Source organism: Strigops habroptila, chromosome 4 (genome assembly GCF_004027225.2).
Source record: "Strigops habroptila isolate Jane chromosome 4, bStrHab1.2.pri, whole genome shotgun sequence".
In the NCBI taxonomy this organism is placed as follows: Eukaryota; Metazoa; Chordata; class Aves; order Psittaciformes; family Psittacidae; genus Strigops; species Strigops habroptila.
In genome coordinates, this window is record NC_046358.1 from 44467980 (window position 1) to 44742600 (window position 274621).

The 274621-nt window shown below is 38.5% G+C and overlaps 5 protein-coding genes and 1 long non-coding RNA gene across 17 annotated transcripts; 4 read left to right on the top strand and 2 right to left on the bottom strand.

The window, feature by feature from the left end:
- The first annotated feature begins 18019 nt into the window (after positions 1–18019).
- Positions 18020–82655, top strand: SPRED1 (sprouty related EVH1 domain containing 1). Of its 4 annotated transcripts, none has more exons than XM_030481868.1 (9): positions 18021–19756; positions 37562–37689; positions 37797–37911; positions 38744–38835; positions 54610–54784; positions 62754–62922; positions 64226–64275; positions 72656–72814; positions 77561–82655. In XM_030481868.1, the coding sequence occupies exons 5-9, from the start codon at positions 54641–54643 to the stop codon at positions 78218–78220; spliced, it is 1182 nt and encodes a 393-aa protein (XP_030337728.1). In that variant the 5' UTR covers positions 18021–19756; positions 37562–37689; positions 37797–37911; positions 38744–38835; positions 54610–54640; the 3' UTR covers positions 78221–82655. The 4 variants fall into 4 exon arrangements, with proteins under 4 accessions (XP_030337727.1, XP_030337728.1, XP_030337729.1 ...); XM_030481869.1 differs by having other exon boundaries at positions 38752–38835; XM_030481870.1 differs by lacking the exons at positions 37562–37689; positions 37797–37911.
- Positions 82656–84035: 1380 nt separating this feature from the next.
- On the bottom strand, positions 84036–110634 carry LOC115606269. Its single transcript, XR_003990872.1, has 2 exons — positions 110501–110634; positions 84036–84154 (listed from the first exon to the last, which is right to left on the bottom strand). It is a non-coding gene; the product is annotated as an uncharacterized LOC115606269 (long non-coding RNA).
- Positions 110048–126972, top strand: FAM98B (family with sequence similarity 98 member B). The gene is made up of 8 exons (XM_030481875.1): positions 110048–110237; positions 111060–111208; positions 111949–112083; positions 112781–112959; positions 116261–116341; positions 116748–116864; positions 119201–119368; positions 120881–126972. The coding sequence occupies exons 1-8, from the start codon at positions 110173–110175 to the stop codon at positions 121226–121228; spliced, it is 1242 nt and encodes a 413-aa protein (XP_030337735.1). The 5' UTR covers positions 110048–110172; the 3' UTR covers positions 121229–126972.
- Positions 122415–167804, bottom strand: RASGRP1 (RAS guanyl releasing protein 1). Of its 4 annotated transcripts, none has more exons than XM_030481871.1 (18): positions 167366–167801; positions 164861–165030; positions 148061–148166; positions 145850–145912; positions 145237–145368; positions 143991–144144; positions 140567–140740; positions 139741–139857; positions 137551–137826; positions 135997–136077; positions 135273–135377; positions 134138–134247; positions 133340–133484; positions 132590–132626; positions 131859–132005; positions 129719–130092; positions 128129–128295; positions 125152–127920 (listed from the first exon to the last, which is right to left on the bottom strand). In XM_030481871.1, the coding sequence occupies exons 1-17, from the start codon at positions 167395–167397 to the stop codon at positions 128161–128163; spliced, it is 2358 nt and encodes a 785-aa protein (XP_030337731.1). In that variant the 5' UTR covers positions 167398–167801; the 3' UTR covers positions 125152–127920; positions 128129–128160. The 4 variants fall into 4 exon arrangements, 3 of the variants coding, with proteins under 3 accessions (XP_030337733.1, XP_030337731.1, XP_030337732.1); XR_003990871.1 differs by adding an exon at positions 129121–129267 and having other exon boundaries at positions 125157–128295; positions 167366–167804; XM_030481873.1 differs by lacking the exon at positions 167366–167801 and adding an exon at positions 166683–166713 and having other exon boundaries at positions 122415–128295.
- A 47220-nt stretch (positions 167805–215024) lies between these two features.
- ARHGAP11A (Rho GTPase activating protein 11A) lies at positions 215025–228709 on the top strand. 2 transcript variants are annotated; one of them, XM_030482341.1, is made up of 12 exons: positions 215025–215600; positions 218117–218187; positions 218520–218616; positions 219184–219434; positions 219957–220117; positions 220223–220369; positions 222121–222195; positions 222876–223043; positions 224301–224436; positions 224764–224872; positions 225652–225799; positions 226118–228709. In XM_030482341.1, the coding sequence occupies exons 1-12, from the start codon at positions 215472–215474 to the stop codon at positions 227686–227688; spliced, it is 3063 nt and encodes a 1020-aa protein (XP_030338201.1). In that variant the 5' UTR covers positions 215025–215471; the 3' UTR covers positions 227689–228709. The 2 variants fall into 2 exon arrangements, with proteins under 2 accessions (XP_030338201.1, XP_030338202.1); XM_030482342.1 differs by lacking the exon at positions 222121–222195.
- A 1081-nt stretch (positions 228710–229790) lies between these two features.
- Positions 229791–260976, top strand: SCG5 (secretogranin V). 5 transcript variants are annotated; one of them, XM_030482345.1, is made up of 6 exons: positions 229791–230390; positions 231618–231850; positions 245500–245649; positions 248596–248708; positions 254201–254254; positions 257797–260976. In XM_030482345.1, the coding sequence occupies exons 2-6, from the start codon at positions 231637–231639 to the stop codon at positions 257890–257892; spliced, it is 627 nt and encodes a 208-aa protein (XP_030338205.1). In that variant the 5' UTR covers positions 229791–230390; positions 231618–231636; the 3' UTR covers positions 257893–260976. The 5 variants fall into 5 exon arrangements, with proteins under 5 accessions (XP_030338205.1, XP_030338203.1, XP_030338208.1 ...); XM_030482343.1 differs by having other exon boundaries at positions 230363–230530; XM_030482348.1 differs by lacking the exon at positions 229791–230390 and adding an exon at positions 230721–231161.
- The last annotated feature ends 13645 nt before the right edge of the window (positions 260977–274621 follow it).

Below are 274621 nucleotides of genomic sequence, written 5' to 3' on the forward strand. Positions count from 1 at the left end.
TGTAATATGTGCATGATAAAGTGTTCTGCATTTCATTGACATTTTTATACTTAGCCAGAGAATATGCCATGCAGAATTAATGAAAAAGTCATATGATTTTCTTTGCAATATTTATTCTCTTTATCATAACAATATGATTTAATTATTCTGAGCAGTATAGGTCTGGCTGTCATTACGCTCATGCAGAAGGGCAAACATTTGGAACTATAATGGTAATGCTTTAACCACTCTACATGAAATTATAGACAATACTTAAATTTCCCTGCAAACTTAGAACTTTCAGCCAGGGAACACATTTGTTACATCAAGTTTTCATGGCATGGGGTTTTCTTACCTAGTAAGCAGAGTTATTTCTAAGTTATTTGAGTTCCTTTAAAAATTTGACTTTTGCATGTCCATAGATTTGCTCTTGAATGTCTAAAAAACGGCTTTGATTTGGAAACTAATAATTGGCAATCAGTTAGACTGCTCTGCAGCACAACATAATTCCCTGCACTGATCAGAGCTATTCATATTGTTTTCACTGAAGTAAGGAGGTGCAAATTGCAGTTTGTATACAAGCACCTTTCTTAGAGGGCTAAATGACAGACACTTGTCCAGTCATGGACTTGAACTTATCTGCAACCAAGAACACAGAAGTGATTAAAATCTGGGTAGTAAAAGTGCATTTGCTTAGATTTCCAATGGTTTGTTTAAGAGCTAATCTTCCTTTTGTTGAATTTGCTGCTAAAATTCATGTAAACATCAACTGGATGCTTAATCCTTATGTGGATTAAAATGTTCTTGCCCATAAGTAGAGATGTCAGCTATTGGACTACCTGAAAAACAGCCTGTACAACAATACATTAACAACCTGAGTCTGAATACTTGTGGCTTAGCAGAGGGGGAGGCTATCTGTCACAACATACAGTAGCCTATTATTGCTTTATACTTATTGAATAATTCACTAAAAAATTAACAGTAGAATAAGTGTGGTTAATGCTTTACTCATTTCTGAAAGTTTGATTAAAATGTGTGACTGAACCAAGAAGAAGCTTGGCACTAAATCAAATTATTAGTACTGGTACTAGATATGCCTTTTCTAAGAGGAAGAAGCTCAAAAGAGCTGGAGTATTTTGATTTGAAAATTGGCAATTGTGATAGTCTGGGTGGGGTGAACAGGGGTAGAAACTGTTTTATTGAGCAGATGAGAATTCTGAACACAGCAGGAAACATAATCTAGAAAGCTTTCCAAAAATGCCAGCACTGATATTAAACAAGTATGCCTCACCTCATTTGAGTAATAAGAGTACTGCGAGATAAATTTATTTCTCATAGTGGGGAAAAACACATCCCACGCAGATGGGATAAAGCACCAGAAGAACAATGAGACAACCTGGAGGACGAACACCAAGTTGTTCACAGCACAGCTCACCTGTGTTGTGCTACAATCCGGTCGGGTCCCACGGCCCCTCCATCCTCCATCCTGTGCCAAATTGAATCCTGAGGAAAAGACTGCCGGCACTGCCTCCATGCCACATGGCGCCCAAGCCAAAGTTATAGCTCATGAGAAATAATCGCAATGGTATCAACTATTTAAGCAGCATTTGAATGCTAACCCCACGAATTGTAGGTTGTTTCATACCTCCTGCTCACTTTTCCTTCCCACTCCGAGGGGAACTGCATCAAAGGGTCTGCCCCTGTGTTTCACAATCCTTATTTTATAGTCCAAGAGAATTTGGGATACTGTAAACAGTTATGGTCAGTGGGAAAATATCTCATCAGCCTCTCTGTAACTGCAAGGTCCATTTTCTAGAGCTCACCTGGCCCAGTTCCCTGAACACGGGAACTTCTACTTTCCCTGGGCAAGCTCAGCATGGCCTCGTGCATGTTTCCTGTCGGCAGGAAGCTTACCCTGACTCAAGGGCTCTCACAAGTACATTGTGGTTTTACTACTGAATCTTTGCCAGATCAAAAGAAAAATCATGTTGCTTAAAGCACCTCTCTAGGTGCCACAGGCAAGCAGTAAGAAACACCCCACGCCCTGTTGTCCTTCTCTCCACCCCATGCCCTCTTATCCTTCTCTCCATAGGCTCTATATTAATTAGAGGGGGACTAGAGGCACTCCACTCCTAGTTCCACACTTTTTCTTGTGGCAAATTATGGTTTTGGCATTTGATCTGTTCTAGTCACCCCTCCTATTCCTTTGATTAAATTAGTTGCATATGTAGATATGGTTTTGTGTGTTTTCTAATCTCAGATAGCATCTAATACTGCATTTCGAACAACAGGAAGAAGAATGGGCACACATTACTTTTTATCAGTACTTTTCACTGCCTCCTTCTCACAGAACACAGCACTGCTCTCCTCAGACCAGTCTCTTCTCTGGGTTTTTTTGGTCTCTTTGTCATGTATCTTAAATAGCTTTTTGTGTGTTGGTTTCTGGTAGCTCACCCTCCTCTGTGGAAAAAACAAGGATTGTAAATAAAAATTAAAAAATAAAAAAAAACCCACAAAACTACACATTACATTAAGAAAATAGCAACAGGCAACTGTGATCCCACACCATTTCCTAACTTGTGGTGTGTGAGGAGGCAGTGATGGACTTCATGCTGTGAGTGTTTCATAACTATACTAAAAAAATAGAGTTTTATTGTAGGGTTGTTTCAGACCTCAAAAGCCTAATGATGGTCATGCCAAAATAGCACAACATGGAAGCGGTAAAATAAACCCTAGCCAGATGCCTCTCAGGAATATTCTGCACTGTATGATTGAATGGCTTTTCTAGGGAAGGCTTTCTCATGCAAAGAGTCTGATGGAAGTCTAAGGGACAATTAGAGTACCTGCTAGTCTTAGTGGACATTTCTGTTCGCTGTGAAGATACAATTCCTCTTTCTGATTGTTAAGAACTTATTTATTCATGTATTTTTGCATTACAAAGCCTGATAGATTTACATATCTATATATATAGATTCAATATACTGAATCACTAACATATTGCACAGAAAGTGTATTTAAAGTAGAAATTGAGATCTTCAGTGAAACCATTAGGAAAATGTCAAAATTTTGTAGCTTTTTCAGGAGCGTTACTCCGGTTTTCACCAATTCTGGTTTCCATATAAGAGTTACCAACCACATTTATTTGGAAGAAAGGATGTGTAGTACATATGGAAGAATTATTCACAGAGGGGCAGAAAAAGAAGAGAGAGAAAAACCTAAAACTGGGAAATGAATGGGATGGAAAGAACGGAATACAAAATCAGGAAGGTGTGAAGCCAAGTCAGGGACAGTTTTGAAATCTAGAAAGAGCACTTTCAAGCAGATACAAACAGGAGTAGAAGTCATATCCTGTATAGGGGATGTCTCCTTAAAATATTCTTCACAGACAAGCTGCTCAGGAAAGGGATTTTACTTTAAATGCTGATCACACCTTGTAAGGTGCAGCCTGAGAACCATGATTCATGTAAAGAGCCTCCACATGAATGATTATATAATTATTCAGTCTCCTGTTAAAAATGTAATATGAAAAATAAAGACAATTATTTGAAGCTAGAGAAAAATACTCCAGCTCAGTTCTTTATCACATTGGCTAATGAATATTGACTCTCCTGCCTTTTGTGTATTGTCTGGTACCAGCTACTGCTTTTTCCAGCTGGTGATTGTTCAGCCAGCAATAAGAAGAGATAGCATTTTAGATTTCTATTATCCAGGTGGCGGTTATGTGATAGTAACAATCTTGCTCAAAAAGATACAGTGATTCATCCAAAATCATGGAATGGGGTATCCTGATCAATTTGAAGGTGGCACAGAAAGGGCTTCTGAGTCTTTGTGGGTTTTGAGATGAAGGAGGATTTATTTGTGATCATACAGCAAAAGAAATGTTCTCAGAACTGTTTCTAAGAATAGCAGGATGACTTCTTTAACAAACCTGTGAGTAATTTGAGAGCAGCATATACTGTGTGTTTCTATATCCCATGGAGACCATTTTAATCATAAATGTATACAATTTTACATCAGCATTTTCTGCATCTGATTTTTTTTCATTTAAAATAGATTGATTTGCTTAAGAAATTCGCTGTGGTCTACAGTGCTTGAAGAATCTGTGCGGGATTTGAAAAGCAATGGCATGCACCAACTCTCAGACTTCACATTTCTTTGCCTTATCTGTAAGCAAACGACAAAAGTCTATGGAAAAGTAAGTGGTAGATTTGAAAATGAGAGATCTGGGCACTACAGCAAGGCAGCTGAACCACAAAAGACTTGTTCTCAGAAGATTCATTAAGATGCTGGCAAAGCTTCTTCCATGTGTTTCATTTAATATAAGTAATCACCATACAGTAGCTAGCATCTGTATAAGCAGTGAAATGTGGTCATGGTCAACATAGGAGACAGCAGCAGTCTGACAGTTTGGGGTAATCCCAAACCAAATGTCAGCTGCTCACCAATTCAGAAAGCCATTGATTGTGACTCTATTACTAATGGAAAATAAAACAAAACCCAACATTGACCAACAAAACCCAGCATTGACATTATTGGAGGAAGAAAGAGTTGTGGAAGGATTAAAGGACAAAGGAAAACCTCCCTGGTCTAGCTGAATGTAGTTTAAATGTTCAGAGAATTAGTAGTGGCAAGAGGCTGCTCTTTTTACATTCCCCAAGTCCTGAAGTTGTTGGTCCCAAGGTCAGATCACATCAGGGCTGCCTTAACTTATAACTAAAACATTAGATCAAGAGATTGTATTTTTAGCAAAACTATATATTCCCAGTAACAATGTCTTTCCTCCAGAAATGTCCCTTGCACGCTGGGTTGGCAGAAGACGATATCACAGAGCATATTTTCTGTAATCTAGAAGAATATGTTTTCTTTACCTTTCATATACATTTATGGCTTCCATGAGTTAATATTTCTGCTGTAATATAATTCTAGATTCTCATACCAGGCACAAATTTGATCCCAAACCTTTTGTAAGCCATACAAAACACAATAACATTTCTAAAAGTAAAATTGAAAATGTACATGTAAACATATGCATATCTGGCAGTTTGAATATTTGTAACATTTGTTAGAAAAGTAATACAGTGGAGGACAGAAAATTCCTGCCAGGATTCATGACATAGCACTTGAAAACACATACAAGCATAGCAGGCCATACACAATTATTCCTTGAAAGTCCAAGTTAGCTGTTAGAGTCAATGTTAACTACATAAATGCTATACTAATAAAAACCAGCAAAAACATATTTCTAGGTATTGTATCCAAGTTCTCCACTGCAAAATAGAGCAGCTGATCTTTGAAAGCTTGTAAGTACTAAGAGATTTAGCACTAGACCAAGAAAAATGCCCTCCTTGATTTTTTTCTACTAGGTCTTTGTCACAGTTATTCTCTTCCTGGATTTTTAAAAATTTTTTAACAAATTGGGCTTGTTCAGCCTGGAGAAGAGAAGGCTCCAGGGAGACCACATACCAGTCTTCCAGTACCTAAAGGGGCCCTACAGGAAAGCTGGAAAGGGACTTTTTACAAGGGCATGTAGTGATAGGACAAGGGGGAGTGGCATTAAATAGAAAGAGGGTAGATTCAGACTAGGTATTAGGAGTAAGTTCTTTTCTGTGAGGATGGCAAGGCACTGGCACAGGTTGCCCAGAGAAGCTGTGGCTGCCCCATTCCTGGCAGTGTTCACAGTCAGGTTGGACGGGGCTTTGAGCAACCTGGTCTAGCGGGAGGTGTCCCTGCCTGTAGCAGGGGGCTTGGAACTAGATGATCTTTAAGGCCCCTTCCAATCCAAAACATGCTATGATTTTATGAAATACCATTTATCCTGTCAAACAATTAACACCATGAAACACACCACAGCAAAATCTTTCTGATGGTTTCAGGAGATCAGGGCACATAAAAGAGACAATGTGCTGAATGACTGTTTTGCTTGACTCCTCCTCATTGCTGAACATAAACATACTCTCTTTTTCTGTTTTGAAACCTGAAGTGTCATTATACAAGTGCTGCTCAGATGGTATTTCCTATTTTAATAGAAGTAATTACTGTGTTCATTCAGGAGGGCATATCAGTAAAGAGATGTTATCTCAAGACTTCATTGACAGGAATCTAAAAAGACAGAGTCCAAAGAACATCCTCAAAATGTATTTTCTACTGGATGACCCTTTGTACCTCTCCATGTAGTCTGTGTCCTGTGAACAGCAAGTTTCTTTCTAGTCAAGTGACTAGAACTAAAACAAAGGTTATTTGCTTTTCCATTAACAATTGCTCTTGCACACAGGGTGGATTTGATTTCTCTATGAAATAGGTGTCAATCAGCTGCTCTTTTCATTGACTTCAAGAACGTTTTGCTTTTTGATTCTCCCTTGGGCCTTCTAAAATTTCTCAATTTCCCAAAATGCTTTACCAATCCACTTGTACTATGCCCAGTCCTACCATTCTAAATTGATTCATAGCAAGTCAAGCTAAATAACAGTTTCCAGCAATCTCAGATACAAAGCATTTTCAGGTCCATATTTTCTAGTAATAGCAGGAGAATGATCTGTGGTTAACATATTATACTAAAATCAAGAGATGTGGAACCAACTCATGCTCTTAACACAGAGACTCAGAACAACCTTGGGCAAGTCACAGCAAGAAAAAATATATAACACATATCTTCAGGCATATGATCTAAGTGCCCTACTTACAGTCTAGTCTCTCTAATCTTCAGGCAATGGACAAATAATAGTCGTAGGTGCCTCCCATTTCTGTCTGCCAACACTATTGGACTTGCACTCTTTTTTGGCTTATTCTTCTGTGCGCACACTCAACTGCTAGTGCAATGAAGCTCAGATCTTCGAGCCTTGTAGGCACTGACACCAACAGCTTCAAAGCCTGCCAAGTAAATAAAATATTATGTAAGAAAAATAGCTGAAAAGGTTTATTAATTTATAAATGCTTCATTTTTCAGGAATAACTGAGATATGTGTGCATGCATATGTATGCATATCTGTGCACACACACATGTATGTGTGCATGGCTATACGTGTGTGTGTGAATGAGTGTGTGTGTATATGAAAGACAGCTTAAAAATAAGGGCTCTTCATAGACATTTAGGAGAAGATTGATTTAGCAATGGAAGAATTCCACCAAAAACCCAGAGCACATTTCCAGCCATGTGTTCTGCATTGTACTTGTCTGCATTTCCCATCTAGAATGAATAACTGGAAACACTCTGTCAGTACCCCAGATCACAAGAGCAGCGGGATGCTTCTTGACTACCACACATTTCGTAGAGGAGAAAAGGCTGTTTGCTGTAGTGTAAGTCAGATCAGGCTGAAGAGAAGCAATTCTGTCTCTTCCTCCCACACACAGACAATTTACACCTGCACGATTCAGCTGTGCTGAAGCATTTTAATCAATCCCAGAAAATCAAGAATAGGGTTCTAAATCCCCTTCTTCTCTTATAGAGATCAGAGATGTAGGAATGTCAGATCATATGTGTTGCAGCTTGTGTGTACAATGGAAAGAATTAAAAATAGTTTCTAAAACCTGACTAAATTTTTTGTGTATTTGTGAATTGGATTTAGTCATTACATTAACTGAACACTGCTCTTTGTACAGCAAATACATGTACTTTGTTATTCACAATGGAAGATTTATTTTTTTTTTAACTTTACAGAATGTGGAGGCTAAGATGAAATATGTAAAGCATTACTATTATCCATGATTCATTGACAACAGGGCAGTTTTTGTCCGTACTTCAGAAATGGTGTTTCCTGCAATAGTGCCAACTAAGAATAAGAGCCCATTTTTCTAAGCACTATGGAAACAGAATAATCTTAAAACTAGCCCTACCTCAAACAGTTTACAATCTAAGAAATGAGAGAAAGCAGATAGTAGGTGTTAGTTTAGTCTTTATGTCTTGCCTTGTATACTGAAACTGTAAAGAATTATATAAATTGTTGCTAGTTCTGATGCTGCTTTGTGATTTGCAGATTAAACTGAAACAGTAAGCATGGTTTCTGCCTTACTGTTCCAAGATGTATTTGAACTTGTGGATCTGAATGAACCTGGTGACTTTCTTTCTCACAAAGGCCTTTAGTTTTACTTTCATAGTTTTTATTCAAACTTGGATGAAAGGGGAGACAAGCTGTAGGTTTTCTAATACCTTCCAATCTGAATTCTAAATCAAACGAAGCATCAAAATTAGATTATACTTCTTTATACTTCATCTGAAAATTAATATGGTTTATTTGACCTTAATTGTTCTGAAGTCGTTAAAATGCTCTCATATAAACTAATGAATTGCCCGCAAATCTTAGCAGTCTTAGAGAACAGGGGGAACTTCAACGGACTTCAAATAGCTTCAAAGCCTTGAATGAGGATTCTAATCTCTGAAAAAAAAAAAAAAAACAAAAAAAACAAAACAGTTATCCTATCTCTGTTTCTTCTGTTTACAAAATGCATCTTAAAATCTCATTTAAAAATGCATGCAGGAGCAATGGTCTCCATGTCACCTTGCAAAAAGCAGATGTTTCTCATCAAATATTGAAATCAAAGCACCAAGCTGGACAGAGGCAGCTAGTGGACCTCCTCTCCACTAACCACTGCTCTTGGGATCGGTCTTATTTGCATGTGAATGGATGTAGATGTCACAGAAAACATCTGTGGTTATGAGGTGGACTGCCAAAGCAAAGTCATCACAAGAGGAAGATATTGCACCAGAAAAACTGGATAACTTTGAGGACTGGAGTTACAGAAACTAAGTGAAATTCAAAGGCCAAAATCAAGCACTCAGAAACTAAGAACCTAATTTTTTCTATAAAATCTAAGGCCTCAGTTAGAGGCAACTGGGAAGGAAAATTACATGTATGAGTTAATTGGATACAAAACTATTTGAACTACCAATCTGCTATAAGCAATGAAAGAGAAATACTGTATCAGAGGCATGGAAGGATTAATACCATTAGTGCAGAGCCCTGACAATACCTCACATGAACTATTCTGCATAATCACTGCATTTTTTGTTCAAGAAGGATGAATTCAAGCTGAAGTCGTTGCAGAGATGGGCTATTCAACTGGTTTTTAAAATGGAGAGCCTGGCATATGAGAATAAAATGGAAGACTATGATCTGGTTCCTCTAGAATATGTGGACTGATATAACGGACTATAAATGTATCAAGAGGGAAATTAACTATTTAAGCTAGCAGACGGTGCTGTCATGAGAACACGTGGGTATAATCTTATCATGATAATTTTAGGCTGGAAATCAGGATGTTTTCTCCTAATTAGGGAATGAAGACAGAGATCGGCTTCCCACTGTGAGTATGGAGGACAAACAAGTTGGGTTGTTCTAACATGAAGTTTGGTCACTACAGAAGAAATATTATGTAACACAGGTGCTCATGTCAGCACAGCCACAAACGTCAACATCTTGCTCCGTATTACTTTACAGAATATTCTTAGCTTATCTAATGCAAAACTTCATTTTTAAATTGGTGTTTCACTACACGGACTGAAACCTTTAAAATTTATCTATATACCCAATCCACACTGAATTCATGCAATTAAATTATTTGGGTTAAAACATTGGGAACTCCAGTATTTTTTCCACAAAATTATTTATGTGAGCCCTGCTGTGCTGTGGAAGAGAAAACTTTTTAGTCAGCCATCTATAAAAGGCTGTGATATTATTCTTAATAACAGTGCTTTTAAGGGCCCCAAGAAGACAGCATCTTAGTTCTTTCCTACTTGGTATGTTTACCATCCATTGTATAGAGAACATGGGTGTAAATGTTACTGTATAAAGAAATTTGTTAGTTTTATTGTTTACACCCTGGAGATGTCAAAATATTCCTAGACAGCTGGTAGAGCAGTGATTTAATGAGAAATAAACAACACTGAAATACTTAGTTACTGAAAGTAACTAAGAAATTATTTTGATGCATTTGCCTCTAAACCTGTGTGTCTGTGACCTTCGCACCAACAGCTACTGCTCTAACATCTGATAGACCACAGAAAGCTTCAACGTCTTTTCCATTTTTAGCTGCCTGTGGCATCTCAAAATAATTATTTTCACCATTGATATCTAATTTATTCCTTGGGAAAGTAGTGGGAACGAAGCAAAAATACTGAGTCCACCCTTTTTCCGATGGATTTAGTGTGTCCTTTTTCTTTATAATTCAGCTCTGAGATCTGAGACTACCTTTTTATGGTTCACAAGTTGTTGTAATCAGTTTGGCTGCAGGCCCAAAAGCAAGCTGTGTGACTCAGTGACAGTTGCAATCAGTGCAACCAGGAAAAAGACAAAGAGCTGACACATTCGGAACCCACAGCAATGGATGAAAATGTTCGGAGAGCTTTTCATGAAGTCTATTGGTTGGAGAGCTTTGGATTAATCTGTTGTTTAAAATATTAAATACTATTACCAAGGAACGTATATACAGCATCTAATCCTGCCAATTTTTTATTTAAAGAGTGTTACAATTCTCACAATAAAACGTTTCCCTGTGTTGCTGTGCATTACAAGACTTTAGGAAATCTTGTGTTTGACTACCGGCAGCATGTTACACTGTCCTAAAGCTGCAGTGTGGCCAAGAATGCGCTTAGCTCTATCCATGTGCTTAACTCTCAGAAACATCAGTGACATTTAAATAGGGGCTAGGAAGCAAATACTTTGATTTAAGCACGACCATTTACCATTTCAGAGCCTAACACATTATCATGAAAAATAACAGGTTTCCAATCTGGGATTTGAAGACTGCTTTGAAATCAAAGATCCTACTCCAGTAGAAGGTACCTAAAATGTTTCTTCCTATAAATGATAAAATCCCCTGATACAGATCTCTTGTGTAAATTCTTTCACAGGCATTTTGATAGCATTTGTGTGATCTGCTCGGGAAAGCAACCAGGAATCTATGCTAGCTAAACACTGTAGGGAGGAGTTGACTGTAGGGTGAGCTGCAGCCGATGTCCAACAGTTACACCTGTGCTGCCATTTCTGCGAAGAAAGCAAAAATGCACAAAGAACATGAGAACAAGTTAAAGATATCCTGGATAGCTCCAACTTATGTAATAGTACTCCCACTTTCTCTGCTAGCAATTCATTGCTTCTTCATGAACAGGAATGTACTTAAAAGTCACCCACAATCACACATATGAATACAGTCCCACTCGTTTGCACATTTGTATAGCAATTCCTACAATATTACCTTGTATCGAGCAGCTTAAAAATGAACTTTTAAGGAAGAACATACAATACACATTTTAAATAGCCCTGGGAACTTGGCAGATACATCAGCAAGAACTATGGCACATCCTCCTGTCACAAAGAGCCTTTGGTTACATAAAATTTGCCAGATTGGCTCAGATTAGTTGTCCATCGAGTCTTGAATCCTGTTTTCGAAGGTGACAAGTACCAGATGCTTAAGAGGCAGGTGCAAGAAACCCCCATACTGAACACTTATGTAATAGAGAGGGTTCTTCCTAAAATCAGGCAGTTGGTGGGTGGCTTATGCTTCACAGCAGGAGAGTTTATAATGCCGTGAAATGTTTATCTTCGTTATGTAACCGTGGATGTGATTACCCATCTACAGTCAGCTCGGGCAAAAAGTGCCACCGGGCTTTTAATAAACACTGCTAATCAGGACCTTGTTTTATTTCTCAGCTGAGAGACATCAGAGCAATTCAGGATCTGGGAGACCCTGGAGTATGATAGCAGTTTGCTAGACTGATCATTTTTTAAAGTATAAAAAGCGCTCATAAGTAGAGTTCGTTTAGCCATCTAAAAGTTGGGTGTCTGCTCTAAGCCAGTTGCTGAACCTGAGATATATCCTAGCCTGAGTGCCGATACCTAGAAGCAGTGAGTTTCTAGGCTTACACATGATGAGCTTGAATTAGGGAAGTAAGCATGAGGCCTTTTTGCTTCAAGACTTTCTTGGGCAAAGGAAAAATCTCTTAGGCAATTGGAAATAAAAATAGCCCAAATCTGAAGCACACTACAATTCTAAAATAATATTCATAATCTCCATTACTTAAGAAGAAACACAGTGATTTTTTAAATAGAAGTATGAATTTGCTTTGTAGTAAAGGAGGAGGAATGGAAACATACAGTATAAATACCAAAAAACCTTCCATACTGGATGCTTGATTTTTAAATTGGTTTATTAGTTGCTGTTTTAAATTTTTACTCTCCTTCCTTGAGTTAAAGTTTTTCTACAAAAAGCAGCATGCTCGTATAAAAATTAACTGTATTTGTTTGATGGTATAATCATGCCATTAGTTAATTTAGCACAACTCTGTGTGGCTCCTATAAATAATGGCATATACAGCTTAGTTGTCACACTGCTTTGCGGCACAAGCCCATTTGCAGGAAAAGAAACAAGCACAATGCAGAAAGTCTCAGATTTTAGCACTCTTTTCAATTAAACGAGTTCAATAAAATGGCAATAATAAGCATGGTGGAAGAAGATATAGGAGTAACTGGGTGCCTGAAGCGGTGCAAGGCAAGTTCTCTCTTTGCAACCCTGGTACCGCTCAGTCTATTTTTTAAAGCAAAGACTAAGTGCAACATTCACTTGCACTCGAGCTAACACTCCATTCAGACCTTGCATATCGATTTCTGACTCCCTTCTGCTTCTATTGGAATGTAAAAGCTTGAGAGAATTCTGTATCCGTTTGAATCTCTGAGGCACCTTTAAAAATATAGTGGATACTTCCATTCTCATTTCTAGAAGCGAGAGAAATCAGGGTCCCATAGAAGTCCTCCCATGGAAGTTGAGAGATGTAGGAACCTACTTCCTGGTGGCTGAACATATTAAACAGATGTGTAGATTCTCCTTCTTCATTTTGCTGCAAAAGAAACAGGTTTGCTTTAACTCCCTGCAGTGGAGGGTTGCAACTAATGTCCCAGCTCTGCCCTGAAATTCATTAAAAGTCTGCATCCAATTGACCACAGCCTCTTCGCTGAAATCTCTTCAATTACTTTGCAAGCTCTTGTTCAATCGTTACCATACCCCACCAATTTTCAAATGAACCGCCAAAGATCGCACAACACAAGGGTGGCAGGGCTGGGAGGAGAACCAGAACTGCTGACAGGTCATTCTGTGCTTGGAGCATTAGACCACAGTTTCCCCTAGACGACACATTTCTGCATATGAAACAGAAATGTGTATCCAGTTCCTATTTTATATAGACTGAAATGACTGCAATGAATCTGCCCCCAGCTGCTGGCCAGCAGGCACCACTGTAATTTCTGAGCATATTTGGGACTTTCCCTTTGGAGGATCCTGGGGCCTGATTTTCTAGTGACTATTGATAATAACAGGCCAAAAAGTACAAAAATGAAACATGAAAGTTTATGTTGAATTTAGAATGACATTATTTTGCATGTTCGTCACAGAATATTTACCACTTAACATAATCACTAGCAAACATATGAGACTGCACTCATTTCTGGTGTACTTAGATTGCCTGTTTTCTTCCTTTTATTTACCCAAGTTTTGCAGTATTTTACCAAGCCCCACTTTAGGTTGGCCAACTCACACTGCCTCCATAAAAAGCAGTTTTGCACTGCCACCATTTTCTTGCTCCCCCTTCCCTGTTATCCATTCTTGGGCAAGCATGGTTGTTTATCTAGTTGCATGGTTAACTGGAAATACTGAAAGGCTAATCAGTTTTTATTTCCCATGCTAGTTTTAATCTGGGTGACTTTCCCAGTACAGTTCATTGCTCAACACACAAATATTTGGGCCACCTAAAGTGCAAGATAGGGAAGGGAGCAGAGTAGGAGGAAGGTGAGGCTGCTTCTCTCAGTGGCAATGCTGCCCTAGCTAGCCATACTCTAAGGCATATAAGGTATCACAAAATCTGAACATATGTGTATCCCAAAACATCCTGTGAGCATGCTCAAAAAGGCTAGAATGAAGTTACTGAACAACTGATACCACAGATCACCGTGATTGCTGTGCACATCAGCCACATTGGCCACATCAAAGGTACAACAGCTGACACATCTGAAAACACGTGATGTCCCCCGCATCCTCCCACCTGGGTCTCCACTTTTCCAGCATACACAGCATACATTTCCAACACATAGCAGCAATTGCTAGCATTTTTGTATCTCTCATAAATAGTTCTAGGTTGTTACAAATCACTAACTGGAATGATTTATGAAACTGATATTCTGATAAGTTAGCTCCATCTGAAATACACTGGAATTGAGAAAAATTTGTCTCTAATGTGGTTTTGTATCTTGCTGGAAAATATTTTTTGAGACAGTAGTATCAAGTAGGACAGACAACTTTTTTATCTTGTGTGCAATAACAGGATTCCTGGTTAGAACCTCACAAAATCTGACTTTGGTGAAATAATAATCTAGATTTAACCTGCTCAGTTTAGCTAAATCCTTATTAAGATGTGTGTAATGACCACCCAGCATCTAACTCCCACTAGGATTCTGAATGAAAGCTATTATAGAAGAAATTCCCAAATGACCTCTAGTAATTTTCCTCAAAATGGCAGAACATCCATCCGACCTTCATTTTTCGTAAATTTATCATTAGTGTCTGGATAAAAATAGAAGCATCATTGTGTTTTGTGGAGGCAGAGTTCAAAACTTTCATATTTAGGAGTTAAAACCTCAACTGAGAATTGGTCACTTAAGCTCTGCAATGACCAACTAATCTGGATGTCATTACTTAACTTCCACTGATCCTACAAGGCATTTTAAGATGTGAATGCAATGCTGAGAAGAATTATGCAACTTAACCCCCCTCATAGCTCTTCTAGACATAATCCTTCTGCCACAGACTGTGGCCTGCTATTCCATGGCCGCTCCTGACAACCTCTGTTGTCAGAGATGTTCACAGCCGCACACAGAACCATTTCACGAAATGGTGAATAAGCATATTGGGCCAAATGTACACTGGTTCTACACTCAGCAGAATTATATGAGAAATGCTTTAGTCCCACTTTGTCAAGCAAAGATGTTTTGTAACATAAAGGAGACTGCTGCCTCATCATAATTACTCCTGGTTAACTGAGCATTTTTAAGACTAGTGTTAGTCACAGAAGGACAAATGCTGATGAGTTTGGGATGCATTCATGTGTGAAAATGACAAAAAAAGAGAAATTGAGAAAACAGATTTTTATTTTGCTTACATAAGATTTCTTCTCGTATGTTACATGGCTTCCTAATTACATACATTGCCTTCATTGTCCTTTAGAAGTAACTGTTGCCTCCCCATTTCTCACTTACAAGGGTCTCTGGAAGCAAACCAGAGAATATTTGCACCTCAGAGGTCCACAGCTATCAAAATCTTACAACGGGGCAATGGCATTGACATATAAATTAGTTTTTGTAAAGTGTAACTAAAGTAGGCTTTGGATGTAGGAAAACAGCAAAAGCAATGTAAAAAAATTATGATTTTTAACCACATTTGCCCCATTCTGTACTGGGCCTATCCTGTCTTTAGCTAAGGAGTCATCCGTGTACCCACACCAGAAAGTGAGTATACCTCAGTACCGCTAGTGAAAAGGACTAGTACCTTTCCTTTTAGAGGTATCTTTTCCAGGTCATCTAGAGGAAGGCCAGATTTCAATTCGGGACACTTAAATCATACAGAAAGCAAAGAGACATGGAATGTACAAAGGAAGACAAGACCCCAAAACATGTGGTGCTTGGGACACAAAGTGGTCATTTGTCTAAGGTTTCTGAATGGTGTCACCCATGCCTAGCCCGCTTCTGCCTTGTTTGCACAGCCAGGGTTCACACATATTCCTGAAATAAACCATTTGCACTGAAAACATCTGATCATTTATTTCTGCTCAAAAAAACTCCCAAACCTGAAAAACAAAACCAGCCCTGAAACAACCTGCTGCTGGCCAAAGGACAACAATGCTCCAGGATTGTGTTCCCCCATCTTTCCAACCTGGGCAGAGGTAAACAAACAAACAGGGTTTGTTCAAGACTTGTGCAGATTTTCCGTCCTCTTTATGATCTTTAAGCGAAGGGAGATAAACTGCTTGCAACATCTCTGCTGCACGTACTGCAGCACGAGACTGCTTGCAGAAGTTGAAGAGCCACAGGTGAAGAAGCAGTGGATCCTTCTCCCCTTTCCTCCTCCACGCAGACAAATAAAAGGCGCAGTTTTCAGCTGACAACTGAATACACATTTTATTGTTAATAAAGACACTCATAAAAACCTTAAGGAGACTGAAATTATTTGAAACTATTTATGATATATTACAAAACAGCTCATTTTATTGAATTGCCATGATGAAAATAACTTTTACATGAAACATATTTAAGGAATTTAAGGAAATCCACCCAGATTAATGGTCTGTCTTGTCATCATTGTGTCTTTTTTATCAGGTGCAGTGAATAGAGCTATGCCACCATCTGACCAAATGAGCTGATTCTTGAGCATTCTTGTACAGGATCGTATTAATCAAATTATATTAATAAAGCCATTAGCTTACTGAATTACACATTTCAACTTTGAAGACAGCAGAAAATTAGAATTAAATTAGCAGGAAGTCACACTACCAGCCAGTCACAAGACAGGAAGTTCTCTGAAAGGATTCTCACTGTTAAGGAGAATAACATGTCCCCACAGCTGATTTTCAAAACACTTGAGGGGGTCCTATCAAATACTCCATTTGATTCACATGAATTGTAGAATAGCATAAAAATGGGTTGGTACTGTATTTTTAGTATTGGGATGAGATTGTGCCATGAATAACCGATCCATTTTTGGAGTTTTTACAGAACAATTCGAAATTTTCCTCTCGAAGCCTCCCAAATAAGGAAGCCAGCTTTATTACTGCAGGTTCGAGATGTGTGCTGCTTGAAACACGCTATAGGGCCTTTATTGTAAAGAGAGAGCATGAGAGCTGTTTTTTACTGTAATTGTTATGTCTATGGCAGAACTCTTTTGTAGAAACATGGAATTTCGATCCATGGGAATGGCAACAAATGTAATATCTAGAAATTAAACATGCCTTTTCTTGCCTGCTATCTAAGATAAAATCAGATGTATGTTTAAAATCCTGACTGAAACTGTATATGCTTTTTCCTCACTGAAGCATTTTCTTACCGCTTTCAATCACAGGAAAAGGAAGTCTTCAAGAAAAGTCTTTGGACACCATTAAGACCCATAGACAAATTGGTACTTTGAAACTTAGGTGAAAGGGAAGAATTTCCTTAATAAATACCCTTGGTAAATGCAATACGACCCTGCTTCTGCACATTCAGATGACTCAAGTTTGTAGTCTGGCCTACAATGACATGAGGCACTGCAGGTTCCCTTGAAAGGGTGAAAACTCCTTCTCCTGATTTCCCATGGTCCAGTTCTCTTCCTTGGGCAAAGCAGCCAACCCACGGAAATGTGGGAAACAGTCATGTTAGTACTGCCAAGGGAATATTGCCCCATCTTTTGCAGACAGGAAGAGAGAACAGCTCATCCCTGTGCCTGTGGCACCACCAGAGTTGGGAAGAAATCCCACAGTTACAGGAAAAAAACAGAATGGGACTAGCGTTGACAGAGAAGGCGCACAGAGAGCAGCTGTGAAAAAGTGAGCAAGTGCACCGGGGATAATGAATGTGCACCACAGAAGTGATGTCTCTTATAGTAGCGCCACAATATTTTACTCCATAAATTTCGGACAATGAGATGTATCACTTGGCAAGCATGCATGCGAAGACTAGGCAGGAAGAAATCAAAATCAAACCGACAGACAAAACCACAATATAATCTTTTATTATAACCTAATTTACTTGATGGTCTGACTCATGATTTTCAAGTCCTTGGGGTTTGCAGCACTGTTCCACTTCTCCATCAGATCAAGCAGTCCATTTACCTTCTAAGCTACCGAAAAAGGATTTGGGCTTGGTTGCTACCGCTTATTTCACTGCTTACAGGGTGCAACTACAAACGTTTCAGTTTCAGCGCGTACTTAGCGAGGGGCCAGGTCAGGGATTTGTACACACCCCCATGCCATCACCCGCCCAGAACCGCGCTCAGACTTCCAGAGTTAGGGAACTCGTTACGGAACGGCTCCCTCCTCTTCCAAGGGGCGCCGGTGACCCGCGCACCGCTCCTTCAGGGGCGTACGCTACCACCCTCACACGGCGCCACTCAGAGCAGCGCAGATCCCGGTAACGTGCCCGCACCTCCTGGTTCGCCCGTCCACCCGCTTCCCCGGCGCACGGCGGGCTGACGGAGGCGACACCGGCACCAGCTACCGGTAACGGGACACGGGGTTCCGACTCGTCAGACCCCGCGCTCCCCAGGGGCTACCGCACGCTTCAGCTTAGAGAAGTAGTTAAGAGTGGAAGCCCACTCCGCAAGCAGAGGCCCGCCGGTGCTCTGCCGCGCCTGCCCCGACCACCCTCGGCACCTCCGGGCCGGGCCCCCGACCTCGCCACACCCCGAGCCCGCCCCGGTCCGGTCCGCAGCGGCGGCCCCAGGCGTCTAGGCAGCCCCGGGCCCAGCTGGCGACGGCGGGCCAGCTCGCGTATCCCTCCGCGGCGCCGTGCGTGCGTGCGGCGGCGGCCGCTGCTCGGGAAGCGCGTGAGGCAGCGCCGCGGGGAGAGAACTACTTTCAGGAAACTCGAGCGCAGGGCAGCGGCGGGCGCCGCGGGGAGGGCGATGGCGCGGGCGCGTCCGGCGCGGGCGCAGGGTCAAGGGGATTACTTTCTTCCCCTCGCTCTTCCCTCTTCTCCCTCCTCCCTTTCCCCCCTGGTTATTTTGGATCAAGCTGTGGCGGCGGAAGGAGCTTGAAGTCAACGCTTCCGCCCAGTTTTCCTGTGAGGAGGCGGAGGCGGCTGCGAGGAGCCGAGGCGGCCGCTAATGGAGTTGCTGCCGGGGTGGGAGCGCGGCCGCTGAACTTCCCCGCGGGCTTCCTCCCTGCCCTGCCCCTCGTCCTGCGGCCGGGGCTCCTCTCTGGCCCTGGCAGCTCCTCTCCCCACAGCTCCCCGCTCCGCTCCTCACACAAACAGCCGTGACGCATCCTCCCTCTCCTCCGTCCCCCCCCCCCCCTTCCCACCCCCGGGCTGGTTTAAAACGCCTCCCTCCCCCCGTCACCAGCCTTCTCCTTGGGGCCGGCTCGTCCTCCCTCCGCAGTGCTCGGCGTCGCTTCGGAGGGGGTGGGAGAGCCCAGCCGAGCCGCTCGGCCCCCCTCTCCTCCTACCCCCCCCCCCCCCGCCCCGCGCCTGCCCCGGCCTGTGGCGGCTCCGGTGTCTGGAGGAATTTCTGCCGCCGCCTGCCCCGGTTGGGCGAGGGAGGCGGCCGAGCAGCAGCAGCAGCAGCGGCGGCAGCAGAAGGAGGAGAGCAGCAGCAGTAGCGAAGGCGGCTGCAACGGGAGATGAGCTGCAGCGGGAGGACGGTGCGGTGCAGCTTTTTGCGGCGCGGAGCCTTCCCTCGTCTCTGCCACTCTGTCCCCCTTTAACTGGAAGCAGCTCAAGAGCAGAAGATCGTGGTTGTTGGTGCTGTTTCCACCACTGCCTTCACCACCATCATCATCGTCATCTCTGCAGACAGGGGAAATACGCTCCAGCGCCGGACAACAGGATTTCGTGTTTCCAGGATAAAGATCGCTCTCCCCACCGTTTTCCCCCCTCCTCCCCCCCCTTCTCAGCGCTGCCCGGGCCCTGGCCGGGGGCGGCAGCCCGGGGGGGTAACAATGGTGAAGTTTCTGGTGAGTTCTGGCTGCGCCCTGGCTGCGTCGGTGCTGCTCCGTCTCCCTGTCGGATCGCGGTGAGGAGAAAATGAGCGAAGAGACGGCGACTTCTAACAACGAGTAAGCGGCCGTTCCCCCCGCTCGCCGCGGCGGTGGCTCCCCCCGGGTTCGGGATGGGGATCGGGATGGGGCCGGGGCTCGGCGCGTCCCCCGGCTCCGCGCCCGCGGGGGCCTTTCCCCGCGCACGTACGTGTCCTGGCCTCCCCCTGCGCGTACTGCGCATTTCTGCTCGCGTCCATGGAAGCCCTGAAGCTCCCTCTTTGTGAAGGGGCTTGGTTTAGAAGGGCTGCGAGCCGGCGGCCAGAAAAGCGTGCTTTAATTAAAGCCTGGTAGAAAACGGTGCAGGTAACGACGGTGTCTCGGGGGAAGGGGAAGGGTTTCGAATGCCCAGAAAGGTATCGGCACGTACCGCCTCTGATAATAATCCTATTACTTGTAGATATTTCACATGGAAACTAGTGTGTGGGAGCTTCATCCTGCAGGAAACTGCTCCTGAATTTTAATTGGATGAGTCAGTCAGTGTAAATACAGCTTAAACCTACCCTAAAGCATTTTTTTTTTTCCCCTTTTAATAAGCATTTGGGATTTTAATTCTTTATTTTTATTTTATTTTTTTGTAAGAGGAAGGGGACAGTTCAAGGCTTTCAGTATTTTTAGTGTGACTGGTTTGGAGGAAATCCAGAGAATGCGTGTATGTGCGGCTGTATACCCCTGCATGTAGTCTGTCTTTGAAATACGTTTTGGGTCGGAGGAAATAAATGCTTGTCAGGAAACATCCAAGTTCTTTATGGCGTTGAAGAACGAATATGAAGTATTTCGAAACTTTCTCTGCGATCGGGACGTTTAAGGTCGGTCCCTGCAGTCTCCGAGCCTTAGCGTTACGACTTGCGGTGCCGGCGTTAGCTCGGGCCGATTTTATGAATGATGCGGGTGGTGGCCGCGGCCATGGCGGAGCGGAGGCAGCCCCGCGCCCGTCGTTGGTGTGTCTGGGCGGCAGCGGGCGCCGAGCGGCTCCGCGGCGGGAGCGCGGCGCTGCCCGCTTCGCTGCCTTCGCCAGTACAGCCTGCCCGGCTTCCCCGGCGCTCCCCGAAGCGCGGCGGCCCGGCCCCGGGGGAGCAGTGCGGGCAGGGGCAGCGAGGCGCGGGGAGCTCCGCGCTGCCGCTCGTGGAGCAGGGCGCGGGGCGGGCCGGGCGGGAGCTGCTGCGGCGCCCGCGGGGCCGGGAGCGGGGAGCCGGGGCCGCCGCCATGTTTCCTTTTTTGTGAATCGCTCTCATTTGCATACCACAATCTCCATTCATAAAAAAAAAATAACAAAAAAAAAAAACAAAAAAAAAAACACCACCCTTGCCGTCATCGCGGCTGACCTGCGGCAAAACCTGCCCTGCAGAGTGCCCCGAGCTGCTGCTCCGGTGCGGGGAGCCGCCCGCGGCCGGCGGAGGAAAGTCTCCAGGACCGGCAGTATTAATATGTGCTGCTCGCTGGTTGTTGACACAGTTATGTGGGAAATATCAGCTCGGGGAGGTGCTGGGAGCACGTGATCCGCTCCATTCATAAAATACCTGGCTGTCCATTCACAGTGCAGCACAGCCTCTGCATTCAGCAGCCCCGCGGATCAGACCTGCACGGGAAAGGAGAGGAGCCAGGCCGGCAGGCGCAGCGGAGAGGGCGGCAGAAAGAGGGCTCATGGCTGCGAGCAGGGGAGCCCACAGTAAAGATGGGGGGTGGGCATTTTCATGGTGTGTGTTTGTCCTTTTCCTGTAAAGGAGCATTAGTTCGGAAGCGCCTTCTCGCTGTGCCGTCTAACATTTAAGCAGGGAAGAGTTTTATTCATAAAACGCTGAAATATTTTCCCCTTCAGAAACACTGCCTCAAAAACAAAATATTGAAGATCATAGTCATTATTGTGAACATGTTTTCAAGACAGTATGTTAATACATTTTGGGCAATTTGCATTTTATTGGACAATACCGTCTTATATCTGCAAGATATCAACAGTGTAGGAAGGAAGTCAGTCGTACCAAATGAGACATATGAAAATACTGCCTGTTATAAAATGCAGGTAACAGTGAAGACAACGAAATTGATAGAAATCAGCAACGCAGTTGTGGTTTGGTTTGAGGTTTTTTTTTCCCTGTTTGCTTTGAGGATTTTGCAGCAGATTAGCTATCGCCATTTCTCCTTAACCTATGCCGTAGCTGAAGAAACCTCTGAAATAACAGAGAAATATTTTGATATGGCATAAACTGTTTAGAGGTCAGTGTATTAACTTTGATTTAAAATATTTTTAAAATTAAAAATTAAAAATAAACCCAACAAATTGAATGAAACTTGGTGATGAAGCATCCCTGAAGCAGACAATGTATTTGTTTGATGTAACTGTTTTGTGGTTGCCAGTGTTAAAAGTGTTCACTGCTCATGAATACACTATTTCATTATCTTAACAAATTACACTAAGGTGATTCTTAGTTATACATTTATGGAGTGGAGAAGGCTTTGTTGGTAGTGCAACCTAAGCAAATACCTTAAAGATTACTAATCTTTACTCAAAATGAGAAAGGAAACTCACGTACAGTATTTGGTTTGGGTTAATTCAGTGTTGTTATATAGCTGAATGTGTATAACCTTACAAAGCACTATAAACAGTGCTTTTTCTCAGCTAATAGATTCTTTTAACTTCGATTATGAGAATATCAGAAGAAAAATAAGAAAAATATCGCTCTTCTGTTTCAGTTGTCCTTTTTTTGACAGCATTTTTGGTGAGGCCAGAGTCGTCATTTCTCTTTGGTTGATTTTGCACGTAGCACAAGTGTGTCACTTGAAATTACCGGGAAATATGCTCGAAACTCCAAATAAACCATTTGTGAAAATAGAGCAGATCTACCAACTGAGATTCATCATATATTAAAAGTTCACTGTGTTTAATTTTATCAGTATAATTGGCGACATCAGTGGCCTTGAATTCATTAGCAAATCTCTTGGCATGTAAGGGCAAATATGGGTACTTTGCAATGCATTTTGTGTTGTGGTGGCTACTGGGAATATTCTGGTAATTGAGCATTATTCTTTGTTTATAAAACTTCATTTTATGGAGTAAGATATAAATATTTGCAGTGTCTACAGTTTGACCTCAGCTAATAATATTAGATTCTCACTCGTGGTGGAAAAGATTAATTAAAAAAGCTGTATTAAGGACTACTAGGTTTCTTATCAGCCATGAACATGCGGAAGGCAGCCTTATAAAAAATTATGATTGCCATGAATGACTCCTCGTTGGTGATTTTCGCACAGTTCTTGTATTTTTTTTTTTTTGTATTTGTCAGTTAGGTATTAGTTAAATGAGAGTATTTCTGTACCTCCAGATAATTTTACCTCCCCCTTTTGCCCCCCCAGTGGTGTTCTTCAGTCAGTGTGGTCAGCACAAATGTGAACACAATGTGGTGTTCACAAATACTGACAGTTTTTAAATGAAGGAATTAGTGGGATTTGTGGACTTGTGGGTCAAATTGCTGTTCATGCAACTTAACATAACAATGTCAAAGCAGGCAGGTCAGCAAGCACTGTACCAAAATTCCTAATTTGGTGGCAGGTTTTATTGCTGTCTATAAATGTTACTGAATTTCACTGTTAGGTGAAACAGAATGATTGTTACATTACGTAGTCCCTGTTCAGCAGGGATGAATGATGACAGACTTAAGATGGAGTCTGAGATGCTGCTATTGAAAAGTAGGAGCGCTGCTTTATTGGCTTGTTTACTTTCCTCTGTATTGCAGGTGGCCTCTTTCTTTTTTAGGGAATGCTTTTGCTCTTGAATTATATTCAGAGTTGGTTTTATGTACTGTGTTTTTACAGATTCAGACTGTCATATGCTAATGGTTTTGCTACATAAATATAGGTAATCTTATACTCATTTTCCTAGATAATTAAAAGAGGTTATAAATTAAAGAAACACAGAGTATATACTAATGCTGTGTGTCTAACAGCCTCTGGATTATGGTGTTATAAATATCCTCAGTGTTGATTTCAAAAGTAAAGCTGAACTTTAAATTTTTAAAATACTTGATATCTTCATGTCTTCCTTCAGTATTTATGAAAATACTGTTTATGCTTCATTTATGCTTCAGAACTACTTGTATTAAATGCCTAAATACTGAAAGATGAAAGTGAAATATGGCGGAAAGTAAAGCCAACTAGTTTGGTTTTATTAGTTATGGGAGGGTTTTAACACTTTTCAGCAGGCTAATTTTCTTTCTGCTATTTAGGGCATATCTGTAAACTTTGGAATTCTTCATCCCTTCATGTAATTTGTAAAGAGAGGGCAGATTTTATTTTTGTTAAGGAAAACATCTTCTAAACCAAGTGATTATATGAAATCATTGCAATTCTGATATATTTTCTTTTGGGGGAATGGTTCCTATAGAGTCCTGGGGAGGCTTTTCCAGTCTATTGAGTGTTTCTTGCTGTCCCTTTGGCTTTATGTTACATGATGCTATTTTGAAGGTGAAACTAAATTTGCATTTTACATAATCTGTGAGTCAGGGGGGTTGTGTTGGGGTTGTTTGGGTTTTTTTGGGGGGTTTATGTTTGTTTTGGGTTTTTTTAATTTAAAAAAAAAGGGTTCACTTTAGCAACATTTCTTCATTACTGTGGTATTGCAGAAAAATATTTTCTGGATGTTTTAGCATACATGGAGTCAGCAATAATACGTGAATTAGAAAAATGCCAAGTGTTTCCCTTGTTTATTCAATTAAAATTTAATGTTCTTGAAGTGTTAAAGTGTCAGTGAAGACACCAACCTCTGTTTCAAAAGTAGAGATGTTTCTTGAGAGGAGTACACCTTAATAGGATTGGAAGTCATGGGATTAAAGCGGAGGGCATTCCTACTGGGTTTTAGGCTTAACACTGGCATTTTTGTTTGTTATTTACCTAGTCTTGTGTATATCTGGAGAAGTCGTATGCATTGGTGATGACTTGGTGGGATATGAGAAACATCAGAAACAAAAAATACTTTTTAAAATATTGACACAAGTTTAAAAGAAAGACAAAGGAAATACTTTTGTCTTTTTTGGTTTTTACTCCCCTGATTGAAAAAATGTAACTATGGTATGGCATACAATGTATTTTGGCTTAAATGGTGCTGTTCTAATGTTTAAATGTCTTTCTCCCTCTTACTCTTCTTTCTCAATTGAAATGTGTTGCATCTTCCTTAAAGGAATTTGAAAGATGGCTGGGAGTTTCTATGTTGTTGAGGTTCCCAGTTTGTTTAGGATTATATTAAAAAGGAGCTATCTTTGTCTTTTCTCACTTTGTTCTTATGTGCAACAACATTTAAGCAAGCAAATTTTAACTAGCATGGTTTGCACAGTAACTGAATGGCTGGAATTGGTTGTAAACAAAAAATAAATGGTCCCTGAAAATATAAAATCTGTTCCTCCTTTCTCTCCCTCCCTTGAAAATATTCATTCCTCTTTCTGAAAGCACTTCTAGTCGTGAAGAATTTATTTAATTATTGGCAACTAATATGGCACAAATATTACAATTAAAATTGAATAAGATGTAAACATATTTGCAACATTTTTTTATACTTTCTAATACTTTGTTAGGTGTATCTTCTAACGAGTCTTGGTATTCAGCAGAAATAATCTTCAGCAATGTTTGTTTTTGAGGGAAGAAGGGGACTGGCTGCTCTCTCAGTATGCCATGTTAACATGTATTTCTAGACTTAAGACAATAGCAATACATGTATTTGTTGTGCTCACTTTTCCTGTACTCCCTAAGAGAAGATTTTTTTTGTTGGTTTTTTTGCTAGTGCTTAGACTCTGATCTAGTAAAATTTGTTGGCTGGCATTACTCCCTGTGTTTTTTCTCAAATGTGAGGTAGTATTATGTTGTATATGGTAACATATTTTATGGTCTATGGTACCAGGGTAAACATGGTATCTCTCATACTTGACAAATATCTGTAATGAGAATCAGTCTGTAAGACTGCGGTGGTATCGAGAAGCACTTAACTTGTAGGAAATAAGCAGACATTTTAAGTGTATGTGTTTTCACATCTTTTCAAGCTTATCTCTTACACAATGGTCATGCTGCTATCTGTGATACCAATTTGTTAAATAATGTATATTCATTTATTTATATTCAGTGCTTTATATTCACTGTTTTCCTCCTGCCTATGACCAGAAAAGAATTTAAAAAAACCCAACCAGCCAGTAAATCTTTAGATATGCTAGGGGACAAAAGATGTGCATTTAAGTGTTGTGAGTACTATAACTGTTTATGAATGTGTTCTGATTAAATAATAACTGACTTGCTACACACAGTTGCAGGCCCAAATTCCCAAATAAGATGGGCAAAATAAGTAAAATGTCCCAGTATAATGACGATAAATGCATTATATATGCAAGAAGATCACAAGCATTTTTTCTGTGAGAACTCACTGTCATATGACAGTAAATACTTCAATTCAAACAGGGAAAATAGGCCATAGAAACTTCAGCAGTTACTGTGCTCCATTCTGCATTGTTGCCTGATACCAAACTTCCATTCAGAAGAACATATTCTTCATATGTGAGGTACACAATAATTCCCCGAATGTGTGCTGTTGAAACATCTAAACTGGCTGAAAAATGAGGTGGTAAAGATTTTTTTTTGGGGTGTTTTTTTTTGGGGGTGTTTTTTGTGGGTTTTTTTTTTTTTTTTTTTGTCCTCCTTCATGAATGAATGCACCTCCCCAGGTGTATTCATTCTTGTGTTTGAAAATTTTGACTACTGCTGTTTGTGGTAAAGTTGTTTGCACCAATGTTTGGCTTGAACAGTTTGTGAGAGCAGGTGTCAAGTCTATGGAAGACTTGTCCTTTTTTCTTTTTTCTCTTTTCTTTTTCTTTTTTAAGAAACTGTAGAAAAACAGTACCAAACAAATAAGTTTAATAAGTTTTCCCCAAGATGATCTGACAACTGTTGACAATTACCCTTTTTCTTTGACTTGTACTGACAAGTTGCTACACTAACTGAGGTTTGTCAAGGCAAAAAATTAAACTGATTTATTTCAGTTTTAGTAGAGTCAGATGCTGTGAATAAACAAGAAGCATTGAGAATTTCATTAATAAAGCAAGTAATTACTGAAAACTGGGGTAAGGGTTAGTAAAAAATGTTACTGAGACTGCCTGCCTTCCCTAAGTAAGCCCATAACTGGCAAGATATAATTCTCAATGAGGATTCCTCCCTGGGATTTTTTCTCTTTCAGAAATTGTGCAGAACTGTTTTGGTGAAGTGCTATAAACCTTGAGGGCAGAAGTGATTTCTCTCTTTAACTTTTTGAAATGATTAAGTAAGGGTAGTGAAAGGTGGGAGTACAGAGCCTGCTCTGATTTAGGAATTTTTATGTAGCTTCCTAGAAACTTTTCACTCTCCCAGACATGATGAAGTATACTCTGTGCCATAGGTATATCCTTCTGTGGCTGGCATGCTCACTCTGGATCCCAGAGTAGCATGTTGTAATATGAAGCCTGTGATTGGGGCTTGAGCCTGTGATATGTTGCACCTTGGACAGGTGTAAAGCAGGTAATTCAGGATCTAGACTTGAGGCTTATGCTTTTAAAATGGGGAATCGTGGTTTGTTTGGGTGTTTTTAATTACGTAAGTGACTGACCTTATGTACCAAACCTGTGTGTTTTTAAGCACTACTTGCTGTTGCTAATCACTGGTCTTTGGTCCCTTTAGGACCAAGAATAGATAGATTGGATGTTTCCTAGTAGGGTAGAACTGGGATAGGTATGGTTATGCCTTCTTCAGGGGGCAGTTCATAGAATCGTAGAACAGTTTGGGTTGGAAGGGACCTTCAAAGGTCATCTAGTCCAACCTCCCTACAATGAGCAGGGACATCTTCAATTAGATCAGGTTGCCCAGAACCACATTCAGCCTGGCCTTAAATCTCTCCATGGATGGCACATCCACCACCTCTCTGGGCAACCTGTGCCAGTATTTTGCTACCCTCATTGTAAAGAATTTTTTCCTCATGTCCAGCCTGAATCTCCCCTCTGCTAGTTATCTATGTCATTACAAGTTCTGCTTGTAGTTCGAATGTTACTGATCTGTGCTACTGATGTTATGCAAAAAAACCCAAAAACCTGGAGTTGCAAATTTAAAGTCCCTTACTTTAATTTTGTAGGATTTTGGGGGGGGGGGAGGGAGGGGAGGAAGTCCCTGTAGGAGAAACTATGATGGCTGGTACCAGTGGTACATAATGAGTATGCCAAGCAAATGTAAAGTTGTAAAATGAAGTGCTTGAGAATTCTCAGGCCTGAGAACTGAGATTGTTTGTGCAGATATAATCCATGTGGCCAGGGGGCATGAATTTTGATGATTTTGATAATGAGACAGAGCCAGGAGTATGATGAGGTTGCCTGGGCTCTGCTCTCAAACCTTCAATACTAGGAAACACCCATTTCCTTTTCTTCAGCCCCTTGCTTCATTTGCTGCTCATCCTGTGCCAGAGAGGACTGTACCTTCTGATCACACACAGATGGTGCTGTGGAATTGAAGACTGCATCTTAATAAGTGCTAAAATTCTATAAATACTAATACTTAAAAGTAAGGCAGTGTTCTAACAAGTTTGTTAGGGGTTGGGTTTTTTTATTGTTTGTTTGCTTCTGCAGTTTTGTTGGGTTTTAGTCTTTAATCTTCCCATTTCAACCATGGGAGTATTTCAGTTGGTAAATATTGCTGTTATTCTATCTGGACTCATAGCATGTTATTTCTTGCAGTCTTTTGCTAGCATGATTTTCTTAATCCTATTTGAAATTTGGGGTTTTGGTGGTGTTTTTTATTTGGTTTGGGGTTTTTTTCTACCAATTTGGAAGCTCTCTCTAGTGTAGTATGAGAAATTATTTGAGGGAATAACACATTAGTAATGTTGAACTTTTGGTTTGGTTCTTTTAAGGCGATAATGACATCTAGTATGAGCAAGTCATGCCACCGTGGGATGTCAGTTGCACAGAGCTGGTTAGGCTGTTGACATGTATGACCATAATTGCCATGGAGGCACCTTACATATAGATTGCCATTAAGACTGGATTTCTGTGGTGTCCTCGTGTGTCCTACAAGGCATAGTGTCATACTTCAGGCATGTAAGTGCAAAGTACTTGCAGCTCTCATTGAAACTAAAATGCCAGTTGCTTGTAATTTCTTAATCAGTAAATGTGTTTTTCTAATTAGATTTTTTCTTTTTTAATGGCAATTGATAGGTAAAATGTATTGTTCTTGAAAATATTTACTATATTCTGCTCTGTGGTTTCTGAAGATGTTGGAGAGTCTAAAATCAGGCCGTTATTACACAGCTGTTCTTACGCATTAAGGTCCATAAATGTCCTGACTGAGTCTTGCTTCATCTTCTACTTCTTTCAGCCTCCAGAAAACTTTTTAATGGATGTGTAACCACTGCTTAAACTGTCCTGTGATGATCTCTATCGCAGTACTTTCATGCTTTCTGTATTTGTACTGAACGGGTCTAGCTTAAAATATCTTATATTGTCTTAGCTGTATTCAACTTGACACATCCTCTAGAAGAGCCCCCATACGCACCTTAAAATGTACCTGCTTTGTTACTATGGTGATGGAAAGGAATCGTGCATGTTAACAACCCCGCGTTAGGTAATGGAGGATTTGCAGAAATCAGTTAAGCGTTTGCCTGGGGCACTGAAAATTGAGTCTGTGACCATTCCTCTACCCCAGCCTCTTGGCTATAGACAGGCTGAGGGAATCTTGTTACGCGATTAGGCGCTTCGCTGTTTTCAGGTTGGTTGGGGGTGAAGAGGACTTTTTGGAAATGGTTTCAGAAGTTGAAGTAATTTGCCTTACCATATGCTTTTTAAGTGTCTTACATGATATACCTTGGGTGCTCTGCACAGTGTAAAGGAGATGCTTGTGCAAGCATGTTGAATGTTTGTCCCTAATACAAAACCAGGTTTGTTTTTCTTTGAAGTCCCTAGGTTCACAGTGCGGGAATTCACTACCTTTTATTTCTGTTATGGCTGCCTGCAAAGGGAGAATATGTCCACAGTCATTCCCCTGAAGCAAGGTAGAAAACATGAGCTCTTCTTCATCTGTTAGTTGAATTCTGGATGAAGAACAAGTCTATTGAGGGAAGCTTTTCCAGAACAAGACAGGAATTTAGAGTGCTATGGTTTAGTAAAGGGTAGTTTCCTGCGGGGACCTTTTATTCTCCTTCTGGAGTAAGTTGTTAACTAGGAGAAAACCAATAAGCTTAGTGTTCTAATTAGAGGAGCTTTTCAGGTTCTCCCTCTCTTTCCTTCTCTGCTGTACATTTTTAAAACTGTACTTTTCTTGAATTAGTTATTTTGTTATTTTGGGGTTTTTTGGGTGGGTTTTTTTTGGGGGGGGTTGGTTTTGTTGTTTGTGGTTTTTTGTTTGGGTTTTTTTATTATTATTTGGGTTTTTTTGTTTGGGTTTTTGTTTTTGTTTTTTACTGTCGAAAGTGACATATCTTTCTGTGTTTTGAGGTGTGTTGCCTGTTAGAGAGACTTATCCTTGTTAGTTTTGGTTTTAGCATTTTAGGAAGCATTTTTCTGAGCATTTCTCTGAATCAGTGTTCTCATACAGCTTATACTGGAAGGCTTCTCTGGAAAATAAGACACTCGTTATTGTATCTTCAAGACATTTTCACTAGCCCACTGAGCACCCTTACAGGTCTTAATACCAGGGTTTTACCCTTGAGCAGTGCTATCAAGAAGCTTGGGTTTTGCCACTCTGGGACATAAAAAAACGTAACCTAAAATAAAAAGATGTGTTTCCTTTGCTGAAGAAAGACAGAATGCTTCCCACAGGCTACAAGTTCATCCTCCTTTCAGCAGAGAAAGGAGAAGACATTACAGAAATGTTGAAAATCAATGTTGAGTGACTTCTCCATTGCAGAAAATTCAACTTTTATGATTGTGAACAAATCTTCCTGAAGTAGAACTATAGCTATATGTGTAACTTCTTTTCCAAATAAAATCAAAATGTATGGATTAGACTTGTGGAATGACTGGAAATAAGTTTACTATATCTGTTACTTCAGCTGTTTTTTCAGACGTGAGCGGCTACTGGAAGGTACAGGATTGGCTTTTCTATCTTTTAGCAAGTCTGTGCTGCATGAGCTTGATCCCACAACTGGAGCTCAATGAATGAAATCAAATCTTTAAGTAAGCTTTAAGGCCCTCACACTCCTTCCAGCTGTAGTTTCCTTCCAAGGGTGCAAACAATGGGCTTTGATCAGTGTATCATCCCAAATAAGGCATGATGATCCAAATCTCTCCAGGTGCTTCAGGAAAAGATCATTTCAGTAGAGAAGTTGCAAGAGGTATCCTAATTAACTTTTGGATGTCAAAGGAAGGAACAAGTGTAACTTCTCAAGGGCAAGAGTAATTTTGGCCAGCCTATCTGAGATTGCTTCACAATTTGTTTCCAAGGCAATTACAATCAGATAGTGCAGAAATAGTTGCATCCTGTGTAGAAAGGATCTGCTTTTTACATTGTTTTGTTTCTTGTCTAACTTACAGTTTAGGTATTTTGCAATGGGGAAAGTATAGCTGTCATTTCCCTCTTGCAGCATTAATATCTATGATCTAGGGTGTATTTGGTGAGAAGGGATTTTATTTTTTTTTCCCCAGTTTTGGTATTCCTCAGCTGAGACAGATATTCTTTTATTTTGTCTATATAATAAAACGATATATTTGATTCCTGAGAAAAACAGTTTTAACACGTAAACTGAAGAATGCTATTCAAGCTTTTATCGTTAACCAAGAAAATCAGTTTAGTTGTATTGTGTTTTCAGTAGGATGCAACTTTTGTTGTCTTTGTTTACACTGGAGAATGGTGTTCTCCAAAGGACTATTTTTCCTTTCCTCTGCAAGGTGTTCTTATTATAGCTCAGCAAATAATTTTGTCAGGAATTGCTTCTGTTTAACTTTGTCAATAACAGTGTTGGTCAAAAAGTAAGAAGTTCTCTTTGTGCATTATTCCAGTAGAATCACAAGAAGCTCAGATTGATAAGGTCTTTTCCAACCCTAACTATTCTATGATTCTATATCTTAAGGTTTAAATAATCAGATAGTATTTGTATGCCTTCAACTTCTATGGAGATCACTATTGGAAATTAATATCTGACAGAAGTAGGGAGTATTATGTATTACTTCTCTAGGCTTTTTTTTTATTATTATTTTTTAAGGTTTGGGATTTTTTCCTAATGATGAAACTTCTGTCCGTTCATCTTCAGTCTTGTGAGCTTCATTACATACAATTTCCTTCAGAATGGAAAATGCTTTGTGTGTGGCTTACTCATTTCAATCTGTAGCCTTGCAGCAGCAGTTGCTGAATCTGGTGGTTGAGGCTGCTACAAGTGAGGTTCAAAGATCCACAGGAATTGAGTTGAATTCAGTATTAATGATACTATTTGGGATTGAATTAAATCATCTATCTGTAACTTTGAAGGTCTAGAAGTTGATGTTCCTTTGTAAAACTGTTGAGAAAAGGGTACTCGCAAGCAGATCTTCATAATTCTGTGGGGGTTTTTAAGAGAGATGGATCTGAACTACTTTATAAATGCCTCCTCGCCAAACCATACGAACTTTTGTAGTGGTGTATCTGATACGTGCTGTGGGTGCATTTACTTTAATATTTTTTGACAGACTATTTACATAATCTGACTCTTCAGAATGGGTTTGGGATTTTTGTTGGAGGGGCGTGTGTTCAGATTCTTTGTCAACTTGTGAAGTATTTCAGAATAAGCTAAAGTTGCATAAGTACACAAGCCATTTAAAATAGAAATACAATGAATTCCATTAATGCCCTGCGATTTACAAACAGTGACAAATCCAGTTTCACTAAAGAAGTAGTACCGGTGCTGTCATTTTGACACACAAAGTAACTTTGTCTGTATGTAGTTAATAGCCACCTAAAGCATCTAAAGGAAATTTACAGTAGAGATCAGTTAATGAGGGAGAGTGGGAGTAGTTTTATTTAAAAACCACTGAACTTAACTGCTCACTTGTTTGCTTTTTAATGGTAAAGCAGATCTGTGGTTTGAAATGGTTTGGAGAAGTTTTTGTGACAAGGCAGATGATGGTTCAGGACTACTTGATAAAACTACAAAGGGATCAGCTGTGGTTTCTCCTTTCTGGGAAGATGGAAATCTCCCTTTGAGAATGTTGAAGAAACTTGATAACCGAGATACTGAAGATCTTCAGAGATGCAGTTAATATCTGCACAAAGTGTTCCAAGGACATTACAAATTAATAATTAGTTCTATAATTTATTGTCTTAAGGTGTTAATGCTGTTATTATGTTAATATTAATGCATGTTAATGCTTTACATAAAACCATAAGAATTGCCATAAAGGATCTGGCAATCCTTTGTCTGACTTTTCTGCTTGCTATACTTGGTTAGATTCCATGTGCATCTGTTTCCTCATCAGGAAGTCTGAGCTGAAATGTAGTACTTGTTTCTTGATTATTTAGTGTAAAACTTTGCCATGTAGTTGTTTGGTAGGACCTCATTTTACTTTAGCAGCAATTTAGTTTTGGATGGCTTATCTGTTCTTAATACAAGTGTTGTATTTTCAGGCATTCAGAAATTGAAATGAACTGAAATTGCTATGCCAGATTATTTGGTTTTAATCTTTTGGTATAGTGTGCTGTTCATCTTTGAATGTTAGAACTTGAAATTAGTCTTAGCATCTAAACAGTGTTTCAGAGCATTATGTACTGCATAGGTATTTCTTTTCTTGAAACTGTGTGTCTCACAAGAACCACGTGAATAAGGTGATGAGATAAAGCAGTAAGCATGATGTTCTAGGGAAAAAGCTTGGTAATTCAGCTTTGTCAGGAAATGCATTGAATTTATGGTCATGTCAGTGTCATCTGCTTGCTTTCTGATGCTAAAGTAGTGTGTTAGCAGGAGAAAGGAGATGGGGAGGTGTTGGTGCTCTTGGGCTTTGGCCTTGAGCAAGGACCTCATGAAATGGGGAGGGAATTGCCTGTGTTGCCTTACTTCAGTCTCCATTCAGTCAGGGCTGGCTCATTAATACCTGGTTTTTGGGTTTCTTGGGTTTTTGGTTTTTTTTTTAAAGATGCTACTTCACACTAGATACATCTGAGGTGCAAACAAAGGATTTCTTGATAAAGAGTTAGGTCAATACTTCAAAATTTATCTCTGTGTCCAGTTTACCTGTGTATCTGTGTCATTTTTGTACACAAAATAAAATGTGCTTAATAGAAACCAATTGATGCAAGGAATTTCTAACTGGTTATTTGGGCCAATTACAAGATGTAAATGTGAAATCACAGGTTTGAGAGAGCTGCTGAGTATTTTAAATTACTTTTTTCCCCCTCATTGCTGTTAGTATTGTTGGACTGCTGTTGCATGCAACACTTTCTCAGCTGTAAAATCTTTATGATGTATCATCAGTGAAACTCTTGGGGTTTTTTTGAGGTGGGATTAGAGAGGTTAAGGTATTGAATGAAAATAAGAGGGTGGGAGGGAATGGAAGGGCAAAAGTAAACCTTGCTGTAAGAGCTAGCTATGTCTACAAAATACATTAATTCCTTTCCCCTTATTAGAGTTGGGCCTTCTGCCAAGACATATCTTCTGTTCCAGCTGGGCTTGCAGAAGCAGTAGTGACTGCAAGAGGTGATATATACCATTATTTTAATTCTCAATGGCATTGACAGTTACCAAAGTTCCCATTCTTTGCTCAAGTTTATCCTTGCTAGGAGTTAAAATGAAAGGCAGTAGAGACAGTAAGACAATGCTGAAAAGATAAAGAAGACTGACAAGGAGAGAAATCTAAGGCCTAGTTTTAGGTATGCATTTAAAAGTCAATTAGGCAAACTACTAGCATTAAGTTTCTAAAATTATTTCAGATGCCTGTCTTGCTATCTGAAAGCTCTTCTTGTAGCAGTCTTTTAAGCTTTTTCATTGAGTCCTTTATTAAGACTGTTTCTCATATTGAGTTATTTCCCTGTCACCCAGTGCATTGGGTTCTGGAAAAATACCTAGTAAACTCCACAGCCTAATTGGTGTACTGTTTGGAAGTGTTGGAAGCTATAGATAGTTTGTCTAAGAATTGCTTCCAGTCCCACCAGTGGTATCCATGGCACTAGTAAGAAAGCATTTCTAGGCAATTTGTATCAGCTTCATTTGTTAGCTTTCTTGTTACTTTTAAAGAATGCCCAAACACTATCCTGAAACTTTAAAGAAAATGCAAAGGGAAGTTTAAATGTCTCTGTGGGCTATGCATCTGCCACTCTTTATATGAAGAATGACAGGCTTCACCAGAATGCCTGGTTCTTAAGGCAGGAGACTATGATGCTGAAACACATTAGAGCAATGTTATTTATATTCTGCCAAAAGCAATTATCCTGCAAGACTTATAAATATGTGTTAGCTTTTATGTGTGTGATAAACTCTGCAGACTTCCACAGAGATATGTAGGTCTACTCAGAGTGATATATTTAAATTTTTGCAGGACTGAAGCCCAAGTGATTGCATAAAAAGATGTTTCTTGTTGCAGGCATATGCTGATTATTCAGTAGTGTGGCGGAAGTGTTTCTTTGGGACTGGTCTGGTATGATTAGCATTGTTATTATGCCAAGGTAAAGAGTTTTTACATTTGATAGTATTTGATAAGAGTTGTTTTAAGAAACCTGTTTTGATTCACCAGTTTTTCTTTCCAACAACAACTTCTAAGCTCCCCAGGGCTCTTATCTGTCCAAGAACCTTAATTTTAATTTTTGCAAATCCTTCACTTTTCCTCCCTGTGAAGATTTATTACTCCTTAAAAGTATCTTCAGTTAGCTACTTCAAGCCCTAAAAGTGGCCTTGTTGTGTACTGTGTCTTTTCGTCACCCTGTGACAGAAAATGAGCTCCACTGTTTGAGGGGAAAGGCCTGTGCTTTGGATCTTGGCTACCGTATAGAGCAGCTTTTCTGTTCGCCCCACAGCTGCTGTTAATGTTTCATTCTGCAACTGCTAGAGGATGGGCAAGTAACCATCCTCATATGAGACAAAAATATAACTCCATTAGTCAGCTGGCGTGGGTTGTTGAAGCAGAAATGCAGGCAGTATTTTCTCCTGGTGGAGAAAAATCCATCACATCCTATTAAAGTTGCCATTAGCTGACTATGGGGGAATGTACATTTCCTGAATCCACGACTGCCTGTTCTCCTGACTTTGATGGCTGTCTACTTTAAAACTTGTAATTTAGTCATAACTATTATAAGATCATGTTACATCTCTGGGGTTGAATCTATTTGACACATAATCTGTCTGAGAAAAGCCCTTAAGAAATAACGGTGCTTGACACTAACTAAACCTTAAATTATTGTGGTGTGAATTAGAGAACCTTGTTCCTAAAGAGGTTCTGGGAGCTTTCTGAAACCTGTAGGACTTCTAAGGTTTAGTATTTTAACTTTTAGACGATTTAGTATTTTAGCTCATTTCTGTTAAGCATGGATTTTGAATTTTCTTTCAGAGGTAGGTCTGTTTGGGGTTTTGTTTTTTAATTTGGCTATTTTTTGTTTGGTTGGTTTTTTTGCATCTGCCTTCTGAAGGTTGCAAATGTGATAGGCCAGTGGCATCTTTGACATCCTCTTGCCAGTGTTCGTTGTAAGGTTTAAGCGAGGGAAAGTTACAGCCCTTCAGCTTCTTGACACTAACATTTGAACCTTTAAGGTTTTGGGATGTTTAATCTTCTTAACATGCAACTATGACAGAAAGCAGAACTAAGGAAATACAAAGGTACCTTCTTGTAGCTGCTTATCAATGAAAAGAAAATTGTTTTTCTTAGTTATTCTGCAAGTGACAATTTTGTCGTGTCTAGGGCAGTGTTTCCATAAAGGATGACTTTTTCTCTCTAAGGCAAATACAGATGTGGTCATGCCTTTTAGTTTAGTGTTTAGAGATTCTTGTTAAAATCTCTTGACCACTTTATTCCTTATTTCTTTAATTGCTTATGGGTTTTTGCTTACTTTTTTTTTTTTAAATGATGTGATCAGAGAGAAATGTTCAGTTCTCTTAAATTGCGAAGGATGAATATTTAACCTCAACATCAGGAGTGAATTGTTCTTTACAATAACGCTTCTGGTATTATTATATCAAATGTCATGGCTCTATGATTGCAGATTACGGGTGCATTAACACCTATAAATTAAAGGCAGAATATTATTCAATCTTATACTGTATGGACCACTTTTTTCTGCACATTGTGTACAATATTAAAGTTGAAGAAGAAATGATGCAATGGCAAACTTTTGGTCTAATTTTTATTTTTATTGTGGTTGTGTTTTAATAAAGGCAGATCCTGGATATGTCTCTAGCTGGTTGGCAGATGTCTGTCTCTGGTGTTTTTCATGTTTCTTTAGGGCAGGTAACGGGCATCACCTTATACTGCTTTCAGTTTGCTCCCTTCTGCCTCTGATACAGATGCTTCTTATTCTCATTAAGCTGTTTGTGTGGTAGTAAAGAACTTAAGAACATAGTAGTGAAAAGTAAAGTTAAGAAAATTAGATTAGTGTCTTGTTATAACATATAATTTAGTTACATACTTAATGACTCTACTAATTGAATTAAACTAAAAAGTAAAAATTATGCAGCTCTAGTTGAGGGACCTATTTTATGTCCTGTTGGTTCCTTGTATGTTTATGTAAGTTGTGTGCCCTAAATCTTAGTGTGGAAACATAGACAAATGTAGACAAAATGTTGTGCTGTTTTACACAAGAACTTGGTTACTGGCCTAAAAGCTGTTGTAAAATGAAATTATTATTTTGTAAGATTAAAAATAAACTCTGTAAAAATCTGTTTTAACTTTCTAGAAAAGAAGATGAGCAAGATCCTATTCAATGTACTTGATCGGACAGTCCTGTTTTTACCAAAGAGCTAAACACAACTTCATGTACCCAGAGTTTGGGCCCTTGTGAGAACTTACCCCTTTTTGCTGAGAGTGAGTAGTGGAATTTCTCCTGAGGCACTGTGTCTGGGGGCTATTTTCCTATTGGATTTTTGCACTTTGGTGTTCAATAAAATTTTAATGTTTTCCCCTCATGAAAGGAAAATCCATCTCCACTACATTTCTGGTTGGCCTGCTTCCGTCTGGCAGCTTCCAGGCAGCTCCGGAGGTTTCTTTTCAGCTTTCAACCTTTCTCTTCTTCAGTTTCCCTCTCCTGTGAGTAGGCTTATCCTCTACATGTGTTGCTCATTAAACAGGCACAGTGTTTCCTTCAGTACAGTAATTTTCTTTATGTCAAAGCCTTCCTGCGTACTGAATAGTGCATCAGAGTCTTTGGTTTTTCTCTGGACTACTTGAAGTTGCATATAGGCAGGTGGCTACTTTTGTGTGTGGTGGGGAGAGAAGCTGGAGCGTACTGTAAATGCTTGTGTGACTATGGGCAGGGCTGCTCTTATCCCTGAAGCAACATTTCTATAGTTCCTACTTGTTACTTTAATATATTGGCAGAATTTAGTAACTGGTCGCTGTGAAGATGGAGCTGTGAACACTGGTATCTGTAGGCTCTCTCTTACCTGGATCTCTTTGGACTGGGTAGGTAGGGAGCTTGTTTTGCCTCTTACGAATTGAAAGAGATTGCCATATGGTCCAGTATAGTTCATGTACACAACTGTGATCCAGTAGAGGAAAGGCAAACTCCCAACCCCCCTACTGCTGTTTCAGAAAGGAACAGACAGGAGGAAGTAGGAGTGAGAACAGATTTCTGGATAGATTGGTAGGCAGCGGGGTGAATTCTTAGCACTTCCCACCAGAAGTTTATTCTAATAGGCGTCTGCTTTTAACCATGTAACTGCTGCTGGAAGCTGTAACATGACGATCAAGAGTAAATGCATAAATAGACTTACAGGGCTAATTTCAAATTAAAATGATAAAAGTAATTATCTGAAAGAAGTCTGTGATGCTCTCAGCCTCTAGTTATTGTGAAGTTTTTAATGGTTTTCTTTTTTCTTTCTTTTTTTCCCTTCAAACTTCATGTACAACTGAATGTAAGCACTGCAGACTGTATCTGGAAAACACTACTGTAGCAGTAACCTGACTGAATGAGACAGGAGACTTCCCTAGGATTCACACCTGGTGGTGGAAGTATGTATAGGGTATCTGCAGTAATCGAAATATGTCAAATGCAACAGAACATTTTGCTTGGTTTCTAGGTATCTTAAAGCAAAGGGGTAATTCTGTCTATTTGTTCCCATGCAGTACAGGAAGAACAAATGGATTTTTATGTTGCACAAATGGCTATGTTATTGGTCATCTGTTTGACTGATTTAAACCAGAGTTAAAGCAGTAAATAAAACAAATAAAAAAAAAAACCCCAAACAAATCTGTTTAGAATTAAAATTTGTTTATGGACTAGAGAACAACTTTTATGGTTTTCCTCTGGATTAAAGATTAATTTATATATAAATCCCCCACCCCCTCCCCAAATGAATAATTTAGATAAGTCTTTAAATGGTTGTGTAGATCTGCATTTCTAATGATGAAGTATAGTTTTAGGCTGCTGCTGAAAGGGATAGTTTGCATTCACCTACACAGCCTTGGCCTTACATCTAAAGGGCACATGACTGCAGGTGATCTGGGGCACTGATCTGTCAGAACAGTCTTTCTGGCATAATGGATTTTCTGTTTTGGTTGCACAACCAGCTCGCTTCACAGTTGCATACTGATTTGAGTTAACACAAAGAAAGCAGCAGAATTGTGTCCCAAGTCTGGAGAAGAAAAGGGTTAGGGATTCAGGCTGGATTTAGGCGAGTAGGTTTAGTTGTCTTCCTGTTATTCTACAAAATCTAACAATTTTTGCTGCAGACCTACAGATGCTGAATCACTGGTAGAACTCATGTATGACTATTTAGATATCTATAAATAAAACCTTGCGGTTAATAAGGACCTCACAATATGGGAGATCTATGTAGCATTTATGTGCTGTGCATAGTATACTATATTCCTGTCATATAACTGCTCAATGGAGCATCGCCCTTTAATTTGTTTAGTGGAGATGCATCGTCTGTCTGTGTCAGAATGCTTGCATGAGTGTAATCTGGAAGCTGTTTTTCTTCTGAGTGCCAATGTACTGGAACCCAGTGTTTAAAGCTTGAAATTCATGGATTTTGTATTTCCTTGCATTTTCAAGAAATACTGAATAACTTTCTGTAAATAATGATCCTTATTAAAGGATGAATAGCTGCAGAACTTGAAAGATTTTCATGGTTTTCTTTTTTTCTCTTCTTCCTCTTTTGAAGAAGGGAGATGTGTATTTCCTCTCTCTTACGTGCTTGGTATAATAATGCAGGAGCACAAACTAAAAAAAATAAAATAAAAAAAAATAAAATAGTGGTAACAAGCAACAGTGGTTCATGATGCCAATAGTACTGCAGCTTGGAAAATGTGTTGTACCAGTGAATTAACTAGGCTCAATTAAAATTTAAAGAGTCGCCATGACAAATAGTGAACAGTATAGTCACTTCATCAATTTTTGTTATTCCTTAAAATGAATAAATGTTTTCTAGTGAAAAGGTTCAGTTGTCAGATGTGTTTTTCTAGGTTGTTCTTACTTTCCTATTTTAAATTTTTTTTTGGGTGATATTTCCTTGAATGTTAGTGACTGTGCATCAATGAAGATGAGCTGATGAATCACTTCAGATAAATCACATTTGTTTGGTATATATTAAACTTCTTCCAAATAGAGGTTGCTATAACTCCCTTCCAATAAAAAGATTCAGACCGAGTACTCTTAACCCTTGTGGAGTCTTACTACAGTCTACATTCACATGTCTAAATTCATACAGTAGGACTACAATCTTTAGTGTTACTTTATTGTAAAATTACTGGTTTATGAGTAAAATGTTTAGCCAGGTGTGGTGTATCAATGTTTTAATCTGCAGCAAGGTAGTACTCATTTATTTTAACTCCATGTTGTAAATACTAGGTTTTATGTGGATTAATGATATCAAAACTAAAAGCTAATTGCAAGTTACCTGTGCTTACAATTAATTCTGGTATTGTGATACATTTTCAGTTGTATTTCTTGAAAACTGTGGGTTCTCTGCATCTCATTTTTTACTACACTGTGGGATAAACTTTTTGCAGTGTTCAGAGTATCTGTTTTCCGTGCTATCAGAGTTAATCTCCTTGCATCTTCTGGAATCAAGAGGGCTTTTCTTTTGTATGTTTAGCCACTACATAAAGGAAATTCAGCTTGTTTTGTTAGTATGTAAATTGGGCTTTGCTAAATACAAAGAGGGCCAAAACCTCTCACAGTAAGAATTTAGAGAAAGAAAATGTACATTTCTTGTGAGGAAGGAAACTATTCATAACTTTGTTACGCATTTGGTGCTCATCATTACACAGGTATGAAGCCAGAAAAAAAGAAAAATTTAAAACTTCAGTGACATTGATACTGCAGAAAGAGATCAAACTTGCCCGACTTTGTGACTTAAATCCTAGGTTCTCATAGGACTACTGGTGGCTTAATCTCAAAATACATACATGATGTAGACAAGCAGTCAAGCTCCAACTGGGCTGTAATATGGCTGACCCCTTCTTTTCCTAATCCATACAGACTTATGTGAATGAGAGTTTGGCAGCAGTTGCAGATGGAGAAGCAGTCAGTCATACATGTGTTCAGCCACTGCTCTGGAACTTGTGTTGAATATGGTATCTACAGAACCTCTTTGAGCAGTTACGAGAGAGCCTTGTGGCCATAACCAGTCATTTACTGAGTAAGGTTGGATAATTGTTCTGTGTTGAAGTTAACCTTTATTCTGGATTACTTTTGATTCAGATAGCTTCCCAGTGTTGATCACTGCAAAGTTGCATAAATGGTGGAGAAAGGAATAAGTAAACAATTGGGGCAAGAGAAGGATAGAGAGTGCTTCTGGCAATTGTGCCGAATCATGTAACTTTAAAGTGCTATAACAATAATGGTAAGTGCAGGTATGAAAGTTGTCTTGAACTTCTTAGTAGAAGATAGTGTAGAATGGTCAGCACTTTCGTATTCTCTTACCAGTCTTTGTTAAAGGACCTCCTGAAATGAGGTTGCAGAAAGTGATTACAGGAAAAATAATGTGATTGCTGTGCATTTTCATCTGTCTCTGCTTACTCACTGTGGAGATGCTTTTTAACCTTTCTTTCCACTCCTTTACGATCCACCTCTGTTACTTAAAACTATTAATATAGAATCATAGAATCAACTAGGTTGGAAAAGACCTTTATCATCACATCCAACTGTTACTGCAGGACTGCCAAGACTATCACTAAACCCTGTAACGTTTTTTTAACGCTTCCAGCGACAGTGATTCCACCACTTCCCTGGGCAGCCTGTTCCAATGCTTGATCACTTTCTCTGTGGAGAATTTTTTCCTGATATCCAGTCTAAACTTCCACTGGCACAGCTTGAGGCTGTTAGCTCTTGTCCTATCACTTGTTACTTGGGAGAAGAGACTGACCGCCACGTCATTACAGCCTCCTTTCAGGTAGTTGTGGAGAGCAATAAGGTCCCCCAGAGCCTTCTCTTCTCCAGACTATACAATCCCAGTTCCCTCAGCCATTCCTCGTAAGACTTGTGCTCCAGGCCCTTCACCAGCTTTTTTGCTCTTTTCTGGACCTGCTGTAGCACCTCAATGTCTTTGTTGTAGTAAGGGGCCCAAAACTGAAGACAGTATTCAAGGTGTGGCCTCACCAGTGCTGAGGGGAAAATGTGATAGAGATTGTAATACAATAGCTTGTATTTGCTGGAAATTACTCCATACACAGTTAAAAATGAAATATTTTGGTATTTTAATTGGACCCAATCCAACAAATTTTTATGAGTTTAGATTTAGCTACAAGATTTTATACTTTCCTTTTAATGCAGAAAAAAATAATGTGTTATGGAAAGCCATAGCATAAGAATTGCATGCTGAACAGCTATATGCTTTGTGATTATGCTTCTCTCATACAGTTAAAATCAAATACTTTGTTTGTGCTGCACACATTGAAGAAGGGCATACAGTTTTTCCTCATGTGACTGCTTCTTGTTTGGTAAAAGCAGATGTTGTTTCCTCTCTCTCTCATATCCTTCCTTCCCTCCCCCCTCCCCCCCCTTTTTAAAATATTATTTACTTGGTAAGGAAGAATTTATGCAAGCTGTATTCTTCCCTCCCACCCCAGTCTTTTCATGTCACTGACTTTTGAAACGTCTATTACTTCATTTTTGTTACTTGAGTTCTGGCATTTTTAGCTCCCCTTTCTTCCCCTTAAATAACTCTTGGGCAATTGTTTCTTTTTTGTGCTTCCTAAAGAAACAACTGTCAGCTGTTTTTTTTAAACATCAGCTTTTTATGTGGAATAATCAATATCCTTCCCCCCCACAACCCCCCCCAGTCTTTTGTAAAAATGCCTCAAATAGCTGGTTGTGTTGAATACTGGACACATGACACTTCCCAGTCAAGATAGGGGTGAAGAAAGGGATGAGCTACTTTACTCATCAGGTAGTTAAAAATGCAGAGTGACAGTTCTAGAACTCTTTGACTGAAACAATCACTTCTTTCTTGTTTTTTCTTTTAGTCAATAGGTTTTTAAAAAATAATAATGAACAAGTCTTTAATTACACTGGGAGTAATGGATAAAAATTACAGGCAAATGAATGCACGCTAGGAATTACTGCATGACTAGGGAATATCTTTTCCTCCCTTCAAATACAATAGCTTTGTGATGTTTGGGCAACCAAATTCAAAAAGCAGAGCTCTCAAAAGCACTCTCATATATCCTGTATGTAAAGCTCATATGGTGATGAATGTATTCCCAATGTTGGGTTGTGAACAAGGCCTACAGGATTCTGCCAGGTGAACTTTATGGTACAGCCAGTACTTCAGGCTTAAATTCCTTAGTGAAAATTTTGGCTCAGAAATAAGATGATTTGTTAGCATCACTGAAAAAGTTACTTGTAATATGTTATTGGTCTTTTGACCTTGATTTTTAAGATGCATAATAAAATGCTGATTGGTTTTTGTTAGCTAGTAAAGCAGTTAATGACTTCTGATTTACTGGGATTATTTGGACAGCCTCATTGCGGAAAAAAATACTCAAAATTCATTGTTATTTATAATAAGGGAAAATTATTTTTAATTCTTACTGTTTCAATAGTAGAACCTGTGCTTAGGTTATGAATAGAGAAGATCCTTCTGTTGCTGGAATAAGAACAGAAGTCCCTAACAAAATACATGGGTACAAATTAAATGGCCAAATTTCGATTCCTGTTTCTTGAGCTTGATCTTCACCATCTATACCTATTTTTCCATTCCACCAGTTGAATTTTTCCTATATTTATTGAATATATAATGTCATCTTCTGTCTCTCTAAGCAGAGATACTTAATTTTCTATTTGTATTTCTTCAATTATGCAGTCAGAATATCTTATTGACTTAGTAAGATTTTTCAATTTTTTGCTTTATACTAGATTTTATAAACTATTTTATTATATCCTATTTTGTGTAATAGAAGTGGCAAATAGCCACTTCAGACAGTTTTAGGATAAACAGCAATCTGCTTTGTTTAGTAAAACTGTGCAACATAGATGTTAGAGCAGCACCAAAAAAATCTGCCTAGTATTCCTACATGACGTTTTTGTCTCATAGATTGACCGGAGCAGAAAGACCTTTCTTTTAATCCTTGCTTGGATTTTACTGTCTAAAAACCTGTTTTGAGCTTGTGTCGTGTCATATTGCACTTGCTTTCTTGATACTCATATAGTTTGTGCAGTTTAACTTTGCTATCTCCAGTACCCTTTTCGGAACTTCCTCCTTATGGTAAAATCCCACCCTAAACCCATAACTTTTATGATATCAATCGTTTAAAAAGCCCAAAGAGGAAGCAACAAGGTATAACCATAAACTAACTAAACTAAATCATCTCATGATCTCAGTGTTGTAACCCTTGGTTTAGGACTTTCTTGTTGCCAAAACAAGGAAAATTAATCTGGTAGATCCCTTTTCAGTTGCTGAGTAGACTGAGAGATTTAGTGATTATTGTAGGAGTTCTCATGACTAACTATCGTTTATGAAGTGTGAACGTATTCTTATTTTGTTACATATTTGAGTGGGGGGATGCATGTGCACTTTTCCTGTGCAGGTGGTTACAAGTTTCTGATCTTTTCTTCTGAAACAGCAGCATCTAATACAACTTAAATAATCTTCCTTCTGAACTGAGAGGTTTTTCAGTGTGCTGTTTGCTCTGTTTTGTTCATGTATGACCTGTGTATGCAGCTTTTTGTAGAAACTTGTGGAAAGCATTACTTTAGTAGTAGTTGGAGCAGGGAATGTAGTTGCACAAGGCTTAGTTATACTTTTTTTGATGCACTGTTAGTATTCCTATGTTCTCTGAACTTAGGACTTGTGAATTACCTATTTGTATGCTTGAGACTGCTGGTGAGAATGCTAATTATTACTGAGATTATCAACCATAGGTCATACAGTTATATATTGGCAGTGTAGATCACATTGTTCATGCTGACATATTGCAGTTATGAAGGGCATACCATTAAAACATTTTGTATAATCTTGTTAATCTTTTGTTTCTTCTGCTTTGATGGACTATTGTAATAGAAGTCTTTCCATTTGTTTTTTACTTCTCTGTCTCAGTTTATTTCCTCTATCCTAAATATTCATAGTTTGTTAACACTACAGAAAGACCAGTTCAGACCACAAAGTGTGGTGCTGCATAGCAAAGGAATAATAGTTTCCTTTTGGTTACTGAACATGGACCTTTAAAACAGAACAGATCTGTAAGTTCACAGGCTGTTTTCATTAAGACTCATTCAGGTTTTTTCTTTACTCCAATTTTGGTGCTGTTTGTTAAGCATTTTGCAGTTTGGCTTGTAGTCTTTCTGTTTTGTTGGTTTGGGCATTCATGATTTGTCCATTTGTGTGTGTTTGAAACATCCGTTTGGATTTTTCTTGATTTGTGATTATGTTAAGAAGAGCAATTTAGCATTTTCCTTGGGATTTCCTTGGGAAAATCCAAGGGATTTTCCTTGAATATAATTTGCTTTGCAAGATCACTTTCGTATGGTCAGGTTAAAGTCCTTGAAAAACCGTGTCAATGTAAAAGTTGAGACAAGCTTTAGATCTAACAGTATCAACGAATTATACTACATTTTTAATTCACATAGTTTTAAAACACTATTTCTTGTACAACATTCTTGTACAATATTCTTGTACAACATTAGCAATCTCACAGCTTAGCAAGGCAGTTAGAGGAAGATTATTTTTATAAATGTGGTTATGCTTTATTTGGTTTCAGGTTCTGTTCCTTTTCTGTGCAGGCTGAGTGGGAAATGCATGCCAGAAATTATCTGGACCTTTTATAAATTTGTTTTACTGTGACAAGATTAGAATTTAAATTTTGTGGTTGCCTACCTAATACCAACTGTTGCTTGAGGTGAGTAAACTCAGTGGGACTGAGGCTTTTTTCTTCTATAAATGTATTGCCAAAAAATCAAGAGTGTGTAGCAGCTCATCAGCTACACTGTGTATACTGAATCCCAACATGCACTCAGGTGTTTATTGAATTACATGCATTACAGATGGTCTCTGCTCCAAGAAGTGTGTAGTCCTTGACAAGCTGAAAGAAATTCAGACATAATAAATGTAAAATCTGAAACAATGTTTTCTGTGTTAGAGAAAGTATAGCAGGGTCTGCTTGGTTTGTCCTTTATTTTTGCTACATAAGTCCTTAGGTATGTTAGGAGGAAAATAATAACTGTTTCAACTATTTGTGGAGTGCTATCCTTTTAAATACAAGGGGCTGTGAAATAAAAAGTACACAGGTGCTGGTTTGAAAATAGCACATTCAGTACAGCCTTCTTATAGAAGTCACACATCCTTAGAGGAGCTAAAGGTGTTCATAAAGAATCTTACTAGGTTTCCTTTCTATGTTTTAGTTACCTTCCTCTTTCTTTAGTGGTCAGGAACTTTATTACAAAATGACTTGTTGATTAATGCATTCACATCTCATGTTAACAGTCTCCAGAGTCATGCCATTCTTAATCTGGATGGCTAGTTGACTAATAGCTTTGACTGTGAGGGTGATCTAATTGTACTTGCATACTTGAGTGAAGCTCAGAGACTTTGTGACATTTGTAAGACTCAAGAAATGGCCCTAAGAGAAGAGAGAATTCTGACTTGCTCAGGTATAACTATTACCTGGAAAACTTCCCTCTAATTATGTATCATAAACTGTAGTAATCATTGCTATTCCAAGCAAAATAAAAGAACTGAATCTGTAAGCTTAATTTTAAATAAATAAAGAGGTTTCCTTCTAGACTGGATGGATGTTGTCTGACACTTAGTGGAAGTGTTAAGTTGTCTTAGTTTCAGTGGAATCTGCCTTAAGCTACAAACTTGTGCTTGTCCCAGGTTTACTGAAGTGCGGGGGAAAATGAAAAGCTTGTCTTCTATTGTTTCTTTAGGTGTTCCTCTGTTTCTGCAAAGTTGGAAAGAAATGGTAACTTCTCTAAAAAAGTAATTCTTTTTGTTTTATTTGTGAACTTCATCTTTATCTACATGTTTCTGTGGTAAGCAAGTCACAATCAACACATGGGATCAGTACCCAACAGCTTGATTGCTACTTGATAAGAAATGAGTAGTGATTTCATGGAATTTAGAAGAGGGTACAGACAGTTCTGTGCTATAAATGGGGTAAAGAGATTCCTCTGGATCTTCAGAAATTCTGGGGTAAAGAGGAAGAAAAACTCTGAGAATATAGAGAGAGGGGAGAAGTCTGGCTGAGATGAAGAGTGGATATTCCTGGAGTTCATGGCTGTCAACTTGTAAAAAATTAAGCAAATTTAGGGTTTTCTGGAGGAAATCGATTAAACTTGAGGGGCATATAAGTAGCAGGATCTGACCACTCAAATTGTGTTACCCCATCTCCCTAAAACTGGACGGAGTTTAATCCAGCAGTCCCTGGATTAAAAAAAAAATGTCCAGCTTCCATGTCCAGCTCATGTCACCAGCTCTTACAAAGGGGAACTACATACTGTAAACCATCTTTTTAGTTCAGCTACACATGTTGAAAACCTGTGGACCCATCTTTGAATGTTACTTTGATTCTTTTTAATTCCTGTTGGGAGGAGTAGAAAGAACAATTAAGTTTGTTTGAGTTTTTTATTTGCTGGTGTATTTGATACCAGATGCAATTTTCTAAGTAATATAGCTTGACGAGAGGGTGTTACAGAATCCATACTATTATGAAAACTTGGACTTCCAGAAGGCAGTTGCTTTAAAAGTGGTGGAACCGAAGCATATGTCGTGATCTCAGTTCATCTGCTAAGGTATTGCTTCGTTTAACCAAACCTCACGGATGACATACAGAAGTAATAGAAATTAGCTACAATTATTAAACAAGAGGAGGTGCAGGGCTAGAATATTATTCATGGAAATGTCAAATATCTACTTCATGTGTAGTTTTCATGGTTTTCAGATCTTTACAACAGCTTCTCCATATTCCCTTGTGCTTTGCAAAAACTTGTGCAGTAGTAGCTATTCTTCCTTGTAGCATTGGCTACTTTACACAGTTACAAATCTTAAGTTGTCTGTATTCAAATAGGAATGTGGTTCTAGTGCTTCTATTATTATTTTTCTGATTTTGTGTCCTAGAGAACACTTTGTAACAGCAATATACTGTTTTGATGGTTTCCCATTCTGGACACTTGTTCATTTGTGTCTCGTTATCTTGTTGGAATTGTAGGTACACTGTCAAAATTCCTTGTTTTACAAGACTCTCCTGCTAAATAATAATAGTGTAATTAAGTATTTTGGCTCTTGCAGGACACCAGTTATCCCCTCCTTATGTAGTGGAGTTTTTCCACATAGTTTTTTCCTTTGCCATTTTGGGTTCTAGCCATTTTGCTTGGTAGTTCAGGTTTATGTAAGTAGAATTTTGTGTTGGTTTGGTTTAGTTTTTCGTTTGAGCAGGAATGTCTTATTCAGGTTTTTCTGCAAAGTCCAAAGCTCTTCAGTAAATCATTGTGGGTATCTTAAATGTAACAGCATTTGTCTATAGTTCCTCCTGGAAATCCATGTCTGGTCTTGCTAAGCTACTCACAAAATAAATTTCCTAGACATAGTAGCTGTGTGTGGTTGCTGTACCTCCTGTCTTTACTGTGAAGAATACCTCTTGCATCTATCTTGAAGGAGAAAATTTGCAATGTTTTGCCTTCTATGAGCATAATAGTTTGGTGTAGATTCTGGTTTGCTGGTACAATTTTAAGAGGAGAAAACTAACAGTCATGCAAGGCAGAGCCTGATATGGTAGCTGTTATTATGGCAAAACATATATAGTTTCCTTTTAATAAAAATTAATAGGATGTATTGTCATGTTTTATTGATGTAAATTGTCTTTAGTACTCATGCTGTATTCGCATGTCCTTCTGTTCTAGATAAGTCATTAATGTTTTGTGCCAATGGCAGTCATTCTCTAAACCTTTAGTAACAAAGGGATTTATATCAGCAGCAGCAAAGGGATATGTTCATGTGATACTGGTGAAATAATTTATTTTTTCTAAATTGAGTCAATACTCAAGAAATGTTATCTGCAAGTAAAACAGACTTCAGCTCAGTGGTCTGGTGTTACCTTTTGGTATTCTGGGTATGCACGTACTCATGAGCACTTCTCTAGCTGGGAATTGTAAAATCTTCTGCTAAGCTGTTTGGACAGTAAGACCCATAAAAAGCCAAGTGTGATTCATGTATGCTCTTTGGGTGAGATTGCAAACACATAAGTATATTGCACCAGAAGTTGGAGGGATTAAAGTACATGTGTAAAGTGCCAGTCAAAGGTAAAGAGCCTTGATCCATGACCAGTTCACATTTGGAGATCAGCCTGGAGATGTTACTTTGTGTGCTAGCAAAGATAGTTTAATTTCATAGCAAAGTGTGTCACGATTTTTCGGAACGCCTTTTTTATCTTAGCCTTGTCAGAAGTGTTTAAATAGCAGTTGTGCATAGTGACAACTCTTACTTCAAAGTATCATGAATTCCCATAAATTAACCCATATTAGTTATAATTATAAAGTTGTATTTTATTGAAATTGCTCTGCTATGAAATACAATATTAAATACAAGAAAGGATCACAGAATAATTGAGGTTGGAAGGGACCTCTGGATGTCATCTTAGCCACCACACCCTGCTCAAGGAGGGCCACATAAAACAGTTTACCCAGGACTATATCCAGGAAGCTTTTGAATATCTCTTAAGGATGGAGACTCCACAACTTCTCTAGGCAACCTGTGCCAGTGCTCAGGCACCCTAACAGTGAAAAAGTCATTCCTGATGTTAAAATGTATTTCTATATGTTCCTAAGATACCTCTGAGTCTTTCCTAGGCTGAACAGTTCCAGTTCTCTCAGCCTTCCCTCATGACTGGGCTCCAGCCCCATAACCATCTTAGTGGCCGTTGCTGGACTCTGCCAGTAGCTCCTTATCACTTTTGTATTGGGGAGCTCAGCACTGGATGTGGCTATCCAGGTGTGCCCTCACCAGTGCTGAGCAGAGGGCAAGGATCACCTCCCTTGGCCTGATGGCAGTGCTTTTCCTAAGGCAGGCCAGAACACCACTGGCATCTGTTGTCTCAAGGGCACATTGCCGGCTTTTGGTCAACCTGATGTCTACATGAAACCCAAGGTCTCTTTCTGCAAATCTGCTTTCCAGCTTTGAAAGAAACCATAATGCTAAATATTTTTACTGAAGCGAAGAGGGTCTGTTTCTCATATAGTTCAGGTTATAATTCCCATTGAAGATCCAGGTTTCTTGATGATGATGGTAGTAAGCTTTATAGTACTAAAACCAATTTGCAGTTACAGTTCAATTGTATTAAAAAACATTTCTTGAGATCGCTGTTACTATTTTTCAGTCCTATATTAAAATAGTAATGTGCAGGATGCAACACAAATAAAAGAATGTTAATGCTTAATACGTATTTAGGAGAGGGAAGACTTGTATACGGTTGGAACTGGGTTAAAATAAATGTAGTGTAACAAGCATGGCAGGGGGGTTGGAACTAGATGATCTTAAGGTCCTTTCCAATCCAGACCATTCTGTGATTCTGTAAGATAGCTGCTTTTGTTTTCTTCTTTTCCTCCTTCAACTTCTTTTCCCCTTTTTCTCTGGGAAAAATATTTTGGCAGAAAATTCTTAACCTTCATTCTCTTTTGGATCACTGATGAAAGAAAGGACAAATGTTGTAATAATGTTTGGTATCTTTAATTGGCTTGGTGTTACACATAAGAAATACCACAAATTATCAAAATCATTTACTTTTTATTAAAAAAAACATGTAATGATGAAATTATAGTTGTGTTCCTCCTCCCAGCCATCAGATGCAGGATTAGTTGCTGAGCTGAAGGTCCCAGCCTGTCAAGATCAGTGGAGTGCTTCCTGGGCTTGGAACAACAGTTTGGTCATCCAGGTCACAAGTTAGTTTGGACCCAAGAGCATTACACTGGTATAAACACAGCTTTTGGAGGGAGGAGAGTGCCTTTAAACTCTGTGGTCGGATTTTAATGCTTAATGCTCTTAAAATAAAGTTGATGGCAGGCAAGGACTGTAAGTCTTGTATCTTCCCTGTCCACTTAACGGTTTGTAGCCCTGTGTGTCGCCACTGGATGCTTTCTCAGGCTTCTTAGCTCACCCAACTCCAGCTTTTGATTTTTGGTACAAGAATCATCTTCATTTGCTAATATTTTTAGAATGAAACTTCAGACAATATGCTATGCTATCTTAAGATGACTTCATTTCTGCCTTGAGTTTCCAGTTGCCACAAGCAAAATCAGGGGTCTCAGGAAAGATTGGATGTAATACAACAGGTTTGGGCCTGCTCTTGCAGTGCTGCTCTTCATGTTATATTTCATATGCTTGTGCTAGCAATAAAGTGCAATGCTCAACTGATTGATTGCTCTGTTTGGTTGGTTTCCTTTTGTTTAGTTATTCCTGATAGAGCTGCTAAACATGCAAGAGTAAGTAAAAATGTTAGGTTGTTAGTGTAGTGCCGGAAAACACTGGAGCCTTATGTGCCCTTTTTCCCCCAGCTAAGCTACATCAGCAGTTCAGCAATTTGTTCCAAAATTCCCATATGTAGATGAGGGCTAAAATGCTTAGAGATAAAAGCATTTTGGTAGCACCAGCAGTGTGACAGGCAGACGCTATTTTGTTTGCAGAGGATTCTGGAAATGGAAATCACTCTTAAGTCCTGCTGCTGATTTGTAGCTAATTGCAAACCAGCTTGTATTGTTACTAAAAATAACTATTGTTGCCAATTGTGAGTCCCTGTAGAATTTAAAAAATAATATTAAACAACAACAACAACACAAAATTAAGCAATCTCTTCATAGTCTTTGGCATTGTTGCAAGTACAGTAATGAATTTGTCTAGTTAATTTACAGGGTGGAAAAAAAAGTGTTGCCATTTAAGAGGTTATTCATTAGGTGTTACCTGTTGGGGAATTTTATTTTGGCTCTTGCGCTAATGCAGTGGGTTTGACAGTAGTTTCTAGAATATTTGAAAGGGTAAATCTTGTTTAAAACAGTTTAGAAAATATGGAAGCAAAACACAAGAATGTTAAGTAAACCAGACTGGGTGGCTCTGTATAGGGAAGGGGGGGAAAAACCCCAACACTGTCAGAAATCTTATGGCAAATGGAAGTAGCAAAGCCATTGAGGTATGATATGTATCCTCCATCTTTGCTTCTCCTTAGTAATCCTTGAGAAGAAAATAGATGTGGAGTGTAAACTTTCATTTAAAAAAAAAAAAAAAGAAAAGTAAAAAATTAATCTGTTATAGTTCAAGTTTTTTCATGTAGCCTGAGTGAAGTTCTGTGATATCCCTAAATGATGTTTAACTGAACTGCTGCTGCAGTCTGTTGGTATACAAAAGAGATCACTAATATTCAGATTTATGACCAAATTTATAGAATGAATAACTTATAAGCTAAATTGGTGGTTCACTTGACTGGAGAATAGCAAAGAGTGTGTAGGTTTAACTAGTTGGTGCATCCTATTTCTGTTTCACAGGAAAGTCCCAGTGTCCTCAGTTTCTGTCAGAAGAGGCCTCTTCACCTGAGACAAATGAGATAAAAGACTTTATGTGTCTGAAGTGTACAGCTACAGTCTGAACTTATCTCTGACTGAAATACAGTAATAGAGACCAATGAACAATTCGATTTTCAGTAATATTATTAAGCACCAAGATATAGCCTTTTTTATTTGCAGCTATTAGAATTGATAGATGCATACAATGAAGGATTGGATTTTTCTTGATTATATTTATCTGCTGTGTGGGAGAAGTTAGTAAAAGATGTTGGTACAGAAATGGTGAGAAACATTGACTGAACTGTCATTTTAACTATGAGGTTTAGGGGGAGGAGGAGGATGATTTTTTTGCTTGGAGGGAGCAAACAAAGTCTCTACAAACAAATTCGCTTGCCTATAAACTAAAATTAGATAGTCTTGTTTTATTTCCCATTTTGCAAGCCGTTATGCATTTAAGCTGTAGATGCTTGCAGCAAAATTCTTTTTTTTTTTATATATATATATATATGTGAATCATATGTGTGAATCATGTGTGTGAGAACGTAATATATTAAGTACGCAAAGAAGCCTACCTTCAGTTATTTTGGGACATTTTGGAAAATAAAAAAAAGGCAAGAAGTGATCACTTTAAAATACAACAGTTTGATGAATGGCTATATCACAAATAAGTTTGTACAGAAGGAACAACTTTTTCTAGTGTTTCCTATTCAGTCCTTAAATTTGATATTACTAATGCCAATTAGCATAAATACTTAAGCCCTCAATCAGCAGTATGTTGCAAAAGATACTGTGAAGCTAATTTCTTTTAAAGTGTTGGAATGTTCATTCATGGACTGTTGCATTCATGCAGTAAACCATACTTCGAACGTAGGATCTTATAACATCCTTGGTAAATCATGGGGCTTTCTAGCTGATGTAGCAGCAAATTCATAAGCAAAACTAAGGTGTGTCATTTATTTTTAAAGAAATAAAACCTGAGAGGGAGAAGGTCACCAAAACCTTTTTCCAAGACTCTGGAAAAGGAATTTGGCTTTTAATTAGTGAAGTAATAACCATTTGTTTATTTTGTAAAAATGCTAAATCATGGAAAAATCTGTTAAATTGTAAAATGCAAGTAATTTTCCACACACTGCGAATACAGGAGAGAACTAGTTAGTAGATACTGCAAATAGTAAGTTTTGAGTAGCCGTAACTGGTTTTGTTGTCAAACCCCACAGCGTGTGTGCTCTGACCTACTCTTGCAAAGGACGGGTTATGTGTGTGGGGAAGAGGGAGGGAGGAATGAAGGGAAGCAGGGTTTCTGGCTAGGAGCCTGTTCTTGTTTAGATTTCAGTGGCAGAAGGCCTGACCTCTTTCTGCTTTCTTGTTCTCTTTTCTATGCAATTTCATGGTGGCTGACTGGCTTCACGATTAGCCTGAAGTAAATCAGGAGTTGATTCTTATTCTCTTCCCACCCCTGGCCATGTCTAGCTGGATCACTGACTGTAAAGTTTTTAGCCAAATATCAGTTTTGACTCTGAGGAACTACATTGTCTGGTTAAGTTTTTTTAAAAGGAATTGCATGTAAGCTCCAAGAAGTCCTAATGAAGGCATAAAAATAGAGAGGAACATTTTTTTAGAGGGTTATCTTAGCCTGGTTTCTTCTAGGTGGCTGTTATGGAAGGATTGAACCTCCACAGTATTATCATGATCTTGGTTGTGGGTTTGTAATTTTTTGTTGTTGCTTTGTTTTTTATTTAACTAGATTTAGCTGGGTTTTGTTTATGGAAAACTAATTTCTTCTTTTGCATCTCTTCCAGTAATAGTTATGCACGAGTGCGAGCTGTGGTGATGACCCGGGATGACTCAAGTGGTGGATGGTTACCACTTGGAGGGGGTGGACTAAGCTGTGTCACGGTCTTCAAAGTCATTCCCCAGGAAGAGAATAGCTGTGCTGATTTTCTTATCCATGGAGAACGACTCAGGGATAAAACGGTAACAATTTGCATCTGTTTACTGTTCCTATTAAAACCACATAGGACCTAAGAGTATATGTTTGTTTATTGTTGCCTGTAGACTAGAAAGTGGATTTATAGTCTCAGCCTAATGCTGTTGCTGAGCTTTTGTCCATATCAGTGATTATATACCTAAAGAGCCAGTTATTTGTTTTAGGTGTAATACCATGCATTTCTAGAATTAAGCACGTTGATCTTTTAGGAACTTTAGAAGATACTTTTTGTTCATTGCGGATTTCCATCCATTTGAGGAAACATTTTGCTATTCAGGTGTTTTTTCCAGTGGAGGGTTAAAGTTAAAACTTCTTGTTAATCTGTTTATACACCAATGATACTGTGTTTAATAGGAGTGTTGGAAAATGAGAACTTGTTAAAAACACAAATTTCGAGGAATTCCTCAGTAATGATTCAGTTATGGAATTTGGCTATGGCAAAAAGTAGCCATTGTACATGAAAACAACTTTTGTATTGGATGAAAGCATGAAGCTGACAGGCCCAAGAATTGATCTGGTTTGATGAACACATAGACAGTACTCATTTATCAGCTACATTAAATAAAATACCAGAAACTTGCCTTAAACAGCCTCACAAAAGGAAAACCGGGGTAGGATCGCAGCCATTTCTACATGCAGACCTATGGAAGACAAAATTGGCTTACTAAGGCTTGCTTGGCTACTCATGTGCCAAATAGGTTTCTGATGGGGGGGTGTCTTACTGTGGAAACAAAGAGAAGTGAGGAAAGCACAAAACCTCCATCTTAATGACTTCTATCAAGAACTTTTCTGCCAATAATCTAAGACTTCTGTATAAGCTTAAAGGTAGAACTGCTTCTTATACTGTACTGATGATTCTTTTTCAAGCGTATCAGTTTCTCTCAAGGCAGGACTGCTGAGTTTTCCGCCTTACTGTGGCTGTTGTAGGAAGAGAGCATATAAATAGAAATTCTGCTGACTCAGTTGTTTCGGGGAGGCGTAGTGCTATTAGCAGAGTACCCTGTGTTCCTGCACAACTATGTGCACCTGCAGTTCCTTCCTCACTTTGCAGTAGTTCCCTTTAGAACTTTTTTTAGCCTTACTGAGGCTGTTTTTGAGGGGCTTAATTGCATTTAAAGATACTTGACAGTTTTCTCTTAATTCTTCATACTTTTGACGTTCACAGCTTGCCTTCACAATCTGAGGGTAATAAAATGCTCAGAACTGAAAGCTGGTTTAATGTTTCTCCCTCATGCATATGAAAATGTCGTAGCCATCGGCATCCTGATCTGTTTGCGCTCACGCTGCTGCTTCCCGTGGGCAAGCCTTGTTTTGTTTCCACTGCTGCTAGTAGGCTTTAAATGTCTCTGCTCCTCTTCCTGTCCAAAATTGAGCTCAGGTTAGTGTGAATATGTTTTCCGAACATTGTCCTGAACAGTTGGTTTGAGTGTTTGTTGGTTTCTTTTTATTGTTGTTTTTTGGTTTGGTTTTTTTGTGTGTCCCCCCCCCCCCATCCTGTGTCCATCTGTCCTCCCCCCTGCTGCCCACAGATGTGACTAACTAGTCTGTCAGGGCAGATTTTGATCTTGCAGCAGTTTTAGGACGTTGCTGTTGGAAGTCAATTCCTCAAACACATAGGATAAAAGATGGAAGAAACATGGCTAGGAAGAACGCCTATCCAGTGTATATTGAATAAAGTTCAGGAAACTAACAAATTCAGATTAAGGCTATGGGGAAGAATACTGTAGAGCGAGTAATGCTGGGTGACGAAGTAAGATGAAGCTATGTATGTGTATATTTCCTCAGACTTCAAATAATGCACTTATAAGCAACAACTAATGTGTAATGAATTAACAACAGTTGCACAGTATGCAACAAGACCCCTGTTGACATAAAAGAAACAAGATCCTACACCAAGGTATGTGAGGACATTGTTGGGTCATAACACCTTTTCAGAAGGACCACAACACGGACTGGAAGAGAAATTCTGTTGGTTGTTAATCGAGTCACTGTTCTGATTTTCAATATAATTAATGCTTTCACGTTTTTTCTTAAGATATCCCTTTGGATTCACTGTTCAAGCACAAATTTAAACCTTTTCTTTAATGAAGCCAAATAACTGGGTTTTTAGTCCAAATAGAGTTGACAGGTGACTATTATATTTCATAACACAAAGAAAAGACCAGGAAAAACACCACCAAGAAGTTGAAATGCAATTAACAGTTTCAACAGAAGGGGTGGAGAAGGCTGTGTTCTCAAAGAGGATACCCTGAAAAGGACTGTTGAAGATTACTTTAGCGACACAAAATACTTTCTTCTTTTTTTCTGTAAAAATAAAGTAAAAGTTGAAGTTGTTACGGGTTCATCATGTTTGCTGTTGAGTAGGGACTAAGTATTTTGATCATCTGATTTTGAGTTATACTGAATCTGCTGTTTCTGTGCTCCAGCATCACTCTAATCTCATTTTAGAATGGCCTTGGTGTGTAAATCTGAATAAACTCTGAGGTTACTTGTAGTTGGTATACTTGGTTGCTCTGCCATTGTATTTGCAAAGAGAAAGTGACACTATTGTTTTAAAAAAGCTTCTCAACCATAAATCATTTTGAACATTTCCGTTATTCAGACTTTGAGCACATGCGTCTTCAGGAGCGCTTAAGCTATTGTAGTATCCAGAAGTCATTACAGCTCAGTCAGCTGGACACGATTTCCAGGCCGTTCACTTTTTTGCAAGGTACACACAGCCATTTCTGAAAATACTCTTAGGGATTAAAAAAGAAAATAATCTTTAAAAATGAAATCTTCTCTCACTCTACCCACCTCTTCCTCCCCCATTATACATTGTTAAAATACCTTTATAACTAGATTATATTTTTATTTCCTCTGGCCCATGAGTCTTTCTTTTCTGAACTGGCTCAGCTTCCAGAAAAGGTGCAGAAATTCCCTCATCCTGGAAAGCCTATAGCATGGGATTTGGAGCACTTTTCTGGGACACAGGGGAGCATGGGGTTTGAAATGCCTCAGGTTAGAGAGCAAATGGAATTCAGGTAATTACTTTTACCTAAGATAAGTGGGAATCATAATGCCAGTATTACTGGTCAGCCTATGTGTCAGTAGGAAGGTGGAATTTATTCCAAAGCAACTTGAAATCCATAGGTGAGGTATTTGATGGAGGTATATTCCAGGTGCCTCTTAAATGATTATAATAAAAATTAGATATTTTTTATCTCTTCTCTTACTGTTGCTTGTAAACTAGCTTTAGTTGCTGCTTTTCCAAGTACTGCTTCTGACACTACGTTGCAATTCCATTCCAATGTGCTGGATCTCTCCATGTATTTTATAGGTTATGTAGGCATTTAATAATAATTAATTAAAGACACTAGATCTCAGTCAGTAACTTAGCTCTGTAAATTAAGTACTTTGAGACTGACCATCAAAATATTGAAGTTCCTTGTTGGGGAGGAGGAGTGGTGGGGAGGGGGTGAATGTGGAGGAGGGTGAGAGTTTCTTGTTTCTTTATATACCCAAGAGTTAAATTGCTATCAGCTCTTTTATGAACCACCTTCAGTCTACATTTAGAAGTTCCAATATTTTTGTGCAGTACTGAGCTGTTTAAAACATGTCATGGGGTTCACAAAAAGCATCCTAGTTATCTGAGGAAAAAAAATCAAAGTGGTGGCACCACTGAATTAATTTAGGAAAGGGAATGCTCCCCAGTAGTTTGCTCAAGTTGTTTAGATCTGCGTTGGAATGTAAGGGTATTTTGTGAAGACTTTGACATAATTACATGTTTCCTCCTTTATTATACTCACCTTCCTAGATCTGGCTCCAGCCAGTCTGCTTGGAACAATTGCACTCCCTCCTAACCTGGTCAGGTCTGCTGCTCTCTTTTACTGTGTTTACAGTGGCTCTCTTCTATCTTAATAGTATTAGTGTTAAACATACATTAGGCTCAACCTCACAGTTTTTTAGGGTTTGGTGAATTTTACATTCTTGAATGAGAAGTTTAATCTTCATTTAAAAGTCTTCATTTCTTGAATGAAAAGTCTAACAGACTTTTCTGCTTGATTTTATTTTTATTCTCCAGTCCTTTGCCATGCAAGTGTTTACTGAAAGAAAACAAAAAGTTACTAGTATCTTTTGGGTCATGAGTTGGGAGTGAGGAAGTTTAAAAACTTTCTTGTGAAGAACAGGTACTTGTGTAAAGGGAGAGATACAAAGCTGAAACTGAATATAAATACTGCTCTGTTCTAAAAATCTGCTGTTCAGAAACTTAATCATTTACTTTTTGAATTGGCTTTAAAGATTGAGAAAAGATTGATTCTCATGAGCTGTAGTACAGCCCTTACATTATCTTTCTTCTTGAATTAGGAAAAAAAAAAAAGCACACACAGGATAATAATCATGTCACAGGGTCGTGGTGTTGCTGGGGCCACATGGTCTATAGCATGAATATACTCGGGTCATGCTGCTTGTCCCAAGACTAGAGAAAAGCCTTTGATTCTGTTCAGCAGAAAAAGCATTCAGAAGTTTCACCAAAACTGTGCACTTATATGTTTGTAGATTTGGGCTGGGAATGAAAAATTGAGAAATTATCTACATGTAATCCTGTATTTAAGCTGTTGAAGGTACAGCTAGAAACCAGTAGAATAGTATCCAGTATCTAGAAATGTTCAATTATGGGGTCTGTTATCAAAACAGAAAAATGTATATGTTTCTGAAATAAGCACTAGATAATGATGCTAATATCTTATATGCTCATTTTTGTTAAAAAGTATTTGGGTTTGAAATGTTGAGGTTTAAAATTTCTCACTTTAGAGATTCATCTTGTCTGCACAAGCCAAATAGTTTCTAATATCTTTAAAGAATGCAGCTTGTAGAAGTGGGAAAAGAAACATGGGTCAAGCAAGTATTTTTATGATTAGCTATGAACTTGCTAGTGTTGCTCCTAATGACATATGGCTAGTAAAGGATTTTTTTTTCTTTTTTCTCATTAAATAGTAGTAAGTAGACACAGCCCTATTTATGCTCTGAGAATTTAGATCTTGATCATGTGGATCTGGAGCTTTTCTGTTTTGAGTCTGATAACTCTGCAACATTTCCCATTATATGCTAAGGTGGCTGCTTCATATTGGTGTTGAAGTCTTATATTAAGCTTCTAAATGAAGAAAACCTTCAGAACAGTAACCCATGTTTATTAAAAAATGCAGTTTTGTTATGTTGTAGTCACTTACTTACAATGTTGCAGGTTTTTGTCGTGCTTATCACTGGAGACCTTAGGGAAGGTCTACCTAAAAAAGGTTTGGGAAGGCAGGTTTTTGGTAGCTGTGTGGGAGAGTATTATACCCTCTTCACATATGATGTGGAGAGTTCAGACCATAGCAAAGTATAGTAAAAATATTTGGAGTTTTGTATGTTCTGAAGACCTGAAAAAAAAATTTGTATTGCTAAAGGCTTGGTTTCCATTTCCAGGCCTTGGAGATAGATGTATTAGGACACTTCCTCCCCAGTTCTACTGGTACTTTGCATACTTCAGCATGAAGAAGCCTTTGATGGCATTATGTTTAGCACAGGGAAAAAAAGTACGTTGCAAAGTGTAAAAGTGTTCTGGTGATGGGGAAATGTTTTAGGAGATGGTTGGTTGGTTGGTTGATTTAGGTTTTTAGTATTTCTGGATGCAACAAAAACTATGGAAGGCAGGGTTTTTATAGATTTGTGTCCTACTGCTAATTCTGACCTACATCTTTTGAGTTTTCTCTCAGGTTGGGCAGGCATAAAGTCTCGCCTACATGGATTCTTATATTTGACAACACATACGGTTTTGATGCAACTAGTCTTTCCCCTTTCAGTGCCCTTAACCACTTATCTCCTGTGTTAACTGGTCTCTTTTCATACGGCTTTAGATCTGAAAAATCAGTATTGTCCTGTTAAAATTTGTTGTTTCCTCAAACCAAGCTGAAAACAATTATGGTGTTTGATAAGATGTTTGCTTGTTTTGTTAATGATTGCTTGTCTTATGAAATGTTGTGAGGTTTGGAGGATGGGGGTGGTATTCGAAGGTTGAGGTGGTAGCAGTGTTGTTTTTTGGGTTATGGGGTTGGTTTGGGGTTTTCTGCTTTGGTTTGGATTTCTTTGAAAATTATAGCTTTGGCTCAATAAAGTATTAATCCAGTAGTTTATCTGCAGTGGTACACTATCTTTTAAAAATATTTGTCATTCAGGTATGAATTTTCAGTATAAAATAGTCTGGATTAACTCCTTTGGGAGCAAGTATTCACTAAGATGCTGTAAAATGCAGTACTTCTTGTTGATATTTTGGGTGAAACTGCACACAAAATATAGTGTGAAAAAGCTGGTGTTTAATATAGTAGAGATCCCCCAAAAGTACTCACAGACCTAGAAAATGCATCGATTTGAGAAATCTTCAAATTTTAACTCCTCATTTTAGGAGGAAGCAAGTTTAAAAGCATCAAAAGGATCAAAGAATGATCATTTAATACATAATAGAACTGCAGAATTGTACATTTTTTTTTATTTTTTTTTTTATCCTGCAGCACCTTTTCCTGCACATCTGCAGCAAATAGTTAGGTTCTTTCCTGTGCTTCCTTGTAGGCAGTTGTACCTACATTTTGTTGATCATGTAGGGAATCAAAGTGGAGTAACAAAAATTATTTCTGGACATAAAAACTGAAAGAGTTTATATGTACAGAAATAATGTCATCCTTCTAGTGATAGAGCTAAAAGGCAGTAAAACTCAAGATGATTAGTGGTGGGGTGTAGGATAATGAAGAGCAGGAGAAAAAAACCAAACTATTTTCCTATATAATAGGTAAGGAAAAGAGAGGAAGAACACAAAAGATTTGCAAGAATAATCTAAGTTCAGACAGACATTTCTTTTTAAATTTGGAGATTATCTGTTATAATTAACCTCATTTTTTCCACATGCTGTAAGAAATTTTGTATTTTTCTCTCAAAGCTGCATATGTAACAATTAAAAATCTAATTCTGGAAATACATTAATGCTGAAATGATATAATATTAAAATTCCTCAGTCATCTCTCAGTGAGGGTTTTAGAATCTAGTAGTAATACAGCGATACAGGTTGTCTTGCTCTGCCTTTTATTATACCTAGTGCAACAGGAACAGATCGGTGCATGTCCCACTGTAATTTCTTGTTTACCTTGGATTGTTTTTAATCAAGAAACATTCAATGTAACAATGTTGCATAAAATAAATTTTGCAGGTAAATGAATTATGCAAATATTTCTAAAAACAGCCAGTTTAAAGTGGGGAAATGATGTGAAGGCTGCAACTTTGCTTATTAACTGAAAATGCATGTATATATTTTTGTAGCTAAATAATTCTGTTAATTATTTCTAATTACTGTTTTCATTATAGTTGAGCACGAGCCATAAATACATTTGTATCTAGGTACAGGCAGTAATACATTCAAAAAGATTTTAGTTCTGACTAATTCCAGTTTTTAAAACGATTCTCCTGTCTAGTAGCCTTTCTGGGAGAAAACTGTTGTGGCCCGAAAGCAGCATAAAGTTAGTCTAGTGCTTAAAAGTTTGATAGAATAAGGATACAAATAAGATTCCCAGTGATAGAGTAATACCTGATATCAGCACAGTAATGCTTTTCGGGGTGTGGCCTATTTCATTTGCTGAAATGATAAGCAAGTCTGTACTGACAGAAGTGCTTGCTATAGGGATCATATACTTTTGAGGCTGGGAAGATTCACTCTGTATACAAATAGTGTCCTTAACCCATTCCACCTATGAGCAACTGTTAGTGAGTAATTTGCCCATAATGGAAACAAAGTTAAAATTACATCCTCGTAACAGGAAGAAATTTAAATAGAGGCCATTACCTGCTCTTATGATGTATGTTTTCCGGTAATTCACAAAGACTAAATTTTGTTCTCAAATTTGATATATTGGTCAGTGATATCCTGTCCTTCTGTCTTCTTTCTGGAAGGTGGTCTTGGAATGCACATTAAAGAAGGACCTCGTTTACAACAAAGTTACTCCTACTTTTTACCACTGGAAGATTGATGACAAAAAGTTTGGCCTCACATTTCAAAGTCCTGCTGATGCAAGAGCATTTGATAGAGGTATTCGGAGAGCAGTAGAGGATATTTCTCAAGGTACATATTTCAGAGGAAGGGGCTGGGGCGGGGGGGCATATCTTGACTGTTCAGTAAATAAGTCTAAGCACTTTGCTTAACATTAATGCTGGCAGTATTTAAGGATGTGAATTGATCTATAGCATATTGAGATTTTAACAGGTTTTTAATAGTACTTCTGGCATTTCTAAAGTGCCATTGATCCAAATGTCTTAAACCATTTCACAAACACTAATAAGGTAATTTCCCAAAATATTCCTCCCTAGTAAAGCGTTGGCTCTATTTTTTATAGATGAAGAAATGGAGGAAGCTGGAGTGTTACATTGTCTTGGATCTTCCTAGAAGCTTGTAACAGCCTTTATGTTCTTAGAGGATAACCTGTTGAGACCCCTTGAGTTCTCTTTTTATCTGCACATACTTTCATTTAATAGTTCTATTTGTTTACTAACAGCAGACAGAGTAGTTCTGAGTTTAGATGGGACAGGACAAGAATTTAATAGTAATATGGCTCACTGAAAACTAGTAAGCAAACTGAAGAACATCATCAAGCTTCGATTTTGAACTGAAAATATGATAAATGCACTCCTGCATGCGGAGAGGCAAGGAGGGAAGAGAACAGGTGTTTATTGAACAGCAAGAATATCTCTTCCGAGCTTGTGAAAAGTAACTCAAAGGGAGGAGAAATTTAAACAAAATATTCTGTGCTGTTGACGTACTGTAAACTTAGGTATTTAATGTGTGTTATCATATTAGCAAAGGGAGAAACATATTTCTGAAGGGAAATCCTTTTTGACATACTAGAGTGACTTCTTTTGAATTGTGCTGATATCATCCATATCCCTGCAGGAGAAATAATTGGAAAATGTATACAAGTCCTTTTTTTGATTAGGGTCTCACAGTTCCAATTTCTGCTGATTTATAGCAAAATACACCACAGTGTGCATTCATGCCAACCAAATGTATCTGCCTCTAATTTTCAAAATGTTATGTTAACAAGAATATATTCCCTTGCTTCTGACTTCTGATGACACTTTGAAAATGCTTTTACAAGAAAGGTGTCAACAAGACAGAGGAGTGTGGGCAGGAGTGCTCAGTGTATAAAATACAGAATGTATAAATGAATGGTACTTATTAAAATCAACTTGAAATACAGTGATCTACTGGTTAAAAAAGCCAGCATATTTATATTACCATAGCCAAATATTGAAGGATTGTGTGGACAACTGGAAGAAGTAAACTATAAATAAAGAGAAAATAACCTTGTCTGTTTTGTTGTTTTTTGTTTGTTGGTTTGTTGTTGTTTTTTTTTTTACTTTTTCTGTAGGTTATCCACCCTCCCAAAATGATGTTGAAGTGGCAGAAGACTGCTTTCAAGTGAGCATTTAAATTTTTAAATTAATTGTGCAGTTATTTTTTTTAATTAATTGGACAATTGTTTTCATTAGAATAAGCAAAATAAGAGGCATGCCAAAATTCAGTTTAATGAAATAAGTTCCAGAACAGTTATCTAGAAGACTTACAATATTGTCTATTGACAAGTAGTCGGTGAATAGGATGATTAACCATCCTGAGTTTTATTTTTAAGTTTACAATGTCTGCTCTTACAACCTCTGAAGAGGTTAGGTGTCCTCTTCTAATTCATGGAAAGATGAAATATTATTCTGTGAAAATAAGAATAAAAGGGTCAGGAGCTTTCTTCTTTTACATGCATGTCCTATTTGTTTTCCTAGATCTCACTCTACAATGACAGACACTTCTGACATTATATAGTTAGCATTGAAAAGATGCTGAGATAACAGTTAAAAGAATCTAGCCCAAACAAGGGTGGAAGTTCAGCTGATTTTTAAAAACACACTGAAGATAAAGCAGTCATTTGCTGAATTTCACATTTTTGTTGATCCTTATTTGCACCATCCAATATAGGTCATAACTGCATAAGATGTAGAAACTTCTACTATGCTTCAGATTTGTAATGCTTTACACAAATACAAGTACTGTAACACTCGTGTAGCACTACCTGGTAATATCCAAGAATCCATGTACTTAAAAAGCCAGTATAAACAGATATTATGGATACATATATACATTAAATAGCTGTAATATAACTGAGTAAAAATGTACTTGTGTCTATGTGTGTTTATCATCTCTTTTTTCCTATTTACAGCTTCAGGGAAAGTCTTGGCTTTATTCACACATACATTCAATTTTCAGAGTGCAGATATTTAATATTGAACTGGTTTAGAAACAAGTTGACTCAGGCATCTTAGTGATTATTTAGAAAACTGATAGTATGCCTAATTAGTTTTTTGAGGGAAAGAGTTTTGTCATTTATGCAAGATTAAATTCTTTATCATTGTAGATAGATGCAGTGTAGAACCTTTGCAACACAAGCGCAAGAAAATTAGCAGCCTACTTTGAAGAATGGGTAAGAATCAAATTATGGTAGGAGACTGAGAGTCAAGTATTTAGAAAGGATACTGCAATGCAGTGGCAATGCAGAAGACTCTTCTGATTTCTTTCCATTTTGTGGTAGGAGAAATATATCTGTCTGTGGAAGTGTTGGCTGTGCAACCACCTGTTGTTCTGTATTTGCAGTGCTGTATTTTAAGGCACTTTAAAAGTAAAATTGCTATAAATAATAGATATTTTGGATATAAAATAGGAGTGAGATTTTGACAGAGTGGAGGAAATGTGTGCCGAAGTTAATGCAATTCTTAATCGGCTTTTAAAAGACTTCTTTAAACACTCTTTGTTGCAAGGATTAATAATTGAGCAATTTCTACAGGCCTAATGAGATTAGAGGAGACTAATTACCTCTTGATTATGCTGCCTAGTTGTTACATTTCTACATAAGGATGCCAAAATTGAAGCAAATGTCTGTAAGTCTTTATATTTACAAAGTTTCTTGTTGGGAAAGTGGAGAAAAGTATTCATTTAGATGTAAATATAGATATATTTAGATACACAGATTATGTAGGTTTACTTTAAATATATATAAAATAAAAAGTATTTTTTTAAACAAAGCTTTCTCTATAACTTACAGGTACAAATAATCCTATTTGGTATAAACTGCTGGTAGAATTATCTGTTACATTCCATTTCTTCACCACAACAATGTAGATTCATGCGGTGGATGGATAGCAAGAATTACCTGTTTTCTAGAGGCAAAAAAAAGCTAGACAATCTCTCTTACTGTATCACTGCATACAAGTAAAATAAATGATACTAGAATTGCCTGTCTGCAACAATACCAGAAAGGGGAGTGGGGAGAGAAATGCAGGGAAGGCTGAACCCACCCTGGTTTAGATATGTTTCACCTAAATGAGGTGCATATATCAAAAACAAAGCCTTAATTGCAGGGTTATGAGTGTCAGCGTAGAAAGGCACAGGTCTAGTTATCAAGAATATCTTGGAAATACCAAATAGTGGACACTGTCCTCCAAATGTTATTTCTTCCCCCATCCAAGATTGATAATCGTTGTAAGTGGAACTTGATACCCCAGGGGTTTTTAACTTGAAGGACTACAAAGACCATTTTGTTTAAAGAAAATGTAGTATGTATTTGGAGAGTCATGTTGACTTGTCCCTCTTTCTTCCCACTCCACTATAGTTTAAAAGAGATAAGAATTTATTTTTTTTTTCCTGTTCTGTAAACTATTTTCCCAAATCTCTAATAGTATTTTTGAGTAAGTTTTAGGGTTTATCTATGCAAGGGCATTTTAGAGTGTGGATAGAATGTTAAAGAGCAGGTTGACGCTTGGATCTGAGGTCAACGGGATATTTGTTGTTTCATCAGAACATTCTTCCAGAATTACAATTTGTAACCTCTCAGGAATGAAGTACAACAGATCAAGCAGTGGAGCTCCTCCATTTAATTAAAAATACTAAGTAATTGAAAGTTGCTTCTCAGATAGCAGAATATCAGAAAGAGAAAAGGTTTATTTCACACTTTTTATAGCATGTTTGTTAATGTACTTACATTTTTGTCTATACTCTGTAGTAACTATCATGTATTCGTATTCTTTGGTTTCATTTCTTTCTTTGTTAGTATAGTAAGTAAGGTCCCCAGGATGTCATCAATGTACATTTGAAAATATTAATAGGTCTTTGTCAGTTACATCATCTGTTGTCAAGGTGTTTTGCCTGTGCTGTTCTAGTTATCTTACACAGCTGGAATGCTGTATTTAGTGCATATTTGAATATGTATGTGCAAGTATGAATATAGCATGTAGTTGATCCATAAATTTCATTAACAATGTGTTTTTAAAAATGAAGATTATTAGTGAAAGCAAAACATGCTTCATAAATTATTTTACTGGCTGGTTATATTTGGTGCTATAGAAAGCAGATAAAATGATACAAATGAGATCAAAACACACAGCCTTCTGATCTAGTCAGTGGCACTGCTGTAAAACCTCAATGCTTACTTGTAATAAGTATTATCGCATTTTGTGGAGGTAGCAGGCAGAAATAGGGGTTATCCCAAACTTGTATGTGCAACTCTTAAATGCAAATCCAAAAACTGAGCTCTTGTGCTTTCTAGGCTAGCATTTTGCTCCCTATCTTGTATCTTGGGTCACTAGATTTACTTTTTTTTTTTTTTTTTTTTTTTTAACATGCTTTAAATAAAATCTCACAGAGAAAGCATTCTTACTGAAGATCAAATGTATAATGTGAAGAAGATATAGCTTCTTTAGATGCTCTTCTGTTCGCAAATAATATAAAAATTTAACATTAAAAAAAATGCCATCACTTAAGGGTGTTCAGACTTGCTTGTAAAGGTTGCTTAAATTGTTATAATTGCTATTAGTTGTTTAATGAACATAGTATATGCAAATTGTTTAAATCATTAAATAAGCCTTAGTCTTACTAGATTAATTTCAAATAGAAATACACAAATGACCTAATGCAGAGTTATCTGACTTCCTGTAATGTTTGTAAATGGATCCTGGGAATGTATATATACTTATATGGAAATACACACTGGGAATTTGTTTTTGTAGGAGGTTTGGATTTTTTGATGTAAAACCAGGCGTTTTGAATGCAGCAGACAGGCAGCTTGTTTAAGTCAGTTTGCTTGTTTGTTCAAGGATTGGCTCAGATTCTTCTCCTCTACCAAATATAAACTTCTTGCTCTAAACCCCATCTAGCTTAACGGGGGGGGGAAGTAAATATCTAACTTTTTTTTTTTTCCTTAGAAGTATATCTAATTTAATGAAATCTAGAGCTTGCACATCTAGAAGAATTTTTATGTGGGTTTTGGATACTGAAATGCGTAAGTCTTGCTTTTGAGAACTGAAAAATGGAGCAGTTGAGTCAATTTCTTTAAGGTTTTGTTGATTCAGCCATACTGGTGTTATTTATAGGCTAGCAATACATTTTAACAGTTTTGAAGTAATAAGAAATGAAGTGCTTATGCTCTTGAGTTTTTTACTACTGGCAGAAGAAAACTTTAGACTGGTAAGGTAAAAGCAGAAAAAGAAGTTTGGCTTGTTCTTTCAGAAATTGGTGCATTGGGCTTTTTGTCAGTATGAAGGCGGAAAGGCCTGGAACTTATACATATGTCTTAAGTGGTTTTGGTGCATGCAGGGAGGACATAAATGGTTCACATGCCTCTTTGTAAATACTCTATTTAGTGACCTCTTTGTAAATGCACTATTTAGTGACCATTCAGTTTATTTTGTCTGTAACAAAAGGTTTGCAGAAGTTTCATTTTACAATAATGACTTGATGCTATGACTTGGAAGAAAATATGAGATCGTTTACTCTTAATACTGTATTGCTTTTATGGAGAAGAAAATACATGATAAACAACTAAAGATTGGCAATATTTAGTGCACTGAATAAATTGCCTAGGTGTAGTTCCTAGAACTGAAAGTAATACTAGTTTATATTACCAATTTAAAATAAATCTAATACATTGTGCCAAAATTATTTGGGCTTATTAAGCCCAAATAGCAGTATTCAAAAATAAGAGGTTTTTTCCCCCCGCTCCCCTCACCAGTATCCCTAACAGCCTGTTTACACCTCCATCTCTCTCCAACTTCCTCAAAGTTACACTTTAGTTTACTAGTTCCTTCATTGGAATCCCTAAAAACCCCTAGTATGCTTTATATATTTAGGTAGAACAGACTTGAAAGAAAAACGCATCTCAATTCCTTATTTTTTCACTTGAAACTGTACAAAAGATTCAGAGTAATCTAAGTAATATTTCAGTCCATGTCAGAACTATATACCTGATTATAATAGTTTCTTTGCCAAATATGAAAATAGTTGCTCCATCAGTCTTAGAAATGGCTAAAGCAGAAAGAAGTTATTCAAATGTTTTTGAAATCTTTATCATTTATTCACAAAAAAAAAAAAACCACGTTTAAATGCTTCTTTTGTTGGTTAGCATCAAACAGCAGATTTTCAGGCCTCACAGGAAGTAAATACAAGAACTGGGATGCAATGGAAATGTGGTCTCTTATCCATCCTTCTGTGTAATCATTAAACTTACTTAGAGCAGAACATTTTTAACAATGTTTGCAGAACAATGTTGAATTCTCTCCCAGACTTTGGCAAACTGGGAGAAGTAAGAAGAGAAAATTTGAAGAAGAAGAGAAGCTCAGTCTGGTTTTCATTTTCTCTACAGCTGTCATCTGGCTTTGAATTCTGCTGGAGAGCTACAGCTGGAGTCATTTTATTGCTTTACCCAGCATCCTTTTGCCTGCGCGCACAGAAATGTTTTAGTAGTCTTGGAAAAAAATTCAGAGTATCTCTTAGCAACCATAGGACAGTAATTATTATACCAGCAGCTGGGAGCAAACCAGATTTCCGTTGTGCATTAAAAACTGGCGTAGGTTACTTTACAGATGATACTGAATAACCTATGCCAGTACTGTACTTTGCAGGCTGTGGTTAAAGGATATCGAATGTGGGCGATGTAATTGCTTTGGACAGTAGAAAAGGGGAATGTGTGCATCTCTGTTTGTGTGTAATATTCTGTATACTTAATATACCAAGCTTAGTTCTTGTGGAAAACTTTACATGTTTGCTTTTTACTTTGATGCATTTCTAGTACAATAGCATTTTTATTTCAAGGGCCTCTTCCTTCAGGTTGTCAGTGTTTCCATTATAAATGTGGGTTTTCAGGTGTTTATGACTTTGTCATAAAATATCTCATTGGAGCAGGAAGCGTCATCCATAGAAAGCCTTTTTGATACTAATAAACGTGGTTTGGCTATATCTAAACTACCAGTTTAATTAAAAATACAGAGTTCAGGATATTGATCTGGCATTTCTGAGATTCTGCAGAGTATTTATAGGCTGAATAAGATCATAACTGACCTGATCGCTTTTGATTTTTCATAAATACCAGAAGTTAGGCTGTGTTCGCTTACCTGTAGTGTCCAGGTTGGTAGGCTGAGTGTTGTGCTTTCCGAACAACTGTCTCATGAGTTCTTGCCTTACAAAGGTCAGATGCCTTTCTCTGTCTCCTGCCACCCCCAAATTTGTCCTTGAAGTCGATTAGCTTGAACTGTGGTGTCTGTGTTGGAATTTTATAAAAGCATTCCTTTATGATTGCTGCGTATAGGGCACAAAGGCTTGCTTTAGGATTAAGGTCTGTATTTCATACATCAGTGTCTGGCACTGCTAGTTAGCACTGTAATAGATTATCCATGCCTGTATCCTTGAATAGATGGAGCCCTTCTGAACTGCCAAGGGGAGTGTGTGCGTGTGTCCTTTTTGCTCTATAGTGTAGGTAGTTTATTTCAGAAGAAAAAAAGGTGTGAATCACTTGCAGGAACAGGAAATAATGCAGGCTGTTGCAAATCTCACCCAGAAATAAAACTGGCTTGTGGAGAGTATGTGGTTTTTTTCCCTGGGAAGGAAGGAGGAGTAGTTTTTGCAGCTCTCATCCTTCTCCCTAGACCACTCAAATTGATAATAGTTGGGGGGAGGTAAGGAGGTTAGGTAGTGCTTATCACTGTGGTTTCTGAAAAATGGCTTCTAGCTTTTGTGTTCCTGGTTTAAATAGTTTCTGCTTGTTGTAAGCATTTATAACATTGCTCAAACCAAAAATAGTTGTAGGCATTTCTTCTTCATTCTGAATGCAGTTCTCCTGTGGTTTGAACCAGTGTTTTGGAAGCTTTTTATGTCATTGGGCAAGGTACCTGCAGGAGTACCTCCTGCTAGGAAGATATTTGATACTGCACTAATATTTGATGGTTTTTTGATCTTAAAATACGTATACATCCATGAAATCTAACTCTTGCCAGTCATTTCAATGTTTCTTTTGTACTCCTTTCCCAACAATGTTTGACCAGAAAATTTAATCTTGACAACAACAGGGCTGATTGCTTAGTGATGGTATCATGCTCAAGGATCTACAAAAAGTGCTGCTTCTTTGAGTTTTGCCTGTCTTCAAAATTTTTCAGTGAAACTTTAACCTGACTGAGCCCTTGTCTTTCATGGGGTGTATGCTCTCTAGTATTAATTAAAGCTGATTATTAATTACTAATTCTAATGTTTTTCCACTCAGAGTGCTTCTGAACAATATAGAAATTCTTAGTGATGTGATGATTTTCTTTCTCAAAGATCAGCTACAGAACAGCTACTTGCACTTGTCTAGATGTCTAGAACTTGATACATTAGGCTTTTAGGTATGTGAGGTGCTCATGTAATACCAGAGTAAGTTCCTTAAGTATTTTGATAAATGAAAACTAATGATTCAGTGTTAGTACTTAACCTGCTAAACCTTCAGGTGTGCCTCTGCCTCAGTAGTTTTCTGAAAGATTTTTGTTTTCCCTTAATGTTTCCTTAATATATACAAATCCTTACAATAAAGCTGAAACATAACATTCTCGTTGCTGGAAGTTGTATGATGCCAGAATTTTCTCAGTGCTGTCAGATGATAGCAGCCAGTTAACTTTACAGCCTCTCTCAATGCAAACAAAACATTGAACAGTACATTTTTTGGCAGCTCAGTGGGATTTGTGTCAATATCCTGCTATATCCTAAGTGTTTCCCGGTCAGTTAAGCTTAAAGAATGCGAACTGTTTGTTTTTTCTATTCTTTTCAGAAATTGGATCATGTCACAAACCAATATTCCACTGAAACATACTTCCTCTTCCTTATTCTCAGTGGAACACATCCTGCAGATACCTCATTATATGTTGCCACATGGTCTTATTTTTGTATCAAATTGCCTGGTAGAACCTTAATTTCAAAAAGACAGTCATTAGTTGTTTAATACACACTTGCTGTAATTAGATACTTGAATTGAGCCACTTTATGTTGAAACTGACTTTCTTCCTTTTCAACTGATCTTAGTTTTAATTTATTAAAAGGTCTGACTAGCTTTTGCCTTGTTAGCCTCAAATTTTTTCCTCCAGTTGTATATATGTAAATACTGACAGACTCATGGGTAGTTAGAGAAAACATAATCACAGAGACTGGGCTAATCTCTCCTTCCTTAAAGAAGTTCTTCAGTCTGATTTGCTAACTGAGTTAAAGGCATGGATCGTTAATGCCTGAGTTGTGTATGCTCTGCAGAGAAGGAACTCCTATTTTCCAAGGCTGACTCATAGTAAAGAAAATACTTGCATGCTTATAAGTACTTTAAAAATGTGTCTTTAAAAATATTTGTGTTTATAGATGCCTCTAGCACGTTACGTAGCGTATTAATGCATTCATGTATGAACTTTGTGGGTTTTGTGTGGTTTTTTGTGTAAATGCAAAATCATTTCAAGGGTGTTTTTATGTATTCTAGACTACTCAAGAAAATACATCAGGTTCATTAATGAAAGATCACCTTTTCCAACACAAAACTGTAGTAACCAACGAACCTTACAACAGTGCAAATTTAAGGCCTTCGGCATTTGAGGATTTCAACACCAGGAGAGCCTGTTTTCCTAGCCAACCTAACCAGGTAAGGCTACTGATAAAAGAAGCAGTTCTTACTTTGCCTGTTGCAGTAACACCAGAGTGTGTAGTTTCTGCACTTTCATTCTAAGTCCCTGTATGTAGTATTATGCTCTCAACTTCTTGAAATGATCAATATAAGCTTTGCAGCTGAAATACTAGTGTTGTTATGGCAGAGGTAAGGCTTTGCGAAGGTACTTACGTATGCTTGTAGTGCAGCAGACAGCATTAATAAATCTTTCACTTTCTTTGAAGTCAGATTTCTGTATTACAGACTTCAGTATCTGCAGCCTTGAAAAGCTATTGATATTTGTTCAGAAAATGTTGGTTGGGCATGAGCTCAATCTCGGTTGCATGTATACAATTTTTTTTTTTTATTAGAAATATTGAAAGGTATCTTTAAAAGATATCTTGGATGCATTACACAGTGGGGCGCTTTTGCTAAATATTTTTATTGAAACATGTTTTATACTTTCTAACTGCCCATTTAAACTAAAATATTCTATTTTGGTACAGAAAGGAAAACAGTGTATCTGTTATGCATGAAAAGTATTAAGTTATTGGTAAACAGATTCTTAAAACAGAAAACAGCCCACTAACATGAGGAAGGCTGATGTACAGACATTTTTTAAATGGTTTTAAAAGATTAGACAATGTTAGAACTTTTCCTTTAACAACATAGATTTTACTTTTTTCTAAGGCTCAAATAACTGACAGTTTTTAAAGGCTGTAAAAGTAGACTTAATAATGAGTTGGATAATAATTACTTTGAGGGTCTTATGCCTAGAAGCAAATGTGGGAAACTTTTTAGAATAAGCTTAACAGAAGTCAAAGCAGAACACAAGTTCAGGTAGTTGTGAACACTTGTTCAGAAAATGATGCTGTTTGAAATACAGCTTTTTAATACCCTTGGTCATTTTTGCAAAGAAAGAAAGGCCTGTATGAAAGAAGGACTTGTATCAGCTGTTTTCTAACTGCTTTATTGGGCAAAAGAAGCAAGAACAAACAAAGGAACTTGAAATTATGAACTTCTGATTTTTAATCATTGATTTGCTCCAATTATCTCTTTGTATGAGTCACCTCGTATTTTTGTTCTGTGCATCAAGAGATACATATTTTTCCTCTTCCCCTTTACCTTCAGAGATTGTAGAGTAGAATAGATGGGTGATCAGGTTATTGCAGCTAACACTTAACAGCTACAGTAACCACTGATGTATGTGCTGTTAGTCTTCATTGTAAATGAAAGTGCAGTGGTCTTAAAATACTTGTATGTTTTAAGAGCCCATATAGAACTGATACTGAGAAAATGATAATTTAAGCTATGGTATACTGGGTAGTGTCTGTCTAACAAAAATTAAATAGGAATTTCTTTGAAATGACAGTTCATTTCTTGTAGACTGAAGTTATGGGAGATGGCATGGAAATTTAAGTAGATGTTCTTTATTTTTCTCATACTGTAGCACCACCTGCATCTGACACCCTATGCTATCTGCGTGGTCCTGTGGTGCACACATTTAAAACATAGGCAAGCCAGCAAAATCTCACATTCAGTATATGCACACACTGCACTGTCTCTGCTGAATGCCATGCATGTGATCATGTGGCACTGCAGATCTTGAGGCAAATACCTGGTTTGTTTCAATTTCTGTAAGTAATTTTGAACGCTTACTGTGCTAGTAAGTCGAAAAACCTGGACTGAAGAAGTCATTAATGACAGTTCAGATCTTTACCCATAATATTTTGACTGTTACTAAGAAATACCCAAGTCCCTCTGCTCTTCAGCTTCTGATACATTGATGTGCCTTTAACTTATACGTAGTACTTTGCAATGATATATTTAGTTGCTGGTGTCCTCATGTTGTGGAGTTGCAAGCTGAGCAAATTCAGGTATATCTGTTTGAGGGGAGGCAGTGAAGGCTACAGTACCAAGCAAGTATCTGTGTCTGGTTTAAAGGTGCACCTGTTCAAGTAAGGTGTAATGCCAGTGAGTTCAGTCATGCCAACAAAAATTTTCTGCCTAATTTCCAGTTGGCTAATCATGTTCATAATGAGATTCTCTATGGAATTTCAGTTTGCTGTCATATTCTTCCTCCCTTCCTGCTTCAGCTGTTACACAGAGATGGCACTTGTACTGAGTTACAGTTTTGAATGCCTAGAGGACAATGTGCATTATTCTTGTTGAATTTTGCTGGTATTTGTACCTAACTGAATCTGGATTGTGTACTGTTCTGAAGGTTTCATGTATCTCATGCTTTCATATAGGTCCCATTAAACACCCAGTGTGTAAGCACTTTATTTATAAAGCTTTTCCACCATTTCTCCTGCTCACTTGTTTTCCAGCATTTCCCACTTACTTTCTTAAAAAATGATTTCTTAATATCAGTTGCATGAAGAACGTAATGCTGCCTCGTTTGTAACATGTCAGACCTGAAGCATTTTAGTAGGTGTTTGGCTGGGGGCTTGAGAAAAAGAAATGAGTTCTATGTATGTGGCGTGTTCTGCTCAAACAAATAAAAAGCCTTCAAAGACTGGGGAGAGGTCAGGTTTTACAGTTGCTATTTGTAGCGATCTTTAATGGCTACTAGCTGTCGGGGGAATGGGAGGTTGAGGGTGGGGTTTTTCGGTTTGAGGTTTTGGTTTTTTTTTTTCTTTTAAACAATGGGTTTTAATGTCTTAAATGCATGTCTAATATTCTGTGTGGACAGTTGGGTAGGATCCTTTATGCCTGGAACATACAGAATTGTAATGCCATTTTCGATGCTTTTTCCCTTAAATTTATGCTGTTAACTGTTCAAAAAAGCCAGTTAGCCACAGCTAGTTATTGAGGCTAAAACGATAGGCTCTTTCTCTTGTTTGAAAACAGAAGTGAGAAGCACTCTACTTTTATAAGCAAAGGGGAGGCCTAACTGCTTCCATGGGAGCCTGTGGAAGTATGGAAGAGCACTGATGTTAGCTGAATAGGATATAACCTTTCTTCATCCTGTGTTCTTGAGACGCTGTGGAAGTCCAGCTACATGGCTTGAAGCCAAGAAAAAAAGTATTATTCATGTTAGCATACTCCAGTTGAAACTCCCAGGGCAAAGCAGCTCTAATTACAGTTCTGTACTTACCACACAAGGATTATTAAGCAGGGAAGTGATGGTTAGAGCAGGCTACAGGTATTCTTACATAATCAGAAGCTGGCATATTTTAAGAAGCTATTCCTTCCTCTTTCCCAGCTGCCTTCCCTCTTTCTGCCTCCTACCCCAAAACCAGGGGCATGAAGACTTCAGTGTAATAGAAGCATAGACATGTGCAAAGTGAAACAGAAGAGTGTTAACTTAAAATATCATCTGCAGTAGTTTGTTGCTACACACCACAGGTTAGGAACATGCATTTCTACTGTTGTCCTAGACAATGGAATGGTGAAATATTAATTCTCATTAATCAATACTAATAAGGTAAATACTCTCAAAGCAACAATACTGATGCCAAAGATGCATTCCCAAATAATTCATGATTCTGGAAGACTTTGTAAGGCTAGTGGGTTAAGGAGTGGGTGTTTTTCAGTCTTTACTGTGAGATGGTTGGCTGTGCATTTGACAGGAGAAAAAGGTGAAATATGACTTGAGGCTTGCTTATATTCTGGATCTGATCATAATAGCCCCACAGTGTAGGAAAATACCTGCCTGTCTATGAGGCAGGAATACTGGGGCATACTGAGACTCCTGATTTTTTTTTACTCACTATCTGCTATTTTTGCGAGCTCCTTCCATGCACGTGCTAAATGTTTATCCTGTCATTATTTGTACCTTTTCTTGGAAGTCACTTGTAATGTGATTTCAGTAACAGTTAGTGGCAGTTCACTGTCTTGATATCTAAGGTCTGCAGCATTTCAATTTGAATGATTCAGATTTGCCACCTTCAACAATTTTTTCACGCCCTTTGATCATAAGGCAGAATAAACAAGAACTCTGTCTTATCTCTCTGCTGTTCGTTTTCTATGTGTTTAGCACATTCCTTTTTACTCTCCTTTTGAGATAAAAGGAATTATGGTCAGTTTATAAGTTTAGAATTTTAAAAGTACTTAGGTGTTTGCATGCCAGTGACCTAAACTAATCAATTTAAGTACTGTATATTAGCTAAGGGGAGGTGCATTTTGAAGCCACTAGTTTTGATTGATCATGCCACTGAATATTATTCATCGTATGGCAAAATCCTTACCTGGAATACAGCTTTGAAAATAAGTAACCGGTATTCAATATTCCTGTTGCAAAAGTGGAGGGAGTTTGAAAACTTAGAGCAGGAATAAAGGAAAGCTTTTCCTAAATAACACAAGTAACTCAGTGAATGTATCAGGGAATGTGAAATCCTAAAGCACTGGATAATCACTGATGTGAAGTCAGCACATTCATGTGAGGTGTAATTGATCTGTGGAATTAATTGCCACTGTAAGATGTTAAAACCTGAATTTTGAGCATAATTCAAAGAACAGTATCAAGTTTTATGTGGATACCAAAATATCCAAAGCTTTTACGAGATACTAAAAAGTCAGGAAAGAATACTAAAGCTAATGGTCCTAATATCATGCAAAAGTCTGATTATTGTGGGGAAGTCTATAAATTGTGCTAGTAAGAAAATAGGCTGAAATTTTCATCTTCAAGCAGCAAGGAAAAAAGTCCTGGTTTTTCATTTTCTAATCTAAGTTTTACATTGTAGGTGGACATAAATTTGGGATTCACTATAGTGAACTTATCTTGCTTTGCCATTTCAGGTGCCACTGAAGTCAATCAGACATGTTAGTTTTCAGGATGAAGATGAAATTGTTAGGATAAACCCTCGTGACATTTTGATACGTCGTTATGCAGACTACAGGCATCCTGACATGTGGAAGAACGACCTGGAGAGGGATGACGCAGACTCAAATATACCATTTTCTAAATCAGACAGTAAAAAATCTGACTATTTATACCCATGTGGGGATGGAACTAAGTTGAATTCCCTGAAAGACTCAAAGAGTTCTGTGGTATTTAAAACTCAGCCTTCCTCATCAAAATTTAAAAACTCAAAAAGAAGAAAAGAGGATGGTGAGCGTTCCCGCTGTATATACTGCCAGGAAAGGTTTAATCATGAAGATAATGGCAGAGGAAAATGTCAAGATGCGCCAGATCCTATTAAAAGATGTATCTACCAAGTTAGTTGCATGCTTTGCGCAGAGAGCATGCTCTATCACTGCATGTCAGACTCTGAAGGAGATTTTTCTGATCCTTGCTCATGTGACACTAGTGATGACAAGTTCTGCTTACGCTGGTTAGCACTGGTGGCACTCTCGTTCATTGCTCCATGTATGTGCTGCTACCTCCCCTTGAGAGCATGCCATCACTGCGGTGAGGTGTGTGGGTGCTGTGGAGGAAAGCATAAAGCTGCGGGATGAATCAGTCTTGTGCCAAACAGAGCTGAAAAATCTTTGTTTCCAGGAAGCATCTAACTTGGATTTGTGGAAGCTTTTTGGCAAGCTGAAGGGAATCTTCTTTCATGTAAGAGATGCTTGATGTGGAGGAAGCAACAAGACTTGTCAGACCTTGGCATTTTACAAGTGCTAGCCACGCCTAACTATTTCCTTTGAGTGCGTGGCGTTTGTTGCAAGTTGTGAAGGAGATTTTGCAAAGGAAAGCCTATTCTTATTATTGGCTATAAAACGAGTACATAAACTATGATTATACTAAAAGGGATTAACTTTTGCCACTTTGTACATTCATGGTTTAGGTGAGGGGGCTCTTTTAAAAGGATTAAAACTTACCTGAGGGGAAATTTTAACTAAAAGTGCACTAGTGACAGTTGATTTAAGATTAAGAAAAGTTAATACTCGGCAAATGAGAAATGAAACTGATTTTAAGTGCAACTAAATCACTTATTAATAGTTTTTTGGAAGCAACTTTATGTATAAATAACAAATGTTTATATTTAACTAAATGTGTAAGGTACGAATTATTACATGTTAAACTTTCCTTCCCTCTGATATAGTAGGTATGGACCATATCTACTGTCACATTCCATGGTAGTATTTTAAATATTTAATTAGTTAATTTAGTCACATTTTTATTCCAGATGGACAAATTGATATTTTCAGTCCTGGTTCCCTTCAGCTACAGTTTGTGTTGAGTTGTATCCATACATTCTGATAATCTAAAAACCTTTAAAATATTAATTATTCTAGTCTTGAGTGACCAATATTTTTTTGTTAAGCACAGATGTAATTGTCTAAAATGTTAGAACATAACATTTATTTTTATATATAAATGACTTTGATTTCAACATAATAGCAAAAAGGAAGTTGTTTCTGTTGCTCAACCAGCAAGTTGTTTTCTTTTGGGGTGTCCTCCAAAAATACTTTATTGCATATTCAGATGTTCATTAAGCAAAAGGTACGTTAAGGCAGTTGTAACAAATTGTCATCGGTGTTCTTGTTTATCCTTCTGTTAAACTAGGATCCTGTTCAGCTGTTTATCAAGTACTATGATTAAAACAAAAGATTAATAACAAAAGTGAAATTGTTTTCATTATTTTGAACTTCAACTTTCTCTTATTTGAATGGGCAAGAAAAAAAGTACTGTGTGTTTTGTTCAAAAACAACAACAAAAGACTTAGCTTGAGAAATAAATTAACAGCCCAGGCAAAACTGGAGTGAACTTCTTAATTTAGGAAATTCAGAGGGAGGATGGGGAAGTGGGGAGAGAGCGAGCGAATGTATGCGTCTGTGCAGTGGTATATCGTGTAAGATACTTGTTATGGCTTTGTACTTACTAAGTGTTTAACTTTCAGATAAGAATTAACTGATTAACCCATAGGGAATTTGTTAAAACATTATGTGTTTTGCTCTGTCATGAAGTAAGAAACATTTACTTCTCATTATAGATACGTAAAACACTACAACCAGTCATAATTCATTAGCGAAGGTGCCTATTTGATATCCTGGCTGGAGTAGGACTGACTGTCCTCAGTGTACCCTTGTTATTAAACAAACAAAAAAAGGAATTGATTTTAAAAGATGACTTTTTCTCACTTCCTATGCATTTCTTCAGTATATTTTATGTAATTTTTCTTTCTGCATGTATCAGTGCCCTTAATTTTCCTTTGTAGCCCAGGAGTAAAATAAGCAAATGTATATAACATTGTCTGTAAAAATACTTTTTAAAAGAAAACATTTATATTTATATTACAGCTTGGATTGACCACCTTGTGTACATAGATCATCTCAAAGTATTATTTCACATTGAAAAGAAGACAAATATATTGATAACTGTAGAAGTTACGGAAGAGCTTCTAGTTTTGTATTAAGAGTTGATTGGATGAATTAAGTCCAAGAATACAACATGGTAGCAGCGGTCTTGGTTTTTACTGTTTATATATTTGAAAGCTGCTACTCTGGTTGATTTTCATTCTTCACACATTTTCAGCTAAACTTGGTTGCCTAGAATAGACTGTTAACTTTTAAAAGAACTTTGATAAAAAGTGATGTTTTTCTAGTGAATGAGAGGAATTTAATATTTGTACGTGCTAGGTTCCTTATTCAAGGTGAAGAAACATATGAACGACCTAAGAAAAGAACTTGCTGGCTGTATAGGAAAATGCTATAGAATCCTATTGTATATATACTTCAAGAAAGAAATGAGTTTAACAGTTTCCTCTGAGCACTATACAACATAGTGAAACTCCTGGTCCTGTACTGTATTTTATATGAAACATATATGCTTTAATATTTTTATTGAATGTGTGCATTAATATTTTCACCTTGCGTTTAACCACATTGCTGCTAAAATGGTTTCTTCTTTTGCTTTCCTCTTTGAAGATCTGATCCATCTAAAAAGGGTAATGGTTACTAAACTTGACGTGTTCACTTTTTCTTGTGCTGGAAGTGCTAGCCTGCATGCCCAGTGTGAGAGCAACTAAAAGAACTGCAAAGATATATGCTTACTACATAAGGGCTGGGTTTCGTAGGATGCATGCCTGCCTTTTCTTTTGGTGTTAGGGGTCTCACCCCCTGTTTCAGTTAGGAGATGAGTACGCAAACCTATTCCAGAATGGGATTTTACATCTGCGCATCTTTTGTTTAGGACAGCACGTAACATTTGTTCTGTCTCTTCTGAAATACTTCCTTAAGCATTTGGGAAGGGAGAAATTTCTTCCCCGGTCCTTGCTCCTCCCCTTGCCCTTAAGGTCAGAACTGTAGTTTGCCAGGCATGTAGTAGGAGAGCTTTGTGCTTCTTGGAAGTGAGACCCAAGCCTTGGGAAACCGTCATTGAATATTAAGTCCCTGGTGTGTTGAAAGCCCTGGTTACCGTGAAAATTGAGTATTTCCCCTTGAAAGCGGGGGGAAGAAATTAAATGCTAGCAGCACTCCTGCACCATCTACTGGGGAAAAATATTCAGCTGCATTCAGGCCCAATACTTGACTACATCGTAATTTAACTGGCTGTCAGTGCACCACTTAAGCTACAAAAATATATAAAGCTTGAGTTATAAATTTATAAAATAGTAATTTGGACTTTGTTATTCTTTATCTTATTATGCTTCTTAAGTTTCATTATTAATATTGATTGAAAGTAAAAATACTTTAACCATGTTTTGTTAGATTTAAAATAGTTACGACCGCCTATTACACAAGAGCATCAAAATTGGGAATGAAATTCTTTTGATTCTGTCACTGGGTTTATAAGATATTATTTTTTATTTTATTATTTTCCCCTCCTCTTAATTCTTTCCCACAGCAAAGTGATGGAGTTTTGATGTTCATGCAGAGGGAATCTGGCCTTTTGGTTTGTGATAGGAATGAAGTTTTGAGTACGCACAGGTTGGTCTGTGCGCCTGCACATGCGATTCAGTAGTTGTAAAGGGCATACCTACAGCTGTGGGCAAGATTACAGCAATATTCTGATAATAATCTAAAACTACTGTGGTAACGCTTTACTAAACAGCAGCAAATGATGGCATAAAACTCATTTCCAGAGCTTATGTAAAGGATGTTCCACGCAGGCTTAACTGATGCAGTTTCCTCTAGAGAAAAAAACGGTATTTTGAAGAATGTGTTTTTCTTGCATGTTGGAATACAACATTCCCATTTCAGATGTGTTCTCTGCAGGATGACCTGTTCATGTGTACCTGGAAGATAATGTTGAATTCCCCTGTAAAAAAATGCACAGGTTTAAATTAGATTTTAAATCTTTTCGGAGCTTAGGGCACAGTATGCAGCCAATACAGGGATACATTTGTATTAATAAAATGAAGATCAAGGGTGGTGGCTGGCAAAAAAAACAACTTTAAAAAGATATCTTATGGTACTGTTAGTCCAGTAGCTGCATGGACGAAACTTTTCTTCAGTGCACCTATAAACACAAGGAGAGGTTTGGGGGATGGTTTAGGTTTGGGTTTGGTTTTTTCCCTGAAAGCTTCTCTCTCTTAATTGTAAAAGTCGTGTTTCTTTAAAGAAATCAAAAGCATTTGGTGAAGAGGAAGCCTTCATGTTTAAAGCTGCAGTATAGCTGTACATAGTTTTCCTTCTTTCGCTTGGTGCCATTTGCTTTCCACCCTAATGACCTCAAAGTGCCTCATGTGTACATTGTTTCCATTAAACCTCAACTGCTATTTCTTTCTACTAAATGATGTATAATTTAGTTAACTCATCCCATAGGTGTTTCCTTTATGAATATGAATATAGCTTGTTACTTTGAGTATATAATGTAAATATGCATTTACATTTGTAACTGGTTTGTTACATCATACCTTGTAAGTTGACATAGCAGATAACACCATAAAAATTGTTTAAATGTTTTTTCCTGTAATGACCTGATTAAAACTATCTTGAAATGAAACAACTGACATGTTTTTCAATTCTGTGTTGGGATTACTCAGAACAGTGTGTATGAAGTTAGATGTTGCAGCTTAAGAACAGAACAAAAAGATGTAAATACAGGTAATCATTTTGCCATAGTATTCTGCTTACAGGTTAAGCAAAATGTTAATCAAATCATTTTATGATTTTAAGACTGGTCAAACGAACATTGTATTAACCTCAAGCTCCAGCATCTTTCATCATAAGAACCTTTTTTAAGAGTTGGTATAATGTTTTAAATAAAAATGTGCCCCTTACCAGCTTGCCTTGTATTTACAGCACTATTTGTCCTTGACATCATGCTATGGAGGTCAAGATTCCTTCATATAAATCATGTTTGTTTGAGTTCTACTCAACTCCACCACAAAAATGTGTATCTCTAAATAGAATTCTAAGCTTTGAGCAAGTGAAAGAATAAGATACATACCAGAAAAGGAAGGGAAACTAAACAGTCCGTGAAGAAAAATGAACACTTAGAATTCTGTGAGGCTGTAATTTGAAAGCTCAGTGGTCAAGGCCTAGGATGGATTATTGTAAATCGAATTGTATTTGCTTCTAGCTTTCACAAATGTTTTCTTACTGGTGACAACCGATGAAGTAATTCTTGCTGTTCATCTGATCCATTTCTAACTTGAAGAATTCTATTATTGCTGGGTGTAAGCATTACATGGACTATTAACTTGAGCTTTTAACGCTGATGATTTGAAAATGCAGCTCTTACCAGAGAAGGGATACAGACAAAGGAATTGACTAACAATGTGAGAGGTTAACAGGGAGTATTATAGTTTATAGGACCATGTGAAGACCACATGAGAACATGACTGCATTAAATATGGTTTCATAAAAATTAAAACACTAGTGTTAGATCTGGGAGAGATCCACCTTAAGATAATGGATAATGCACAATCTTCTGGTTTTGAACAAGAAGAAAAAAAGGATGGGTAAGGGGAACTTTTTTTCTTTCCTCCCTTTTTTTTTTTTCCTGTGTGTGTTTTTGGGTTTTTTGTTTGTTTTTGACAAGTCAAACTCAGTTGTTGGGGTTTCTAAATTAAATCCAAAACTGATCCACAGGTTATAGTCTGTGGACCACAGACCTAGTGGCCAGTTTCTAAAGAGGGTGCATAAAAATACCCCAAATAGTCCTTGTCATATAGCAATTAATAGTATTTTGTATCGCTGTTTCTTGAACCTGTTGGTTTACTGTCATGGATCACTGTACACTCCTGTTCCAGAATGGAAAGACTCTTCTCTGTAGGGTTGTATCATCACTTCCATTACTGGAAAACACTGAGCTATGTAATGTAATTTAATAGCTTGGAAACAGACGTAACAAGTAAATGGATGAGAATAAAAAATAATCCCATGTTTCAGATCTTTAATTTGAGGTTGGTGAGTGTGTGCCTGCACACACAATAGGATCTGACTAAATTCTGCTTGGAGTACTGGATAATGAGAATGATGTGAAGTATTTGGTTTTACCTAGAAGGAAAAGAAAGAGACAAGTCAGTTATTAAAGAAGCTTGTAGCTTTAGCTATCTATGCCCTGAATTCAGAAAATTGGGAATATTTGAGAAGATGACTTTCACTGGCAGAATAAGCCTCTCAGCCTCAGCTAAGTGGTGATTTGTCAGACACCAGGCACATCTCAGTACCCAGGAACAATTATTTCATGCTTGGCATTTACTGCTTGCTGTATTGATTTTTAAAACCACTAACAAGAAACTTTTGCAATTCTCATTTTGAGTAATATATAGATTCATAGAATGATTTGGGTTGAAAAGGACCTTAAGATCACCTAGTTCCAACCCCCCTGCCATGGGCAGGGACACCTCACACCAGACCAGGTTCGAGCCCTGTCCAACCTGGCCTTGAGCACTGTCAGGGATGGAGCATTTACCACTTCTTTGGGCAGCCTGTTCCAGTGCCTCACCACGCCCACAGTAAAGAACTTCTTCCTTATATCCAACCTAAATCTCCCCTGTTTAAGCTTAAACCCAATACCCCTTGTCCTATCGCTACAGTCCCTGATGAAGAGCTGCTCCAGCATCCTTGTAGGCCCCCTTCAGGTATTGGAAGGCTGCTATGAGGTCTCCACGTAGCCTTCTCTTCTCCAGGCTGAACAGCCCCAACTTCCTCAGCCTGTCTTCATACAGGAGGTGCTCCAGCCCCCTTATCATCCTCGTGGCCCTCCTCTGGACTTGCTTCAACAGCTCCATGTCCTTCTTATGTTGAGGACACCAGAAATGCACACAGTACTCCAAGTGGGGTCTCATGAGAGCATAGTAGAGGGGCAGGATCACCTCCTTCAGCCTGCTGGACACGCTTCTTTTGGTGCAACTCAGGGTATGGTTAAGCCCAGGATTGTATCAGGTTAAGGTAAGCTGACCAAAAAGCTCAGTGTTTGGTGGGAGATGGGTGGAGAGGAAGCAAAAAACATGACCAGGAAGGCTCTTTTTCCTTCCCAGGCCTACATGGTAGATAATGAAACAACTCCTAAATGCAAGCTGTTACACTATGACCCACTGTCTAAAAATTGAGATTTTTTTTTAGAAGGACAGATGTAGCTGCTTTCCATCATGACAAGCAAACTTGCAATAAGATAGTTCTGATTTCACCATGGACAAGGTGCAGATGTTAATGATCTTGCTAACAGTGGAAAATACTAGGGGGATTTTAATGATAGAACCATATTTAGTGGGATGAACAATAAATAATTTGAAAGAGAAGGAACTGTCCTTTTAAACATAGATCCAGCATTGTTCGATCAAGTCTGTTTCTCCAGTCAATGCTATAGTTGTAAGCCTGTTAAGATGATTAAACTTCTTGTTGCATGCAAAACTAGCCTTGAATTACGGGCTAATCTTCCCTACTCCAATATTGCAACCTGCCAGACCGTTTCTCTCTGAGCTCTCTCCTTCCACTACTAAGTTTGTAGAAAACAAATCCATTTACGTGTATTAAAGACCTCCTCCCCAATGGAGGTAATTTGCCATTTTGTATCCCATGTAAACAGCAAGTAGTTTAGTGAACTGTTTTTTCAGATTGAGGATATTAGACTATTTTCATTATTTCTGAAGTAAAAGGGTGTGTGAAAATACATCAGTAATGTCAGCAGCTATCACTGTCCCTTTGCCAGAGGTGACTGTCCCTTCCTACCTGCCATTGTGCTTAGGTGCTTTTCTGTGTTGCTTTAGATGAAGGAAATGTTACAGTGACTTGATCTTTCGTGTGTTTTTCTATAACTCCTTCCTTTTTCCTTTTATGTGGTCTGAAGTAGTCTTCAGCTTTCTCTGCCCACATATAGAGTTTTTACAGGCTGTGTGTGTATTTGATGACTGTAGCTGCTGATTGCATGTTATAAATGTATAATTAATTTACATTGTGTTATAAATAGTATTTAGAAGTTGTATTGCAAGGGGCAAAAGAGTGTGAAATATTGTATCTCTCTTCAATATGGTAATGCTGAGACATTTTCTGTTATGTGGGCATCCAGCCACAGGCTGACCAATCCAAAGAATTGGTTTCTGATTATGAGATGGTTCTACCTAATTTTTTAATCCATTTCCTATTTGCATACAACTGTCTGTAAGATAGGTACTGGGATGAACTCCCTAGTACATTACAGGGCAACTCTTTCCAAGGGAGCGGGGGAGACACACCAAACCCTGAAGCTCTAAACAACTCTTGGTCTGCTCTTTCCCTAACAATCACATCAGTAATACAGTTAAATAATTTCAACAGTTGTTGAAACTGTTGAAACCAACATGGTGGAACGAATTAGTTTGGGAGGGTTGTCACTGCCGGCCTTCAGCAGTGCTAGAAATGCTGTTGAGTGACCAGCTGTGCAGGATCCACTGTTCTTGTTTTCCATGACACTACAGCTCTGTGTTAAAAACACTGCTTATGAAGGAGAGAGGTTTTTTTCTTGCAGGGCTGCTTGAATGAGGAAATGACTGTTTCTTCTTCCTTGGGCTTGGTGGTGCTCAGCCTGGAAATAGGTGGAGGCATGAGATGTGGGAATAGTGATCCTTGAGATGAAAAGGTACAGTGTGGGACAGAAGTTAAATTTTGTGCGTGTGTGGAATAATGGGAATGGAGAAGGAGAGCAGAGGAAGAGGAGCATTGTCTGGGCCCTGTTCACAACGTTAACTTCTTCAGGATGAGCCAACAAGTTGATATAGTATTCACAAGAGATTTCAAACTTTCTGAATACAGCTATGCAGCTTCTGACTTCCCCAGGGCTTTTGAGCTTCATTGTGTACCTTAATAAATACGTGAAGTCTGTTATAGTCCAGGTCCTGGCTCTTCCATAATAGGCGCTGTCTCTGAAATCCACCAGCATTTCTCTTTGTACATAGTGCTTGTCTGGGATTTGCATAGATGAATACCTAATTGATTGATATTGGAGGTTGACTGCTCTCCAGACATTTCAATTAACACCCTGTTCCAAAGTAGCGGTGGTATTCAGACTTCTGAATAATTTTAGCTTGTGGCAGACTTGCATAGACATTTCAGTGTTAGCTATGTTAGTAAAGTAAACCTGTATTTCTAAAGTCATGGTTGTGAAGGAGTATTCAGAAGGCTTTAGTGCATTTGGACCTGATTGCCCAGAGAGGTGGACAAGTCTCCATGCTTGGAGATGTTTGGAACTCACCCAGGCATGTCCCTGAGTAACATGCTCAAACTGACCCTGCTTTGAGTAGGTAAGGTTGGATGAGACGATCTCCAGAAGTTACAGCATCAGTAATTCTGTAACTTTTTTTTAATCAAGAAGATTAAGATTTTAGAGAAGCAAGAGAGCAGCCCCAGAGAAGCGATGCATGTGATTTTGTGCCTGCTAAATCTGCTCTCCGATTTGGAGGCAAATCCTACTGTTAATGCTTGATTATTTCAAGTACCACAGAAGGATTGTCATTTTAGTCATGTCATCATTATACCTCAATATTTTTCACTGACAGAATTATTAAAATATGAATATATTTCATGAACAAAGGCTTCAAGATAAGTAATAGGTATTAGCATAGTATTGAGGTGAGGGGGAAAGCTATTCCAACTGTTAGTAAGCTTAAAAATATGCACAGGTGTTTGCATAAGTACTGAACAGCTGCTTCACACGTTCTTTGGCACAGAAAATGTTTTCCCAGAGTTGGTAACTAAGATAGTAAAAAAAATAAATAAATAGGGCCCTCCAAACCTTTTCCAGATTACCAATCTAGCTTAAAAGCATCTCTGAAACCTGCCTGGAGTCTGAGGCAAGCTTCCCGAGCAAAGCCAGGCAAAAATGCCTGAGCAGAGCATACTTGGAAGGCACACACACACGCTCAGACTGAAGCATCAGCATCAGGGTGGGACTGCAGGGTTAGGACACCCATGTCCAGTGCTAGCAACTAGCAATGGCTGTGGCTCTGGGACCCTGTACCTACTGCAAAATTTATACTGTGCCCAGTCTCCAGAGCCAAAGGATGGGTGGGGAGTTGAGAAGATTGAGTCATTCCCCTTCATGCCTCTCCTAAAAAATCAAAGTTATGTTACTACAAACAAACATCCATCCTGGTTTTAGACAGACACTTGTCTCAAGTGGTTACTAGAATAGATTTTGACTATGTAATTGCCAGTTCATGCTTCTTAGTCCTGTTTCTCTCTTACAAAGTTCAGAATAATGAAATAGTCTAAAACCTTGGTCCTTTCTGTGTTTCTAGAAAATTCAAAATTACCTGAACTGCATTGTTTGCTTGTCAAGTACCTTGGTGTCTATGGATGCCTGCTAGCTCACCTCCAGCCAGTTCTGAAGCAGGAATTGTCTCATCAGCTTACTCAGTAACATGCTGATCATGATTCAAGTCCTTCCTGCACCATCCTTGATGACTTCATGCTCTCTGTAGCTTTTCTCTCCATTGATCTACCAGTCTTTCCAAAAAAATGCGTAACTGTTTCCTGAAATCTCTCTTTCCTTTAGACCTGTCACCTCTTTGCTTTCCTCTCTGTCAGCCTGATATTTCTGGACTGACTCAAGCATTCATGAGTGGGGCGGCAGTGCTGACCACTGACAGTATTGTTTTCCTACGCTGATTAATTGCCAGTCTCATTTCTTGGTAAACACTGCCTTGAGGCCTTACAGTAGTGTAAGTAAAGTAGAAGGTTTTTGCCCCAAGAGCAATAAAAAACCCTGTAAAGCAACCCTTCCAGCAAGGTGGGAAGGAAGCTGAGGGAAGGTGGGAGTGGTTGTACTTTTGGTTGTACTTTTCCACGCTATCACTCCCCAGTCTTGCATTAATATATCTTTGGGCAGGACGAATGGTCACACAGGCCTAGGGACTGTCAGCCACTGGAGCTGTAGGACTTCCTCTCACTTCACACCCTGAACTTGGGGCCTATATGTATCTACTGAAACTCCTTCACCACAACAGTTATCTCCATTCTCTCTTCAGCTGCTCTGTTTCTACCTTTCAATCCTTTAACACATACATTTAGATTTAGAGGAAAAAGTAGAGTGAGAATGGTAGCGGATTTGTATTGTAACAGTATGTTAGGATAGTTACTATTATTTAGAAGAATTCAGAAAACTAGAGTTAAGAGTAGTTTCAGATCTTCTAAACTAACCTTTACAATGTGCTTTGTCCAGTGCAAGTATTTCTAATTGGCTGTGTATCTGCTAAAGCATGATCTAGAAGTAACCTTTAATATGCCCCTAGGGTTAGGCTTCAGTTATATCTCAAGGGCAAAGCTACCTGCACTTGGCAACTGCTTTTTTCAAGTCCCTGATCCCTTGACATGTATTTTTGCACTCTCTTCCTAAGCACCTGAACTTGAAAATCTACTTTTAATCTTCTGAGGACAATGCAGAAGCCTTCCCCTTCATGGAGCAGGCAATCTTTATATAACTTAGTAAAGGCTTGTTGTAGACCTGGACAGAACACCATGTGGGCTTGCTCTTCAATTCACAAGTAGCATGTACTAAATCAGGGATAGTTTGTATTAACATCATTTTTCCGCAAATGAACCTTTAACAAATGTAGGCTTCCTTACTGGGCTGTTGGTTAAAGAACTGTCCTTTGCAAGATACCAAGGTGATACAGATTTGTAAATGGTGAAGCCAGATCGTGCTACATGTGTGGACCTCTTCTGGGATTATATGCCTGCTGAAATATTTACATGTGTGAAAAATCTCACTTTGTGTAATCAATGATTATATTGTAGAAAAGATCTTTAAGCATTCCCAGTTCAAAACTCTGTGTGTGGTAACTGGATGTAAGAGCATTTAAATGAAACTGCTCCCATGTGTTGTGAAGGTCATTTAGGAAAGGTTGACATCATGAGTGATTCATGTCTGCAAAAACAGAGCGACTGACATACTATCACAACATCACTTGAGATGAAAGTCTTGGCTGTCAGAGCATTCAGTGAATATGCTGCCAGGACTTGGTGGAACTTTGACATCTGTGATGCAGCCCAAGGGGCATTTCAGTTTGCATATTTACATGGATGGTCAGGAGGCGCCTCATCAGCTGCAGTCTGTGTTTTTGCAATGATTTTTTTTTCTATTTTACATGGTGTAGTTAGGGCTTAACTATATCTCTGACTTGAAAGATCAACTCTACTTGCAATAATCCCACCAGCTGCTTACGTGTTTGGATAGTCACTTACCAGACTTCAAACAACTTCTGAAACATGGCTGGTAATAACATGCTAATATGATTTTTCAGTGACTTCTTTGCTTCCTTTTTTGGACAGTAAGCAGCTTGTCAAGAACAGATCTACACCAACAGCTGAAAGAAGATCATGAAAGATTTCCAGTTCACTCTTTTCTTGACGTGTTACAAAAGTGGAGAAAGCTAGTCAAGAGGAGGTAGGTTTCAACAGGTGCTTCTTAGTGTCAGTGGATGTAGCTAGAATGCAGAACTATTCAAAAAAGTATGCCATTTCATCATGTATCATCACAATACCTGAAAAATTAGTGAATTACTGTTTTCTCTGTTTATGATACTGTTAGATGACAGTTGACAGTAATTTGTGGTGTCAAATCAGGACTAAAGCAAAGATTCTTCCCAAATGTTGGGGTTTTTTATAGTATCCTCTAAGTGAATTATATGTTGGAATATAGCAACTTATAGTGGTCACAGATATTAAGCATCAAGCATGTAAAATTGCTTAAAAAGTTAATTGGGCTTATACACAATGTGGTGAATGCAAGTTATTGCTGAGTGCACACTGTTGGTTTCTTCCAAAAATTTAAGCTTGCTGAAGATTTTTATGGCCTGGAAATATGTTGGTGAGCAAGCAGCAGTTTATCAGTCAGGTAGATAACACTGTAGACAACGTCTTAAAATGGCTTATTGACAATCTTCTTCAGGTGAAATAGCTCCTGATGAGTTATTGAGGGCTGACGCTAAACATCAACTGTATAAGGTTGCTTCCAGTTTTTCAAGCCATTAATGGACTAGAATGAGAGAGTTGAGATGGGATTTACCTTGGCAACACTTCTCGCATCACCAAGTACATCCCAGAAATGTGATTTTTTGGCGGTGTGCTTTTTTTGTTTGGTTGGTTTGGTTTTGTTTGGTTGGTTGGAGATTTTGGTGGGGTTTTGGTTTTTTGGTGTTTTTTTTTTTCTCCTCACTCACTTGTCTGCTTACCTACAGTGTTACTTGAGCAGCAAATGGACGTGGTTAGGCTCTTATGCTATTTGCCACCTGTAGCATTAGAAAGAGATCAACTTTGCAATGTTTGTAGAAGTGTCTCCTCTGTATACATGCTGCTTATAGAGTCCTTAGAGTCCTTTTGTCAGGGTCATGGCCTGCTCTTTAGATCTGTTATGAGCTTTGAATCTTTCACAGAAAACATCAGACAAGAGCATGTTCAATACTATTTGTAGTCTTACAGGTTCCTGTGGTGTGACTTGAAGCCTCCTGATGTTTTTGTTAGTCTAGCAGTGACAGCGCTACATTGCATCACGCACCCCAACAATAAAATTGCAATCTTGTGCTAAGATGTACAGACCATGACAGGGTTTTCTACCAATCATCCTCTAGGAGCAAAGAGAAAAAACTTGCCAAAAAAAAGCATCTCCTAAACAACATTTCAGGAAAGAGAAAGCATATAGCAAGGTTTTCAACAATAATATCACAAAATTCTGTAGTTATCAGGTTAGAGGGCAGTGTACCTTCAGCTTGAGTTTCCAGCAGAGTAAATTGATCCTTTTTTTTCAAATGATGAGGTCTGATTAGATGGGCTCCCCAATCTCTCGTTCTGTTTTTACACCAGCTTTTCTTCCTGCCTCAGAACTTCCATTGTGACCCCAGTCGCCATTTAATATTTTCATTAAGTACATTATTAAGCAGTACCTGCACAGCTTCAAATGCTGCAAGGCTAATCCAGTCTCCTACCATTCCCCCTACATATCCTGCTAGGCCAGGTGGGAGCTCACCACATAATTCCTATGCCACCAAAGCTCTCAAATGTCTATCTTAATCTTCAAAAATTGGATCACTACACAACAACGTGGCAAGCGGCACTGTCAGTGTGTGACCCTCCTGTGTGTTGTATTCCAATGGCCTTGTTGTGCTCTATTTTTAACTTGCTCTCAGATTGTGGTTGTCCCAATTCCACTTTCCCTCTTTGTTTGGTCCAGTACATCCATTCCAGCTGGTAATAGGCCTCTGAGTTTGTCATTGCTCAATGAATGAACCACATTGACAATGTTTTTGTAAGTTGCATGGAGAAACCCTGTTGGTCTTTTCCTACTTCACTCCCTCTGCTGTAAGAAGCTTGCATAAATTTTAGTGTCACTTAGTCACACATGAATAAGACTTTTCAGTGCCATGAAAAAAAGTCAGTTAAGAAAACAGCTTTAATTTCCCTTAAATCCAGTAGAAGCTGTATATATTCATTTTATCTCTGGGTCAGCCCTTTAGCTAGGAGAACTTCTTACTTAGATACTGTCACTGTGCTATACATTTTCCGTGAATACATTTCTTAAGCAAAACTGTATAACTGCATGGATTTGAATGTATGGGTTGAGGAATGTCAACAGAGAAACACACTGAATATTTCCAAAATTGCTTTAACCCATAAGTGGTTAATGTTAACATTTGTCTAGTGCCAATAAAGTTAAATTTATATGGCATGTAATTTAGGAAATTGAGTAGGCAGAGAGCTGGTGGATGCCTTCTCAGCTAAAAAAACCCCTCCACTTTCCGTTAAACGCTCACACACATTTGTCATAGCAACCTTGAAGGTGGCCATAATGCTAAGCAAAATAAACAGTGCTAGCATAATGTTCACTGTAATAACATGTCTCATGAGCTAGTTCAGTACTCCTTTTTATTACCTTATTTTCATTGCTCATTCACTGTGGTGGAGTTCTGTTTTGTGGTTTAATCATTATTACATCATTTTCCTTTCTTAATTTAAAGCTGCTGCCCTTTTCCTGTCATACCATGCCACCTCTTTACTACGTGCATGTATCCCTCTTAACTTGCTTTATTTTTTAATAGTGAGTTCTCTACTCTATTAGTTCCCACTAAAGATAAATAGTTGGATAAGTTTTGGATAAATCTAACTAGACAATGCTTTGTCGTTAGAAGGAAAAAACCAAAAGCCATGTGAGGAAAAAAAACCCACATGAACGATTACCAAGAAAAGGGCAATACAGTTAACAAAGTATGATGACATAAAATACACAGAAAAGTTAATCAAAGTCCATCATAGTCACATCTATGCAAAAAAACCCCAAACGTAATATTCTGAAGTTTATAGCTAACGTTCATTGAATTTCATAAGTCACGGATGAAGCACCCAATATTTTGCACAAATTCTGAGTTTAAAGTAGAAAACCTGTTCTCTATTCTACTTTTTTTTAATCTCCCTCTTCCTTTCATAGATGAAGAAACCCAGGCCAAATTGAACATGTTTACAGGACAACGTACCAGAGATTTCCAGCTGATGGACAATTGCTACTCTATGTGCCTTGCCAGTCACTCCTAACATATATGGCAAAATCCCTACTGACTCTCCCTGGGAAAGGCCACCTGCCAGGTCCAGGACTGAAGAGGGACAAGGATTCAGGGCTAGCACTCTATTTTACTCCTTTCACCCTTTAATAATTGACATAATGAATTAACTGACTTGCTTATTTTTAAGCAGCGTATAGATACTGTATGGACAGAAAAAAATGAAAATACTATGTTACTCTTTTCCCTAGGAAAAACATGCTAGTTCATCATACTGGTAGCTATTTTTATCTGGTAACCCTCCTCATCTGAGAGATGAAACTGTTCACATCAGATGGCTCATGTAGAAGAAAAGAAATACTTGCTTTTCAAAAACCCTCGGAGTAATATTCACTCAATTCTATGCAAACTCAGGAAAACAGGCAGTTTTAAAAAGGTTTTGTATTGTCCATCCTCTGATATTCTGTCCAAGACCCTGTGTATAAATCTACAAAGAAATTATCTTTGTCACATCCAGAGTACATCTCATACTGTTTATCCACAGTACTATATTCATGCAAAGACTATCTCAAGTGATGGAGTCCTCCAGGTTTTAATGAACAGCAAAGAACCAACAGGATGACCAGAAATCAAATTTCATGATACTTTATGTATATTTGCTTTATAAAACCCCAAAGAAAATGTCACAAAACCTTTCCCCCAACTAAAAATATAATCCACAGAAAATATACGTATGTTTTTCAGGAGCTTTTCCCAGGTGCTGATGCTTCACCTTCAATGATGACCGATGCAATAGTAAAGTGCACCTAAAGCAGCAAAGTTACTATCATTCAACTGTCTGCACTGAAATATGTTACCACTATTATTGCAATGGTTGTGTAGTTTCTCTCTGTTCTCACTAATCCCCCTCTCCCTGTGCAATGCTCGTCTACCAGAATAATGGGGAGGAAATGCCATTAGGCAAAACTCATTTCCAAAGGTCTATCTGCAAGAGTAAGGACTTGTTTGCAAGAGTGCTGATTGAAAGTCTGAGTCAAACTTGGCTAAAGCATGATAGCTTCATTTAAAACCAAACTAACCAAATAAAAATCTTTCTTATTCCAAATGAAAAGTATAACCTTATAAGTAATATAATATAAATGGAATAAAAGGTATTTACTGGTATTTTTTCAGCCGTACAATGTGACAATTCATTTATGGAATGTTTATTTGAGTATATACACCCTAACCTTTTCATACAATGGTATTCTGAAGAAAATAATAGATTAGCCAAGAGCTGGTGGGCTAATGCTGTTTGTCTTTATTTTATGATGTTAATTAGGTTTACTTGATTGTTTGCCATTTACCTCAGACCACAGGATTAACTGAATGCTCTTCATATTAACTCTCTCATCAGATAATTATCATTGCTTTTTCCACGCAGTATTATTACATATAACATTTACTTTAATTTCCTACAAATATTGAATAAAAAGTGTATTCATTATATAATGTATTTACTCTTAGAGTCATGAAGTCATGAACTCATTTTAAGGACTGAGGAAAAGAAGCAAATACAAAATGATTATGGGCAAGACATGCTGTCTGCCTCAGCAGTCAGTTTAATGTCTGTCATGGAGAAATGTATTTTCCAACGCCAACTGTGGCACAAGTATTTTTAACTTGCCCTTGCTTACACTGGTTTAAATCTGGAGTAACTCACTAAAGTTAGAGAGTAGAAGCCTGGATGAATTCCACAAAGTGAGAAAAGAATTTGGCTGCCAGCATATAAAATTAAAGCTGTTAATCTTCCTTTTGATTCTAGAGTTGGTCATTTCTTTATAAATATTTACTACAGTTGTAGTACCTAGGAAGAAACTTATTTAGCATTTTCAGCTGAAAATGTATGTTCTTCTCCTGAAATCTGTATCTCAAGTAAGTGTCTTATTCTATGAAATACAGCTGTACTGCCTCCGCATTCTCAGTCCTACCAAGTGGTTTCCTTTACAATACTTCCAGGAAGTAAGGATGTGATAGTATTCCCATTTCATCAACAGCCAAGTGAGTCTCATAGGGATTGTGGGCTAAATTCAGAGCAAGGATTTTTCCCTCAAGTGTCTCTGTAGAGACACGTTCAGTTGCTTTATCTGCTTAACACGGAAAGGCACCTAAAGTCACTCAATACCTAATACTTCATTCGTGAAGTTATCTGTTGGACAGACATATAGGTGCATCAAGCTGCAACTATACCAAACAGCTAGCTGCTGGGCAGAGCTCTGCCAGGATTCACAAAACGGAGGTTTCTCATCTGTTTTTTATCCATGATTCTCGATTTACTACCTAAACCTGGAGTACAAACTCTTCAGTAAGATGGGCATATGAGGTGGTGCCAATAGTTCATACTGTCTGAATAACCCCTTAGGCTGGTCCCAGGCTTGGTCCCTGTCAGCACAGGTGTGATTGCTCTACCCACCAGGTGCTCTGACAGATTTCTTCAGTGGTATTTGCTTTCTATAAAACTCGTGTTTGCTGTGACAAAAAGGTGCATTTTCAAGGCCTGCAGCTGGGCAGGGGAGGGCTGGGCTCAAGAAATTTCTCTGTGAAACCAGTTTATTCATAACTGACAATCTTCAAGAAGAGTGCTTGCCTCAGAAAGCCTCAGCCTGTTGGCTACACAGTAGAGGTTTGAGTTTGGATCTCCCACAATACACAAAATGCTGGAATAGTGAGTTGAAGTATATGACCTCCAACCCTCTTAATTATTACAAAAAAACCCCAATTTTACTCTTCCTTAGAAGGAAAACAGCGACACTTAGACCCTTGCCCACCCCTCGATATCTCCTGCTCAGATCATTCAGTCTTATGAACTTCACCTTCAACATCTAAGTCTTTTCATGCTTCATGGAGTGTAAGCTGGGCACTTAGAACAGGACATGAATTACAGCTGGTAGCACACAAAACCTACTTGAAGATTTGAGCACCCCCATTAACTTGTCTGCAAGAAGACTGACAGAGCTGAAAACTGACCCAGAAAGTGTGTATGGGGATTACAATGAAAATCAGTTAATTTGTGACACAAACTTATTTAATAGTTTGTTTTTATTTACTATCTTACGATCTGATGCAGAAACCCTCCAACAGCAACCCTGAACAGAAAAAAAGTTAGAAAAAAAATAAGGGTCAAAAAGTATATTTTTAAGTTGATATAACTAAAATTGCATGTAACTTGAATTTAATATACTATTTCCCCCGAGAAGTCCTTCGCATTACGCTAAGGGAAGGCTACTAATAATCACTGTCTATAAAACCACTCTGTGCACGTACACTGTATATGTAGATAGTACACAGAGCACCATCTACTGACATACAAAGTGCATGAAATATTCTTCCTTCCTAACTCATCTTTATTGCAGCTCATAACTGTTTGTGATTTTAGTTTTGTTACACCCCACAATTTGTCCTTCATTTAGCTATGTCTCCCAATTCTAATTCACATTATAATGTGTAAAAGGACAATAAGGCAAATAAAAATACATTGGGAAGTAATAAGGTTACAGACTCGTTCTTGTCTCCAGCCAGCACGGAGATGATTTCTGCAAGTAATCACATGATGTATATAGCAATAAAAATTTTAAAAAACCCCAACAAACCCACACACACCCCCTGCACATACACACAAAAATAAACGTTCTTGCATTGGGAAGGAGGAAGACATACATTTGCAGAGGCCATAATCTCTCATTCATTTTCTCAGTCTGCATAATTTACATCCAGATCCCAGCCTGGATGAATTCATCTTTCAGGACATTAGTCTGAACTTTGCTTGCTTGTAGGAAGAAATAGAAAGTAATATATAACAGGGATCACTGTATCTGCCTCTCTTCTTAAGCTCAGTTTAAAGGTTTTAGACTTTTTAAGAGCTGCTGATTAAGTACCGTTGCTGTCCTTACTTCCCTCAAACAAGAGGAAGTGGGGAAGTGGTGCATTTCACAGTTCCTATTCTTCTGGCTTCCACCAGACACATCAAAGCTGAAATTTCATAGTGCTTTTACTGCTGTCACCCTGCATATAGGAGCCTATGTCCCTGCAGTGGCTCACATAACAACAGTTTGCTAATACAAGATAGTATAGCTATGCAAGAAATGTATAAAGCTTTGTGGGCTAAATGTTTCTAATATAGTTTTTTCCCCTCCAGTTTTACAGAAAGAAATGAAGCTCCGCAGATGGAAAGTATGAATGACAAAAGAAGTCTTGGATATGAAAAGGTAGTTGAGTCTTTTATTCTGTGCTCTGTAGTATGTTAATTTAAAAAAATTAAAAAATAAAAAAAAAAAATAAAGGAAGCAAGAAATCCAGATACTTCTCCCTATCTGTGTAGTTTAGCTACTAGTTACTCGGTGTACCAATCAGCAATGCAAATAGTGAGAAGGAGAAGAGTGGTCACGCACACATGATGACAATGTCTTGGTTTCACCCACATTACTCCCTCTTCTCAGTTACAGAGCCCCCAACTCTTTGAGGAGCAGCCATATGGTTAGGGAGAGGGGAAGTGATGCTGCACATACAGGATTTGGGGTTTTTTTCTATGCTCTCAGACAGAGATCTCCTTGGGGACATGCTGCACTGGGCCTAGGTGGTTGCATAATTTTGCTATATTTCCTAAGCAATTTTTTGCAAGACCTTTTTCAAAGGCTTGCACAATTTTACTTTTCTTAGTTTATAACCTTATCTTTTGGTTTTTGTCTTAATAGCTCATTTGAAGGTATGCTATTGGCAAAAAACTGTAATTTAGCAAAGGCAGTCCTTCACAACATAGCAAATATTTTAAAGGATTATACTAATATTAAGAGAACGCACAAAAATCCTGCCAGATTCTTTCTGAAAGAATTGAAAAATTTCTGAGCTTCCTAAGTATTCCCCAAAGGCACTTAAAAAAAAAGTAATTTGTGGATGACCCTTCTGATTCCATCTCACAAACAGTATGTTGAAGTCATCTGAGATTTATGCAATGCAGTCATTTGGGGAAAGGAAGAGGAGACTATTCTTAAAGAGCTCCAAGGGTGCTAACAACTATTGTCATTATACATTACCAGTAAACTCAGAAATATATTAGAAGCTTTCTAACAGCATCAACCATGATGTTAACATTTAAAATCGGACCCCCAAAAGGAAAGCATAAGCAATAAATATGCTAGAAGGTCAAGGAAGAATTTGGCACTGTCAGAATGGAGTGGGCCTAAGCATTTTTCCTGATGGGAAAAAATAGCCATTAGAAAAATGATTGTTGCTATTTATGAACATCAGGTTGCTAAGTGACACCATGTGATGTTCACTGCTTCATCGGCCACCCACAGTTCTCAAGGAATAGCAACAGAGGGGGTGAAAGGGGTGAAAGAAAACCCAAAAGGCTGAGTTACTATTTAAAAAAAAAAAAAAAAAAGGCCTACAGTTCAAGGCAAAGCAAAATAAGCTTTTTAAAAATACCTTCTTTCTTTTTCTAGGAGAATCCAGTAGAATTAGGTTAAGAACTTACAAGCGGTACATAGGTAAATCATTTGAAAGAGAGAGCCTAAGAATCAAAACCTACCCCCAGCCACAATATAAGTTAGTGACCTGCTTTTATATATACATATATACATATGTATGTATGTGTGGATGTATGCATGTTTGTATTAAATTTTCCATGAGAGGAAGGCCATATGGATTAAAGGCCACATCACACATTTTTTAATTGCTTCTAATGTTGTCAGACTTCAATAATTTGGGCTCAAATGCTTCATGCTCCTTTAATTTACCCAATTTTTTATTACTTCTGCCATGTTGGCTCAGCTGCTTCATATAGATCAGATTATTTAAGCAACTATTTTGCTAATCCTTTAGCACTTTCCATGCTTTGTAGTCTCTTGAAATTCATAAGGGGAACTGGGACATGGGCAAGATTGAGTTGGAAAGAAGAAAATTTCTGGAATGAAACCCCCAGGAAACCATGCATGAGAAACTGATGAGCTTGGATGTAGAAACAGAGAAGATGGAGAAGAGATAGCACACTGGACAATTCGTTTTCTTCTGCTGTCTTGTAAGAAAACTTCTAAAGGTATGGGTTGGAGGCTGGCATCCAAATCCTCACCACTTCCTATTTTGGATACTCCTCGCACTCAGGACTTGAGAGGCACGGGAATGAAGCAATCACGCTCAACCTTTCTAGCCAGTGTACCTGTTTAGCTGTTAATATTTAGTAATTTTTTTTAATCTTTTTTCCTTAATCACCTTTCCCATTACAATTTTTCTTTAATGACTTTTTGAATGCTTTACTCTGAACAATAACCATTCAACTTTATTGATGCTTTGCTTTAAACTTTAATACTAACATATAAAATTATCGCAAACATATATATACACATATACGCCCTAAATGTCCCTTCTCCCACCCTCTCAAAGCCTTCTGTTGCTGACATTCTTTCAGTCATGTCATCCACGAGCTCTGGCAATTTTCAATTCTAATGAGCATAAGTACAACAGATTATTAATTTGATGTCTGTTGTCCAGACAAAACCATTCAGGATACTGAATTAATTTTCTCTATTCGCACAAAGAGTGATTAGAAAGGAAAGGCAATTTGGCAGTAGTGAGTGCTGGGATAAATGTGTTTGCCAGGTAAGTTAGGGAGAATATTTGTTGGTTCTTCCCTCACAACAGGATTATAAATAAATACCCATTATTGATACATCATTATTAACTTTCTGAGTTAGTACAGACAGAGGTGAGTAGCCTGTTTGCAATTTCAGAATCACAAGTTTATGCTAATTTACATTCAGGTCACACTTTGATTTGGAGCCCAATTCCCTACCCAGAAGGGAATTTCTGTCAGAGAATGCAAAACGTCAGGTTCCAATCCTGCTTGTTGAAGCCTTTCCATTACCAGACTCCCTGAAAACTGCTTAATAGCACTACTGAAGCCTTTATATCAGAAGTACATTTTCTTCTAGAGAGGCAAAAGTGTGAATTAAAAAAAAAAAAAGACAAAAAATCAAACAGCAAAAATACAAATATGCCCTCAGTTCATTTTCTCATGCTAACAGAGTAGCTTTTTTTTTTTCCTGTGGCAAACACACCTTCCAGACAGGGAGTTGCTTTCGGACTTTAGTGGTTCACTCCCTTCCTGTTTGAGACCAATTACGTCTCATTTGCAATACCATTAGCCAAGGAAGTGGCTATCCTGAGGTCCCTTCTCAGTCCACCCTTCCTAAATGGCACTGGTATGCCTTTCTTCCAAGCCATCGGCTGCAAGGTTGGGCCCTCTTTGTGGTGAAGGCTCCTCCAAACATACAACCAATGTAAACCTTTCAGGACTGGCCACAGCTAGTGCAAGTTGAAATCTTCCAAACTCATTTGAAAGCTGTGGTTTGAAAAATGATGCTGGCTATTTATTAAAACAGCAAGCATGATCAGACCAAGCCAACTTACTGGTTTAACAGATGGAAGCTTGTTAAAAATCTTTATTCCAATATGTTAAGAATCCAGTTTTGCTACAAATTGTGAAGTATGACTTGTGAGTCAAGCCCCAGTGGAATGGATGTCTCATATTTTGAAAGTCTCAGCTTTACATTCAAGACCAAACATTTTCCACTTGATGTTTTGATTTGTTTGGGGTTTTTTTTCAGAAGTAATCTATTCCCCTCATTTAATAATATCCCATTTCCTGTCTTTTATTTCAACTAGTACAGATATTCTGATACTTTAAATTTTATCATTTGAAGAGAGTATGATGATGATGATTATTTCTTAAATTTATTAAGTTCTGGTCTACCATCTTACTACCCAGATAACACAGGTTTTTATAGGTGAAGCACAAAAAGTTTTAAGTGATTTCCCAAGGTCCCACAGTGTACATGACTAGCAAAGAAACCATTTAGTCTTATTATTTGCAAAAGATCTTCCTTGCTCCGATTTTGGTTCTCCTCACCAGAAAAAAGTTAATAGTGAAAAAAGAAAACAAAACAAACCCCAAAACACGGAAAATTCACTAAATTGTGGCTAATCCATGGAATATAGAAACAAGTAGTGATCTAAAAAAAACTGAACTGTGAACTGAAAGAGGGAGCTGTATACCTGGCTTCCCTGGGGAGGCAGCACAGCGCCTGTGGTGCCCTGGCACACGCACCTTCCTGGAGAACTCTGCAGCCTTCCAGTGTTATTGACATAGGTTGTGGGCGCTCAGTAGCAAGTTTCTGACCTCAGAGAGTCCCTCTCAGGCAACTCACACTCCTGGTCACACACCTTCTTCACCATTTAAATATTCAACATATTTTAATTAATTTGGTGTTTGCATAAGAACTAGCATTCCTGGTCAGTTGCCAGCACCTGTAATAAGTGCTTGGAGAGATGTAGAGATGTTCCAGCTCCCCCAGCCATTGAGTCGGCTTCATTTGGAGCTCGGATAAGGTGCCTCTATACAAACGCCCGTAGTATGGGGAACAAGCAAGAGGAATTAGAGATGTGTGCAAGGTTACGGGAATATGATGTCATTGGTATCACAGAAACATGGTGGGATGGCTCCTATGACTGGAATGTCGGAATGGAAGGTTACAGGCTGTTTAGAAAAGACAGGCCAGGCAGACGGGGAGGGGGCGTTGCTATCTATGTCAGTGATAGGCTAGAGAGTATGGAACTCTGTCTGGGGATGGGTGATGAGGTAACAGAGTGTTTGTGGGTCAGGATCAAAGGGAAAACAGCAACGGGGGACATTACGGTGGGGATCTGTTACAGGCCGCCTGATCAAGAGGACTCTGTGGATGAAGCGCTCTACAGACAGATAGGAGCAGCCTCACGCTCGCAGGCCCTGGTCCTCATGGGGGACTTCAACCATCCTGACATCTGTTGGAGGGACAGTACGGCCCGGCACAAGCAATCCAGGAGGTTCCTTAATTGTGTGGAAGACAACTTCCTCTTTCAAGCAGTAGAGGAGCCGACGAGGAGAGGTGCCATGCTGGACCTTGTGCTCACCAACAGGGAGGAACTGGTTGGAAATGTAACGCTCCAGGGCAGCCTTGGCTCTAGTGATCATGAGATGGTTGAGTTTGAGATCCTCAGGACGGTGAGAAGAGCGTGCAGCAAGCTCACTGCCCTGGACTTCAAGAAAGCAGACTTTGGCCTCTTCAGGAACCTCCTTAGTAAGGTTTCATGGGATACAGTCCTAGAGGGCAGGGGGGCCCAAGACTGCTGGCTGATATTCAAGGATCACCTGCTACGTGCTCAAGAGTGTTGCATCCCGACTAGAAGAAAGTGCAGCAGGAGGGCCACGAGACCTCCATGGATGGACAAGGAGCTGCTGAGGAAACTTAGAGGGAAAAAAGAAGCTTATAGAAGGTGGAAGCAAGGACAGGCGGCCTGGGAAGAATACAGGAGCATTGCCCAAGAAGCTAGGGACCAGGTTAGGAAAGCTAAGGCCCAGCTAGAATTAAGTTTGGCAAGGGATGTAAAAGATAACAGGAAAGGATTCTATAGATACGTAGCAAATAAAAGACAGGCTAGGGACAATGTAGGCCCTCTCCAGAAGCTATCAGGAGAACTGGCTACCATGGATTTGGAGAAGGCTGAGGTTCTTAATGACTTCTTTGCCTCAGTCTTCACCAGCAAATGCTCTGACCACACAACCCAAGTCTTGGAAAGCAAATGCAGGGACTGTGAGAACGAAGACCTTAGGCCCACTGTAGGAGAGGATCAGGTTCGAGACCATCTTAAGAACCTGAACGTGCACAAGTCCATGGGACCTGATGAAATCCATCCACGGGTCCTGAAGGAGCTGGCGAATGAAGTTGCTAAGCCACTGTCCATCATATTCGAAAAATCCTGGCAGTCAGGTGAAGTTCCCAATGACTGGAAGAAGGGTAATATAACCCCCATTTTCAAGACGGGGAAGGTGGAAGACCCGGGGAACTACAGACCAGTCAGTCTCACCTCTGTGCCTGGCAAAATCTTGGAACAGTTTCTCCTGGAAAACATGCTAAGGCACATGAAAAACAATGAGGTGGTTGGTGACAGCCAACATGGCTTCACTAAGGGGAAATCCTGCCTGACCAATTTGGTGGCCTTCTATGATGGAGCCACGGAACTGATGGACAGCGGCAGAGCAGTTGATGTCATCTACCTGGACTTGTGCAAAGCATTCGACACTGTCCCACATGACATCCTTGTCTCTAAATTGGAGAGACATCAATTTGATAGATGGACCACTCGGTGGATAAAAAACTGGCTCGACGGCCGCACGCAAAGAGTTGTGGTAAATGGCTCGATGTCCAGTTGGAAACCTGTGACGAGTGGTGTCCCTCAGGGATCGGTGTTGGGACCGGTCCTGTTCAACATCTTTGTCGGTGACATGGACAGTGGGATTGAGTGCGCCCTCAGCAAGTTTGCCGATGACACCAAGCTGTGTGGTTCGGTTGATACGCTGGAGGGAAGGGATGCCATCCAGAGGGACCTTGACACGCTTGTGAGGTGGGCCGATGCCAACCTTATGAAGTTTAACCAAGCCAAGTGCAAGGTCCTACACCTGGGTCGGGGCAACCCCAGGCACTGCTACAGGCTGGGCAGAGAAGAGATTCAGAGCAGCCCTGCAGAAAAGGACTTGGGGGTGTTGGTTGACGAAAAGCTTAACATGAGCCGGCAGTGTGCACTTGCAGCCCAGAAAGCCAACCGTATCCTGGGCTGCATCAAAAGAAGCGTGACCAGCAGGTCGAAGGAGGTGATCCTGCCCCTCTACTCTGCTCTTGTGAGACCCCACTTGGAGTACTGTGTACAGTTCTGGTGTCCTCAACATAAAAAGGACATGGAGCTGTTGGAGCGCGTCCAGAGGAGGGCCACGAGGATGATAAGAGGGCTGGAGCACCTCCCATATGAAGACAGGCTGAGAAAGTTGGGGCTGTTCAGCCTGGAGAAGAGAAGGCTGCGTGGTGACCTCATAGCAGCCTTCCAGTATCTGAAGGGGGTCTACAAGGATGCTGGGGAGGGACTCTTCCTTAGGGACTGTAGTGGTAGGACAAGGGGTAATGGGTTCAAACTTAAACAGAGGAAGTTTAGATTAGATATAAGGAAGAAGTTCTTTACAGTGAGGGTGGTGAAGCACTGGAATGGGTTGCCCAGGGAGGTTGTGGATGCTCCATCCCTGGCGGTGTTCAAGGCCAGGTTGGACAGAGCCTTGAGCCACATGGTTTAGGGCAAGGTGTCCCTGCCCATGGCAGGGGGGTTGGAACTAGATGATCTTAAGGTCCTTTCCAACCCTTACGATTCTATGATTCTATGATTCTATACGACTTTTCTCTGTCATACATTCTTATAATGAAAACAGAATAAGGATCAAAGGGGCACCTATGACTACATCATACATGAGTACAAAAGATTAAAGTAAAAGTTTATGTACATTTATGAGGAGACTAATTTTCAGATAGAAAGCCTAAAAGCAGAAACAAGTGAAAGAGAACAGAGAATGGCTGTAATACATGAAGCTCCTCACAGTGAAGCCCCACCACTTAACTTCTAAGAAATAATGTCAGTGTAAATCATGATGTGATGAATGCTTCACTGAAATGATTCATGCCATATGGTCTGAAGAGCAAAACGGGCACAGTTTATTTTTAAAAGAATGAGAAATATGAACTTGGAATATTCATTGCTTTGTCCTGCCAGGCTGAACATTTGCTGTAGCAGGGGCCAGACTTACTGCAGGTCTGTCTTTTTTTGCTCACTTAATATGTTGCACTAGTATGAGGTTTCAGTCTCATTCATAATGGAATAATGTCCACAAAATTATGACCAGTATTCCACAGCCTCTTCTGCAAACAAATGTTCACAGGGCACCTACTGACTAAATCATCTTCTCATTTTCTCTTTAAAAAATCTATGAGAAACTTCAGAAGTAAATAGTCCTCATGGTGCAATGCTTATCTTGGTAGCGAGAAGGCAATTAAATTGAATCCATGACAGAGGTGAAAGGTGCTGGTAATACCGTGAGTCGCTCAGCTTTCATTTTTGTAAAGCTGCTTATGGTCAACACCTTTCTGGCTATATTGTTGTGTATTAATATATTCAGTCTGCCTTATTCATTTTATTCCAGTTTGAGGACAATGAAGAGCCAGTGTCTCCTTAGACAAGTACTAGAAAAGGAGGGCTAGTCAGTATGCTGCAGTCATTGTGCAAGGTGCTGATGACTGCCCAGTTCTGACCTCTCCCCCACCATCTGTGCAGAGATATGTCCCCTGAAAAAGCAGTCTGAGAGCAGTCCACTTTCAAGAAATTGCAATTTTCATTCTGCAGGATTTATCACTATGTATATCTTGAAATAATTCATTGTGGATTGAAAACTTTGACATCACAACTTCAGGTGGCTTGGTTTGGTCTGTGAGATGTTGTAAAGGTGATTTCTAAATCAAATGTTTATGATGGGAGGTCAGCTTTAATTTCAGGAGGGTAGCCCTTAAACTAATGGGCAGGATTCCTGTAGCTAGCATAAATCCACTCAGGTTCAGTGATGTTAGTATATCCATCATTCACATCTACTCTATTTGCAACAGTGATGTAATTTACATATAGATCAATTTTAACTTGCAGTTAGGTTCCACAATGATGTAATTAAGTTGATACTGCCTGGGGTGGGTAGTCCCAAATAATCTGTAAATTTAAGAAGGATTTTATAGAAGGATTAAAAGCGATTTAACATTAGGTTTTAAACAAGTAAGCTACAGTTGTTTAAATGTCCGCAAGTCTGAAGAACAGTGCCTATTTTTTTTAATAGGTTGAAAGAATGGCTAGTACTTTTTTACATATGGAAGTTGAACAGGTTTACAGCTTTAACACATTAATTCAAACTGATAAACAAATATCTGTGTAAAGAAGTTATTTCATTTTAACAATTTAACCTGTTATTGATCTGTTTTAAACTCAATTAATATAGGCTTCTTATACAGACTTAAGCATGCATAAAATGCTGTCTTTTCTCAATCATTTTTAAACTGTGCACATACAGTACAGCATTGCACGTAGACAAGCTTGTGTTAGAGGAAGGCATTTATTATGTAGTATATACAACTCCTCCACTCCTATGATTCCCTCTAGTGGTCGATAATTGTCTCCTAAACGTTTCTTAGTACTACAAATTACTTGTACCTCTTCTGCATTAAAAGTCTCCTTCTCATTGGAATCCAAGAAATCAATTTTTTTATTCCTGTGCTGCATATGAAAAGGACAAAGCAACTGAATCTTTCGAGATGTGCAGCTAGTATATTTGTGGGCAGTTTTACTTTCTTTACTAGGAGCAGACAAATTGTATACACCACATACCACCAAAAGCCTGCTCTGTTGGCTGCGCAGACAACGAGGTGACTGCTCTGCTGCAGCAGGAAGCAGGACCCTTCCACCCCACTAATATTGTTAGGCAGTATGAGAATGCCTGGTGCCCATCTGCAAGCCTGGCAATAGGAACACCTCTCCTGCAGTTTTGAATAGCATAACAACATATGACTTGTCATATTCATACAAGTAGTTTGGTAAGTGGTTGAGATTTACCTTGGCTTAACGTCAATAGGAAATGGAGTTATGTAGTTTGGGTTTTAGTAAGATTACAGACAACTCATAATTGTAGAGATTTAATATGAATTGGCAGAAGATGTATCCTGCAAATTCCTATCTTCACCTTGCTTTCAACTCAAGGTACTCTCCAATATATTTGAGAGGCATAGACAGCTGCAGCTGCATGCTGAATAAAGATGCCATTTCATATCAGCTTGAGTTGATTCAAGTCAATGCTGATTCAGTGCACTGAACTGAATGCCTTTACCTTGGCTGTGCGTTTCTACTCCTTCCTCATGCCAGCTCCCAGACTCACGTGACTGCTGATGGAGATGGCTAACTGGCAGACTACGGAAAAAGAAATCCTGACAAAACCTGAAAAGTGCTAGAACACTGATGACCTTGTTGAAGCCACATACGTCTTTCTCGTGAAAGTAACAGCTGTGTGCTGAGACCTCTTTGGCATTCTTGTTTGTCTATTACAAAGGGCATGGGGCAAAGGCAAAGTCTACTCCCGTGGGATTAGGCTGCCACAAAATATTTTTTAGTCAGCTTTATCACGATTTTTTTCCTCCCCCATGAATGGGAAGCTCAGGAATGGGCAAGGAGAAAGTTGTGGGCTGAATGAACAGCAGAGTTGTGAGAAGGTGTTAAGCAACCTAAGAGTATGATCACAACAAAAAATGCCTTTCACCTGTGGCTCTCAAGACACAATTTGTGAAATTCAAACTTCTATTTCCACATATACTTAATATCTCTTATTGTACAGAAAAGTTAGGATTAAAAAGAAAAATATTGTGGAATTACAAGTGATTGATGCATGTGCTTGGCTATCATATATATGCAACATTATCAAAAGACAGTAGGAGAAATCAACAGTTTATGTATTGTGCTGTGATATAAATTAGCAAAATACATTTATGGCATGTAGAAAAATTTACTAAGAGAGACTCAGGGAATAATGCTGCCACCTACTTGTACCACACAGTACCTCTTAAATTACCCAATTACCTTTCAGTTTTGATAGATTATGTTATGCTAGTTTCACTTCTAGTTGTTCTCAGTTCTTTTTCTTAGCATGCACTGCTGGGTGATATGAAAACTACTCAGTTTCTCAGACAACTGTGCAGTGATGATTCACTGCAGGTAGCATCGAGATGCAACTTCAGAAAAGGAAGGGAAAGAAAACTGGCTATTTCTACTTCTGCATATCTTGTTTTCTTTAATAACTGAACATCTATGTTGCTTAAACAGGAGTAACAGTTCTTCTTTTTAGAATCTCTGCTCTCATATACATGTTTCTTCATTTGCAAAAATTATGTTAACTCATTTGAAGCAAAAGTCCTTCTGAAGCTCAGTCATATGGAGCAAGACATAGTTAAGAGTTGTGAAAGAGACCACCGAGTTGCTGGCACTGATGCACATCGTATGGTCGACATAACCCTACCAGACTTTAAGATGCTCTTCTTTCAACCAACTGCCATAAATAATGTTTTTAATTCCTAGCCTTCTGTCTCTGTGTGCGGGAGGATGTCATGGCTGTCCTCATTCCCAATTTTTTTAAAGCTTAGTACTCAATAAAGCCTCATCTTCTGCTAAATGGAAATAATTCAAAATAGTTGCCTCAAAAATTGAGAAGATTTTGCTCAAGATTAAGAATATCTGTGTTGTAATTACTCCCATCTGATTGCACACTTTTACAGGGTTTCACCACAGATTCATCCGCTGGGTTTTCTGAAGGTCTGTATAAGACAACACTGGTAAAGAAAAAAAAATTTTTTAAAAAGTTGAATTTTCCTTCTACTTAATAGGAAATATGGGAGTCTATGGCTGAACTACATGAAATAGGAAACTGAGAAGCTAATGCAACAGTATGGTTTTAGAGGGAATCTGGGGCATGCTTCACCAGAAGTGGCTGGGAGTGAGGGATAAAACGGAGGCAGTTCAGAACCAAACAGACCAAGAAAAGGTGGCGCTAGTTTATGTTTCTCTCTTAACATTGCTGTCACTACGAAAAGCTTGGAAATGACAAGCCAGACACCTCAAAATAGAAGACAAAGAAAATCAAAGATAGGAAAAGTCAATGTGTTTTGTGAGAACTTCCTTCTAGTTTTCCAGTTAATAGGCCTAACAGTACTGAAACTGGAAATCACTGCAGGTCACAGGATTGAAAAGTGACATGCTCAGAGAGACACAGCGGGCCATCCCACTCTACTACATGCGGTATGCAGTCCCACATGGGTAGCAAAGCTGTGTGCTGGTTCCAAGGTCTTCATCATAACAGCCACATCCAGCTGGAAACGCTGTGCTTCTCAGGCAGGAGCTGCTGGTCATGTTCATACCTGGTACCATCGCCTGTGGCTGTGCAACACAGCCCACCTACGCCAGCTTCCCTCCCTAATTTATCAAAAATATCATAAACAACCTGGATTTTAACCTCAATCAGGATCCAGGAGCTGGTCCCCAGAGTTCAAAATCGGGGCTACAGGGGCCTCGCAGTCGTGGTCTGCACCTCAGGCAGAGCTTTCAGCCGGAAATTCAGAGATCCCAGAAACACTGCAGAGGTACAGGCCTAAAAACCTATTTGTTTTACCTACGTAAAACCTCTGATGGTGGGGGCAGGTGTCGGTCGAGCCGCCTGCAGCGGGCAGCGGCTTGAGGCCAAAGCCGGGGCAGGGCAACAGGGACAGCCGCAGGGCCCGACGAGCCCGGCTAGGGAAGGGTGAGGGAGTTTGGGCACACCTCAGTGAGGGAAGAATGCAAGGGCCGGCCTGCCCGGCAGGTGACCCCCAGCTACCTGCGACTTGGGGGCACAGGGCTACCCTGCAGCCCCACCGAGAAGGGGGCTGCCGCCGGGAGAGGGGCGGGGTCAGCCCGGGGCCTCCCGCCGGGCCGGGGGCCCGCGGCGGCAGCGGAACGCAGCAGCGGGCGCGGGTTTGCGGAGGGCCGCTTTGAGGAGGGCACAGCGCGGCGGCGGTGGCGGCGGCGAGCCCGAGTCGCGGTGCCGGCATGAAGGAGCTGGCACCCGCCGTGAAGATGGAATGCGACATTTTGGACGCGCTGGAGGCCCTGGGGTAATCGGGGGCAGCAGCGGCTCCCCCTTCGCGGGGAGGGGCGCCGGGGGGACCCCGCCGCCACGCTGCCCGGCCGGGCGCAGGGCGGGGACCCTTCGCCGCGGGCGGGAGGTCGGGCCCGGGTCGGGGGGCGGAGGGCAGCGGTGTGCGGCGGAGGAACGGGCTCCGCGTTCCGGCGGGTGCCACAGGGGGCCCGGCGGCGGCCGGGGCTGGGCCTTTACCCTCGCTCGGGATCGGGGTCACGGCGTCTGCGTTGGGCTTACCCAGGTTGTAACGGGGCGGAAGGCGAAAGAAGCGCGGCTGTACGGGTGTTTGCTGGGGCGGGGGTGTGAAAGCGGCCGAGTCTAATCACAGTGGGGCGGCCGGGCCTCCCACTGGCCGGGCTCCCCGCCCGGTTCCAGCCCCCCGCGAGGTGCTGCTCCAGGTGGAACAGAGCAGAAACAGTGTAAAATTGAGTTCCACTTTCTGTTATCGTGTTGCCTCTGTTGTCCCAAAGGTACATCACCAAGATAACGTTGTAGGGAAACTTCTTTGACTAAACAGTCGAATTCTTGTCTGTTTAGCGTGTACTGAGACTTGAAACTCTGTTTTCACATACACGTGATACGTGCGGATGCCTGCCTCCTGTTTTCTGACAGACCGTTTTGTTCACCACTCATTTTTTGGTCTAAGAAAAGTCTCAGTTATTCCTTGACAGAAGTAACTTTAAAAGATTAATTACTTCTGTATAGTTACTAACCAGCTTGTGGTAAAATGCTTTTAAAACTTATATATTTTATGGTAAACTGGGTTCATATCAGTAATGTTTATCTCTCTCTGCAGGTACACTGGTCCTCTGTTGGAGGAGGGAGCCCTGAACAAAGCAGCAGAAAATGGATTGTCTTCACCAGAGTTTTTTGAGCTTTGTGTTTGGTTAGGTTCCCAAATAAAGTCACTTTGTAATATGGAAGAAAGCATCACTGCAGCAGATGGTATGTGAATGTTAATTTATTAAAGCAGTTTAGTATTTGATCAGTGGATTTGGACCCATATTTTTCAGCTGATAGTGAATTTACAGTGTTGAAATTTAGAAGATAGCCAAAGGGTAGTCAGACTGAGGCTGATATTTGCATTGATGTGGCTCATAGATTAAGTCTTGTCTTGTGAAGATTCTTTATTAAAAAAAAAAAAAATGCATCATTCATGCATCCTCAAGTAGTTGTTATATATAATCATATTTTAATGGAATCAGAATGGTTTGGGTTGGAAGCGATCTTAAAGATCATCGAGTTCTAACCACCCTGCCACAGACAGGGACACCTTCCACTAGACCAGCTTGCTCAAAGCCTCATGTAGCCTGGCCTTGAAACTTCCAGGGATTTTGGTGCCTAGTATTTTCAGCTGCTGGTCCAGTGCAGTGTTCTTTTCAGCACTGTGTGTGGATATGCAAGTTGCTCGTTACCGCTACCTGATTTTTTTGAGTACTGGAACTTGGATGAGCTTTTATATTGATTGTGTTTTCACAAAAAAAGTAGGAAAACTAAAAACAACTATTGGAAATAATGGGTACATGACTCCTATAACTTGTTCATCAGAAAATTAATTACATTGATATGCTGCTTTGTGACATAAGCTGTTCATTTCATAGTGATGTTCAATTGCATTAAAGTCTTCAAAGACTGCTGTAGCATCATCGCATTGTTCAAAACTTTGCACTTGTTTATTCCCATAGGTGATAAAGATATAGAGAGCTTCCAGCTTGAGATTAGTGGCTTTCTGAGAGAAATGGCTTGTCCGTATTCATCACTTGTATCTGGAGACATCAAAGACAGATTAAGAGAAAAAGAAGATTGTCTTAAACTCCTCTGTAAGTTATAAGCATTTTTTATTCCCATTTAGAAAACAGTGTTGTATGTGCATGCTCTGTTGTTATTCTACAGTTTATATTAAATGGTTCTTTATGTGTAGTTAAGTATATGTTTACAATTGTACAACTTAGCTGAGCATGCATCAGCTCACTTGTGCAGAAGTGGAAAATAGAAAACTATTAGGAAACTATTTTAGTAGAAATTAAACTTTATTTGTGAAGTATGGTTCAATCTGCTGAGGCCTTATCCCTCGCCTGATCCAGTTCCAGCTCTTCTGAAACTGAGACATTGCTTCCTGTGTTTCTGAGAAGTGTCTGGACATCTTAAAAGGAAGTGCTACCTGATTTGAAAGTGCAGGATTGAGAGATGGACTTGGACAAAGGAGTAGCAACAGGAACCAGTGCGATAATACAAGACTAGCCAAGGAACTAGGGGTCTGGTGGCAGAAGTGAGTTAAGCAGTTAAATATGATGTAGATGATGTAGTTAAATATGATGTAGACTGAAGATAGGAAGTCAAGTGAGTTAATTCAGGTAAGGAATGGGAAACTGATACTGACCTGTCCGGGGGAGAACTGAGAGTCTCCTTTTTATCAGGGTTGTCTTATAAATGTGTAGTTGTATTTGTGTATGGGAATGTGGATGCAGAAATATTCATGTGTCTCTAAATCTGCCATTATGACGCTTTTCTCTCTAGTATTTCTAAGTACAGAACTTCAGGCTTTAAAGATACTTCACAGCAAGAAAAAGAAAGGCTCTCATTTGGAAAAACACAATGAAATTTACCAGGAAGTGCAAGCTATTTGTGATGCACTGGGCCTGCCAAACTCCTCATCTTCTGAAATTCCTCCCTTGTTAACCAATGTGGAACAAAAGGTATGGGCTTTCATGTGTTCTCTCAATTGTTAAATTGTAAGCATTATCTCTGAAAGCATTCTTCTTAGAGTTAAGGGCCCAACAGTCTAATCCATAAAAGCCCTATCTGACAAATGTAAAGGAATTTTTATTCTGAAAGCCATCTTAGTGTTTAACTGTTTTACTTATGAGGTGAAGTATTTCAGCATTTCCCTGAGGATGTGATGTACCTGGTGAGGCATACTTTGCCATGCAAATTTAAGGCACGAGTCGAAGTAGCATAGTTTTCATGTTACCCATTCAAATGTGCTGCAGCAAGTAGAAGACCTCAGGTAATAACTGATTGCACATTTATGTACCTGTAGTTGTTTCTGGGATGTATTTAAATTTAATATCCAGAACTTAAATTTTTGCTTTTTAGCATATGAACTTCTTACTTGGAGGTATTGACTTGATAGTGCCATTTCCTTAGTTGCAGAAGAGGATGAAAATGCTTGAATTACCGACAGCCAGAGAATAAGGCAACTTAAGCTTTATTCAACAGGATAGCTTTTTCAGTTTTTTCAGGTCCCACCAGTTTCTAACTCATTTCACAGATGTGATCCTTAATCTGACTTCCTCATTGCAGAATGTAAATAGGCTCTTGGGGTGGAATTTATCTTCTCTGTCAGGCAGCTAAAAGTTTTGCTCTTTATTTCTCCCTAGTATTTGTGGACAGAGTGGGTGACCGATCCTTTTTAAGAATACATGGAATGAATCTCTCTGTACTGCTGAGTAATAATTTTACATGATTATGCTTCTTTTTTCTTCCTCTTCCTCAGCCAGGGGGCAGTTGAACATTCAGAAGTTTTGGGGAGAGGGCCTGTTACTTGCATGGTTTTCCCACACCTGTATGACTTTAGTGTGGCAAGATAGAACCTTTAATAGATTCACTTATGAAAAGCAGTATGCAGGTGATGGTGAAGATGCCTGTTCCTGCACTATTAGCTGTGCTTGATCTATTTAGTTCTAAACTTTATATCCATTAAATTTTTTTGAAACGATAGAGAAACAAGTCTAGCACTGTTTTCTGAGGATTAAAATGTCAGGACAGCAAGAATAACTGTATATTTTTATACAGCAGATTTTGAAATCAGTATTTTTGTATCAAACAAATCCAGTAACTTTTGTTTTTAAACTATTTTTAGAGAGTGAGTGAACTTCCAAAGCAATCCCATAAATATTTTATGTTACCAAGGTCATTGATTATACAAAAGGTCAAATAGGCAAATATGTTTGTCTCCATCTAGCTTTTAATTAATTTCCTTACTTTTTACAGCTGAGTGTGTGAGAACTTTAGGATGATTTTGCTGTTACAATTTGGTTTACATTTTTCTAAGTAGGTTTTCACTGCTCTTTTGTCTGAGCACTCCTTTTGTATTGTTCCCACTACATATGCAGACTTCTTTCTGGGTTGTGATGGTGGCTTTCTTTAAACTCCTGCTTATCCTTCTTAATCTAGGGCAACTGTTGTGTTTAGGAATGTGGGTTATAGCATAGATTCTCGTATCAGTTGTATTCTTGTCCTGTGGCAGACAGGGATATGTCAAAGCTCTTGTGTTCATAGCCCCGCCATCAGTCAAGGCCGGACAGTGTATTCTGCAGCTGTCAGGCAGCTCAGTTTATTTCATTATTATAGTTGTAGGATACGTCCTCAGATTCCTGCTGATGGGAGCAGGGGAGTGAGGTGGAGATTCAGTAATCTGGGTGTGACTTTACAGTGTGTCACAAACATGAACGTAGACCAGTTCATCAGTGAAAAGATTCCTCCTTAAATATTACTGGATTAATAAACCTGTCACTGGGTAAAATTACACAGATATCCTCTTTAACTTGGAAAGAAAAGGTTGGAGAAATTTGGGGGTAGTTTCCCAGTCAATAAAGGATTGTTTCATTTAGCTGCTCTTGTTTCTTCTAGTTCTGATTTTCACTGATTCTCTTCCTTAATTATTCTCTCTAAACTTCGTTTCATTTTTCAGTTTGTGGAAATCAGGAGTATGCAGTGCTGAGTTAGGTCTTTTAATTGTGATCAACTTGTGATGGCAGAATGTGTGGATTTTTCATATGTGGAGCCCAGTGTTGTATTTACCTCTTAGCTGCCCTTGCAGCTAAACTTAAAATAATTCTAATCTCTATGCAGTATTCAGCATCACTGGTTTCCAGATTTTTCTCTCACTGAATAGCTATAAATTACATTGAGGATTTGTTTTGGCTTTGCTGGGTTGTTTTGTTCCAGAAGCCAGTCTCATTTTGATAGACTCTCTTCCCTTCAACTCCTTAGAACCTTTGAGTTTATATTTCTGACCTTAATGGTATATGGATAGATACCTCTTGCCTAATAGGATTTTTAATTCATCTGCTATTTATTCCTTTTTTAGTAATTACTTATTTCTTCATCTCTTGCTGTCATGCTGATCTAACTATATTGGCTCAGGTTTTGATTCCTCAGACACATATTTAAAAGTATATTTTGTGCTTGGCTGCGTTGGAATTTTGAAGTAAATTATGAGAGGCATCACGTACACGCTTCACTAAAAGCAAAACAAGTTGGCTACATTTAGAAGACAGACAAGTCAGACAACCCTGGAGAAGAGCTGTGTGAAAGAAGTTCCTTCAAGAAGAGGACGTAGAGTTTTCTTGTAATGGGATTGGAGAATGCAGTGGAGTTTGGAAAGCAGAAAGAGACAGCACACCTCATCCCCAATTTCTGAGGGCAAAAACTAATGGAAGAAATATAAGCAAGGCTGATTTGGGGTGAATGCAAAGGTCTTAAACATGATGTTAAATGGAAGCAGTTACAGGATTAGGAGAACGATAAGAAAGAATGACTGCATACCTGTCATATCTCCTGCCTTTCTTACTAGCACCCATGACCAGAATTTTGTAGCCAAGTCTAGCATTTGGCAACAGAATTCCTAGCTTCCAGTTGTTAAATTTCCGTAGTTGTAGTTACAACACTTAATAATAAGTAAAATTATTAATTTAACTAGCCCTTCTGCCTGTATGCATTTGATAAATTTGCCATGTAGATGTTTTTCTATTATAATTGGGAGAAGTGGTGTGCCATAAAATATTTTTGTGTGGAGGTTAGTCATGTAGTAAAAGTATTCAGGAAACTTTTTGTAATGGGTAAGCCAGAAGAAGCATATCTGGTTTTATGAGTCTGCTAAAACAAATGTGCTGTGTTTGATCTTACGAGTCGCAAACTGTGATTACTGCAAGTTGTGCTGGAATAAGCGGGAGTATAATTTGTGTTCGAGAAGAAGTATGTGTTTCATTTCAGATAAAGGACATTCTCTCAAAAGTTCAAAATAACCATGTGGGGAAGTCACTGCTAACGAAACCTCTAAGTTCTGAACAAGTGGTAAATAAAAGTCTCTCAATTTCTTTTCTGTATTCAACGGGATGTCAGAATTAATGTTCGAAATTAATGCGTATGGCTTCATCTAACTTTGTCCATTTTACAGTCAATGGTCTAGTGCTAAATATTACTACTGAAATTCAATTGCTAAATATTAATGATGCTAATCAGATACTTGCAGAATTAATGTTGTAAAACAGACTTTGTGTGGATTCATCCACTTACTAACTTTCAAAATATTTTGCATACACATACTACTGTAGCACTACACAGATGCATCTGGAATTTTATGTAGTTTATAGTGATCATCTGGGAATAGACATCTCAGTTGCTGAGTGGGGTTAACTTTAAATAGACTTCTATAACTTTATAGATTTGACTGTTTGGATTTTTTATTGTAACATTGCAGGAAAAATTGGAAAAAATCAATGATGCTCTTCGCAGTGAGTATGAATGTCGCCGACGCATGTTAATGAAGAGGCTGGATGTGACAGTACAGTCTTTTGGCTGGTCTGATAGAGCAAAGGTAAGCTTGATGAATTTTTTTCATCCGGTATGTGAGAGTCTGCTACAATTCCCTAGGTCTTCCTACTGAATGTACATACTATGTAAATACACTTCTATTACTATTGTCTTCTTTCCAACCAGTTTCTCATCCTGGGTTATAACATCCAAGTCCTGGAAGGGGAAGGATTTGACCAGATGGCACAGTCCATCCATGTGACTCTTTATAGCTTCACAATTATAAATTCTAGCATCCTCTGTTGGGGCTTCTCACTTTAATTACATCTCCCCTTTTTCTTTCCTATATCCACCCATCTCCAGTACAGTAAATTGGGAGGGATCCTCAGCATTTCTTATGCAGATGCAAGAGGAATACAAACACTGGGCCTTAGCATAGACTGGGTGCAAAGAGTGACTGCCCTTAAAGTCAGTGAGATTACAGTGACTGCTACCTGTCTTGGATTCAAAGCTACTGGATAAACAGATGGTCAGTTGAACAGGTTATTTGAATAGCAGCTCACGAGTAAAGCACGCAATTGTAATCCTTCAGGTGGCTAAAAATTCTAAACCGCTCTGGATTTTCTCTGTTGGTATCATTTTAATTTTGATAATTTCATTTGTTCCTAGCACTCTGTATATCAAAAAACAGTCATGGTTTAACCAGTCTGATATTTTAGAGCTAGAAATATATATTGTTTCTATCTGAGAGATTGGGGAGATAAGATGCAAAAAGTTTGTAATTTGATGAATGTACGTATGGAAAGCTGGAGGCTGATGATGTTGCTCGTGAGCTGCAAGATCAGCTTTCCTTCCAAAGGTTGGTGTGGAAAGCTTAAATGGATGTCTTAAAACTTCAAAAGCTTACTGAAAGTATGGATTGTTATGAGTCTTTCTGGTGTAACAATTTGTCGTTGACACTTGCAGACAGAATTGTTTTCATGAAGCTCACTAAGTATCACTGGAAGACATGAGTCTAGATGCTGCTGTGCTGCTTTGAAATGGCTGGCTATTTTCTGCAGGCGTTGTGAATGCTTTTACTCTTCAGGAAAGGAAAAGGAAGGCATTTAGCTCACAGAAGCCAGGACATGTCCCTGTGTGTGTAACTTCCTTATAGGTGTACCAATTCAACTATATCTTTTAAAGTGTACTTCTGAAATGTACTTGATGTCAACTTATGACTTAGATGAAAATTTTAAGTCATTTGATCTTATTCCATGCAAACAATGTGAAAAACAATGAATACACTTTTGCAATAGAACAATAGTTTAAATTTTTAATGATGATGGAGTAGTAAGATGATTCATTTTCCTATCTTGACTGTTGATGTGAAATAGTATGCAGTTACAGAAATAACCAGGTGACATATTAATCCAAAATTACATATGATTTTTAATCTTTTTTCCTTATTGTCAAAATATTTGATTATAACTTCTCCAAGAAGATTTTTGGAGATTGAAAATGTTTTGGCATTAGCGCAGTTCAGAATTACTTTTTTTTTTTGATTTAAAGCCAAGAGGCAAATTGTTCTCCTTTTTAATGTATTTGTTAGCTTGCCTTTTTCCCCACCATTAAATAGCTATTGATATCTTTATCTGCTTTTGATTCTGTGGCATTCTTTTATGTGTGCTGTGGTTTGGATTTGTTTTTAACTTGTTCAGTCCCCAAGAGAGGTAAGTTTGCAGACTGAAATGGATCCATAAATGGTGTACAAATTGCCTAGTGAAACAGTCAAGTAAGGGAACAGCACCTGTTCTCTGGTCCTCTAAGATCTCTGAAGACCACTCTAGATGTCCCCAGAAAGTGTATTTATTTTTGTTTTTTGTTAAACAAATGAAGCATCAAGGTGTGTTTGGAAAAAGTCTTACTTTCTCCCCTTCTCAGTCTTCACTTTTGCATGGCTTGCGCAAGTGCTTTGCTGCATTGATACAATTAATTATTTTTCCACAAATTGACCTTACTTTGAAGCTGCTCTGTTATCATCACATTTAGAAGTGATCTATTAAATATGGCTATGTAAACTCTTAAGAGGGCAGTTTGGACTCTTACATTTTAGACTTTGGATATGTTGGAAAACATTAAAGAATCTGATGACAGTGGATAGGAGAGTTTCTTTTGTAATGGTGTTAATTTCAGCATCAATTAAACATCAGCAGCATTTTTTGTACAGTAGTTCCATCTGAAGATCCACCAATGAAGATAATTGGTAACAACTGGCAGTATATTTTGTAAAATAACCTAGATTTTCAGGAATTCCTGCCTGTGTTCAGATTGAAACTGAGACCAGTTCATGGTTTACGGTACGCTTGTTTGTGTGTTTTATGCCTGGCAAATAAGTTGTGTTTGATTTTTACCGTTTAGGTAAAAACAGATGACATAGCACGAATCTATCAGCCCAAGCGCTATGCATTATCTCCAAAGTCAACTATTACGATAGCTCACCTTCTTGCTGCTCGAGAAGATTTGTCAAAGATCATAAGAACAAGTAGTGGGTCAACACGAGAAAATACAGTCTGTGCGATCAACAAGGTATGCTTTTACTTTCTGGAATGTGATAAAAGGACATGGGAGTTTATGGACCTATCAAGAGTAATTCTGGAATTGCACTCTTTGCTTAATATTTTAATTTATTTTTGCAAGATACCTGGTGCTTTAAGAAAGGAAGGTTCGCAGCATTCCAGTAACCATTGTGGCAACTTCTTTTTTTATGTTATTACACAGTCAGTCATGCCACAGGGTGAAACAGTAGTCTAGATGAGCAGGAGCAGTATGGGGAGGTGTATGTGTGTGCACGTGTGTGTGTAAATGGCCTCTTGAGATCAGTGGAACTTCGCACCTCACGTTAAGGATATATGTCAGTCTTTCTGGTATCAGCTCCTGAGCTACTGTTGCCAGGATTATGTCGTTCAGTTCGTAAACCAGCATCTTTAATTTATCAGTATATTATAAATGACAGAAGTTTCTGTGGAAGTGTCATTTTGCTGCAAAGCAAAATTATTTGGTTTAGCTACAGTAATCAACATTGTATTGCTTTCTTGTGTATGATAAAAGCTGAAGCTTGTGAGTAATGACATTAGTTTCACCATTCGAATGGTGACTAAGCCTGTTTTTATTAATCCCTTACTTACAGATTTTTCTAAAGTTTTGTGCCTCATTTAGATACCTTTTAGTATGTTTTGATCCCAGAAATGCTGAAATTTCTTAATTATTGTAGGATCTCAGAGAAAGTTTTGGGATTTTTTTGAGAGGACTTTAATCGCAGTGCCTGGGACTGACCAGTATATGTTAACATTCATTACACAGAAGGTTTAGGAAATACAGAAACAACAAAAAGACCTACGTGGATACTTTTTTGTTATTTAACTTAATGTTTTGTGTAACTTTGTTCAGTCCAGTCTCCCTTTTTGTAGACTGGGTAATATCCACCAAAGTCAAGATCCCTTTTGTTTTTCTTTTCTTGGAAGTGTTACTGCAGCATGTTACATATTTTGTCTATTCCAGCCTTTAGTGAGTGTAATTAGTTTCTAATCTAAGGCAAACTGGTGTTCCTTTTAGAGTTGCATATCAATTTGCTAGTTTGTGTTTTTTGCTAGCTGGTTAGGTTTGAGCTTGAACTTTGAAATTTAAGTAGAAGAGCTGCACCATAAGGAGTCTTTTCTGTATGAATATATATTGCATTAATTATGTATATTACATATTCATATGTATTACATGAATTATGTATATTGTTTATTGTAATACTAATACTTCATATGCATGTAGTTTTCTTCATAAAGATTTCACAAAAGTAATATGAGCTAGAGAGGTACAGTTATTGCAGTTTTACGGGAGGAAAATGGAATCACTTTCAGAGTTCTGTTGTGTTGTAGCAAGTTACAAGGACAGGAAATAGGGATTCTGCTGTCAAGTTCCACACCAAGGGGACCATATTTCCTGTAAAGAGCAGGCAGCATGTCTTTGTGCATGGAGGGAGTACCCTGTGTCCCTTCAAGTTATTATTACCATTTTTTTAAACTAAAAATGACCTATTTTTCCCTGTAGGTTCTGATGGGGAGAGTACCTGACCGTGGAGGCAGACCAACGGAGATTGAACCACCTCCTCCCGAAATGCCTCCTTGGCAAAAGAGACAAGAAGGTGGTGGACGAGGTGGCTGGGGAGGTGGAGGTGGAAGGGGCAACTGGGGGGGTGGAGGGGGTAGGGGAGGAGGAGGTGGGGGGTTTGGAGGTGGGGGAGGGTTTGGAGGTGGGGGAGGGTTTGGAGGTGGAGGTTTCAGGGGTGGTGGGAGAGGTGGAGGTGGCTTCCAGGGTGGCAGGGGAGGTTATGGTGGCAGGGGAGGCTATGGTGATCCGTATGGCGGCAGAGGAGGGGGAGGATACCGAAGATACTGAAATAGTGTAAATATTAACAGTAATTGGCAAAATATAGTGGTGGTGTTTACTGGTGTCAGGAATTTAGATACATTAACTTGAGTTTAGGTTAGAATTAAGTATAAATCATTACATTATACCAACTGATGCTGTCATTGAATTCTTTTAGTTAGCCGAACAGAACTTTTATACTAAAATGTGATAACTAAAGTCCTTTTTTTTCCCATACTGTTCATATGGTGTTTTTAATGTCATTTTATTTAAAATAAGCCTCAGAAAACTAAATAAAACCCTTTCTAAACAAACAATCAAATATTATTTAATGTTCAAGCTTCTCAAATTATTGTATGTTGCATGTCCACTCCCCTGCTCCAAAATTCTGTGTAGAAAAATCAAAATAGGCCTAAGAACCAGATGGAAACACTTACAAAACTAGAATGCTGCTTTCAGGCTTTTTCTCTTCATCTACTTTTCTTACAGGACGTGTAAATGAATTTTCATATCAAATGGTAAAATCTTTAACGCTTTGGTTAAAATTACTCAGTTAGGTTTCTTATTCTTCCAGAATTCACATAAAAGATCATTCTGAATTAATACTCTGCAGAAACGAATAAAATCAGGTTGGTTTTTGTGTTAATAACTATATCAGAGATGTGTAGGTCAGAGCGTGTACCGTAAACTCAAGAAACATGGTGAGTTTTGATAGTGTCTGTTTTCATTTTACCCGTTTTACATTTTATTGGTGTTTCATGAAAATATTTTAAGGTCAGATTGGGCAGGAAACTTCTGCAGGCATCATATTTGGTAAGAGCTCCTTTATAAATTTCTTCTGAGTTAACCTTGAGGCATAAAGGCTGAACAAGCTGAGCTTCTTGAGAAGGTTTTTTGTTTTGGTTTTGAGGGTTTTGTTTCCCCCTCTCCTTTTTTTTTTTTTTTTCTCCTTCCCCATTTGCTCTGTGTTTGGAAATCACCAATTGCACAGCTAGTAAGACATCTCATACAGCAGTTGCCCTTCATCAGTGACTGTCGTACTCTGCCAACCAATTGGCCTGATGACCTAAAAGAAACTCTTGAAACGGTATGGGTGCCTTCTCCCTCACAGGGTTACTTTAGAAGAAGGAGTAAGCTTTCTTAGAATTATGGGTGTAAATACATGTAGACAAGAATTAAATCTAGAGCTGTCAGTTAAAGAGGAGGACAGTTTCTGTTGTCCAGCATCTTTTAGATCTCCTCCCCTACTGTGAGGCCACTCCTGAGTACAAAGGTGGAACAGGGAGGTGATGCCCAAGTATACACTCATGACAGTATTCAGGGTCATGTTACTGTGGAGATACTTGGGAAGGCATCTGGTAAACTTGGGGGTGTCTGTTGATTATGTAGCGCAGAAACCTTGAAGCACTTTGAGTATGTAGCTGTGGCTTAACTGCAGGTTGAACTTTAGGATTTCCTTCTGCTTTTATGTTCCACAGTTACAAGTTCTTTCTGCACAGGTTTCCTATTGCTGTCCATATCTGGTATGCGTGACATGTTATTTTACCTTCAGGAACATGTGCATCATGCCCTCTTTCATTGGCAGCTTTATGCGTGAATATGAAGCTCTGTTCAAAATCAAATTATTATCTCTTTCAAAAGCCTGTGTCAGATTTTGTTAATTAGCCATCACCAACCTTTTAATTTAAAATTTTAATCCAGATAAATGGCAAAAGTTTCTCTCCATTATTTTCTCTTTGATCATAGTCTGCTTGAGAATGCCGCTTGTAATGGAAAAGATAAGGACTTACCCATACTTTAGAGTCCAGGCAGGTGCCTAACAAAGAAGAGCAGGAGTTTTCCTTGCTTGAACGTGTTAGCTTGGATGTGAACTCTTAAAATAATGGCTTAACTTCAGCCAATTGCTAGCAATACAGTTCCTTTGCCAGTTTTCTTCTACACTGCTTTCTGGCCTACACCACTGTCAGCCTCTGCAGTCATTATGGAGACCCCCAAGGGTTGTGTGGGAGCACACTACTGGGGTTTGTGCTCTTGAGCCTGTTTTTTGCTGAATGCTCTGCAATAGCTCACAGATCGGTGACACACCAAGTGAGACTGCTGGCCATAGAGGTGAAGTGTTGGTCAGCAACGGAGTAGAGAGAGGAGTTTTTAACAACCGAAGCCTTAATATAAAATTCTATTTGCTCATCCCAATGTTATGTTTTTGCTATAAGTAATTTCTGAACAACAGTCAAGCATTTAGCTTCACCAAGGAAGCATACTAGGGAAATCAAGTGGCTTATCTACACCTAAAGATTTCATCAATCTTAAGATGTGGAGATGTGCTGGTTTTAGTTGAACAGGTGTAACTCTGTACGTGGATATGCCTTGGTGCCTTTACACTCATTGATTTATCCTGTTTGTAGCAGACAGGGTGGTTCTGAATGAAGTAAACCATCAAGTGAACCAGATATATGCCTATGTGTAATTCTAACAGTTAATTATTTTAATATCATATTTCAGTTTTCTTTATGTAGACCTTGTAGAAAATTGAAATTTGAACAGGTTGGAGATTTTGTGGTTTGTTTTTTGTTTTATTTTTTTTCAATCTGGCCATTTCAGTCTCTCTTTAAGCAATTCCAAGACGCGAAGCCGGTAGTTGAAAACCAAAGTAAGCACCACCACATTTCATGGAGGTATCCTTTTCTGTCCTCTGGTGTCAGAATGTATGCTTTTAATTTATCAAAAAATGCAATAATACCATGATAATAATTAAGTTAAACCTCAAATTTTGTATGTTTGTCTTGGAAAAAAATTATTTTCAAAAATTCTGTTCTAAGTAAAAGATTTTCATATATATGTTTGTGAGCATTTTTGTGTTTATTCACGCATAGTGAATATTTACCTGAGTATTGTTTTGTTCTCAAGAATTGAAAAATGGGTTGGGGATTTTTTTTTCAGGATTTGAGACACTTTTGTTAGCAGCTGTAAACACTGAGGAATAAAGCACTGTATTTGAAGTTACTTGCATCCCTTGTGTAGTATGATTTGGATCCACTGTCATATGTTCCTCTTGCTGGTGATTTACAATGGTGATGGAACATACTTTTTATGGTAATGAAAAATAAGATGTATTTTGACCAAAATGAAGAAGGCTATAGATAACAATATAGGAGAATTCCAACTGACAGGGAACGCCACAAATACATCCCTATTACACTGCCTGGGATTAGTAAGGGTCTCAGTTAAACTTTGTCTTAGTTAAAAAAAAAAAAAAATCATAGGCCTATATGATAGTTACTGTTGTCTTTACATAAACTAAGGAAATATCTCAAATTACTTCTGAAGTTTTCTTTTCTGAATTTCTATAATTATGAAGTAAAACACAACTTGGTTTGTATGGGCAAGACTAGAGCAGATCTGCCCATGTAAGCAGGAACTGTTTTCAGTAGTTTGCACTCCTTGTCTTCTTCCCTCATCTCCCTCTGATGACTGAAGATAACTGAATGAGTGTTCATCTCCCTATGTAAAAACATATTTGAGATTATAAGGTATTTTGAGGGTTACTACAATGTAAAGAATAGCAAGTCTTTAGGGTGCTACAGTGCTGCCTGTGCAATAACCAGTGTTAGCAGATGCTACAGAAGCCTTGTTTAAACATTGCTCTGTGAAATCTTTCAAGAATTGGTACCCTTAACAAATGTGAGGGATTGTACTAATGTGCTTTGTAATACTTGGAAGTGTGAGTACCAAAAGTGTCTGTACTGTATCAAGCGCTCAAATAAGGAAAGACTAATCTGCAAACACAGAGCTTCCTCAATGTTTTCTCAGGCAGCATTACCAAGGCTCACAGAAGGTGAAGCTGAGCTGGGACTCTGGTACTAGGTTAATCCTGCAGACATGTCTCAGACAACAGGGTCAAGGAAGATGTATATAGGTGGTTCAGATTTCTTTGAGATACAAACTCAGAGGCATGAAGTGCAATCTTAGTATTTTTTCTATTACAAATATTAAACTGAAATCTTACAATTTATATAAAATCTTTACAAGCTATACACTTTTTCAATCTTCTCAAACAGCATTAAACCAATAACTTTTCAAGTTGCCACAGAGATCAGTTACAACAAAATAACACATTGCTACTGTAACAAAAACATATTTCCAAAAAAGGTATGTAAGCTACTTTAAAGGCAGTTGTGTTTAATCTGAATATGAACAGTAGCTCTGTTTTTTTTAATTGTGATGTTACTCTGTTTATCTTTAAACCATCAGAATTCACACTTTATTTAAAATAAACAGTAGTTGGGGGTGGGGTGGGGAGGGCACTTGTATTTTCTGCCTTCCTGTATGTAAGTGAAACAGAGCTGAGCCTGGAGGAATAAAGGCGAGTGCTTCTCATTTAAATTAGCCATGACAAAATAAATGTCAATACCAGTGTTTGCTAACATGACTTTTAAACAGCACTTAGTACTTTAATTTTATCGTATTTCCTAGCATAAAGCAGCTTGAAAATTAATACAGATGTGAGGTTTGTTCAGTAGCTTTGTCACTTTTAGCAGTATCCCTGCATTCAGTTTCTGCTATTACTCCGGTGCAGCAGAGAGGAAGTCCCAGCAGAGAGGCAGGCTTACCACTAAGAAAAGAAGTTAAAAAAAAAAAAAGGGGGGGAGGGAGAAAACTATAATAAGGGGCTTTGGGCAAACAGGGAACCTGAAGAATCTTTGAGAGCTCTGAAATTCTTCAGGTATCAACTGACCTCTTTGAAGCAGGAAGTCTTCAGCATACATGAAGTACCATGCATGTGTTCTGTAGGACATTTCTGCAAACAGATCCCTTTTAAGTTGTTCAGATTGTTTGTAGGAACAAGATGACAGCACAGCAGAACATTAAGTTAGCGTTTAAGGCTGTACAGATCTATGGTCATAACTTGATTTTCTGTATTAACACAGTAGCCTTTGGGCCAGCTGCTGATGTTTGGGAATTGTCTTTTTAAATAAGAGCTTTTGTTCATGATCTTCGCCCTCAGCACAGACAAAGTATATACAAATACACACAAATTCTATTAGAATCCAGAGTTTAGACTACAAGCAATCAGTTGTCTTAGCTGCACAACAAGATTTATGAGTCTTAGCTGCTCTTCTGGGTTATTTTCAAAATACATGAAAATACATTCAACTTTTACCTTGTTTATTTTAATTGTTGCAGAAACAAACTGTATTTGCTAAATGCCTATTGAAATATGCCTTACTGTAGTTTCCCTGAATAGAGGACAAAATCAAGAAGCTTACAGAAAATGGGCAAAGCAAGTTTGCAGACCTGGAAGCCATTCTGATTGCTTCATTGATCAAAGTGCAATTCCATGTTAATAATTCAGGTTTAGTGTATGAGGAAAAAAGCTGCAGAGTCTTCACAGCTGCTGGGTTTTGTCTTACACATGTCCATTATTTACAGTAAAGTAACAGAAAATCTACTACTACTAGTTCCCTCACTTTGTTTTTACTTATACAAGAAGATGCAAGCACAAACCAGGTTCAAAACAAGAATTTAGACTCACTAAACTGGCAAGTAGTTTCAAATGGACTTTTTTTAATAAATAAAGCATTCATATACTTGGTAAGGACTATAAATTGTGGATAGAACGTACATTTATACCACTTTGAACACAAAGTGCACATGCTATTGTAATAAGTTGACTAAATTTCAATCTATAAAGGACTTGTAACTTACAAGTTTTGAGGAGCATTAAGTGGAGTCTAGATAACTAAGTTTCTGATGTTTAAATGTGTGATGACAAATCCCTGTTTGATAAATACAAGCAAGTTTTATACAACCATAAAGTGTACAGATCCTCTTGAAACACAAATGCAATTTAGAATTGGCTATTCTGACAAGTAGATTTATCAGTAACTTGAAAGACCATTTTGTTGTCTCTTAACAATATGTACACTTTGTAGCTTTAAGAAAACTAAGTTACCTCCCTAGCACCTTTTACTATACAAAATTTACACACAGAAGAGCACACTCATCTTGACTCTTTACCTAAAGTGCATATGAAATCTAGGAGAGCGAAAATGGAGAATCCTCTGCTCTGGTATACAGTAACTGTTGCACTGGGATTACTGTACAATTTCCCTCATAATATGACCCTTGAGCTTCTACTCAACAACAGTGTCCACTTTGATGTGAGAGAAAAATAACCAGACAACAAGTTATCCCTTAAGCCAAAAAAGTAGGGCTGTGTTCCAAGCCATGGCATGGAACATAAAAGTGGAAACAATATTCAATCTAAACTCACTATTGCCTCATCTGTTTTACCTTAACAAAGGTAAGCCTTTAAGCAGCAGGACTTCTAAAGCTCTGAAAGAGATTTAAAAAACCTGTCAGTCTATCTTAACAAAGTCTAAGAGTCAAATAATCAAATATCATTAGCTTAACTACTTTTAATATTCTTGTTAAACTTTGGAAATAAAGATGACAGTTCATATCATGATTTAATGGTTTCAGCCAAAATGTTAACTGTTTCTCTTAATGGAATATTTCTATAGTTTTACTTAAATACTCAGCTTTATTGAATGTTTGTTTCTACAAACCTAAATTTAGGCCAAATCTGAGGAGACACAGCCTCATGAATATCAACTTTGTTTGAACACTTGTAGAGTAGGATATGCTGCTGGCAGCCAAGTCACTGAGGAATCCACATGGTCTTCATCATGAACAGAAACTTCAGCAACAATGTCGCTCCTTTTAAAAACAAACCCAGAAGAAACTATTTTCATTGCAGAGATAATGCTAAATTACCTTACAAAGTCAAAGAGGTGGATTTATACATTTGCGAGTGTGTGTTTAATATTGAAATGTGTTGAGTAAAGAGACTATTTCTGTTTAACATCCTTCAGACTCTCCAGTTCACTTGGTAAAGCAGCTTTATCACAACCCCTCCTTCAGTCTTACATTCTGCCATAGGAGATTTCCACTCTTGTCTGCTAGGAGCAGTCTCTGTGCTGTAGGTTGTCCGCTACATGGTTTCTTCTGTGGATTGTGAGAGATTCAATTGTTTTATGTGCCTGTTCCAGTTGGATCTTTAAACCTTCATTGTGTGCCTTTAGAATATTTCTTTCCTAAACAAAAAAAACCCATAGAGAATGGTATTTTATTTTGAATTTGTCTCAGGACTCTCTGGTTTTATATTTAGGTTGACTGGCATAAATATAAGTTGGTGTAGCTCTTATCAGTGGAATGGAACCAGTAACTTATTTGAATGTCTTCATAGTCACTGGTCTATTCTTTGTGTATACTCTTAGAACTTTCCAGCAGCTTGTATCTGACAGTCATGTCCACAACCTGCATTTATCCACCCTCCGCTGCTCCTCTCATAACAGCAGTAATCTAGGAGAAACCATAACACAGCTCACACTTTTCTGCTCTACTATCGCAGAAATTGATGTACAATAGGACATTCATTTGTAACATCAGGTGCTCTTCAGTAATTGAGGTCGGGATCTGCTGAGGGAGCAAGGACGAGTGTAAATTGTGGGACTGACATGAATGGGACATTTTAAAGACCCAGTTCTTACAAGTGCATCCACACTTCACATCCTTGTCTATATTGAATGGATTGTTGACTGAAAGAGAAATGGTCTGTACTGGAAAATTCTTGCTAATTGTTTTAATCTCTGTCTTCATAAACCAATCATCTTTTGTAAAAGATGAGCTCATGTTATAAATAGCAAAGGATAGTTTGAAAGTTATACTGGTCATACAAAGATCAGGCTGTGGTCCTGTTTCTGGGCTGTTTTCATGTTCGTCCATCTCAGAATAGATAGCAATGCGTAAAGTATGAAAATAAATCCGCCTTTGTCCCTCATAGTCATATCTGGATCACTGCATTGTTGATACTTGATAAGTCTCTTTAATCTGTCTGGAAAGGTGTTGTTTCTACAAACCTGAATTTGGGCCAAATCTGAGGTGACAGCCTTATGAATAGCTACTTTGTCAGAACACTTGTAGAGTAAGGTGAGCCACAACTGGGCTGATGCAGGTGAAATCTAGCAAGAGGCATCATGTCTGTTCACAGGAAAATTTCTTGGTGACTTAAAGTTATCAAAAAAAAGAAAGGATTCACTGTCAGTTGAACAAAAGCAGAGCCTCCCTCCCACCCCACCTCCCCCGGCCCTCTATATACTGTCACTTAGGGGAGCAGAGGCCACCAAATGCAGGAGGAAATTTAGGACTCTGTTACTTACTTTACAGAATAACATGCTGTCCTAAGTGATTGGATTGTGATCACATTTTTGCTTATAAATTTTAAGACTGACAGGGATCAGTGTAATCATAACAAGGGCTTCAAAATTTATTCCCTACACTACTACTAAAATTTATGCTTGAAGTGAAGCATTACTGGAGTTAAAGTGGCTAAGAATTTATGATGCTGTTCATGGATTGTCCCGGAAATTAATTACACTGGAGTAAGGTGACACCTTCCCACCCAGCCACCCCCCCCCACACACACTCCAACCAGAATTTGTTTCATCATGTATGTACCTGCTCAAGCTCCTGGTATGAGGGTTTACAGCTGTGATGCTCCTCCTTCTTTTTCTGGCTGGAGTCCTTGTTTTCCCATTTAACATACGCCTTTTTGCGGCCTAGAAGTGGGCTTGGAAATGGGGATGGTGGAGCTGGCTGGAGATAAGCATTTTCTGGCATCTTATGTTCTTTCTTCTCAATCTGCCTACGAGATACATCACCAGCCAGCAGTACAGGATCAGTCTGTGTACCTTCATGAACCACAGATGGTTTCAGTCTCACTGAGATTTTCTGAGCTGAGGAACCCATGAGCATAATGGTTCGGTCCTTGCTATCTTCACTGTGTTCCACTACTTCTCCATTAGGAAATGTGAACAGTCCTTCTTCTTGTCCTGTAGGATATATATGGTAAATTGAGTCAGGATCTTATCCCAGGAAAGGAGAAACAGAACGCACAGTAATTAAACATGGTTTTAATAAATAAAACAAACATATTCTTTTTATATTAATTGTTCTCCAAAATAGGTGTCACTGGAAGTTTCTCAGCGTTGTGTCTCTTGGAACTCTTTGCATGTCTCAATAACATAAATATGGATCAGTAAGAGGAAAACCAAGTGTGCCATCAAGATCAGCTAGAGAAAAACTTCTAGATGGCTATGAGGTTTTATATAGACCATCGATCTTAGTGATTGGGTTGGAAGATTAAGCCTAGGTGTTAGTTCAGCATTATCATAACTTGCAGCTGTAAGACAAAACTCATCCTCTTCATAAAGGTGAAATAATGAAATTTTTAATTTTACACTGCTTTTGTATAGGTCATCCTAAAATACTTTTACTTTTGCAGTTAAAAGGGGAGGAGAACCCACAATGTTAGAAGCAGTGGGCAAAAGATATGATTAAAGGATTTTAAAAAGATCTGTTTCAGATAAAGTAATTTCTGTCACTGGGAAGAAAACAAAGTAAGACTGCATATTCACACACATGAGGGGAAAGAAAAAGTCAGTCTAGTAGCTGCTGGAGGCTCTGGAGAATTACATGAGGATATGGATGAACAGATGACTCTTACACCTTCAACCAAGACCTGAATTCTCATTCTTCAGCATGATATAGCCTTGAGAGGTACCACATTCTGGCACACTGGGTAATATGGGGCAACACACTACAGCTCAACCTCTCTATAAGCATGACATCCCATGAGGTGGTTATTGCGCAGTGCTGCAGCCATGGCAGGTGCCATCATAGAGATGCATGTGGTCAGTTATCAAGAGAAATTGGCTGCATTGTGCTAATAGGAAGCCTAAGATGGAATCCAGCAGTATGAATCTTAAATTAAATACACACAAAAGATGGATGTCAAAGTGACAAGAAGTAGATTTGAAGAATATTAGATACAGGGAGGAAAGAAATTCAAAGAAAGTGAGTATTGAGAGATTTGGAACATCAAAATTCAAAACAAAAGTAGCCTGATGTCTTAATCAAGGACAACGTTTTCTCCTTTGGAGGCCTACATGGTAATACACAATATGACAAGTTTATACACCTTTCATACAAACTTTACACAGATATAGAACAAAAGAACAGAGAGTAGATTTGTGATTGAATGAAAAATGGACAGATGAAGAGGAGTAGTAGATTCAGCTGCTGAAGCAGAAAAATTAAATACAATTAGCTCCTGTTTTTCCTAGCACACAGATATGTAAGTAAACTGACTTTATAAACTCCACATTAAAATCCAAGTCGGAATTGTAACAGTGCAGTAGTCGTTTAATGTGACAACAGTGGTAAAAACTGTTGAGTGTACTAAGACCAGCTTTTCACAAGATGAGAGAATCAAGAGAACCTGTCAGCTGTTCAGTTCATCGCATCTAGTTCTCATGAGACTCTGACAGAAGATTTACTCAGTTTTTGTGGAATTTGTGTGCCACACATTATGTAATGTGACAAGAGATCTCCCAGAAAGGGAGCCTTTCATTACTCAGACTAGAACTGGAATGCTGTTGGTACAGGCTCATGCCTGGTTGTAGTTTATATGTTGATAAAACACTGCAGTTAACTAACAAAACCTAAACTGATGCTGTACAACTCAGCTTTAAAAGGAAAAGCAACAAAGGATAGGCTATCTAGATGTTTTGATCTTTTTAACGTGATCTTTTCTCACCATGGAATTGTTCTTTGACTCCTACTGGGCAGAGGCTTGAAGCAAGAGCAGATGTTGGGCTGCTGTCTGCAATTGATGTTTTGGGTCTTCTCTTGCACTCTATCACAACCAGGTCTTTGCATTGCTTGTGACAGTTCATTCCACAGTCTGTAAACAAAACACAGTTTACATGATTCAGTGGCTCTGTTGTAGCATCTAAGATCAGTTCTTACTGTGTTGCCTCCCGAGGAAGGAAGAAAGCTTCTTTGGTATTCTATATGTGCATTACAAGTAACAGCATACATCTTATAAACAGACCAATGACATACCTTTGCTACATACATAGAAAACTCCTTTTCATTGTGCAAATACAAAATAGTGACATTCAGTCGCTATAGTATTTGCAGAGAAAGAGATACCTATATGAGGAAGAAAACTCTGCAAAATACATATTGTGTATGTGCTGCACAGTCTTCACAGTGTTGGTGTTTGAGCCCATTGGAATAGAAGAGTCTGTTCTCAAATCCTCTGAATTCAGTGATGTTTTGCAAAGGGTTAAAGCTATCAGTTATAAGTCCCTTCATCTTTGCATTTCTTCTGGACCATATGTCTGACATACTATTCTTGAATCAGTCTTCTCCTCCCTGAGAGGTCAGATTAAATAGGTCCATAGACATAGCAATGGATCTCAGGATTATCAGATTATTATCATCAATTATAGATTAAAATTAACAAAGTATAAAGTACCTTACCTTTGCATCTGTATCCTTGTTTAATGACTCCCCATAGCTGACATTCAAACAAACAGAAAGACTTAGTATTAATATATCTATCTGCACATTGATAATGGATAAAAATCCTCTAAAAGCTCCACTCATTTCTAAGATCCGAGCACCTGCAGAATATCTTGGTTTTCTACCCTTTTAATGTTAAGGTCAAAATATGAACTATTTACCTCTTTAGCGTAAGATATTTAAGAATATTTTGTGTTCCTCAATCTCAAACAAAATACCTTGAGCTAGTCTGTAATGAATACATCAGCAGATCTGACAGCCCCCAGAGAAGTTGTGGAGCTGGAGTAGATGGAAAATTCTATCTCAGCACCCTTGTTTGATCCCAGCTAAACTAGGGGTTGGTAGGACAGTCAGTTTTACTAAATCTTTCTTTGCCACAGGCAGGGGGCATGTCATGTCTGTACCAGGACATGAGTTCTAACAGCCTCAAGGAGTGGAAGGCTCAGGATTTGGAAGTCTTGTCTGAGACTGTTTGGTGACACAACCAAACACCACAAGGTGGGAGCCATGTTTAAATAGGTAATAGTACTGCAAGAGGAGTGTAAAGGGTACCTTAAATAGCTAAACCAGGCAGCAGCCTGGTGTTCCATATAGCTTCACTAGTGTTTTATATAGATCCATTTCTGTATATGACATGTGGTGATTATGAGATAAAAAAAGGCATTATTCCAAGCAGCATTAACATAATTTACTAAAAAGTAAGCTTACAAATCCAGCACAGTTGTCGCAGAAAGTAGGCCTCAAGTAAGTGGTCTCTTGGAAGTTGTGAGCAAAGCCAAGTCCTAATTTGGAATAGATTGAGCTAGCCCTCATAAAGTAAGCTGTTATTTCATCCCTGCTAATCAGACCTTCCCTGGAAATAAACAAGAGAAGCTGTTTGTGAGACGCACATTTTCTTAACAGCATAAGGAAAATTAAACATATCTTTCTTCGCAATTCAAAATGGAAATAGTTTCATGGGCCAAAACTTACAGTGATCTTGGTAATCTTGTCGACTGCTCCCAAAGTCTACAGAAACTTATCTACACATTTAAAATGCAGCCTCTAAGGATAAATGAAATATCTGCATATGTGATGCAACCTCAGAACTACTTCACAGAAAACCTCTGAATAATCACTACTGTATTTTTCCATGCTTCAATATATTAAGAAAAATGTTCTTAATTTGACCAAAATATACATTTGCCAATTCTCTATTTTGAGGGACACATTCATCTAAGGAAAGTTCCTTAGTAGTATATACTGAATATCATTTAAAAAAAATATTTATTTTTCTATTATCTGTTCTTCCTCCTACATCTGCCTGGTTATGACTTCTATAAGCTTATGCAGATGTCATTCATTCACAACACATTTAGAAAATGTTTTTGTCATATTTTCACTTCTATTTGTGGGTGAAGAGGATAATTTGACCACTCTAATGACAGAAATAAAATTTAAACACAAAACCCCCAAAAGCCCTCCAAAAACATGCTACAAAGTCAATAAGCAGGACTAGGTACTCACCAGTCCTTCGCCATTACACAAAATGAGAAAGGAAAACTGGCAGCTATCTTTTCAAATTCTTCCTGGGAAATGTATCCATCCTGATCATGGTCATAATTTTTGAAGACAGACTGTGCAAGGTAATATTAGAACAGTTTATAATGAGGATGGACTGAATTACTACTTTAGAAAGTCTCCACAATATTTACGGATTTCCTCTCCCACTTTTTCCTAGTATCTATTAAACTGTGCCAACAGTCTAACTGCCTTTTTGGCTTGAGATTAAAGAAGCATTAAGGTATCTGGATTTGTAGCAAAACATAGGTAAGTCAACACAGGCTGGACTAAATGCTTCACTACACAATCACATCTCTTTTTCAGTTTTGCTTTAAGATCATTATGTCCATGCCTACATATACAACTTGTATTAAATGCTCTCAATTAGTGTTCTCAGTGGTGATCTCTGTAGCCAAACCAGTGTAGCTGTCTGGTTTATTTCATCAGGTGAATGTTATGTGAAAAGTAGTTATATAACAGAATTGTCATGTAGACACCTATTTCCATGTGTGGAGTGACGTTATTGTTTGCCTCTGACCCTAAGGCAAGGAGCACCCCTAGGCCAAATTTAGAAATGTATTCCAAAACAGCGTGTATCAAAGGATACCTAGCAAAATTAGAAGTGTCTAGAAGGAGAAGACATGAAGCGAGGATGCAAAGACAAAGTCTTTACCTCTCTCTGTCATTTTTAGAATCAACCACCTGAGCTTACTGAATGGTTTCCAGAAAAGCAGGTGACCCGTAAGAGAGAAAACCCAATGGCTGCTAGTAATAAAGCCATTGAGAGGCCCACTTTCAGACTCCACCAATAGCATGATGTTGGAATCCCTGGTAGAAATGGACTCCCTGGCTCCTTGAAAGAGTGTCACTGGCATTCACACTCCCCACTGGTTCCTTAGCCATTTAAGGAATTTCCTTCCATGCCTCATGGGCTGCTATTTACAGCTATGCAGAAATACCTGTTTATGAGGACAGACGTGCTTACGAACTCAGCACAGCTATGAATGTGTCCAGTATTTTTTCCCTTCTTTCTATCTCCTCATACCTAGAGATTAAGGCTATGACTGAAATATAAGGTAAATGGGCCAACCATACTTACATCTACCATCCTCTGAACATGTTTGCTGATGGTTTTTGGATCAGGTTTTGGGGCTACTCCTGAGGCCCAGTCTGCAACTACTGGTGGTCTGGAAGGTGTCAAAGGCTAGAATAAATTGAATGGAACTTCATTAGTACCACATGGAAAGATTTTCTGTATTACACTTCTTTCATTTGTGACAAATGGCCTCTTGGACCCAACATTGTACTTTTGATAATTACATGGTACTTATGTAATTATCATTACATAATTACATGTATTGTAATGGGAGCTCTTCCCTGAACTGTCCAAAACAGTGGCTGTTCCTTCAATTATTACAGTTCACCGACAGCCCTGTAAATTCACAATCTTTTCCATATTTATAAAACAGGAACAAAACTACAATATAACACTCCTGGGTTTCATCATTTGAATCACATAAGAATTCTTCATTTAAAAGAATCAGTATCAATTGCCCAGATTAAGCCTGATGTCATGTCTCTACGCAAGTAACTTCCTTTGTGTTTGTGTTCATATTATAAAACCTGATATGGTGTCAACTCTCCCACATATTCTAGCTTAGGCTTCATCATCAGCTAAACAATTTATTCTTGAACAGATTTTGCTCAGTCTATAAAGGTGAAATGTTTTCAATTTAGCATAAAATAAAATTAATGCAAGGGATAAGTTATGCTACTCATTAAATTTATGGGGCTTTTTGCTAAGAATCTGTAAAGGCCCTTACAGCAGCTCGGTGACTTCGTGGCTCTCGGGCATATGAAAGCTCATAAATTTCATCTTCTGTGTAGTAAAGATCAAGGGACAGCTGAAAACAAACAGAAAATTAGTTTAATTCCAAGCCAGTCACTACCCCCTGATAAACCTGTTCCCGGTGTAAATGAATATTTTTTGGTGGATTAATTTTTAATTTAGGTGGCACCTCGGAAAAATGCACTTGAGCTGCGCAGGTGTTCACAGTGATTTGAAATGGGTACATTTCTAAATTCCAGACTGTTATTGCCATTATCTGGAAATCTGTATCATCATTACACAGCTACAGTCATCAGCACAGGAAGTGACTACAGGCATAATTAGCAGCCAGTTAATAAGTAACCTGAAAAAAAAAATGTTACTCCCATAATATTCAAGTGGTCTATTGTGCAACTAAGCACAAAAGCACCATTCTAAAGAAACTGTCCATCAAGTCAAATTCTCAGAAAACTCTTGTTTAAACTTGTCATATTTATCCAAACCAGCTGTGGTTGACCGTGTTGAACTAAGAAGTACATGATGAAGATAAAAGATAGGCTTGAATATATTTAGTGAGAACCTTTAGCTCTCAATGGCAATTGTATACAGCGAGAAATATTACAGCTGGGTATATAAAGGAAATTGAAAAAATGGTCAGATTTACACCTTTGCTTTTGCATATGTCCTGGAAAATAGTATAGCAGATATTTTATTGACTGGAAACAAATTTCAAGCTGAGACTAAAGACTGGTAACATTTTTTACTATTTACATGAAAATACACTAGACACGACTGAATAGAAAACCCAGACATGAATGTGTTACAAGCCTCAATCTATGGCAAGTCCAAAGAAAATATAAATTTCTTAAGAGAGCCAACACTACTGTAGTCATATGTATATAAATAAGAAACCAAAATATGCTATTTTATCCAATTAATAACCTTACTCAAACTGCAGATATGCAACAACTTCCTGTGAACAACTGTAAGCATTACTGTTGTAGTCATAATAGTGAATAATTTGAGAGTCTTAGGGAAACAAAAGTAGTTTCTGACACTCAAAACCAAAAGTTCAAATGTTACTTCTATGAATTATTGACTTATGTATGGAATTATTAATACCTCTTCAAACTGATTTGCCTGCTAATGGGAAAGCAGATGACTAAAGGAAACAGAAGAAGGAGAAAGACTGTTGGAAAAATCTGGGAACAAACAGGAAAATTATGTGCCCTGAAATATTAGTAGATTAGAAGATCCTGCTCTGAAATGAAGTATATCTTTTAATTTATGTCCTGTCATATATAGTGTATATATAATAAACATTTCCTTGCCTTATAGAAAGAATTGGAAGCATACTGCTGAACTGACACTTCTACCATTGCTGCCAGATAAATCAGTATCACTAACTTTTTCTCTTCTATTTTTGTACATTCCATTTGGGAAAGAAAAATCTTACATTATGTATTTATAATTAATAGAATTCTCTACTTAGTTGCTTGAGAGAAATTATTTTTTAAATGGAGGTATTTATCTCATGTAACAGACTTACTGTAAGCAAATGAACAAGGTCCATATTAGCCTCCAAGGGAAGTGGCATTTCCTGAAGTTGTATCAGCTCATTTATGTGGTTATATAGAGAGTATAGTTTGTATATGTTAATTTTTTTGTCCTCTAAGTAGTCTGGCATGCCCTCATAAAGTGATATCAAGTCTTTCAGGTGGACCCCAAGTATTGGGATCTTAAAGTTACTGCACTCATTATAGGCACGTCGGTAACTATCATAATTTCTGTACGATGAAAGCAGTTCTGTCATTTCATTAAACACCTAAAAATAAAAACAAAAAAATCAAAATTGGTTACTGGTTTTTTTCTGGCCATACAGCACAAAAATTTCCCATGTTATTATTATTGGGTTTACTTGCAATGACTCTTGAAATGCAGTTTAAAGCTTTAGGTTTGAAACAAAATCTAAGTATTTACCTCACCTAATTTAACTATCTAGAATATATAATAGATAATATTGTATATTATAATAATATAATAATAGTACAGTTATAATAATAGGTTATAATATAACATAACATAATATAATATATAGTTATAATAATAGATAATATTATAATAATAGATAATATTATAGTTATAATAATAGATAATATTATAATATTATAGACTATCTATATCTTCTGTGGGAAGACTATCTATTAATGCTGGTCTTCCTACATTCCCTATTTTAATCAAGTAAAAGAAATAGGATCCTCTCAAATCAAGGGGATGTGTATGCAGTTAATGCACAGCACAAGCTCTCTGACCTCCATAAAAGCCACCGTCTTCACCTTAAAATGTGGAATGCACTTCTTCAGCTTCCAGGTCAACAGCTGGAATTGCTGGGATTGGAAAGTCCTGGCCAAAAACCCTGCGTTGTGATATGGTCCCATCACAGCATGACCAGAACTCCTACTACAGTTCAAGGTGGCACATCTGTGCTTTTAAGAAAACTTTTTTTTCCATGGAAATGAAGAAGAAACAGTATATTTGACCTGTTGTAAAGGCCAAATGAATCTTAAGTCTAGCAGTATAAATATTTTCCTTGTGTAAAACTATACAGCTACTGATTCTTAACCTTATAAAATCAATGGACTGATGTTTTCTTGTGGAAGTTCCATCTAACCTCTTGATTTTTAACCTTCACAAACTGTTTATTATTGTTAAACTTTAAAGTGTGTTCTCAAGACACTAATTAAGAGCCTTTATTTACTTGCTTTCTGTTAGTGCTTGTATACAATCTCTTGATGTAAAAAAGTTATTCAAATGATGGACACATAGGTAGTCCACTCCTTGTAATGCAAAAATGTGTGAAACAACATGCTTCTAAAATAAGCTTGCTAACTGGTTTTTATAGAACACGAGAGCTGCAACCATTATCAGTAGGAGGTCATATTTCTGGTCTATACTTCAGGTATGCACTGTTCATTCAAACTGATCATACCGTGATCAAAACAGGTTCATTAGATACCTATACAAAATCTTTCAGGCCCCAAACAAGATAAAATAATACAGCATATTAATCTCTGAAGAAGCCATTTCATTGCTAAAAAATATGCTTTTCTTCATAGTTTTAGTAGGAAGAATCTCATAAAAATATATATCCATCTGTATTTCACAAGAATTCAAATGGAAATTACAACTGATTCGTAACATGCCACTGTATTATGTGTGTGTACTAGGACTAAGTTTGTTCATGTCTGAACTAGATAAAATCTGTCACAGAGAAAGACCAGATAAACAAAACCAGTCCTTTCAGTTTTAAACTCAAAGTGCAGAGCTCTGTGCTAGCATTCATAGACTTGAGATGGTCAATGCTGCTATCAATGACAACAGGTTTTTTCCTCAAATGTTCTAGGATCCAGTTCTCTGCTTTTGTGTTTGAATGCTATTCTGTACAACTGCAAATAAATGAAAATGTAGTTTGTCACATCTGAGTATTCAAAGAGAAACTTTAGAGAAGCTATACAAATCTTGAAGGAAAGTGGGGTTGGAAGTGTAAGAGTAACTGGTACCGTAAAGATGAAATAACAAAGAAAACCCCTCCAAAACCAAAGGAAATCTTCCTTTTTTTTTTTCTCTTCTGTTTTTCTCTCCATTTTGTTCAATGAAGTAAGATTGGTTTTTTGTGTGTGCAGTGACAAAAAAGTTAAAGGCTAATCTTATTTGTAAAACTTAGAGGAGTGATACCAACCTTAATTACATCATGAGGAACACACGAGCTTGTTTCCTTGAGTCTGGAAATTGAACTGTGACAGAGACCTCCTATCACTGCCATTAATGTATTGAAGTTCTGCAGCTGGTGGAGCTTCTGTGTTGACATACCAAAAAAAATAATATTATTATTTAAAGTTCAAGTTGCTCACTACACACATCCAAATTCCACATTTCCTCTACCATCTTCCTCTACAGTCTTACAAGTTTTGTGCCAGTGTCCATTTTGGTAATGAGCTCTGATTTTACTGGGTGCAACGTACTTATTCTACTGTTATTAGATATTAATTCTGCAGATACACTAAATCTTCAAAGTACTTCCTCAGTACTTCTCCCTCTTCCCACAGCCTACCACAACTAGGAAACACTGCCTATTATCTTGATTATGATTGCAGTTGAATTAGTATGCAAAGATTACCAACAGGACCATATCTCTTCTTCTATCCAGTAAGGCATATCTGGTAGAAATGCTTCTAATTATGGCCAAAGGCATGATAGTGGTTCATGCTTTGGAAAGGAACACAGTCACAGCTTGGAATCTCACTAGCTGATTCAAAAGCAAGACTAGTTTTTCAGTGAAACCAGGTTTTTTTTTTAGAATGGGTATAAGAAAGTCATGGTGCCATAATATCTGAATACTTGGTATGAAACCACAGCATACACAAATATGCATGCTGTATATATGAACCAGGAGACCAGCGCCAACACTCCCAGCCGACCCTACTGTAGCAGCATGGGAAGAATACCTAAAGGGCTATATCAGAAAAAGACAAAATAAACACTATACATATCAAAATTTAACTGACCTGTGCAACATGAATGAACTTGATGAACACTTCAGCCCGAAGCTGTGGTGTTGGTCTGCTGAGGACCATTAGCTGCACCCACTGAGAGATACCATTGCAAAGAGCAATTGATCTTTCCATTGTTGGATTCTCCTTCACACAACTATTCACAATGTAGTTCTGATAATCTGAGAACTTAAAAACAAAACAAACGAAAAAACAATACAAAACAAAAAACCAAACAAAAGACAAACAGTGTAAATGAAAACTCATATGCCTCAAGATCTATGTGCAGATACAGGCCTGCTTTTTAAATGCAATATGCAAGATATATTTTACACCTTAAATATCCATAGGACTGAAATCTCTCCTTGGTCAAAGCTTTGTTCAGTTCAAAGCAGAAGGCTTCAACTAATTGAATTAACTGAAAGCATCTTTTTGCCATAATTTGTATCACACCATTTACATCACATATATCTCAGGAGTCTTGGCTTTTATAAACCTTAGGATGATGGCTATCCTCCCAGCCTCAGTGGCTCCATAGGTTCACTGAATCTAGGCTTTGACAGGGAAGGTTAAACTGAATTTAAAGTCTAATCTAGTAACTTGGTGATAGGTTAAGGAAATTAAGTGTTCAGTTTACATATGTAGGTAACACTTCTGAATTAAGCTATACTAATACAAAAAGCAAGTTCAATGAGATTAATATAAAACTTACATAAGGCCATTCAGAATGAGGGCTACAGATTTGTTAATATTTTTAATACAGCTTGTGAGATTCTCTTATTTAACTAAAGTGTTATAAAATTGTTCAGTAGACACCTGTATGTAGCAAATAGATTTTTTTAAGCCATTCTTACCGTTAAGGTCAAAAAGAAGCAATCATTTGGTTTTGTTGATGCAATGCTTGCCCATTCTCTTGATTTATCCAATAACAAGAATACACAAGAATTTGAATCATCAGAAAATGCGGCATGGGATTTATATATCCATTCTTAACTATGATCACTAATACTAACATTTTACCAAAAATTTATAGCTGTAAAAGAGAAATATCACTTTCTTAAGGTCATAGGAGTATGCTGAATGGCACTGAACCTTAAGAAAAGGTCATAAATTGTCAGGCTGCTATTTCTTTTTGCTCTCCCTCTCTCACTTTCTCTCCACTTTTTAATTTTTCCACACATTTAATAAGAACTATTAACACTTTAAAAAGCAGATATGACAGCAGACATCTCTGGATTTGTCCTCTTATTAAATTAATAATAAGTAACAGTAATAAGTAGAGCTGTCTCTGAGATTACATAGTACTTACTTACAATTACTGTTTGAATTTTGAACCCCAGCCAGATTTGGCTGGATCTTGAAATTTAAGCAACTGCTTTATACAGATAGATAATTTTTCAATATCTGACTACATAATTATGGACTTCATAGCAGTTACAGTACAATTATGAATCAGTTTGATTAGTTTATATTTTGTTCCCAGCAGCTCTTGCCTTCAGAAAAGAATTTTTTTTTAATGCTGAACAAATTTATATATAATATCTTACTTAAAGTTTTGAAATAATTTTGGTGTAAGAATTTATTAATGAGGTCAGCTTTAACAAGATTGTTAATGGCAGATATGGTAAAGAAGTCCAGGTACTTAAATAATTCAGGGGTCTGGTATTGCAATGACTAACTTATGAGTCTCAACAAGAAAACAGAATCCAGATTCTTACAAAAGAGTGTAGCCTCCCTGTATTTTATAACTATAAATTAAAATGGTTTCCGAACACCAGCATACCTGCTGGTTTTGCTCTGTGAACACCACTCCCTGCATTTTAGTTTGCTTCAAGATACATGGTGTCTTGTTGAAGATTTTGCTGTGCGCTATATATGTTCAGGGGATCAAGTATTCCTTCCTGACTTTCAAATGACTGAACCTATGAATAGTTATTCCTGTGACTGATAACACAGCAGGTCATTTGCAACCTTTCTCCCAGGATATGCTGCCATGTTAGAATAACAAAAGGATTCTGTGGCTTAGCACATCATGAACATATTCTGCAAAGAGTTAATCTATACAGCTCTTTATTAATTACACATTATTTTCTGATCTGAGATCTTGGTAACTCAATTTATACCAAAGCATATGCAGGACCAAGCACATGAAATGTGTACAAGTATGTAACTGTTGGAACTCCGTGACACATCTGACACTTTGACTGCAATCATACTTGTTATGCTCATTAATCATTAATTACTTTTTGTCTGCACAGAGCTTGAAAATACTAAGAGTTATATAAGCTTTGCATATTATTACTGCCTACAGACAGCAATCTGTGCATGACTTTGCTTCTATGGCTTTTTGAATTTAACAAAACATAAAGAGTCATGTACTGTCAGCTAAAAAAAAAAGTACACTAACATACAACAGTGAAATTTTCCACAATCTATTGAGAGCTGCTGTCCTGGTGAGACTTCATCTTCAAATTGTGTTTCAAACCCAAACCACCCCAAACCACTAAATAACCAAAACAAACAAAAAACCCTACACTTTGCTTTCACTGTTACAATCACACTGACTTTGAAACCACCTTAGAATTTGGTCTCTAATGTTCACTTTTCTTTTCCATCTGTGACCTGTATCAGGTTTGAATAGGACTAATGCTGTAGGGTGCAAGCCAGGGTGCATGGGGAATTTAGCATCTTATATGCTACCAACATAGCTGAAAAAACAAATCAAATGAAAGAAAAAATAAATCCTTACAAAAGGAAAAGATAAATCCTTAAGAATTGTTTGTGTACTCGAAAGCTTGTATAATAAAATATTTTAAATCCCCCTTACATTAAAAAAAGTCATTTTCTCAATTGTTTCCTTATCCCTAGTCTTTATTTTGTTATGCACAACAAAAAATGGCAAGCAGAGTCCAGTGGACTTCTATACAGACAGTCCATTAGTCACTGCACGAGAATGCTGCACTGTTTCCTACAGCCACAGGAGGTTAGCATTCTAGGAGAATATTCCAAGTTTCCTTCATCCCATTTCAGCCTGGTTACTGATTTGAGTCAAAGGAGGCTGCTTGTTCCTGTGCCAAGTAACACCACTTGTTCTAACAAAAAGATAAGTTGGAAGAAGATCAAATGGTTTACTCCTCTTCCTTCCAACTGACCTTGCCCCGACCCTGTTCCACAGTTGCTTAAAAGGTTCAGTCTCCCTCTCCCAAATGACTGCAGCAAAAGGGTATGCACTCACAATAAGTGCCACTGGCCACCTTCAACACTAGTCAAAAAAAAAAAAAAGAGTCTGGACACAGACTCAGCTTGTCCAGCAGCTCGCACTGCAGGGTTAATCTTGTAATTCTACCCCTCTCCCATGTTTTCTATGATGTTCTTCATATCTTTCTTTAAAATAAGTAAGTACATATATAAATAAATTTAAAAAATAAAAATAACTTACTGATATTCTTCTGAAAGACTTAAATTCAAGATAGGTAAGGTGGTCTGATAGCTCCTCTGGCTCAAGGTGATCAAAAAGAAGTGAGACTTTCCGTTTCTTACTGGTGTTGGTCTTTACACGCTGTGTCAGCTTTCTAGACCAATCTCTAGAATTTCTTTTAGACAAAACAGAATTACCCTGAGTTAGTTTCTGAAGAGCAAAATTTTCCTCTCTCCCTAATACAAAAGTATCGTTTTCATTCCTTACTGCAATAAAAAGTGAATTATTTGAATTTCTAAACAGCTAGTTCCTCTCATACATTCGCGATTATATGACAAAATGTTGTTAGTGTTTATTATACTGATGTAGCAAGTAAGTACAATACAACTATTATTACTAAACAGCATGAAATTATATATTGCACTTCCAGAATTGCTGTCCATAACTTTGTTCTCAGTGAACACATCCAGTGCTCCTCCACTTAATAATTCTTACAGGTTTTCTTGACCAGCCTTTGAGTATGAACTCTCCCCCTATGCTACTCACCCATAGAGTAATGAAATTCAATTGAATTTGAAAAAGTAAAAATCCTCTTTCATAACCAGATATAAAATGTATGCCAAATTCTGATCTGCTTTTGCCTGTACATTTCCAAACAAATACAAATTGACACTGTTATACAGTTCCACAGAGCTATCTTAGTCTCCTTGATAACAGGGAAGGTTCTCTTCCCAAGAAAGAACTACGTGATGTATAGCTGTAGGATTTTTTTCTCGAGAGGACAAGTAATCTTCTAACTAAAATCACATAAAATAGAATCAAGAGTCTTACAATGTAATAAACTACATCTTCTCATTTACCTTTGGCATTAAAAATATAAACACACTTTTTTAAACTCATCTGTTACCCAATCAAAATGTATTCTCCTTTCTCATTGACTTCAAGTGATCCTTCAAAGTCATTAGGCCTCCACAAATTTTCTAGGTTCCCTGGATAGAGTAAAATTTATCTAGTGTAGAGAATCAGCACAAAGTCTACAGTGCAGTTAAATTCAACCTAAGCCATTCTTGAAATATTCTGTTTCTCTACGTAATATATATATAATATCTATAATGAAATATAAACTCTTCTGAGGATAGGTAATATATGACTTATAAATTTAACCCACTATAGAACAATTATCCTGCTATACTGGAGAGACATTATATTTGAATACAGGAAATTCAGAGCAAAAGTTTTCTGAGCATGTTGAGACTTCAGCACTCACATTTGAGTTGTGTCAATTAGACGACAGTGTAACTCCTCGCCATTAGCTTTAACTAGTTCTTGAAATTCCTCCATAGTTGTGGACAGTTTAGAGTCCATTTTGAACATAACCCAGAACTCTGTAATCCAATACCTATTGCACATTGAAAATATAGAAACACAAAAATAAAGGTTTTACTCTAACATCAGTAAGGCTGAAAAGTTGTCCAGGATCATTTCAAGTGACTGAGTGGAATTACTAAGGAGAATTACCTACTGAATACAATAGTTTGCTCAATATAAAAATAGCAGCAATATCCCACTTCATTTTTTTAATAGACTTATACAATAATATTAGACACAATACTACCAATGCTAGCACTGTCAGCTTTTACTGATGTTTAAGATACAGACTCAGTTCAAAACTGTGACCCAACAATTCATGCACCAACTTCAATGGATGTGCACAAAGCCGGTTGGGTCTTTCTGTGTAAAACTACTAAAGTGAACCTTGAAAAGCTGAAGTAGTATAGCTGTTTTTCCTTTTAACATCAGCTTAACATATGCAAAAGCATTCTTACGTATGGCACATGGACAGCTGCAGACTAATACCTATCAAGCAAGAATATTCTTACCTCACAAAATAGCATATCTTTACACACAGCATGGAAGATTTACTTTCTAAAGCACTAAGATAGGTAGAAAACTGTTAAGGAAAACCACATCCATTCACATATGACATGAAATGTAACATGCTTGATACTTCCATACCTGTAAGCAATAGGAATCATTCTACTGATGACAAATAATATCAGTTTAGGGTTTTACACAAGTGTATACAAAGTATATCCCAGGATTGTTAGCAAAAGTTTACTGTAAATATGACTACTGTGAGCAATACTGATGTAGCTGACCAAATACTGAGTAGTGTTAAGTAGTGAAATGATTCTGCTTTCTACATGTTTTTTTCTCTGCAACATGCCTCACAATTTCTAATAAAACTCATGCACATCTCACTAGAATCTGAAACAGTAATACTAAATTCATCAATTTCTGCTTTTATGAAGAAGGCCTTTTCAGTTAATTACAATTCACTGAAGATTTTCAAAAAAAGATGCTATTTTCTTTTAAACATAACCAGTTGTATACAATGGTAGAGAAAAATGTCAAATGCCTCTCCCTGCAAATCTCACCTTTCTAACTACACAACAGTTTTCATTTGACTTGCTGTGATAACTAGAAAGAAACACCCATCTTTTTAGTCTATTAACTCTGTAAAACACATTTTGATATTGTAGCCAATGTCTTTTGAAGACATGGAAATTCCATTTGGAAAATGGATTATGCACATCTTGATTCTTCTGCTGTAGATTACACATATATTTTCAGTGCTAACACATACAATTTAATGAAAATATCTTGTGAATCCTACCACAATCTGACTGAAATTAATGGCAGCCTAAAACTACCACAACAGAGAGGACATACCATCCAGAATGTAAGCACCCATGTTAAATGCTTAAATTAGGCTGACTATAGAACTAGTGAGGTCTGAATAAGTTCCCAAATATTTTGAAGGGCCCTGAACTGAATGTCTGAACTTAGATGGTTCACAAATCAGCCCTAACTATCCAAAAATCTCTCAAGTAATTCAGGGGATGGAAAATAGTGAAACTGGGACATCTGCAAGGTGTTTCAAAATACAAGAGCCCAGGCCACCTGATCCATTCAAAACCGTCTTTACCTTTCAATATCTTTACAGGGAGCTATACACAGGGTCAAAAAACAAGCTTGCAAAGTATGCAAGTCTGGTAAAAGTTTGAATCACTTCTCTGACTGTAGAAAATGTTACTTCTCAGAAACATACAAGCAATCACTTCCATTTTCAAATTGCGTATGAGCATAAGTTAAATGCAACACTACAGCACAGTTGGAGCTTAGCACACTTGATCCAACACTTGCAGTTAGAGAAGCAGCAGGACAGTCAGAATCCAACACTACAGTAAAGCTTGGTTGTAAATGATGTTGCTTTTAAAACCCAGTAAGATACAGAAGTTGGGAAAAGAAAGGATTATCTAAATTAAATTGTATCAAAATTGGCTGGAGATTCTTAGCATGTCAGGTCTGCTTCCTCTACCTAATCTCCTATCCAATTAGGTGCAAACATTCTTTAAAGCTAAGAAGTCCGGTAATATATACCACAATTAATTTTTTTTTTAAAGGCTAGTATTGCCAATATGATCTTTGTTGTGAAAAATCTAATGAGCCAGAAACACATTTTTATGAGTCCAGGCAGTTGTCTCAAAACAGGAGTAAATAAGAGGGAAAAGCTTGTTATTTATTCCAGTGCGTTTTAATTTTGATAGTGTGAGTAAGAAATAATATTTGTTGAAAATTTTCATCTCCAGATGATACAATTAGAATATTTTCAAGAATTGCTCTTTTGTTCCTTGCTCTTCTACTTATATGGAGGACAGAAAGAGAGAGAAAGAGATCTGAAACTTAGGCCTAGGTTCACAGGACCTAACTGAGGTGCCTACATTAATCTTACACTTGCTAGATATTACCTCAAAGGCCAATGGAGGGTGATTTATCCTACTTAAAATCTGAATTGGAGTTTCATCTTTTGCTCTGTGGATGATAAGCTAAACCAAAAAAAACCTAAAAAAACCAAACCCCAACCTAAACAAACCGAAAACACAACCAAACCCTGTGAAGAACAAGTATATTATTTAGATAATGGAATAGTAATACACCCAAATATTAAATGTCCTCTACTTACCCATTTCAAAATTGTCAAGTTATCTAATATTACCTTAACAGCAGGTGAATATTAAAAAGGATATAGATCAATGAGTTTCTGGAGCATGTCTGCCGAGGAGATGATAAACTGATGCATAGCCAGAATTATCTTTAGCAGATGGTTGTTTTGATATGCATTTCCTTCTAAATCTGAAAAAAAGAAGGGGTATTCATATTGAAATCTTGGTATACCTCAGTAAAAGAGGCTTTTTCAGAATAGTAATTCTCATCAGGCCTGTTTACCTATGCTATTTCAAAAATAGCAGTAACATACTAACTTGGGAAGTGCATCATTTTTCTGATGAGAGCTACATACCAGGATTTGGAAGACTCTTACCCAATTTAAATAAATAAACAAATAAATAAAAGTAGGGCAAGCAAAAAGGCAGTTGTGTGTCAAAAGCACTCAAAATATCCATATAATTATTCATAATGATCCCAGCCCAGCAATGCACTTCAATGCTTAGCTTTAGGCAGATCAGTATAACCTTTGAAACAAATTAATGAATTGCAGAGCAAAAGAATTCAGTTACTGATCCATACCAGTCAGTCAGTGGCACAACTGAACTTATCAAACAGAATGGCCATATTCTTAAGTGTTTGTAAGGCTTTTTGTATAGCTGACATACATAACACTGAAGTACATGCACAGGTTGCATGGAATGCATGGAATGAGATACAACATATGCAGAAGCCCATGGGTTAACCTATTCATACTCCTGGTGGTGGAGCTAAACATCCTAACACATTTCCTCAAACTATGTGTTAAAAGGATGTCACTTGAAGAAGGTTTTTAGACGAGATCTATCTTAAAGGTCTTGTGGTCTTTTTTTCCATATTCAAAAAAGATCAAGGACATCAAATGTAGCAGAATGTTTAAAAGTTTCCATTTCTGTAACACAGTAGTGAAAGTGTTTGTAAATATTAACAGAAGATGTTTTTCTACAGCCTGCCATGAGGGAACCAAAGTAGCCTGAATTGGAATTAGACACCCTTTCAAACACAAAAGAAGATCTACCATTTTAAATAATTTTAAATACATTGTCCTCTATGAGGATAAATGTAATTATCACTTCAACCAGCATTAACAGGAACAATATACAGAAGCAATGCGCAATAATGTAATGGAAGAGGAAGGTGAAGCAGCAGATTTGCAGCATATGAAATGGCATCTAACATGGAGGGGGGAGGGAGGAAGGATTTTTAAATTGCACAACATCAAAAAGAACATTAAACTTAGCCCACTTGCAAAACAAGGTAATCCATGTTAGTCGTTAAGCAAGAGTTTCCTATGCCCTTCTACAGGAACGTACTGAATGTGAAGAGAGAACCCCAGAGCCCAGGTCTTTCTTTTTGAACAATACATTGGATCTTTCATAGGACTAATAAAGCCTGATTTCCTCTAGATCTGTCTCCACTATTTTTCACTACACAATAGTCCTATTATCACAATATGCTCCCCCGAAAGTCTTTTCCTTCTCTTCCCCACAACACTGCCATAACTCCTCACTCATGCTTAAAGCAATACATGCTGTGGTTGAATCCAGGCTGTCCGGCCAGACAGCAAATCAAATCAGACCCCTAATGGGCTCACACTACTGCTCTTACACCAATGTGGGCACCAATCTGGATGTGTCTCTTCTACACAGGCAATTCTTTGAGATTCCTTTCTTTCCATCAAATTTTAGTTTAAGATGGCAGACAGGCTGACTCTATTTCATGCAGAGTAGACGTAGTTTAGTAGGAAGGTGGCTCAGAATGGCCTAGATCTGTAGTTTACAAGTAAAGTTGTGTTGTTTAGCTGACTGTGAAGCCCTGAAAGCAGAGGACATAGCTGGTATGGGTAACTTCATTCTTCTAGCAAAATCATTGTCAGTTTGGAGGAAACTCAGCACAATAAACAGTCTTGAAACATCTTACTACAGCCAGCCTTTCAGGCAAGACAAGCAGAAAAATCCTGATTAGCAAATTCTGGCAGAGCCTCTGTGAACGTGCAGCACCCAACTGCGAACACTCAGCACTATCAAGCCCAGAGTGAGAACTTTATGCTCCAGGTGATCTTCAACACTTAACAAGAGAGACCAGTTCTAAATCTACCTTCTGTAGTTACACTTAAATTACACTTAAACAAAGCTTCTTGACTTATACTACAAGTTCTCAGTTTCACAACATGAACTGAAGTTTATGCATTCCTTGTTTCACATTCTTATACTTATTCAGGCCTGTAGTATTTGGCATTTTGTGCTCTTCCAGTGTCTTCAGGAAGAGTAAAACTATTTTAGGCCTTGCACACAGAGGCCTGCGTCAATTTTCATGCATTTTACAAAACCTGGTGTTCTGCCAGAACCTCCATCCAACAACTCTTGTTTAATCAGAAAAGCAGTTCAATATATGCTTAACTTGGAAGCCAAATGGTTATGTGCACACATACTATTAAGTATATACAGCTGTAATTAAATCACCAGCTTTTCAGAAGTGCTCAATATAGATCATCTCCAGCTGACAAAGACAGCAAATAACTCACTCTCCTAGCAGTTTTTCCTCTGTGCGTATTCCAAAATCATGTGCCATTACATAACACAGGTACCACTTGGCACAAGGCTCCAGGTTGAATTTCTGTCCTCTAGAAGGTCTCTTTTCCATTTTACCAAGATGCAGAGAAAAACAGTATGTTCTGCCTACTATTAGTGATTAGGTCAACACATTTGTGGTATCTTCTTGCATAATAAAAGTGCATTTATGCTTCATAACATCGAGACCTAATTATCTCACAACAGAGATAGACTGCATTACGATGACATGCAATTATTTTGCACATATTAAAGCAGTACTAAGTTTTGTGTTATCCATTCTCTCACCAAACTAAAAGGCTCATCTCCACAAAGAAAAACATTGTATTAGTGATGGTTTAAAAACCAAATTAAAACACTCTGCAGTAAAAAAATCTTAAGGTTCCCAGTACAGTTCAGCACTGAGCAGCAAGCCTTAATGGAAATGTAGCAGCACACAATTTTACAAACATATGCCATATCAAATATTTAATGTCATCTTCCTGCCCAGTTTTAAAAGGAAGCACTTTTCAAGTGCATGCACCATGACATAGCAAATGTTACTAAAGAGGAAAATACTGAGTCTGATTCCTCTTCTATTTGTATTTCGAACATTAATAATTAAAAGCAAATCATGGAGTTAAACTGGTAAAAGTCAAGAAGAGACTCCAGCTCAGTTTCAACTTCTGAACTGTCATTGGGTCTTTCACATCTCTGACCACTACGTCACTTCTTTTTGGAGAGCCAACCTTGTAAACAGCTGTGTGTAAGGAACTAACAAAAGTTATGTTAAACTGTCTCTGTGCAAATGGTGAAGCAAATAAGAGGGCTTTCCTGACCGTGTTGCAAGAGTGTTTCTGAATGCCTTTACAGCACTCTCTAGAACCTCTAGCAGTTTGTTTTAAAACTTTGAGACTCATTTTCATTTCCGTTTGTATACCTGTTTCTAACCACACACCCTGATGAGCAAAAACCACTAAGTGAATACTAAATAAAGTGGAATGGGTGTGTTTCAGTCAATTTATCTTAAAGAAAGCTACAAAATGCTGTATAATCCTCAGCTTTGTTTTACTGCAGCAAAACACAAATAACCCACTGGTTACATGCTTTTCCTCATGCAAATGCCCTTATTGTACTAAGTTGGTTTAATAAATATTCTAAAACAAACAAGGCAGCAGGAGTTGAATATACTTTTCCAGTATTTAACTACAGGAGTGAAAACAAAAACATTTAGGGCTAAATATTTTATTATCTATATAGTAACTCAAAGACACTAAAAACTACAGTTACAAAAATTCCATTGCATGTGAGACTCAGTATACACAAGAGTGAGAGCATCCTAATCTAGGCCCATTGGCCACTCTATTGCATGATCCAATCGGTGGCTCCCTGTTATCTGTGATTTAGAAATAAACTGAAGTATCACTTGTTTCCAGTGAATACTTGCAATAACCAAAGTACTCAAAAGCCAACAAGCCAGGCTTTAAGAACATAGTGCCTGCTTTTCACCAGGTGCTGATGGCCACCAGGCCTGTGGTAAATATACTTAAAGAGTATGTTCTATAGATAAGATAATTGTACTGAGACCTTCCAACTCATGAGTGCAATATAAGGCAACAGGAAAAATGCGAAGGATGTCTCAACTGAACTCAATTCTGCAATAAAGAAAAGTTAGCTTTTCTAGGTCTAAGAGGCCTTTATTTCATAAGCAGGTTCCACCTTTATCACCTGGTGTACCATTTGAAATTAATCAGAAGTGAATCACAGAGCACTGACATCACGTGATCTATGACTAAGCTACTAAGAACATGAATAACTTCTAAACTCCCTTAAGTCTTTCACTGGTTATCAAAAAGTAGCGCCAAAAACCATACGGTGCAAGAAAGCATCAAGCACTTGCCAGGAGTTCTTGTGTGATGGTTTAACCCCAGCTGTCAGCTAAGTACCATGCAGCAACTTGCTCACTCCCTGACCCCCACAGTGGGATACAGAGAATCGGAAAAAAAGGATAAAACATGTGGGTTGAGGTAAGAACAGTTTAATAACAAATTACAATAATAACAGAATCCTACCATAGAATCATAATGGTTTGGGCTGGAAGGGACCTTAAAGATCATCTAGTTCCAACTCCCCTGCCATGGGCAGGGGCACCTTCCACTAGACCAGGTTGCTCAAAGCAACCTTTTCCAGTGCCTCGCCACCCTCACAGTAAAGAATTTCTTCCTAATACTGAATCTAAATCTACCCTCTTTCAGATTAAAGCCACTCCCCCTTGTCCTATCACTCCATGCCCTTGTAACAAGACCTTCTCCAGCATTGTTGCAGGCCCCCTTTAGGTACTGGAGGCTGCTATAAAGTCTCCCCAAAGTCTTCTCTTCTCCAGGCTGAATACTACTACTACTAAATAAATTTATAAATACAAATACTACTGAGATTAATAGTAACGAAAAGGGAGATAACAAAAAGAAAGAAATAAAACTAAAAACTGAAAAGTCCTTGACTTAGGTTAAGCACTACCTAGCAACAAGTAAAACATTGGTGTGTTATTAACTCTATCCCAGCCAAAACAAGGACATCTAGTTAAGTGCAAAGCTGAAAGTCGCAGGTTGATACACCTCTACACTCTAGTGCTACATAGAATTCTTTAAGATTTCTGCAAAGTGGTGTAGTTTTTTTGCTTGTTGTTTGGTTTGGGATTTTTTTCTGGTGGATTAAAGATGGTGTGGGGATGGTGTTATAAATTTCTGCAAAGATTATTAAAGCAGCATGTGATTTGAAAACAGGGGGAACTGATGTTCTTAAGGTCTCAAAGACCTTGATGAAACACACAGACGTAGGAAATATGGAGGTACGTGTGGGAGTACATGCTAGGGTTAAGTGACTGAACTGAAACAGCCATAAGTCAATGTCTCTGCCCCATATGTGAGGTGCAGTACTACGAGAAAACCTTAGAATGGCTAGAAGCAAACAAAATTGAATGAAATATTTCATGAGTATTTCATGGACACTTCCTGGAACTTCCCTTCACGAACAGGAAACACACTGTTCCCCTTCAGCTTAAAACTTGTGCAACACATAGTAGTCTTCTTACTGCAGGCTTATTATTGCTACTTGGAGTTTGGTATTCTGTAACAGAGGTAGTCATTTAACTCTCTTCATTAAATTGATCACATTTGGTCAGAATCAGATTCATGAGAAGCCACCATCCTGCTCATCAGTTACAACACCATTCTTGAGGGTGAACAAGCAGATTCAACTCAAAAAAGCGTGTTTAGTTCTCAGGCTGGAAATAGCCTTTATTTTTTAATGACAGCTGAAAGCTCGGCTGATGGCAGAAATAAGGGCTAAGGAGCTAATGTACTCTATTCCTCTGCTCCAATGCAGAATCTCAAAGGCAGTATGCTTCAGAACCAGTTTAATTCATTGTTGAAGTTCTACAGTGACAAGGACTTCACAGCCTCTGTAGGTGACTTATTCCAGCACTTGAGCATCTCCATCATTAAAGAGTTCTCCTTATTGTCTAATCAAAGACTTCAGGCAACTTGGCAGCTTAAGCCCGTTATGCCTGACTCCCAGCAGACAGGAAAAACATTTTTTTCTCTTATCAAAATATTTTCTCTGTGTAAGGATTGCTCCCCTTGTCTTTTTTCTGAGCTAGGAAACACAAAATCTGTCAATCTTTTTCCTTAGAAGCTAGGTTTTCTAGATCTCTGGTCAACTTTGATGTCCTTTTCTGAATCCTTTGCAGTTTGCACCTTTATGAAGCAAACCTGAATATCGTACTCCAGAGGAGTTCTTAGCATCAGAGTTAGAATATTATTTTTAATATCCTGTACATAATGCCTTTATCTACATGTACATTTTTATATATGTAAGTGTACATATATAATGTATAAATACCAAAAAAAAAAAATTAAGCACACACATCCCTCTATGCATGCACTTATCTTAGAGCTTCTGCAATAGTACACTATCACTAAACCATTTTCCATTTTAAAATTCATTTTCACATTGAGATACTTTTCTGCAGAAATGCTGTATAACAAAGACTTTACTATACTGTTTTTACAACTGATTACCCCAAATGCAGATCTTTGTGCATATCCTTAGTGAATTTTTCTTTAATTTAAATAACTATTTTAAGTGCTTAACATCTTTCAGAAATAACATAACTTAATTACAATGTCCTTATAAAGATGAGGCACTAATTAGGTAAAAGAATGATTGTTTTAATTTTAGCAGCAGCAGAAAGCAGGTGGAATCTTGAGCTCTCCAGCTTACATTTAATTCTATGCAGGATGGTGGTTTTCCCCCTCACGCAACAAGAAAGCTATAATGTTCAGTAGAGAGCACCAAAATACTGAGGGAATTGCGCTAAAGCTTTTTTTATATTTTATTTTTTTTTTTTATAAATAGTCTTATTGTCCATATGTGCTTGCAGCTACTAAGGGAGTCTTACATAAATTTATTTACACAAGTACTTGGTCTTAGGAGTGAAAATTCCAAAGTTAAAATGAGAACAAATCAGTATATTCCTGAGAATCATACTACTTTGTGATCAATCTCTGCACCCATAGAACCCTAAACAAGTCACGTAAACACAGATGTTGGAAGAAACCCTATAAACTGGAGGCTTCTCCAAGTTTACTTCCCCCTCCAAACTTCCTACAGAAAGGGGAGAAGGGGGCAGGGGAACCCACTGCTGCTTTTCCAAATATTCATTAACAATGCAGATATATCCAAGACTCACAAGTGAGTCTAATATACATCCAAAAAGGATAATAAGACTGCTCTGTATGAGGGTAGGGAACATTACGGGAGAAAAACCTCAAGGGAAAGCCATTACCCTCTCTCAGAAACAGCTTTTTGGAAAGCTACATCTTGCAGAAAGAGCTCTGGGTGGGTAATTCTTTAAAATGAAAACAAGAAGATAAAAGCTCTTGTCAAGAGGAGATGGGATGATTTTCAGAAATTAAAATGTACTTCAAGAGAAACCAAATGAAATGTGGGTGGAAAGCATTCCATTAGCCTTGGAAATTCAGATCAAGTACATAGAACAAGATAAAAAGTTACCACACACCCCCCCATACATTGTTCTACAGCATGTTTAAAATATTGATTTTAGCAAATTTAGATGAGAACTTTTTAATCAAATAGTCTTTTTCTCCAAAGCCTACAAAACACAATTTGAGCGTTCAAGACTTTTTGAATGCTTTAAATCATGATACTGAAGCCACGTGCAGCTTTTGAGCTGCAGGCAACTGTTGAATAATTCAAGTGTAATGCCTGGCAACACAGCTGTGCTGGCATAAGTATTGATGGACAAGACAGACTCCCAGAACAGAATCAGAAACTTCTGAGGCTGCTATCACAAGTGACCACTGAACCCAGCTGCACGCTTAGCACTTAGTCATCCCACAACTGCAGTGTTTTATAATAAGCTTCTAACTGCATGATTGATCCTGGGACAGCCAGTCATCAGATCCAAGGAAGCAGGAAGTCAGACCTATCCGAAGGTTGAAACTATAACGAGTAGCAGACACCAAGCTGCTTTCCCCTTGGGGATGTTGATGTTGAAGATTGCTTAGATCCCAGTTCCTGGCCTTAATTTTCACTACTGATGAATACTCCAACGTGACTCCTGCTCTAGTATTTCTGACTTACTGTTCCAGGCTTCCCTCCCTTACATATCTAAGCTTCCTAGTCTTTGCTATAACTTCTAGATATATTTCTGGAATTAGTGTTTACAGACTCTCTGGAAAACTAGTTTCTAACCCAGCAGTTGGGGCATGCCTTCCCACACTGCCCCACCAGTGAGTAGGCTGAAGGTGGGCAAGAAGCTGGGAGGGGACACAGCCAGGACAGCTGATCCCAACTGATCAAAGGGATACTCCATACCATGTCATGTCATGCTCAGCAATAAAAAATGGGTGGAAGTTTGCCAGGGCTGCTGTTGCTCAGGAACTGGCTGAGCACCAGTGGGCTGGTGATGAGCAATTAGGGTTTTTCACATCACATGTTTTTCTTGGGTTTGCTTGGGTTTGGGTTGTTTGGTTTGGTTTTGTTTGGGGTTTTTTTCCTCCTTTAACTTATTAAACTGTCTTTATCTCAACCCACAAGTTTTCTCGCTTTTACCCTTCCAGTTCTCTCCCTCTTCCCACTGAGGTGGGGTAAAAGCGAGCAGCTGCGTGGTGCTTGGCTGATGACTGAAGTTAAACCACAACAGTTCATCCTTAGACTGAAACATCTCTTGTTCACCATGGACCAAAAGAACTAAAGTTTCAGAAAAACCCCACAGCTTCATGACAAGCTTAAAACATACCTAATCAGCAGGTAGCACTATCAAATATCTACATACAGAAGAAGCTTCCCAATTACTGATTCAAGCTGGCTGCAATACGCCAAATATTCAACAGAGAAACAATCCCATATGTGTTCAAGCGTAAGCTTTATTGGTCCCATTGTACCAGTTGGCCTAGTGCAGAGCAGAATCTTATGCCTCCTAAGTACTGTTGCAGGTATCTGATAATTTTCTATGTTATTCAACCTAAACAAGTACTTTTTTCTTTTTTTAATACTTTTTAAAAACACGTCATACTGTAGATCAACATTAAACATAACTGGTTCTCCTGAACAAAAGGAGAAGACAATCTCACCCACATCCAAAGTGAATATTTTGAAGGTGAATCTTTTTCCAAAAAAAATTAAAGGTTTAAATAGAAAAGAATCTCTTGACATCTCACACTATTGTTCTCTGCCAAAGGAGCTCCATACCTCAAAAAAAAAAAAGATCTTCTCTCTAAATTCAGGCACAAGGCACTGAATTTTTCTTAACATGACTTCTATATACATTTGAGTCTTAAAACTGCGGTGTTTGGAGATTCTAAAACTCATCTCCAATACAATCTTAACAGCTCCCAACAGGTACTCTCTTATCTTTGCCTTTTGCCAGCTTTTGCACTTGCACCTTCTTACCTCAGAAACAGGGGAAAAAAGTGGTATCATGTTTAGGAAGCTATCTTAGCTTTTAATCTCCAGCCTGTCCTGCATAACATAAAGATACACTGAATTATGTAACAGTCTAAGGGAAGCCCCTTCTTCAGACTTTTAAAAAAGCAAGGCAAAAATACGTCTTCACATTTGGCAACACACAGCAGAACACTGACAGACTTCACACTAAAGCACACAAAACAAAACCAGATAACACAGAAAGTAAAATGCTTGGGGAAGATAAAGGACAAGTGACTTATTTCTTGCTTCAACTTCATACATAGATTGAGGTGAAGAAAACTTAAATTCATACATGAATAGAGAATGAATTATTTTCTATTGCTATCTAAGCTTTTTTGCATAGTTAAATAAAATTTATATTGTTTTTCTGAAGTCACATTTAGAGGCATGAAGGTAGAATTTTCTGTCATATCCTTGTGGTAAATATAAGTAAAATGGAAACTGGTTTATAAAGCAAGAAATCTAAGATTTTTCATTTTCTTTCATGACTTATAATTTTCCAAAGTCAAGAACTATTGAAAAGACTGAAGTCAAATTAGCTAAATAGAACTTTAAAATTATATGTAAAGATATGTAAAGTTTCTTTTCTTTGGGAAAGTTTTTTCCACAGACATCAGGTTAAAACAGAAATCTATTTTCGTTTTGGTACAATCACAATTAACTTTAATAGGTAGCTAAACAGCACTTAGTATTCTCCAGAGCAGTAACTATTCTTCTGTTCCCACAATGTCATGCATTCTCCAGAGCAGTAATGACTCTTCTGTTCCCACAATGTCATTAATTGATCATTAACGTAGTTTCTGTTGCCAAGCAATACTACAGTTTCTGCACTGTATGTGACCAAATTGCACCCAGATTACTTAACACACAGTGATCAACAACATTTTAATACAGAACCATACCATGAACAAATTTTAACTACTTCTGGGGGGACTGGATACCTCAACATTCAGCCTAGGCTTAAGGGGTGAGGGGTGGAAACCTGCAAGTTTGTGGAACATGAGAGAAAAACAAATGACTGTTCAGGCAAACCTAACAGAAAGAAGTAAATGACCAAATTTGCCTTATGTGGGTGTGCATATGCCTTGAAAGAAGTAACTGCCTTTGAGTCAGAATTTTGTGTTAGAATTTGGCATATAGTAAATTGGGTAAAAGGACACAGATAAATTCGGTACTTGAACTGTGATTGTTTTAGTAGTTATTGTATGTTTTAACCAGACTGAAAAATGTACTTATGTTAAGACTACAGTAGGTTTTTCTAGATAACTGAAAGGGAAAAAATGGATAAAATTTTCAAATTTTCTATAGCTTAGGGGAGAAAATGGCTATAGTTCTCTTAATGAGAGAACTCTAACTTGCCTGCTTCATTGTTTATAAAATGGATGCAATATTTTCTTGGATCTCAAAGAATTCCTAAGACTCAATATATTTTTGCATGGCATTGATAAAAGAGTGAGCTATAAAAATATTATCCGTTCACATAACTAGACAGCTCTGCTAATGTAGTTAATTTTTATTCTGTAAAATGTTAACTATGATTAACTTGTACAGTTTTAGGCAGCTAGCACCTAAGAGAAAATCAGCACCAGCACCTTTGACAGATTTCTGATTTCTATCAGAACATTCCATGGCATCTTTCATCCAGATCAGTCTGGAAGTGGTTTCCAGAATTTCTAAGGTTTGTCTGCAAACAAGCATTTCACTTTATCATACATTGAGGCAACAAGCTAGTTTAGCACCAATCAGGCATCATAGAACAACTTACATCACAACTTACTCTTAGACCAAGCTGCCTAAGATCATTACAACCATGAGGAGTTGCAAATTGAAACTAGATTCACATAAGTTTCATTAAGAACATGGCTAATCTTTGAGGTTATGATTTTTAACTTCTTCAAAAAGTAGTAGCCATGGGTTTAAATCTTTATTTTAACTCCTAGTTTTGTATTAAAGTTTGACATAGGAGTATAAACAACTAACTCCACTGCAAACTGTTTATTGTGGTTGAACTTCCACACAGAATTATGCCAGATGCTCTGGGAAATGTTTTGTTTGCTTTCCCAAAGCCCTTTTTCTTACATCTCTCTTACGAAACCAGACACAGGGATACTGCATGGTGACATGCTTTTAAAGAGGATGTTTCATGATATCTTTATTCCATTAAGCACACTCGTCTAGCAGTAACTGAAATGCCCAAATTGTAGGATAAGCATAGGTCTGTGTGCTACAGTAAACATGCTTCTAGCACTCAAATGTAAGAGGCTAGTGAGTAAGATCTTGCACTCATAGGTTAAGGACAGAAATACTTTTGTAACACTAAAATTTTGAGGTCTTAGGGATTTTTCAGCTCTCAAATGACCCTCAAATGTTTTTAGGAATACACAAGTGTTTGTATAAAGCATGACCTTCAAGTGCACTCTTGGCATTGTTTGTTAGGTAGTTCTAAGTAACCTTTAAGGACTTCAGTACAAAGCAGGAAGATAGCAAATTGACACTATGCTGAAGATACATTTCATCCTGACTGCAACAGTTTTTAAACACTTGTAAAAACAATTTAAACAAATGGTGGGTTTTGTTTATTTTGTTTTTCCTTTGGCCACAAATGTGGCCTAGGAAAATGTTCTCTAACCCCACATGGTCTATAAATATTTATGCAGTCTCATAAAGCATTTGACAAGCATGACGAGCTTTGTCCTGCCTGACATTCTTGTTTCTAAATTGGAGAGACTTGGATTGGGTGGATAGACCACTCAGTGGGTGAGAAATTGGCTTGATGGTGACACTCAAAGAGTTGTGGTCAACAACTCAATGTCCAGTGGCAAGTCGTGTTCCTAAGGGGTCAGTATTAGGACCAGCACTTTAACATCTTTGTTGGTCACATGGAAAGGGGGATCGAGTGCACCCTCAGCAAGTTTGCCAACACCACCAAGCTGTGTGGTGCAGTTGACATGCTGTACAGAAGGGATGCCATCCAGAGGGACCTTGACAGGCTTGCGAGGTGGGCCTATGCAAACCTCATGAAGTTCAACAAGGCCAAGTGCAAAGTCCTACACCTGGGTCAGGGCAACTCCAAGCACAAATACAGGCTGTGCAGAGACTGGATTGGGAGCAGCCCTGAAGAGAAAGTGTTGGGGTTGTTGGTTGATCAGAAGCTCAACAAGGCTTGGCAATGTGTGCATGCAGCCCAGAAAGTCAACCATATGCTGGGCTGCACCAAAAGGAGCATGTCTAGCAGCTCAAGGGAGGTGATTCTGCCCCTCTACTCCACTCTTGTGAGACCCCACCTGGAGTTCTGCATTCAAGCCTGGGGCCCCAACACAAGAAAGGACTGCTGGAGAGAGGCCAAAGGATGGCCACAAAGACAATCAGAGGGCTGGAGCACCTCTCCTATGAAGACAGGCTGAGAGAGTTGGGCTAATTAAGCCTGAAGAAGAGAAGGTTCTGGAGACACCTTAGAGCAGCCTTCCAGTACCTAAAGGGGGCCTACAAGGAAGCTGGAGAGGGACTTTATACAACAGCACGTAGGGATAGGACAAGGGATAATGTTTTTAAAGAGAAGTTTTGGAAGTCCCATCCCTGGAAGTGTTCAAGGCCAGGTTGAATGGGGCTTGGAGCAACCTGGTCTATTGGAAGGTGTCTGTGCCCATGGCAGGGGAGTTGGAAGTAGATGATCTTTGAGGTCACTTCCAACCTAAACCATTCTATGATTCATCTTAGTCATCGTGCATGGAGACCTCATAGCAGCCTGCCAATATTTGAAGGAGGCCTACAAGCTTGCCAGAGAGGGACTCTTTGTCAGGAACTGTAGTGATAGGACAAGGGTTAATGGGTTTAAACTTAAACAGAGGAAGCTCAGGTTAGATATAAGGAGGAAGTTCTTTACTGTGAGGGTGGTGAGGCACTGGAACATGGTGCCCAAAGAAGTGGTAAACGCTCCATCCCTGGCAGTGTTCGAGGCCAGGTTGGACAGAGCCTTGGGCAACAAACATGGTCTAGTGTAAGGCGTCCCTGCCCACGGCAGAGGGGTTGGAACCAGATGATCTTAAGGTCCTTTCCAACCCTAACTATTCTATGATTCTACTCTAATGCAAACTTTCCTGGAACTTGAATAAACCTCTACTTTCAGCATCTCCTTCTCATCATGCTACTGAAACACTGATGTAATGCTGATCTCTCAGATGTAGTGATCATCTACATGACTTAACAATATCTCATATGATCCTCACTGTCTCTAAAGCACATGCCTATCATTCTTCAGTTCAAGCTAAAGAAGAGCAAATTTGTGAGGTAAAAGAACACAAACTCATCATCCCCAAGCAGATATTTAGATGTTCAAGTTAATGAAACTGAAAAAGCGTCTGGTCTTCAAAACAAACAAACAAACAAACAAAACCAAAAAAAAAACAAAAACCCAAAAAAACCTATGCTATACTGTTCACATTCTAATGTCATCATCTACCCAGCACTCTTGTGGACCCACAGACAATATCACCAAGACCCAATCTTTGTTTCTTGCCTCCTTAGCATAGGTTTTCAATTAATTTGGCTGTCTGGACAAAACTTGTCTTTCTACAAAACATCCTGGAATCCATTTACAAGACTGTGGCAAAGTTTAGCCTTCTCATTTCTTCCTTTTATCCATACTGTAGGATAAATAACTTATACTCATGTTCTTCACAGCTGTAAGTTTGTATTAATTCTCAATACCTTCTTGATCAGAACTTCTCATGATATTCTCTGCATATATGGCAAAAAGCTGCTGACTTCTTTTACACACCATTGTTGACAGCAGCTTCTCTTACACATTATCTGCTTTTTCCAAATTTGTATAATTGAATCCAGGAACATACATTCAGCTGCATTCTTAATATAGGAATTGTTTGTGTTGTACAAATTGTTTGTTTGTACACATAATATTAGCAAGTGCAGTATAATATTAACATGATGCAGTATATATTCTGGAATGTAGTGCATCATCTCTACCTACTGCCTATTGCTCTCCTTAACCCTAGACAGCAAATGAGTCCAGGGCTTTTTCCAGAAAGTAAACTTAAAATATACAAAGGAAATCTGTGCTTATGTCTTAGGGGTTTCTGTATTTTTAATGCTGAAATAAAGCTTGCTCAGATCACAATAATTAATTTCTAAAATAATATACAAAATATTATAGGTCAGCATATGTGAGACTGAATGTGAGACTGAAGATATAACCTCAGTCTGAATAGAACTATTACACAGCAATAGCTTTACATTAATACTATGCATGGAAAGAAACTTTGTTCAATCACTCAGTTTACTACTAATCATTCAGCAACTATGTTTTTTCCCACCATTTCTCTCCCTACCTCCACCCTTCCTCAAAATCCCAGATTAAAGTTTTTTCCATCTGTTCCTTTATTGGCACAATGATGTGAATGAACTTTGCACAGTGGTTTTATTGGTAGCTACAAGAACCTTCTTTAAAGAATTTTGTTATGTAGGTTATATATAGTTGTAACAGTTGTATTTTACCATTTATTTAAATATCCTACTGGGAAATTCCAACATGGCTTAAAAACATGCATTATGTCAGAAAAGATGTACAAATACAAACACTACTATGAATTGCCCAATTCTAAACTTCTGCACCACACGTCATAATCCTAGTAATCAACAGTGAGTTTAAGATTATGTTTGTAGATGCACTACAATTCACTTTGCTAGATCTATATACCACTTGTGAAGGTTCAAGAAAACCCTGTTTAGTGGACTTACTTAACTGAGGTAAGAAACCCTTTAGAAAGATTCACATGCATATATAGCTGAACTGGACAGGTACGTTTGCTTTCTTTTGCCACCTTATTCCTTATAACATATGAATGCCCAGGAATCTGAGAACACATAAGCATGTGTATGCTGTTATACAAAATATTAAAAAAGTATTAAAATAATTAAGCCATAAATAATGTCCTATTCAGGGTTTCACCCACGGTACTTGAAATCAATCACCGTAATAATTTTACTAGATTTTTATGTTACATTTATCATACCCTTTTTTCATAAAAATGTGGACACATTAATATTGGTCAAGTAGTCACAATATTAAAATTGTATGAAGGTCCTCCACAGGCTTTAGATGTCTTATCTGACTCCCAGTGAACCAAAACTTATAAAAATATTAATCGACATTTGTTTAGGAATTGGGGCTTTATAGCATCCAATGAATATGTTCTTTACAATAATTAAATGGAGAAAAGAGCTAAAAAGAAGCAAAACATTACTGACAATTACATGTTTCACCAGTTTTTCTCAGCCATGCATTTCTCTGCACATGCTGATTAGAAGGCTTTAAAGTTTAAAAAAAAAACAAACATAAAAATTTCCAAAGAATGTGAAACATCAGTCATTGTTTATACAGTATTTATGTGCTTTATCACTAGATCACCACTATGTGTTACTATTTAACTATATTGATTAATTATTTTAGACCCTAGTGGGTTTTCAAGTACATTTATTTTCTAAGGACTACTCTGCAGCTAGGGCTTTGCCACATATGGTTTGGGAATACCTTACAGGGCTGAAAGACAGCACCAACGAACAGATGAAGTATTTACAAGCAAATTATTCAGAATCATTTTGAGTGCCTTCGGTACTAACACATTTTAATAATATAAAAGAAAAACATATTTCGTAATTAAAAAGTTGGAAAAAGAAACTAGGGATGCAGAAATTGGGGAACAATCATGCTTGTCCATATATTAAAATTCTTATTGTAAAAGGATAAGTGGGTAACTGATAGATTCAAAAAGGTATACGGTTGTGATTTTTATTTGTATTCTTTCTGTTTTGTAGAGAAGCAAATTCAAATATATACAGATAATGCAAGAAGATGAATGTTATTTCATTCATCTAATTTAAAAATAGCCCTGCTAATTTCAAGATGTTTTATATAAACACACTCTTTGCAAACATTATGAGAATATTACTGCAATATGTGAATATTATGATTACTTGCTAAAGTTTACCAAATTGGAACAACAAAAAAACACACACAGAAGTATAGATGGCTGGCGCTTGTCTTATTCTCTCAAGCAAAAGCAGTAGCCACACTAATCTCTTAGCACATTTTACACATATATATGCATAAACAGATTCACAAACCTATAAGAATGTGGTCACCTACAACATAGCAAAGTTATGCCTTTCTACTCCACTAATAAATCAATGTAATTCATTAGTAAGTGACCTAAATGTAGCCAGAATGGTAACAAATTAACGAAATTCTAAAAACATCCAGCCACTCACCGAAAGACTGAATGCAGGTTTCAAGAAGATCTTCCAAAGTGGCCCCTTTGGCTAAGTGCCCCAACGGCACCATCGTGACCTGGGTAAGATGTGAGATGCTGGGACAATGACCAATCTGCTTCAGCTCAAGTGCTGATTCAGGGGCTGTGCTGCATGCTTGGGCAGGTTGCCTAAAAGAAAGCACAATAGTGAAGTAAATACACGAAGATCCAGTGGTAAATTTTACACTGCATGGGAAAGGAGGAGAGATTTGAAGGACAATTATCCCCCTGTAGCTAGGGTGCTGAGAGCCATAACCCTCCCACTTAATACGCACACCAAAGAGACTGCTCAGTAAGTGACTTCCCCCTCTCCTCGTTCTAAATATGGATTGTAGAGTACACAGTTATAAAGCTCCTTGAATCATCTGTCAAGATTTTCAGAAGTACTGGTTCTTTGTTGAGGACTTATGTTTACATTACAGCATAAGCATAAAACCCCCTCAAACTACGTAAAATGAATATTGCTATGCAGTAATCTATCACGTATATGTGTGCCCACCAAAAGCAAAGGAGAAAAAAAAAACCAACCTATAATCAAATAATACACATACTGGAAAATGCCAGACTAGCTTTATTCATTTCATTAGGAAAATCACTATTAGGTAAACAAAATATCAGTGCAACTTTACAATGAAGTATTTCACAATTAAAACCAAAACAAATCAAACAAAGCATATTAATTTGCATCTATCTAGTTTTAGGCTTGTATTTTGATCATATAAAATCTTAGATTTCAAGAACGTGTATGTTTACAGATAATATTAAAGGCTGTTCATTGTTTGCATACAAGTTCATAATTCTGCATGAAGTACTAAATAGGTACATTTTTATATCAATGAAAAGTGCTGAAACATTTTTGCCTACAAATAACAGGAACCACCTCAAAATCTGACTTGAGAATATAACCATACAGTTCAGAAAAGGGCAACAACCACTGGTGTTTCAAAAAACTTGAGTTTATTTCAGGGAAAATTTACACTCCACAGTCTTCCTAAGCAAGTGACTCCAGCATCTTTAAGATGCTACCTTAATCTTTCATACAAATTTTCTTTGAACACTATACTAGACTTCACTAATAAACAGTCCTAGGTAAAAAAGGCATAGAAATTTATCCAGTGTGCTTATCACATACAGAAAGGGAAGGAAAAGACACAAACATTCCCATACAGGCACTCCTGGATGAAGTTGGAAATATGCACACCTTATGAAAACCGATTGGACCCTACCTCACCCCAGTGAATTTCAAGCCCTTTTCTGTCTCATTTGAATGCTGGGAATGCCCTGAAACTGCACATGATGTCAGCCACAACCCAACACCGACCCCAGGCTCCGTAATTACAAAACTCAGGAAAATCCAGGCCAGACCCTGCAGAAGTAGTGACCATCACTCAGCTCCTCTGTAGTTAAGCTAACAGTGGCTCTGCAAAGAATGTTCTCTTCCCTTCCCCCTTTCTCTAAATTTCCCTCTTAGCTTTGTGATCTGACTTCCTGTTCTCACATAAAAACAGCAAGGGCCTGTTCAGCTTTCAGGGTTTTCTTTTTACAAGCTGAACCCCCTCTCTTAAGTTTATTCCAGTGCCTCTTGAACACAGGGCATAGGATCTTAGCAATTCAGTAGTAACGAAATAGGAGTTACAGCACAAGATATTTTTAGGTCTTGGCAACAGAGTGTAAAAAAACCCTAAAACGTCCACACCCCAAAAAAAGTTTGCAGTAACACTGTGGCTGACTTGGCAGCACTGGACAAGCAAAACTCAGCCGGTGACACGTCTGAGACTAACCATTCATTAGAACGGATCCCCTTGCCTCAGCTGCTTGACATGAAAAATAGATTAAAGCCGGGGGGGGGGGGGGAGGACGGGACGACACGACACGAGAACCCTGCATTTCCACTGCACGCTATTTGGCGGTGGGGAAGAAACCACAAACAAACGATCACGAGCTCGAGAAGCGGCACCGGGGCAGGTGGTGTTTCCCCGGCGAGCAGGGTGGGCAGGAGCCTTGCGCCCCGGCCCCTCGCTCCGCGCCCCACCGGCGGTGCCGCAGGTAACCGGAGCCCAGGCGAAGGCCGCGCCGCCCCTCCCGCCCAGCGGTCTCGCCGGGACCGTAACGTGAGGCTCTTCGCAACCCGGGTTGACCGACCTGCCCGGCGCACACTCGCACTCAAAAGGGTGAAACAACGTCCTCCCCACACACACTCTCTCCCATGCTTCTTTCCCTCCTCTTTCCCACCCGGCCTCCAGGAAGCCCCAGCCGCTCGGACCACCGCCTGGCGAAGCCCCCGCCGGTCAGCACAGCAGCAGCGCACCGCGCCCGTCCCCACCCCGCCGGGCGGGCTCCTCACGCTCTCAGGCACGGCGGCGTGTGACCCCCAGATCCGCCGCCGGACCGCAGCCCACCCCGCGGCGGGGCACCGTTCCGGGAGAGCGGGAGACGGGACCGGGAGAATAAAAGCGCAACTCACTGGTTTTCTCTCCTTCTCCTTAAGGTTCCCATGCCGGTGCCAGCCGCGGCTCCGCCGGCCGGCCGGCTCTGCCGGCAGCGCGGGGAGCAGGGCTGCGCGGGGCAGGGGAGGCCGGGGGGAGCGGCGCGGCCCCACGCATCGCCTCCTCCAGCCTCGCCGCTCTCCCGCTCCCCGTCTCGCCTCGGGAGGAGCCTGAAAGCAATCCAAGTGGGGCAGCGGCGGCGGCACCGCCACCAGTGACGAGCGCAGGCGGAGATCTTATCGGCAGAAGGAAGTACTGAGCAACTGGGCTGCTCTTCTCTGAAGCCACCGGATTTACCGGGTACCGAAACACGCTCTCGGCTCACACCACCCGGCTCTAAAACCGCCGCAACTTTTTCCACGGCGCAACTTGGGCCGGGCCGGTCAGTTTAGGGCTGGGCCGGGCAGGGCATGCCCACTCCCCATGGCCGGATGAGCCGTCGGGGACTCACGGGGACCGAGGACAGCGGCTGCCGGGGCGCCCGGGCAGACGTGCCGGGGCGGGGGGACAGAGACGCCAAGCTCCCGGCCGAACCCCAGCCTCCGACAGCACCGGGGTTACGTGACCGCGGGTGGGGTGACGGGCTGGATCGCCAGCGGTCGGCGGAGGGGTGGTGTGTCCGCCGGCGCCCCGCCGACACCTGCCGCCGGCCGCGGAGGGGAACAGGATGGAAGGCGGCAGACAGCCCCGGGACCCTCGGCAGACAGCCGCGGGGTGGTGCGCGGCGGGACCTGGCGAGCGGCCGGACTGACGGGAAGAATTTATTTGTGCCCGGGTCATTGAACCCTGCGTCGGCAGGAGCCCGCGGCGCCCCCGGCCCGTGGTATGGTCAGTCTCTGCGGGGTACTGCGGTGGACGCACAGAGGTGATACACCCACTCTGACAATTACTGTTTTAAAGACTCTGATTATTTGGCACCTTACACTGTCCCTCCAGTATAACCGCACAGCAAGGAATGGGGAGCCACTAGTTTTCACGGTCCTTGTACCACAATCACGAGTTGCTGAGAGCTCTTCCAACTCAACATTGACAACTCCCTTACTTCTGAGGAGAAATAACCAGGCAGAAAATCTGAAAAGGCAAACTTGCCCCATATCCTGCAACTTACAGTTTGATCAAATGGTTTTCTGTTGAGAAATACACTCCACAGAGCAGTATGAAGGTACTGGGTCACGGGGAACTCCAGCTGCTGTGTTGTCAACAACTTATTTTGAGAGCTCAGTTTATGTTCTTAGAAATTACTTACTCGTCAGAATGCCACTGGGCCTCACACTGAGATCCAGACAGTTTTCATAAGCTGTTTCTTCAATTTTAAGACTAACTGGGAAGGTTCAGGTATTCAGAATAATTCCCTGCCAACAATCAGGGCACATTTCTCTTTAGGTCTCCAAAATGATCAATTTTGCAAAGGATGCAGTTCGCTGGCATTTCCTCAGAGGGAGTGGTAACAGCCATTATCACAGCAGGAGCTGTGCGAACCTGACTTTCGCTTTGCTGAAAACCTCCAGGAAAAACCCCACATACTTCTGGAATCATATCAGTGATTCAGTAGGTGATGTTCTTCTGAGTAAGTTTTAAGCTCATTCCTAGCACAGAGCTCGAAGGTCACTGTGGTTTAACAAACACAAATACATTAATATATATCCAAGACCACAGGTCACGTGGTCTGTGATATTATCTGTAGCAATTATGTTGGTAAGCCAATTTCCTGGCTGAATTGTACTTCAGAGATGTGCATCCCAACTATTTTTGCTTTTTCTTTAATGTGTTCTCCTTGAGCAGTTCATGTGTGTGCATACACACACAAATAAATAGAGGTTTGACAGAAAGAATACTCTACCTTTGTGGTCAGAAGGAAATCCATATGTAAATCTTACAGTACACAATCTCATGCAAAAATTCAATTGTAACTTACATGCCCACACAGCAGTCTGACATACTGATCCTTCAATGTAATGTTCTCCAGATGAAGTGGGTTTCTACTGTAAAGTAGATTTATGCCTGTTTTGTGTCCTCAGAGGATCAGAGATTTGCTCTGTGGAAAGGCAAGATATTTATTCTGTTTTCAGAGCTTCAATCAGTGGATGATTGCTTTAAAATATAACTTATAATCCAAAGGAGCTATGCTAACAGAGTTGCAAGATGATGATGGCTAGGATGGAGAATGGGCTGTATTGCTCCCCAGGGAACATGACCAGCCGGGGGGTTTTATACTGTTGTGCTCAGATTCCTGGAAGATCTTGCAATAATAGTAACTTACAAATTGGATTTTACCATTGGAACCAACTTACTGCCTCAAGGCAAGCTGGATCTTTGAAGTTCTGTTGTACTTCAAGATATGCCTTTCTCCCTCCAAGTTAGTGTGAGTCCACAAACCGAGCTTGGCCTTGAAGCAGAGTGAAAATAATTTGCTTAATCTGTGCTTTCATATCTGCTTTAAGCTCGTTTAATTTGCCATCTTTCCTGGGTCCATATTCCTGCTTTTTACAATGGTCCAAGTAATGGAACTTGTACAACCACACAGTGAGTTGCACACAAAAATTAATCAAGGCAAAAAACCCAACCCAACTAAAAATGATACACGTTCTGCCATACAGCATTGATTATTTAATTTGTTTCTCCACCCACTCATATTGGCTCAACCGCTGCCACAACCAAGCAATGGCAAGAGAGCAAGACCACGCATTTTCCCAATAGCTTTCACTTAGATCTATTTTACGTACATCATTGTGTAATGATCACAGCCTGGCTCCTGAAGCTTTTCAGTGTCCTTGTGGGATCATGTATGAGAAGGTTGCTTGGTGCTGACAGAGCATCTGCTAGATGCCTGTGTCAGTAGACAACACTAGGAAGGCAAGCTGAACAATCTAGTTTAGGAAGCAATTCCAGAAAAGGAGAAAAACTTCTTAACATAACTGGAGAGAAGGACAGCAAATGGAAAGCTATGAAGAGTTACTGTGTGAAAAGTCAACATACATTATGCAAACTAGGTAGTAATCAGAATCATTGGGTTTACCAAGTCACCAGTGAGGGCCTGCTAGCAATTGCACATGAAAAAACTGCTTTTATCTGAGTTGTGTTTGGGTTGTCAATAAGGTGCCTCTGAGATTCCAGCTTTTCTGCAAGAAAATAAGGAATTGATAGCACACAGTAGCTAGTGCCTCCTTACATTTAAGGACTGTAGGTTTGTGTACATTATATGCAAGACATCTTACAAAGTTAGTAGCTATGCTACTAACAGATCTACCTATCCAATCTACCTCTATACTGGCATTTCTTCTGTAAAGGCTGCTTCTGTTAAACCTATTAATGTGCGGTAGTTAGCCTTTTGCTGAATAAGGTGGAAAAGAAGTAAGACTAGAATTGATGAAAGAGGAAAAGGAAAAGCTTAGGAAAATTGTCAGAACCTAGAGTAGAGCATGGAGTACCCGGATCTCACTGGTTTTGGATTCTGCCAGAGCATTTCTTAGATTATTTGCAAGCCATGCATTCCCCACCACTCTCAGTGAACACTCAGGCTGATCATTACAGCTACTTGTGAGTCATTTTTGTCAGTTCAAATGTTTGTGGGATGGATTGAATGAGTCCAGTCCTAGTAATGATCCATGTAGGTGTAAACATGCTGCCACTTGATGGAACATCTATGGTTTTTAGTCTTGGAAATTACGGGCAAGATATAGTCTGTAGTAAAAGGCAGTATCTTTTATCAGACCAACTGGCACAGTTAGCAAAAGACAAGGTTTTGAGCAGACTTGAAGAAGGTTTCTGGAGAGAATCACAGAATCACAAAATGACTGAATTTGGAAGGGACCTCAGGTCCAGCCTCCTGTTCGAAGCACGGACAGCTGTGGGACTGGATCTGGTTGCTCAGGGCTTTATCCAGCTGGATATTGAAAGCCTCCCAAGTCTGAAGACTGCACAGCTTCTCTGAGCAACCTGTTGTAATGTTTGACTGCTCTTACGGGTAAAAAAAAAAAATAAAATTCCTTATATGTGATCAGTATCTTCTCTCATTTTAGTTTATATGTAGTCTCTCATACTCCTGATATACACTGTTGTGAAGAATCTCACTCCTTTTCAATAACCTTCTCAGAAGTACAGCCAATCTGCTATTACATCCCCCCAAGGCCATCTTTTTCCTTGCTGAAAAGGCCCAGTTCCCTCAGCATCTCCTTACAGGGCAACTGCTCCAGGCTCCAACAATCTCAGTTGCCCTCTGGGGTGTTTGTCAATGTCCTTCTTGTACTGGGGAGCCTAGAACTAGACTCAACCCGGAGTACTGAGTAGAGGTGGTGTAATCAGTTCTCTTGATCTGCTGGCTCTGTGCCTGTGAATACAGCCCAGGGTGCTGTTGGCCTTCTCTGCTGTCAGGGCACATGGCTGGCTCGTGTTGCTTGCTGCCTGGCAAGACCTCCACCTTCTTCCCAGGAGTGCTGCTCCCCAGCCAGTTAGTCCCCAGCTTACATTAGTTGCAAGGGTCTCTTCCTTCCCACATGCAGGACAATGCATTTGTCCTTGCTGAATTTCACATAAGTTCCCATCAGTCCATTCCTCCACCGTCTAGATCTCTCTAAATGGCAGCTCTGCCCTAAAGTGTGCTGAATTGTCATTTCAATTTGATGCTACCTGCAAACTTGAGGAGAGTGTACTGCATCACCTTCCCAAGACTATTGTTAAGAGTGTTAAAATGGGCAGGTCCCAGGATAGACCCCTGTGCTACTTCCTGCCAACTTCCAGTTAGGGTACAACCATTCCCTCTGAGCCTAATCATTCAAACAGCTTTTTACTAGAGGAGTATCTAGTTTTCCACCCATTCATACCTCAATGTCACAAATTGAATGCCAGAATATTGTAGGAAATTATGTTGAAAGCTTTGCTAAACTTTTAAAATAGCAACATCTGGATATCTGTCTACTTTTTCCTGTATTATACTAGTTGGTCTAATAAAAGGCATTGTCTCTGCCTATAGATCTTATCCTGACTGTGTCTTTAAGCTATTGAAGTTGTGACAGTGTTATCATGGAGAAATCCCTTCAACAATTGTCTGCTCCAAAATTAGGAGATTCCTGTTTCATTGTGTGTATGGGTGTCCATATTGCCTTTAACTATCAAACAAGATACAATGTTTTTCAAAGCAACTCTGCTTCCATTCAGATCATAGTATGGATATGTAGTTGGGGCAAATAAGGAGGCATACTGAGGGGAGTTGTCATTTTTAACTGCTTTGGTTACAGAAGGTAGATGGCTTGTAGTCAATAGGGAAAGAAGTTTGTAGAAGTACAGTTGTGGTCTGATGGCTGAGTTAATTGAAAACAGCTTGTGCATCTTCTAGAGTCCCTTGCCCTTCAAGTGATGATGCTGAAAAGAGCTTTCTGCATATCTGTTGACTGTTCCTCAGGTTTTTGATGATGAATGGGCATTCTTTTACCTGCAGAAACTGTACAAATCTGAGAATTCACTAGTGAAAATTAAATAAAAACATGTGCTTTGATCATGCAAATTACTAAGTAATGCTAATTAGATTTTTGGACAGGTCATCATTGCCTCATTTCAAGTACCACAACTTCTGTGGCCTTTCCCTTGTGCCTCTGCTCCCACTTTTTAAATGGGAAAAACAATCTCAGTGTACTTCACAAAGACGATTTGTAAAATCTTTTCTTGACTTGCAGCTGTGCTGGTGAGAATTCATCCAGTTGCTTAGTAATACTTCTAAAATAATTGTGTTTATGCTTGTGAAAGTGGTTGTATATTCCATGCAAAATCATGAGCGCATGATTTTGCAACCTAAGTTACAGGTTTTGCATTCAGTCCAGGAATTTGACTCTGATAGATGGATATATGCATCAGGTAGTGCATACAGTGCATACAGAATCCCTGGTTGGGATTCTGAGCAGAGATGAATCCCCCCAAAATGTCCAAATTGATCTTCCCTTTTTCTTCTTTTCAGACAAATCTTACAAAAGAAGTGAGCCAGTCCAGGAAAATTTAGATATTTTGTAATTTTTAATAACTAAATTTCTTCTTCTATTTTCACCCTGGACTCCCTAGAGGACTTGAAAGTCACCAGAGTCTAAAATTTACTTTAAGAACTGTACCTAAGTTTATCATTAGTGGTTTGTTTAGATAATTTGCAAGCTGCTGATTGGCAATAGTCATGCACTGTCAGCTATGTGTAACTGAAACTGTTAGATTATTTTTTTGGTTGTTTTTAATCTGAGAGACTTTAAATAACAGTGGATTAAAATTAATTGTTCCAGTAAGAAAAACAATGAACATATATCTTGATAATATCTAAAAACATCAAGCCTGGTACCACAGAAAATATTATTAGCTAGTGGCATTCTTCTGATTAGAAGCACATTTTGATTTGTATGGCTTTGAGGCTCAGTCCTACAAGTAATACCTCAGCCTTTCCATTGATTAAAGAATTTGATGTTTTCCTGTTTAGGAGAATGCTGAAATATAGTAAGCACTGATCATCCACCTATAAGGATCGTCTGCTTACTTTGCATCAATGTCCAGCTGTTTCAGAAGTAACACACAGCAGGGCTATTATGATACTGCAATGTGCAGTGAAAGGTAATGGTATTGCTAACTAAAATCTGTGTTCTGCATCACTAAAACCAAAATCACATTTAATTCTGTCATCAGGGAAAGATAAAAGCTTTTATTTACTATAAATTCTATTTCCCTTCGGTAGTGCAAAAGAAAGCAAAATAGTTTCCTTTCCTTTATGGTCTTTCAGAATTAACATGCTTGATCAGTTTTGATTCAGGTCATCAGGATGCGTATGTGTACATGCAATTTACCAATTGATTTTGATAAAAATTGCACAAAAATTAATCTCTTTCCCTTCCTCCTCCCACTCCACCCAAACTCCAACCATACTGCAACATTTTCTTTCTTAAAATGCATGCATACAAAGTATGGATAGATAAGATGAAAACCAGGTGGTACCCTTGAAATAACTACTGTCCAGAAACAGTGAGACTCAAGATACAGAAAGGAAAAGCATAACAATACTACTAAGAACACTTCTTTTAGGTTCACCATCTGATTTAAAAGAATAAAACAGCTACTTAAACAGGATGTAGATAACATCATCCCAAATGTCCCTTTGTAAACATTTTCCAAGGAGACAGTGATTAGCTACTTCCTTTACAGGATAGCTCTTGGTCAGCCGCAAGAGGCAAGACACCCTGCACTAGAAATACATTAAGTGTATTGTTCTAACCTTTTACAAGTGGTTTCAAAGATAAATTGTTGTGGATATAACAGTCCTTTTGAAAGTATCACTGGATGAAAGCTTGGCTCACAGAAGTGTGTGTGAGGGTTGTTTAATGCAATATTTACTTCAAATTTTTCTGTTTAGCAAATAGCAGCTAATATTACAGTACTTCTTCAAGCTGGAAAGAAATGTAGATGTGATTTCCATGTGGTTTGTTTCTGACAGAGCTGCTTCGAAATTTCCAAACTGAGTGGGCAAAGTTTAATTCTGCTGCGGCAGTGTCCAAGGGTAGTATTAATGATTTTGCCCTTCATATTTGCAGTGACAACATCAGTGGTAAGGATCGTGTGCAGGAACGGGAGTGACAGTCGAGGTGAGGAGGAATGAGGAGTAATCACAGGGGTTTCACAGGATGTGGGTGTGTAGGAAGTGGTGTTTCTCTGCCCTTTCTGATCTCATCTGCAGAGCAGGAATATTTTCCAAGGGGATTTCACATCAAAGTGCAAGGTTGTGCTGATCTGAACTGAACAATGGATGGAGTGCTGAAAATGTAAGTGGACGTGATATGCCACCCAGACATGGCTTATACTCCTCCTCTGCTGAGGGACTCTCTTTCCTTTTGCATTGCTTTAAGGGAAATGCTGTTTTCCCATCTCACCAGGTTTGGCTTGCCCCTCTCCATTTCTCTGCTCAGTATGTGAGTCAGCTGGAGAAGAGAGGAAGTGAGAGGAGTGGGGCGGAAGAGCATCTTCCCTCAAACCCATTCCAACAACTCACCAGAGCCCTTCTTGCTTGGGGGATCAGAAGGAAACAGAATAGGACTAAAAACAAAAGCAGTGTGGCTGCAGATAATAGCAGTGGCTGCCAGGGGCTTTGTGTCTTCGGTTGTTATTTATACAAGAATTAACAGTAAGTTGACTGTTCTTTAAAAAGAAAAAAAAAATAGTCTTAGTTATGGGCTGAAAATGGTAAGTTTACCAGCCATATGTATGCATAAAGGGAAAGATTAATCTTTCTAGAACTCATTCCATTTGTCTCACATGTGTCTCTTGTTCTCAGTTGGTTTGTATATTTACAGCTTGACCTGGAGGTTATTTCCTTCACAAGTATTGCAGAAGGAAGGGTGGTTGACTGAATAATTTATTTGATGCCTTTTTGGTTGAACAGAACTGATATTTCATAATATATTTGAAGCTAGTCAGAACAAAAAAAAAAAAAGTTGTTTTTTTAAAAGCTGTTTACAAAAATTGTTACACATAACAATTACTTTGTTGAATTTCTACTTTGTTCCTGAAGAATATCATCAGGATAAGTCAATGCACTGGTCAATCTCTAGTTCTTACAGTTAATAAGAATGAATGGAGAAAATACCTTGAAGAGATGGGTGACCAAAATACCAGAAAAACTGTGCTCAGACTTGTTATAGAATACTTAGTACTCCTACGTTGATACCATCAGATTTCTACTTACATGAAGGGAATGTAAAACCTGTTCCTCAGTTTTCTGGATTTAATAGACACTTTGCAAGAAGTCATGTTAGGAACAAGTTCAGGCAGATGAATGCAATAAAGAAAATTTTAAGTGAGCAGGGAGATGATGGACCACCTTTGTTTTGTAGTCCACTGTGGCTAGATGTAAAATGAATATAGGGAAATGACAATTACTTAGACCTAAAATGATGCAAGTTTTCTTGAACTCCTAAGATCTTTTCCTTCTCCCAGTTTTATACCTCCTTATCTTCTCAGCTTTAAAGCAGTGTGTATTGTTTCCTTTAAAACCAATAAAAATTGGTTTTAAAGGACCACTCAGAACAACAATATCGTCAAGCATTACTGTCACTTTTCTGGGTTAGAAGCATTATATACTGCTGGCTTCCATTTTAATCAGGTAGAGTAGCTATAGCAGTACTGAACAGATTATAATTACAAATATATACCAAAACCAATTTTAAAATGCTAAACAGGGACAGGCTAAAAATTCATATGCTGACAATTACTCTGGTTTAAAAGAAATCCTTATTTGTTAGAAGCTCTTCAAGGGGTAATATTAAGGGGCTCTTGTAAAGCCCTAACACAAGTACACTGTTAGGTCCAGGAACTTAGTCTCTAATTATAGGTGTCTCTGTGAACACCTAACTTAGAAAACCATGCACAGTTGTCAAGATATGCTGAGCACCTTTAGTGCTAATATTTCTGGTAGTCAGGCTGCAAGAGGGTTAGGTAAAGTATCCAAAACTTTTTATAGCCTTTTTTTTAAAAACAATACAAAACAAAACAAAAAAACCAAAACCCAAAACAAACAACAAAAAACAAAACAAAACAAAACACAAAATACTTAGAAGGTTGGGTTGGTTTGTTGTTTTTTTTTTTTCCCCAAAATCATTAGTTTGCAGCTTTTTATTTTGCCCCTTTGATCATCTGTAAAAAAGGGTTAGCAGTACCTTTCTTTAAAACTTTTGAAAGCTTCTAAGATCCACTGATATAAATATGAACAGTGAAGTCTTATGACAACCTGAAAATAATACAGTAGTGAAAGCTTGAGATTCTATTTCTGTCTGAAAAGTGGTTGTTTGGGTGTGTTTTCTCTCTTCCTATCTACCTGTCCTATTTCATCACTTCTTTGGAATTTTGAAGGGAAGGGTTGTTAATGTTTGTTCAGGATGACTCACAGGTTACAGAAAATTTTTTGTGTGATATTTCATTGTCAAATACAAGCACATTTCAAAATTTGAGTTTAAACTTCATGGTATCTATTTTTAAAAGGGCAGAAAACAAAGAAGAGGAGGAAAAAACATTGCCAATAAATTGTGTGACCAATGAGTTAGAGTAATCCAACCAGTATTCTTAATGCTGATTGATTTACATCACTTTAAGAATGTGCCAAGCACTATTATTCTCAGCATCAGTTACAGAATATTATTTAAGAATGTGGACAAAAAAGTTTAATGCGTGTTTCCATAGGAGAGAGAAATGACAATAAGGAAGGACCTTCCAGTATCTGAAGGGGGCCTACAAGGATGCTGGAGAGGGACTCTTCATCAGGGACTGTAGTGACAGGACAAGGGGTAATGGGTTCAAACTTAAATAGGGGAACTTCAGGCTAGATATAAGGAAAAAGTTCTTTACTGTGAGGGTGGTGAGGCACTGGAATGGGTTGCCCAAGGAAGCTGTGGATGTCCCATTCCTGGCAGTGTTCAAGGCCAGGTTGGACAGGGCCTTGAGCAACTTGGCAGAGGGGTTAGAACTAGATGATCTTTAAGGTCCTTTCTATCCCTAACCATTCTATGATTCTATGATTCTAAGGACAGTTGTGCTTAAATGGACATGTCAGATTCTTCCAATATTCAAGTCACTAGTTTACAAGGTGCAAATAATTTGTATTCAGACAGGAAGGCTGTTTAATTGCTTTTGTCTGTGGTTGTGGCAATGAAAAAATAGTTCAAACTCTGAAATAAAACAGGTCTATAGATCCCTCAGATTCTTTGCAGGATATGTGGCAAATAGTAGATAGTAGCACCCTGTAGAAGTAATTGCTGGTTAAGGCTCAGAACCTTATACCTCTTACCTTGCTTTTACCTAGCTTTTGTGATTTCTCTGACAGCCAGTGTATTTGTGCACTATTTGTGTAACCAGTGTGTTCTAGTTACTGAGGATTCAGTTTGACCCACCAGTGGGAAGCATTCACATACAATGCTGAATTTACAACATTGTTCATCACCATTAGAAGTTGGGCAAGTATGTAGATGTACTAGACCATTTCGTTTTCATACAAATTTCCAAGACTGTTCTACGCTAACAGCTGTGGTGATGATGCTTACAGAAACAGATACAATTTTAATGTTTGACGTAATTTATACTTCCATAGTTGTTCACTTGGAGCTGTGTATATTGCAGAACATGCTTAGGTGTACCACACAGGACTGAAAGAGTTATTTCATTTTTTTTTTCTTTTATTTTCATGTTTTAACTGCCCGTATTTACGTATATACAGGTCAAGTTAACATGCGGCCACCTATTCAAGTATTGCTTGTATCCTTCAACACTACTTTCATCATTTACCTCATTCTTCTGTTCCTCAAACTCTAATTCCGGTGGTTTTGGAAACATCAGGGATAAGAGGAAATTCAGGAGGTCATCCCAGCTATTTAACAAGCTTATCTCAATCATGTGTCTTGTCTCTTTCATTTTCTGCCATTTATATGTAGACCAGAACTTTTTTGGTTTGGTTTGGTTTGGCTTTTTGTTTGGTTTGGGTTTTTTGGGGGGTTTCTTATTGGGGGGGTTTGGTGTGGGTTTGGTTTTCTTTTTCTTTTTTTTTTTTTTAATTTCATTTTATCTGTTGTGCAAATATCTCTTTTTTCCTTTTTATTTCTTAGTATCTTACCTGTCTCTTTGGCTCTCACAAAGCAAATTATTTGGCAAGACAGTTATTCGAAGTTCTCTGCAACTAATTTATGGAATATATTTTAAAAAACAACAAAAACTTCCCACAATCAAAGTCCTTGTGCTATCTTTTGACTGATTAAATACTATGGCTTTTGCAGGCTTAGTTCTTTTATCTTTTTGATACTTTGAAAAATTGCTTAAAGGAATATTCTAATTTAAATCTTTGTCAGTTGTACTTTTTATCTTCCATGGCCATATGGTGGTAATTTTGTCACAATTTTAATGTAATTAATCACACAGAACCTGAGGTAGGGAACTACCAACCTTGTCATTTTACTATTGGACAACTGTTCAGCAAGATTGACATCTCAGTCCATAGAGTATTTTGTATTCCAGATTCTTCAGATCCAAGGTAAAATTCTTAATACTCTGACATAGCTGCTTCCTCAATCTGGTGGCATCTAAAGCTCTGTTTCTGGAAAGGCTAGTAAGCCCCTAGCAATCAAAATCCATAGGCTGTTTGCTCCTCTGACTATGTTGCATGAACAGCTTGATCCAAGGGCTACTTAATATTAAGTATAACAGAAATGAAGCCTAATTTTTCCCCTTCCCAAGAAAGTGTTCTAGTAGTTGGCTTTCTTAATGTTTGTTGTGTGCATTCACTGCAAACACAAGGTTCTTTAATTATTGAATAGGAGAGAGTGAGAACACTCTTCCCTTTTAGATTTCCTACAGCCTGGCGTTTAAGACATTTTTCCACTGGGATGGGGGAGGCAAGACTGGAATTTCCACAGACAGTGGAAGGAATTGAACCTAGATGTTTCATATAATGCGTACTAGAGCACTCTCTATGAGTGAGAACATCTCTATGAGGTCTTCTAGCATCTGAGCCATTGCATTTAAACTCATTACCAAAAAAAAAAGTGTTGACTTCCTTGCCCTTTAAAGGCAATCTTGTGGAGAGATTCCAGAACCTCAAGTAAAAGAGGTGCCTCCATTCAGCAAACACCACTTATGCACCTCAGATGATATAATTTTGGATATCATCTCTCAGAAGGAATTAATATTAACTATGTTAAACTGCTCCCAGCTCAGAATACAGCCTCTTGTCAATAAGTAATTTAAGGTTTTGGATTCTGCTTCAAGGCCAAGCACTCAAAATGGCTCGTTACTGCTCATAACTTCTAGTTAATACCGTGTTTCACTGGATCTGAACTTCATGACATGGCCAAGGTCACAAAAGCAAGCTGTGCAAGAGCAAAATACTGAATTTAGACGTCAAAAATGCTAACATCTTAACCAAGACCCAGCCTTCCTCTCTCAAATATTTCATCATAAACATAACGCATGCTGTTGACTTCTCCTTCCATCTTTCCTTGATTACATCACTTTCTTGCATTGCAGTTGTATTGCTACTGTTTTAAAGTTCCACACTCTTTAGATATGTAATTTCAGTGATTGCACAACTAGCTGTACTCATTACTATAGCAACCAGAATAAAAACATTTGCTAGCCCATCTCACATAAAAAGGTCTTAGAGTTTCAGGTTCTCTACTTCCATTTTAGGCTTATGCTGAGTGTGCGTGACACAACGGAGCTTGTGTGCTTTGGTTTGATTGAAAGGTGCTCACATTAGTGAGGGTAGAAAACTGAATTATACTGGAACCCTTGTTTTAAAAAAGGAAACAAAATTTCTGACCTGCTCATCAGTACTCAAATGAAACATAGGTACCCTGTCACCAGCTTCATTCACATACTGTTGGCAAGGTATCTCACCAGCTAAGAGGAGCAGTGCTTGTAAGCAACTAAGTTCTGACATGAGGCAGATTCTCAACCTGCACATTCTAATGTTAGAAGTTGAATCATTGTTTTCCCTGAGCCTCAATGAGGCCTTGTCTACACTGATATTTTTGAGTAGACCTTGCCTACTTATAGTATCTGAGATCACTAACATAAATAGTCTCAATTATGAACATAGCTTCACCCCAGTTTTCATCTCTGTTTCCTCCTTTTCCTTTAAATACAGCAGTGGGGCTTTCTGCTACCACCAGTTTTACCCTCTGAAGTACAGAGGAAAACTGAACGGTCTTGTGGCTGTTCATGGAGACAGGATGCCAACAGGCTGAAAGGAGAGCTCCACATGCCATCCAGGCATGAGCAGTTACTTTAGTTCATTGTTTTATTATGGATAATACTTTGGGTTTCTTCCTTTTAGTCTCCAGTTCCTAATGTTGCATTACTTTCATGAGATTCCATTTTGTTGTTAGATTTTAAGTAACAAATTTCTTAATATAGAGGAAAACTCTAAAACCTAACTGAAGAGTGGTTCTGTTAACATCAAAACTAAAGTAGTACCATTTCTGTCACGTGAATTTTCTTTCTCTCAGGCTACAGTCTGGCATCCACAGTTGTTCCCCGTACTTCACAGCGTTTGTATTACATTACCTTTGAGATCAATTACATTACCTTTGAGATCAATACCTTTGAATTACATTATTTTTGAGACCAATACTTTGTGTCCAATTTTGCTACATTTTGCCAACAGGTTCAAAAGTTACTACTTGAACACATGTGCAGGCACCCATACACACCCACTGTGATTGCACAAGTTTCATTTCCTTAGGAAACCAGAGTGAGGAAAACAGAGTATTCAAAAACGTGTCTCCCAATTCGATGTGCTATCCACATTTTAGCAACTGAAAAAATGGAGTATTTAGTTTCCTCTGTAAGTTCTACAGGTAAAAAGCAGCCTGATCCACTGCTCATCAGGCTTAAATGCAGTAAATCTTGGTTCCTTTATTTGCTATTAGTCAGTTCCATAATTTTTGTCAAATTCTCATTCTCCTGTTTCCCCTTTTGCCTGTTTAGACACAGTTCAGTCAGGCAGGAGCAAGCACTTGTCTTTACAGTGTTTAGCATGCTGATGTCCATGAAAGTGTCTAAAAATCAATTCCAATACATAGTGCAGTATTCCAGTGGTTGATTGTTTTATAATTAATCAGAACAGAAACAACATCTGAGGACTACATTCACCAATAGACCAGAAAATAGAGCTGTTCATATATAACTCTTTGAAATGTTCCTGCAGATCAGAGGGGATTTGTTTATCAACTCTGTGGACGGTTTTAAGTGGTACATCTTCTTCTGGATCATTTAAAAGCGGGAAAAAGGCAATCAAATAAATTATTCTTTATGAGGAATAAATCTGAATTACTAATTTCTCATAATCTTAAGAACTCTTCCTAGGGAGTCTTTTCTTAAACACTCATTTCTTTGGTTATTTAGAAAATGTAAGCATCCTAAAAGTTAATATGGTCTTACTTACTATTTCTCCTTTTTCTAAATTGAGAATGAAAACTACACTGAGAAATTCTGTTTAGTTTTGATGTTGCTGGTGGTGCAAGTGCTGACAGTTAGGTAGTAGCAGGTTTTTTTCAGAGAGTTCAAAAGAGCTATAAAATCCTGGCTTGCTCAGTACCTTACTGTAAACAGAACAAGGGATGGGTTCTACGATAAGATAGTAAGCATGCACCACACCCTAGATTCAGTTACATCATAAAAAGTGACAGGTTTTCATTCACAACACCTCTCTTAGATGCTGTTTACCTCTGCTTTTCTTTCAGCAGAGACTAAAGTAATGAATTTGTGCCTCAAGTTTAGCATCTATAAAAAAAGTTCTGAACTTTTAAAAAGCCATCCTTGGCTTAACCATAACTCTTGTTGTCTCATTTTTGCATGAAAAATGCGTGCTGTGCTTTGGACTATTAGAACAGTGATCCCACAAAGCCTGTGCCAGTTATGAGGAACAGTCAGTGGAACTTATTTTAGTTTGTATTAGATGTCCATCATTCTCAGTTTAAGTTAAATCAGTAACAAGTTTTATACTGTCAAAGCCACTTCCCTCCTCCAGTCGCTTTTAGGTCTCCTTCTTCTGTATAGTGTGTTTACGAAGGCCTATTTCTCTTTCATGCACTATTCTAGGCACGTACAATGTTCAGAAACTTCAGAATAATTTTCCTACCTGATTGATAACTAATCAGAATTTGTTCCTGATTCATAAAAGAAATATTCAGGAAAAAAAAGCTTTGACAAGGTGTGATTAGTATACGCAGCATCTATTGATGACTGAGTACTAAAAAAAACAAAAGTAAGGTCACATTAACTGATGCTTTATGCAAATTAGCATGAAACACAGTATCTAATGGGTACAGATAACCTAATGAATACAGGTTGGAATAGTAAGGAGAAGCAAATATGTTGTCTGTGCTAGGAATGTGAGAACTGACATTTTAGAATGCATCGGTGCTCTTTCCTTTTAACCTCGAACCTTGCAATTATATAATACATTGAGTACTTCATGCAAGACTTAAAAAAAGTGCATTTTTACTTTCTACTTAAGCAAACATTTCCATCATGTGTTGCTGTAGACTTTGTTATAGGCTATTTCGTACTTAGACTGCTGTTTAGGAAAGAATCCCAAGTAGTTGGTGTTCAATCTTGTAATAAATGCAACAGCATTGTCATGAAACAGGACCTATTCAGATCCTTAGGTGGAAAGAAATTTTACTTTGGGACTTAATCTTATTTCCACTTTTTTCTTTTTTTTTCAAATGCCTTTTGGTGATCTTTGAAGCACCACATTGTACAAATTGTTTGCAATAACTACAGAACACTCTTTTAAAAACCTGTGTAAGGCCTCCGTATATCAAAGATCAGAGCTGAAGCATCAGGAAAGGCATGTAAAATGTACTATGTGAATGCTTTCTGTAACATAGATATATGACACTTGTACCCACACAGCTGTACATGGAGTAAAGGAGGCTCTTTCAGATTTGGGCAGGATAAGAGAGATATGATTTATGTTTTTAGAACAAATCCTTACAAATGATATAAGTGAAGTTGCTGTGTAGAAAGCTTCACATGGCAAATAAGGGGAATGACAACATAGAAAACATTGCTTAACATTGCTTTGGAAAAAAAAAAAAGAGCACAGTTATTTATCCTTTCTTATCAGCACATTCATGAAAAAAATTAATTTACCAAGCTTTGCACATTTGTAAAATCTAGCTCGTAGATTACTGATTCTGCCATTCATTAAACATTCATTATTAGACTTACTACATCTCTTAAAATGACTCATGCACTTGTATGTAGAATTTCAGTAACATCCTGGTTGCTAGGGTACACGCGATCACTCTGACATAAAGTATCTGTTAGAAAGCGATTTTTAAAAAATACTTAATGAACAAATCTGTAGGGTTTTTTATTTGGTAAATGTTTCTGCCAGTAGTTAACTAGGCAAAGCAGCATGACATCTTATGCCTTCGAATAAATATTGAGTTGTATTGTAAACCATCCCTAACTGATATGTATGACAATTTATTTTTTTCCATTTCAGTAAACAACTTTTCATTTCTGCTATATGCATGTGATACAATACTTTCATGGGTGATTTTCCTTGACTAATTTTTTTCCCTCATGGCCCACAGTCTCAACATGCTTTCTTGCCTGTAATGGGTTTTTATCTTAGTTTTAAGCTTCTCCTAGCTTTTTCTGAGAACTAGTACAAAAACATTACCTCAAATGTGCATGTGGCTTTTGATATACGCTTTTATGTCTTCACCCTAGAACTACAGGCTTGTTTATATGCATGGTACTGTGTTTGTCCCTGCATGAAATGCTTTCTTGCAGAGATGGAAGACTTGCAGGTGCTGTCACTCCTCCATTAGTCCAACCTTCTCCAGAATTTGTGCTCGTGGATAGTGTGACACAATCTGTGCTTTAAGACCAGAGCTGTCTCTGCCACCTGCTATTTAATTTTAAATTGTGTCCTGAAGAACACTAAACCTGCAAAGTGATGGGGTCAGCATATGAGGACACCAGAATTCATGCTGCCTATAACACTAGAGGTGGGTTAAATAATTTTTTTTTTGCTGTTGTTCTGTTGCAAAATCAAAAAAATCAGAAAGTACTTCATTTTATGACAATCCAAAAGACTTGTTTTGGTTTTTGGTTTTTTGGTTTGTTTTTTTCTACTCAAAATATGTTTTTCTTGGTTTGGATTCATAAAAAAAAAAAACCCGACCAAACTTCATTGTGATTCACTAAGAATTTTATTCATTTATTCCACATAACATTTGGGTCTTTTCAATTTTTTTCAAATTTAGATCAGTAATGAAAAAAGGCAGGATTTTTCAAAATGAAACATCAGAAATATTTTGTCATTTATGAAATGAAAAGTCTTGCTTTAATAATAGCAAAGCCCCAGAGTTTAATGCTCTATACCTTAGTGTTATGTATCAGATTCAACTAGTGTTTTCAACTAGTGTTTGCAAATGCAGAAAAATACTTTTTTGATTATTAAAAAATGCCATAGATTTATAGAAATCCTTACATTAATTAGTAGGTAAACATGCATCATTAGATAGTCTTCACCTAAATAAGAACATATTATTTCTGCAGGACTCCTGCCTAATGACTGTGCATTCTGTGCACATCATAATCAATGCTCGCTAATTATTGAAAGCATTATATTGCAAGGGAGAAAAATAACAAGTGGCATTGAAAGGGAAAGTGCTGTTATGAGAGTGTGATTACTGGAGCTCTTCAAGGATCAGTCATTAAACAGTTTAATAGTTTCATTAATAAGCTTAGGATGGAGATACAAGTTTGATAATTGAGTTTGCCAATAACAAAAATACGTCTATCGATGGCACAGAAGGCTGCAATACTCAGGAGGACCTGGATGACTGTAAGGACTAGAATAATATGCAAGGGATGAAATTTAATAGTATGAAGTAGAAGCACTCCTCGCGACTAATACTGAGAGTTTCTGTTAATTTGTGAGCTCACTGACCGGAAAGAGCTGCAGTGGGGACAACTATAGTGAGTGGTTGATCACAGAATGATTTATGAGTCACTAGTGTGATATGGCTGTGGAAGACACAAGTGTACTTGATGACATTGGTTACAGTAGCGTTGGAAAGCAGTTGTGTTATTTGAAGTGCAGGAGCTATCATCTCATCTACAATAGTTCTTGTCATCCAAGCTCAAGGAAGATGAATTCAGAGTGAAACAAATGTTATGGAAGCAGGTACTCCATTTCTCTGCTATATTGCAATGTGTCATAAAATCTTTATTCATTTAGCTCAATATATGAAATTTCATTCTGAAGGAAAACATTAGCACAGGAACAGATAGAAACTTCCCATGAATAAATTCAGATTCAGCATTAGAAGTTTCTGGCAAAATGGTCAGTAAAATCCAGAGTTGGCTGGGTTATGGCTTCTGTTATGGGCAAGCAGTTTGGAATATTTAGGAAAAATGATTGGATTATGTGGTTGGCTGCAGTTGCAGGAAATAAGATTTAGTGACCCATTGCATAATTTAGGTCTAATAGTTGTATGGTCTTATGAAAAGTTTGCTATTTTTTGCAGTATACTGCTAGATTAATTATTTGCAGTTTATTGTAATCTGCACTGAATACAGAATAATTAGCTTCAATTTTACAATTTCTATTGTTATTACTTGATTCATTTTAGTAAAGATTGAAAGAAAAACTGGTTTATGTTGTATATATGGAATACCAAAGTACTGAGAGTAAAATCCAAACAGTTAAATCAAGTAATGCTGGGTGTCTCAACTAAGATATCTATAATCTGATTTTCCAAGTATTTAGAAATTTTTATTTAAATCATACCTATCACTAACTTCTGCTGAGGAAACTCAGCTCTGCTGCAAGCCAGACCACAGGTGCCCTTTTTTATTTCCTGTATCTTGAGTGACACTTAGATCGAGAAACTGTATGGAAAAGGCAATTTAACATAAAATCCTCCATTACATTATATAACACTAGTTTAAGCTGGCTAAAATACTAAATTTCTTTTCACCTGATTTGTCCCTAACAAGTAGAGATAGTTATCCAAGCAATGTTTTATCTCAAGGTGACTGTTAAGGGTTGAAAATGAAATGGGGCTGATTGATAGACAATTTATGCAAAGGACTTAACTTGACAACGTGGTTGAAGTAGTACCATTTCTTAGCTGCTCTACCAGACACTGTTGTTATGCCCTTGAGTTTCGGTCTAGGGGATAGCCCCCCCAGGCTCTAATTCCACCATACAGGGCTTCAGTGGTAAGGCCAGTCTAAGGCATTGTTGTCTTTCCCATGCCTGGACGCTCATTACTCCTGTGAACTCCAGTTCATGTCCGCTGCCTTGTACATGTGCAGCTGACTGTGGGACTATGTTGTGAACTAAGTCAGCCAAGTCATCTGTCTTATCTGTGCATAGATCTTTCTTTCTAACATAAATCAGTTATGTCCTCCAGTTCACAGAATGACTCACAAAACTGTTGCTCTCTCTTAACCTAGAAGGGGGACATGCACTATCGCCTGAGTCCAGGAACAATCAAACTGAATAGCTCCTCAAGCCACAGTATCATAGAAAAATGACTTCTAGGTATGTCTGTGTTGGGCACTAGATGTGCGACCATTGCCTGGGGAGACAAAAGAGTTTAATTGTAAGTTGCTGTTTGGTAAAAGTTGCTGTAGTCATTTTAAAAGTCTCATATGAAATAAGTTTTAAACAGGGCAGGCAAATCAACATTATCATCTTGGTGAATTTAATAAAGCATTAAAAGATTGACTATATCCACTGGTACTGTGCATAAGTTGATCTTATTATTTAATCTTAGCCTACAGAAGTCTAGAATGTAATTTAACACAGACAATACAATGTATTTTCTCTTTATTTTAGACTCACAGATGTTCCATTGTGGTAGCTGAAATTTACAGATATACCCCGCTAGTGGCAAACAGTGACATGAAAAATTTCAGCCCAGATAGTTGCAGTTTGCTAGTTAGAAACAAGAAAAAGTAAGTAAGCCTTGTAACACTACAAAATGCAAACCCCATTTGTATTGCACATACTGCCCTCCTCAAAAAAAAAAAAAAAAAAGGCGGGAATTTTTTTAATTTTGGTTTTAAGCTGTGGTTTTACTCTGTCCTTACATGCTCTGCTTTGATTTTGACACAGACTGTATGAGCGCTTCTAAAAACTGTGATATGATAGGTGTTTTTACAGTGTGCTTCTGGGAAACCTTTGTGCCTGTCAGGTAGTGATTTTGTAAAATCTGAAAAAAGAGAGCATCACCAGATACCAGCTTCTTCTTTAACTTTCTTTCCCAGTCATGTGCAAGTAGTTTCTATTTAGTCGGAATTCCTGAACAGTCAGACCAGAACTTTTCTCACGCTGTAAGGTGCTGCAGGTTGCAAAGTTGCATTTAAGAAGTGTTTTCTTTCAGATGTTTATTGAAATCTAGACTAGACATTTTTAAAAGAAATTTTACAATTGAGAATTATATTTAACTCATTGAACAAGTTAGTTGAGGGAGAGAAGGGAGTAAAGTTCAGTGCTGCATGCATCACTGAGTAGACAAGACAAAACCGCATTTCTCATTGAAAAAGTTCCAAGGCATTGGTTCACCTAATGCAAAATTTATCCTGTTAGAAATATTGTTTTGGTTCTGCTTCTCTTCTTTCTTTTCCATGCTCTCCCTCTCCTCTCAGAGTAGTAATGTATTTGCTGTCTTTTAAGAAGTCGCAAAGGTGTCCCTTGTTATATAAACAAATAAATTATAAACTCTTGAAAGAATAGATGGAAACAACATCACAGCAGAGGAGGAGAAAGGAACTTGGTCTTTCTGCTGAGGTGTTATGCCACGTGTGCTTAATGGGAGACTACAGCCTTCTTACCCTGAGTCTATGCTCAAAGAATCCTGTACCTTGTAATCTCCATGATTCACTGATTATAGAATCACAGAATTATAACACTTATAATTTAAAAATTCAATTGCAAAATCAGGCTCTAGCCTCTTGTCTGGAGTATTCATCTGTATTCTGATTTCCCCACCAATGTATGCACAAACATTCAGATGAAAGAGCAGGGATGTGGACCTCTATCTTGCTCTTGGGTGAACATCATACCAATTAGGTGCATCTCTTGCTGAGTGCATGAGATAATGCACAGGCCTGAATATCGTTTTCCTACAGAATGCCAAAAACTAAGACAAGAACAGACTAGATGATACATCCTCCTATTTCAGCTACTTTCATCCTCACAAGAAAAATGTAATGTATAAGTTTGTCACAGAAAAAAAAACAACCTTTTCAGTAAGAGCCGAAGTTGCCTTGCATTCAATATTTAATTACATATTCAAGAGATATTTTCCACTGTATGCCTTTCAGCAACATTGCAAAGGAGTAATGATTTGGAAGAAGCAATTTTCAGTGATTACTATAGATAAGTACATAAAGTTTTAGATGTTATCAATCAGCAGTGTTTTTGAGCTTTGTAATGGTTGATTAAAGATGAAGCTATGTCACTCAGCATTGACCCAAAGAAGAATATATATCCTTAGGCTCTGAAGAGATCATAAATAGATGTTCCCTTTACAGCCCGAGTATATGTTGGAACTAAAATGGAAAGAGAGGAAAAGAACAAAAAGTTCTGTAAGGAAACAGCAAAACTCATTAGAGAAAGAGTTTTCAAAAAGGAGACAGTATGCAGCAAAATGATCAGGCATTGCTATATAGGGAAGTATAATACTCAGTTATTAAATGGGACTGACTACATTTTGAAAACAATAGAACATTCAAAATTTATTTTTCTCAGATCTGTTTTTTGCTTTGAGTCGCTGTTTTAAGGCTGATCAGTGTATTTGCCAAAGAACCAACAACTCATATTTTACTGAAAGAAACAAGTTATTTACAACAGTAGCTTGGATGCATGTTATACTGGAAAGCATATACACCTCATTGGATAGATTAGAATTGACATTTTGCACAGTGCCTGGCCCATACAAAGAAAAGAATCTCATTCTTTTCTTCAAAATTGTCATGGTTTTGGTCCAGGTGACGTGATTAGTGAGGTGCAAGATTGCATTGATCTTCACAAGACGCATCCAAGTCACTGGATTTAGTGAATATCATGTCCTTTTGGAAGATCATGTCTTCATCTCATCTTCACCTTGATAAAGAAGCAAGGAACAAAGTTGAACTAGTAATATGGGAACGAGAAGCCACGACTGCATTGGCCATGCCACATTGAGCAAAACTGACAAAATCCTGTTCGACTTGGAAGAGAAGGCTAAGAATCAGAGAGAAAGGTATATCAATATCAGTGTCCACAAGATCAAAAGGTTATCAGTTAAGAGTTCAACGCCACCCAGGAGCCAGAAAGATTTGGTGCTTTTTATCGTTTTGGTTTGGTTTTGGTTTGGTTTGGTTTTTTATTCTGAAAACATGTTTTTCTGGGAAACCACCTGTTTGAAGCATGACAATTTTCAGTTGTATTTCAAGAGAAATTTCTGGTTATATTGCCTTATGCTAAGTTTATGGTACATATCCCTAAAGCAATATATCTTACGCTAGTATATACTTTCAGAACTTGGCTAAAACAAAAACAGATACAGCATTTGTTGTCATAGCCTGTATTAACCACCTCCGTATGTGTTACATAAAAGAGTATGAAGACTTTGCTAGTCACCCTATGATCTATGTATATGCTTCTTTCCTGAGAGCTTGTTCTGCAGCATATCCATGCACGCTCTGTCACACAATGATGTGGTATCCTCAAGGTGATTCTGGTGCCCATTTTATGAGATAATACTGAAGAGAAATGGGGAGAATGTGCTGAGGTTTTCTTCCCTAACTCCAGTTTTGAAAGTAAAGACTTGTGCAGGAAACCTGCACAGACATTCTTCGGTTCTCTGCTGAAATATACAGACAGGTAATGTGCTGCTACGTCCAGTCCTATGGGTTTCTCAGGAAGTGTATGTGCAGCTTTGCATCCCTTAAGAACATGCCATGTAAAGGATGTGTAGAGCATTTCCAATGATGTAGGTGTCTGTCAGACAGTCAACGCAATCAGAATGCCCACCATTCACTGCAGGGTGCTCTCATACGTGAAGTAATAGATGAAACCAGACAGCCTAAACATCTAAGGAACACTTTTTGGGAAATTACATGGAAAATCAATTGGGGAAAAAAAACCAAAACCAGGAAAAGATATCTTTACTAGCCTAGCTAACTAAAAAGTCCAAGTATAGCTACACGAGTTAAGAAAGTACAATAATCCCAAAACTGAAGCTCTGTAGAAGCAACCCAGGAATCCTTGGTGCAATGCACAAGGGGTGAACAAATGCTTATAAATTTCCCAAGCTTTTGCATGTGACATACCCACACCTGAATGACCCTTGGCTAGAACAAGATATCACTGTGTTGACACAGAATAATTAGGTTTCTATTCAAACAACAGGTAAACTTTCTTCTTGGTTAAGAGTTTGCAGAACAAGAATTCTCATACTGTAATTTTCTCCGATATGACTTGAAATGAACATATTTCTGAGAGCAGGCACTTATACTCTGACAACACTGGGTGGCATTGTGCAATATGTAACGTTATGAAGTAATAGAATATATATACGCAAGTTTATCATCTTCTGCCCTTCCAGCCCTCAGACTGTAAAAGTACTAGGAGGAACTCACAGCTAGTTTGGATACATATATTTGTGCAGCAGTTTTAGCTCCTGAGCACACGGTCTTTATTACTACCTCTTAATGAAGTGTTCATGCCTTTGTGTAGAAATAGCTCCACCATGAAGAAGTCTTGAGAAGAAAAAGCCTTGGCTATCTTGTTAGACTTGTGGTTCAGCAGGGTCAGGGGGTGGTGAGGTGGAAGAGAGGGTTTTGCACTTAGTCATAAGTGGTGCTGGAGGCAACTAAAATCATTAGTATAGATTGGCTGTGGGGGGGATTCCATTACCAGCAGAGAAGGAGAGATTCACCACCCGAGAGTGGTTTCAGAAAAATGCTGCAGGGTGGAAATTCCATTCTGACCTGAGCTTTGGACTAAGGGGCTTGTTTCCTATTGGGGAACAAGAAAGAAGAAGGAAAATAAGTTTCTGTGCAGAGAAACACCACCGATGTGCCAGACAACACAACTAGACGCGGATCTGAATGACATTCCTGATGATGAGTGAAATTTGTTTTCCTTTCAGTTCTTTGGTGTTTTATAATATCTAGCAAGTAAACTCGTGCAAGAAATGCTACTGAAAAGGCACATTAATGAGGTTCAGCATAAATTAGTGCTTACAACCAATGACAGAAGGAAAGCACTTTTATGGGGCTGTTCAGACCATCTGTGTCAGAAGTCAAATTGCTGCCCCATTTTAGGTTGCCTGAATCACCTTACAGAAGATTCCCATCTTTTCACAGTAATACATATAATATAGGAAGCCTGCTCACCTGTATAGAAACTTAATGTAGCTGATTATAAAGTGGACAGTACTATTAAAATTTCTTTCTGTAAGACCAATAAACTATAGGTGTGCACTTCACAGGCATGAAATAATAAAAGCCATTGCATCATTTTTACTCTACTGTATTTATTTGCAATTGCACCTGGTCTTGTACATTCTCTTACTGCTCTCCTCCATATTTATGTTTACATGGCTGAGGATATAAACACATTACCTTATTTCTCCTTTTAAAATCTTACATGACATTAATTATTCGCTTTTCTACATAAACCCTTCTCTGCCCTACCCCCACCTAAACAAAGAAGTGGAATTTGGAAACATAGGATTAGAAATTACTTTCTGAGTCACTCAGTCTAGTTCCCTATTATAGGCAACCATGAAATCTCTTTTGTAAAGTAATAAGGTGCTGTCCTAAAGCCAGTGAGGTTATTTACCCCATTATACCTACTGTAAGGCTATTTGGGAACCTTAGTTTCCTGATGGTTGGAATTTTTCTTCAGATTTAAAATCTAAATGTGTTTGTACTGCATATATCTACTTGTGTCTTGACTATCATTAACCTTAATCAAATAGTATCTTACTTTATCTCTGAAGGGTTTCTCTAATGCCATTCCAGACAATTGAATTTATTCCTTTTTTTTTTTCTTGCACAAGCCAACTCTTGTAGTCTCCCCTTGCAATATGTTCTTTTCATCATCCTAGGAGCTCTTTGGATTGTCCTGTCACAAAGTATAAATAATTGCCAATGGCAGCAAGATTCAAAGGGTAAAAAGGGAAGCTAGGCTTTTTTAATCTGTCTAAAAAAAAGGAAACCCACGAAATATTTACACCAGTCTTGCTGACATCCCTTAGTTTTATAAAAGAATGGATTTTCATAAGAGTGGCATGTGTCATTTGTGTCATATTTTGAGCTTTTAGAAGGAAAGCTGCTATACAAAAGGTATAAAAGGAATTTACTTGTTCTAATGAAACCTACATGATGAGAAAACTTTTGCAGTAGAACTGAATGAAGATCCTAATTTATTTCTGCTTATGGTACAATGAACAGATTTTACCTCACCTGACAGAGAACATAATCTGTTATATTTTTCTAGACCAATAAGGATTATACTGAAGTTCTGCTTTTCCCTATTTCCCTTAATATGAACCAGCTTACTTGAGTTTACCGATAGCAGGTGTCTAATGTTGATGCCTGTGAACAACCGTATTAGTTCTATAGCAGAAGTTATATAGGTATCAAAAGTTGTGTTATAACTTCTATAAAATCATGGTTGTATCATATTAAAGTCTACAGTTATTTCATCAAGATTTTATGAGTTCTGTTTAGCTGAAATTGAAATGATCATATATGTATGTGCGTGTATAAAAACATATATTTATATAAATTTAAAGACATTTAGACAGTGTTTTGTCTTACACCACTTAGAACACTACAAAGCCAGAAGTATTTTAATGGAGTTGCTATTGATTTACAAGTTAATTAGGCTTAAAATCAATAAGAACCAGGAAAAATGAGAGAGTGCTAGTAATAATGGATGAGCAGTGTTTTCATACCCACACCCACAAGTTCTGAAAATCTTTAAATGGATGAAATCAGAGCATTTAAAACTTTAATCTACATTTGGACTTTGCTTTCAAAAGTGCCAGTCACTTGGCTATTTCAGTTTTCTCTGCACTTGATTGGCAAATTCAGGTCTCTGGGGGTGCCCATTAGTGAAACCACCAGTTGTACTTAGTGCTGACTGTTGCTGTGTGTCAGGTCCTAGATATTTTGAAATAATCAGTAAAAATGGCATTTAAATTCAAACAGCTCCTAAAACCCTATGGCCCTTCTTTTAATTAAGTACTATTCCAGCCAACTTTATGAAATAAATTTAACTTACGGGCCTGGGTCTTACCAGTCTATAGTCTAAACTATAACACTGACTGTGCTAACCATCAGTGAGATCATTTTCAGCACCTGTGCTAACCATCAGTGAGATCATTTTCAGCACCTGTAACCCCTTTTCTTCTCTCCTGTGTGCACCTTGTCTTTGTACCCTGTCCCTTGGCTGGTCGTGTAATGCTGATAAAGCTATCTCTGCCTGTGAAGCAGTCATGTCCCAGCCAGGACCAGCAAGCTCTGAAGTTATTTCTACTTGGCTTCCTATGCTCCAGCCCTTCACACACAGACAAGTTTCAGACGCAGTGGAGAAGAGACAGGGGCAGCTTGGCAGAGCCACATAACTTCCTTCAGGCCGTGGTATGAAGCAAAATTCCTGGGGATTAGATTAAGAGACCATTAACATGGATGGTCAGAAGGTCTCGGTTTAAGGGCATCCTATTGTATTTCAAAAATGAAACTCTCATCATCATCACACAGACCTAGCAGCACTTAACACTATGTGCCTAAATACTTTTAGAAGCTGAATACCTAAGATAATGAAGCTGTTCTCTGAAAATGTGTTTTTTAAGGTGTTATATAAAGTCTACGCTATTTCATTCACTAATCGTAATAATTTTAATTATGGAAAAAAATTAGTTTAAATTGGACATTAAATACACTGAACATTTAGCTTCAAAAAATTAGTAGAAAACTAGGAGTCATCATCACCAGTCAAAAAATAAATAATAAATATAAATGAATGTAGTTCAATTAAAAAAAAAAAAAAAAGCCACAAAACCAGTCTGCTAAGTACCACAAGTTACCTGTTGCTCTCTTCATGCTGTTCTTTTCATTGTCAGTCATGTAACAGACATTATCCTGGCACCATGGGTCGGAATCTTTGTAACTGACTTGAAGAGAGTGGGAAGGTTTTTAATTTTGCAAAAAAGCAGCAGGTGGAAAGTGACTTAGTAAAGATGACGGTTGACTGAAAAAAAAGCAGCTGCCTACTCTTTACCCAAATACATGCTCTTTGGAGCAGCTGAAACTGAAAATTTTGACACTAAAGGATGCAGCTTGCTTTACTTCATGCTATATCATCACATCCAGCAGTATTAACGGCATACATCAACCAGAATATCTTCTCCACAGAACATGCAAAACGTTTACAAGCTGCTCTGCATCAGATATGCTTTAACGCAGTAACTGCTGAAAGTGGAGGACCTCTCAAAACATACCTTTTGTTCTACAATTAGCTTATGGTTTCTCAGGCAGGAAATCAGCTTCAGGGGTGGTGGTTTTTCTGCAGCTAACATCACCAACGTAGGAAATGTTTGATCTTTGCAGGTTTTTAAATGGATAGCTTTGTTCAGAGTCAATGGAGAGAGTTAAGTATCTCTGTAGCTACCTGCAAACATCTTATAAAGCTATAAATAAATGGATGTAGAAATTACTGAAATGAGAATTTCTTCACATTCCAATTTTTTTTTTTTTATTTTACATTAAGCTGTCTTGAGGGCTTGTGGATTTATGAAAGATCAAAACCAAATGGAAGAAATAATATGCTTATGCAATAACATGCTAATAACTTTGTTTCCTCTAAAACATGAACAAGGGAAGTTTTGCTTGTGTGAGGATTGCATGATGTAGGTTATTTAGAGAAGTATCTGACTGATAAAAGGAAGAGTATCTAATCTGAAAAGGGTAAGAGCAGTCCTGCAGCTGCGACACTGGAATCGGTGGATGCCAGTCTTCCATTCCTGTCAAAATTTCCTCCGAGAGCATGTCCAGTTCATAGTCTCTTTCTACTAATGTCTCATTTTCACTTTTCCTTTCTGCAGGAAACAAATACCACAATCAGAAAAATGCAGTATTCCTTCGTTTTGCTGTATTCCTTTATTTTTTAATTTTTGAAGGAAACATTGATTCTTAAACATCTACTTAATAGAATACAGTGTATTCACAGTGTATTATAATATCTTGTGATACTCTGTGAATACTCACAAGTGCTCACAAGAAATTGTGGCAATTTAAGGGTAAATTACTCTGTGAATACTCACAAGTGCTCACAAGAAATTGTGGCAATTTAAGGGTAAATTAAAATTGGATGTAGCGTGGGAAGCTAGGATGACATGTAATGTTTCCACCTTGACAGCCTTTCAGTGGAGGTGGCACAGCAAAAGATCTTGACACATCTTGACACCAGTGTGAATACCTTCAAGTGGAAGGCAGGTGATTTTTTTCAGATGCAGTAAGAATCTAAACTTATCGGTAGTCACAAGACAAAAAAATCCAGAAGAACTTCTGCATTTCCTAGATGAGCACTAATCTTATGTGTATTTTTAGGAGCAAAAGTAAGTAACTAAAAAGAAAATAAATTTAAAAATCACATATCAATAGCATATATGTAAAAATAGTTACATATACATGGTTAGAACTAGTTTGCCTAGTAGAGTAAAGCTGTGGAAAAAGTCCAATACAGCACTTTGGAAAACAGAGATATTTTGAAATGTCATGTTAAAAACAGTGCAAAATTCCAGAGATCACAAAGAATGGAGGAAATTTAAGTATACAGCAGTAGGTTCTTATTTGCCTCTTTTGTTATCTGTCTCAAGAAAATTTTCTGTTCTTTTTTCTTCTGAGTTGCTGCCTTTTCTTAAGTTCTCATTCTGGATGTATTTAGTCTCCTTCAGTCTCCTTTTATGTTTTCTTCTAAAATAATTGAAAATAGTAGATAAGCAGACTTAATTCTGATCCTGTAAAATAAAAAGTTTTCCTACATGAAAATTCAAGTGTATTTTAATAGGATTGCTGACTATGTTAACATTAAATACGGTCTGTTTTCATTTATCTAAGGTGATGAGGAATGAGATAACAGTAAAAATGTACAGAATACAATAAGTAATAAAGCTAAATGAAAATATGATGAGATGTAATAAGGAAAAGATTAACCATTGAACAGCGTTTAGCTGCACAGTGCAGTTTCAAATGCCTGCAAGCTCACATGAAGTGGCATGCCACGTACATGTGTATCAGCAGGGGAAGCTGCAGAGCCACAGTTGTGTGGTGCCACTCCTAAGCGACAAACTCTGTCCCTGGAGGCTTGGTCACACAAGATCACACCAGACATATCTACAGAGCAGAGATCCAGTTCTCTTAGTCTTACACAGAAAGCTGACTGAACTTCTCTGCACTCACAACATGCGGAGTCTGTGAAATGGATTAAGATCCACCCACAAACAATAGAAAGGTATCTATACATGTATGAGGTTTCAGGATTACCTTTATAGGTAACAAGACTGTTTCTGACTATGCTCACATATAACCCTTATGACAGTGAGAAATCAGTGCTATTTGTTAAAGCAACTGTAATGAAAGTAGGAGTAATAAATGTGACCTTACTACGGCCACCTACAATAATGCTGAATGTTTGTGTCTGGTTTTCTTTCAAAGTTTGTCAGTAGACTATTCAGATACGAAAATGGGAAATAACAAAGTTATACTGTGATCTGTTAAAACAGTCATCGTTGTCTAAATTGAGCTGTTTGGTTTTCTCTCCATCATATTTACTAACCAGTCCCAAATTGTAAAAACACACTTGGCACACTGATTGAACAGTTTGCATAAGCCTATTTGAAGGTATGCTCCCTTTACCGATTTGCTTTTCCATATGAGCTGGACTAAATAGCCATTAGAAGTCTTTATATTTAGTACAAAGGTAACAGGATAGGGCCATATAGGGGAAATGTATGTCTAAGTCACACAGTACCACTGTTTCTACCCAGTTAGAATTACTGATGCTTTATGAAAAAAGAGGTTGTATAGGTCCATGGGTGGTTAGTGGGACTGAATTCTAAAACACCTAGATTCTACATTTAGAAGTCATCTTAGCCACTGATTTTCTAGACAAGCCATATAATCGACCTGTGACTCTTCTACTTAATAATACATTCTGCCTAGTTTATTTGGATTCCAAACTTTTCCTAATAGGTCCTGCCTCTTGCAGGTTTTATGTAGGATCTCACATAGGGAGGCCAAAATGCTAGCTAGGTCTAGCAGGCACAACTATAATATAAATGTGTAAAAAGAAAGGGAAGGGGAAAAAAAGAAGTAACAAAAATAACAGTGAACATTCTGGCTCATACACAATTATCTTTTCTACTGGAGGTAAAATAAGTGAATTTGTGGAAAGAAATCAGATCAAAGCAACTCCAAATATTAAAAGAATGGAAAAAGAATTGGGGGAATATTAAGTAAACCCACAAAATAATTATCTACTGTCATTTAAATATTCAGTAGACAGAGAGCCTTTTGCAAATAGAGGTTTAAGAGGAGCCTAGGACCACGCAGCAGAAGAAAGAGAGAGTTTGGAACAGGGGCCAGATTTCCCATCCCAAGTAGTGGGTTATCATAACACCACCACAAGAAACAACTGTGTAACTGATTAGTATAGGATGCTTAGGGGGAAAACTGAGGAAGGAAAGCCTGTGCGTGCTCTTCGAAGTAAGTTTGCTTAAAACCACACATCAGGTTGTTCCTAGGCCAAAGGGTGCACTTTCATTACAGATATGCACAGCAGAGCCCTCCAGTGACATGAATATCACTGTGCAGTCTACGAAACTAAACACCACCATCATGAATATTATCTGCAGATTTTATTTCTTTGAACATTCTCACTGTTGATATGTTAAAACAGCTTATTTCTGCCTCAATGTACACAGGAAAACTCCATTCCATAAGAGAAACACAGAATGGGGTTTAAAAAGGGAACCTGTGGTTTCTGTTCTTTGCTGTATTCCAGTAAAGTTCTCCTTTGAATTCGCAGATGAAATTTAGCTACTGCTTGTTTTTGTCCAAGTCCAACTCTAGCCCTAGATACAGCAGCACAATCCTCAAGCCTGCACTGGGTTCCTAAAACTACATATGTTCTATCGCAAAAGGATCTACTAATCATTGTATCTAGTGATACATTACATTTGTTGTAAATTGTTTAAATTATAAGGCTATTGTGAAAGTAATTTCAGACAACTGATCTGTAGTGATGAAAAATACTTCTATAACATTCAAATCCTTTAGCACCCTTCAAACATTCCAAAAACCAAAGGACACTAATTGTGTAGGCACAGCTTTAAGCTTTAAAACCTTTTTATGCAAGAAATTAAGTCTTCATCAAGAAAGTAACTGTTGAAATCTTAATATCTTTCAATGACAGCCGCATTTGAAGAGCAATTTTATAGCATAATAATCCTTGTTGCATAATTTGGACAGGCTTTTGTTCTCATTTTAATTTCTCATACACAGCTTGCTTTACCATCTCTCCTTCCCACACCAATTGAAATGGAGAGATCAAAAGTCAGGAGAGAAAACATCAAGATTTGGGTCTGGAGTTAAACTTCTAAAGACTTCAGAACACCTCCTACTTCAAACATGCTATGTCATATCTGACTAAAGCCTTGGCCGTCTCCTATATGGCTTGGGCAGCTGCATTCCACCTGAGATACCAGTGTAGGCACAAAGACAAAATAGCAACTTTAAAGCCCCCACTCAGTTTCCACCCAGGACTAGAATTATTTAAACTTCCTGCACTTTGATTTTTACATTCTCAAGGCATCTAGAATACGAACCTGCCCAGAAGATGTGCCAGAAGAGGCTTTTTTTCTCTTTTACTTTACCTCATATCAAAACTTGCCTGAAATATAGAAATTAGTTCTTTAGTCTAAACCTTCCTCCAGTAATGATCTGACAGGCTTCCTCAAAATAGGCCTCTGTAGGACTGGGCAGACTCTAAAACGGAGTTTCAGATTCTTGCTTTATTATCAGCGTAGCTAGAGGAGAGATTTACACCCATCTTTTACACAATTTCATAGCAGTTACAGCATTTGCCAAGGAATGCAATTTTCACTTTTTTGTGCCCAAGAGAGTCAAACACGCATCATTCTTCCATTAGAAAACTGTCTAACCATCAGTTGATACCCTTAGTACACAAACTGCTTGATTGTGACATACAAGAGGTCAGACTAGACAATCTAGGAGTAATTTTTGGTTTTAAACTCTGACAATCTATGAAAATTGATGTGTGGCCATAAATACAGGAATAAACAAGGCTTTTTGCCTATGAGTCATTACTTTCACAATGTGATAACAATTTGCTAAGGCAACAGTGAAAATCTAATGTCCTTCTGGAATATTTATGACAAGTTCTGTGACACCAGACATGATGCTTAGTGTCCCATCTAACTTTTCCCTTGTGGTCTGTCCAAGTCAATGCCTTTGTACTCTCAACTTATTGAGGATTTCAGCAGGTGAGCTGAGTCCTATATATCGTTTGTGAAACACTTCTGATCTCAAGTATTCTATAAATGTGAAGTAATAGAAATATTAATTTCCTTCCCATGTACAGAATTATACCAGCCCGAAGCTTTTATTTCCTCTAATGAAATGTTATTAACCCTTGAATTCTAGAAACATAGGTCTTCAGAATGAATGTGTTGTCTCACTAATGCATTCTCAGCATGATTATTTCAGTGAATCAAAACCATCTCTCTTCAGAGAAGCACCCTGTATTGCATGTGCATGACAAGGTTTTGGGGGGCTGAGGGTAGGGCTACAGGGTGGCTTCTGTGAGAATTTGATAGAAGCTTCCCATATGTCCAGTAGAATCAATGCCAATTCTAAGATGGACCCACCACTGGCCAAGGCCGAGCCCATCCGTGACAGTGGTAGCACCTCTGGGATAACATACTTAAGAAGGGGGAAAACACTGCTGTGGAAGAGAAAGAAGTGAGAATACACTGCTGTGGAAGAGAAAGAAGTGAGAATATGTGAGAGCAACAGCTCTGCAGACAGTAAGGTCAATACAGAAGGAGAGGAGAAGGATCTCCAGGCACTGAAAGACAGACTCCCCTGCAGCCCATGGTGCAGATCATGGTGAGGCAGGCTGTGCCCCTGCAGCCCTGGAGGTCCATGGTGGAGCAGATCTCCACCTGCAGCCCATGGAGGACCCCAGGCCACAGCAGGTGGGTGCCCCAAGGAGGATGTGACCCCAGGGGAAGCCAGTGCTGGAGCAGGCTCCTGGCAGGACCTGTGGCCCCATGGAGAGAGGAGGCCATGCTGGAGCAGGTTTGCTGCAGGACTTGTGACCCCGCAGGGGACCCAGACTGGGGCAGTCTGTTCCTGAAGAACTGCACCCCATGGAAGGGACCCACACTAAAGCAGTTCATGAAGAACTGTAGTCCATGGGAAGGACTTGCATTGGAGAAGTTCATGGAGGACTGCCTTCCATGGGAGGAACCCCACACTGGAGCAGGGGAAGAATGTGAGGAGGAAGGAGCAGCAGAAACAATGTGATGAACTGACTGCAACTCCCATTACCCATCCCCCTGTGCCACTCGGGGAGACGAAGCAGAGAATTCAGGAGTAAAGTTAAGCCTGGGAAGAAAGAAGGGGTGGGTAAAAGTGTTTAAGATTTGGGTTTATTTCTCATCATCCTACTCTCATTTTCCCAAGTTATGCCTGTCTTGTCTGTGATGGTAATTGGTGAATGTTCTCCCTGTCCTTATCTCAACTGATAAGCCTTCTGTTATATTTTCTCTCCCTTGTGCAGCTGAGGAGGGGAGTGACAGATCATCTTTGGTGGGTACCTGGCATCCAGCTACCACAAGACCATACTGCCTTTGGTTCATTTTTCAAGCTAACTAGGCAACGCATCCATATCTTTCCAACTGAAGTGGGAATTAGGAAGATACGTCTCCTGAACTATGGTACTCATATAGTGGACATAAAGACACCTGAAAATCTTATGCAAAAGCAGAAAAATATACATCGCATCACTGTTTCCCAAGAGCAGATGGGAAATAATTTCTCCACATAGCAAATACTGACCAACTTGTTCAGTGACTCAACTCCATTAATAACCTTATAGAGCCTAGCATCTGCTTCCCTTACAGCTCAAGTCAGTGCCACACAACTGTATTCTAAAATATCAGTTACCCAAATAAACCAAATTTTTGACATGGAGTTTTTAAAAACCCAGATTTTGCCTTAGATATAAAATTTCCAACCCTTCAATGAATAAACTATTCATTATTTCAACATTAAATTATCCTACCAGAAACACTCTATAATCTTCTAAATGCAGTCTCTCCTTGTATAGAGTTGAGAAAAGGAAATTAAAATTCTTATTACCGTATTAGCACAAAGTTCTGGGATTCACAAGTTATTGGGAGGAGCCAGTTGATGAAAAAAAAAAAAAAAGGCAATTTCTCCTTTACCTACCTGGAAATTTATGAAAGGGATGTGCTGAAAACAGAGCTCCTGTTAAGTAGCATTTAAAAAGAAAATGGACAGTAAGAAGTGAGAAGAAGATATATTTTTATTTTTTTTTTTTCCTATGGAGTGCCAGTATAGACCCTTGATTCAGGCTTGGTTAAAAGAAACTATTATGGTTTGGTTGTTCTGTTTTTTTTTAACCTGAAAGCAGCATTAAATCTATGGTACTGCATTCTTCTTCCTTTTTAGTTTTTTTTTTTTTCCTTTTTACTCTTAAAGAGAAGTAATTACCATTTTGCTCTGCCCTGAAGAACTTGCATAAGACTGAATAAGCTATTATTGTCCCTGGGTTTAGAGAACAAGCAGTCGTGCAATAGATGCCTCGAGAACTTGCTGGGGAAGTCGGCAATCTTTGCTGATGCGGGAAGAGGTGCAGCAGCAGCTAAGACCCAGGTTTCCAAATAAGCTTGTATCTCTGCAAGGTATAAACAAACAAAAGCATTTCAGTACACTAGTGGCGGGGTAACTGTCATTATCCTACCTATATCCTTAGATCAGCTTTGTAGGTATAGCTCTTGCAAGACCAACTGGTATAGGTGGGAAAAAACCCAGATAAGCTTTTAGGCACTGAGGCTCTTTTTCAAGTCTAAAATAAAAATACTGGGTATTAGCCCCCACAGAAAAACCCAACTAACCGAAACCCAGCCAAACCAAAACCCAACCTAAACAAACAACAACAACAAATCCAAAGCAAAACTTAGAAACTATTTTAAATTGTTGTTAAATAAATCTATCATGCCTGGATTTCAAACTGATTTTGCTTTGTATATCTTGAAAGTAAAAACCTAAACCCAGAATTTCTATGCTGAATAGAAACAAAAGACTGCTATGAGTATCTTATCTGAGAAATGGAGCACTCTAGGAAAATTGAATGGGAATAAAAAGTCAACAAAGCACTGACTGGTTTTTCTATCTACTACAGGCTACTATTCATAGAACTACTAGAACTTTTAATGCTTTTTTTCCAGTATTTTTAAACAAAAGAATGCTTTCCAGGACAGTGGCTTGAATTCTGTAGAACCTTTCCTGGGTTTTTTGCATGTACATGGGTTCTTCCCCTGGATTCCCAGTTATCATAAACATATGTTAGAGTGGAAATATGCATCATCAACTTCTGTTAGCTTTAGCCTCTTTTATCTTTCAGGTTTTTGTTAAATAAACCTTATTTAAACTGGAGAATGCAACTCCTGCCTTTCCACTTTGACTGCTTTCTTTCTGGGTACCTCTGTTCCTTTTCAATTTTACTAGTAAGATAGGAAGCAAACCAATCTTTTAATTTCTAATGCAATATTTGCAAGCTACTCAGGTGAATGTTACTAGTCTTCATTTATTATTTCTATTTTGAGCAGACCATCAGTTGGGCTGCCTTGCTTACATGTTGCTTAAGCTGTCCCACAGTCTGTAATGTCAATAAAATACAAGCCTATAACAATTCTAAGTGTGTTATAATTGTACCAGTCTGTATTTTAACTCAAGAAATCAGCTGTGGTTTAAGCAGCAGATGTAAAAGTCTGTCTGATAGATGGCTTGTTCAACTCTGCATTAATTTTAAAGGTACATCCTGCAGCTTGATACACAGATCGATGTTTTGGTTTTACTGGATAACATTCTTCATTGAGGAACAGCTTAAAACATTGCCCGTGTTAGAGGTATCTTAAGACCTTTTATTCAGAATTTTGTGCTTCAGAATTGAAAACAATGGGTGAAGATTGCACATGTAGTTAAATCATTCTGTCACAGGCAAGTTGCCAGTTTCAGACCATTCAACCATTCAAGCACAAGAACTGTAAGTGAGAGAAAACCAAAAAACAGAGAACAGTCCTCCTACTAGTGTTATTAAATCATAAAATCATAGAATATTTTGGGTTGAAAGGGACCTTAAAGATCAGCTAGTTCCAATCCCACTGTCATGGGCAGGGACACCTTCCACTAGACCAGGTTGCTCAAAGCCCCATCCAACCTGGCCTTGAACACTCCCAGAGTTATGGATAAAAATGAAGAAGGACAAAATGAAACATACTGTATGTGGAGAAATCTTGCGAAACATTGCATGACCCAACAAATGTAACTGTATCTTTAAGAGCTTTAGCAAGAAGCAAAAAAAAGCATAAATAGTATCTTGACAGGTCTTGACCAGCCTTTATCAGGAGTTCAAAGCACAGCTGTGTGGGGGTGTGAAACAGGAATGTGTGATAGTGGTGGTCAATTTATGACTTGCTTATGGAACACCAGAACAGGTCAGGTGACCCTTTGTCACAGAACACTGGGGCAGCGTTCGTAGTTTAAGGAAGAGTGTTCGCTGAGTACATGAACACCCTTTTTGGCTGCATAGTCAAGTTCCTGAAATGTAACTATAAAAGCAAGGCAGTGAAACAAATAAACCGCTTGGCTTGAGCATACGCTGAGTCCGTGTCTTTCAGTCCACCACAAATGGCACCCGAACAGGGCTCTTAACAATACCGGTGGCAGCTCCGTAACCGAACTAAAGAAGGACAGCAAATTCTGACTTCAGAATCCTAAGACGCGTGCACAGTTCTTCCTGTTGTATAGGTAAGTAATGCAGTTATGGCATGGGGCAAGCAACACCACAAGAGCATAAATTGCATATTGAAGTTTTAGAGCAAATTTTAAAAGGACAGGGATTTAAGGTAACACCAGTAAAACTGGCCTCTTTGTTAATGTGGGTAAGACCCATTGCACTTGGTTTCCTGTTACAGGAACTTACGATAGTCAAATTTGGTCAAAGGTGGGAGAGGAAATACAAACAAAGAAACTGTTATAGTTTGAAGTTCTGGAGGAATTAATTGTGACTTGGAGAACTCTGTATACCATTTTAAAAACTTTACAACCAGCTGAGGCCATTTTGAGATCTAAAATGGAGAATGAGAAAGATGATGATAGTATATATGATGATGTCCCTTCTCCATCTAGTTCTTATTTTGATCCTCTTGATCCTGGACCTACTGAGCCAGAAACAGAGCCTGATCTGTATCCATGTTTAACACCTGTAAAAGCCATGGCAGCTGTGGTACCAACGGCAGCGTCACTTTTACAACCTAGACAGGCTTTTTTAACACCAACAGCACCACCAGGGTATCTCTCTATATTTATGGCACAACCAGTAAATGACCCACCACTCATTGATTTGTTTAGTAAACCACCTCCCTGTAATCCAGGGAAGGTAACTACTTTGTTGGACTCCTGCCATGAGGAAGCTTTAAAACCCGGTGATGTTTCCATGTTAACTGCATTGCCTGTTTTATGTCAACCACAACTGCCTCCTGAATATACCACTTTACAATATGAAATGATCAAGGAGGTGAGAAAGGTGATCAAAGATTATCGGTTGCAAAACACTTATACCAGGAGTTTATTGGAAACAACAGGAGAAAGTTATACCGTGACATCGTATGATTGGAAGGCATTATTAAAAATGATTCTTACATCAGCCCAATATGCAGTTTGGTCAGTAGAATATCGTGACTTAGTAATAATACAAACGATGGATAATACTACAAATGCAAACAACATGGGGATGGGGATGAATGAGTTAAAAGGGGAAGGTCCTTATTTAACTCCTCAGGCACAAGCCACCCTGCCTAGGGATGCTTTACGACAAGCCCCTCTATTATCCGTTTGAGCTTTGAGGAAGGTGCCTGAAACAGGATGTCAGGATTCACCATTTGCTGCTATTTGGCAAGGTGTACATGAGCCGTATATTGCGTTTACTGATAGACTGCAAGCTGCAGTCAATCGCCAAGTAGAAAATGAGGAAGCTGCACAAATTTTAGTATTCCAGCTAGCATTTGAAAATGCTAATGCAGATTGTAAAAAGGCTTTATCCTCTGTGAGAGGGACTGCAAAAACCTTAGTTGATTATATCAAGTCATGTCAAGATATTGGCTTGGAAGAACATAAAGCTAATGTACTAGCAGTAGCTTTAGCGCAACATCTAACAATGAATAAATCACCCTCATAACAAGCAGCTATAAAATGTTTTCAATGTAATCAGGAAGGACACATGCAGAGAGTGTCCACAGCGCAAGGGAGAATATAAATGAGACAAGAGAGCACCAACAACTTTATGTCCCCAATGCAAAAAGAGTTTTCATCAGGGCAATCAGTGTTGGTCTAAATTTGACACGCAGGGGGGACCCTTGCCGGGAAACTCCTGGTGGGGCGCAAGACCCGGTGCCCCTCAACCCAACAGGGTTTGCCAAGTTCATTATGTTCCTCAACCATCATGCATTTGCAATCTAACACACGAAAACAATATGTCTGTGGCTTGCCCGTGAGCACCAGCGGCAGCACAGGCTTGGACTTGGCCGCAGCCTCCGATACAACCCTCTTAGATACTAAAGTCTGTTTAATTAACACCAATGTGTATGGACCTTTGCCCACGCGATTTTGTGGACTTATATTGGGCCGATCTTCTGTATCAAAGGCAGGGCTTTTTGTCCTGCCTGGAGTTACAGATTCTAACTATACTGAAAAATTGAAATTATGACTTGGACTACAACACCTCCTTGCAAAATATTACAAGGAGATCATATAGCGTAATTACTTTTACTTCTTAATTTTGTTCCTCGAGCATCAAATACTGAGTGAGGAAATCAAGGATTTGGTAGTATCGGGATGCCTCAGATCCTCTGGGCACAAAAGGTTACGCAGTCACAGCCCATGTTAACACTGACAATTAAAGATTGATCTTTTACAGGATTGTTGCATACTGGTGCAGACATTTCCATTATCTCTCAAAAGAATGGCTGCGAGATTGGCCAATAGGTCTTGCATTTGCTACAGTATCGGCTGTTGGAGGGATTCAAATTCCATTACAGAGTTTAATTGCCTTAACTGTTGTCGGTCCAGAAGGAAGAAAGGCTTCTCTTCCTTCTTATGTGATGTCAGTTCCTTGTAATTTATGGGGAAGAGATTTACTGTCTCAATGGCAAATGACCCTTACTGCTGCTTTAGCGACAAATTTAACCCTGGGGTCACGGTCCATAAACCCCTGCTCAAACTGACTTGGCTCACTGCCCAGTCAATTTGGGTTGACCAGTGGCCCCTAAAAGGGGAAAAGTTATAGCAAGAAGAAAGACTTATAGAAAAGCAGCTACAGGCTGGTCATATTGCTCCCTCAACAAGCCCATAGAATACTCCCATTTTTGTAATTCCAAAGAAATCTGGAAAATGGAGACTTTTACAAGATTTAAGAGCAGTCAACGCAGTTATGCAACCTGTGGGAGCAATACAGACTGGAGTTCTTAATCTTACTTTAATCCCTTCAAATTGGCCTCTGTATGTAATAGATTTAAAAGACTGTTTCTTTACTATACCACTTCATCCAGAGGATTGTCTACATTTTGCCTTTTCTTTACCAACAATTAATAATCAGGCACCTATGAAATTATAACAGTGGACGGTTCTTCCACAAGGTATGAAAAACAGCCCAACTATATGTCAAATTGTGGTAGCTGCGGCAATTGAGCCCACTTGTAATAAATTTCCACAAGCATGCATTTATCATTATATGGGTGACATTTTGCTTGCTGCAGAAAATACTTTAATATTACATGAGGCGTTACAACATTTGTTATTACATTTGAAAACTTTTGGGCTTCAGATCGCACCCAAAAAGGTACAAAGGCAGGAACCTTGGAAATACTTAGATTGGAATCTTTTTAATCAAATTGTTCATCCTCAAAAGCTAACTCTAGCTACACAAATTAAGACCCTACATGATGCTCAAAAGTTGCTTGGCAGTATTAACTGGCTAAGACCTCGGTTAGGAATTGCCACACATGAATTGAACAATTTGTTTGACATTTTAAAAGGGGACGCAGATCTTAACTCACAACATCTCTTGACTAAAGAGGCTAACTATGAACTACAATAAGTGTTACAAAAAATACAAACAGGTTTTGCAGGACATATAGTTCTGCACCTAGCTGCGGGAATTTATGTAATCAATAATCCTTTTCAGCCTTTTGGGCTAATTGGTCAATTTGATGAGCAAACCAAACAATTAATAACACTCGAATGGGTGTTTTTATCAAATAGTCCAAAGAAAATAGTAACAACAAGAACTGATGCAGTAGTCATGGTCACTGAAAAAACGATATTGCATTTCCAACAGCTATGCGGATGTGATCCAGCTTTTATTTCCTTACCTATGTCCACTGACTCTTTTCAAGTGCTTTTTAGGGAATCTCTTTCGCTGCAAGCAGCATTGGCAGATTATTTGAACAAGATCGTGTTTATGAACCCAAGTCACAAGATTTATACACTTTTAGAGCAAATACCTTTATCTGTGCAATCTATCATTCAAACTGTGCCTTTACCTAACGCGAGAACTGTCTTTATTGATGTCTCAGGAAAATCACATAAAGCGGCAGTCACTTGGCAGGAGGAGGGTGTTTGTTGTGATTCTGTTATTCAACAACAAGGTTCAACACAACTAATCAAATTAGCAGTGGCTACACATGCCCTTGAACTCTTCTCAAAAGAAGATGTGAATATTGTTGCTGACTCTTATTATGTAGCAGGAATAATCCCAGAGAATCCCTGATTCCTTTTTGAAGGATGTTTCTAACAAGGCTTTATTTCAATTATTGTTAAAATTGTCACAAATTATATCCCAAAGCACACGTCTTATCTTTATAATGCACCTCCGTTCGCATACTAAATTACCTGTCCCACTGGTAGAAGGCAATGCTAGAGCAGACGCCTTGACATTACCTGCCATATTAACTCAAAGTTTTGAACATGCTCGATTATCTCGTAACTTTTTTCATCAAAATGCTTTGGCTCTACAGAAGGAATTTAATTTAACACCACAACAAGCTCGTGATATTATAAGGGCGTATGCTGATTGCCAACGATTAATGTTATCCCCATTGGGAAATGGGGTTAATGTTCGAGGCCTGGATCCTAATGAGATGGCAAACTGATGATACACATGTTCCATCTTTTGGTCAATTACGTTATGTACATGTACCAGCTGATACCTTTTCTGGTTTCTTAGTAGCCACTGCCCTTAGTGGGGAAAGGGCTAAAGATGTTAAACGTCATTGGACATATGCTTTTGCCATTTTAGGTGTTCCAAAATCTATTAAGACAGACAATGACCCTGCCTATCAGTCTTCTTCAATAAAATTATTTCTTCAGGACTGGAGTGTTGATCATGGTTTTGGCATTCCACATTCTCCTACTGGCCAAGCTATTGTTGAAAGCGCACATAAAAATTTGAAACATATGCTTGAAAAACAAAGAAGGGGGAATACGCCTCTGCAGGAACAATTAGATAATGCTACTTACAGTCTCAATTTTTTAAATCGTTCTGTAGATCATTTAGCATCTACAGCCAGGGAACGGCATTCTGTATCAGGAACACGATTAATGCATAAACCTAAGGTATGGTTTCGAAATCCCCCAGATTATAATCAGTGGAAGGGACCTGTGGAATTGCTAACCTGGGGGAGAGGGTATGTTTGTGTTTTGTTACCCTTAGGTCCTCAGTGGTTACCTGCTCAACACGTGAAGACATACCATGAGTTGGAAAGAAGTGGTAAACAACCCAGTGCCTCAGATAACCAACCTGCAAATTCAGAAGAAACCGGTGAAAAGGAAGCGGACGGCACAGAACATCACATGGGGGGACCTGAAGAAACTGGATGAAGACGCAAGTAAAATGATGCAGCACATTGGAGCAGAACCAAACCCTGTTAATACCTTTTTGGCATATCTAGCCATAGTGGCTAGCAACTCCAAGGTAAAATGGGGAAATTAGGTGTTTTTAATGACTCTGCTAATGATCTTATGGCCAGTTCAAGGTAATGTATACTGGGCACACATAGCAGATCCACTGTTGTTTAGGCCTGCTACTTGGTGGGATCCAGATCATCCAATTTCAAAGAACACCACACAGTGGGCTGGTGGGGTATGGCTACCACTATCGGGCCCGTTATCAAATCTTAATGACTGGTTGATGATTAATGATACACATGAGTTTCGAACAGAGTTACCTCCTATGTGCTTTACTAGTAACAATGAATCAGAAGGATGTGTACAAGTTCAGGGAACAATGGCATTTAGTTGCTAAAAAGGGGAATTTAACATTTTTTACCTTACCGGGTATGCAGTCAAGTATACAAGGAGCCTTTTCTGTAAATGTTGCTGCTGAAGTTGAGAGTCTCAGCGATAGTCTAACACAATAATTGAAACAATTACAAATTCTTACCCAAAAAAGTCTAATGGATGATTTGGCTGACAGTGTAAAATGGCTAAACCCTTCACCATGGTTTTCTGGACTAAACTTAAGAATTTGGATATTTGTTGGTAATGGTATTCTTGCTGTAATAATAATGATTTTTATAGTCTTGCAGTTCCTATGGAGAATCACAAGAAGCTTGCAAAAAACGGAAGCAAGAGTGATGGCGGCGCTGATCACGTGACTGGCAAACAAAGAAGGGGGAAATCTGGAGAGAACTTGCGAAACATTGCATGACCCAACGAATGTAACTGTATCTTTAAGAGCTTTAGCAAGAAGCAAAAAAAAGCATAAATAGTATCTTGACAGGTCTTGACCAGCCTTTATCAGGAGTTCAAAGCACAGCTGTGTGGGGGTGTGAAACAGGAATGTGTGATAGTGGTGGTCAATTTATGACTTGCTTATGGAACACCAGAACAGGTCAGGTGACCCTTTGTCACAGAACACTGGGGCAGCGTTCGTAGTTTAAGGAAGAGTGTTCGCTGAGTACATGAACACCCTTTTTGGCTGCATAGTCAAGTTCCTGAAATGTAACTATAAAAGCAAGGCAGTGAAACAAATAAACCGCTTGGCTTGAGCATACGCTGAGTCCGTGTCTTTCAGTCTGCCACACTGTAAGTGCAAAATGTCACGCACAGTGTCAAGTATAAACTCCAAGTTTCAGCCTGAAATGCTTAAAAACGCTTGCAACAGAAAGTGTCTACACTGAGTTGAGTTGACCAGTATGCTATCATCAGTAGCTAAGCTGCTTTGAATCAGGCACACTCTTTAAATTTCACATGCTGCTTTCCAAGACAGCATGTGACTTCAAAAAAATTGTCCCTTTCCTTGGTGTGGTAAAACGCATTTTTTCAAATTTCTCAGCCTAATCAACAGCTTTTGTTACTTTCAGTCATTTTTCTGAATCTTTATTGTCTATCAGAGTTCCAGATGATGTGGTGAACTTGAAACCTGCTCATAGTCGATTGATTTCTTCTAATTAGTATTTGAAGGTATCAGAAGTACCGTCTCCAGCCCCAAAGAAAAATAGGTAAAATGCTTCCTCAGTGCAATAAGCACGTAATTTCAGTCACTGACTCAAGACCACAGCATTAAATATGTTAGAATCTGCCTACAAAATCTTCAGGCTTTTCCAGTTTCACCTACATAAATTAAGGAAGCATGTATCTTTTTCTTCACATGGTGATTACTCCATTCCTTCAAACATGTGGTCTTGCAGAATAAACATAGGAAAGATATGTTGTATACTGCTGTTCTCTGAGATGTCCCAAAATTTCATTAGAAAAACTTACTTGACTACAGCATTAGTGAATGTAAAAAACAAATTAAATTACTATTTTTTCACAAAATCAAAACCTTGAAGTGACAAGATGGTAAGTTGAGACCAAATTTGTAACCCAAATGAAACATAGCTTAAATAGAATTATATTATTGCTATAGACTCTTCAAACCGTGGTTCAGAGTAAATTCATGTTGAATGTCAGTTTGGAAGACACTCTTTCTAACCTCATTTTCTTACTTCAAAATACACTTCAATTTAACCTTACACATTGGAGGTATTCAGAATATACATATTGTTTTGCTTCTGATATAATTCAGGATGGTTGCAAGTAGGGAGATTGTTTCATGAGAGTAGTCCCCCAACACTTTTGGTCCTGGGCAAAATTGTTTACTGGAGACAGGACAAAGCAGCGGAGAGAGTGGGAGATGGAAAAGGGACATAACTAACATAAACACACCTGAACAGCACAGAGAGATGACAACTGGGAATTAAATAATTCCTCATTAAGAGAGAAAGCCAGGAAAGGCACAAAAAAATGAGCATGTGTTCAGAATAAACTGTACTAGTAGTCAGACTCTGAGGACATCAATGCGTAAACGTCCCTTGTGCAGCTACTTTTCAGTTTCTCCTGGATGGTATGGTCTGGCTTTCTGCCCTCATGTTCTTACTTATTCATGTTCTGCCCTCATGATCCTTCTGCCCTCTGCTTGTTTGCTTTAAGTAGTAAAGTGAGAACTGCCCTTATAGCGTCAGAATGAGGGACACTTACACTATTTCCCACCAAGTTTTGAGTTTGGTCAGGGAGGGGTACTTTGGAGTAAGATCTGTTTTCTGTATTTTTCATTATGTTACTCTGCTTGTTGAAGTAGCTTGTTTCTGCTTCCTCTGGCTGAGTTTCTGTTGGTTTGGCCACTGACTGTTCTGACTGGTTACTGAAATGAGACTATTAGTAAACATTTGACTTTTTTAAAGCTCTCATTCCTGGAGTAGCTTCCAAATTCACAAAATGCCACACTAAAGGTAAGTGCCCATGTGGGGTTTTTTTCTCCCAAAATGTAAACATATGGATATATTTGCACTATATATGGATAGTGCAAGAGAGTCTCTGAGTGTGTGTATACAAACACATTTGTGTATTACATGCTAGATGCAAAAATTAGTGCAAGCCTGGCCCTCCTGATGACAAAAGAGAGTTCTGCCATTTACTTCAATCAGGCCAGGATTTCATCTATAGCCTCTGAAAAGTAGAATTATTTAAAAGACCAGAAACTTAACATGTCAATTCTTAAGCAATTCTTGGGGGGAGGGGAGCAAGGAAGGGGGGGGGGAGGAAGGGAAAGTCATTAAATAGCTGTTTACTTTTTTTTCCCCCCAATTTAATTTTGGAAGAGTGCAACAAATTTGAGTTGGCATGCTAAAACTGGTTCCAAAATTAGATGCCTACTTCTTATTTGCAAAGTAATTTTTCTGCTCCAGTCCCTACCTGTAAATAAAGCAGAAATATGTTAGAACAGCCAACTAAAGGATATGAAAATATTCGACAAATATTTTGGACAAAATTACTAGATAACACCTTGGCTTTAAATGCTTCTGCAAAATGTAGAAAAATTAAAAAATACAGCACATACTATCACAATGTGTTTTTTCTTCTGTGAATACTGAATGGAAAATACTTGACGTGGAAATTTTTGATGTATTTATCAGATCACAGCTCCCTCTTGTGTAATTCATCATTACTACAGAAAATTAAGTTAAATTGGACAGAGATTGTTTAAACCATGTTATATGATACCCATAAATTTTATTCCTTTACTTTTACTTTTGTAACCAGTGATATTTTAGGTTTGGTAATTTTGTATTTTCATGCAATTTCAATGCCAGGACAGATACTACTACTTACACTAAGGCTGCACTAAAATTGCATTTAGAGGATTACTTTTGCTCAATGACATGATTTTGACATTCCTAATCAAAATCCTGCGGGTTTACTTATGAAAATTCATGTCTAATCTGCTATCTATTATTGCTGCTAGGTCTTTCTTCCACACAACTTTCTCGGGGTTTTTTGTTTGTCTGTTTGCTTGGTTTTTCCCATTTTTATTTTGATGACTTCTGGAAAAACTCTAGCTATTCTCCCTTAATTTACTCGCTAGTTTTTGTGTCCATAAGTGTTCAGATCACCACAATGTGGTTATTATCATGAGTTTAAGCTTTGCGGTTTTCTCTTTCTCTCAGACTCTCTTCAGAACTGGTGAAAGAACACGTATAAAAGAAAAGCTTGAAAGCTTGTGTTTGCTACAGCGTTTATTTTGACTTTACACAGAAAGAATGCATTTCATTAATTTGACTGTTATTAACACATTCCATTACCTTTGGAATGGAAACTTAAAAAATAGTAAAAATAAATGCAGTTCCTCCTGCAACAACACAGTGCAAAACCCCAAATGACCCCCCTGGAGAAGGTGTATGAGAACATAGTATAGGTAAGCATAGGTAAGCAACCCCAAATTTAGAAAGTGCAAACCAACCTGTCGTTAATGGTTTAACTGCCACTTAAATTGTGAATTTTGCCTCTGTCCACCGAAAATGATGAATCATGTCAGATGTATCTGCACAGACCAAAGCTAACGCAGGAGAAAGCAACACCACTGACTACAGCAGTTGTGAAGACCTCCGATCTTTTTTCTATCCCATTACAATCAAGGTTGACACCGCGTATTCATTTCTCCTTTAAGAATTCCGTTTCTTCACAAAACTGCGGTGGTTTACTATTTTAAATTAAAATTCACTGTCAAGCAAACAAACCAACCTTTATTCCCAAGTAAACAACCAAGCTAACCCTAAAACTTGGTAACGCTGGCCTGTGAGTTGCTGGGGGAGAGGGGAAGGAAACGCATCGGCTACCGTGTTTGAGATGCCCTTCCCCTGCCTGCCGCGCATGTTCCGTCCCGGCCGCTGGCTCTCCCCGGCTCCCGCTGCCCAGAGCCCCGGCATCCCCGGCTGCGCTCAGCCGCTCGCTGACGCCTCCCAGCAACCGGCCCCGAGAACTCCCAGCAAACGCCGCGCTGCCGCCACAGCGCCCCAGCACCCGCCGCCTGGACGGAGGGCTTTTAGGTGCCCAGCGCGATCGCCCGAAAGTCTTAATAGCTGAGAGAGACTGAGAAGAAGAGCAGGAATCAGGCGTCGCATGGGCAACCCGGCCCGGCCGTTGGGCGGCGGGGGCCTGATTTCGAATGGCCAGCGCCCCAATCGGAGGCGCGGGCGGGGCGAGGCGCTGGGTTTGAGCCAGGCGGTAACCGGCGGCGCGGGGGTGGAGGGTGGTCGGGCTGCGCTCGACGTCGGGAGGTCGTGATGATGCCGAGCGGGGTGTGAGAGGGTGGGGAGGTGGCGGCGGGCGCTGGGCGCTGGGATGGCGGAGCAGAGGCGAAGGCTGGTGCGGCTGGCGGTGCTGGAGGAGCTGCGGACCTCGTACGGAATCAAGGTGAAGAGTGGGAGCTGCCTGGAGGCGGCCGCGCAGCCGAGAGCGGCGGCTGCGGAGGTAAGAGCAGCTGAGGGGGACGGTGACGCTGCGGTGCCTGGGGAGGATACCCGCTGGCCGGGCAGCGGCGGGGTGGGTGAGCGTGGAGACTTCTGCTGTGTGAGCAAAGCTAACTTGAGCCTGGAAGCTGGCCTTCCGTCCTCGGTGGGCATCGATTCTGGCACCGGGGAAGTTACTGTAACGCTGTTGCTTCTGCTTGCCCCTGATGGGGCATAGCCTTCTCTTGGTGGGGGGGGAAGCGGCTGAATCCCTGCAAGGGGGGAAGTCGGTTTTCCCCCATTTTCCTGAGCAAGCGAATGCTTCAGATGGTCCTAAGGGTGGCCATGTCGTGATTTAGTTAGATAGTGGTTTAGTGATGCTGAATTCCTCCCCCCGCTCCACACACACACACCCGTTTAGGACCTGAATGTTGCGAGGCAGACTGGATGGTGAACGACATGTGTTCCTCTTGTTGATGTAGTTGATAGCCACTTAGACACGCATGCATGCCTCTGATCTGTGCAGGAGCTTTTTACACTTTAGTGTGCTTTATTTCACTCACAATGGAATTTAAATCTTTGTCATTGTATTATTTCTCGGAATACATATCTACTGTTTCTAAAAGCTTTGTGTCTCTTGTTTTTACTTGATTCCTTAGATTTTTGCTTTGAAGGGCTTCATTTTCATAGACTTTTAGTATAAGACATGGCTATATGTATTTTGGTCCAGAGGTCTGTGCTCTGAGGAGTGAAATCTGTCCTGTTACCTTAAATACCTACTTTGAATTTGTTGAAGGGAAAACGTGTGCTTTGTGCCTCAGTACTCTTAATTAAAACTAGACATAACAGATGCCAGTTTATACAGCATTGAAGGCCATTTCAGAAGACTGATTTTCTGGTAGACTAACTTAAAGCATGGATGCTACCACATCCTAACCAAGATCTCTGTGCAACTGATATGGCTCAGAACTGAGCATTCTCACAATGAGCCTTCTGTAAGGCTGAGAAGATGTTACAAAGTGCTGTAGTGACCCTTGGTTCAATGTAAGCCAGGGAAATTGCAAAAACTTGTTTGAGTTGAGTTGTTTGGAAATGCAGAGAGCAATGGTAAAGTAAAAGTCATATCAAGCATGCGGTTCTAGGCTCCCCCTCCCCCGCCCCATTTGAAGGGAAGGTAATAAGAACTGTGAATAATAAATGTATGTGATGATAAAAAATATGTATATAGCTGTCTGTGGTACTTAAATACGGGGAAGAAAATGTATGTTTAAATAGCAGCTGAGCAAGGTAGGCAAAGGTATAGAGTATATTGTTTTGCTGGGTGCATTCTGTTTCTATTGTAAAGGAACAGACAACTTCAAGAACTTAAATCGCTGCTTATGATGTTTCAAACAAAACCTAGTCAAGTGAGGGTATTGGTTACAAGTTTTGAATGTTGCATTACAAGTCACTTGCAATTCTCTATTACGTAATCTTGTAAATACGGGGGCGGGGGGGAACCCAAAACCCAGATGTTATGTCTCTTAGAGTTAGTTTTCTTTTGGTACTTTTTAGTAGCAACTTGGAATACAATGACAATGTTGCTTTTCTTCCCTCATTGAGTTATACTTGTTTTCTGCAGGACAGATAGGCCCACGGTGGCCTAATGGGTTAGTTATTGATTAACTATTTTCTCAACATGGTCAGCACTTTGAATTTCAGGTATAAATGACTAAGAGTTTGCATTCATCTCTGATAACAAGTTGGGTATGATCCCAATCCTCTTCTCTTTGGGGAGGGGCTGGATTGCATGTTCAGCAAATACCAGTAGAAAAGAAGTGGGGCAGAGAAATAAAAGTACAAGTTGTAACATTGAAATGTAGGCTTTTATAACTGTAACAACTGTGCAGTAATCTTGGATAAGCATTTTTTTTAAATGCTGTAGGTGAGCATCAATAGATGTTGAAGAAATTGCTTGTTTTCTAATATGTAACAGATAAGCTGATCTCTTGCTATGAGACAATAGAGTCGTAACAGTTTAAGTACAGATGCTAAATGTTAGAGTTTAGAACAGTTTTCTAGACTATTCTGTTGAGTTTAATCCTCCTTGAATCAGCAATCTTAGATGCATCATCTGAAGGAAAAAACCACCACTTAAAAATGTATTCCAAGTGTGTCGTATTGATTTGTAAGAAAAATAAGATTTAGTCAGTTTAAAAAGGTATGGTGAGATTCCAGAGCAGTCTAATATCCTTACTGATATGGGGACCTTACCTGTAAATGGTCCCCTTGTAAAATAAAAAGTGCAAAACATACTGCAGAAAACCTTTCTTTTCTTTCACTGTAATCTACGGTGTCACCTGTAACAGCATAGGCACAGATAGCTAGAGGAGATAGTTCTTTTCCTGACAATACCTCCTATGTGTCTTATCTGAGAGGCTATTCTTTGTCTGAACTACCCTTCCCTTTGTACTTTGTGGAATACGTGCTTTTCCTGACAGCATGTAGTTGGTAATCCTGTCAACTTTTGAATAACGTTAATTGAATTTTGTGTTTTAGGGTAAGATCTTTGGAGTATCTTTTCATGCGTTACCGCAATCACTTGTGCCAGAATATGGTCATATTCCAAGGTAAATTAACACTTTATATTTAGATTTATGTTTACTTTGTTCTCTTTATAGTATTGAACTCTTGTTAGAAGAGGGAACATATTTTTCCAAGCCTGCTAAAGCTTATGGGAGATATAAGGATAGTTTCAGTTGGAGAAGAAGGGAGGCAGAAGTCACATGGGAATTCAGAGCCACAGCTATCATTCAGTTGTATTTCTTTATACTGCTTGTCATTGGGGGAAAACTATCCTATGTATGTTTTATCCATTTATCATTTAATAGCTTTTCTGGAAAAATATAAACCTTATTCTGAGTGTCAGAACTATGTTACTATGTTACTGTTCTTTCCTCAGCTTTCTTGTTGATTCTTGTAAGTATTTGGAAGAACATGTTCAGACCGAGGGACTCTTCAGAAAGTCTGGATCTCTTGTTCGTTTAAAAGCTTTAAAGGTATTCTCTAAAGCCTTTTTTTTTTTTTTTTTTTCCCCCTTTAAATAAAAAAAAGTAATCTGCATTTCACTTGGTCATCTGCAAGTTTTAGTTTTTGGACTCCAGTCATATTTGAGCTTTAATATTGGAAGTAGACAGGTAATATTACTTGCTTTAGAAATGAGAAGAGCTCTGGTCCAGAAACTGGCAAACTTCACTTTTTCCATTTTTCCGCCCCCCCCACCCCCCGGAATTTTTTCAGCTTTCCAGAAGGCGAGAGTACACTTGTGACTGAACAAACTTGTTGGCAGTTATGCACACTGGATACCATAAAGCTATTTGTTTAGCAGTGTTCTCCCAGAAGAATGGGCACATGTGAAATACGTAAATTAACACATGTGGTCTGACAACATTATCTGGGTCTCTTTGTAGATACTGTAGTTAAGTAAAACATGACAAGGCTGAAACTAAAAAATGGGGAAGATGTGACTGTCTGCTCTGATATGGGCTAGAGGATTAATGCCTGAACTTAGGAATCTTGATGGTATATTGAAGACTTCAAATCGTCTTTCTTATGAACAATTTCAGAGTAAACTGGATCAAGGTGAAAACTGCCTCTCAGCTGCACTGCCATGTGATGTTGCAGGACTTCTTAAACAGTTCTTTAGAGAGCTGCCAGAACCCATCCTTCCACCTCACCTGCAGGAAGGCCTTTTCAAAGCTCAGCAGCTAGGAAATGAGAAGAAAACTGCAACTGTGTTGCTGTCATGTTTGATGGCTGACAGAACGATTGAAGCTTTGAGATACTTTTTCAACTTTCTGAGAACTGTGTCCCTAAGGTCAGTGTAAGAAGAGTCCTTGCAGAGATCTCCCAGTTCCTTTAATGACTTCTCTTTCCAGGCAATTGCTATAACTTTCTGTGAGTGGTTTATGACTTTATCTGCATTCTCTAGAATTCAGTCATCATTTTTTCTTTCATAAATCCAAAGTGTTACCTTAATGAAACTGTATTTTGCTGGAGACTAGGCATTGTTCCATTCTTCCATAGCTGTATTCCTCATACTACTTTGGAAAGCAGAAGGAGTGACTGATAAAATTAACATAATCTAAGTGGTGTCTTGCATTCCCCAGAACTGACCAGGGTCTATAACCTCTTGATTTCAATAATATAGTTGTGTGGTTACTTAGCCTGGTATGCGTAAGTCTACACATATTATTCTCAGTATGTAAGCACTCAAGTGAATGAGTCCACTTTTTTTTTTTTTTTTCCCCAAACTCTATTTGTCTTATTTGGTGTTCTCTCTCTCTCCACTGCTTATGTCCTGATAATTTATGTGAACCCCCAAATTTTTCTTGTTAAGATCAAATGAAAACAGAATGGATAGCAGTAATCTGGCAGTGATTTTCGCTCCCAACCTCTTGCACTCAAATGAAAATGAAAAGATGTCAGCCAGTACAGGAAAAAAAATTCGCTTGCAAGCTGGCGTTGTGCAAACACTTATTGACCATGCAGCAGAAATTGGTAAGATGATAAATGTTTATCAAAATGTCGTTTGACATACTTGTATACAGCTTTTCAACTTTTAAGATAACTTAAAAAAAAAAAAATCTTTCTCAACTAATTCAGGACAAGTACCAGAATTAATCTTGGAAAAGATTCCTGCGATGTTAGGTGTTGATGCCTTTCAATCTACTCCCTCGCTGTGGGGCCATGAAGACAGTGAAAATGAATCTCCTAGTGAATGCAAGAAGAGGAGGCACCAAAGTGTTGGGGGTAGGTATATTGTCTGAAAGTTTCAGCAACTAAAATAAAATTATTTTGAAACTTGAGGTTTGATGATCCTAAGCACATGCTGCTTCCACAAGCAGAATAGAGGCTTGGGAAATTTGTTTGGTTTGATGTAAAATCTATACAAGACCTCAGTAATCTTTACTGTACATTTACTTCAAGTTTATTCTGGTGTGTCTGTTGTCTAACAAGGAAGCTATTTTGCTTGTGTTCAGATTCATGAAGCCAGATTCATGTTCTGGCTTTTTGTGGAGTCCAGATCCTGTTACAGAATACTGATAAAGTAAAGATTTTTTTTTTTTTTTTTTTTTTTTCCTTGCTAGTTTTGAAAATATACTTGGAAACTTAAATATTTATACTTTAAGTCAGATCATGAGAAGGCAAGGATATAAATGGCATGTATGTTTTAAATTGGGATAACTAATTTGTATTTTGAAGCATACCTCTCAATTGGATATTGATACTGTGTTCTCTGATATCTATCTGTATGGTTTGATTTGGGATTCTGGTTTTTTTGGTGTAGGTTTTTTGGTTTTTGTTTTTTCAGTTTAGCTATTCAGTAGTTTCTTTGCTTTGCCGAATATGGCCAGTCAAGTGGTATGTTCTCTGTTCTGCATTTTCTTTGAAGAAATACTATGGAACACATATTCTTGACTTCAAATCCACTATAACACCAATCTCGTATGTATTGCTATAAAAATATCAGTATGTATTTAGCTCATGTGCCTGGAATATTAAACATGACAGCAATTGAAATTAAGGTTTTATTATTGTATATACTTAGCCAAGGCTGATATTTTATTCCACCTCACACCCCCCCCCACACACACCCCCGTGTGTGTGCAATATGCTTTTCCACTCTGAAGAAGGGGCATCATCCTGGAGTCACAAAGTGATAAATATTTGTGAATGTTAAAATTTTGAGGAGAAGCAGTTAAAATCTGTTAATTCTGTGGAATAGGTTCTGGTAGTAGGCAGCTTCTACTCTTTCTCCAGATGTAGTAAAACGTAGTAGTATTACACTTTATTTTTTCACAGCTGAGTTTTTAAACTACCTGATTGCTACTAGACACCATAAATGAAATACCACAGGCTTGTAGTTTGCTAAGCTTTGCTATGAGCTAGGACTGCAGGTTGCAATAGCACTTAATAAAAATACTTCAATTTTATACTTTTAAAAGCAGGGTAGACATAAAACTTCATGCTGGGTAAAACTACTCTGCTGGGTGTAACTTTGCCTTCAAAAAAAATAACACCCCAAAACAAAAACACAGTTCGCAAAGAAGTTGTATGTTCCTTTCATACTTCTGTTCAGGCCTAACGTCAAAGCTTTAAGAGCTTTTCAGCTTCAAGATGACTGTGAGAAAGTCGCTGAGACTTTGAGGAAGACTTGAATGGATACCTGCTAGGTTTACCTAAAAGAAATCACAAGGCATATAATTTTATAATGACCAGTAGAATTTTCTACAAGAAACTTCTATCATCCGTGCATTATTTTTTTTTTTTTTTTTTTTTTTTTATTATTTTTTCTTAAGGAAAATAGAATTTTTCAGCTACTATGAAAGCAATAAACATTTTGGTGAGAAGATCTGGACTATAGTTTTCTTTACATAAAACAAGCATTTAAACTGATTTGTTTTTTCTCTCTGAAAGAATACAAGTTAAACTTGAGCTGAAAATAGAGCAAGACAAACTTCATATTTAAATTTGATTCCTCGGTGTGTCTTGCATTTCAGATATTGTTAGTGGAGCATTGAATAAATTTAAATCTAACAGAACACCCTCCACTACACCGCAACAACACAGCAGCGGTAGGTATTGGTGTATTTGTACTAAATAAAGCCTATGCAGTATCTTCTGGATTTGTCAACTATATTCTACAATTATTTTTTTTTTCAACTGAAGAACTAGAACTTAGTTGAAGTGATTATGTTTAAGTAGTTTAAAACTTTGAATATAGATACATATTTATTGAGGATATTGCATTTACTGTAGTTCTTGGAGCAGCTACAATCACTGCAGCAGTGGGTGCGTGGTTCTAGAATTACAGAACTGAACTTGCACTTTTTATCTAATGCACGCTAAGGCTTCATTGCAGTAGTGCAGCATTTTATCGTTTTGGGAATTTGCCAGGACTGAAATTCTTTCACTTCTGATCTCTCTTAAACTTACATAAGATGGCTATATATCTATATACTTTTTTCCTTACTACATACTTTTTTTTTCCCCTCCATATACCTACATTATGTTATAAATGCGTAGGCCTGGATTTTCCTTGCTGGTACTCTACTTTGCAACGAAACAACAAAATAAAACCAACCCCTAATCTATACTGATTGCTTTGCCTGTTCAAAATGCATGCACTTTGGCTGAGCTTTTGCAATAGTACTCTTTCAGAGTTAAAAAACAAACAAAACAAACCCCTGTTTATATTTTAGTAAGCTCTCAACCTTTTAAGTTGTTATTGCAAATTTGGTTTTCTTAATTTCAGTCCTTTCATCCATGACTCCAGTGGTTCTTACTCCAAGTACCAAACGTAAACTTCCAGCTGACTGCTCTCAGGGCTTGTCCAGCAAGAAGAGACGATCTTTAAAGCATAGCTTTGCTTTTGAGTTGTTACCAAGTAGTATTTTCACCAGCAGCTCAACACCAGCATCAGGTACAGTGCCTTCACTTCTTCCTTGCTGCTTGAAGAGGTTGCTTATGGCTTTTAAATGTACTGCCTTTTGTTCTTGTTAGGCAGTCATTGATAAACTTCACTTAACAGTGCTCCTTGTACTACTTTCTGTCTTAGTAAATAGTCTGTGTTTATGTTCATCACTGACTGTTGTGTTATATGGGTTGAGCTTAAGTGAAATCTATTTCTTGTTTTCTGTTTTATTAATCTCTCAAATCTGCCATCCTCATGTCCTTTTATCTTTTTCAGTCCCTCTGTATCACCTAGGTTATACTCGTGTTTGTGTCTTAGCACACAAATCTATGAAGACTGCCTATGCTTCCAACCTTTGAAAGTTGTAGTCTTCTCTCTCCTAAATACTTAAATAGCTGGTCTTAGCTCTAAGTGAAATGTAATTGTTGCCGTTATAAAAGTTTTTCTTGAATCCAATCATCTCTCATTTTCTCTAGATCCTAAAAAACCTCAATCTACGGGGGGGGGGGGGGGGGGGAATACTTTTGACAATGTTTTAATACCACTTCACTCTACTAGAGTGCTTCCAGGCTTTTCTGCAAATCCTCTTTTATTTTTGTTTGGTTCCTTAATGTGATGCCAACTGAAGTTAGAGTAAAAAGAAACTTCTGGATTGGCTATGTTTGATTTGCCTGAAGATCAGGGTTTGTTTTTCCTCAGTTGAGAATTGCTTTGCTGTATTAAACCGTTTCATGCTCACCATGAAATTCTCATTTCTATGGATAAGCAAACTAAATCAATGACACTTCCTAAAGAGAGAAGTAATGCATCTCTTTCACAAAAAATGTTTAGTAGAACAGCAGTTCTTTCATTTGTTGTTGCTTTAACTGTTCTGGCTAGGTGTGTAAAAAAAAAAAAAAAAAAAAAAAAAAAAAAAAAAAAAAAAAAAACCACACTGCAAATAATAAAACTGAATCTAATTTTTCTTATTGAGCTCTTAAGTTTGGGAAACTGATCTGATGATAACAGTGTGGAAATTTAATTGAGGTAGTAATATCAGTAGCATGCAATTGATTGCAATACAGCTGCTTCTATGGATGCTACAAGCAACAGCTTTGTTTAATATTAAAGAAAAATAGAAGTCAAAATAATTTCAAGCCAGCACTCCACAAAACAAGCAAATAAATCTGTGCTGTTTAAAAACTTATTGTGTTAACTGTGAAGTATTTATCTGAAAAAAGAATGTGACTATTTTAAGATCATGTAAATATGGTTTTGTTCCCGTAGTTCATTTTGAAGCAAGCCCTTGTGTGTGTCTTGAGCCATCACAAATCTCACTGTCTCCTTCAACTGCTGATGAAAATCATCTGTCTAGTACAGGGAATAGAAGAAGTAAAAGACATGCAAGCAAAAAATTATACAGGTAATTTGCCTTAACTCTCAAACTAAAGATAAATTGGAAAGGTAGGTCTAGAGCCCTTGATTAATGATGTGTAAAATCTCAATCTTGCTTGGTGTTCAAAACATACCAAATTTTTATAGTATCTTAAAATCACCAGATCTTCTAATGTGGCAAAATGGAGCTCAAAACAAAAGATCTGGTATAGTAACCTTTTGTGCCTATAAGAAAAGCCTGGCAAGAAGGCAATAGAAGAAGTAGAACTAGAGGAAATAGCCATAAGTAAGTGTCAATATGTCTTCATTGCCTTCCTAAAGAGTTAGTGTCACTTCTTCCCCTCTGTCTTCCCAGGGCTGAATCAGGAAAGACAGGTTGTTTTTCTCCAAAGGTTAGCCGAAAAGAAATGGTTCGTAGGTCGTTACGCTTGAAGTTTGGTTTGGGAAAAAGCAACAGAGAAATGGTAAGTATTCTGCTTCTAACCTAGTTGTCTTGTTACTGTGCAAATTTTAATCCCAAGTTTTGGGCGCTGTAGTTTCAGTAGCAGGAAGGACCTGCTATCAAGGACAAGAAGCTCTGGGTTTAGTTTCATAGTGGTAACTGCTCAGCTTGTTCTAGGTTTGGCTAGGGGAGGGGACACATTGGACAGCTGACCTGAACTGACCAAGGAACTGTTCAATGACAGTGTCATGCTCACCAATAAAACTGGGATGGGGGGAGTGTTGGCAAAGTAGCCGCTACTCGGGGTTTGCTGGGCATTGGTCTAAATGTCATGAGTGACTGCTTTTGTGTCGCTTGTGGGTTTGGTAGTTTGTGGGGGTTTTTTGTTTGATGGAGATCTTTTTGGGAGATAGGGGTGGTTTTGTTTCCCCTGCCCCTTTTGCCTTTCCAGTTTCCTCCATCATGCTGCTGGAGAGTGGAGGGAATGAGCAAGTGGCTGAATGGGAACTTCCTTGCTAGCTGGGATTGATCTGCCACACTTGTGATCAGTTGGTCTCAGTTTCTGGAATTCTAATATTGCAGAGCGTATGCCCAGAATCGCTATGTTCAGAGTGTAGTTAAGCCTACCTTACTGCAGGTGGGTTGTTCCCTACCTAGGTCTACAGAGAATCAAGGGGAGATGAAGTATAGCCAAGAAAAGGCTGCTATGGCTGATTTACATAGCCTTTTCCTTGGAGGTTCCTCTGTAAATGAGATTCCATTACAAGTTTATATGAAAGTAATGAATGCCTTTTGTTTAAGAATATTGTGTCAGGATGTGCAGTTGGTAACAGATCTGAAAATATTGGAAGGCGTCTTGCAAGTCAGCAAGGTTTGGAAAGCAGAACTGAATGTGCAAAAAAAGATGTACTCTTCAGCACGTGTGTCAGTGAAAAATTCCCTAAGAAAGGTAAGCATCTAACAGAATGTGTTAGATGGGGAAAACCTTTATGAATAAAAGTTAGTGGCTTCTGGAGAAAAATGATCAGTTTAGGACAAGCTTGTGTTTCTAGTGTATTTTAGTAGCCCTCTTGTTAAGCAAGATGAGATATGTGATTTCAGTTCTTAATATTACAATCTTTTTTTTCACATCTCTGAAACTTAAAGGAGCAGTAGCATCTTTAAATTCAGTGCTGCCTTGATAATTAAGGTTTTTTAGCAAGAATTTTGCCTATAATCATTACAATCATGAGGTAGTATTCTTAAACACTATGATATTTATTTTAAGGTTCAAAGAATGTGAGCAAGTCAGAAGAAAACTTGCTAAGTCCAAAATGTCACAATAAAGTTGTTCATCGGATGTCGTGGAATAGTCCTACTGTTGCAGATTCTCAGGTGATCAGCAGAAATAAGGGGATTCTGCCAGGACACCCTAAAACGGGAATCAGTTCTTCAGAATCTGTTTTGATATTTGGAAAGCCACCAGTAATTCCAGATGAATTCAAATCCACAGCTGCAAGCAAACAAGACAACAGCTTGCAACTTTGTGAAGAGGAAAGTAATTTGACTGCAGAAACATTGCTGAAAGTTAAGCAAGCTTTCTCTGCATCTGGAAGTAATCTTCACCATTTGAGAGGTGATACAAAGTCTTCCTTCTCAGATGTAGCAGGTGAAACATTAAAGGAAACCTTGTGTGTCAGTGGGATCAGTCCAAAGAAAGAATTGTTAGCTGAAGAAGTTTCTGAACATCTAGCAAATACAAAATCCAGAGAGCTGTCGCACCAATTTAATCAATCTTATGCTGTTGATAAACAGCAATCAAAAAAAGATGAAATTAAACTTTTGGAGAAAAAAAACTTCAAAACTTCTATTGAGATTGAACTTCAGGTCCTGAAGCCAGTTATAAAAAATGCAACAGAACTTCCTGTTCCGCAAGTACTGGCCAGGGAAGACAAGCTGGCTGTTCAGAACAGTTCATCAAAAGATGACTTAAACAAATTGGATACCTTTGGAAGGAAAGAGGAAGTAAAATTAACGCATTCACTAACAGCTGAAAACTGGATGGTAAAAGGCTGTAATGTGGAAGAAGGTACTGCTAAACTTCCTGTGGCTGGACAGCTTCCTACTTCACAGTTGCCCAAATCGCAAAATGAAGTAGGCAACCAATACTTGCAACCTGAAGATTCTGATCAAACTTTAACTAAACCATCAACAGTTTCTGACCATGGAAAGGTTTCTGACCACATACAATGGTTTAACAAGCTTTCATTAAATGATCAGAGTTCTGCAAGCAAAACTAAACCAGCTCTTAAGTTTCAACGTACTCCTGTTAGACAGTCTGTAAGAAGAATTAATTCCTTATTGGAGGCTAACAGACGATCTGTAAGCACTCAGCTGCTTAAAGCGAGTGATGTTGGTTCACCGCTTGTTAAATCTTTGAGCTATGATTCTGCACTATTGTCGTGCACAGAAAAGCCCTCAAAGAATTCTGTGGCTTTGCCACTCAGGAGTGAAAGTACATATGACCAAGTTTGTGTATCTCATAAGCAGCTAGACTTAACATCCAAATCATGTGGCAGGCTGTTAAATCCATCAGACAAGCCTGATGTTTCTGTCAGAACTGCTGGAATCCACGAACAGAAAGCGACTGTTCATCCATCAAAGTCTGTTCTAGAAGATCTAACCAATCACAAAACAGTGAAATCCAGTTTAAAAGTTAATGCAAATATAAATATTCCAGAAAAATCTACAATCGCAAGAGGTGCTCCGGGAAAAGAAAGAGTTTGTTATAGAGGATCTCCAAAGAATCCAATATCTAAAGTGAAACTGCTACCAGCTGCAAAACCTGTAGACTTGTAAGATCAAGTATGATGGTTAATTTGGCTTATTGTAACTTGGTTAACCTTTGGAAAATCTAAATTTGTATGATTATTGTTTTAGCTCTGTATTTTATTTTTTTAACTGTATGAGTCGTAAACTTGTACAAATAACAGTTTATCTTGATGTTTTCTTCATTTACTGAAACTTTTGCAAATGTTACTCAGTTCACCCAAATGAAATTGACATCTAAACCAAAAATAACCTAGTTTTACAAATGTTTTTGTTAGATCCCATACTTGATTATCTCAGCTTCTGAAAACATGCTGCATCTCCCAAAATTTTTGCAGTTTTAGACTAAGTACCAAGTTAAAAAAATGTTGACATTTAAAACAAAGCTAACAGACATGTGAAAGAAAATGTCTTGATGCTTGTGTATTGGTAGTTAAATTTACTGCTTAGTTTTAAGTGTATTGTAGCACTACTTTAAGTTGGACCTTACACCAGCTCTACTTCTTTTGACACAGTGTATTTTTATTTCTATTGGAGTAAATTGGGAGCATATTTTCCTTGTTGAGTAAATCATATTTTGCAATATGTACGCACTGGAGAATTATTGTAACACAGACAAAATAAATGTGTAGTTCATCCAAAAAGTGAAAAGTCTTAAAACTTCATCCAGCAATGTGTTCTGCAATAGGTACCAAGTATTTTCAGTTGTGACCAGTAAAATGTTTTTATCTTAATATGGCAGGATGGTTTTAACTTATTTTTAGAGCAGTAGAATAGTGTTAAGTAGATGGTTCAGAAGCAGACTTTAGATGCTGGTAATGTTGCAAGAGATGGATGTAAGAAGCCATAGTGTATTAAAAGTTGATTTGCACAAGCAAATGTTTACATCTTTTGGAATTAGAACTGTTTGTCATCGGTTGTAAAATTATTTAAGAGTAAACACTTGAAACTGTTCATTAGCTTTCTGTATGTGCGAATTGCTTACTGGCAGAATGTAAGAGTTGAAAGCACTGCATAATTTTGGTTTTAATAAAACCATTGGTGGTGTCTCTTTTCTGAGTCTGTTCTATAATGACTTAGAAATTTAGATTATGTTATTGTATACGGACTGTGGATGTCAAAAAGGAGTAAGTCTGGAAATATTTAGGTCAGAAGTGATTCTGCTCTGGCTCTTTGCATTCATAGTAGATACATGTTGGTAAGTCTCACAGCTAGCAAAAGGTATGGTACAACATAATTTAGCAGGAGTAGGCTTTTAAACTTCTTGTGATATGTTACTGAGCAAGCAAGCAAGTTCTGCTTGTTTGCTTTCTATGCTCTGCCTCCTTCCCCACATATCCACCAACTTCCTAGCCAAATCAGTTCAGCTCAGCAATCTGGTAGAAACCTTCTCCCTCCCTGAGTGATTATTGTCAAGATCTAATTAGGGAAGGGGTCATGAGAGGGTCTTAACAAGGTTGCTTGATATTGTGGTTAAATATTGGAAGCTCCAGTTTCATGAAATAAGGAGCCAGTGTTAATAGCTTGCCACCGTAAAAAAACGCAGCTTCTCCCCATTCTCGGGAGCATGCTGCTACCCTCTGCCTTTCACTGGTGCTGCCAGATCCCTCACTAGGCTGAATGAGGGCACCAGAGCACCACATTTTGTATCATATCACCGCGGTAAATATGGCCCAGCAAAGCAACTGCCAGCTGTCATAGCTGTTGCAAGGAGGTAGAGATGGAAATAGGACAGAAAATGATAAAGGAAGAAAATAAATTCTGAGTCCTGTAATAGTGACTTGTGACATCAATTTATGTTTGCAAGAGCAAGACTTTAGGGGTTTTTCTCTGTTAATATCTACCAAGTATTTTGAAAGCTAAGAAAGATTGTCAAAGGTGAGGCCCTGTTTTTAGAGTTTCTACAGAACAATTCAGGTACACAACCATTATATAAAGTTTATTATGTTTTGGAGGGAGATTAGAAGCACTAAATGGCCAGTGGAGGTCCCTATTGCTTAATCCTGCAAATTTCAGACCTGTATAATGTCCCAGGGACCAGCAAACATTTGAAAGTGTAGTTCATGGATTTGTTGTGGTTTACGGGGTACAATCTCAGCGTTTCTGTAGATAGTTATCCTAAAATGGAATGTGCCACATTCATGTCAGTAGCAGTGAAGCTGTGACATAAAATAGCCTTTAGAAATTACTGTTTTGCCAAGTGCTGTTAAATGACAGACTCCATTTAGCAAGATACTTTTATAGTTGCCTTTTTATTAGCCTCTGCTACGGATGATCTATATAGATTTTCTTAACCTGGAGTCCTCCACCTGCAAGTGCTTGGAGATGGTTGCCATGTTGTTACCTGGTATACCTGCAGTTAGGTAAAGCTATCGTTCTGTGAGTAGACCATTGATCATATTATTCTGGGGAGAGAAATCACAGCAGGAATACGGACAGTCACAGGGATGTGTAATGTCTTATTTCTGTAACCGTCAACACACCACCAACCTTCAGTTTATTTTTAGACTATTGTGTTTAGCTGAAAGGGAAGATCTCTAAGATTCCCCCCAAGGTTTGTGTCATCTCCTCGCTAGACAGGTCCATGCAGCAAGCACACAGCCGGGCAGGTACCGACCAGCGGCTGGTGGGGCCTGGCGGCAGGGGGAAGGTGGGCGAGGGGCTACGGCTGCGCACGGAGGATGCGCGGCCGCGGAGTCGCCGCACACGCAGCGTCGCGCCGGGAGCGGAAGGTGAGCGCGGCGCTCCCCGGGGCGGCGGGGCCCGGGGCGGAGCGGGACGGTCCGGGGGGCTCCTGCAGCTGCTGAGCCACCCTGGGTACTAAGGGAAGCGGGGGAGACACGGCCCAGCTTTCCATGGGCGCTGCTCGGAGGTGCGGGAGGTGCGGGCAGCGGAGCGGCAGCCCTGCTCGGGTGCATGTTGACGGGGGATGTTTTGTAGAAAGCAGGCTTTTTCCATCTAAATAGGAAAAAGGTGGCTCGGCTCCCGTGCAGCGCTCTCCTGCAGAGGCGGATGGAGCGGGATGGGCGGTGTGGGGTGTGCTGTGCTTTGCTCTGGTGGAGCCGCGCACCGGCGTGTCGGGGAATATTTCCAGCCTTGGCTCTTTCAGCCATTTTTGTCTCAAAGACGTTTTCAGGTGCCTTACGTGGGGCGGCTGGAGCAGTGGAACATCTTTAAACGTCTGGCGTGCAGAAATCGGGCAGCTGTGTGTGTTTTAAGAAAGGCAAGGAGCACCGCAGGGATTTTTGTTTATTCAAGGGGTTGGAAGTGATGCATTTCAGTTATTCTCTGATGCGAGAGGAAATGGAGCTTTAAGAAATAAGCGTTCTGGTTAAAATTCAGCCTCTCAAAGAGGACAGTAAGTGGTGCTTGATATGTTTTTATTTCTTCTTTGCCTAATTAAACTACGCTGTGCAGCCATTTAGTGAAAGGACAAAAATGAAACCTATTTGCTTCAGGCGAGGAAGATGATGCACATGAAGCAGAAAGCCTCTTGTCTTAAGGTACCAATAAAACATAATCCAGGCTGTTCAGCAGTTTCGAGTGATTAATTTTTCAGAGCTTGGAAAACACAGTTCCAGGATGAAGGGTTCTTTGTTTTTAGCCCAGAGCTTTATAAAACAGAATAAACAGGAGGGGACATGTAGTGTCATTAAATGAAACAGTGGATCCATTTTGTCTGCAGTGGCTGTAAATGAATGCTATGGGCAAACACAAATCAGAAAATTTATTTCTGCGGTTTGCTACTTAATTTTTTTTTTTTTTAGAAGACGAGAACCCATCCACCCTGCTAGCCCTGCTTCTCCTCCAGTTTTCAGCTGGCTAGACTTTCAGCTGCCCCTAGAAGCTGTGGTAATGAACTGTGGTGTGAGGTAGTAAGAGCAGAAGTTATTTCCAGCATGCGTACTGGACTTTTTTCCCCACTATCATTTATAATAAAATTCCTTTCTTTTTCACAGGATAAAAGCAGCTGCCAGAATGACACCTGCCTTGCTTTGTAACATGATATTTCTGCTGGCATTTGGATTGGCTTCAGCTTTTAGCCACAGCCCTAGGACTCCTGACAGGGTTTCTGAAGCAGACATTCAGAGGCTCCTCCATGGCGTTATGGAGCAATTGGGCATTGCCAGACCCCGGGTAGAATATCCAGCACACCAGGCTATGAATCTGGTTGGTCCACAGAGCATTGAAGGTAGCTAATTTCTGCTTTGAGTTATGATTAATTTAATAGTATTCTTTAGTAATAATTACTGTTTTGCATACAGATGCAGAATATCCTGAACATATCGTGGACTTTTTCACCATTTTTTTGCCCGATCTTTGTTTTAGAATCATCATCCATCTTTTACCTTCCTTAATGTAATGATTTTGGCAGAAGTGGTTTATTTTTTTAATGTACAGGCTTTGTAGAGAAATTCATACTGTCTTAGAAGCATTTGCTCTCTAGTACCTCAAAACAGTGGGTTTACTAAACTTCCGCAGCAGTGTGTATAAATATATAACATAATTGTTTCACATGAAACAAATATGACCTATAGAACTCATACCTCGTGGGTTTTTATAAATGTTTGCAGAACAGAAGAGATCTTATGTTTGCAGTGTCATGCATGAAAAAGGGAGAAACCTTATATGGGGGTTCTTCCCATGTGCTGCAGCACCCTATGCAGTGTCTGTGGTACAGGATCAGTGCTGGAGCTTGCAGGGCTGTGGGCAGGGGGAAGGCTCCAGCTGCAGGGGTGGAGACGACGCACAAAGCTGCTCCTCTCCCTATGTCTGTAAGTATCACCTCAGCACCATGTTGCTGTGATGAATGCTCTGATCTCAGGTTGATTTTTTTGGCCAGTACTTCTGGTCTTGCTCCGTGTGAGTAAATTTGACTTGGAATCAGTCTTTTATAACTATGTAAACCATCTGAAATATCTGGCTCAAATGTTAGGGTATTAGGATAATTTTGGAATGTATTGCTGTTTGAACTGTAATAAACTAGCTTTTATTTTGGGATTACAGCAAAAGGTTGAAGGTATGCAACTCCAAATATTGCAGTTTCTGTGTCAACATCAAAACAGAACAGAAACTCTAAACCCTTCTCTCAAAACTGAACCTATTTGACTTAGTGTAGGAAGTCTTGACAGTTCATCAGTCTGCGCCCTTTTTGTCCCCATGCAGAGCTATAGACTACCCAAGCTGAAAAGATACAATTGCCTTAATGGAGGCTAAGGAGAGGAATAAAGCTGCATAGGCATTTTTACCAAATAATTGCAGACCTAAGTTTATATATTTTTTAAGGAAACTCTGAAAACTTAAATGACAGTGATTAGGCTTAAGTTGTAAAATTTGGTCTGTGCCTTTTCCTCCTCCATTATGGGTGTTTGTCTATAGAGAAATTGGGACAGACTTGTAGAAGTGAGTAATTTTACACTCCATCTCCCTTTTTTCCCCAGACTTTTTTTATATATACATATATGTGTTAGAAAAGATAAGCAAAACAGGATCTCTGACAAAAATTCAATCTCAGCCATCAATAAGTGTAGAAATAGACAAGCAAATAAGACCTTCATGTCAAATGTTGCTTTTCATAGAGTGTTTTGTGGTAGGTTTTTCAGCTTATAATCACTTGCTCTTTCTTTGGTTTCTTGTGGTGACCTGTGACTATCTACAGATATATAAGTAGGTATCTCTTAAATTATCTGATTAGAAACTTCAACTTAAGAAAGTGTTTTGAAAGTGTTGGTTCCAGTTAAAAGATTGAAGTGATCTTACGTCTATTTTCTCATACTGTTTTTAAAAAAAAAAAAAAAAAAAAAAAAAAAGCACTTATAATTCAGTAAATTTTCACCATGAGTTTACCTTTAAATATAGACCATGAACTTCAGGATAGTTAATCCAACAAAACTTGCATTTCATTCCATACCACTGATATTAACTATTATGTTGTGAAAGACTTCAGAATTTAATATACCACTTACCAATCAGTTAACAATGCTCTTGTTTTATTCTCTTTGACTATTTATTTTTTCATAATTTGGGGAAGAACCTGCACAACGGGTTTGACTTTCTATAAGGTGTCTAATTTGGAAACAGAACTGTTAAAGTGGCAAAGTGGCATGGTAAGACATTTATTCAAGGCAGTCTAGTTCTGTAAGAGATTCAAATGCATAATACTTCCACATATGGTATTTGTATGAAAAATTGCAGTTTTTATAATTTTCCTCTCAGTCAGTTACTGCCAGGGGACTGACATTCCTGACCTCCCAGTGGCTCCAGTCAGCCAATATTTTCTGAACAAAACAGAATGGGAACTGGATTCAGGCAAGGACCTTGTCCTCTGGTGAGGAATGAAGACAGGTGGCATTTGAACAAGAACTCCCATGAGGCATTGACCTGCTATAGGCAGATGAAGTGTAATGCTCAGTATAGTAAAAATACTCTGAACTGGGGTTTTGGGAGGCTTGGAGGGGCTGAATCTCACACAAATATTTTGTAAAATTCAGCCACATGGTGTAGAAACAATTTCTTCAGAGGAGGAAGCTCTAATCCCTGCTCTGCTGAACAGACCTGTGGGGCTTTCTGGAAGAATGTATCTGATGGTAGTGAGCTCTTACAGCTTGCTTGTGCCTCAGCTGCTTCGCCAGTGTACAAGGAGGTGAACTGAGCAGCACAAGAAACAGTGTCATGGGTTGTAACATTTGAGCAAAAAAATCTCATGCCTTTAGCACAGGTATTGGCTGACAGGAGTATTGAGAGAGGACTTGTGATTTATATTCCCGGTGGTAGCCATATGAACCATAAGTAATTTATGGTTGAGAAAAAAATAACTGCATGTGGTTTTGGTGTACATCAGTACAAGATTTTAGATTCTGAAGGATTCCTCTATGGGCTTTCCACAACATAGTTACACTCTTATCACTGGCTGATAATTCGGTGTGCAAGTCCTTAAAAATACGTGCAAGATAATAGAAGGAAAAACTAAGGGGGAAGGAAAGAAAGAAGTTTAACAATAATTGGAGTATGTCAAAGCAAAATAGAGTTTTCATCCTAAATACCATCATGGCAAAGTGATAATTCACTAACTACTCTTCTGAGGTGCTGCCTTCATTGGGAATTTTTGCCTGAAACTAGTGGAGAGTAAAATTTGGTATGAAATTCCTGTTACGAGCAATTCCAAGCTGCTAGGAGAGTTGACTTCCAGCCATTTATTGGACTGTAGGTTGCAGTGACCAATGCAGACAGTTTAAAACCTGGTTCACCCCTTGCCAGCCTCCTCATAATCAACCCACTGACTGTTCTGGAGTATGTCTGTTTCTCATTTTGACCAGTTATTTCATCTCTGCATAAAAAAACCTTTATCAATCAGAGCTTAATAATTTTAGTATGTTCCTACAGAAAATTGTTTTAGTTAACAAAATGTTTCTCATCAGAAATTGCCCCACCAGCGTACATCTGCAGCAGTGTTGATAGCTGCATGTAACATCAGCTTCAGCCAAGCCAGGATTCCAGAAGTACCACTGATTTTCAAAAGGCCAAGATTTCACTGGTGGTATATGTACACTTGCAAACAAGGTGCTGCCAGGAAAAATTAATTCTTCTGGCTTTGGAATTTGGAGACATAATATAGACAAGTTTATACTAGCAGCCTGATTATAATAAAATGTTTGCAAATTTAAGTGATTATTATAAAAACTTTTTCCAGCTGAGTAAGATCTTAATAATTTCATATATCAAAAAATACTATTGCTGTTAGTTTATAAGCATATTTCTTAATTATGCCCATTTTCCATCTCAGCTATTTACATATTTTCTGGTGTCAATCATATTTTGACTTTAAAATGCTAAAAGCCACACGATGGATGTGTTGCAAAGAATGATACGAGGTCATTCTGCTCCAGTCCCGCCAAAAAAAAAAAAAAAAAGCTTAGGGCTGCCTTGGCTGTAGTAAGTGAAGTCACAAACTTGCTGTGTACCAAAGACAAATGAAAGATAGACACTTTTCAGAAAATAAATTTTGCAGCATGTGTTCTGTTTCCTAAGTGACCAGATTTCTTGTTGATAGATAGAAAAAAGTATGGCTTGTTAATTGAAAGAAGTTACTGCGTTTTCTAATGTTGGATTCTAGAAATACACGTTTGTTTGTTTTTATTTTTCCTTCCTTTTGCATTTGTCAATTTACCTGTTACCTCAGGTCAAGCTGCTGAAATAGGAGTAGAGTCTAGAAAATGCCTGATAAAGAGTTTAATCTACCAAGAAATACCTGTGAAGTTCAAGCTGTGTGTAACCCAAGGGGAGGTCGGAGGTCCAGAGGAGCATGAGTGGTGTGGCTTTCCCCTCTCTCGGTGGCAACGAGAGCTGCCTGGGGAGGATGGAGCCCGTAGGGAGGTGCAGCGGCAGCCTGAGCTACCCTCCTTTGCCGGGGCTCTGTTAGCTGGCTGGAAGCAGTTCACAGGATAAATATGTCACAAAAATGGGAATTTGCCGGCTGCTTCCCTGCACTTGGGTATCGCAGCCAGCAGATGGTGCATGGCATGTCAGCACGCAGAAGCCAAACAGATCCTGCCTGATGAGTGTCGAGTGACGATGTTTTAACAGCCGACGTGGTATCTTAGAGACAGCTGGGTTTTGCTGACTAGTTAATAGATTTTTCTTTCTGCACATCCCGATTCCTAAAAGTAATAAACCCATATTAACTGCTTTAATTTCTCTGATATTCACTCTCCTTGTTAATTTATCTTTTCAGAAAGCTATTGTAGAGTAACTTAGCACTATCTATAAAGAGAGGGAAAAAAGTAGAAAAGCAAACGAATTTTTGTGGAGTAGCTGTGTTTCTGTAGTTAGTCTTTAGGTTTATCACTAAAATACTGTACAGTCACCACTGGGCTACATTCAGATTTTCTATAAAAAAGAAGGAGGCTGTATCTGTGTCAATAGAGGACAAAAGAATAAAATAAGGAAATGTCTTCAACATTTCAAAAACATACAAGTTATTTTTTCTGCCTGTCAGGGAGTTTATTGAGTAAGAGACCACATATTTTTTGGTTTTCTTCCCTTGCATGCTTGTAAGTTTATTCCAATATTTAAGGGGTTTTCTTGGGGGGGGAGGGTGGGGAAAGGAATACATGTGTAATGCAGCTTTCAGGACTATTAAGCCAAGCTTGGGAGAACCTCACTTAAACGCAAGGGGGCACCTTTAGCTCAGCTCGGGCAGTTCATAGCACTTCACTTTGTTATGGGAAATGTGGTCTTATTTTCATTTTGCAAATATGATCGCCTTACATTTTCATTGTCTTCTGTACAGTTCAGTACAACGGAAAACCTCTCGGGTGGCTTGTTTGTTTGTGTTTGATTTGTTTTGTTTTTATTTCTTAAAAATACTTCAAACATGATGATGGTTGATGAAAGCGCTGGCATGACAGCCCAGAGCTGCAAAAGAGGAGTAATGCTGTGAGCCTCAGTGACAACATTAAATGATGTCTCTTAAATCCTAATCAGTTGTAGGAATAAGAAAATAATGATGCCTCTTTGGGAGGCTTTTGACTCTCCTGCAGACGCTGCTTATAGCTGCTGAGAGAAGGCTAAAGTTTATTTGACTATTTTGAAAGGAAATACATACTCAATTATTGATTTAGAAAAAGTTAGTTGCTGTTTGCCTGATTGAGATTATTAAACTCAAAAGAGGCTGGAACATTATGCTAATATTTCTACTAACAACTGGTAGTTAATGACTTGTCAACACAGACTGTACAAACAGCGCTTTGCATGAAAGTTTTACTCCCTGTAAAATTATGCAATTACTCATGCGTGTTAATGTCTATTTCATTTCCATTTTCCTAATAAGAAAACTAAGTGCTGGGTTACTTTGCTGTCTGGCCTGTAACATACCTGCAGAACTGCTACTTGTTTGTTAAAAGAACAGTAAAGTCCTATTAGAAAGTTGCCAAAACTTTGGTTATGAATGCACCTAGTGAAAGCAGTACAGAAATTACCTTTGCACTCAATTGCTTTTGGGCTAGTGTGTGCTGTGCTTATGCCCAAATGTATTGGACTGGGTGACTAGAAGTAATAACCATTGACACATAGGAGTATGATATCTGGGGGTCAGCAAGCATGGCAATGTGATGGCTGCATCCTCTTTGCTCTAGTTTACATCTGCTGTGCCAACATCTGGGGTAGCAGTGACGGAGTCCTTGGGCTGGCAGCGTGCTGCAGGGCTGGGCAGTCCTGCTACTTCAGGGCCACTTTGTCATGTCAATTTAGTGCAAAGAGACCACACGATCATTTAGGGTTTGGATTATTGCACCTGTTTTATAGAGAAGGTCCTGCTGTACTTAGGATGTAAATTCACATGCACATTGGGACCGCTTTTGCTGAAGCACGAGTGACCTCAGTCAAATGCTGCATTATGGGCCTGACATTTTACAAACAAGATGAAACCACAATATCATTCTCCTAGTCTCTGCTTTCAGTTGTTGGGGGGTGTGTTTGGTTGGTTGGTTGGGTTTTGTTTTTTGGTTTTTGTTTGGGTTTTATTTTGCAAATTACTGAAATAGCCCAGGAAATATTATTTCAAAATTTAATATGAACATCTCAAATTTGTAACATAAAATGACAATGGTAAAGCCTCACTTTTCATCCATTAATATGGTAAACATCTGGATTTGTATAGATCTGACTAAGAATTCCTATTGTTTTCTTTGTATTTTATTCCCCAAACTGTAATGTCAAATGTAACCAGAATTTGAGTATCCGGCAGTGGTACATGTCATAAGAGAAGTGATTTAAAATGATAACCCCTGAATTTAAAAAGTAATGACACTGCCAAACGACAGTGGTGGTTTACAGTGGGTTTTCTTTATCTAAGTGATATGCCACAGCTCTGTGAAGAAAATGTGAAACGATTATACCTGTAACTCCAAAACCAGGAAAATAATGAGTCAGTGTGACTTTATTTGTTCTTTAATAAAGACAAGCGGTTGAAAATTTGGCCTGTAACACTTCCATTTAAATTTATAAACCATGACAAGCAGTGAATAATAAGAAAGCAAAATTGGTGTTTGTATCGCTATGTGGAGGTGGTATCATGTTACCTCAAGGTGTTTGGCAGCTTTCCCTCTTGAGGAGCAAGGGCAGGATCCAGTGGACGCAGTGGGTGTTACCGCTGTGGGCTCTGCCACTTCTCAGTTTCAGGAACTGCCCTTCCTCAATGCCCTGGTGCTGCAGGAGGTGCATAGACACTGCTCTTGTCTCCTCGGTGTGTCTGGGGAGAGGCAGGGAAATTTCTCAAAACTAATGTGCTGGTCAGAGAAGTCACTCAATGAGACATGCAAGAAGAAAAGTGTATTAAACCCTCTTTCTCTCCAGATTTGTTATTTGCATCTTTCTGACTTGGGGACTTAGTTATCTTTAAAAGATGCCATCAAAGGTGAAAGCCATTTGAGATGGAACTCTTTTAGGGAAGAAGGGTGGCGGATCTGTAGGGATTTAGAATTAAGTAGATTATCATGTACTTAAAGGTAACTAATCAATTAGAATGGGATTTGTAGCTTTTTTTTTTTTTTTTTTTTAACATGTTACTAGAGGGAAATGATCTGGTAAGAGAGGTAAGAAACCTGAGGAGAGGAGGGAATATGGTAGCTTCTGTATTGTCTCATGCTTTATAGTACTTCTGTTTTCTAGTGTTAGCAGATGCTATGTAGAAATTTAATATGAAACTGTAAAATTTTATCTAGCAATGGAATATGGTCCATGAGTATTTAAAAATCTGCCAGTGAATATTGGACAAATTATGATGAGCTCTTGTTTTCAAAGATTTTTCCCTGCTTGTCTTTCATATGCATGAAATAATCCTTAGTTAGGACTTATACCTTTTTCTAATTGTTCTCAAAATTATGTGCATTTCCCTTGCTTCCATCTGAATTTTAAATACAGTAAGAGAAGCTTTTAAAATTTATATGGTTCCATGAGAAGATATTTTAGAAGTCTAGACAAAGAAGAGATTCTTGCTTTTCTTGATTGTGGTGTCATGTGCAGGAGATGGGATCTCTGGCATGCTCCCGAGGTTTCCAGAGCTATTCTCTCTGTGCTTCCTGTTATGCGTGCTTTCAGCAGTGCCCTCACAGCTGCTGCAGGGATGAATGAGAAGAGGAATGTTCTCAGCCACTGAACAGAAGGGAGGAAGAAGCTGGTTTCTCTCCTTGGGATGCTTTAAGTACCTCAGGTTAGCTGGCCCAACTACCTCTTACACCACCAAAGAGCAGCACTGGCCTTACCTGGCAGGGCTCTTCATCTCACCACTTCTCTTGCGTCTTCATCATGTGCCAACACTTTTGTTCAAGTGCAGAAGAAATCTCATCTTGACTCTGCTTTTGGAGTTGTGAGGTTATACCAACTCACCAAAGCAGAGACTTGGGAGCCTTGTAGCCCCACACTGGGATTGTTCATAGCGAGGTTGTTTGGGCGAGTCCATCCTGGTGGCAGCTGTCAGACAGGATGCGAAGCTTTTAAACACCTCTGTTGAAGAACCAGCTGGGACTTCGAGCCATCTGCAAAGGAAATGGAATTGAATGAATTTGAGTGGGGAAATGAACAGGAAAACTTTGTGAAGTTCAGTGGAGTGGTAGACAGAAGGCACGGTCCTATTCTGGACAATTCTGGTGCCCCCATGCTTCACATTATAGGTGCAAGAGGGTATTTTTCTGTGAGTGTGCTGACACTGATGGAGCATCTGGACTCCTCATGCAGCCGATGTCAATGATGGTGAATAAAGTCCTCCAGTCTTTCACTGGCGCACTTACATTTATCGGACTGAAATAGTGTCCCATCCTTTGTGGGATAAAGTAGATCACCTGCTTCCTTTTGTTGCCCAGTTCCATAGAGCCATGCACTGCACACGTGGTCATTAGAAAGGTAATGTTATGGCAGCTACCATAACACACCAGGTGTGTGCTGGACATGCTTCCCCTTGACTCTGCTGATGCATGGCAGCTGGAAGTCAGCATGGCAGAGAAGGCCTATTGCTCCGTACTGCATGTTGCACTGTGTCTGTAAAAAGTAAGCTTTTTCACAGAGTGAAGTGAAAAGCTTTCTGCTCAGACTGAAGGGCAAACTAATATAGTCCATTAGAGGACTGCTCAACCAAGGCAGGCTTAAGAGATTGTTTTTGCTGTCAGCTGCTGGATTTTTTTTTATTGTGTGTGCAATTTGAATAATGAATAATAATGGTATATAAGCTAATGTTATAAATTTATTGTGAGAGAGGCATCGACATTACTTTGGTCCTAACCATTTCACAAAAAAGCATTTAATATCTTACATATTTGTACTGTTTGTAATTAAAATATGGGATAGAATGGAATTATTCACTGAAAGCAAGGTCAGTAATTGTATGATGTGTGTCCTTAAGGCTTTAGAAAGCACATTGAAAAGAATTTGTCCCTCTGCAGAAAAAAAAAGAAAATTAATCTTTATAGTTTAAGAAACTTTGTGTCATTAAGAAGACAATCTGACTCTGGAATCTGGGATGCTTGAGTATGTATAGCTGTAGTTTTCTTGGGTTTCCTGAGGCATGATCTTGAAAGGTTAAGGAAGTTGGCTAGGTTTGCATTTTTCCATACTTGGTTCTCCTGTGCTCTTTCTCCTTTTCTACTCTCTTATTTAGCAGCTTCTGTGGAATAGAGAAAATGTGATAATTTGTAATTTTTACAGTGCCTCTTATTTCTTGATCTTAATCCATCTCAGCAACCAGGATAGGACTCTAGGATGAAGCTAGCTGAAGATGCATGGGAGAAATCACATTTGGACTGTAAAGCTTTTAGCGATATAAGGTAAATCATAAAATCATAGAATAGTTGGAAAGGACCTTAACATCATCTAATTCCAACCCCCTGCCATGGGCAGGGACGCCTCACACTAGGCCATGTTCCCCAAGGCTCCTTCCAGCCTGGCCTTGAACGCTGCCAGGGATGGAGCATTTACCACTTCTTTGGGCAACCCATTCCAGTGCCTCACCACCCTCACAGTAAAGAACTTCTTCGTTATGTCTAACCTATGCAATGAAAATGCATTTTTTTGCAGTATTTGATGTGGAGGATTGCTTCTGAGAGCAGATTTGTGTCAGTTGTTCTTTATGCTACCAATAGATGGGTAGCAGCAACTCGAACTTCAGTGGACTAACAGCATTTCCATTGGATGTGTTTGATCAGAGGAATGTTCAATTCTGGCAGGGATTTAGTTGCTCTTTGTTTTCTTTTCTTTCTTTTTCCCTGCTTTTTTTTTTCCCCCCTCCAAGAACAGTCGTCATGTTGTCCTCCCACCCATAGAGACAGTATTGCTTCTACAAAGAAATAAGCTAAAATGTGAGCACTTTAAATTTTTAGTCATTCCAGATATCTCTAATTGAGATGATACCAGCAATTAATGAGATGATTTTCCAGAATTATAAGAAAGGGGAGAGGCATTGTTCCATTTTTGTTGTCCACTCTGCAACAGTTCAAGACCAGTGCCTGAAGAAGGTTATATATATTTGGTGCATATATTTTAAATGAAATCCAAATCTTACTTATGACAGTATTGACCTCAGTCCAAAAGACCTAAACTTCTAGTTTATCCTGTAGAGATGTAAAATTACTACATGCTTACGCAGAAATCCCATTCCTGAAAGGCAGCTGATTGGTTTGGAGGATTTTTTTGCCAGAATGTGGCACACAAAAGCCAGTTCACACAAGAAGTAAGGAGAGATGGGGAAAAAATAGATCTGTCTAGGTCATCCTTTCTCAGTACAAGTGTGTTCTCTGTACTATTCCTCTGTATTTTTGCTAGTCCAGTTTCAAATAATTTAACAATGGTGTCTCTCATGCTTCCCTTGGATAGGAAATTACAAGAAGTTCCTTGATATTTAGTAGTCGTCTTTTTCTTTCAGCCTCTGATAGGAGGTTCAAGAGAACCATTTTGTGCCATATTTGTAGCTGAGTGTATATGTTTGTATCACAGTATTTTGACCTGGTAGCTGCAGTGTATTTAATCCTAATATGTTTCTTCAAATCAGTAATATTACAATACCAAAACTAATGTGGCTTGTGAATTACTGTACATAATATCCCTATGTGGTATATTCATAGCATTTTGTTTTTATTATTGCAGTCTTTACTGAGTGCACTATTTATCAGATTTTATAAGGAATGGGCTTTGCTAATGCTATCACTTGAGTGTAATGCTATTACTTGAGTGATTTTACTCAAGTGTCCTAAAGTATGGCACCAGAGCAGGTGCTATTGTCTCCACTCTTGGAAATAAAGGAAAAACCCTTAAATGATCCTGGACATTTATACCTAAAGGAAACAATCCTTTATATTAATATAAAAAGATTGTTTTGTACTCAGTCAAGGGAATTCTTGGCAGTCGGTTTAAACTTACATATATATATAGCACACTGGAGCCTGCTAAGTACCTCTGTTTTCTTTACGGATGGAGCTTTGGTGCCAAGAGGTCTGCACCACATACAAGCATAGATATGCTTCTATCTGATGGATTGTCCCATAGTGAACCACATTGTATACAGGATGTTCAAACACGTATTGATTATGTGGTTCTGTAGTTTACAGCAGAATCATAACCTGATGCTTTTAAGTACATATATGCAATCAATCTTCATGTGAAGGGACTCAGTACAAAGGAAATATTTTATGGTATACATTAGATGTTAGATCAAATGACATTAGATTAAATGTATGTTATACATTTTTTAACCTCATCCCCATAGCATTATTGTGAATCTATACAGTTCTTACAAGCACCATCTTTGCGTTGACTATGGACTGTAAATATGTAGTAAAGTTCATAGTGTGTATAACACTATTGTGGTTTTAGTACCAGGTCTCATGGTCAGCTACAAGGGAAAAACCTCATGTGACACAGATGCAAATTTTTTTATAGGGCTACTTTTATGTTTCTTACATATCTATAAAACTTTCCTTCAACACTGCATTACAGAATAAGAAATGTGTACTTAGGGGGCAAAATTAACATGTTGATTAGATTTTAGTCCATTGTGCAAATAAAATTGAAATATATATGTTTATAGACTGTTTTGCTTCTGGTACTTTAATGCCAGCTTCCAACTGATTATTTACAAAATTTAGACAATTTGACTCAACTACCACTTCTAAATGTAGAAATGAATACAAAATTTCTCAAGACTGCCTTATGTTAGCAATTTTTAAAAGTGATTATGTTAGCTTAGAGTGCCTAGCTGTATAAAAGATGCTTTAGGCTGGTAGTATTTATTCGTAAGTTGGAACAGGAGTACTTGAATGGTTCTTCTGGAGCAGCTTTCATGTTCAGAATCTTTATTTCAATCTTTTGGACCTATGAAAATTACAGAAATGTAAATAAGACTATTTGGTGATAATATGGTGATCATCCTATTTACTCAAACAGTTGTGTCTGTGTTCACTCTTTAGCTCACATTTTCCAATCATTCAAATTCCTTTTTCTCTCATTCATTGTTAGTGGAATTTATATGTTGACTGTATGTTGTTATCCCTCATTATATAGGTTTTTAAAAAATGTTGCTGTCACACAACCATTTCAGTACTCAATAACTATATTAGCTGTTGCTGGAGCGTGTGTGGTGGCTGTCATATGGCAGAGGAAAAGAGCATGCTTGAAGTTTTTATTTGACTGGAATTCAAAAGAATACTGTGCAATAGTATTTGCAAAACTCCGCAAGCAGCTGGGTTTTAGCCTGTAGATGCATTTGGCCTGTAATGTGTGCAGAAAAGATCTGCAGCAGATAAATATTTTTAGAGAGACATATAAAGAGAATGGCCTGAGCTTGGTTCCCAAACCTTCAGTGGAAGACCCTGCTTATCAAAGGCAAGGTGTCCAAGCTGAGATGTGTGGAAGAAGGCTGTTGCACACCACTTCTGTGTGCGTTTGCCCAAGAACAGGAAGCCCATCACCCATTGTGTCCTCCACCACTGAGTTATAAAACTTGCACGTAGTTTTATAACACATATAGTAACACGTAGTGTTATTACATGCATGCTGCTGTTGTAACCCTGCAGTGATGGTGCTTCATGCAAATATATGCAGGCAAATATAAAAGCCTGCATCTAGGACTCATCTTAATAGTAAAGATCTAGGACTGATCTTAATAGTAAAAGTATAAAATGCACTGAGTGTGATGTCTCATACCATATAGACCACTGTGTAAGTACACCTGCACAAGAATTCCCATCAGCAATGTGTACTTTTACTCACTTTTCACCATTACTGCAGGAAACTCAAATTGGTGTTTAAAAAATGGTTTGATTTAAAAATAATTTTCCTAGTTGTATACAACCACATTTGCTATACCTTGGGTCCCCCACATGACTTCATTGATGTATTTCTGGGCTGTGCAAATAGCCATTATTTTTCTAGTGTCATTAACTTTGTCTTTTTGCCATGGTGCTGTCTTGCCATATCTTCAGTTATTAGTTGCTACAATGAACAGTAATGGTGTTGGTGACTGAAGATGATCGTGCTGTAAATCTGTTAAGTTCCATTACTGTCTCATGTTTCTTTTTCTTTGCATTTTCTTACCTGTAACTTAAATAGTTAAGGAAGAAACATAACCCTAAGATTAATGATAACTGGCTGATTTCGTTTCCTAGTTTCATTTTTCATTACCGAAGTAATCCGATTTAGGTCACAGAGTTATGTTTCTAAAAGAGATATTTGAAATCTAAACTTGGATCTGTCTCTATAACAATTATACATGTATTTTAAAGTCTGGATTATTTGAAGCAATGAAAGCACTCACACTTTTAATCTTGTAAAAGGGCAGTGTGTGTATGTCATCTTTGCTAGGTGGTGCACATGAGGGTCTCCAGCACTTGGGTCCTTACGGCAACATCCCAAACATTGTGGCTGAGCTGACAGGAGATAATGTACCAAAGGATTTCAGTGAAGACCAAGGATATCCTGACCCTCCAAATCCCTGCCCTATTGGAAAAACAGGTAATTCTGCTGTGGCCTTCTCACCTCTGTCTTCACTGTACATCTTTCAGTCTTTCAGCGCTGTACTAAGTAGTACAACAGTTGATCAGCAGTGGGTGTTTTCTTCCATTCTCTACCCAAGGAGCAGAACTGTTGATCAATCAAGGTGTTTTAGATAAGCTTTTTTTTTTTTTTGTTAATATGCGTACCTCCTGTATTGCTATATGAGTGCTAGAGAAGGTCAGGTGGAAGAAATCATCTTGACCTTGGAGTAGGAGATAGTGAGATTTATGATAATGTTTTGTTCCAGAGGGAGTTCATTTTTAGGCTGGCCCCTGAAAAAAGTTATCATTCTGTACAGATGAGACTTACCCTTATTTTAGAGACTTTCATTGTGCCAAGAGGAGTGAAACTGTCTGCCCTGATCTCCAACCCAGACCATAAGTCAATATTTAAGATACTTTGGCTCCAATCCATGTGGCTTTATAGCTCACTGAGGGTGCATCTGTGCCAAGAAACAACGAACGACGTGGACATACTCCAGCATGTTGTACGCAGGGTCACTCTGGCAGAGGAACAGTGCAGCCTTGGAGCGCGGAGCAGTATGGTACCCGAGATAACCAGTGCATCCCTCAGCTTGCAGCTGTGCATACACCAAGCCAAGCTTGGGTGGCTTGTGCTGAAGGATGTCAAAAGCAGCACTGCACGTGCACGATATAGGCATACCTTAAGGGAATTGATCTTTTTCCTGTTATTTGAGCCAAGGAATGACTTCCAGTTCTGAAAGTAGTAGTAAAATACCCATTGGCTGCCTTGGGAGCTGGAACTGGGAATGAGCACTCTATTTTTCTCATTTTTTCATTTGTGAGCTAAGAGATCCTTTAAAAATCTTTTCTTTTATTCTTCTTTTATGTTATTTGGATAATGCAAACCAGTTGTCTGTATTCTCATTAAAAAATGTTCTAACTAGCTTAGAATTGATAAAAAAAAAAACCTGACATGAAAAGTTTTGCAAACAGTGTTTTTACATTTCATTCAAAAATATGATGAGATTTTGAATAGTCCTCCCTTAGTGTTTTCTATTACAGCCCATTTGGTGATGATGCCTGCATCTCTTCTGAAATAATATCTAATCTTCCATTTTGTTCAATATAGCTGTTGCCTGACAGGTTGCAAATGATGGGTTTAAGTTTTCTCACACACACATCACACACAGAGACTTTCTAAGTTCTGTGCTTGCCCATTAGACTTCTGTTAGTGATTAGATAAATAAATTTAAAACCTGACATCCAGAGAAATGTATTTGAAAATCCCTTCAATTTTTCTTTCTTAGGTGAAATAAAAGTTGTTAGCTAAGCTAATACAGTCAGATCTGAACCCAGGAGGAATTCTTAGGGAAGTGCTGCCTGCTAGGATAGATGGCTCTGTCGTAGGTACTCTGGGAGTGAAGATAGTATCTACTAGGATTAGAGTAAAATGTTTTTCAGAGCCTTAAATGGAAATTCAAGTGGTAACTGTATTATGCATACAAATTACCAGAGGCCTTCCTCAATCAGGTCTGTAGATTTGCTTAATGGAAAACAATTTTTCCAGTCACTGTCTACATATGCACATTCCACAGCAGGAATACGTAAGCCTGGAGCACTTGAGCTTGAAGACGTTTGGATTAGCAGTCACAGAGGGCACACATATGTCCAGCTGCCCTTTGTGTTTTCTACCAAAAAGACACAGATGCTCTGAGAAAGTCTACCACATTTCTGTTGTCACCTGCTTCTCTCTTCCAATGACCTTGTCCCTGCTGAGACTGAAATAATTTTTAAGTGCTCGTAACTAAGTTTAATGGTTTCTGAGTTGTTTAACCAGTGTTGTTAGTTTTCCCCTGTTTCCTATTGGGAACTTTATTTTTTTTTCCCCTGTTTTAAGGAGAAAAGCGAGAAAGCAGGGTGTCTCGGACTTAGAATAACCTCCTTAGGTCATTGAATGAACTCATTTTTAAGTCAAATCTTTACTGTTTCCCACATCTAAGTGAAAAAGATAATCTCTCTGCAAATCTTTTTACATGATGATCAAACAAGGACAGAAGGGCAAGTTCTCAGGTGTCCCCTTTGGAGTGCCTGCGTTCTGGCAGATGTAGCTGCTTGGATGCCCAGCATCATGCCCCATGGTAGGATCTTCTTGGGTATGTCTGACAGGAACTCAGACTGCAAGCTCCCCATGTTGGCAAAGCAGAGGGAGCTCCAGGAACAGACTGTATCCAAAGAGCTACTCTGGCCTCAAGTCACTGAATCTTCGTTTAATCTAAAGAGGACTTTTTTTTGGTAAAAACTCCATAAGCTGATTTTTAAAAGGGTATTATCCTTGAAGTGACACTGTCCGCAAAATCATCCATTGTGATTAAAGGAGGTTTCTGGACCAGTCAGATACTTACCAATCTGCAGAAATGTCCTCAGCATAAAACTTCTGCCACTGAGCTCTTATGATGCATAAATGATTTTCAGCCATTTTGAACAAAGTAGCAAACCAGAAATGGAATTCATGAAGAGGTACTCAGTGAAGGAAATTCTGTCTTTGCTCACAGCATTGTTTTACCATGAGCTTCAAAAGTATTGCCTAAACAATTTCTAAAGCTTCCTGTGGGCATTTAAAAATGAAAAGAGGATCTGATCCTTTCTGAATCAGAATAACATGCAGTTCTATGTAAAATCAAGCTCAATGACTAATTTAGAAGGAAAACAAAAAGGAGTGGGAGAGCTTGGAAAATAAATTTGTTCAGTTTCGAAGTTTCATTAAGTTGTGTTGTTGGGATATTTTTATTTTTTTTTAATTAAATATATCCTGACAAACTCCTTTAAAAAAAAATCTGATATTTTCTAGTCATCCAGTTCTTTTTTTTTTCAGTTGCATAGTTGCATTTAAGAAATTTGTTGGTTAATGTGGCACATAGTGCTTTCTAACATACTTTTGCAGTTGATGATGGGTGTCTAGAAAACACCCCAGACACAGCAGAGTTCAGCAGAGAATACCAGCTGCACCAACACCTTTTTGATCCAGAGCATGACTATCCCAACATGGGCAAGTGGGTAAGTACATGCTACTTGATTGTTTTTGTTGCGTATGAAACTGGGTATTGTCTGCTGCATAGGATACTATGAAACCACAAGGAGAATATTGTGCTTATTGCTGGAAAAATTACTCTAAGGGAAACTTCTAAAAAAGATGGACTTGCCCTTAAAAATATAGGAATAATGACTGTGATTGGTGAAAAGCCCATAAAAATAGAAAGTAGAAATCCTTGTCATATTACCTGTCCCAAAGCACAACAACTGTGTATGGGCTTGATAAATGCAGCAAACCACATTTCAAACTACAGTGAACACGTAATCGAAATTAGTCCAGATTTTAGCACAGTGCTTCAAAACGTGGCAGGGCCCTAATTTGAAAGATTATCCAGGTTCAGTGACTGTTCACTGTTCAGCTACTTAGATACTAAAAATAAATAAAGAAATGGAGTGCAGCAGTGCATGAACACCTTAAAAAATCTTGGTTCAAGCAAATTGGTCTGAGGAACCTCTCTGGCTTAAGGATTTTGGAGGACTGATGCTGCTTCTTCCTCTATTCAGGTTGTGCACTATATTACATTAAAAACCTATTTTGCACATTGCATATAATAAAGACAGCAAGCTACACTAAGTGCAAAACTCTTGCTCTGAGCGTACAAGGACCTTAATGACTCCAGCTAAGACTATTTCTGGAGGGTAAAGGCTCCAAAGCGAGCTCTGCTGCTTAATCTTAGATTACATCAGTTAAATGTCCAATCCCATGTCCATTTTCATGCGCCAGGAAAACAAGAACAATGATCATAATTTATGCTTCTAGAGCAAATCATGAAATCTCATTTTATATTGTTATAACACTTTAACAACTGAAGATTGCCCTGAACCAGCACTCTGTAAGCATATATCGATATATGGACATGCTTGGCAGCCTCTGCTCCTGCTGTAATTGTGAGACAATGATTCATCGTTCATAATCAAACTAGTGAAGATTTATAGTCTTAATTACTTATGTGAGTGCTAGATTTCTAGAGAGAATCATGCCAAATATCCAGATTTTGGAAACTCTTGTTGCATTCTAAGTAATTACCATCAAAGGTTTTCATTTTAAAAACACCAGATGGTGAACTTTCTTATTTATGCCAGATAATGCTGTTATTTTTCTTATTATTCATAAGTAATTTACTTTCATAATACCATTTTGAAGACTATAAAAGCACCTCTGTGAATCTTTGGCCTATAGCAATATTTCAGAATCAACCGTACATACTACATTGTCATCAGCAATGTATACACTTAACAAATCGTAGGTGATCATTAGTGAATACTGGCCTTTTTCATTTCTCCATCCATCACTAGTAATTCAGGGGAAAAAACTGCTCACGCATGGATTAAAACAGACTGTTAGGTACTAAACAGTAATCATATCTAGCTGCAGCATAGCCAACTCCAGATCTTTTTAATTAGAGATGAAACAGCTGGTAATGTGCATGAGCAAATGTTCTGCTGAGATCCAGGAGAATTGCCCCAATTGCCTCCTCATTGTATATTACTACACATTAAAAAGATAAATACAGCCATATCTGGTTTTATGGCTGGTTTTGTTATTTTTCTCTCTCTGGAAAAATAAGAGCAGAAAGCACTCTAAAAATTAGCTGTTTGAGACTTCATAAATGAGAGAGAAAGTAGATCAGATCTTTTAGGTCACTTACTGTCATCTGGATTAGGTTGTAAATGACCAATAGAGCTAACTGTGTGCATCCTCATCGTCCCACTGGCCCCAGCCACCAGAATCCCCTCCATCTGCCAGCAGCCCGTTCCTGCTTCTCCTGTGGAAGAGCCTAGGACCAAATGCTCCAGGGGCTGTAATGGCTGTGTATTTACGGACTGCATTTCCACCAACTCCTGCATGCTGTGAAGGCACTAGGCTGTCACCACTATCTGAAGCCCTTGGAGCCAGAGTGTCTCCTGGACCCGTATGAGCTGGCGTGTGCTCACAGCTCTTGAGGGAGCTTCTCCCCTGCTTTCTCCTGCCACAGAGTGCTTGAGGCAGCATTACAGTTCCCTCTGACTTGTCCTTTCAAGGAGCCAGCACGCATTCCTTAGCGTAACCACAGTAAAATCCAGATTACATTAGCAGGTCGGGGGGGGGGGGAAAAAAAAGACCCGCTCGTTCATGAATAATGGGAAAGAAACAGGTTGGTTGATTTGTTTTGGTGACAGACTCTCATGCTTGCAAAGCTGTGGAACCTCTGCAGTACCCTGTGAATAGTAGACACATAAGGGTTAAACAAGTCTAGAAGCTATCTCATACAGGAAAGTGTATGATTCCATGTAGACACTAAATATTATGTGTAGATACTACTAATACATAGGATGATACAATATATGAATCATAACAAATGTATACTGGGTTAGGAGAGGGAAGAAAGAGGAAGAATTTTCATGTCTTTGGGACAACTTTCCATATATCAATATGCTGACCTGTGGGAAGTCTTGGGAACAAGCTGTTTATACGGTGAGATAGACAGCTTATACTCTCCTGCAGCCCAAAGACTCTTTTTATTTTCTTTTTTCTCCTCATACATGGAAAATCTAGAGGCGATAGTGGGACTAGTAAGATAAGGAACTTTTGGAAGTTCATACCCTATTGTGCAACTATAGTTTTTAAGATTTATGTTGGTTTTTGGTTGGTTTGGGGTTTTTTTTCCCTTCATTTCAGACTTTTCCTTGCAGGAGACAGGTACTTTCCGTTTGAGTCTGCCTTTTCTGCATCTTGCAATTTGACTCTTTAGACAGTCTGAAAAAGTGCTGTTGGCATCCAGAAAGACTTGCAAAAAGGTAGCATACAATATACAATTTACAATAGAAATCTAAACCCCACTTATATGTAAGTTATTTATTGAAACCCAAAGTGTTAGCCACTACCACATGTAGGGGTTAAAAAGAGGAGGGCAATTCAGCTGTGGTTTCTGACACCAGTATCAGTACAAATGGAAAATTAAAAGCAACTATGTTGTTCAGTAACATCTCTTTTTACTGAAGCAATGGATAACATTTCACTCTAAGGGTAGACATAATGCCAGTTTTGCTTATCAGCTACAGTGGAGGGATCCAAGACAGTGCAAAGAAAGGCAAATGGGAAACAGGGATAAAAATATTTTACAAAGTTGAACTTCTTGTTAAAGAAGTTATCATCTCTGGCTTCCTAATTTTAATGTAAACATGAAACTAGTTACTCAGATTTAATTTTAGTCCAACTTCAGTTACAGTGAGTAACACTAATCCTTCTTTGCCAAATATCTGGATGGCAATGGTGATTATTAGGACAGGTTATGGTAGGTCTTCAATTTCAGACAGTACAGGTTGTTTAATTTAGTGTAGTATGCTTGGCGTAATAAAAATTGTCATGCTTGATATTCCCAATAAGACTAAATTGGCAGAAAAAAAGCGCTTCTGAAAGGGTGCAAGCTTGCTAATGCAATTTTCTTTTTCAGTTTTGCTTAATAATTGTGCAGGTCCAGATTACAGAGCTGCTGATTATCACTGATTTAAGGAAGTTTCAGCGAAGTCTGAAAGATCTAAGGGTAACTCTCCCTGGCCTTAGTTGGTTAATTTGTAAGCATTTTAATTTCTGAGTTTTTCCCACCCAAATCCCAACCTGTAGTATCCTAATCCAAGTAGCCAGGAGGGTGCAAAGGAAGCTCCAGAGTAAGGGGAAAGCAGCAATTCACATGCAACACGTCTCCATATGAGGTGTGTCTTCAACTGGAGAAATTCTGCCTTCATTCCTAACAACTCCTAAGTGATGCATGAGAGTGGTGAGCACTTCACGGGCAAATTTTGGTTTCTGATGAGCTTGGGCCCTTATGCAGTGGAACATATTTTCAGGATTGCTATAACCATACAAGAACACTCTTAGCTCATGCTCCATAACCTCATTTGCTTTGCACTCCACATAATGCTTAAGTAGTAGTTACAGTCTTAAACATTCCCAAAGAGACTAAACAAAATACGATCTTCCTGAGCAGGAACAGTTCAATTGTAAGGAATTTTCCTGAGTGACAGAAATCTTAGCTGCAGTAGTCATGAAATTCTTTCTGTTTCAGAAATGCTATTCCTCTGTGAAAAGTAGAAGGTCAAATAGTGTACAAAGAGAGGCTTCAGCAGTGCTTTGTTTCATAAATAGAATAATTTACACATCTGAAGATTTCTTTAAAATATTAAATTGGAGTTTTCCCGAAGTGAGTTTGCATAAATGACTAGTCAAGAATGTCTCCCTTGGCCAACTTCATCTCTGTTCCCTTTTGGCACAACTCAGACAAAATAACTGAGGTTGGGCAAGAGATAGGCCTTGTGAATTTGGGGTTTAATGAACATAAGAAGTACAAAACAGACAATTTTGGCAGATTTCATTGTAACACTTGAAAATGTTTGTTTTTTCTCATATCAGGGCTGCAGAGAGCATAGAAGTGTTTGGTGAATTTGTCTTGCGCTAGAATTACACTTTCTATTTATATAATCAATGTTAGGTCAGTTGTTTATAGCAGAATTAATGGCCTTGTTTATACAGTGTTCTGCTTTTATACATGTAATTCTTCTCTCCTTCCATTTTCAGGTTAGGGTTTAGTTTTGTTTTTCTTCATAATACACAATTGAAACAAAATGTGTTGAGCATGTGTGTTATTCCAGACTTTATTAGAATTCACTACTTGTATGAAATACAACAATATGTGGATGCACTTATGTAAACTATGGTCAGAGGGGTTTTTTTGTGTTGTGTTTTTTTTTCTTCTTCTTTTCTCGTCATCATAACTTTCTCTTCTGCCAAGATATTTTTGGCAGTTTTTAAAAGGTTTGCCATTAAAAATGTTATAGACCAAATGGTTTTTAGAGACTTTATTGAGGGCACTACTTAAACAAAGGAAGAGTTGGCGCTGAACTCCTTTCAGCAGAACTTTGCACTGGGAAGTGTTGATATCTGGAATGGAATAAGCAAAGACAACAAAACAGTAGGAATGACGCCAATTGCTGTTTTTAAAAGGAATTACAAAATCCCTTGTAAAGCAGATATTTTTGCTCCTGTTCTTGTGTCACCTCAAGTGTATAGAAAGACGTATCAGGGGCAGGATTCCTGGTTCCTCTCCCTCCCACTTTTATTTTTCATTTTTTCTGTCATCTTTTTTTTTTATTATATGTATTTATAGTGTGTATCACATGATGGGGAACATCCAGTCAATATAATTATACCAGCACGTACTTGAAGCACTTACTGCCTGAACATGGATGATAATATAATGCAACATAGTAAAAAATTACTGGCTTTTAAATTGTCAATAAGACTGTGACTGCTCCTGAAGAACTGCAAAATGTTAGCAGGAATATCTAAATATTTATTTGTGGTTTATCTTTCCCATAAAATTACACACCCCTCTAAACTTGGTAATACTTAACAGCAAAAGTTATATTTTTAAAGAAAAGTGTAATGAATTTGATGGCTGCATTTCTTCTCCTTCCAGAGCAAGAACTTACTCTTTGAGAAGATTAATGGTGGTCCAAAAAGAAGAAAGAGGGTAACTATCAAAATACTTTACAGCCCCTGTATCATCTAGAGAGCTAATAAGAATTAAAATCATACTGTTGAAATGAAAAGTTAGTCTAATGCTTCTGCATTATGCCTTAGATAATGTGTAAAGTCAGGGAATCTCTGTGATAAACTACTACAGCAAGTTTCAGGACTCTCTACTGAGTACAAGATGTGTTTCTCTAAATAGCCTGTTGCTTTCAGAAGATGCACTTCAATGCAGAGCATTAATTTAAAACCCCTTACATTAGCTGTGTTTTAAAATATTTTGCTATTTGCATAAAACCATTTAAAATTATTTCAGTGTCTTTAAAACATAATTTAAGTTTCCTACTAAAATATTGGCAAAATTAATTATCACTACCCATGCATGTGAGTACGGTTTTGGGTGTAAATGACAGTAGAACTGGTTCATTAGCTGATGTAATTTGATTCACTTACGTACTTAGATTTAACTCAGATTAAACTCCTACCTTTGTGTCCCACTTGCTTGAAAGACAAAGATGAATGCATTCTCATCTCTCAGCCCCTGAAAAAGGAAGGCAATCTATGTATCACAGAGAAGCTCTGTGCAGTCCACCTCACTACCGTCTCTCTATTGTTAGTAGTGTCAACCTTCCTTTTATCAAAAAATAACTTTCAGGCAGGGTCAAGTCTTCAGCTTTGCCACTGGTATATATATATTTTTTTTACAAGAAAAGAAAGCCTAGCTCTCTGCCAGAAAGTAGCCTTTCAAAATATGACAGCACAGTTTATATTGTAAATGAAGTAAATTTGGTTTAAAATAATTGAAACATTTATTTATTTAACTCTCAAACCTAAAGTCTTTGCTAGAATGGGAGAGGATGAGTTCATTTCTTACCAATTCACATATTGCTGGCAATAAACACTGTTCAATTGTAAATTAATGATCTATCTTGAGCTTATTATCTGATTCCCACTTATGTTTGATTTTCAGTTTTGTTACTGGAAAAGGAAAAAGGGTAGGCACCTGATTTTTTACTCTGAAGTGAGTAGAATTTACTCTGGAAATAGTTATTTGGATTATTTATTAAAAGCTCGAACAGCATTTTAGAGTAGGATTAGAGCAGCAGCAGATTTATTTTCTTAGCACAGGCATGTCAATAGTATATTCCTTATAATTTAAAGTATTTTATTGTTTTGAGAGCAATACTGTAACAATTGCTAATGTTTTAATGAACAATTCAGACTTTTTACTTTTATCACCAGAAGGGTAACTGAGAGCTGTCAGCATCAGTGTATTTTTTCAGAAACCAAGAAGCCTGCTGGGTTCCCCTCCTGCCTTCTGCAGTCCCTGCCACTCCTCCATGCCCTTCTGCACAGACAGAGAGGTTAGGGAGGATGGCTTCTGGCAACAGATTGGTCTTTTGGGGCAGAATGTCCCTATTTTAGCTTAAAGGAAGTCCTGTGCAAATGCGTACATAGTAACCGTGTTGTATCTATATGATGATATAGATACAGCGTAGTCACAGAGGCACTACTGCTGTCTACAATACTACATACATTCTGTGTGTATATAAACACACATACAAACATACATATACACACATGATCAGTATGTATAGCAGAGGTATGTATTTACTATTTGCTACTGTCTGGTTTTTTTTTTTGGCAGCATTTTTAGTGCCCAACAAGCAAGCCTATAGGGACCACTAATTTAACTAGCAATTCTCCCCTTTTTTAAATTTCTGTGCGTGAGCATAGCCCTGTCCAGAATCTATTATCCTAGACATGACAGGAGTGCTTCTGTAATGACTGAGTCACATTGCCGTGGGCTTGGAGCTGAGCAAACAGGTACTTGGGAATCACATTACTTTGAATTCAGCACAGCTGCATAGGATTAAACATCTTTCAGTGAAATCAGCCAAAAATTTTGCATTTTATTATGTGTTTTCTTTTGTCAGTTGAGAATTCAGATTTTTATGTATTCTCATTCTCTTCCACTTTAGTTCAAAAAGTAGCAAGAACCAGTCCAAAAAAAAGATCAATTAATCTTCCTAAGAATCTTCAAATAATTCCTAGAAGTTTATGCAACAGACAAATTTCACTAAATTAACATGAAACAGAACTTCTTTAAACAAACACAAACAAATCATTTACATGTGTCTTATTTTTAACAATTTAAAGCATTAAATTAGTGTTTGTTTTCAAAGATTTTTCCACATTCATTTCTGGTTCTTAGTATTTTTATGTTTTCACTTGCAGCAAGCAAAGCACTCAAAAAACAACAGAAGTAAACAAAAAAAAGGGCTGCTCTATGCTATGATTAGGTATTAATGATATCATTGACAAATCTGGAGAAACCCAAGGTCTTAAGCTTGAAGACAAGACAAACCCTAAATCTTTTCCAGAGATTTGACAGATACTTGGAATATTTGAAAATAAATATTTCATGCCTATTTTAAAAGTTGGGGTGTTTTTTTTCTTTTATTTTCCATAGTTTTGAATTCCTACATTTTGGGGAAAGAAGCACAGAAATATCTTCAGTAATATCTGTGATACAGCCAGACTGACAAGAATCAGGAAAATTTGCATTCTTCCAAAGTTTATCCTTAAGCAAACAATTTTTATTGGCATCAAAACCCAGCACATTAGAATTTTTGTCTATATCTGTGAAAGAGAAAGTATATACTTGAATTTTGTTTACACTGACACTGTAACAGGCCAGAAAGTAGGTGTAAATAATATTTAAGTTAATTCTGAAGCTCCACTAAACTGCTTGATACTTGCAATTACAGTAAATACATTTTATTCCATTGCTACAGATAAAATTCAAGCATAGACATTCTACATTACTATGATCTCAAAACAGTTTTGAGACAGGATCTGTTCATCTTCAGTTTCACGTTGTGCTGCTTGCATGGTGCAAAGTGAAGTTAAACCCTCTCCAGGGATATTCTTTCCAGCCTTTCTTTGTTCTGGCAGTGGTATGAGAGCTATTTCCTATGCCAAAACCTTGCTTGGCTCTGCTTCTGTGCCAGCACTTTTTTATCTCAGCATCAAGAGAGGAAGCAAGGAACGGTTTCCTGGAGAAGAGATGGACTAAAGAAGAGACTTTGGTCAGAAATGGTATCATGGTATCTAACTTGTGTTCCAGCATAAGATTCATCAGAGGCTAAAAAGCTAAAGCTTACTTGTACTTTTCAAACAAGTTCTGTCCTGCCTCAAGAATTAGGGAGTGAGATCTGTTGCTGCTGCTTCTCTGCTGAGCTGAGGAAAGGAGGAGTGGAGCAAAAAGACAGTGTTTAATTCAAACTGTCCTTTATTCTCTATTGTTCTCCATCACTTGTATCCTTTTTAAAGATTAAATTCTTGCACACAAAAAATACCAGAAAACAAACCATTGATTGACTTTCAGATCTACTCCGTGGGAGTAATTTCTCTTTTTTTTTTTTTTTTTCTTTCAGGTATTTGACAGATAAGAAATATATAAATAGATCCACAAATCCTGATTACCTTTTATATGTTTCCCTGTTTCTAATAAGTATAAATAATTTTGAACTTTTTCAGAGTGTGAACCCGTATCTGCAAGGACAGCGACTGGATAATGTTGTAGCAAAGAAGTCTGTTCCACAATTTTCAGATGAAGACAAGGGTCCTGAATAAGTACAGTAAAAATGAATGATGAAAACTCATGCCATCCTCTGCTAGATCATAATATTGCTTATATATAATCATGTATTAAAATCCTTGTGAATGGCAGCATGTTTATTATTTATATAATTGTAGATGAAAACCAGCTGTATTTATAACAGTATGTTCTCCTAGATAACAAAAATATGGTTCTGCTTTTCGTTAATTTACGGTAAAGGGACATTTCTGTTGTTTTTATTTTAGTCATGGAGCAAACTTTGAAAATGTTAGTCATTTTAATAGCTAACGTGAGGTAAATGGTCTTAATGAGCAGCTTGTAAATAGGAAGATGTAAAAAAATGCCCAGTCTGACTCCAACATTTAATCTTAAATGTTACTATGTTTGACACATGAAAATTATAGTTTTATGTTTTGTTCACAAATATTGTTACTTAGCAAAGACGAAGTATTTATTTTACCCAGAGAATTTTGGCTTTTGGTCCATTTTAATAAACATTTAAGCAATCTACAAGGTTTGCAAAGTGACATTTTCCAAAATATTTCAGAGGCTCATTTGTCTCTGTTATTGCTGTGCAAATTTAAAAATTAAAGAACAGCTTTTTGACTCTACTCACTGCAATATTTTTCTGTTAGTTTTAATCATTCCATGTCGACAGCTTTCCTGAACACTTGCACATCTTTCTTCCTTATCAACGGTACTGTTGTGTGGAAATTAATCTCCCCTGCAGTTCTTTGTCGTAGTAACAGCAGCATTTGTGCATTACAGCACAAATTATGTGTCCCTAAATTATGTGTCCCTGGGATATCATAAGTGAAGATGGAGACAGTTGTTTGTGCTAATAAGGTTGTGTTAACATCTTCTGAATCTAAATCCAGGATATGAAGGTCATTACAGTTGATGATCTTCTGAAAAAAATGTGATACTCCAATCACTGGTAGCTATCCCTGCTCGTGAAGTTGCTCTGGGAAGCTTAAATTGCTTTTTTGCCCCTAGGAGGTTGAAGAACTGTGTATTCCAGAAAACTGAGTTCTCCCTTTCTGAAAGATGAGAATACTAAATGACCTAAAATTTTGTTATTTTCAGGGTGCATCTGAAATATTTCAAGCCATGTGCGTAGGGCACTGGATTTATGGAAAAACAGTATTCGCTTACAGCTTTGAACTTCAAATCTATGGGAAAAAAATGTAGTTTCCTTCCCTGTCCTACAGACACACACAGTAAAATAATGATGACCCCTTAGAAAAAAACAGATGAGAAACTAACAGAAACTCGACATCCTAGCTACATAAGATTAAAGTTAACAGGATGGCACAAATATGACTGTGTATGGCATCTGCTTTTTCTATCCCAGCATTTAGTAATTTGTAATAGATTAGGTATGCAGAGAGTCGGTCCTCTCACGTCATTTATGGGTAGATTGCAAAACTCCATAACATTCTAGGCTGAACTATCATGTCTTTCATCGTATTTCCTTTTTAAAGAAGTTCTGGATGAGAAAACGAAATAGTATGTAATGCAGTAGTGTTTATACTCACACATGGCAGAAAATTGAGGAGTTTGTGTGAATTGCAGAGCTCCTTCCACTTCCAGTGCCTACAATGGGATGGGAGTAATCCAGCTGTTCACACGAGAGAACTTGCACTCTCTGCTTCTTAAGCTTACTTTTTATTTGCACTCCTGCTTACTCTTCACACAGGTATTGAGAGTTACAGAGTTGCAAAGGTTGTCTCCAAAGCCAGAAAAAACCCTCATGGCATGAATCTGAAATTAGATGCCACTGATGCCCAGCGGCCCAGAATCCATAAAATGGTCATTCCTTCCACCTAGTCCCCGAGAGAGTCCCTGGGTGCTGCCACAAGCTTTCCAGTTGGGCAGAGGCTTGACTGCCATTCCTAAAAAACTGGTGTTTCTTCAGACGCTCAACTGTCTTACCAATACTTTTAAAGTAATATGAGCTATATTCTGTCCTTATCAGCTTCAGTAAAATCCATTTTAAATACAAAAACAAAGCAATCATGAAGGCAATTTATTTTGTCTTTTAAGCTCTCAGTAAGGACCAGCACACAACAAAATGTGGTGTGTACAGTGAACAGCAGGCTTAAAAAGGGAGGGGCAAAGAAGTATTGCTTGCTTAATAGTATCAGAAATCCCATGTCTGATTTCTAAAAGCACTTCAGGTCACTACACCCCCTGGACGGGGATGTGATAATCCAGCACTGCAAACTGACCTCACCAGGGATCCTGGTGGCTGCTGCGGCTCTGGCAGGGCCTGAAGAGCTGCCTTGCTGTCTATGATAGCACTGCACAGAGCAGGCAAAGGAAAAATTACACAATTTAGAGATGGTTTTGTCTTTAAAATTTACACTGCACAACACAATGATGCGTCTTACAGGAACTGCCTGCTGAAGAAATCAAACGCGTGGTGGTGAACAGCCATCTGCTGAGTCCATCAGGCAGCCTTGAGTGCTTCACCAGGAAGACTCAACAACACTATTGTGAAGTTTTAATAAAATATTGCTATTACATCATGATAATTAATTATTATCATTTCAGTTTCATAATAGAGCTGCCTTTCTGTACTGAGATTGCTAGTCCCATATTAATTAAAAAAAAAAAAAAAACAACTAAAAAAGCCCACCAAACAAAGTCGTCCCTCCTGCTGCTCCAGCTACAGTCCGAACTTGTATATATATAGGATTTTTATAAAGAATCATTGCAGTGACCACCAGGCCTTCCAGAATCAATGAACAAAGATACCAACTATCCCTCTTACTAGAGCTCACTTCACCAAACCAATATTTACAAGAATGTAAATGGCTGCTCAGCTCTTACAGGTGCAATCACGCTTTTACATTTATGATGCATGTGAATTAAGGAGCATGTATATTGCTATTGTGTTTAGAATTTTCACTAAATTAAAACATTTTAAGATTATTTTAAAATCTGCAAGTGTGTTAATTACCTCTAACGTACTTGAGACACAATGTGCTTGAAAGAAGCTATGCAAAATAAAGTGTATTGCCATGCAACATTGGTTTTGTCTGGTAAAGAAATATTTATGATCCTAGTTTAAATAAAAAAAACCGTGTAACTGAGCAGTTTATAGGATTTGCTTTGTGACACAAAACTTTCTGTGAGGTGCATGTTTATATAGACACACTAACATACACTTTTAAAAAGAGAATACAGTCTTATAATAAACTTGGTAGTAAAGAATATGAAGTTGTCAGCCCACAGAAGAAAGTAATATAAAAATGCTTAGTGAATTATTTAGGAGGGGAAATGGCAATCTGCTGCTTTTTATTGGCATATTTGCATTCACCTAACAAAACCATGCTGCTAACCTATTCAGCAACTCATGAGCAAACCAAAAAAACTTGGAACTAGTTCTGTGAATCTGACTCAGAGTTTAACAGTCATTTACAGGGCTGTAAGTAAAGCTGATCTGAAGCTTATTTTACAATCTGTGATGAAGTGTATCTTCATTTGTTAAACTGAGGAAGAACACAGGCAGAAAGACAGCTACCAAGTCAATTAAGTTTTTGGCTTCATTGTGGACAAAGTAACACTCAAGCCCCCTTGTTTCCAAATGTCTGAAGTTGGGGATGAAGACAAGTATTTTTTTGATGATGAAGACAAACTTGAGTCCATGCCTTCAAGTCAGGCCTCTAACCAGTAGCTGTGTGAAAGTGTTGAAAAGGCTTTGTTTTCATTTTCATGCTGTACAAAACCTAATTTTTTAACATTTAAATTTTTTGGAAAAAGCCCATAACAACACCAACCCAAAACAAACTTGGAATCTTCTGGTCTTTTTGCTGGTAAACTCACTAAAACAACTCTTACCTCATTTGTAATGCTGTAACTCATGTCCTGGGACTTTTTATGCAAGTACATCTTTTTTACATGCAAGTCTGGAATGTCTGGATCATTAGGACAAAATGTTTAAAGATAACTTTTCAGCCAAAGTCACAGACTCAGATGTATGGAAGAAGAATGGGAAAATAGGCAGATTCAGAAGATGCTACTATGACCACACAAAAATTGAAAATATACACGGAAAGTGCAGTTTCATGTGACCCACAGAGGAGATGAGTGTGTCCACTGCTTTATTAGCTACACTATAGGTAAGACCTAAGGCACGTCTCCATCCAAGTCAGACGCTATCAAGGCAATCAGAGAATCAAAGGACATTATCTCCAATTTTGAGACACCTGAATCCAAAGTTTCAGGCTAGTGGATTTGAAAATTAGATTGAACTATATTTCCATCATGCTTGATAGAAATAGAACAGCAATCTTATATGCCTTAAAGAAACAACAGCAGCAACAAAACCAAAGAGAATATATCAAATCCATTGCCACATGTATACATATGCATACACTTAAAAATTCAGCTTTGTTTGAAGTCATACAATTACCATCAATACTCTTAAATATGTATCATGTTCAGGAATGATCTCGAATAATAAGTCTTTTTAAATAAAGCATGGCTGTGTCCCTTAAAAGATCTGCCTTTTTGTGGTGCCTAGACCAAATGAGATTCCAACCATGAGCAAAGATGACAAGCTCCCTTAAAGTGCTCTGCTGACAATGACCTATGTACATGCAAACTAAATAAAAACTAAAAGGAAATGTAGAAGAAGAAAGTGAAATTTCCATCATGAAGGGCCCCATGAATCACAAATATGGCTGACTGGCACAAGCTTGCCAGATACGAGACAAGGAAACTGGTAAATGAATCTTTTTCCAAGTACCTGCACGGTCCAGGTCTACCAACTCAAGCCTTTTGTTAGGTGAAAAATGGCATTGAACTCACATTCATCATCCTAATTCACCATGAGCAGGAAGTGTGTAGTATCAGTTCATGTTTGCTTTATTTATGATGTTAACTGCTTTGCTGTGATTACATGGATCCTGAGTGTTGGAAAAGCTGCTAGCCATGTGTTAAACACATGGAAGCATAACAAACTTTAAATGATGTGAATGTCATGGCAGCAGTATTACCAATTGGAACTAAAAGAGCTTAACAAAAATTCCTGTTTGACTAACAAAGTCTATTTTTGTATGTGGGGCAGAGGTGGGGAAGAGATCAGAGATGGTAGGAATTGAGAATGGCTTCAGATTTTAAAGATTAGGTGGATCTGAGTCACCTCCTTTTATTTTTTCCTATAGTTCCTGTTACCAAAATATATGGAATCCAGCTTCTATTGCAATGCATGAGTGTCTTTTACATTTAATCGCTGTGTTTCTTCATCCTACTCTGTTCTCCAAGAACAACAGTGGTGGGAGTCGGTGGCTAAATTTCGTTGTAAACTGAGTGAGGCAAAGGAGAAAGCACAAAGAAAAACAATGTGCTAGCCTCAAATTCTCCCTTGTTCCCTCCCATTTCATTTACAGACCATTAAACTTTGATTTTAAATGTATAAACACTGACTACTTTTATTCCAGATCTTTATTCTGAACCCAACTACCATATGGCAACATAACTTTCCTGGGAGACACCAAAGATCTTTTTAGGTCCAGGCATCTGAATATTTGTTAGATCATAGAAGGCATGTATAGCTTTGAGGCTGAATTCAGTCTTAGCCTCTTTTAATTAATTCTTTATTCTGAGAAACAAACCAAACAAAAAAATCCCTAGCAGTTCTTCAGTGCATTATCTACATTGTAATGCCCCAAAGTCCTCTAAAAGTGGCTGAAATGCAAGTGGGACAGCCCCTATGGGGAAATGTGGTTCCTGATTCCTCATCCTAGCATATGCCACACTGTGGTATTTTGTATTTCCAAATGGACAAAACAGACTCATGGAAGAAAAAAGGTCACCCCGAGAGGAACTTGTAATTCACCGTTGGTTAATTTTTTCCTTTTTTAAAAAAAAGACACCTCAAAACAACACACACACACAAAAAAAACCCCAAACACTCCAACCAGTGACTAACTCAATTGCAAAACTTTAAGTTACTCCAACTGGGAGTGCAATGACTATGATATTTATGGGCTTTAAAGCTGTGCTACTGCAACGGAAGTAAAAAACCTATTTTTAATGCTGCATAAACCATTTATCAATTTAAACAATAGCCATAACTGATTTAAGTCAGTTCTTTAAAAATCATTGTTATAATAGATAAGCATTGCTGTCATAGTTTATGCATAGACCCTGGCTACTAGTTAAATTTCCAGGCACCCCTGTAACTCTGCTGCCATAGGGGTCTGTGCATGTGCAGATAACGTGTGCGCACAGTTAAAAAAGCAGAAAGGCTTCCCCTGCTTTTGATTCCCTACAGCTTTCTCCTGCTATTCCCACAGGCTCCAGTTTTGCTGCAGCCTTTCTGATGGTTATGGGTCTGAAGTTATGGGGTCTTGGAACACTTGTTTTCAGTAGCTCTCATGAGTGCAAGTTATCCAGCATGCAAGCAATCTGTCAGAATGATATACATTTCTTTCAGTTTAAAATGTATTAACTATTCTCTGTTTTAGTAGTTGTCGCTACACTCTAATTTCTAACCATATTGGTTATTTCCTGCTGTGTTTTTGTGTTCTCAGCAGGAACCTATGAGCTGTTAAAAGGACAGGAATTATCTGCAAACTTGAAGGTAAGACCTTCATAGACTGCCTCTAAAATCATAAAATGGTTCAGGTAGGAAGAGACCTTATACATCATCTAGTTCCACCCTCCCTGCCATGGGCAGGGACACCTTGCACTAGACCAGGTTGCTCCAAGCCCCGTCCAGCCTGGCCTTGAACACTTCCAGGGATGGGGCAGCCACAACTTCTCTGGGCAAGCTGTTCCACCCTCACAGTGAAGAATTTCTTCCTAATATCTAATCTATATCTATCTTCTCAGCTTAAAGCCATTCCCCCTTGCCCAATCATTACTTGCCCTTATAAAAAGTCCCTCTTCAGCTTTCTCGTAGGCCACCTTTAGGTACTGGAAGGCTGCTGTAAGTTCTCCCAGGAGCCTTCTATTCTCCAGGCTGAACAAGCCCAACTCTCTCAGCCTGTCTTCATAGGAGAGGTGCTCCAGCCCTCTGATCATCTTTCTGGCCCTTCTCTGGACTCACTCCAACAGGTCCACGTCCTTGTTATGTTGGGGTCTCCAGAGCTGAACGCAGTACTGCAGGTGGGTGGCTTGTTAAAATACTGGTTGCTTGTTAAAATCACTTTGTGTCTATTTTGTTGTGTATCTGGAGGTTCTTGATCTGTAGGTTTACTAACCTGAGAATTATTTCCAATTAAGAGATGGGTGAATAGTTGCAAAGAGGTTGAGGGCTGGCTCCACTAAAGGCTTAAGTGCCCACAGTTGCACTTCTGTGTAATACAAGTACGAAAGTCCAAGCACATGATCCTCAAACCTTGCTTCCCTTGCCTGATTCCTTACACAGCTGAAGTCTATACAAGACTATGTTTTCTTGTCAGTAACATAACTCAGGCACCTAAAATTATATGCATGCCAAGGACTGTTTGGAACTTGGTGAACCTCCATAGCTTAGTCCTAAACCCAGCCTGAATCGACAGACTTGGCAATTCCTCCCTGTATTCCCTGGGGGAACCAGCCTGGTAGAGACTCAGCTCACACATGTCTACAGGACCAGGCATTGCACAAAACACCACAGTAGAAATAGAGAGTTTAATTAAAAAAAAAAAAAAAAAAAAAAGGTGTCTGGAAGAGCTATGGCAAAAGAATCAAAGCTCCATCGGCACCAGACAAAGGGATCAACAATGAACACAAATTTGTAATCTAGTGGTTCGTAGCGCAGGGTGACCATGAGGAAGGACAAGGGAACACCTGGGCTCTAGCTAATCCTCAAGGAGTGTTTGGGTAGCTAGCCAGGCACTGGATAAAAATACAAAAGCAGTCTTAAAGCCTGGTGAAAACAAGCCAACCACCCTTCTCAGTCCTACCTAGTAGGTGGCTTCTTTTGGCTCCTGTCTTGATTTAATTGTTTCCTGAGCTGTGGAACAGCCTGAGCAGGGGAGCTGCAGAGTCCTCTCATACAAATGAGCTCCTGCCTCATGGCTAAAAGGCTACACACCTGGAGGTGCAGGAGATACAGGTTTGAACGTCTCCAGTGAGTAGATAGGCACCACAATCTTTTCTGCCTTCTGAAACAATACCAGCCTTCTTTCACTCACTTTTAATGTACAATTTTTTCAGGAAATTTAGATGCATTTAGCTGCTACCCAAATAATTGGAAGAATGTTACATTTGGCAAGACATTGAAATTAGAATAGTTCATTTACTTGACTGTGCATTCTTTATTCTAGTAAATTCAAAAATATCTTTAGATCATTTTGCATCTGTTGAAAAGGAAGTATTTAAAAACCCCACTTCCTTACTCACTATTAGCATTCCAGTGATGAATTTGATCTTGGAATCTGACCAAGAGCTCCAGTGATCCTAAGGGACTCTGTCAGTGTTGCTAACAGGACATCTCCTTATAGCAAAACATGTTGCTACAAGCATTTTCAGTGTTGAAGCTAATACACAATCTTTGCCTCCATGCCAGCAGTAATAATTCTTTTCAAGGTGATTTCAGGTGGAATTCTCCCTATTAACATATGCAGGGCCAAATACTGAAGGGGTTTTCAAAGCTTTTCCAGAAGCTGGTGGTAGTACACTCAAAGCAAAAGGAATCTGGACACCAAAAAAAAAAAAACCCAAACAAAAAAGCCCCAATTTGATTGGAGGTACTAAAACATAAAAGTACTTGGTCTTATAAAGACTTCTCTAAATCAGAAACAAATAAGTCACATATGGTTATGGTGTTTTTTCTCTGTCTAGGAAGGAGGTTTTGTTACACCTGATTGCAGTAGTCACTTCCCCCAGAGGCTTTCTAAACAAATCATCCTACCTCCATTGGATAGAAAAGTGCCTTCTGCCTCCAGCTAGCCTGTGCCCCCATCTGGATTTATATCAACCAATTACATAAAGATAAAAACCACTGTACTTTGTCTTTAATACGTTTTTACACCATGATAGCTGTATCAATGTAAAAACTTCAGCCTATAGCAAAGGCATAGCCAAAAGAAGTCATAAACTCTGAATCTAAGAATTTGCTATATTGAAAAGGAGGATTTCTTGTTTGCCCTTGCAACAGAGGGAAATATCTTCTTAATTTCTGTTTTTTCTTTGGTCAGATCAGAAGATGAAATAGATACAATGATTTATTTATTTTTTTTAATGTGTCTGATAGCTTTTGGTGATGTCACCTCTCAATGATTTTTTCCTCTAAATGTTCTACTATATTTTTCTAAGGAAAAATAGGTGTTTGGGGGTTTTTTTTACTGGGAATTTATATGTTCATTTTGAAACCCTGACAAGAAATACTACTACCTCCTTCGCAAGGAGTCTAATTCCATTTGGTTGAGAACCAAAAAGTCCTGCCACAGTCTGATCTGAAGTGTAACTGAGCTGACTGATTACTTGTGATTTAACTCCTTTGCTTATGTCTTTAGTGCATTAAGACTTCCTGGGGAGGGGAGAGGAAACTGTTCACATTTTTAGACTTCTCAAAAATACATCCAAAACCTCCAAGTATTTGGTGCCTGCTTAATTACAAACACCTAGACGATTGCTCCTGAGCCTATTTACAGAACCACTCCTAACATCAAGTGATTTTACACTTTTCCAGGCACATTGAATTGCATGTTATTTATGTGAGGGGGGAAAAAAAAAAATCATTTAATCAAACTGCCAATGAAAGCAGCTAATGGAGAACTGGTGAGCAGCGTGGTTAGTCCCAGAATGTAGAGATGACAGTTCTTCCATGGGTCTGAACTGCTCCACAGAAAGGGGAGAGTGATGCCTGCTGTATATTTGGAGAATAAAGTAAAAGGACTTGAAAAATGCTAATTAGAATTCAAGATACTGTAAGAAAGGGAAAGATCAATGAATAAATATCAAACTGCCCTTGGCCAAAACAGGCTAAACAGGAGACTTCTGACAAGGAAACAGAAGAAGGAAAACAGAGCAGTTGTTGGAAATATCAAGACAAGAGATCTGGCCCTAGGCTCGCCTGTGTAGTTTCCCAGAAGTGATTTTTTTTGGCAATTTTTGAAAGAGTAAATTTTTGGTAACTATACAGATAAAAAATAGACTATTTTTGTACTTTATTAGTATTATATAGTACTTTTAATCCTTAAGTGCATAAAGTTTAGCATTCTAATATGCACATCAACTAGAATGCCCTTTAACAGGGGAAAGATGTATATATAAATTATTTTGAGGTCTGTTAGAAAAGCTTGCCTGACTCAAGCCTCTTGGATTGTTTTGTGCACTTCATTTTATACAGTCCAAGTAATCCCACTGAAAACAAAGTCAAGCATCTGGCAAACCCCTGCAGGATTTGGGTTCGAATCTAAGTTTAGCAAAAAAATGAAGTATGAGCACAGATCCACCTTTTTTACCAAAGCCCTCAACTATCTGTTTGCATTTATTTATATAGATAAAATACTATTAAAATCAACAAAGACTGCCAGATTGGAGCCTTATCTTTAGCAGTTATTTTAAATAACCACAACTGGTTAAACACTTCGTCTGCCTTTAGATTTTTCTGTCCACAACAGTGAAAACTTGGCTTATTCACTGGAAATCTATTTTTTTTTTTTCTTGTGGAGAATTACAGAAGTTAAAAGGCCTTCTTCCCCATTAAATGCTTTTAGAAATTTTAAAATGAGTGCATTCAAGCACGTAGACACAAAATAGGTGAAAGTTCAAAAAATATTATCTTCCCAGATTAAATCAAACTCTCAGCTTCTCTTATTAACTGCTTATTTCATGGAAAGTTTGGTACCACACCAGCGTTAAGGATTTAGGACAAAATTATTCTAGCTTCTTTGAAAACTGTTGCATGTTACATTTTTATAGAGGGAGAAATGGAGAAAATCAGGATACGTGAAGCAGGATAAAGGATGAAGGTGAGGGGTGGGTGCACTTGCGCCTCTTACACTTCTTCTTGACACAGAGACAATCTAAATAAAAAATTACAGTGAGGAACAGTTCTGTTTCTTCCCACCTGCATTAACATTCTCCCTGAGAAGTGAACTAGCTGATGCTGCAGTAGTACAACTGTTTAACAGACTTCTCTCCTTCCTGTAACACAGCAGCCATTTTTGTGACACTGGATTTCAAACGTAAATTGCAGAAGTTCTACACAATCTATATAAGATGTTGTCTCAGCCAAAAATGGGCTTCAGCTCTTTCACTCCTGCAAAGCTATCTGGTATTCCATTTTTTACCTAGATATTGCCAGGAAAAACAAAAAGAACAGATAAGGTTTCAATTTTGAAAAGAGGGCAATGGGATGAAAAACACCAACCAAACCAAAACAGAAGCCTTGCAAATCTTTTTGCATAATAAAATAGTTCTCCTGCCTCTCTCATTCCTTTTTTTTCCCCTACCATCAGGAAAAAAAGCCTAGACTTCTTAACTCTCAGCTACCTACTTTACCTGCCTGGCTGCAATCATGTGCTCTACTGGTGTGGCAAAAAAGCCCCCATACAGCAAGGAGGAGAAAGCACTCCTATTCCAGGTAACAGCCTGAGTTACAGCTGGTTGCATAACAAAACACCTTTCATCACAGCAAGAAAGGAGTGAAAGGGATTCTTTTTCCAGAACTGTGTATAAGATATCTGTACATGTCTAAAAAGTGTGTGTAATCCGCCTAAGATGTTGGGATGCAGTAAAGTGTGGGAAGGGAGTTCCTTAGTCTTACAGCATAACTCGAAATTGTATTTTGTAACTGTCGTATCCCTGGAGTGAAATATGTAAGTGAATAACACATTGAGCTCCTTAGATGTCTCCTTTCACAATTCCCAGTTATGACTTCATACTATAAGAAGGGCTTCTTATGCTCATACAAACTCAGTTTGCTTAGCTGAGTCACTTGTATCACATCGCTCCAGAATTGCCTTGAAAGCAAAGCATGTCAGCAAACACCTCCTACAGCTTCATGACACACAAGAAAAAGAAAAGCAAATGCATGAGGGCAGAGGAATTTTTCATGGGTATTTTATGGCTTTCATTTTCTTGGCAAATTCTTCTATAGCCATCAAATACATAAGATGCATAGAAAAAAAATTTTGAAAAGAGTTATAAAAAGGTTAGCTTGACAAATGATATTTCCTCATTTGGCATGAAAGTTTATATTCGTCCAGCAGTCAAACTTCATCCTGATAAAATAAGCTTTTCTAAATCGCTTTTGAGAAATAGTCACATATGGATGGTATTATATATGTAGGTGTTTTGAAGCCAGAAAACATATTTTTTGTTCTGTGTCTGCAGCACACAGCAGAGTGGAATGCTGGTGGGTGACCACGGCTCCTAGGTGCAGAGACCATTACAAGTCCCAAACCTGACTCTACATGTAGTAGATGCTAAATGAGAAAGCTTTGCAGACATACTAGGACACCATACATTTCAAAGTGGGATCCCAGACTTTCGAAGTATTTAGATGCTTAAAGCTTTTATCTTGAACCCATTTGTTCTTCTGATTTCCAATGTCCTGTTTCTGCACATTGGCAAATTATTCCTAGATGAAGTAATATTTTGAAATTGAAAAAATTAAAATATTCCATTTTCAAAACCAAACCCAACCCCAAGATAAATATTTTCCCTTATTCAATTTTCTCTCATTCAGCTGATGGAAATCTATACATTAAAATGTTGATATTCTATCAACCTAAATCTAAAATACTGCTTTTTCACTAAGTACAATATTATCCAAGTTTTTCTTGTCAGTCTATGGAGTGGAGCCTCCACCACATGCACATTAATTCTAAAACTCAAATAAGAGAAAGATTTAAATTCTTTAATTAAACAGAATTTTTTAATATGAAGCACGGTCTTAAGCTTGATTTTCTAGTAGATTTTATGAGAAATTTAACTCAATTCAGACTAATCTCAGCCTTTTCTGGTATTGCTTTATATTGCTTGATATGAAGTATAAAGCTATTTAAATGAGGGTTTTTTCACACAATAATCTGTAACAGAATAAAGAGTGGAGTACTTGAATAAGAACCATAGGGCTGTCATGTTAATAGAGTATCTTGAAACCAAAGCCCACGACATCTCCTTCCCTTATCTTATGTCATTTATTACTGTCTACCTACTTAGGATTGAAATAAAAAGTGAAAAATCCTTTTCCTACTTGGTTTATCATAAGGCATTTTACTCATTGCTTTTGGATATATCCAAAACTCACAGGAAACTGGATTCTTTGAGTATCACTTCTTTTCTACAACAAAACATAGGGTTGTTAACCCATGTAAAGCAAAGAAGCTCCAACACCTGGACAAGAATGTAACAGTGGACCAGCCCATCTACACACTACACATGATCTTGCTTATGCTCCAAGTCATTAGTTACTTCTGAGACACTGCTTGTCTTGCCCATCAATTCAGGAAGATCAGCAGTGTACACCACCAGAAGCTCAACAATCCCCGTAACACGAAGATATCCCTCTTCTCTGAGTGCATGTCCTGCAAAATTAATTTCTGAAACCAAACATCTCTGCAACACACACATCTTTTGTGGCATCAGCTAACAACTGTGCCAAACTTCATCACCTCACGCCTCTGCTGGACAGCTTCGAATATTCCCTAGGATGGCAGGTGGCAAGCAGCAGACAGCAGCGGAAGTCAGTGCTTGCTTCTAGCCTTGTTACAAGCCCAATCAGAAAAGTACAGTTGTATTGGTGAAGCAAATTCTTTCTTAAAACTACACTCCCTTATTTTCACAAGTTTTTCACGTGCACCACTAGAATTTTAAAGGGCAAAAAGCACAGCAAAACATAACTACCTCTGTATTAGCAAGAAGTTGAAGCACACAGGTAGGTAGGTAGGTAAGTAGGTAGGTAGGTAGGTGCACACATTAATATTTTCTGCTTTAAAATACATGAATAAAATGGTTTGTCATTACTCTTATTGAATGTTACCAACAGAAAGGAAACATCTCAAGATGCTGCCATACAAAAAGCACTGAAAACATTAGAGATTTTGCCATCAGCGGCTGAGTTTTATGTACCCTTTTAGTTTTTCCTCCATAAATTAGTGCCAGATTCATAGCCCTGTAAGCTAAGCTCCTTTCTCTCCTTAGCAGAACAGTTCAAAATACCAAGTAAAGCAGTTCAGATGTGCCCTGTCTCTCCTGGACAGCTTGCCTTACCTCTGACCTGGAGGAACATGTCTAGGAGCGAGAGATGTTGGATTTCTAGGTATATTAGGGCCAGATTCTCAAGATGGCATAAATCAGTTACATCTCCCTGAAGTTATTATAAGCTATTCCAATTTAGTCAAGAAGAGGATCTGGCCCCTGTCAGTCTTTGGCTTCTCCGCAAAGGCTTTTAATAAGGCGCCAACTGTCCTGGCAGCAAGGATATATTGAGTAGCGCTCAAAGTTAGCAGTAGCAGACAGGAGCTCAGCCCAATAATGTTTTTCTCTGCAAGAATTAAGTACAGCACTTCTTTTAAGCTTAAAACAATTCTTACTGTTCCACTAAAACAAAGAACAAATCACACAGTGCATAGCAGCAAGAAATGGAAGAGGATATTTAAAAAAAAAAAAAAAAGAAAAACCAAACCCAAAATTTAAAAAGCCAACAAAACAATAGCAAGCAGCAGTTGAATCCAGCCAGGTTCATAGTACATGCCACTACCGCCCCATGACATTGAAGCTCTTCATCTCAAACCTATGCCACAAAAATATGCAGATTCCCACAGGCCTCTTTGATACTAAATAATTACACAAAAATTCCCCATCAGTATTCCCGCTCCAATTAGCAGCACTGACAAGCATCAACAGAATTTTAAGTATGAGTAAGGTGTGAGCCAGAATATACCAGAACCCTGCCTTTGGTTGGGATCTGACCAGCATTGCCGAACTTTTGAAGCAAACTTAGGGAATGTCAAAGAATCCAAAGGAATACAAACTTCCAAGCTGGAAATTATCTTCTGAATACCTGATGTTAAAAGAACAATGAAGAAAGAAATGTTTTTTCCTCATCTCTGCAACCACAAAGAAATAAAAAGAAATAAAAATAGACGTTTCCTTTTTTTTGACAAGCCTTATTTATTTATTTATTTGTTTGTTTGTTTATTTCTACCTTCATCCAGTCCAAGGAAGCAGATACAGCTACAATTCTTTACCTTGTTGGTACCCAACTGCTTTATTTTTCTGAATGAGCAGGCAAACACTTACAGGAATAATCCTACCTTCCAATCATCAGAGAAATCTGAAAAATTGTCTTGTGGGACCCAAGATGCTAGTGCCTACTTGAAACACTCTGCGGATTAAGCCAAGTAAAAGAAAACAGAGGGGAAAATACGATGCAGAACATTCAACTGCAAGAAATGAAGACAGATCTTAAGGAGGGAACACATCTTCCAGTCCAGGAGATGCTTCCTAAAGGGTTTCTTAGTTTGCTTTAAGTTGGAGTGAGATCTACTCCAGATGAGGGATTCTGGCTAGATGCTTGAGTGCAGTAAGGCATTAAGTGGAGATATTTGCTCTGCAATAGATGCCCAGAAGAATCATCATCTAGGAAAGTCAATGTCAGAGTGGCATGTAAACTACATCCCAGAAAAGTACAGCAGAGAGGCAGCTTGCCTGCGGCAATGCCTGGAAGTGCATGCAGTGTCAGTGCCATCACTGGGCACCAACAGGAACTCAGGGCAAGCATAGAAACCACTTCCTGCAGCACCCATCAAACAGTGGACCATGGCCCTGGGGAAGGGGTGGCAGAGCAGCTCCCAGCCACTCAGCCCAGCCGTAGAGCAGGCAACCAGAGTCAGAGAGAGCTCGCAGAGGAGGAGAGAGGTGAATAGACCTCTTCCCTATGCATCAGCAGAGCTACTTCACAGAAGAAAAAGAAAAGAAGCATAAAGTCCGTCAACATACTGAGAGGTGAGAATTGCGACTTTTTCTTTGGATTCACAGAGGAAGGATCTCAGTTAATTAAAAACATCTATGCATTTTAGTAGCACTGGTTTTTGAGTAAAATAACAAAAAATCTTTAAAAATCCCTAGGCCTCTCCTTCCATCCATCTAGATGTCATTTGCTGTGATTCTTTGCCAGTAATCCTTCCCCCCTTCATTGTATTTGAATTTCAGTGGCCCCTGCACATGAACACATTTTCTCTCTCATGCTGCCACCTACCACTGCACTATGGTTGTTTGCCCTGTGATTGAAGTGATTGGTTTTCAACAAGCTATCGCTAACTGCGTATGTGAGTTTCAGCAACGGGCCTGATTTACTACCTTGATGAGCACTCACCTATGTAACTGGCACCAAGTGAAGCCATGCTCTGGCCTTAGCAAAGTACAAGTTTCTGCCGAGTACTGCGAGAAGTCAGAAACCTGGCATCTTGCCTAACCCTGGCACCCCTAATGTAGCAGATCCTTTCATTTTAATTCATCTTTCCATCTGCAAAACCAGGGACAATAAAAAGCCCTATTTGTCAGGTGAGATCGGGCCCCTCGAGGCCCAGGGTGCATGCTGACTACCAGTGCTGGGATAAGGAGATGCAGGGCTCGTTTCCCTCACCGGTAGCAATTCCTGCCGGGCGGTAAGGCGAGGTTTGCTTGCAGCAAAGCGGCAGGACGCTCCGCTTTGCCCCGCTCCGCTCCGCGGGGGCCGATGCCCACCGTTGGAAGCGGCAGCTGACAAACGGCTCCGTTTAATTAGCAAGCCCAAAGGTCAACCCGTATTTCAGAGGCTGCTCCCGTTAGTAGCGACTCTCGGTA

What these genes read in the sequence shown, in the direction of transcription:
- FAM98B (XM_030481875.1), top strand. Translation starts at nt 110,173, where the DNA reads ATGAAGGAGCTGGCACCCGCCGTGAAGATGGAATGCGACATTTTGGAC. An exon ending in AAGCATCACTGCAGCAGATG is followed by an intron (nt 111,209 to 111,948) that starts GTATGTGAATGT and finishes TTATTCCCATAG; the next exon opens with GTGATAAAGATATAGAGAGC. An exon ending in TAACCAATGTGGAACAAAAG is followed by an intron (nt 112,960 to 116,260) that starts GTATGGGCTTTC and finishes GTTTCATTTCAG; the next exon opens with ATAAAGGACATTCTCTCAAA.
- SCG5 (XM_030482343.1), top strand. An exon ending in TGGTCCACAGAGCATTGAAG is followed by an intron (nt 231,851 to 245,499) that starts GTAGCTAATTTC and finishes CATCTTTGCTAG; the next exon opens with GTGGTGCACATGAGGGTCTC. An exon ending in ATCCCAACATGGGCAAGTGG is followed by an intron (nt 248,709 to 254,200) that starts GTAAGTACATGC and finishes TTCTCCTTCCAG; the next exon opens with AGCAAGAACTTACTCTTTGA.
- RASGRP1 (XM_030481871.1), bottom strand. Translation starts at nt 167,397, where the DNA reads ATGGGAACCTTAAGGAGAAGGAGAGAAAACCA. An exon ending in TTCCTCATGATGTAATTAAG is followed by an intron (nt 137,827 to 139,740) that starts GTTGGTATCACT and finishes TTTTATTTTTAG; the next exon opens with GTGTTTAATGAAATGACAGA. An exon ending in CATACCAGGAGCTTGAGCAG is followed by an intron (nt 128,296 to 129,718) that starts GTACATACATGA and finishes TTTTTTGTTTAG; the next exon opens with GAAAGAAATATTCTAAAGGC.
- ARHGAP11A (XM_030482341.1), top strand. Translation starts at nt 215,472, where the DNA reads ATGGCGGAGCAGAGGCGAAGGCTGGTGCGGCTGGCGGTGCTGGAGGAG. An exon ending in CTGAGAACTGTGTCCCTAAG is followed by an intron (nt 219,435 to 219,956) that starts GTCAGTGTAAGA and finishes TTTCTTGTTAAG; the next exon opens with ATCAAATGAAAACAGAATGG. An exon ending in TGACCATGCAGCAGAAATTG is followed by an intron (nt 220,118 to 220,222) that starts GTAAGATGATAA and finishes CAACTAATTCAG; the next exon opens with GACAAGTACCAGAATTAATC.
- SPRED1 (XM_030481867.1), top strand. Translation starts at nt 19,725, where the DNA reads ATGAGCGAAGAGACGGCGACTTCTAACAACGA. An exon ending in AACGACTCAGGGATAAAACG is followed by an intron (nt 54,785 to 62,753) that starts GTAACAATTTGC and finishes TCTTTCTGGAAG; the next exon opens with GTGGTCTTGGAATGCACATT. An exon ending in AGTAGAGGATATTTCTCAAG is followed by an intron (nt 62,923 to 64,225) that starts GTACATATTTCA and finishes CTTTTTCTGTAG; the next exon opens with GTTATCCACCCTCCCAAAAT.